Source organism: Prionailurus viverrinus, chromosome C1 (genome assembly GCF_022837055.1).
Source record: "Prionailurus viverrinus isolate Anna chromosome C1, UM_Priviv_1.0, whole genome shotgun sequence".
In the NCBI taxonomy this organism is placed as follows: domain Eukaryota; kingdom Metazoa; phylum Chordata; class Mammalia; order Carnivora; family Felidae; genus Prionailurus; species Prionailurus viverrinus.
In genome coordinates, this window is record NC_062568.1 from 161,596,804 (window position 1) to 161,885,161 (window position 288,358).

Here is a 288,358-nt window from a genome sequence, read left to right on the forward strand (position 1 = left end):
ACTCTTCTTTGAATACCAGAAACTGTCTGGTAATAAGTAATCACTACATACAAGTCTGAGCTTATTAATCATAAGGTATATGGCAAGCTATCATTCATAATACGTTACAAATATTACTATGGCTTCAAACCCGACAGTTACCTTGGGGGGATGCTCCGGGAACAGGGAAGTATTTCAAATGTATCAGGTTCCCATCTTGTGCCACAGGGTTTTGCACTACTTTGCCTTCTCTAGACATTTACCACATTCCTTCCGCCCTTTTCCCCCACCACTTTTCCTTCACTCGTCGTTCAGATTTAACTTCGCCCTCATGGAATCTTTCTTTTGTGATCCTAGAGGACCCTGTGTTTACCTCCTCGTTAGCATTTATCACACTGGATCACAACTGCCTGTCGTCTTCTACAGCAGACTGTGAGCTACTGAAAGGTGCTCGCTTGACAGTGCCGACTACAGAAGTTGACATCATTGTTCAGAGTACCTTCTGGTTAGCTAGTTATTTAGCTAATTTTACACAAACTGGCTATCAGTTAAATTAGTTCATGCATTCCACAAACATTAAGGACTTCTTATGTGCCATGAAAACAATTCAAATGAAGTGACTGCCTTTATGTCTCCTTTATGCTTTATGGCTCCAGGATACAATAAAGTACACAAAAACAAAACAAGTATACAAAACAAAAATCATAATTTCAGATCGCAGTAAGTGCTGGCTAGACAGTAAAAGAGTAATGTGACAGAGAGTGCAGTAGGTAGTTAAGGGTTAGATATGGTGGTCAAGGAAGGCTTCTGTCAGGAGTGGTTTTTGAGATGATACCTGAAAGATAAGATGAAAAGGATCCAGCTTTATGCAACTGAGGGCAGACACTTCCAGGAAGATGAAAACACAGTAGTTATAGTCAGGGAAAAGCTAGGCTTAAAAAAGGAACCAGGGAGGGCTAGAGAGAGTAGAGGGAGATATAATTAGGGTGGGGCCCTCCCTACATGATGGGAGGTTTGGGTTTTATTTGAATAGCCATGGGGATCCATTCAATGGTTTAAGCCAAAGAGAGTCATGCTCTGATTTCCATTTACAAAATTTCTCTGGCTGCTTTGTGGAGAATGGATTGTGGGGAAGACAGTTTAGAAGGCTCCCATGGTCAATTTCATGTTCAGGTATGATAGCTTACAGATTCCCAGCAATGTATTAATTTTACTAACATTGTAGCACAATAAAATGATTTTATTCTGTTACATAAAACTGACTATAAAAGAATTTTTCCTATTAAAATATCAAGTAGGATCTAAGATCGAACTTTTTTGGCTACCTTTTATATCCAATAGATTTTAACTTGAACCTTATAGAACTGTGAATGTAGAGTGAAAATGAAGACAGGATATTTTAGTGAGAAGAGAGTATACCCAATTTGAGGGTTTAGCTAGATTTCTTGATGATATGGTGGTTCTGTGGCTCCTTTGACCCTGTAGGGGAACACTGTGATAGTAATTGCATAATTCTTTGTCTTTTCTTTACAATTTTGTTCTAGGGAAAATTATGTTAAGGTAAAAGGAAAAGGTAAAATTAAAACATTCTTTGTTCTGAATTTTTAGAAATTGGTATTTATATGGTAACTTCAATGCAATGAAAATCAAGTTGGTAGATTCTCATATGACCCCTAAAGTTGATACTACTAGCCTTGATTTCTCCTTGGGACTTCAGCATCGTGTACTCAATTGCCTGGTTCTCAGCCAGCTGTTTCAAAGACATTTCAGATTCAAAATGTCCAAAAATGAACCAAATACCTTTCCTCCTCTTCACTAGCCTCCTATTCCATTTTGTTCATCCAGTTTCTCAAGCTGGAAATCTGAAGTTCCCCTCTGACTTCTCTTCCTCATGACTCACCTTCAAGTACTCAACCAGACCCGCTGCTTTTCTAGCTTCTTCTCGAGCCTTATTACCAGTACCCAAGTTCACAGCCTTGTTATTCTTGCTAGAACACAGAGCATCTTTATACTATACTCTCTGCCTCCAGACTTGTGTGTCATGATACCTCACAGTAATGTATGTAAAACTAACATGTGATCATGTAATTCTCTGTTTAAAATACTGCAAAAGATTCCCTTCACCACCCCAGCTTACCCTGCCTACCTCCATTTTCAGGGTTTTAAATATGGATTGACTTCTAAGGGTATAGATCTGGGGGCTGTAATTGTGGGCCACCTTGTATTTGCCTGTATATCTGTATGTGCACATAGGCTTTTTTTTTTAGAACAGGGTCATGGAATTCATTAATTTTAATGATCACCTGTGATGTAAAAAGCTTAAGAGATCATGCAGTATAGAATTAAATCCAAGCTTCCTAACATGGCACTGCAAAACTTCCATGATATTTTTCCTATTGACCTTTCTTTTATTGATGCCCATTCTGCTTCATATTTGAAACAGCAGCACTGAACTGCTTGTCTTTTCCCTGTATCACCTTGCCTAGGCTCTCTACCTGGACTTTCTTCCTCTTCTTTATCTGGCTAACCAGCTCTTACAGATTGCTGAAAGACATCAATTCCTTCTCAGACTCTTCCTAAACCACCATGATGGGTTATGTTCTCATTTAACCTGGGCACATCTTTGTGGATTGTTACCACATTATTTTGAAATGATCTATTCCTGGCTTTTTCTTCCTCACAGAATGTAAATTCCTAAGGGCATGGAGACCTGTTTATTCATCACTGAATTCCCAGCACCAAGCACCTGGCTCAGGGGGGCAACACTTTCTGCTGATTGAGTTGAACTTAGCAGATAAAAAATTGGGGGGTGGGGTGGGCAGGAGAGTGACCCTTTCATGACAGGACCAGATGTAAGCAGAAGAAGGGGTTTGCAAAGATGGGGGTGGGTGGGTGGTGGGTGATTTAGGGGAGTTTGTCTAGCCCCATGGGAACATAGCAGGTTCAAGTTGGGAGTATAGAGACAAAGTAGACAATGGAGCAGAAGAATCAGTGACAGCAGGAGCCCACGGAGCAGAGGGGCTAGAGAACTGCAGGCAGGACATAGATTGTAAGCGCAATCCCCAGGGCACAAAGAGGAAGGCATAGGTACTTAGAAGGGTCCCCAACCAGTGGGCCTCAAAGGACATAAAGGTTAGAACTCCTGGAACTGTTTTGGGAATGAAAATGCTAAGAAATACAGAGCTTCCTGCCAGTCGGCCTCTGGAGGCTTGGCCCTATTGGATTTGGAGGTACTAAGTAAAAGGGATCACAGTTGTACTTGCTGGCTGTCCATCATCCTGTGTTGTTATAATTCCCTTAGCTCCTGTGTGGATGGGAGACAAACTCTGGTTACAGAGGCTCCTGAGCTGATAAGCAGAACTGGGGCTTTGGTAAGGGGTAGGAGTGTGATGTGTGTGCATACGTGTGCAAGCATTGAGCATGTGGGTAGCGACTGGCTAGGTTTGGTCTCGCATTAATAGCAGCAGGAGCTGGAAACTAGTAACATCAGCTGTACGAATATCTGAGTCTCTTAAAATTGCAAACTTCTAAGTAGAGGTCCATCTGAAAATATTTTTCTCTGTATAGACTCACCTTCCATTTATTATAGCATATGTTTTAATAAAATTTCCCCATACATGATAGCACTGATGTTATGTCCTTGCCACTTCTCCTAAACCATGTTCTTTTCTGCCTTGTTCATCAGATGTATTGTTGTGGGTGTTTGTATTTTATTCATTTAAAAAAAATTTTTTTTAACGTTTATTTGTTTTTGAGACAGAGAGAGACAGAGCATGAACAGGGGAGGGGCAGAGAGAGAGGGGGACACAGAATCCGAAACAGGCTCCAGGCTCTGAGCTGTCAGCACAGAGCCCGATGTGGGGCTTGAACTCACGGACCGTGAGATCATGACCTGAGCTGAAGTCAGACGCTCAACCGACCAAGCCACCCAGGCGCCCCATGGGTGTTTGTATTTTAGATAAACCAACACAATCAGGAAAATAAATCCCATCTGTAGTCCTTCCACTGTCTTTTTGTTTAGGTCTATTGATTTATTTTGAGAGAGACAGAGAGAGAGAGAGAGAGAGTGCACTCAATCAGGGGATGGCCAGAGAGTCATGAACTGTGAGATCGTGACTTGAGCAGAAATCAAGAGTTAGACACCCAACTGAATGAGCCCCTCCAGTGTCTAAGTTTTTTTTTTTTTTTAATTTTTTTTTCAACGTTTATTTATTTTTGGGACAGAGAGAGACAGAGCATGAGCAGGGGAGGGGCAGAGAGAGAGGGAGACACAGAATCGGAAACAGGCTCCAGGCTCTGAGCCATCAGCCCAGAGCCTGAAGCGGGGCTCGAACTCACGGACTGCGAGATCGTGACCTGGCTGAAGTCGGACGCTTAACCGACTGCGCCACCCAGGCGCCCCTCCAGTGTCTAAGTTTATTAGTAAGTCTGGGTAAATAATGTGTGCTCTCGAGACAGACCTGGGTTCTTTCCCAAGATACCTATGTTTTAGTAGTGGCATAGCCTTGAAAAAGTTACTTAGCCTCCCTCCCTGTACCTGGATTTCCTCACCTGTGGTATCCAGCCAGTAATAACAGCTACTTCTCAGAATCATTGTGAGGGTTGAAAGCAGTTAATGCCTGCTGAGCGCTCAGTCACTGGCTGGGGTAGAGTGATAGTCAACACCTATGCTGACCGTGGGCTGGGCACAGGGTTCTACGTGTTTCATGGTAATTCATTTCATCCTCAGAAACGACTCTGTAAGGTAGGGACTATTTTGATTCCAATTTTTACAGATGAGGGAGATACACAGTCACACAGCTGGAATGCAGCAGCCAGTACGCAACCCCAGGGTATCTAGCTCTGGAGTCCATGCTTTTGACCACTAGGCTACCCTGCCTCACAAATGTTTCATGTTCTACCAAGTGAGCTCTCTGGGCTTCTTTCAAAAATTATTGCTACTTTTGGGGCACCTGGGTGGCTCAGTCGGTTAAGCAATTTTCCAGCTGAATTTCTACTTGTTTGCTTTCTGAGTTTTCCTCCACTAAAATGTAAACCCAAGAAAGCTGGACCATTGCTATATAATAAAATAATGTCTGATATGTAATAAAGGCCCAATATAAATCTGTTAGCTAAATGTGTACTCTGTCTTTTCTTTTAGATTATGAATTCATTAAGAACTCAGTCTGACTTCTGTAACTTTTTAAAATGTTTATTTATTTTGAGAAAGAGAGAAAGAAAGAGAGGGTAGAGAGAGAGGGAGAAAGAGAACCCCAAGCAGGCTCTATGCTGTGAGCGTGGAGCCAGACACAGGGCTCTATCCCAAGAACTGTGAGATCATGACCTGAGCCAAAACCAAGAGTTGGTCCCTTAACTGACTGAGCCTTAATTCCTGGAACTTAGAAATATGTAGCACTCTGTATGCAGCTCAAAAAAAATAAATGTACGAAGTACAAAATAATTATTTTTACATTAACTTATTACTTTTGAAAATTTAAGTGGACAATAGATTTTATTAAGTCCTACTATACACTTTTTTTTTTTTTTTTTGGCTTTCTCTTTCAGTCTTTCCCCTTGAAAGTAGGCCTAGAGGATTGGAAGGAGAAAAGTTGCATTACATTTTTTATGGTTGGCAGAATTCTAAGATGACCTTCAAGATCTCCACCCACTGCATACTCCTTAGGACTATGAATATGATGTATTTTACTCTTGCAATTAAGTTAAATGGCGCAGTTGATTTTAAGAATGGGTGAGCCTGACCTAATCAGGTGAGCCCTTAAAAGAGACTGGACTCTTCCTGAAATCAGTAACTGAAAGCGTGAGAAGGAGTCATTGTGAGGGAGATTCCCTTTTGCTACTTTTGAAAATTAAGGGAGCTATGTGGCAAGGAATGTGGGCAGCCTCTAGAAGCTGACAGTGGCCTCTGGCTAACATCCAGTAAGAGAATCAGGGCTTCAGTACTACAACCAGAAGCTACTGAATCCTGCCACAAACACATGACCTTGGAAGAGAACCTGAACTCCAGATCAGAATTCAACTTGGCTAACACTTTGTGAGACCCTGAACAGGGGATGCCATCATGCCATGCCCAGATCGGACTAACAGGACTGTGGGCTAATAAATGGGCATTGTTTTCAAATATTAAGCCTGTGGTATTTTGTTACACAGTAATGGCTAACTAATACAACTTATCCAGAGCGTACAGTTACTGACCAAGACAAGTTATGTGGCAAAAGGTCAGTCACTTACTGAGTTGGGTTTACCCTGATTTAGTGTAAAAAAAACTTGAAACCAGTTGATAGACATTAACATATGGCTTTAGAGGGCTAGGGGATAAAATGGGTGTGGTATCTGAAAAATGAAAACCGAACCAAGGCTCATATACAAACTTTCACATCCTAGGTGAGCAAAGCAATGAGCAATGTAATTATTTAACATTTGCAAAGTTACTGAGGCCACCTTCGGCTTTAACAGCCAAGTGTCCCCTCCCCCTCTTTTTAAAAACAAATCTTTCCCTCAGGACTTGGCCAACAGATGTTTTCATTTTACGAAAACTAAAAAACTGCTTTCCTCATCCACCAGGAATATGTCCCAGTACAAAGTGTTAACCTCGTTTGGATTTGAACCCCCATCCTCAAGAACAAAAAAAGGCTGAGGATTGCCAAATGTCAGCTCAGCTGTGAGAAGTGGTTTAAATCATATTTTGACGTATGTTACGCTGTTAACTAGAAAATGAACTGCAGCGCACATGCTTCTAGTAACTCTGGTTTCAAATCATATGATCCCTTCTTTGTCTTGAAGACCTTTTGATGTGCGTTCCCAATATTGAGTTTCTCTGCTTTTAATAATCTTATATTCCTTCCCCAATATAAATGTCATGAAAAATACTGAATGCTAATCTTCAAAGATCAAACAGGAAGAAAGAGGTGGGCAGCATAGTTCAGCGACTTAAATTCCTAAAATTTCTCATTTAAAAATTTTATTTTAGCTTATAAACGTCTAAGCTCAAAGAAATGCTTCATTCCCCTTTGTAAAGTTGGAAGTTGCAGGCCCTTTCAAATTTCAGAACTGCGTTAATTATAGAATAATTTAGTCTCTCTCCTCATAAGGTACCCAAGATGCAGGGGCCCCTAGATCACTATTCATATCTGAATTTGTGTCTACCTAACAGAGAGGAGCTCAGAACCAATACATGCTGGCTTTGACTTTATAGTCTTTGCTTCAGAAAGGGTGACCAAAAGGCCAGGTTTGCCTGGGCATAGGGGTTCTCTTGGGAAAAAGGACTTTCAGTGCTAAAACAGGGATAATTCCTGGCAAACTGGCACAGCTAGGTCACCCTACCCTGGGCATCGAGGACATTTTCAGGGTGAGAATTACGTTGACAACTTGATAACAGCTGTTTACTTGTTTTGGAACTTGGTGTTTAAAGGAACCCAGCTTGTTTTCCCTGGCAGGCTGGTGCCCAAACCCCATAATCCAAGTTCTAAAACATAGTGCCCAGAATTCCGTTAGGAGGGGATTTGGGTCTATAATGAAGGAATGCAGCACTTTACATATGCTCAAATGTTTTAGGAGGATCGGGTCTCCCTTTATTTCATTCTCCACATGAGAACACCAATTGTTGAGAGATACCACATATAATATTATGTAATACAACTGTGACTGTGTGTGTGTGTGTGTGTGTGTGTGTGTGTGTAGGGGTAGGGAACTGCTTAAAAGATGTAATTATAGTGGGCTTCCTTCACATATATTGGTTTAATATACCTCTTCATGGTGCTCTTAGTTGGTCCCAGGGATGATTCCAGAATTTCAACACGGGAGAAGCTTTGAGGTGGCAATCAGCTTGGGGGTATGAGGGATGACATATGGTATAGGGATGGTCTAGGCATATGTCTCGAAGCTGTTTTTACTTAGTGTATGTTTATTAGGGCCGATTTGAGGGGAAATGATGGAAATTATTGAAGGGCTAAGCCCACCCCCACCTCATTGGCACTAATCCTGGGTGTTCTACATTATAGCATGTGCATGAATAATTAGGTGGAATACTTTGAGCTCTAAATATCTTACCACATTAGAAAATAATGTATCTCTTTATAAACTTGTTTAAAACACATTGAATAATAGCAACGTTACCACTTTCTGGGCATCTACTATGTGCCAGACAATTCTTAAAGTATTTAAATACATTCTCATTAAATGCTTGTAGCAAGTCTGAAAGACAGATACCCTAGAAAAATTATAAAATTATCTAGACTTTATTTTTTGATAACTTTGTGTCAGGTGCACTTCTCTGCAGCTTACATAAATTAGCTCATTTAGGTTAATTAGCTTCAATCCTAGGAAGCAGATACTTTCACAGATGAATAAATATCAGTTCAGAAACTTGTCTCAATTTGCATGGTTACCAAGGGGTGAAAGAGAGATTTAAGCTCAGGCAGTATGACATCAGAACCTTTACTCCTAACCTCTATGCTACATTTACAATATTTTACTGATAAGGAAATTGACGTTCCCTTACTCAAGGTTATCCAGATCATTTGCAGGAACACTTAAAAAGTATGTGCTGTATTCTCCCAGTCTCTTTATTCGGGTCCCATGAAGGAGGGCTAAGGATAGTGTTTTATGCTGTATCTGAGGAATTTACAGGTGATTTTTTCATTGTTTATTATTTTTTTTTTGAGAGAGAGAGAGAGAGAAAGAGAGAGAGAACGAGTGGGGGAGGGGCAGAGAGAGGGAGGGAGACACAGAATCTGAAGCAGGCTCCAGGCTCTGAGCTGTCAGCACAGAGCCTGATGTGGGGCTCAAACCCACAAACTATGGGATCATGACCTGAGCCAAAGTCAGACACTTAACCAACTAAGCCACCCAGGTGCCCCTATAAGAGATTTTAAGGTAGTTTTCTGGTACATTCTTGGATGGTTCTGAGGTTATAATTTTCAGAATCTCCCTAATTTTGATAAGCTGCTTTGACAACTATTGCTCTAATGCAGAGATGGCTAGTAAGTTTCATCTCTGTTGCCATTTCTGATTGATTAGTAGGTTATCCAGGGCAGTATGTTGAAAATTTTAAGGCTAACTCTGAGTCTGTGGGAAAAGCATCTATTAGTGACATCTGGCATGAATGCAAGAGGAGAGAAGGGTGCTGGTGCTGTGGGTTTGCTCTTTCATCCACCCAGGGCTTCAGCTGAGTGGAGATTGTGTTCTTGTTCCCAACTACTTGCCCCCTTCCCTGCAAGGAGATTCTATATCCCTACCTGTGACTGTGAGGGTATGGCTGCACTGCCTCTCAGCAGGGTGAGATACATCCATGTCCTACAGTTGGGTTCATCTGCAGAGTTTGTGTTGACCCGGAGAATATGAGAAAAGGACATGGCATACAGCACGTCTAAGCAGAACGTTTTCAAGTGCCCATGTTTCAGTTCTGCCCCTTGCTCTTTTTTTTTTCCCCCCAGGCCATAAGAACAGCTGATCCTTCCAAGACCTGGGAGCAGGGCCACAGCCCCAGACCTACCTCTGCTGACTGATGGAAATGAGAAGTAAACATAATGCAAGTCCCTGAGATTTTGGAGGTATGACTGCAGCCACGCTGACCAATACAATGAATACACTCTGTTTCCAGAGTGAATTGGGGAAGTACAAATAAGTACTGTCATTTTGCCTGATTATTAGTTTTAGTCTTCCTAGGTTGATTCTTAGTTAACATCTAGATCACGCAATTGGGGTGTTTCAGTCTCCTTCAAGTAAGTGATCTTAATGGGTGTAGACTCAAAAGAAACCTTTCAGGGAATTGTATTAGAATAGGCCCGGATGACAGATGAAATGACTGTTTCTCTGTCCAAGGATTGCATTGGTCAAGGACCACTTGGTGTAGGATGAAGCCTGACCTCTCCCTATTTCTGCTGCAAAATTCACATGCCTCTAAGGTCAGGGAGAGCTTTAGCACTAATTTATGATCGTGGGCAGCAAGTTCTGTTGTTTTGCATGGGATGTGGATTTTGCATGGGATGTCCAACAAAGACTGATATTGAGAACCACTCTCCTTCAAGTGGAACATTCCCTGAATTATCTTTATTCAGCATGTCAGGATACTGGCCTTTTTCAAAGTGTAAGGATGTCCTATCTAATCTTAAAGAGGGGCCTTTCTCCCAACTTTACCATTCCCAGATAAGAATATTTACTAACCTGGTCACTTTGGTGAGACTATGCACCATGTCAGGCCTTGTCAGCAAATGTTATAGTACTCGTTTGTGAATATGCATTTCATAGGCGCATATGATTCAGCTAGTCATAAATATGTCAGCAGACTTTCTCCCTGTATGTCTCCATTTTTTTTAAATCTTCCCCGCCTAATTTCCTAGGGGATTACAATGACCTTGAGAACTCTGATGGTTTGTAAGTCTCTCCTTCCTCCGAGTTAACAGACTCCTTAGTACTCTTGGCATTTATGGTAACAAACTTCAGGTGCAGTCGTATTTTGGCTGCAAACAAGTTCCTCTTAGGCATGTGATCCCTTGTTCCTTCTCTTCTAAACTAGCATTTTCTCCTTAGCTTTTAAACTATTGCCCTAAAAAAATGCTATATAAATTAAGAGTATGAGCTTCACCCCTAGCACCTCCCGTGGCTCCTTATTGTCCTCCTTCAGAGCTTTCAGTCTCTACAGGCTGTGGGGAGCACAGAAACACAGCCAGCCAGCGAGGTCTGATGGGCTGCAACTGGCAAAAGAACACAGTGGAATGCGCCACAGGTGACTGCATCCAGCCAAGTGGGTCAAGTTGTCACAGGAAGTTCAGGGGAGAGGGGAGCCTCTGCAGCTGCTTCTGCCTGATGCTTTCTAGGAGCCAGATCTTTCTTCCTCCCAAGAAAGAGCAGCCTATCCCTGACCCGGACTGTGTGAAGTTGCAACACAGAGGAGAGCGCTTTTAGTTGTGTTAATCATCGCTGCAAGGAGTCAGAGAAAGTACACTAAGAGACCAAGTCTTTTGAGCTTGTCCACATGAAGGAAAAAGCTTTTGATTACTACCCAGGAATAGGGGTCTCGAGGGAGCTAGACAAGGTAGTCTTGTCAAAGGCTGGGGCTATTCTCTATCCAAGACAACAGCTACAAAGCATATAACCAATTGTCAAATGGTTAAAGCAAAAGGATTTTACTGCTTAATTTTTCACTAAAACTTGATTTTCTTTAAGGGGAACCAAAGTGGCAAATGTGTTATTAAATGCTTTCACATACATTTCTAAGGATGTAATGACCACACCCCCCCCACCACCCCGCCACTTGCCACCTCAATGTTTAGATCATAGGAGAGCTTGTTAAAACAAAAACTGCTGGGTTCCATCCCCAGATTTTTGGATTCAGGGCTTCAAAGAGGGGCCTGAGAATTTGCATTTCTGACAAGTTCCAAGGTCTGCTAGTCTGAGGACCACACTCTGTGAACCACTGGGATAGGTAATCATCTTTGAACCACTGGGATAGGTAGATAATAGAGCTCCCTTTAATCAGTAGTTAGTGGTTTGTAATAGGCATTATCTGAGGTGGTGTTGCAAATTTGCAGATGTTGGTGATTAGGGTAAGGCCCAAATCACAGAGCTGAAGGGATTGGGGATGGTGGGAGGGGAAGAGCCTGGAGAGACAGAAGGAAATAGGAGTGAAGGGCAGACTGAAGAATTCACATGAGAGGGAGAAACCCAACCTGACATCCATCTCACTGCCATGAGAGGTGACTGCTTTATTGAGTTTGATCGCTGAGGTGGTGACAAGAACTGTACCTAAAACAGATGGATAAGGCCCTGAAGGTTTTATTGTATTCCCTTCTGTATTAAAGAGCAGAATGGACAAGTTCTTTGAACTTTCATAATGATACTCATTTTCTTTGACAGTGTGTATTAATTGCCAGATGGGGAACTCTTTCTTTTGGGCAAAGAAGGTCATAAAGATAAGCTGTGACAATTAAATGGCCACATTTCTTTTTATTTTATCAGTATGATTGGAATCTAAGTTGAACATGATAAGATGTACACAGCTCTTTCTTCTTCAGAGTTTGAAGACATGATTTTTGATGTCTAAGTTCACACGGAAACAAGGCAGAAAAGGATGCAACTTTGAAAACCAATTTTTACATTCCATTTGGTTGTAAAGTAATTATTCAATATATTATTTTGATTTTAAAAACTAAAAGCTTGCCATATATAGTTGGATAGTATATGGTCATGAAATCATTGGGATCTTTTCCTTTCCACCTGTGGTCAGTGGCAAAAGAATGCCCAAATCTATTTTAAAAGCCTACTTAAAAAAAAAAAATCATTTCAATGAAATAGGAATTATAGTAAATAAGAATTATGATTCCTTTTTCTATGAAATGTCAATAATTAGAGAAATAATATTAAAATCCCCAAATACCTCCAGGATAGCAATATTCAGGAAATAATATTATATGGTAAACATTTTTAATAAACAGCAGCATAAAGTAATCAGTGTTTAATATCATCGCTGGTGTGTGAAATACAAATGCACATATCCTCAATATAAAATAGCCTTTTTGTCATTACATCCATGCTTGTCTACTTGAAATGCCCATAATAACAGATCAAACATTAAGTAATACAGTGATTAAATGCATGCAGTGAAAATAAGAAAAGATATGGGAGGGCAAGATATCTGAATATCGCCATGATATATTTGAAGGAAATCTATATCGAGTTAAAAAGAAACAAACAAAGGAAACAAAGAAACAGACCGGATATAAAAATGCAGAGATATATTTTCACTTCTGTGATACAAACCATAAACATAGTTTTGTGCAAAAAAAAAAAAAAAAAAAAAAAGGAAAAAATAAGGAAAAAAAAGAAAAAGATCTGAAAATAAAGTCATCTTACAAAACATTGTCAACAAAGCGAAGGACATTTTTCAGTTTGTGAAAAAAATACCATTTTAATACAAAAGGGACTGTGTTATGTAGTATCACAGTGCTATCACAAAATACATTATTACAAGTGGTTTTGAAATTTGGTTTGCTCACCTTAATGACTTCAGTAATTATAAAATGTTTAAAATAAATGTTATAGTTCTTTATAAAAAACTAACTTGAATTTACTTTTTACCATAGTAATGTTTTTCCAGAGTACGTATTTTACTGGCTCACGGAATGCTAATTTCCCTTTAAGGGACTCCTAGAAAAACTCAGATTCACTGAAATCATGTTTACTTAAAATAATAAATATCCTTGGAAAACCATTGATTGTCGTATGATATACAAAATTGTGGTTTGAATCTTCATCATTAAACAGTTGCATAGCAACAAAAGGATCCAAATATTCTCCTCGACCTAAAGTTAAGAAATGTAGCTCTTGAACCAGCTTACTTATGCCACAAAAATATTTCTTAATTTATCTTTCAACAAAACTGGATATAGCCAATTCTTTGAGTTCACAGTACCGATAAGTCCATGTTCATTGTTTGAAGATTCAGTGTTTGGGAAAATTGCAACACATTTGGTAAACAGATTTCCTTGATTTCTCATCCTAATTGCATTTTTTTTTCTTTTTACAAAATTGAAACATCAATGTGCTTTACATTCTCCTCATCAGATATCATTTCCAGGAATTATTTTATATCCTGTAAAGTCTCTTTGTAAGTCTCTTTAGTTGTAAAATAGTAATGATTAAAAAAATGAGACCTTGAGACATTGTTCTTAGAATAAAGGAGTTATTTTTTAACAAGAGAAAAATCTAACATAACATTCCTTTCTATATAGAACTTGAAACCCATAAGAATTCTAAACTTGGCAAAAGATGGCTAGTAGGTAAGTGGCATGAAATGCACATTTGATGCCTCCCTCCTAAGGCAAAAATGATTATGTTTCTTCTATTCACCAGCTTCAAAATTTCAATTCATGGTTATCTTTGAAATGAGAATTCAGTACCTGTGTTTAAAAAAAATACTGTAATGTTTTACAAAATAGAATTCATAGTCTTTGGATTCCAACTAATACTATGAATAAATGGTCGTAATTCCTGGTGCTGGAATAAAATCTATGAACATTTCCAGATCAGAAAAAAAATAAAGGTGAGAGAAACTTTAACTAGGTATTGGTGTCATAGAGTTTCCTACTTCCCCAGAGTCCATTGATGGTGGGCCCCCTACACCTAGGAAGATTCATATTCAGGAGGTTGTAAGCACTAATGTGCTGGTCTGCAGCCATACCTCTATTCTTCAATCCTATTGTTCCAGGGAAGCTCCCGTGAGGCTGCCCCATGGGAAACCTTGTTCCTCTCCCAGGGGTGCTGATCTAGGCCGAGGGACCATTTTCCTGACTGTGCTTCCTTTGGTTCCTCATTTCTAATGCAATGGAGTGAACTATCAACCAACAATCAATTCCAGCATCCACGTCTAGCCTTCTTATGGTCTGATGCCCTATATTATTTCAAGGGCTCGTGTAAACACACTGTGGAAAACGATAATGTGGAAAAGGCCTTCGTGATCAGCAGAGGAGATTCACAAAGAGGCACATTCTGTACCTTCCCAAAGAAGCCCCACTGTGTAGATGGCCTCAGGGTATCTTACACTTGTCTTATGGCTCGTTTCCATCTGGGATTTCAAATTTTGCCTACAGTTTCCTCATTGATCCTGAACATCATTTTCATACAAGAATGCATAGAGTCTAAATTGAATCAACACAATTCCTGAACATTTGTCCTGAAGATAAGACAGCAGGTAGACAAATGCTACGGTATATACATTTTGGGGAGAGACCAGTCATGGCGAACGGAGGCAAATACACAAAGCACCATTTGACTTTCCTTTTTGGTTTGATATTTAATCACGAGATTCTTTTCTTCTTCACTGGTTTGCAGTTTTTAGTACGTGAAACCAGATGTACCAATCCCAATGCCATGTCGTGTACCCCTGATGGAGTGTTAATCCCACAATGTTTTCTTTTTCTGGCTGGTTGTCTGCCCTGCTTGGTAAGACACAGTTAAACTTCACAGAAGATACTTGTTGCAATGTCTGCTAAGTGAGAACCTTACTTTAATAAAAACATTTGAATTTAAATCTTTTCTACGGCTTTCTAGTTTTTCCTGTATACCACATTTACAAAAGTCATGCATTTTACAGTTCTGCAGAAATCATAGATTCGGTGTGTCCGTGAATATTGGAGTCTCCTAGCAAAGACGGTTGCTTTGAGTCTATTTTGTAGGGTTTTTGAGACTTGTTGCCAAAAACGGTGATACCCATTCCACTGGGATGATTTGGAATCGACATGTGTGGTAGTAAGGGAATGTTTGCTTCCTGATTAGATCCTGAAGAGGGCAAGCTGGTCACATGACCAGTGCTAGTCGACCCACTGGCACTGCTCGGGGACCGACTCTTGGGAGGCGGGCAATGCTGAATCACTCTGGGAGGGCCTGTCGGTTGGTAGTGGGCAGCTGGAAATGCCGCATAGCCAGGAGGTATTGGGTATCCATTGATGGGGATAAATCGCTGGTTCTGAGGTATTGGTGGGCCAATGAAACCAGCAATCTGGCCCTGTGGTGTAATACCCTGGCTCGGGAACATATAATTGGGATATCTGGGGTTACTGAGATTACTCACTGGGCTGGCGCTAAGGGAGGTTGTCTGCGTGGTAGCATTTCCCCCTGAAGGAGTAGTGGAGCTGGTGTGACTTGAAAGTCCCTCCCAGGACCGAAGCCGGACATGGATATCTTTAAATCTTGGTCTCCTGGAAGGAATCTCATTCCAGCACTCTGTCATGAGGCTGTACATTCTGGGCGGGCAATCTTCGGAGCATGGTAACAGCTGTCGTTTCCTTACCATTTCGATCACTTCCTGGTTACTAAATCCGTAATACGGTTGCAGTCCAAAACTGAAGATCTCCCACAAGACAACCCCGAAGGACCAGATATCTGAATCAGAAGAGAATTTGCCATACATGATGGCTTCAGGGGGCATCCAGCGAATGGGCAGCAAAGACTTACTCTGCACCCTGTAGTAATCGGCAGAGTAGATTTCTCTGGAAAGCCCAAGGTCTGAAATCTTTACATGAAGTTGCTCTCCGATTAAAATATTGCGAGCTGCAAGGTCCTTATGGACAAAGAAGTGACTAGACAGGTACTCCATGCCGGCTGCAATCTGAATTGCTATGTGCAGAAAATCTCCATGATCCAGGCTGGATTTTACGGTCCCGTCTTCGTCACTGCTACAGCCAACATCAGAATGTGGGGAGCGCATGATAAGGAACTCATGGAGATCCCCCTGATTCATATACTCAAAAAGCATACACACAGGCTGTTCCTGAGTGACAGCACCCAGAAGGCAGACGATATTGGGGTGGTGTAGTTCGGCCATCAGGGAGGCTTCCTGTTGAAATTCTGTCCATTGCTGGGGGTTGTTATAGTCTTTCAAGGTCTTTATAGCAACCAATTGAGCATGGTCCATGCCTGGGAGATAGAGATGGCCCTTATAGATCTTTCCAAAGGCACATTCCCCCAATTCTTCCATAAAACGTACAGCAGAGAGTGGCAGCTCTTTAGCCTTGCTCTGTATAGAAAGAAAGGAAAAGTGTAGTTGAAAACACTTAAGGCAAGACATCGTGGCATCTGAGAGGAGGGGTGGGGCATATAGAGAAAAGTTCTAGAAATCAGACCAAATAAAACACCGTAGGTCTATAAGTCTTTAAAATTGCTGGCCACAACTTAGAGGAGGTGCCACAGGTAACTGTCTATCATTCCACTCCGACACCCCCCCCCCCCCATCTACATCCCCTGCTCCAATGGCAATTTCCTGCTGGAGCCTACCGTCTTGCTACTCAAAGTGTGGTTCTGGGACCAGTAACATCAGCATCTCTCAAGCTTATTACAAATGAGGGCTCTTGGGCCCACCTCAGACCTGCTGGATCAGAATGTGCATTTAACAAGAAGATCCCAGGTGATTTCATTGAACATTACAGTGTGAGAGGCGCCGCTGGAGAGAATACAGCCTTAATTCTTAGCCTGGGACATAGAGTGTGTGTGATCTGGTCCTAACCCACCTACCCTTGCTACTTCTCTATATGATAGCATCACATTATTTAAATAGGTCTGCTCAGTGACCACCCTTAAACACCATGGCCATTCTTGCCTAATACCTCTGTTCCTGCAATGCTTTCTTATTCTTAGGATATTTATTGTGGGAAAAGCCATAGAAACCACAATGAAAGGCTGTCCTCCTGAGCGCTCCCAGTAGAGGTAGGGAGCTTTGGAATCCACTCCTCTCTGCTCATCAGAGTTTTCCTTCTGAAACTCTTCGTGACCACTATGATCTTTGCCTCCTCTGGCTTCCTTTTGCTTTAGTGTCTGAAGGCCACCACATGCAAGAGGCAGTGTGGGGGTGGGTTACATGCATGGCCTCCACAGTCAGACAATTAGAGTTTGAATCCTGCCTTTCCCACTTACCAGCTGTGTGACGCTAGGTACAGTATTTAATCATCCTCTACCTCAATTCCTTCATCTGTAAAATGGGATGATAATAATTGATAATAATTGCACTTATCTTATAGGGTTCCTATGAATAGATTAACATTTTTAAAGTACTAATAGATTAACATTTTTAAAGTACTCAATGTGATGCCTGGCACACGATAAGGGCTATTTAACTTTTAGTTATTACCTTGCTGTTGCTGTTCTTTTTATGAATATTTTGTCCTCTCAATCACATTTCATTTCCTTGAAGGGAGGCATTTACCCTTCATACCAATTGATAACCTTACAGCTTCACAACTGGGTTGTTTACTAACTGACCTTAAGACAGACAGGAAAAAGGATCTAGCTCACAATGAAAATACTAAATTGTGACATTTGATCGTGGCTGTAATATTTGAAATTCACCTCAAATCTAGCCTGACTTTGAGATGAATTTATTAAGAAAAAGATCATAAAAGGAATGCATTTGTACATAAACTGATTAAAAAAAATTTTTTTTAACGTTTATTTATTTTTGAGGCAGAGAGACACACAGCAAGAATGGGGGACGGTCAGAGAGAGAGAGGGAGACACAGAATCTGAAACAGGCTCTCTGAGCTGTCAGCACAGAGCCTGACACGGGGCTCAAACTCACAAACCGCGAGATCATGACCTGAGCTGAAGTTGGACGCTTAACCAACTGAGCCACCCAGGCGCCCCAATACATAAACTGATTTTAAAAATAATCTCTGCACTTCAAATATTTTAGAAAAAGATGATTGCTCTGAGTATTCCAATTAAAGGTGGCAATGTGGCAAATACATATGGAATTCAGAGCTCTCTGTGCAGAGTTTAAAACAACAGTTTAGAAAACGAAGTAAAAATATTTCTCTAATCCAAATTGTATTAATTTAAAATTCATGATGATTAGCTCTGTTCAAGGCTGATTTTCCAGGGCAAAATGCCCATTAACCTAATTATATAAGTGTAAATAAACATGTAGGAAAATACTCACTTAAGAGGATGAAATAAAATTGAGAATTTTGAAACATTAATTTGCCCATGCAAATAATATTTCCTATTATAAATATGTCTCATTTATTCATTAAAGCAGATCTCAAGGGGTTTGTATTTGGAAATGTCTTACAGGAAAGTTACTTCTGCTTAAAGTAATGGTACCACATTGCTTTAAACATGCAGTAAATTAAAACTTACTTATTGATCCAGTCCTATTCATTATAGTATTGCAGGAACAAAGGATTAGAAACAGCCTCAATGTCTACCTAGAGGAGACTGGTTATATTAATTATGGCAAAGCCAATAATAGAATATTACATAATTTAAGAACGAGCACATTTTCTACGTGCTGATATGGAAAGATCTCCAAATCTTATTGCTAAGCCAAAAATAAAAAGCGGGGCACCTGGGTGGCTCAGTCGGTTAAGTGTCAGACTTCAGCTCAGGTCATGATCTCATGGTTCATAGGATTGAGCCCCATGTCAGGCTCTGTGCTGACAGCTCAGAGCCTGGAGGCTGCTTGGATTCTGTGTCTCCCTCTCTCTCTGCTCCTCACCAACCCCCCCTCAAAAATAAACATTAAAAAAATTAAAAATACATAAAAAGCAAAAGAATAGTTAATGCTGCATGCTGCTTTTGTGAAAGAGGTGAAAAAGAGTGAATATATTCATGTTTATTTGCATATTTATTGAGAAACTCTGATTTGCTTTTTTATAAAAATTTTCATTTCATTTATTTTATTTTCTTTTATTATTTTTAATATAATTTATTGTCAAATTGGCTTACATACATTTATTTTAGAAAGAGAGAGTGCAAGTGGAGGAGAAGGGTAGACAGAGAGAGAGAGAGACAGAGAGAGAGTGAGAGAGAGGGAGAATCTTAAGCAGGCTCCATGCTCGGTGTGGAGCCTGATGCGGGGCTCTATCCCACAACTCTGGGACTCAGCCAAAATCAAGAGTCAGATGCTTAATGGACTGAGCCACCCAGACTCCCCTGAGATGATTTTGCTTTCGTGGGAAGACCAACCCAAGGTGAATTTCTCCTGCATGATGTTGGGATTTCTATCACAATTTTTCCTAATGCTCTAATTGAGTCCAATTTACGTGAAGGTCCCCTGAATGGCATAGTAGGTGTTACTTTTGGACCTAAACAGGATCTCCAGGCTTTGGTAAGAGAGAAGGGTATGGGACTGAACAATAAAAAATTTTGAGGGAAAATAGGAATTCATAACTAAACTCAAGGAGTATTAGGCATTAGGACTACTCCCTTTTCCTCCCCCTGCTGGAACTAATCCATAGGAAGTACAGTATATTCAAACTGTGTGGCCTTTGGAATCATACCAATCTGAATTTGCATCTTGGACATGTTGCTTTCTATTAATATTAGTTAATACTTGTATAACATTTACTAAATGCTAGATACTGTCCTAAGCACTTAACAAATATTAACTCATTTATGACAATAATCCTGTGGGGGGAGGTCCTATATCTTAGGTGGTTGACGTTGAGCGAGTTTCTGAACTTTTCTGAACCTCTATTTCCATATCCATGAAATGATAAGCAATTTACATAGTTACAGTAGGGATTAAATGCAACAATGTATGAAAGTAATTTCCACCTAGTAAGTAATCTTAAATCAATCTTATTATACTTATTGTGGAAGAAATCCAGTAAGTGAGGTAAATGCAAATGACTTATATCCATTTATAGCCTTAAGTACTTCTAGCCAGTGTTCTATAATTCCCTTTATGTTGTGGTATTTAGTTATTTATTTATTTATTTACATTTATTCACTCTTGAGAGACAGAGAGACATAGCACCAGTGCAGGAGGGGCAGAGAGAGAGAGGGAGACATAGAATCCGAAGCAGGCTCCAGGCTCTGAGTTGTCAGCACAGAGCCCAGTGCGGGGCTCAAACCACGAACTGTGAGATCATGAACTAAGCCAAAGTCAGACGCTTAACCGACTGAGCCACCCAGGCGTCCCTGTTGTTCTTTTCATAATGCATTTGGGGCACCCGGATGGCTCAATCAGGTGAGCATCCAACTCTTGATTTCAGCTCAGGTCATGATCTCAGGTTGTGAGATCAAGCCTTGCGTTGTGCTCCAGACTGAGTGTGGAGCCTGCTTGGGATTCTTTCTCCCTCTCTCTCTGCCCCTCTCCCCTGCTCACATGCTCTCTCTCTCTCTCAAAATTAATAAACACTAAAATAAATAAAAAATGCATTACATTTCCTCCTATTAATCTTTTCCTGTTTGTGTGTAGTTATTAGTAAAAACAAAAAAACACCTTAAAATCTTAAAAATCTTCAATCTCAAAACAGAGAATTTGTTTTGGAGCCCGAAGTTGGGTACAATTTGAGTGACATGTGGCCTGCTCCTCTAGGATTCTGGGAGATGCATATGGGTGGAGGGAGCAAGAACCCACGTGGAAGAGTAGATGGTGGCAGATGGGACAAGGAAACAAGCTGGCCAGGATTCTGGGGTCTGGAGAAGACGGGTGGACAGGACCTTGGCATCGGCCTGACACATAGCCCCTGGGGCTTCACAGCTAAGACGGGCTGCGTTCCCCTGCACTGAGGTAAGCAAATTAGTTCTCTGCTATTTGCCTTTGGAAAAAGAACTCTTACTCTTAGCATTTTGCACATGGAGAAAGAGGCTTGAAAAGCATCAAGAATTTTCAGAAGAGCCAAAAGAACCACACTTGCACTGCAAGCCCTTCTGTTTTGGGCCACACCATTTCTTTCTGAAATCAGAGAAGCCTGTTGGCGGGCAATCCCAGTTTGACACAGAAGGCCTCTGGAGGCTTAGCCTGGGGCCTGACACCTCACAGGGCTGTGAGGTCAGCCTTCAGTGTGTGGTCGCTCTATGGACTTCTAATTGTTCTTTTCCCCTGTTCAGACACATGAGAGCACATTTTGACCCTAAGTGTGTCTTCTCACATCCCACCCATACCCGGTGGGCCATATGGCACAGAGTCCCAGCTCCTCTCTAGCCTATAGAAGGAAGGAACAGTTCACCAGGGCTTGTCATAACCAAATTTGGGGATTCCCTTTGGAAAAGCAACTAAAATGGCAGATTTCACAAAACCTTTCTTGGGAACACCTGTGCGGCAGCCGGCCTAGAAGTTACCAGAAAAACTGCTCAGAGCTTAGTTTCAGGGGAACAATTTACACAGTGATTTGCATTTTTAAAATGCTCAGGTTACTTGGTACAAATGTGTCTTAACTATAGACTCATTTTCAAATTTTACATAAATCCTGAACTAGTTAAAAAATCATAAAAACTCTTAAAGAAGCAGTCAGTAGACCCTACAGTGACGGCAGGAAATTAGCTGTATTGTTGAGGAACAGATGGTTTACATTATACAAACCCTTTAGGCTAAACTTGTTTAGGTCTGGCATATTGTAAATTATATTTTAGTAATGAAAGTGAAATGACCTCTGCTTGACCTCAAGTGGGGTTTGTCTGTTTGAACCCAATGTCGTGGAAAACTATGAAAGAAAATGAAGTCATAAAGTTTTGGCAGCTCAATTTTGGCTCATTTCAAGTTAAGGGGTTATAAATCTGTTTAGTTTTTGTTTGACAAGTATTTGTCATACAGGGATGTACAAAATGTAAAGAAGTGTAAAATACACATAAGGCACAGTGCCAAAGTAAACTAAGTACAAAGGAAAACTGAAATGAATAGGGTCCTGGGCTCCTATCTCTTTATCACTCCTTCCATTAGTTGAATGACAAGATGGGCTCAGTTTATTATATGCTGTAAGGCAATTAAGTACCTTAAAACTGAAACAGGCTTTCAGTTTAAATGTTAACATTTTTGCTTCTCAAAGTAAACACACATCTGCCTCACTGAGGTTTTAAAAATTCTATAATTTGGGGGGGGAGAGGAGGAGGAAAAATCAAAGTTGATGTAGAAGTTGATACGTTATTCTAAAATCCGAATCTGCTTCTTTCCTTAGAAATTTTTGAAAAGCAACTCTATTAGGGTTTGAATGAGCTCTTCGCAGGAGGAAAAAGAAGGGAGAACATTTTAGATGACAGTCATTTAGATGTGAGTCAGATGTGACTCTTGTGGTCCTGTCTAACCAGCTGATGGAGGCCAGGCTGATGTTGGTGGCTTCCTTCACCTGAGTGACAAATACTAAGTGGGGACATGTGATGCTTTTAGATCTATTACCTTTGGATATGAAAGCAATGAACCAGGAGTAGGGTTTTTTTTTTTTTTTACATTGTAATTATATAGGTGGTAGATGGATAAGGAGGACAGACTCAATGACTTTATCTCTTTCTACCTTTGAGAAGTTACACCTTAGGTGATAATACATTTCAAATGATTCCTCTGGGTGACAAAGCTTATGACTAACCTGCCATTTCCTGCCCACTCTACATAAGTGATGGCTGTAGGAAGAGGGGGAGGATTTCGTGATGGCTGACATTTGCGTGCAGCAGGGATCCACAGATTTGCGACTTTGGGCTTCTAACCTGAACAGGGTATGAATGCTCTACTTTTGAGCCCAACTTGAAGTTGGACACAGATAAAAAGCTGAGTGACATGAGGGGGAGGGAAACAGAACCCAGAGTGGTTCTCCAGGACAGGAAGGTGGCTCCAACGGCAGATACTAAAAAGAACTGAAGTTGTATTCATACAATTGACTCAAACCATCCCCTGTAGTCCCTGCCATCCTTGTAGTGGTTCCTTTACCACGCCCTTTTACAAATCTCATTTGCTATACATTTGCTGATTCTAGCCAGACCCAAGTATCTTGAGGAGATGAGCTACAATGGATTGAATACAGTGGCATTTTTCCTCAGCCTCATTAAAATTAGAGGGGGATATGGGGTAATAGGACATTAGCAGGTCCTTTTTTTTTTTTTAAGCAAAGTTCTCCATGAGATCTATATTCCTTGGGGACTTGCTTGCTCTCTAATATCATCTCTGATATAGACTATATCAGCATAGTCTAATTCAGAGCAGGCATTGGAAGCCCCTGGAAGGCTTGTTAAAACACAGATTGCTGGGCCCCACTTCCAGAGTTTCTGATTCTGTAGGTCTGAGGTACTGCATTTCTGACACGTTGAGGTGATGAGGATGCTCCTGAACTGAAGGCTTCACTTCAAGAACCAGCAGAATATGGCTTTCTGGGTCAGACAATCACTAGCAGTCTGGATCTCTACTCCTTGCATGATGAATGACCACAATGTGTCTGAAGAACCTGGTTGAGCAATTTTGACTTATAGAAGCCAGAGAAACTAATACTTTGCTTCAGAAGATGCTTTGGAAATGCCAGCTAAAGAAAAGATAAGGACCACTGACTGGTGTTTACTGTATTTGTATTCTGCTACTATCTTAATGAGATTCAAGGCTTTGAAATTAAATCACTCTATCGCTTGGGCTATGTCACCAGTTTATTCTATTTTCATGTGCAGCCTGTGGTGGGGGATCTTTTTTCATAGCTGGTTGTATCAGTCAGTCAACTGATACTGTATATGCTATATACCAAAGAGTATACATATAGAATAGTATATGAGGACCCATGCAAGAAGTATGAAGAGTAAAGACAGCTCTTGTCATAGATGTCTGTAATCTTGAGTTTAACAATAGCTACCATAGATTGAATACGTGTCCTGTGACAGACACTGAGACCATAATAAGGCCTATGAGCTGATTTTGGAGCGCTTATATGTTAGGCTGTTAAGTACTTTGTACATATTAACCCCTTTGACCCTTACAGCAACCCCATGAAATTGGTCACTCTGCCTATTACCCCCATTTTGCAGGTGGAAAATATGAGAAAGAGAGTGATTGCACAGCTGGTAGGTTGTATGTTGGACAGCAGAGTCTGTCTTCCCAGTGACTTCTCTAGGTGCTTCGTGCATCAGCTTGTTTCATTTTCATCACTATCTCATGAGATTCATACTGTGATGTCCCCATTTTATGGATCAAGAAATTAAGAGGTTGCTTAAGAAGCACACCTATTAAGTGGTGATGCCAAGATGCAAATTCAACTACGTCTGCTCCAAACCTGGAGAATTCTTCCAGCAATAACTGGCAATTTTCATTTTGATCCTTAAAGGGCTTCACCATTTTAAAAGCATAAAGCACACTGGTAGAAGACTGGAATGTCAAGGTATAGTTGCTCTCAGTCTCTGATCTAGATCTTACTCCTGTTGATTCTCTGTTGTCCTCATTAGTTGACTGGGACAAGTGAAGAAACCCTTTCCACAGCAGCCTTTGCCTGAGCTGGGCACGAGAGCCCTGGAGAACATATAAAATAGAAGTTTCTTTGTATCTGGACTTAACTGTTGACAGAACTTGCTTGACTCCAAAGCCTATTTTCCATTCTTGTGCATTTCCCTGGTTCTGAGGTAAGCAGTGTTCGAACTGTAAAGGAATGGACTCTACTCCTAAATGGAAGTGATTATGTTTTAAAAACTTAAAGGCCACAGGCATTCATTTTGGGAGGTTATGGACATTCTCAAAGACTACAGTCGAACTAAGTGCCTTCCAGCTAAGTGCCACCAAATTCTGGAGGGAGTTTCAACCAACAGTTTGCCACGTTGGCCCAGAGTTCAGCTGCACTTCTCTGGAAGTGATTTAACTTCAGAAGCAGTTCTTTTCTGTATGACATAACTTTCTGATGGTTACTTTGAATGTCTGGTGGTGACCAGGGTTGATTCTGTGGTGGCTACTTGACCATGTCAGTGGGAGAGCTTCTATCCTGCCTGGAAACAGGCAGAACAGAGGCCAGTAATTTCAATGTCAGCTTGAGCCACCAAGTGCTCATAACTTGAGCTCGTGTGTTTTGGTCCACCTGAAAGTTACGGCAGTCGAGTGAAATGGGGAAGAATGTGGGCTCTGGACCTGGGCAGACCCGGGTTCAAATTTTGGCTCTGCCACTTAATAGTGGCATGAAGACTCACTTTTCTTATTCCCAAATCAGGCTTAAATTAGCACCTACTTCATAAGGTCATAATGGAGATTCCATTGAGATAATGTTTGTGATGTGCTTTAGCTTATCGGCAATACCACTTATAATATATCCACTTCTAATACTCATCCTCCCCACAAGTAAAGTTTCTACAGATGTAGCTTGAAGCTGAAGCTCTGTACTGGAAGCCTCCCAGCCCTAACCATCAAACCCTCTCCACCCTGACGGATTTTATCCAGGGTGTCAACAGGGTGTGTGGGGCAGGGGATTTATGCTAACTCAATCGGAATGGAATACCAGAACTGTCCAAAGAGATACCTCTAGTATCTTCGCTGTGCTTCCCCTGCCTGTCTCTTCACCCAGCTAATGCTGTGGGCTGCTGCGTCCCATAGCTTCCTCCCAACCCACATTATCCCGTGCACAGCATTTGGTAGTTGACTGAAATATTTGTGGCTGTTTGTATCATCACTGTACCAAAATAATAGTAACTTCTAGCAATCAGGTTCCAGTGAAGTGCCAGACACACTACCTCAAATTGTCAAAAATATCGGATGTGAGAGTGATCTGCCTGCAACATCTGTCACCCCATTGATTGCCAGGGTTGATTTGGCTGATCGGGCTGCCTAGCGGGTGTCCCCTTCCTCCCTCACCACTCCATGAACATCCCTCCTGAAGCTGCCTGCTTGGCCAAAGAAGATGACCTTCCCCGATAGAGAAGGACTGTTCTTTGGTCAAGGGTATATAAGAAGCTGTGCTCCCTGGCTAGAACCTCCAAATAAGAAAAAGAAAAATCTCTAAGTACTCTTTGTATCCTTGTGTTTTTTAAATTTTGTTTTGCTTTGTTTTAAAGTTTATTTATTTATTTTTAGAGAGAGGTGTAGGGGGAGAAGGGCAGAGAGAGAGGGAGAGACAGAATTCCAAGTAGACTCTGCACTGTCAGCACAGAGCCAGACATGGAGCTCGAACTCATGAATTGTGAGACCATGACCTGAGCCAAAATCAAGAGTCAGATCTTTAACCAGACGCTTAACCAACTGAGCCACCCAGGCACCCCTATTTGTATCCTTGTTTTACAAGTGAGAAAACAAAGGTTCAGAAAATTTGCTTAAGATCTCATGGCCAGTAATCAATGGAACACAGATTTGTAATCATCTCTCTCCTCTCAGTCCTTGCCCTTTGGAGTATAACAAACTACCTCCTGGAAATAGACTAAAAAAAATGTGGCTGTAAAGGTATGTTAGGCCTGGAGATTATGGATCCTTAGGTGCTGGGAGCAAGGATTCTATAGCTTGAGATGTGTCCTTCTAGATTAGGGAATGTATATCAAGTGGGAACTAAAGCAATGCCAGAGGATGAAATCAGCATGAGAGAGAGAGAGAGAGAGAGAGAGAGAGAGAGAGAGAGAGAGAGAAGGGGGAAGAGGGAGAGAGGTAAAGAGGAACTGGAGGAACCAGTGAAGGAAACAGAGGGGATAGGAGGAAAGCCAAGAGAAAAAGTATTTCAAGATGGTGGTTCAGAATGTCCAATGCTTCAGGGAAATTAAAGAGGATAAAGACTTGGAAAAGGTCATTGGGTTGAATTACATCACTGGTGATTCCGTAGAGGGCCCTGTCAATAGAATGATGAGATCAGATGTCCGGGGAGACAAAAGCTTTAAGGACTGAGTGAAAAAGTTTCGAGGACATTTTAGCACCAAGTGTGGTGACACTGGGTAAGGTCAGGGGCTCAAAAGGGGTAGCCAGGCCATAGTAGGGCTTTCTAGATGCAAGTATGTTGTTGGCAAAAGGGACAGGCCAAGAGAATATAATCAAGTGTCAGTACATTCAGCAACTACTTTGGCTGGAAAGGAAAAGGAGAGAGGAACTTCCTGGAAGTGAAGAAACAGAGAAGCTGGCAAGAGATGAGGGTAAACTGAGAAAATAGAGCCACCAACTTCAGAAAGCCAGGCAAATCTTGCTTTCCCCAAGTGTTCCTGATACCAGCCAGCCAGGAGCTGCAGGAGTTTGACCCAAGGCCTATTCAGGCCTTGGCTGTGGCCCCCCCCAAGCCCAACCCACTGTTCCTTATCCTCTATTCTCAAACTCCTCCATCTCTCGACCCATCTATGCACCAGAGTCCCACGTAGGTGAGTCACATGTCTCACAGACAGAACCCTGCCCCCCATCCCTGCCACTGTGCTTGAGTGGGAGGCTGGGCCACCTTCCTCACTCCCCAAGGAGACTGATCCACAGCTTTTTCCCCTTACCGACAATGCCCTGTTTTTCAGACACGTGACAATTGGGGAGTTGGAGGGAGAGGCAAAGGAAAAGAATCCAGGAGAAGGGAAGTTAGGGTTTCCCAGGCTTCTTGGAGAAGGTTCATTTTCCACAGTACTTTAAAAAAACACCCACTTGCATTGTAAAATTTGTAATTCAATGTAGAAAAATCCTACTTAGTTCATGCATCACTAGAATACTCATCAGGGAATTTTAAAGATGGAAAAGACAGGTTATCTTATCCAACTGCACGGCTTGAAATCTGCTTACCAAAATAAAAAGAAAACAAACTGACAGTAACTTATATGAACAGGGTCTATTTCATTCTCAGAACTGCTGAGAAAAGTGACTTCTCAGGGCCATGGGGCAACTGCAGGTGGAGCCATAGGGGCGTCCCCATCTTCTGACTGCGCACAACTCAGAGTGGAGGTGCCTCTCTGGTCCACTGGCTTGCTTTCCCCACAGGTCAGAAAGAAACTCAAACCTCCTTGAGCTCTAACTTCCAATTGCCTCACCTGCCTCTCTAGAGACTCAAGCCAGGTCTGTCAACCAGTTTGTCCTTGACTGCTGTTGTCCCCTCTGGAGGGTATGGGTTTCTAATCTCCCTGAGGAGCTTCTTCTTAATCCAAAAGTGTGTGTGTGTGGCGGGGGGAGGGGTTTAGCAGCTCAGCAAGTGGAGAAAGATGGAAAAACCATTTAAACCCCGAAGGCCATATTCATTTGGATCAATAAAAACCCTGGAGTCTCGGACTTTTGATTTGACGGAGGAGAAATAAGAATAAGGCTTGGGCAGACCAGTTTCCATGCTTCATTCTTTTACATCTCAGCCTCTAAATATCCTTTTGATTTTACTCTGGTAGGGTGTTTGTTTTCAGGACTTCTTTCTTTCTTTTCCTTCCTTCCTTCCTTCCTTCCTTCCTTCCTTCCTTTCTTTTTTCTTTTCTTTTATTATGTGTGTTCTTTCCTTCTAGATTTTATAGGTACATGTATTATTTATGTGTCAGTGACCTTTCAAAGCACTTCTAGAGATTGACTGTTTACAGTTAGGAATTTTCTTTAAGGTCTACAAAGTCCTTTGTGCTTTTTCCAGGAAAGGCACTCAGTAAGAACCAAAACAAACAACAGAATAATTCAAATTTGATTGGAGCCAAATCTCTTAAGAGAGTAAGACAAAGAGAGCTAGCATTTGTTTTTGTTGTCTCCTTTCCCCCTCCTCAACCCAGTCAAATATTCTTGAGCCATTCCTACATCCAGTGTGGTTCAGAATTACTTGAGGGACGTTTAAGGCTGAATTTTAAGCCCTGGGTTGGAGAAATCTTGGCACTGGCAGATTTTGCAAGGGACACTTCAGAAATGATGAAAACAATGTTTACTTCACCAACTCTTTGGGAAAATCGGGCTCAGTATATTTCACATTTGTCTCTACAACCACAAAGGGTAGAGGACTATTACTGCTCTGGCCAAATTTCACATGCCTTTGGCAGGATTGGAGCTATATCATTCAGACGTGAGGCTGTTACACAAGCCTCTTAAGGATTTATCACAAGCCAGGGTGATGCCTGTGGTTAGTGTTCAGCCCAAACTGACCAAATGGAATCATATTTAGTTGTTTGCCTGACCCCCTCCCACTCTCTCTTCCCAGCACGATTTGTTCCGTGAAAAAGTTATTATGGGGTCAGGCAAGAGCAAGGACTTTATTTAGTCATGAAAAATCCTATGTTCACATTTCATCTCTTCCAATTTCTAGCTCTTTGATTTTGGACAAGTTACTTAATCTGTATGAGTCTCACTTACTCTGGTTGTACAGTATGAATAATAACTCCTATTTTACAGAATCATTGTGAGGATTAAATAAGATGATGACTATGAAAGTTCCTGGTATAGTTCTTGATTTGTATCAATTTGTATCAGTCGACCCACATTAGCTTTCTCCACTTACGCCAGAAAGCTCTTTGAGACCTTTATCTGAAAGACTGCATAAATCCAAACCATCATGCCTATTGGATGTCATGCTTTGCAAAACAAACCTCGCTAAAAATGGAACTGAGTTGCAGATTGAGGCTGGCCTACAAAACTGACAATTTTCCCAAATGGAAATGACTCTTCCCATGGTTCCTGCCATAGCAATGAGGAGCCTGCCCCTCCAGGATGGTGGCGTTTGCACAGTGACGAACCCCATCCGGGTCTCTCTCTCATCCAGAGTTCTGGCATTTCTAAGGTTTCTCAACATTTAATAACAGAAATGACAGGGAGGGGTGCCTGGGTGGCTCAGTCGGTTGAGTGTCTGACTTCAGCTCAGGTCATGATCTTGCAGTTCTAGAGTTCAAGCCCCACATCGGGTTCTCTGCTGCCAGCTCAGAGCCTGCTTCAGATCCTCTGTCCCCTTCTCTTTCTGCCCCTCCCCAACTTGCGCTCTCTCAAAAATAAATAAACACTAAAAAAGAAAAAAAAAAAGAAATGATGGGCTAAGACTCTCACAGAATAAAGACTACTGCACTGGAACTTTGAAGTATGGGAAATGTAAAATGTCAACTAGGCATTTCTTCACAAATATGCAATCAATCTTACCCCTCTATTTTCTTCTAGTATCATGTAAGGATTAAATATGACATTATATCACATGCTGTAATGTATGTAAGCTGATTAGCTGGCAGCTAGGGTGTCACAAACAGTTGAACCTCCACCTTTACCTGTCCCCCAAGCCACTTAGTAAACCCTGTGGTCTTCATGTTTTCTTCATTTTTTTTTTAATGGTAAAAATTCCCACTTAAGAGAACTGTGGTTTTGCTTGGGACAGAATACTTAAAAATGAATTTTTAAAATTTAAGAAATCCAAAAACTTTAGGAAACAAGGTTTCTATAGGACTACAAATAGGACTACAATAGAAAAAAAAAACATTTTAAGACTTCTTAACTTAAAAAAATCCACTGCACAGCAGACTACAATCAGATGAGGGCTATGTGTCAGTCCCAATATGCAGCTACATCTACTTACAAGTTAAAAGAATTAGTTAATTTGAGCATGAAGACATTTTTTCCCTAAAATTTTATTAAAGTGATGCATCTTCTCTTTATGAAAGCCAAATGAATAATATGGCCACTAACCCACAGAGAAGACAAATATTTGTAGAATGAGTGAATGAATGTCCTATGGAGTTGGGATAAGAAGAAAAGACAGGCTTTTTGGAAGTTTTCTAAGTTATTTAAATGAAATCTTTTTTGGTGAGAGGGCTGGGATTGAGGTTCTGGCTTTCTGGAGAGAAAGCCTCTGTTGTGTTTCAGCTTTAAGATGTGGTGTGTGCACTCCATTTAAGGTAAGGGCTGGTGACCCTGGCTTCCTTGCCAGGACCTACAGCAGCCCACATGCTGAAAGATGAGGAGGAAAAACAAAGGAAGTGGATTGATTTATCACAGAGACGAGAAGGCTAAGGTAGGCTATCATAAAACAGTATTCAAAGATTATAGGAAGGACAACACTTCTCTTTAAATATACTTAAACCAAAGAGGAACAGATTTAGGTCAGGCATTTAACCGAACTTAACTCCTGGGTTAGGATTTAGGTTTTGTTGTTGTGGCAAAAGACACATCACATAAAACTTAACCGTTTTTAAGTGTATAGTCTACATACACTACTGTGCAATACAAGGATTTTTTGATAGTGAAGTTAGTAAACCATGTTTGTTTGCTTTTTTTTTTTCTCTGTTCATCTCTTTCAGGTTCATTGGAAGAGTATGGTATTTCCTTCTTGGAAATTTTGAAAAATAGCTCACATTCTGAATCCTTAGGAGAGAGGATGTCCTAAGGATTCTTTCTAGCCCAGACTTGATGGTAAGGCAGCCACATGGCTGGCCCAACACTGACGTGCACACACTGACGAAAGAATGCTCCGGCTGCCTTGGATACAGTTAGAGATAGATAGTTATGCTGAAAATGAACTCTATAGCTTGTCAACTCTGATTGTAGATCATTTGATTTCTAAGCTGGGGAAGGTGATAAGTTTTGCTTTAACCTGAAGCCTATAGAATATATGCATCTCTGTACTGCTGATTTTACCTTGGGTTTATATGCGTTCAGCATTGACATCTCCACATTTTGACCTCTGACATGTTTCGGTTGCCTCTGGACTGGCGGTGACGATGACTTCTGGTTATTGCGGCAGACGCAGATAAAAAAGAAGAGAAAAGCAATGGCCAGAGGAATAGCAACACTTGGCACCAGTATGTACAAGATCTCCATTTTATTCTTCTCCTTGGAGCCCTTCGAATCTGGGTACAGAAATAGAAAAGAGCAAAAGTCATTCTGGTTCAAATAACATGTATAATATTACATTGTGTAGTTTAAAATGACCTCCTATTCTTCTATACACACAAATTCACTGGAGAAAAAAGGAACCATTGCTTATTACAATTTGTTTCTATCAAACCTTCAACATAATTTATTGAAGTTTAAAAGTTTAAAGTTCAAGTGTTTAAAAATTGCAGAGGGACATTATGAGGCCTTTGCATGTGTGTGGGTCTCCCTCTGATCTTGCCTCTCTTTAGCAGCAGACCTGCATTTCTCTAACACGTTAAGAGTTAAACATCATGTGAAAGGACTAGATACCCCTAAGGGCATTGATGTGGGTCACAGGGCTCTTCTACAATTGGCTGTTAGCCCAGAACCACGACAATGTGATGTTCCAGAAATCATGCCCTTGTCCTGGCTGGTTTGGATTTACAGGGCCACTCCTGCACCTTCCAGAATCAACATCACTTAAGAATCCTGGTCCCAGTGTCCACAAAGCCACTGGCCTGAGAACATGGGAACCTGACTCAGTCTCTGATGAGCTGTGTGGCCTTGAGCAAATCATTGTCCTGTCTGGGCCTCACTGCTATTCATCTGCAAAAGTGAAGTATCTATTTTGGAAAGTGTCTACAATTTCCTCAAGCACAGCATCGCTGCATAACCTGATGCTTTTTTGAAATCCAAGAATTCCTCTTAAATGGTTTCATATGAACCCAATAATTATGAGTACTAACACTGTGAAGTATATTTTTGAAATCTTATATATCTACTCTGCCATTGCTAGGAAAAGTATATAATATGTATAGAAAGACATGAAGCATACTTCTTAAAAATGGACTTGAGTCTGACCTTTAAATTCTTTGGGCATATGTTAATAAATTATTTGACTGACAAAACAAACACAAGAATTATGGGCAGTAATTAGAGGGGTTACATAATGCATGCCCTGATCACCAATAACCTCATTGGCTATCTTGCTTTAAGAAAAATCCAAGGTATGAAAATTCAGATCGACACAAAATTCAGAGATGATTATTTACTTAACATAGAATTAACCATGTATCCATTCACTCATCTTCCCACTTGTTCAGTAAGTCAATAAACAAAAGCTACTACTGCCAAGGACTATTCTAGGTACTGGGGATATAAAATTAAATACGATATGTCCTTTGCTTTTAAGGAGCTCATGGTTGGGTAAGGAAAACAGAGAAAAGGTAATTACAATATGTTGTTAGAAATGCTGCAAGGGAAGTATGACTAGAGTGGTCGAGAAACCCAGAAAGTCTCTTTAAACAGTGGCCTTCCCTAGTACATATAAAAGAGAATAGACTATACATCATTCTTGCTTGCGTGCACCTGCCTTGGGAACCCATTATTCAGTGAGATATAGCAGTAACTAAATCACATTGCCTTCTCCCTACATAAACAGACTCAATACATGAAGTTAGGGAGGGGCACCAAAACCTGGGTGTTGGGACTGTGCTGTGGGTTAACCCTCAGAGGGATTTGGGGAGGAGTAAAATATGCTTATCGAGAATAATAAACATAACAGCTTTAATATTTACTGAGTGTCCTCTAGCACAAAATCATGTTAGCTATGGGCCAGGTACATTGTAGGTACTTTTCATTAACTCATTAATTTTATCCTCACAACCAATCCCATGAGGCAGGTGCCATCCTTATGGCTATTTTTATAGGTGAGGAAGTGGAGGGACAGAGTGGTTAAGTGACTTGCCCCAGGACATGTGGCTAGTAACTCAAAAGCCAGGACTCCTCCCCTGTTGGTCTTGCTGTAATAACCTCCTACTCTAGAAAGTCCACTGCACTGCCAGTAATTTGACAATGACTATTGTTTGGCACCCATTTTCTTATGGTAGGATTTCTCTGGTTTCACAGAGGTAGGAAGGAGGCAGGAGGTCTGAAAGGTGGGGAATGACACAGAAGCTTTGCTAGATGTGCTGCCTTTGCACTCCCCACTTTATATACAGTGGCAGGTAAACGTATAAGCCAGGCATCTCTGGAGACCATTGTAGTCATTCTTGTCTTTGGAACTCAGTCTCAGTCACTTTCGTAACAATTGTGTCTGCATGTCTGCGAGTGGATGGACAGAGAGAAGGAAATCACATGGAGGGGCATCTGGGTGGATCAGTCAGTTGAGCATCTGACTTCTGCTCAGGTCATGATCTCACAGTTTGTGAATTTGAGCCCTGCTTTGGGCTCTCTGCTGTCGGTGCAGAGCCTGCTTCAGATCCTCTGCCGCCCTCTCTCTTCCCCTCCCCTGCTTGCTCTCTCTCTCTCTCTGTCTCTCTCTCAAAAATAAATAAACATAAAAAAAGAAATCACATGGAAAAGTGTTTACCACAGGGCATAGCAGATGGATTTTCTATAACAGGAATATAATAGATCTAGAATAGATTATCTATCTAAGATCTGTCCATCTATAGACACTTTAGAGACAGTGTGGCAGAATAAATGAAGTGTATGTCTTAGATTCAGAAACCTCTGAAGACCGACTTTGTCATCATCTATGTAACTTTCATTAGGCACTTAGCCTCTCTGCGTAAACTCATCTATAAAATGAGACCAGTAATACCTATTTCACAGAATTGTTGTGAACAGTAAATGAAGTAACACGGAAAGTATTACTGTAGTACCTGTTAAAACTAAATCAGTCGATGTTTATCCCTTACCCTTAGAGTAGAAAAGGATTCAGAGATAAAAACTTTGGGCTGGAAATTCAAAATAACCTTAAGCAGGAAAGAAACTTTCTGACCTTCACCTCCTCATTTATTCAAGGGGAATGATAATTTGCTCTACCAATCTTATTTGCTTCATGTGAGAGATGATGTTCATGACAAAACTGCAGAAAACTGAAAACTGCCACACAGTTGTTGGATGCTATGACTATTAACATTATAAAAACACTTTCAAATTTCTCAGTACCCCGGTGTGTGTGTGTGTGGGGGGGGGATCCCTCTTGTTATTCTTGGATTTTCAGTGAAATCATTATAAGGGTAATGATTACAAAAGGAATGAGGTTAATTTAGTACTCATGTAATGCTAGTCATTTTTCTGGCCCAGATTTTTAGCAACAAGAGAAAGTAGGGATCTCACCTGTCTAGCAAACAAAGGAGTTCTATTCTGTACTCATTCTGTATCAGATTATTCACGGAACGCCTTTGATTGTAAATGGGAGGTCTGGGACAAATCCCCCTGTGGGTCTGCAGAACAAACTTCAAGAAGCCGGATCTTTAAACACAGTCAAACTTGGCTCCTTCTGATTACACTGAGGATATGCAAACGAGCCCACAGTGTCTTTTTGCCAAGTGAAATAATCAAGCAGAACAATATGTGGCCATGTTGGAAGTGACAGAAAACAAATTTAGACCGATTGTAAACCTGTGATACAGCACACTCACTGTCCCACACACACCTCTCTCTGCATTAGGCCAGAAGGGAGTCAGTCTGGTTCAAAAAACTTTATATAAAAGCTTTCCACAGAACAACTAACCCTACTCATGGAAAATTAGAAAATGAACATTTGCTCACCTTCTTTGAACAGCCTATCATTTGTATTCGTTACTTTAATCAGGTACTTGATGTTCTCGATTTTACATGTAGGTAAAAGAAGGCTAAGAAAGAACAAATAATTTGACAAAGCTAGAAAGTGGTAGGGTCTGGGTTGGAATGCAAGGCTGTCTCCCTTCGATGCTTTTATGCTTTCAAAATTCTATTACTAATACAAATTAAAATACCATATGGAATTGTTTTTCATTATTCTCCTTAAGATTCCAAGGTTCCCTTTAATGAGGGCTAATATCTGGTGGGGAATCACACTATTAAACAGATCACATTAGAACAATGGACACTATTCTTACTATTCACTTTACAGGGTAATGGACACCTTCAGTGCATTACAAAGGAAACTGGCTGAAAATTAGAACAGTGAAGATTTTTAATACTTTGAAATAACTGTTTAAAAGTTAAATGCACATATTAGTTACATCAAGTTAAATACTTGAGATTTTTGAAACCAACTATTTAGTCTGGATCACATGATTAATTTCCTTTTAAAAATCAACAATTTGGTATCAGAGTTCACATCTGACATTCCTATTTTTATTTTTACAAAGATATTCAATACTTTGGTTAGTAATTAAATATAATGGAGAAAATACTCCTTTCTTATCCTGAGGCTTAAAACAAGGTAAACATGACTTCTTATTCAAGAGGTACTTTTATAAAGTGAAACATCACCTGGGATATTACTTTGAGTTAAAACAAAAAATTTCTTAGATCTTAAATACGGCAAAGGTGGGAAGAAGTCTTACAGAACCTTACGATTCCAAATAAAGTAAAATAAAATAAACAAGTTAAATTATAATCTTGTCTGAAAAGAAATAAAAATCATAGAAAAAAACAGGAATTGCTACCATTTATTAGTTGAAAGCTACAAAATAAGTGGGTCTGTAGCAGATAGGAGCCCACACCAGTGATATTTAAGCACATGCCTGGAAGTCATAGGAGCAAAGGGGGTAACTAGGCCCTTAGTTGGCAGGCTGGGTCCACCATTAGGTGGTCTCTTGATTTAATGATGAAAATACTAAGTAGATCACCTATTGCCTTATGTATTTTCAAATTAATTCTTAAAAAGACTATGATTGGCCATATATAGTGGTTAACATTTTTTTTTTCTCTTCAGCAAATGTTTTAACCACAATAAGATAGGGACAGTAACTCATTGGTGAGCACTTGAGAAAAATCTTAGTAACTAGAATCCACATGAGTTCACCAGGAGTGTCTATAAATTCTTATGATCTCAGTTTTCTCCTCTATAAAAGGACAGAGTTGGGCTAATCTTTTGTCTTTAATTGAAAAAAGCTTAATTATGGCAAAAAATTAATAACATCTACCATCTTAATCATGTGTAAGTTCAGTAGTGCTAAGTGTATGCACATTGTTGTACAAAAGATCTCCAAGACTTTTTCATCTTGCAAAACTGAAACTCTATACTCATTGAACAATAACTGCACTTATCCCTCCCTCTAGCCCCTGACAGCAACCAGTCTACTTTCTGTTTCTATGAATTTGATTATTTTAGATACCTCATATAAGTGGAATCATAAAGTGTTTGTCTTTTTATGACTGGCTTATTTCACTCAGTAAAATGTCCTCAAGGTTCATTCATGTTTTTACATGTGTCAAACTTCCTTCCTTTTTTAGGCTGAAAAATATTCCACTGTACGTAAATACCACATTTTCTTTATGGATTCATCCATCGATGGGCTTGCTTCCACCTCTTTTGTGGAAGCTATTGTGAATAATGCTGTGATGAACATGGGTGTACAAATATTTCTTTGAGATCCTATGTTCCGTTCCTTTGGATGTATATCCAGAAGTAGGATTGCTGGATCATATGGTAATTCTATTTTTAGTTTTTTGAGAAACATCCATACTGTTTTCTATAATGGCTGAGCCATTTTGCTTTCCCACCAATAGTGAACAATGGCTCTAATTTCTCCACATCTTTGCTAACATGTGCTATTTTCTTCTTCTCCTCCTCCTCTTCCTCTTCTTCTTCTTATAAAATAATGGGTCCTAATAATGGGTGTGAGGTGATGTCTCATTGTGGTTTTGATTTGCATTTTTTTAATGACACATGATACTGAGCATCTTTTCATATATTGTTGGCCATTTGTATATCTTCTTTGGAGAAATGTCTGTTTAAATCCTTTGCCCACTTTTTAATTGGGCTACTCTTTAAGTGCCAAAATTCAATCATTTTTATAAAATTAAATCTCTTTCATTTCTGAGAGGATTATTTTAGAGTGAGAGACCAAGCACATTTAAACTTTAGCAAGTCATTTGATCGAGACCCAAGATATCCTTATGGACCTAAGATGGAGGGCTAGATTATAATGTCATCAGATAAATTTGAAATTTACCATGTGCCTGTACCCTAAAAGGGTTAATCATTAAATCAACCTCAAATTGTAGAGAGCTAAGCTTGTGCCAACCTGCCTGTTTGACATTATCATTAACTGCTTGATGATGATACATTTATGAAACTTGAAAATGACCAAAATCTAGGAAAGATACCTGATTATAGAAATAAGATGTATAGAAATAAAATGTACAGGCTAAAATAATGACCCAAAAACAACAATTGAAATTTTACAAATAAATATTATAGCTTGCAGTTACATTAGAGTTCTTGCTTAAAGAATCCCGTGATTAAGCAAATCTACTAAATAATTTTTTATGTAACAAAACCAAAAAAAAAAAAAAAGAAAAGAAAAGAGGAAAAAGGAAGACTAATAAATTTTAATGAAGACTTGAAGTCTCAGTTGGACCCAGAAATAGCACAATGAAATTGCTCCAAAAGTTTTTATATATGGCACTTTTAGCAAAAAAACAAAAACAAAAACAAAAACCAAACCAACCAACCAACCAAACAAAAAAACATTCATTGGCGATACTGAGTAATGATAAAAAATATCATGATCCTTTTCTACCTTCACTGATTTAAAAATACCAAAAAGGTCTAAGAGCCATGTTTTTAAGAATGGCTTTAAAAAAGCAAGAAACATTCAGAGGAAGAGGAAGATGGGTAAGGAAAGGTTGGAAGAGCTACATACTCTTTAGACCAAATTAAAAATTAAATGAAGGATGTAATAGGTACTTTGGAATTTGGATGATAAATGCACCAGAGGTTACAAACTGGATCTAGTACATAGGTTTGTTCCTTATTAGTTTTGTTTTTGTTTTTTCTAATTTGAGTTAGTGGTCAACAGTTTTTAAAAATGAGGGGATTTCACATAGAAGTTTTGATTTCAGACTTACAAATGCAGACTTTGAGCAGTGGGAGCCATCCCACAACCTCTTTGGGGTGGTGAGATGTCCCTGTCTCTGAAGGTCTCTGGCAATGGTCAAATAGAGCCTGGATAGTTTCTATGGTTCCTCCCAAAGTTCTCTAGTTTTATAATCTGATTTGACATACCTTATTTAGACTCCTACTGTACTTTTGGCTTTCTTGCGAAGTAACTGATTTAAAGGTAGTGATGAATATTTTTCCCTGAGTGTCCTCAGATCCAGTATTGGTCTTTTCTCCTCAGCTCTATGCTGAGGCTGACTTCTATGGACAGTATCAGTGGGCACCCTTGTCCTCTGGCTTCCAGTCAGGTTCAGCCAATGGGAGACATTGGCAGGACAAGAAGAACTGCCCAGGGCAAGAAGAGTATGGTTCACATGTTTGTTCCCAGGCTCTCCCCTTGCTGAGTTGCAGAGGATTGACTGCCTCCCTCTATTAAAGGCCAGAGCCTTTGAACAGCCCTCTCTCCAGCCTCAGCTGTGTTCCACAAGGTAAGGTAACCAATCATTCGTTTGACTCCTCAAGCCTTGGATAATGCCTCCCACTTCTGCTAGCCATGGGTCCTTCACCTTATTGGTTTCTCCTAATTCTGCCAACACCTTCATAAACGGTCTCTTTATGAAGTTCTCCATAGTGTGTCTGCTTGTCCCTTTTTCTTTCTGCCAGAATCTTGGCTGATACAAAGCCAATAGCAGAGATCACTGTGGTGTTGTATCAGAATTCTGTCACCAAAGGGTTAAAGTGACCAGGAGCCCTTCCCATTGGCATGGTGGTGGGCCAGAAGAGTTAAAAGCTTCCCAGAGCTTATTGCTGGAGCAGCTGACACACTGGGTACATGACTCAATATATTTTGAGAACAATAAAAATACCTTTGAGAAAAATTAATTTATGGTTAAAAATGTTTATGGAACATGACTTAGTTATAAGTTTTGGGTAACTATTGTTCTTTACTTTGTCGAAAATGTATAGAGACTGGAGAATAAAGTACATCTTGAAAAATCTCTGTAGCATAAAAATAACTCTTCCGGAAAACTTCAAACCATACAAAGCAGTGCTCTATTCCTCCCTCCGTTCCCCCTCCCCACCATCCAATTCACTGTAATGTTCAATTTTGGTTTGAAGAAATGGCTGAAAGACAAATTGCCTTACAACAGGTCTTCTATGAAATATGGGAGAAGGCTGCTGACAGAGTGAGTTAAAAACTGCAGTGTTCGCAATCTGGAAAACATCTGCCTTGCCCCGAACTGTAAACCACCACATTGTAGAAAATGGTTTGTGACAAAGCAGAACCCAGGGTGGGTGTTTGTAAGGTTATGGGACAAGTCAGGGCTATTCAGGCACAGAACTGGGCAATGTGCCTTTTGGCAAACTGTTGCAAGCCAAGGACTTAAAAGGAAATACAAAAGTAATAGGCCAGGTATGAAAACTGCAAATGGAGCCAAATGGCCCACTAATTTTTTTTTTTTTATCATTGGGCACTCTATGGTGAAACTGGTTGAGGACTAAAACAATACCACTGCTTGGAAGTTCTAGTTGTTTGGTAGAGGTCTCTCAGACGTGCTAGCCTGGCTGGCGGAAGAAACGTGGCCTCTAGACTTAATCTACAGTAGAATAAAGGACTGAGGTTTGAAGAGGAAAACACCACTACAATCAAGATTCAGCTTCGCCATACAATTTGAGAGAGGAACCAACAGAAGATCTCAGTTAGCTGGGGGAGAGAGAAAGAACGTAAGTCTTGTGGTAGAATACAGCCAAAGTCAAATGGTCAGATCATGCAAAAGCTGCTCCCAGAGAAACAGGCCTTTTCCATGGATCTGCCCCCAGGGCTGCATAGAAAAGCAATGATAAGGGCTACAGTGAAACTGTGAACCTGGGAGGTGTGCCTAGGTGCCAGTTGGAAAGAACATAGGCAAATGTTTCTTTTTCGACGTAGTTTCCACCCAACCCACAGTATTTGGCTTGGAAGGTGGCCACAGTGACTAGAGGTAAAGGCGTAGTGAATGAAGGTTTGCAGGCAGGATCTCAGGGAAAATGGCCAACTCTGAGGACTGGGGACGTGGGGCTGCCGGGAAGGGAGGAGAGGTGGATTTAACGGGAAATGGGCAAACATTGCGAGCCCTGCGTGGAGCTGCTGGGGGAGCTAGTCTTCATCAGGGCTGAGGCTGAGTGGAGCACCTAGGGTCTCTCAGAGTAGATGACTTCCTGGCTGGGGCCCTACTCCTGCATTTGTGGAGCTGCAAATAAGAAAATCAATGGACAGCATCCCAAAGACCTAGATAGTTCATAGTGATCAAAAGAAGGAGGAAAATGATAAAGCATCGTTTATTCCTCTGAATAACCTAGAATTTGTACTTTAAGGTAACTGTGCCATGGTGAACAGAAGACTGGACCTAGAATCCTGTGGACCTGGTTTGAATCTTGGCTGTAGTAAAAACAACATTGCCTCAGCTTCTCCATCAGTAAAACGGAGAGGATACCTTTATCCTGTGGTTATTATGAGGATTCATTAATTCAACACATTTTATTAAACATCAGCTAAGTCCCAGGCCAGATGCTGGTGTTAAGGAACCCGGCACAGTGTTCAACAGACCACAGTCATCACTAAAATGCCAAGCATGTAACAGCGTACATAAATGTTCAGAGCTATAAGACAGTGTTTAACGTGATTCATACTTTTTCCATCAGATTCTTCCACTAGATTGTAGGCTACATGAGGGCATGCTTTGATCTACCCTGTTCACAAAGTCTGAAGCATAGTAGAAGCCCAACACAAACTGGTTTCAGTGAGTGACTAAATAATTAACTGTTCGAGTTGTTGTTAGATGCCTGGGATAGGGAGGAAAAGACAGGGAGGATGGGAGGTCAGGTCTCGCCCAAACTATCTTTTGTCCTGTCACTTCCTCCAAGCACTGGCTTGGGCACATGCACAGAGTCCTAGCCAATTCCCAGAATTCACAGCAAACATATTTGGTTGTGTTTAATTTTATGTTCTGTCTTAAAGCGAAAGTTTGCAGATAAAACGGTCTGTGGCAGACCGTTCTCAAATGTCTTTATTCTAGAAAGTACAACAAATGCTCACATTCTGCATTTAATTAGGCCTCAACTCCTTTTAGCCTTACTTGGTTGAAACGAAAACAAAAGTTATCAGTAGGAAAATGAGAAACCACATGGAGATTTTGAAATCTCCTCAACTTTTACTTAACTAAAGAATGCAGGAACGTTCCCATAGAGATTCCATCCCATTTTCAGAGGGAGAAGGGAAAGGACTCATTTCAAATCTGCCCCACACGATTTCAACTCATTGTAAGATGAAAAGTTATCCTCAGTCTCTCTCTCTCTCTCTCTCTGTATATACAGATACACACATACATAAATCATAGAGTACACAAGACCAGCCATAGGTTTGAGTCCTGAGTTCATTTCTTATTAACCATGTGGCCTCGGAAGTTATTTCACCTCTCTACGTCTCTGTTTTCTCTTCTAGGGTAGAATAAAATGCAACTTACTGGATTACAGAACTATTATACATGAGATAATGCTAAGAGTTAAAAAACTCTTAGCACGGTCTTTGGCTCATTATAAACAGTCAATAGATGGCAACTGCTGTTTAATGTTATTGTTTTTTTTTTTTTTTAATTTTTTTTTCAACGTTTTTTATTTATTTTTGGGACAGAGAGAGACAGAGCATGAACGGGGGAGGGGCAGAGAGAGAGGGAGACACAGAATCGGAAACAGGCTCCAGGCTCCGAGACATCAGCCCAGAGCCCGACGCGGGGCTCGAACTCACGGACCGCGAGATCGTGACCTGGCTGAAGTCAGACGCTTAATCGACTGCGCCACCCAGGCGCCCCTTTAAGTTTATTTATTTATTTTGAGAGAGAAAACTAGCAGGGAAGTGGCAGAGAGAGAGGGGACAGAGGATCTGAAGAGGGATCTGTGCTGAAAGCAGTGAGCTTGATGTGGGGCTTGAACTCACGAACCGTGAGATCATGACCTGAGATGAAGTCGGACTCTTAACCAACTGAGCCACCCAGGCACTCCTGTTTAATGTTATTATTATTATTATTTTCTTAATGTTTTTTTAAATTTATTTTTGAAACAGAGAGAGACAGACCATGAGCAAGGGAGAGGCAGAGAGAGAGTGAGACACAGAATCCGAAGCAGGCTCCAGGCTCTGAGCTGTCAGCTCAGAGCCCGACATGGGGCTCGAACTCACGGACTGTGAGATCATGACCTGAGCTGAAGTCGGATGCTTAACCAACTGAGCCACCCAGGTGCCCCTAATGTTATTATTATTTTATAGTTTAAATTGTATAATTTTTTAATAATATATACAATATACTATATTCTATAGTCTAAATTGTATAATTCCTATCCAGTCTCAGGGTTCCTCAATCCTGGCACTATTGACATTTTGGGTTGGATAATTCTTTGTGTGGGTCATTCTGTGCATTGAAGGGTGTTTAGCAGCCTCTCTGGCCTCCACCCAGTAGACATCAGTAGCATCTCACAACCCCACCCAGGAGTGATGACCAAAATATCTTGAGACATTGCCAAATGTTCCCCAGAAGGCAAAACTTCTGCCGATTGGGAAGCACTGGTATAGAACAAAGAGCAGTAAGTGTCCTAGACATAGCAGACCTAGTTTGTATTAGTTGATTTGTGGTCTTGGGTAAGTCTTACCACTTCCCTGGGCCTTGGTGAAAGAGGGCAGGAAATTCCTACTTTATCTTTCATAATTGTGTAAGAATGAAAAGAGAAAAAAAATCAACTGCCCTAAAGAAGTGTTATCAAAGTGGGATGCTATTATGATTAGGTTGCTAGAGGTGGTCTATCCAGGGGCAATTCTGAGAAGCCTTGCCTGGGCACAACAGCTGATGCCAGCCTGTTTTCTTTTTTAGTTCCCACACGGGGGAGCCACTGGCCTCTCACCAGCTGCTTCCAGATCACATGTCAAGTGTTCCCAGTGTCTTTAATGGATGTCTTTGTGGCTTGGCTTGAAGAATTCAAAAGGAACTGTTTTCTTTCAAAATGAAATGAAAACGTTCTTTTTAATAAAAATTATTATTGTAAGTGGTGAAAACTGTCTCTTCTCTAGGCTTAACATTCTAAATCTATCTCACATGACTAGACCTAACCAGTCATCAGAATGTTAACTGTGTCCTCTGCTGATTGATATTCAGAGAGAAATACCCTGAGGGTTTCTAACATCACTGTACTGATTAATACTGTAATAATACAGAGCAATACCACGATGGATTTCCTTATTGGCAAGGGAACACTTTTCGATGTCCTATCATATTATGAAAATCTACATACTGGAATTCAGAGGTGAGGCCTATTGTTATTCTTTTATTTATTTCTGAAAAATCTTCAAATGGGAGATAGCAGAGTGTTTGGGAAAAGAGCATGAGCTTTGAGTTTGGTCAGAGCTATACGTAGATAGATGAGAGTCCAAGGTCTAATCTCACCATTTGTGTGATTTAGACAAGTCCTTTAGTCCTTCTGAACCTCAGTGGACTACATTAATAACACCTACCCCACAGGGTGGTTATGAATTTTAAATGCATACAAATATGTAAAGCATGGGGCACTGTGCAGGCACCTGGTAAGTGTTCTGCAGATGTAGGTGATCTTTCTCTCTCTGTCCAGTCTGAAAGACTGTTCAAGGATTTCTTTTATCCCTCAGAGTGTGTATTTGGTCTGATTGCTTCAGGAAGGTCATTGACATGAAAACAGTACTTTTTAGATAGAACTTAGAGTCTTGACTATACTAAACTAATTGTAATAGAGCTCGAATCAGCTAATCAACAAATTTTCCAGTTTATGAACAAATTATCTCCCTTCTTCTGTGGGGCGTTTGTTGGAAATCAAGGGTCAGAAGTCATCTAAAGGACAAGAGCATTTACCCAGAGTGGAGTGAACAATGTGTTTCTTCCTTAAAACAATTCATTTGGTTTCCCTGAGGACACATATCAGTATTCTGAATTATCATGGTAGAGTAGCAAGAAGGTGAGCTTAGAGTCAGACAGACCTGCCATTTACCAGCAACATAGGGTTAATAAAATACCTGTCACAGGGATGTCTGGGTGGCTCAGTTAAGCGACTGACTCTTGGTTTCAACTCAGGTCATGATCTCATGGTTTGTGAGTTTTAGCTCTGTGTCGGGCTCTGCAGCTGGCAGCACAGAGCCTGCCAAGATTTTCTCTCTCTCCCTCTCTCTCTGCCCCTCCCCTGCTTGCACTGTGTCTCTCTCAAAATAAATAGATAAACTTGAAAAAAAAAATACTTGTCACAGTGTAAGGGTGAGTATAAATAAAGCCCATGACAACCCCAAGTACCATGCCTGGCACATGGAAGGTGCTCAGTGAGTGTTGCTTTTATCCTTGACTCTCTTACAGATCTTTGTACCTTAACTAGTTTAAAAGAAGAGGTGGAAACTAAGTAAATGATTATAAATCTACATTTTATTTTTATTCCTCTCCTATTAATGTTGAATATAGCATGTGGGAAAAGTCATGAGTTACTAAGGGCAAACCATTTAAAAAATACAGGATAATTTGCTTTGAAGTTTCCAATGGTGGCTCTGGAAGAGTTTTACATCATAATTTGTTCTTTATGCTGCATATGAAGGCATTTTAAAGTCCAGACCACAAAAGGGGTCTGGTCACCTCCTTCTCAAACTTGGCATGTTTAAGCACCCATAAAACCATTTTGCAAGAGAAGACACTATGGTAACAGGTAACACATAAGAATGAAATTATAAAATAAGTTTCCCAAATTTTCATCACTAAGGTTTCTTTTTAACATTTTTATTACTTCTTCCTATGGACCTCTTTAGTATGTTTTAGCTTCCTCTTCTTTGTTCCATAACATTTGTGCTAACTTCTATTGTATCATACACACTGCATTGTGATTGTAATGTGAATCACATTTTATTTCTCTTTCAAACCCCCTACTCCACAGTGGGCTCTCAAATAATATTTGCTAAACTCAGAGCAAACATTCCTTATGTAGACTGATACTAATTAGAGTAGATTCCTCTTTATATACTGCCCAGACAATAATTATAATAGATAATATTCGTTAAGCATTTACTATCTTCCAGATTTCCTAGAATTTTTCAGTTAACAACTCATTCATCCTCCCAGGTGGATATCATTATTAGGTCCCTGTTATTGTTATGGCTTTTCCTGCAGTGACATCGTACCCTCCCTCTATGCTGGGGAAACCCAGTTGACATCATCTATGAGAAGAAGGACCAGGAAGATGAGTCAGTTCCAAAATAGTCCCAAACTCCAGGTTTCACCCTTGCTTTCATGGTCTTTCTCCTACCCTCCAAACATTTTTTCTAGACAAAAAACAAACAAACAAACAAACAAACAAACAAAAACCAACCCCAAAAAACAGAAAACAAAAAACTGATTCAGGTATTTCATTTTCTTTCCACACTTCTGCAGCATAAAAGGATGACACAGAAGACACAGTTTATCTATACTCTGCCCTGGATGACTGAGTAATGGGTGCACTTGAACATGGACCATTGCAGGTAATATCTTTTACTACATAAATGACTGTGACAAGTGGTTTCACGCCTGCCCCATTTTCCCCACGAACCACAATGGTTGCAGAAATAAGGCAGTTTCCTCCCTGAGAGTGTGCATTGGTACCCTAAAAGGTGTTTTATGCAGAAACAGCAAGGTTTACCTGTCTTAGAGAACAAACAAACACTATCCATCTCCTTTGCCCCTCATAGACTCTCCTAAGGGGGGGGGGGGATGGAGAGGGGATTTTTAAAGGTGACTGAATACATTAAAGGCATTTACCACATGCTGGGATGTCACACAGGTCAGATTTAAAGTTTTCATCCAAGGTGAAGCACCAGGGGGCCTCCTTCTGATTCCCCGGATTGCGGCAGTAGGAATGGCCTCCGTTCAGTTCTGGGAAACGGAGAGCGGTGAAGGTGTGCGTGTGGGGGTACTGAGAATTCCACGGCTGGCACTGGCGCCCTGATTTGGTCACGCTGACGGTCCCCCGGTAATCCACACCTGTGCTGTTATAGCACTTGTGGTCTGAAAAACAGAAGAGAAAGGCCCAAACTGAAAGCAAGAAACAGGAGATGCTGGAACTTCCAGCCAGCAGTTTCTGGAGGGAAGACGTGCAATTAAGCTCATGGCTAAGGCTTCCCTGCTGGTCAGGGGCCATGTGGGCAGTCTCCCTGCTTGCTGGGCTGGGACATAGGTCCGGCCTCACAGTTACATTCCTGGGAGGATTTAAAGCTTATGCTTCAGGAATAAAACCAGTCCTCCACATGCATTTTTAATACTGAACACAGAAAAAAAAAATCAGAACTGGGGGCACAGGAGTAATTTCCTAGTGAATGGCTCAGGAAAGGTTCAAGCTGAACTGCTCTTTCCATTTCTGCTTGATGTCTTTAGACATGAATCGTGTGATAAAGAACCTAGTTCCCAGCAAATGTTCATTAGGAGCAGTGAATTATGAGTTTCTCACAGGAGTTGGGGTCACCGTGTGCTGATGCAATCCTCTCCCCAGGTGACCACCATGGCACTTACTTGAAAGCACTGTAAAAATCCATTAAGTTGAAATTAAAATATGGAGGGGTAATGATAAAATAATAGTAATAATAGTAGTAGTGAAGATATCACTATTATTATGTGCTAAGCGTAGTTCTAAGCATTTTAGATGCATTAACTCATTTAACTAATAGAATAATATTAAATACCAAAAGGAAACTAAAAAATTACCGGTAAAAGTTAACTCTAGGTAAGTGGAAAATTACAGAGGAACAGAGGTGAGAAGAGAGTGGAGAGAGGCAAGCCCCATGTATATATTTTTAAAATTGTGGTACAATACACATATCGTGAAATTTACCGTTAGTGTCTTTAGAAGATTCAAAACATTGTGCAACCTTCACCACTATCTCATTCCAGAACACTTGTATATCATCTCAAAGGAAACCCTATACTCATTTAGCAGTCCCTCCCCACACCCCCTTCCCCTGGTCCCTGGCAACCACTAATCTGCTTTCTATCTCTATGGATTTGTCTTTCCTGGATATTTCATATAAAAGGAATCACACAATGGCGTCTGGCCTTTTTCACTTACGTAATACTTTTCTTAAGTTTCAGCCATGCTGTAGCATGTAACAGGATTTTATTCCTCTTTATGGATGAATAATATTTCATTCTATAGGTACACCACAATTTGTTTAGCCACTCATCCACTGCTGGACATTTGGGTTGTTTCTACCTTTTAGCCATTGTGTATAGAGCCTCTATGAACACTTAACACACAAGTTTTTGTTTGAGCACCTATTTGAAATTCTCTGAGTGTCTACCCACGAGTGGCATTGCGGGGTCATACGGTAATTCTATTTAAGTCATTGAGGAACCAACAACTATATTTAAACATTTATTATCGGGGTGCCTGGGTGGCTCAGTGGGTTGAGTTTCTGACTTTGGCTCAGGTTGTGATCTCCTGGTTCGTGAGTTCGACCTCCACATGGGGCTCGCTGCTGTCAGCGCAGAACCTGCCTTGGATCCCCTGTCTCTCTCTGTTCTGCCCCTGCTTGCATGCTCTCTCTCTCTCTCTCTCAAAAATAAATATTAAAAAATAAAAATAAAAATGTATTCTCTTCATGAAGCTTCTTAAAGATAGTTACTGCATGTAATCTACTGAATGCTCAGCTCCCACACAGTATTTAGCCCATCGGAAGGTAATCTGACTACCAATATGAATCATTACTACAGATAAAGGTCCAGTTTTCACTGTGCCATGGGGTTGCTGGCCCCCAGGCAGCACAGAAGGTCAGGAGTCACCTACTTTTATTTATGGGATCCGCCATGGGAATTCCAATCCGGATGCAGTTTGCGGCTTCGGGGCTCTCCGGCTGGGGGAGATCTTCACAGTTTGGTAGTTTCAGCCTCATCAGGATCATGGGATTTGATCTTGCAAAAATGTACTCTGTTTGACACAGGACGTTCTCCAGGATTTCACATTCATCGCGACACAAGTCCCGGGGCTTAGGGATGGATGAGGTTTCGTCGCAGTACGGGAAGGCATAGTGGCACAGGGAAGGAATGGCAAACTGAGAGCACTTATCAGATAAGTGGCTGGAGGTGCCAATCATGGTGAAGGCAGCTGGAAAACAAACACAGTTATTAACTCCCAGGGGCCAGGGTTTATCTCCTTCGGTTATCTAGTCAACAGATATCAGATATAAACACACACTGGAAGGAATCCGCTGTGCTCAAATAGACAAGGCCAAGAAGAGATTCAGTTCAGATGTCCAGGCAGCTTACTTTCACTGGCTTGAAAAAAAATCATTTTGACTACAAAGTTAAAAAAACAGGATTAAGTTACATATGTACCATTTCCTAATAAAAAGAATTAATTAGGTTAAAGCACAATATATTTTTCATTTTTACTACAAAGCAAAGAACTTTGTGTTTCATCCGGTACGTTTTATTAGTTTTGTGCAGCTTCTAAAACATTTGACAGCTGCAGGGCAGAACTTGCTTTATGCGGCGGCTGAGGCTGATCACAGGATTTAGATCTGTGTCTTGCCTCTGAATTGGATGACTTTGGGGAACTTGTCTAATTTCTTGTGGCTTGAATACTTTCTATTCCATCTTCTGAAAATGAGGCATTTCTCTTGGAGGTTCTCAAAAAAGCACAACTCAGTGGTTGCAGTGTGTGTATTAGTGGTCACTTAGCCTAACCTCTTATCCAGTTTGGCATCCATGTATAAAAACAGTACTAGCGTCCCTTTGCAAACCTCCATTGACAAGAGCTTCTACCTCATCATAGATGGGTGATGAAATATTTACGTTGGAACTCCCATTTATTTTTGTGAATACTTAGTGAAGAGTATGTTAAAATGTTCTTATGTTAAGTTAAAATGTGCCTTCAACAGCCCCTCCCATCAGTCCTGCTTCTGCTTTCTGGAATTTCACAGAGTCCTTCCTCCTGAGAGCCTGAGGTCTTTAGCAAGGCAACTACAACTTTCTATGGTTGCTTCTCCTGGTTGAATAGCTCCCTTGGGCCCCTCTTAGTGCCTTCAAATTCCTCATAGGACATAGTTTCCAGACTTTTTGCTGTTCTGTGTGCCTGCCTCAGGTTTGTTCTTGCCTCATAAATCCTAAGGTTGCCAGATAAATAAACTATAAGGCACTTAGTTACATTTCAATTTCAGATAAATATTTGGAACACACGCATACTAAAAAATTATCCACTGTTTATCTGAAATTAAAATATAACCGGGTGTTCTGTATTTTTATTTGCTAACACTGACAGCTTATCAGATTCTCATAAGGGCAATTTTAATGGCTTGAAAGGGTACGTGGCACTGAGGCATCACCACACTAATGCAGTAGTTCAAGGTCACTATAACCACCAGAACCAGGGGTGCAAAATTGTACAAGGTGGCCTATATTACTTCACTCCTGCATTCTAGGAAGTGCTTCACTATTAGATTCAAAAGATACTTTCAATTCAGAAAAATGAGGGGTAAAATATAGAAGGCTAGAGCAGGAAGAGACATATGATCATCTTGTCTTATCACTCACTCCACAGATGAAGAGACTTTCATGGAGAATACGAGATTTCCCCACAGTCACAGGAATGGCATCCAGAATTCTGGACTCTAAATTGTTTTAGCACTTACGGGACTTTTAGTCTACACAATGTTGTTTCCAAATAGTAAGCTCCTTGAGGGCAGAGATGTAACCTGGCTTATTCACCACACTATCGTGTCCCCAGAGCCCAGCCCAGTACCTGATATACCAGAAACACTAATAATATTTATGGAGTGTCTGAATAAATGAAAGACTTTTCAGAGCATCTTTTCCCTCTAAGAGCAATAACCTTCAATAAAGTATTGTAATGCACATTCCAGAGCACAGAGATCGTATCTCAGGCTTCTTTGTGGTCTTGCTCCTAACGCCTGTGCTTCTAACCTCCAACCCCTAACCATTTATCCTTTGTTAAAAGAAGAGCTCAAGAAAACTTTCAGTGAGAAAAATAGTTATACAAGGTATCAATACAATTGGCGTTACTTACCTGTGATCTGATTTTCTATTTCCCCTTGCATGTGCAAAGACTCCATATAGACAGTGCGGTTGCCAATAAATCTTGCACATGCAATTCCTCTGTATGGCTGACAGAATCCATCTTCTTCATACTCATCTCTAAAACCAGAGCACAGACATTAGCTGGTGCAATATACCCACATTCAGTCGGCTCTGACTGTGCAATGCGCTAAACGGTCGCTAGGGGGAGAAGCTGGGCACATTATCCCAAAGACTGGGCCGAGTCGTCAGGCTCGGCCTCAGTTCCATCCATCACTTCAAACATCTGCTGGTCACGTTGGTCAAGTTTCCTTCACCCCTAGAAAATCATTCTAAGCACAAAAATCATCCTTAAATATGGGAGAAAGCACTTTTATTTTCGCAGCTGGTGGTGGGCTGGAAGATGATGTAGTTATAAAAGTAAAGAGGAAATGAGTTGGAAATCTGGGCACATGTTCTACAGTTTTTTGTTTTTTAAGCACAGATTATTTCTGCGTCATTTGCTACAAAGGCGTGGGTGCATTATCCACAAGACCCACTCCAACTGATGTGTCAATTAGGAGGCTCCGTGGGGTGAGAAGCTGGGTGCAGCTGGAAAGAAACCAGAGGGCAGTCCAGTTATGTGGCTCCTCACTGCTTAAGACCCATTATCTCTACCCTGCAGAGAGAGGTCCAGGCAAACCGTGGATTGCACAATTTCAAGAGTCACTAAATCCCAGGAAATCTAAAGAAAATGGCAATGGAAATCTTGCTTTCATGATTCCCTGAAAACTTTTAAAACAATCTTAAATTTTTAAAAAATTTTTTCAAGTTTATTTATTTATTTTGAGCAAAAAAGAGAGAGAGTGGGGGAATGGCAGAGAGGGGGAGTGAGAGAATCCCAAGCAGGCTCTGCACCCACCGCGCAGAGCCCAGTGTGGGGCTCAAACCCACAAACTGTGAGATCATGACCTGAGCCTAAACCAAGAGTCGGCCGCTTACCCGACTGAGCCAACCAGGTCCCAATCTTAAAAAACGTTGTTACCTCAAAATTATAATAATAAAAAGGTAGGGGGAGTAGATTTTATTCTAGAGACAAAGGGTAATGTGGCTAGTGACAGTCCCAGATAATGTGGTTAGTGACAGTGTGGCAAATGGCTAGAGATCTAAGGCTAGAAAGTAGGACCCACGATGGCAGATTCAGCCTGAAAGGATAGAGGCCATAATATCCTACAAGGGCCTACGATAAACACAAGACAACGGAGCACAGAATAGCCAGCTGCTTCTCAAAAGCAGACCACAGCCAAACAAAAGGCCACCTGCTAGGCTTCTGGGCTGACTTCCACCCTGGATGCTCCTCTTCTGTTAACCTGGCTGGAACCAATACGCTGTCTGAATGAAAATATTTTTCCTCTTTGGTTTCTTCTAAGTTAAAGTACTGTAGACTAAAGTCAGGAGAATGAAATTGTCTTCCGGGGCTTAACATTGCATATCCTTAGAATCTCTCCGAGTCCTCTGAGCTATGGTTTTCTTATCTATAAGAAGATAATAATTGACCTCTCAACCCTAGGAGTGAAAGTCATGAGGATCCTATCAAATGTAAAGGCGTTTAAAAAGTGCTATTCAGAGGTCACACATGCTTATTATTGAAGTATTTATGATTACCAAAGAAGACAGTTATTTAAAGGACAATTATTTACTAAGCTCCTACGTCGTAAAATCTACTGTAGTCAGCCTTGTGGCGCTAGACTTCACTGCTTGGGGGTTCAGTGTGGGAGTCTAGAAAGCCTGCTCTCACAGGAAACCAGGTGAAAAAAATCTGATAAAGCTGGTCATTAAAAGCCCAGTTTCCAGTGGCTCTCTACTCCTTGTTCACTCTAACAGTCATTTTGAAAGTAGAGATGGAGAAAGTATCTTCATTTTAGTTCCCAAAACAGTTTGTATTGCAAAGTTCTTAAAAACTTAACCTTCAAGTACACATACAAATGGATACATCATATACCTGACTTGAAGACATTGAAATTTTAATGTTGCAAAATCCTGCAAGCACTCCACATGTTTACTTTCATAAATCCTAGAGTAATGTTGAAGCCTTTTTGGCTTAAATTTTACTTGGGTTGTAAAATTAACCCCGCTTTTATTGGGTAACTAATACCATAAACCTATGGGGAGAAAGAAGTTTCTCGATGACCTAGCCTTGGATCTTGGAAACCAAAGTACTGAGACCAGAATGCACTTCCACACCACCCCCTGCTATGATGATGATGCTTTTCTATCCTTAGGCATTAGCAGAGCCCTGGACTTTTAAGGTGTCATTATGAGAACACTTCTTCCTTCCCCACGTTAAACTCTCAAGGCCTCAATTTGTATCTCTTGGGAGGACAAAACCCTGGAATTACCCCCAGATATAAATCCCCAACCTACTGGGAGTTCCCATATTTTATGTGTGAGGCTTAGGCTAAACTTCTTACCACCTTTCCAGTTCAAGACTCTAAAAAGACCCTTTGAATACTTTTTTTTTTTTAAATAATAAAATGGAATGCAATTCCTTGGCTGCATATTTCTTATCAAGGGCTTAGAGCTGCAGGTGTAGTGAATTTTTGACTGCACCCAGAATTCCTGATATTCTGACCGGTCTCTTAGAAACAGATATGAAAAGCAAAACAAAACAAACAAACAAACAAAAACCCAGTATGTAATGTCATCTGCTAGGGAGTAGTTCTCAGCCCTGGCTGCTGGGAAGAATCTCCTCAGAAAGCTTTCAAAAATACCAACGCCTAAGCCCCACCTCAGACCTATTAAATCATACTCTCTGGGGATGCAGCGTAGTACGCATGCTTTTAAAAAAGCTCTCAGGTGATTTGAATGTGGTTGAGAACCACAGAACTAGAAAAACAAACCTCTATTAAGTGTCTGCCACTCTGTGCTGGGTACTATGCTAAGTGCTTTCTTCCAAGTAGCTCCTTCTGTGGTATCATTATCCTTATCTTACAGAGGGAGAGATTCAAGTTCACAGGAGTCACTGGCTCAAATTCACAAAGCCAGTTATTGGTGATTGGTGCAGAAAGGATTTAAACTTAAAGAGCAAGCTCAAGCCATGACACCGTGTTGTTCGATCTATAATGATGTTCTGCTTTTCAATACTACTTTTACTTACATCAGCCTAATTATAAATAAGAGACTTTAAAATGAGCCTTTATTCTGTGCCAGAAACTGTGAAGTTTCACTGGCATATAGAATTGATATTAAGTCACTTAATCCTGACAACGATCTTATAAAAAAGGTGAAGGTGTGATCATTCCCACTTCACAGATGAGAAAACTGAGGGTCAGAAAGAGCGAAGACCTGGTGTAAATTTACACAGCAAGCAGAAGAGCTAGATTTGCCCCAAACTAGTGCTTGCAACCATAGTATACAACTTTTCTCTGAACAGTTTGATTATAAAAGTTTTTGCACTGCTTACAAGGGCTTTCTGCTGTGAAGATGTTTTGGTGTCTGCTTAGGTGGCAAAAAGGCTTTCTTTTAAACATAGAGTCACAGTCACCTTTCCTGCTTTCCAAAGAGGGGAACCAATGCTCCTCCAACATTCATGAAAAGCTCTCTGCTTTTCATCAGCTCTCTGCTTTTCTCCAGCTCACACTTCTTTCATCATTAATGTCCTCCATGCTTAGCAAATTAAAAACACGGAGCACAAGGCAGCAAACGTGCAAGGGCACTTGCAATGAGCGTGCCTGAGACTGCGTTCTTTCTGCACAGAAGAAGAGTGCATTGTGACAGGGAAAATGGAATTTTGCACAAGTGCCACCTACCTCACCATGATGTCAAGATGCAGGGGAGCTTTGTGATGGGGACTCAAGTTTCTCTTAAAGGTAATTTAGTTATCACATTGCCAACCCCTGTAGCCTTCTAAGTTCACTGTCATGTGATAGGGAAGAGCAGACACAGTTTGCCTTCCACCTCCAGGGTCTCCCCAAGGGACCTATGAGGGATGGTCATATAGGGCTAAAAGTGACCACGACCAACATGGCAGCAGTAGGGGTATCCATCCAGGACCCACTGGAAACCCAGGAAAGGGAAATGCTACCACTGCAACTGACAACCCAAGGGCGCTTTACAGCTTTAGAAATTCCTGGCCCAATTTCTCAGGTCAGTGACTAAAGCAGAGAACTCTAAAGGTAGAAAAAGCACGTTGTATGATATGGGACATTTGGAGACTATCTGTAGTTTGGGGAGCAGAGAGAAGGAAAGGGGGAGAAAGGATTGGTGGTAGATGGGGTAGGGGGACTGAAAAGATGCAGAATACCCCAAACTGATGCCCAAATGGAGTTGTGCCAATCTTGGACTATGAGAGGCCCATGACTACTCTTCTCAGAGCTTCTAGGGAGGGCAGTGTCCAGGCTCTCAGAAGGCTGCCTCAATTTAAGGGACACAAGAGGACAAACTCAGTGGTTGTCCTACACCTATGATTTAAAAAGAAACCCTGAAATATGACTGCAAAACCTGACAAAATTCAAATGAAGTCTGTAGATTAGTTTGTATCATACCAACAGTAATTTCTTACTTTTGATGATCGCACTATGTTTATGCAAGACGTCAACATTAGGGGGAATGAGATGAAGGACATATGGAAACTCTCTGTACTATTTTAGCAAATTTTCTTAAATAAAAAATATTCCAAAATAAAAAGTAAAAAAAAAAAAAAGAAGTCTTACAGGATGGGAGAGGGGTGGGAACCTTACTGTGTGTAGACAGAACTGGAGATGTGGTGGGGTGAGGAGTTTAGGAAGGCCATCAGATGAGCTCATTGAATCTTTTAAAAAAATTTTTTTTAATGTTTATTCATTTTTGAGAGACAGAGACAGAGCACGAGTTGGGGAGGGGCAGAGAGAGAGGGAGACACAAAACCCAAAGCAGGCTCCAGGTTCTGACCTGTCAGCACAGAGCCTGACGTGGGGCTCAGACTCACGACACGAGATCATGACCAGAGCCGAGGTCGGACACCCAACTGACTGAGCCACCCAGGCGCCCCATTGTTTAATCTTTATACTAGCCTTATATCACGCCTTCTGGGTCTATCCCTGGGTAGCTGAATTCCCATCACTAAAAATTCACTTACTTGCGTGAGGCTTGGCCTACTTCTAAATTCCAACGCTTCCAGGAGAGATTACCTATTTGGTCAGGAAGCCCTTAGTGTAGACTGATATTTGCTAGCTGTTGTGGGCACTTCCTGCAGCCTAGCAAGGAAGGCTGGGGCAACCGATGAGAGGTCCATGTGTGGAAGACGAAGGCAATCTTCCCTGACTTTCCACTTAGATCTGGGCCTAGCTTCATGCCAGCATGATGGAGAAGACAGGCTGGGGATGGAGGGTGTGGGACTCATCAATACAGGGCATCTCTGTCCTCTGGTTCATTATTCACTTTGTCACTCAGTGATCTTTTCAAACATAGACCCAATCAGGTCATTTCCTGCTTAAAATTCTAGTTTCCCACTCACTTCAGTTTCCTGACTGCAGCACACAAGGCCCTTCATAATCTAGTTGCTCCCTAGTTTTTCAGTCTCACTCCTGCTAATCAACCTATGAACCTGATGATATTTGTCACATGAATGACTTTGCTAGTCTCAAAACAGGGAAGGCAATTTGCTATTCCTCTGGCTTGGCTTATTTTCTTCCTGAGGCCTGGAATGCCTTCTACCCTCTTTTCATCTTGTGAATGCCTTCTTGTCTTCAAGATCCAGATGCTAAGTACCCCCATGAAAATGAGTCACTGACCATCCCCCCACCTCCCCAGCCAGTGTCTTTATCACACCCCTCCCACACACCTCTGACTCCACATTATGTCTGTCTGTTTAGTGTCCACGACTCTAAGGCAAAGACCATGTCTGATTCAGCTTCCCTCCTCGAGGCCCCTGGCATAGCACACACCTCAGGAAACACTTGCTGAATGAGGCAGAGGCTGCTGCTAAGAACTGTCCTCTTCCAGATCTTCAGAAGTAGAAAAAATGGCCTGTTGCCTGACCATCAACCACTGAAACAGATGTAATAGATATGGGGCTGTCCCAGGCTGGCCCAGTGACATGCCTGAGGCACCCTCCAAACTGGGAGCCACTTTCTTCTTTATCAGATTTTACACAGCAGCATGGGCAGGCCTAATAGACTTTTTGATGAGTTAGGCCCTAAACAGTTCCCTTTTGGAGTAATAAGACCAGTTAAAATGCATGTCTCTCCTTAGTGGGAAGAGAATGGATGTAAAGGTATCTTGCTAACTATAAAATCTTACTCAGGGCACCTGGGTGACTCAGTGGGTTAAGCATCCAACTCTTGATTTCGGCTCAGGTCATGATCTCATGGTTCGTGAGTTGGAGCCCTGTATCAGACTCTGCACTGACAGTGCAGAGCCTGCTTGGGATTCTCTGTCTTCTTCTCTCTCTGCCCCTTCCCCACTCTCACTCTCTCTCTCTCAAAATAAACAAATAAACTTAAAAAAGATCTTACTCAAATAAAAAAATAGTAAGCAGGTATTCAAACAAATACCAATATACAAATGTTCACAGCAGCACTATTCATAATAGTCAAAAAGTGGAAACAACCCCAAATGCTCATCCCCAGGTGCAGGGATAGACAAAATGTGAGTAGATACATGCAACAGATTATCAATCAGCTATAAAAAAAGGAATGAAGAACTGAGACATGCTACAACGTGGAAGAATCCTAAAAGCATTACGCTAAGTGAGATAAGCCAGACATGAAAGGCCACATATTTTACGATCCCATTTATATGAAATGTCCAGAATACATAAATTCATAGAGACAGAAAGCAGAATGGTGGTTCCTACGTGGGGAGGGAGCAATAGGGAGTAACTACTTAATAGGTACGGAGTTTTATTTTGCTATGAGGAAAATACATATATTTTTTTAATTTGAGAGGGGGGGGAAATGAGTGGGGGAGAGGGACAGAGGGAGAGAGAGAAAATCTCAAGCAGGCTCCACACTCACCTCAGAACCCAATACAGAGCTAAATCCCATGACCCTGAGATCATGACCTGAGTCAAGTTCAAGAGTCCGAGGCTCAATTGACTGAGCCACCCAGGCACCCTGATATGATGAAAATATTATGATACTAGATAAGCAGTAGCAGTTACACAACATTGTGAAGGTGCTGATGAAGGTGCCAATGGCTCATTTTAAAATGGTTAATTTTAGGGGGGCCTGGGTGGCTCAGTTAGTTGAGTGTCTGACTTCAGCTCAGGTCATGGTACCGAGATTCATGGCTTCAAGCCCTGTGTTGGGCTCTGTGCTGACAGCTCAGAGCCTGGAGTCTGCTTCAGATTCTGTGTCTCCCTCTCTCTCTCTCTGCCCCTCCCCCACTCATGCTCTGTCTCTGTCTCTCTCACTCAAAAATAAATGAATAAACATTTAAAAAAAGGTTAATTTTAAGGATATGTGAATTTCACCTCAATTAAAAAAATTGTTTCTATATATCCAAGGGACAAGGTTGAGGCACCTTGGGAGCGGGCCAATGGTTGGAATTTCAAGCTTCAGTTCTGGGGAGAAGTTTTGCAGACCGGCTTTGCGGGTCGCTTCCAAGCAGACTAATCTGCTGTAAGCACTGGCAGTTTACACAGCATCAGCAGGTTTCTTTGTTCTGATTCTCATGGCTCTTCAACTGGAATGCCAAGAGGGTGGCCCACAAGCCTGCAGCCTTATGTATACAGACTGCAGTGAATGAAATAATCCAACACTTTTGAATATACCCCACTCAGTCCCTCTTAAGTGCTCCATTTTGAGCCATGAAGAAGAAATCACATCAAGCTGCCAGTCCTCAAAGCTCTGAATTTTCGTTTGAAGGAAAGCTATCACACAGCTCCAAGTAGTCCTGGGTGTATTATAGTATCCCCAGGTGTGCTCCAGTGAGCAGTTTAGCAAAGTGTGCGTCATTTTCTCTCGTTTGGGTACTAATTTCTTTTTTTTCCCTCCATCTAGCTAGTATCAAAACATTTTCATCATTGCAAAAATAAATCTCCATACTCATTTAGTAGTTACTCCCTATGTCTCCCTCTCCCCAGCTCCTGGTAACCATCAATCTGCTTTCTGTCTCTATGAAATTACCTATTCTGGAGAAGCAAAAATAATCTAGCAGTGCCTGCCCCAAAGACCATCAAGGCCATAGGTAGCTGGAAAGTATCCCTTATAAAATTTGTAAATCAGGGCACATATTAGCTACTTAGTTAAAGCATAGCCATGGCAGATCCACACATCATGCCCCCCAGGCCCAGCTCTAATAACTGGGTACAAAGCTTCCCATCTCAGAAATAGGGTACTCCCTTGGGGGGTACAGTCACATCTCTTAAAGGTGAAAGTCCACTGTCATTTATTTAAAAGGGGAAGGAATACATATACGATGAAGAATCCAAGTAAAGAATACAAAATGATTCTAATATGGATAAATGATCAGAGACACGGAAACTTTAAGAATGAATTAGAATCTGATGTGGTCTAAAAGTTATACCTCTTCAAAAGTACTTCCTTCTGTTTCCTAAGAAGCCTGGGCCATGAAGTGTCCTTGGTTAACTGCAAACCAGGAGGTAGGAAAATAATTTAATTTTTATTAGTTATATCTACCCATCCTCAGAGGAGGGGCATCAGGACAAACACAGGTAGAGACATGGAACGAGTTGGTGGGAATGAAGGAGAGAAAGTGAGAGTCTTGGAAAGGGAGCTGTCTGGAGAGCCAAGAGTAGACTTTACCTCAGGCTGGCTGTGACTGAGATTACAGGTTAAATATGTGATTCCAAACTTAATTTAGATACTATGTTCTCTAAAGACCAACCTGTAAGTGGTCATCAAAGAGGGTAATGCGTTAACAGAGTTGACCTTTAAGGTCAGCTTTGAAAGTAAACCAGCCAATCCAGACCCATCAACCCAGAGGGGCCACGACTCACAGAGAGGACCTCAATCTAGAAGGCTGAGAACTCACCTAACTCTTAACATCCCTTCTTCTCTCCCTGGAACACCTCTGTGAGCACAAGAAATTCTGAGGTGACTGTGTTGGGTATCCTGTGCTGTTTCCCACACCTGGACACCAACAATTGTTAACACTAATTTCCTCACCAAGCGTCCCTCACTCTTTCTCACACCACTTTTCGGCTTTAAAAAATTAAATTTTAAAAGTTCTTTTTTTCTTGGCCATGAACCATTAAAACAAACAGATGAATAATGTTCTGTCATAGTTTCCAGAGCAGCACATAATAGTTCCTTGTGTCCAACTTAGAAATGGGAAGGTATTGGCTTTGCTTCATAGCGATGTTTGAAAATGCAAGGGTTGCATTTCACTTTGGAAAAGGAGCAGAATTACCCAGGCTTATATCTCACAAATGTAATGTGAGGGAAAATTATGCATGTAATATATTATATTCCTATTTAAACACACATTTGAAATGATAGGACTGCCCTGTTACCTATTTGTAAGGATATAAAGATCACTAATAAAAAGAATGAGTGATTTTTGCCCTCTCCTATTTACTGAGGCTTTTGTGGTGGGTTAGACTGGGGTGTTTTTACTTTTCCTCCTGTGAAGGGTCTACTTTGCCCCTAACCTTAGGCTGGAGCTGTGAATGCATCGGTGGGACTTGGAGCCCCCAGTTCAGCCCCCATCCACACCCCCCAAGTTCTCATTAGAAACCCTTTGGATGTTCTTTGGCAGTTCTCCAAATATCAGGCCCTCAAATAACCCCTAAATTTGCCCATTGAGAATAAAAGGAGTTTAGAATAATATGAAATTCACACATACCAATCTGGTCAGATTTTCTACCACAAATGTTATTAAGATTGCTTTGATTTGTTTTTCACTTTCCTTTTATGCCTTTGGCCATGGATTGAAAAAAGAAGAGGTCTGTGGAAAGAGTGGTAAAGGGAATTTAGGGACTGCTTAGAAGGGTTTAATTTCATATTGCTACTCAGAAGTGGGGTGAAACCCAATCCCCAGTTCTTGCTGTTCTGTTTCCGCTCAGCTTTGTTTCCTATCCCTTCTGTGGATGGCAGTTATGGAAGACTACCAGCCTCCATAAAAAGCAATGGTGGGTTTAATGCTGCCCCCAACCCCCAACCCAAAATAAGGCAATCAGAGGTGCCCATGTCAGGTCTAGAATCTTACACATTAAAAATATTGTAGTAGAGGCAGAAATTCATGTTAAAATAAGGATTGATTTGTGATGCACCAAATGGGAATATAGTTATTAGACAAGCGGTATCCATTAGACTATATATAGGTCTCTGGAAAAGAATTGTTAAATCCAATGGGTTATTCAAGGAGGAATGTGGAATAGGGGTGGAATTTGGGGGGGGGGAGGGGAACTCATATTTTTGGCATTCCAGATACCAACAATATAATCCCTGTTCACTAGGATTCTACAATCTAGTAGAAGAGAAATTTAAGTGTGATAAATACAGTCTCTGTTCCCCTTTCCTTCCTTCCTCCTGTTCTCTTTCCATTCCTCCTCCTTTTCAACCAACAAGTTTGTTGAAGTGCTGAGTTAAGAACCAAAGAAGGGGTATTCAATTAAGACTCCACCTTCTGGAGGTGATAGCTTAAAAGACGAATAATTCAACAAATCATGGATTAAATACAATTGGCCCTTGAACAACACAGGGGCTGGGGAGTTGAAAATCTGTGTATAACTTTTGATTCCCCCAAAACTTAACTACTAATAGCCAACTGTTGACCAGAAACCTCACTGATAACATAAACAGTGAATTAACACATATTTTATATAAGTGTTATATATTATATTTTTATAATAAAGTAAGCTGGAGAAAACATTATTCAGAAAATCATAATGAAGAGAAAATACATTTATAGTAGTGTACTATATTTATTGAAAATAACATGCCTAGAAGTGGCCCACAGTACAAACCTGCATTGTTCAAGGGTCAACTGTGGTAGGCTAGCCGAGGTAAGTGTAGACAGAGGCAGAGTACAGCTAAATGGGAATAATAGGACATGAGAGGCAGGATGAGTCCAAGGGTCAGGTCTTAACCTGTGGAGTCTGGGCAAGTAAAGAGGTTCATCATTCCATTACCTTCTCTGTGCACTCAAATCTTGGATTTTATCTTGAAAACAAAGGGACACCACCAAGTGATGTGATTAGTGACAGCGTGGCAATGAAGGGACTGGAGATCTAAGGCTGCAGATTATTGTCTAAGATTGTAGACTCAGCTTGAAAGGACAGGAGCCGTAACCTCCTACAAGGACCTGCAATAAACCCAAGACACAGAGTACAGAACATCCAGCTGTTTCGATGGAAAGAGCTGAGCCTGCATCAGAGGTGGCAGAAAATGATACAAGACTGTTGGAAGAGTTGGTGTGATAGGGGACTACGAACTCGGGCAGGTGCCATGCCTGTAGCTGTCCCCTGGGCTCACCAACTCATGGAGTCATTCAGTTGGAATGGGACTTTGTAGGCCTCTGGTCGACCCTTTCTAAAGTTGAAAGAACCAAGAGTAAGTGGCTGTGTGAGTTGACCAAGTTCACCAAGTAGTTAGACAGAGTGCAGTGTAGTAGAAAGGGCAGGGCTTTGGGGACCCACAAAATACTGGGTTCAATCCTAACAGCTTCTTTCTAGCTGTGTGTGGCCTTGGGCTAGGTATGAAATCTCTCTGAGCTTCTGTCTCCATATCTATTAAGCTGACATATTAAATAAGGTAACATATACAAAGTATCTGCTTATAGATAGTTGCTTATAAAGTATAATAAGGTCCCTTTCTATTTTACTTATTCTAGAAATATGTACTGATTTGCTTACTATATACCAGGCACTGTTCTAAACACTGGAGAGGAGAAAGCAGACAAAACTTCCCACCCATGTCATGCTTACATTGACTTAGATTTCTAGCTGGAAGTTCTTTATCCGATTCCTTTTTAATAATTTGTATCTTTCATTTCCTTCTCATTGTACCAAAGATTAATCATGTGTAAGATTATGCATGTGTCTGAATTCTCTGGACATGTTGGGGGCAGAAGTAAGTATGGCTTATGAAGTCAAAGAGGCCTTAGGGAAGAGAAGTTTGATTAAACTGCCACTCCTGCCTGCACTTCGCCTGACCCCTAAACTGCCTCCCATCCTGTTACAGTGGATGGGCCCTCTGAGCTCCATTCTAAGTCCCAACCATTGGCTTGCATGGGTGGATCTCACCCCTTCTCACCTACTCATGGGCATGGTTCTGGCAATTGTTCCTTTTCTCTGTTTGTCACCATTTCTCCCCATCTCTATTGGACCATTCCCATGAATACACCAATGTGCTATAATATCTCCCATTTTTAAAGCAAATTCTTTTTAGACTGTGTTCTGCTCAGCTGCCTCCACATTTTTCTGCTCCCTTTTATAATAATATTTCTCTCAACGGAGATATCTGCACCTGTTTCCCCCAGTTCTTCCATTTGCTCTGGGATCTACCCTTTGCCTTGCCATTCCACTGAAAGAGGTCTTGTCAAGGTCAACAACCTTCATGTTACTAAAATCCAATAGTAAACTTCCAGTCTTTATTGACCTAGCAGCAGCATTTCACACAGCTCATCACTTTCCTTCACTTGACTTCCAGGACAAGGTTCTCTCTTGGTTTTCCTCTTCTCTGCCTGTGCCTTCTTAGTCGCCTTCACTAGCTCAAGATTCCATTCAACTGAGAGCCCTAGGCTCAGTTCTCAGACCTCTTCCTTCTACTGTCACTCCCTACCCGATCTTCCCATCTCCTACCTTTAAATGACCATTTCTGTGCTGATGAATTCCAAATTCATATCTCTAGCTAAGAATACTCTCTGAACTTCAGCCTCCATATCTCCACTTGGGTATCTAAAAAGGATTCAAACCCTGCATGTCTAAAATTAGACTCTTTATTTTCCTCAAAGACCATTCTGGAGTTCTTTCTACATCCCAGTAAATAATAATTCCTTCTTCCCGACTGGTCACAGCAAAAACTTTTGACTTCTCCTTGACTCTACACTTTCCTTCATAATCCTTATCCAGACCATCAGCTCATGTTTGGTTCCTTCAAATTTTATGCCAAACTCATCTTTACTGTTACTCTCTGGTTCAGGCCACCATTACCTCCACATGATCTTTTCTAACAGCCTCACAACTAGTCTTTCTATTCATATTCTTGGCCTATTCTCCACATGGCAGGTGGAGGGAATCCTTGTAGGACATAAACCAATTCATCTCCTTCCTCTTCTTAAACTCCTCCAATGGCTTCCCGTCTCATGCTAAGTAAAACTGGAGTCATTACAATATCCCGACATAGTCTTCTGCTACCCCCACCATTTCTCTGACCTCATGCCTATCACATTCCCTCTTGTCCTTACCTAAATGATTATTACCCGTTGGACTTAGTATCATCGGATATATACTATACTAAACATTTTTGTTTATTGTTTATATACAAACTTTGTGAGGATAGGAAATTTGCTTGGTCACTGCTATGTCCCTATTGTGCCTAGAAAAGTGTCAAGTTGTTGACAAATTTTTTTAAAAAAATTTAATGAGTGAATTACATCTCCCTCACTTTTAATTTTAACTTCTGGGTGGTGGCTGCAAAGAGGGAACCTGAGTTCATCTAACAACATGAAATTTACAGCCAGTTTTTCTACTTTCCCTGTCAGGCCACTCAGCCTCTCCATGAATTTAGTTCTGCTGAATGGAAGGAACAAAAAAGACAAGTAGATGAAAAGGGACAGCCTTTAAGAGTAGCAACATTCTAACTTGAAAACTAAATTGGCTTCCAAAGCGCTTCTTGAATTTGAGCCCCCTCCACCCTCCTGGCTCAGGTGCCCACCACCCCTCAGCTGACTCACCACCACAGTCCCCTGACTGGGATGTCAGCCTCCAGTCTTCTACTCTTCCCGTCCACCCTCTATGAGGCTGCCAAAGGGTCATGTAAAATGGAAATCTGTGTCATCTCTGCGGCTGACACTCTCCATAAACCACATTGCCATCCTCAGGTACACAATAGATATTGGTCACTTCAATGAATATAGGATGAGAAAGCCACAAACAAACTTCTTAGCTAGTCCAGTTTTCAAGTAACAATGTTTTTTTCCCCCCTTTCTTTATTTCTCCCACCTGCTTTCACAAGTTATTAAGATTCTTCTCTGAGTTCAATGATATTCTCAGCTTTGAGGTAGATTTAAAAAAATAACCTCTTGCCCAAAGCCTTAGGAGTCACTCCAAATTTCCTGTTGTTTCCACTATGAGGAATACTATAAAGCTGATAAAAATATATATGGGAATATACACACATACAATTTAGTGGAAAAGACAAAACACATCTGCACAATGCTGCTGTATAAAATGGCTATATGTACAGAGACAAGGAAGGAATTTAGATGGAAATAGATCTTGATTTTATTGGACCACATGTCCTCCAAACTGTCCCAATGCTTAATAACAATACAGTAGTTAGATTAACATAATGAGAAAAAAACCTTTAGGAAGGGTGCTCACTTGTGTCACGTGCTGCTTAGAGTCAGCAGAAAGGAGAGAATTTTTTAAGCAGTAGTTGGAGAAGGTTTTCTGGAGAAGAAGAGGGTGGAAGAGGTAAGGGAGATATTTAAAGCCAGACAGAAAGGAGATGAACAAAAAAGGTCCATCCTGGCAGTCTGGCTTCATACAAGCCCTCTCTATCCAGCAAGGACTGTTCCCACCTCCTAGATATTGACAGGAAAAATGTGGGCCAAGTAACGTTTCAAGTTTCTCTAGGGCATTACCTAACAGGCAGGATGCTGGGACTGATCTTGGCATTGCTGAGTGGAAAAGTCACTGGGCTGGAAATCAGAAGGCCAGGGTCCTTGGTTCTGATTTGTCTGCCAACAAACTTTATTTCCATATAACCTTGGATAGGTCACTTACCCTCTTTTGTCCTCAGTTACTCCATTTGTGTAATATACAAGTTGAACCATATGATATACTCTTTCCAATTCTAACCTTTTATGGTTACTCTAGTTTAAGCTTTCATAGTGTCCCACTAAGATGGTTGAAGTCTCCTATCTAGTGTTGCTACCTCCATTCTTGACCCTGTAGATTGAACTTTCATGCTGTCACAGAATGAGCAACCTAATAGATAGATCAGATCATCTCTTGCTAACAACTGCAGTGACTCTCCACTGCATAACGTCCACTCACTGGTGGCAGTCCTAGCATGTTAACAGGGATCATGAGGCCCTGACAGGCTGGCCCCATCAGCCTCTTCAGCTCCATCTCCTGTCACTGCCTTCTTTGGAACTCTAGGCCCAGTGGTAAAGAACAGCTCATAGTTTCTGAATATACTACACAGTTACAGACATTTGTGCCTTGGCTATTTCCTTCCAAGAAACCCATTCTCACCTTTATTCACCTGGCTCATGTTCCAGGTCAGTCTTACCATCTTTAATATTCTTTCCCCAAACCACCCCCGCTCCACTGGTTAGCCCATGAGCAGATATGCTTTCTCTAGCAACCTATACTTACTTTATTCTACTGTTATTAATATTGATATGCTTGTTCCTCTACCAGGCAGAATGTTCCTGAAGCACAGCAGCCATTCCTATTTTTCTTTGTAGTCTCAACACATCCTCAATCTCACTCCCAGCAGAGCCCAGTACATGTAACACCATTTGTAGAAGGCATCCAGTAAGTGTCTATGAAACTGCACTCTATACTTCTCAGCTATAGCTACATAGACTTCCTCCAGACTCAAACACCATCGGCCTTTGGCAAGCCCATGTTTGAATACAATCCCAAAGATGGACCAAGGCAGGTTGCATCCCTATTGCTTTAGAACACTTAGCTAACTCCCCAAGAACTCCACAGTCCCAGATCTGTTAATTTCAGAGTTGGCATGTCAAAGAAAGGCTCACCACCTCCCACCCGCTCCCCCCAGTTCCTCTAACCAGAAACAAAAAGGTCTTGAAGCCCTGGGGTCCAGGTTGCTGTTCCATGGGGCTCGCAGTACAGAATTGTACTGGACTCCACAAGGGTATTATTTTAAGCATTACTAAACACCCCTAACCTATCAACTCCTGGCTTTGTAGTCATTTCCAGTTGGAATGTCTTGAGGCTGAAAAAAGACAGGTTTGTGAAAAGACATAAACATCTTTGGTGAGAGGTGACATATGTTTTCTCCTAGTGAAAGCAAGTCACTTCTGTAGATTCTGCCGTTTTTGGACACTGCATAAAATACATCTCTTAGGCAATTAATCTCCTGGAAGGCTTTGAGTGAAGCAATTACTCCATGTTTTTCTTTGTCATTGTTCAAAAGTTTAGCAGTGCATCTATCTCCTTTATTTGGGTCTGGAAAGCCAAAGACCGCCTCGAAACCTCTGCAGCAAACATATGTAAGAACACTTAGTGTTCACACGTTTGATTTAAATATTGACAAATTTTTTCATTAGAACATTAAACCCTTAGCTTTATTCATCTTAAATGCTTTCCAGGAGAGTGACTTCCCCCATTAGAAGGACTCCCAGTAACTCAATACAAACTTTGCAAGCACAAGAGCCACGGAACCTGGTAGTCTATTGTGCTCACATTCTGTGGTGAGGCAGCTGTAACTGGTTATGAACCAGTGCTGGAAATAGTATTTGGAGCTTTCTTGGCAGATTTCTTACATCGTTATTCAATATAAACTGCAAATCATATGCTCGTAGTTATGAAAATGTCAGGAAACTCCTAGTGTTCATGCTTTGTTTGACAAAGCTATTTTAGAGCAGTGTTGGAAGGCAGAAGCATCCAACATTTGGGATGTTGAAGAAAAGAACATGCTCCCATGCCCAGCAGTTCTCGAGAAGTTGATAATTCAGTCCTGTATGACAAGAGCTCAGCTCTGAACTGATGGACGTGCATTTCACACAGTCCTGATTAGTCCAGGATGCGTGTCAGGCCTACTAGAGGTCTGGAAGGAAATGCAAGAAACTTGTTCACTTCTTGCTCTGTTTGGATCAACCGAGCTTCAGATCAGGGTCAACAAACTGACTCTTCTTACTCCTAGTGGCTGAGCAATGCCCCCAGGGACAGGAGCAGGACTAAGGCAGAGCCTAGAGAGAAGGGTGAGAGTGGAAAGTGAAGAAAAGTAAAGGGCTTGGTGGAGAGTGGGAAGGGTGAGGAAAGGGAAGGAGAGGGAGCAAGAAGGAAGTATTAAAGAAAAGCAAAATATGAGATTACTATCACATCTAACAATAATGAAGTAGATTTGTATGTTTCCACATAGTTATTACAATTTAAATTTAGATATTTATCATACTCTTGTAAGATATGTAAGGGTATTCTTGATCTATCCTTTAAAAACAATGATTATTGTAGAAATTTTGAAAAACAGAAGTGCAAAGAAGACAATTAAAATCACCTTATATCCGGAACCCCCACATAATTGCTGTTAACCTATAGCACATATTTTTATGCATATATATAAACATACAAATATATACATATATTTACAAATTAGAATTATACTAGACATAATTTCTTCTTTTTTTTTTTTAATTTTTTTTTTCAACGTTTATTTATTTTTGGGACAGAGAGAGACAGAGCATGAACGGGGGAGGGGCAGAGAGAGAGGGAGACACAGAATCGGAAACAGGCTCCAGGCTCTGAGCCATCAGCCCAGAGCCCGACGCGGGGCTCGAACTCACGGACCGCGAGATCGTGACCTGGCTGAAGTCGGACACTTAACCGACTGCGCCACCCAGGCGCCCCAATAATTTCTTCTTTTTGATGTCATATATATGTTCTCCATTGTTCAATATTCTCCTAAGAAATCCTAAATGATTTTTAATGGCTGCGATTAAACATTTAGGTTGTGTCCAACTTTTCACTATTTATAAAAATGTTGAGATGAATATCCCTGTGTATGAATCTTTATATACATCCATTATTATTTCCCTAGGTTAGAAGCAATGAGTGGAATTATTTTCTAGGCCAAAAGTATGCACATCTCCAAGGCATTTTACATATATTTTTAAGTAGTCTTCTAAGAAAATTGTTATAATTTATATTTCTACCATCAGTATAGGACAGTGTCTATTTTCCTGCATTCCCTGCTAACAAGTACCTGCTAACTACTAGGTATTATCATGTTTTAAGACAATATCTCATTTTTTAAATGTTTATTTTTATTTTTGAGAGAGACAGAGAGCGTGAGCAGGGAAGGGGAAGGGGCAAGGGGACAGAGGATCTGGAGTGGGCTCACTAACAGTAGAGAGCCCAATGGAGGGCTTGAACTCATGAACTGTGAGATCATGATCTGAGCAGAAGTTGGACACTCAACTGACTGAGCCACCCAGGTGCCCCACAATATCTCATTTTTATATTTAGTGAAGTTAAACATCGTTTTCATATGTTCGCATGTTTGTAAAACATTTGTATTAGTTATCATGTAAAGCCCTTGCACATTTTGTGTATACTTTCTGTTCATTCTACTGTTGGTATTATTATTCATACTAGATGAAAAAACAGATTTTCAGAGATTGGCCAATTTGTCCAAAATCACATAGTTGTGACAAATTTGGGTTTTCTAAGTCGGCTACACGTCATGCCAAGCACAGTGTTGTTTTATAAATGACAAGGATAATCATAATCTCCTAAGTCTAACACGGCAAAACAAAATCCACTGGACACCAAAATAAATAAAATCAAGAAAATTCACAATAGTACAACAAGGTGAAATGCCCTGTAATGAGGAATATCAGATAACTTGATGGTCCTTGATTACAGTCAACAAGCTCTGGGCTTAGAATATTTGCAAAGAATAGCAGGAGGCTAATAAGCACGTTATAATGTGTTTTATTTGAATGTTTCCTTTCCAAATTGGCAGACTTAAAGTAAATCTGCAGAGGGATAATGGGAGGAGAGATGTTGAGGAAGGTAAAGCTTTGTATGGTATATGGGGGATGGCATATTTGTTGATGGTATATTCTACCGGTCAGAGAGGGTAGGTAGCTTCCAAAAAGGTTGATTGAGGCTAAGGGCATTCACAAGTAGGAATGCACTCTGAAATGAGGGAGAAGCCATCCTGTCTTTCTCTATACTGGTCAAAATTCAGCTGGAGCATTGGGTTCCACTCTAGGCAGCACAGCTATACATACACCATCGTTCATGGAGAGCAAAGAGACTAGGTTGATGAAAAGAACTAAAATCATGTCACAAGAGGAATGGTTGAAGGAGCTAGAGAGGTGACTATGGCGAAGACTTGAGGGAAGAGGAGAACATTCTTCAAATTCTTGAAGGACAATCTATGTCCTTTACTAGACAGGTGTGCTCTTCAAGTTCCCTCTTCATCTCCTATCTCCAGTTTCCTGGCATATGGCGGTCAGTCGGAAAACATATTTACTGATAGTCTACTAGTGCCAGGCACTATTCCCACCCCTGGGGATAAAGCAGAGCCCCTGTCTTAAGGAGTGCACATTCTCAAGGTATCTAATACTTGACCATTAAAAATGGCTAGACCCCTAAGTGACTGAGTGAAAAATAATACTTATCAAAATGGCGAACAGTGGGGCAACACTTGGATTCAGATGACAAATGGATAGTGTCCTCAGAAATGGCTGAAGAAAACTAGGAAATGTCAGTGCATAGAAAAGCTTAAGTCAGGTCTGAGGAGAAAATGCCCATAAGTTCCTTCTCCTCCATTCTCACATCACTAAATCACGCCTCCAACTACAGTTCCACCTGGTTAAACTGCATTGACTGTCCCCTATTGCTGTTGTGACACAGTGCAAGTTCCTTAACTTGCTGTATAAGGCAGCTTACAGATTGGAGGCTATCTTTCCAGCCTTAGCCTCTGCTATTCGGACAAGAAGAAGAGAATTAAATAGGAAAAGCCCTGTCTGGAGTCCAAATTCAGGTGGTGGGGGGCAAGGGAGGCACCTTCCATGAAGTTTATTGGTTTCTTGATTCAACTGGTATCAATTGAGTGTCTGATATATACCAGTTGTAACAGCTGGTACAGGTGTTGGTGACCAAGAAGCTCACAGTTTAAAGAGCAAGTATGGACTAGTTATGGAGAAATGTTCTAAGGGCTACTAATTGGAGAGAAGAAAACGGCAGGAAGGGATACAGTGATAGTTCTATCCATTTACTCTGTAGTATTAAGTGTTTATTATGTGACAGTCACTATTCTAAGTGTTGAGGCTCAATGATATACCTAGGGTTGGGCAGGGGAGCAGTCTGCTCCAATGTAGCCAACACGGGGTACAAGATCTGTGGAGAATTTCAAAATAATAATAAAAACAACTATTAAGTTAGTCTGTTTTTATTACCATTATGTGCTTGCAATTCAAACAATGTCATTTGAGATATTCCTTCTTACCAGGGGGAATGATCCCACTGCCCTGCCCTTGGTATGCCACTGTGGGTACTCATCCCCAAACCCCTGCCTCCATGGAGCTTACATTTTGGGGAGGTATGGCGGTGGCTCTATTCTTCCAACTTTAATAGCAGAACTGCCCATATTGACTGGCCAGAGACCACAGCTACATGTGGCCTTGTGGCTACGTCCTAGCCAAAGAGATGTGAGCATAAGTGAAGTGTACCACCTCTGAGTTCCTTGCAGAAAGAAAGTGAGAGACGAAGGAAAAAAGGAAGAAGGAAAGGGCAGGGTGGGAAGGAAAAAGAGAGAGGAGAGATGTGGATGGGGGAGAGAGAGGAAGAGAGGGGAGGAAGGGAGGAAGGGAGGAAGGGAGGGAGGGAGGAAGGGAGGAAGGGAGGAAGGGAGGGAGGGAGGGAGGGAGGAAGGAAGGAAGGAAGGAAGGAAGGAAGGAAGGAAGGGGCTATAATGTCACTGTTGCTGTTAGACCTGCATGGCCCAATGCAGTAGTTGCTAGCCACATGTGCCTGTTTTTGAGCACCTGAATGTGGCTAGCCCAAACTGAGAAGCGTGGTAAGTGTAAAACAGACTTTGGATTTCAAAGCTTTAGTACCCAAAGCATGCATGTACAATATCTTAATATTTTTATATTGATTACATGTTAAAATGCTAATGTTTTGGATCTATTGGGTTAAATAAAATATATGGTTAAGATTAGTTTCACCTGTTTTTACTTTTTTTAAATGAGCCTCAGAAATTTTAAAATGACATATGTTTGCATTGTGGCTCACATCATGTTTCTACTGGATGGTGCTGCTTTAACCTCCCTTTAGCAATTCCATGTTCTTCCGAAGCTGCTGCTTGCATTGGTGTTAGTGACTCCCTAGACCCTCTTCCCCCCAGTTCTAGTCTTTCCACAGTCCTTTCCATGAGTGGGGGAGTCCTATTCTCTGGGTATTAGGGTTTATCAAGAATAATCATGATCATCCATTAGACTCCTTCAAAGACCCAGGAGAGGGAGGCCCCTACTCGTGGCCAGATGCACAGGGACTCTGTGGAGAGCAGAGCACCTCTTTGGAGAGCAGCTGAGAATCACCAAAAGGCTTTGCCTCTCAAAAGAATACAACTCCCTTCCCCAACTGGGCCACCACAATATGTGAACTTACCCCCATGAAGGGTTTGCCTTTAAATTTAATGTTTTTGTTTCTAGAAGGCCCTTGTTAAAGAAAGTGGCATTGCCACAGTGTGCAAGAGCAAGGGCTTCAGAGTCACATGAAGTGGGGTTCACGTTCTAGCCCTGCCCCTCCCTACCTGTATGGCCTTGAATAATTACTTAGCCATTTTAGGCATCCGTTTCTCCAAAGCCAGGAAACTATGACCCACACCTCACACCATGGTTCCACCTTTAACACACGTGCCATGGATACAGTCCAACTTTCAGACTAGAGACCCCACAGGCCCCCAGCCATCCCTCTTAAGAAGCTATTCAGGATCAGGAATAAGGGTAAAAAAAAATTTGACTACAGGGGTATGAATCACCTTTGCTTCCACTGCCTCACGGAAAAATTCTGCCAATGGGGACTGGGGTGGGAAAGGCAGTAAAAGGGGAACCACATTCCCATCAAGTACACACAATAAATGTCAAAATTCCTGTCATGCACGTACAGCATTCTACCTGGAGGCTAAGGGGTCAGGACTATGAATGAAAAAAATTAATTGAAATGGTTCCTTAAGAAGGGAAAACAGGCCAACATAGTAGATCCTCAGTGAAACGTCCTTTTCACAATGGCCCTCGGGTTACACCAGCCAAAGAAGGCCTGTCAAGGTGATGCTGGCTGATGCAGGATGAAGTGTTTCATTAACACTGTCAAATCATGACAACATTTACAGGTCCAAATGCTGCACCTTCATGTGTTACTCAGACATAAATCTTACCTTACTTCACGTAGCTGGGAACAGTTGACATACCAACAGCTTTCATCTATGAATCACATAGGGGAGTAAGGGCTTTATATGCATTATTCTACTTCACTCTTACTGCAACGCTGGCAGCTTGCTATAGTTAACCCTAATTCACCAAGCCTCAAAGAGACTTCTCAATTTTCCCCTGATCTGGAGAGTACCAGAGTGAGGGTTAAAATCGGCTCCCTCTAACAGTTTGCTATGCTGCTAAAAATCTAGAAAAGTCAGGTACACCATGTTTACATTTATTATGAAATACTAAACTTCTAAGGATGAACTTTTTTGCCTTGAATATTTTCATGATTTTTATGGAGACAAAATGCTAGGGAACTGATCTCCCTCACAAGGAAGCAGACTGTGCACAGTGTTTGGGATTGAGAATGCCTTTGGGAAGGGCCTGTGTACTGCAGGGCCAACGTGGTGTTGTGGACACCTGCCAGAGTGATGATGGGACACATTTAAGCCTCTGGATCTCTTTGCTTATCAATGAGAGACTTGCCTCTGCACTGCCTGTATCACTGGGTTTTTGTATGGCTGTGCACGTGAAGATGCTTTAGTTAGCTATAAAACCCTACCTGAAGCATATACCACACTAATCAGTGGCTGCAATGGGTGGCTTGGTGTGAGAGAAGGGCAAACATGCGGGGGGAGCTCTGACTTCATCTACAAGCCTAAGTGATTTTGGAAAATGTGATTTTTTTTATAACTTCTTCCCTCTCTCATTGGTTTGAGGAAAGAAAATTACCCTTGTTTTAAAAACCCAAACCAAATTGGAGTTGAATTAGAAAAATAGCGTTGTACAGCGGGTTCCCGCTTACAAAGCATTTTCCATACATTATCTCATTTGATCCCCGAAACCACCCTAAGAGGCAGATATTTTAAAGATGAGGAAAAGGAAGTTGAAGAGACTGAGTAGTTTCCATTTGATTGTTGGCTATCAATTGGCAAGATGGGGGACTCAATACCAGGTCTGTTGATGTCAAGTCTAATGTCCTTCTTCTTTTAAATGTTTATTTATTTTGAGAGAGAGAGAGAGGCAGAAAGAGAGAGGGAAAGAAGGAATCTCAAGATGTGGCACTTGATCTCATGATCACAAGATCATGACCTGAGCTGAAATCAGGAGTCAGACTCTTTACTGACTGAGCCACCCAGGCACCCCTCTTCTTCTTTTAGTTTCCTCTGAACTGGGCCTCCATTCTCCCATTTCCCCATGTATTCCCTGACCAAAAAAACCCAAAAAACAAAAAAAAAAAACCTTAGCAGTGTAAAATTTAACATCATTGGTCATCAACTGGTCTTTTTAGTTAATCAAGTGTTGGTTGAGGAGCATACTTGTTTTCCAGCATTCTCCTTTGTCTCAGAGGGTTTAAAAGATAGATTAGACTTGTCCTCTACCCTCGGGGAGCATGTAGTCTTTCTAGACAGGGAAGATAGAAAATGTCAAAACAGCTAGAGAGGCAGTGTGTTAAATCATATTGCATGGAATCTAAGTGCAATAGATTCAGTACAGGAAAACAGAGGAGGCTGGGTGGTCAGGGAAAACTTCCTGAAGGAAGCGGAACTTAAGCTTTGTCTCAAAGTCATGGCAAAATAGAGACCAGAGGCCAGTTTCTGGGTCCCAGCCAAGTATTCAGATTGGTGCCCAGGGGAAGAGTAGACTATACATTTAAAATGGCACACACACACACACACACACACACACCCCACTCATGTGTTACTTGGTTGCTCAACATAAGCCCTTCCAAGCATATAGTTATCTGTGAATGTTATCTAAGAGTAGTTCACATGTTAGTCAAAATCACCATCACAGCATCAGTAAAATTGTGGACGGTGCTCGGGATGACAATACTGCTTTTGTAAAAGAGCTATATTTTCCAAGGTAATGCTCATTAAAAAAGAGAAGGCATTCTTTTATGTGGCTTTCCCAAAAATGCAGCCTGGAAATCTAAAAGCCCAAGTAGTAAAGTCGCCCCTTTTGAAACCTCCTTTATATCTACCATGTGCAGATTCACCAGGCATAACATTGAAAACAACTGTGACACAAAATCACTACACCGTCTTTTCAAGTCTGATACAGCCAGTTTAATGTTCTACATCACTGTTCATAGAAGTACTTTTTGATCTGAGGAGATAGGAAACACAGCCATTCCCTGGCTGGAACATTGTGGATTAACTTGAAAGTGCAGGAGAAGGGGATGACCCTGTTTCCTTAGTGACTGAGAGTTCACAAGAAATTCCCTATTTGTTTCTGCACATTGCAAATCTGTGTCCCCAATGCCAAACTCTGTTGTCTGGCATAGAGTAAGCACGCAAGAAATAAATCTGAATAAATGAAGAGCTGCTTTCTTTGATGATTTTGTACTTTCTAGTGTTTGAGAGTCCTTATTATAAACACAGTAACATTGACCGTTTATTGGCATGTGTATGCTGAGTACTTTAGAAATATGATCTTATGGGGCGCCTGGGTGGCGCAGTCGGTTGAGTGTCTGACTTCAGCCAGGTCACGATCTCGCGGTCCGTGAGTTCGAGCCCCGCGTCGGGCTCTGGGCTGACGGCTCAGAGCCTGGAGCCTGTTTCCGATTCTGTGTCTCCCTCTCTCTGACCCTCCCCCGTTCAAGCTCTGTCTCTCTCTGTCCCAAAAAATAAATAAACGTTGGAAAAAAAAAAGAAATATGATCTTATTTGCATCATGCAACCATCACAAATGGCAGATATTACCACTCCCATTCATTGGCAGAAATGGGAGAAATGATTTGCCCAAGTTCACTCTCAGGTCCGCATGATGCCTAAACCCATGATTCCAACCTCTGTTTACAAAGATGCTCAATTAAAAAAAATTTTTTAATGTTTGTTTATTTTTGAGGGGGGGGGGGAGGCGGAGGGAGAGGGGCAGAGAGAGAAGGAGACAAAGAATCTGAAGTAGGCTCCGAACTGTCAGCACAGAGCCCAACATGGGGCTTGAACCCATAAATCGTGAGATCATGACCTGAGCTGAAGTCAAACACTTCACCAACTGAGTCACCCAGGTGCCCCAAAGCTGCTCAATCTTGGTGTGTATCAGGCAGAAACAGAGACAGTGAGAGCACAAAGGCAGATAATAAAAGCAATATTAATAAAAATAGCTAATATTTATCAAGTATATATACTTTTTAAGTGATAAACATACTCTATCACATTTAGCTACCATTACACCCCTAAGAGGTAAGTTCTAATCATCCCTTTATACAGATGAGTAAAATGAAACATATATACAAGAATTTAAGAAACTTGTCTCAGGTCATCTAGTTAGCAAGTAGTGGAACAAGATACCAGATATGAAACTGTACATATTAAAGTTCCTTTTCTTAAAAAAAAAATCCCAACCATCTTATTTTTGTCTCATTTACCCCTACTTTTATGCAAGTTGCACTATAACAATATAATAGTCAAAGGATTCTGGTTAATTGAATATTCCAGTTAATGGGAAATTTATCGCCCATCTGGTGATGTCCTGAGCCCTGGCTTTCTCACCTGTGAAAAGAGGAGGTGGGATGGGATGGCTCATGGCCCCTGCCAGGAACTGACTCAGTCGGCTCTATGAGCCCCTCATCACTCACCGCTTCTCATTGGTGCTGACAGGCAGGTGACGCCTGTTTGAATTGTGTCAATCTGAAAAGGCCATGTGCCAGTTTTGTTAATGCCGTCTTAAACCACTTCTCAGTGGATCTGTCAGCACTTCCAATACCTGGGCCCCGGCTGTATAGCAGAAAAGATTAAGCATCTCTCTTTCTTTAAAGGTGCGGCAGGGCTGTGGGCCGGGGGCTCTTTCAGTAGTAGCCTTCTGAGGAAGCCAGCTTTGTCATTCATACCTGCCATGGTCCCTCTGGACTCTCAACCATGGAACCCCTCCCCAGCAGTCACTCCTCCAGAAACTACTCCTCTTTCCCTTCTCAACATTTCATATGATGCTATCAAATGGGTGCACTGTCTGGCAAGTGGCGAATTCGGCTGAGGAATTCTGCAGGTCAGGCTTGAACGACCCAGCCATAGGTCAGTCATGTTGCAAGCTGCAGATGGCCTCAAGTTGCTAAGATGGGTGCAAATGTGCAAGAAGAAGCTGATGTCTGCCAGCACCATCTCATGATTGAGTCATTAGCTGGGGACTTTGCTTCTCGCTCCTTCCCGCAGGTGAGTCTCTTCTTGGGCCCACGTTCACTGATCATGGCCCCACACATAGCAAGTCAAAGACACAGAGGCACAATTCAGGGTAGGGGGAAGAAGAGAATGGGTCAGGCTCCCCATGCCAGGAGTCGTGCCAAGCACTTTAAACTTTCCCCCTTGTAATCTGCACATGTCCCCATGAGTCAGTGTTAGTTTCTTCATTTTATACTTGGAGGCGGGAAGGGGACAGTTAAATGTTTCAGCTATACCTCGAACCCAGATCTGTATGATTCCTAAAGAAAAATCCTTGGAAACTTTTAACTTTGTGCTTTTACTATCTGAGACTAAAGCCTGGAACTTCCCAGATGAACTTGTATCTGGGTTTCCTCCAAAGTGAGCTAATCTTAGGAGTTTCCAATAGGGGTTCTTGACAGGCTTATGGAACTTGAGGGAGAAGTTGTGACATCTGATGTGTTAAATCGGACACATCTGTAATAGTTTCTGTGCAAGTTTTCTCCCCAAATTTCTCTTCCTCTTTGTCCCTTGTTTTTCTTTTTTTTTTAATTTTTTTTTTTTCAACGTTTATTTATTTTTGGGACAGAGAGAGACAGAGCACGAACGGGGGAGGGGCAGAGAGAGAGGGAGACACAGAATCGGAAACAGGCTCCAGGCTCTGAGCCATCAGCCCAGAGCCCGACGCGGGGCTCGAACTCACGGACCGCGAGATCGTGACCTGGCTGAAGTCGGACGCTTAACCGACTGCGCCACCCAGGCGCCCCAGTCCCTTGTTTTTCTTGACAGCACAGGGGAGGAAGTCATCATGGGGTCAATCTGTCTTCCAATTTAGAATCATAATACTGGCTTGCTGACTTCTGAGCAGTGAGATCCTGGACCATTAACTACCACATTAACTTTTAGCTTCTTCATCTGTAAAATGTGGCTAATGACTCAATCACCTACCTGCTTAGCACACTGTGGAATAAAAAAAAGAAAAGGTTTCTTTTTTATAAATGTTTGTTTGTTTGTTTGTTTGTTTAGAGATAGAGTATTGGTGGGGGAGAGGGGGAAATAGAAAGGGAGAGAGAATCTTAAGCAGGCTCCATGCTCAGCGTGAAGCCCGATATGGGGCTCAATCACACAAACGTGTGATCATGACCTGAGCCGAAATCAAGAGTCAGACACTTAACCAAGTGAGCCACCCCGATGCCCCGAAAAGCCCTTCATAACCTGCAGAATGCTAGGTCCCCTTTTATTAATGAATACATTCTTTCAATAGACATTAACAGTGTCTCTTTGTGAAAAGCACAGTGTTAGATTATCTGGTAGATATTGATGAATAAAACCCAATCTCTTCTCTTAAAGTATGTACATTTTTTAAGAGAAAAGATACTTACATGAATAACTACAACAAAATGTAGGGGAAAAAATAGGCATCAGGACAAAAAGAAACATAAGATGTTATGGAACCCATGAACAGGGTAAGTGATGGGGATTCAGAAACATGGAAGAAGCCAGCATAGTTAAGGGCAATCTAGAAGATAAAATCTATGAATCTTGTCACTGTCTCAATAAATTTTGCATTCATTCATCTATTAAACATTTATCACATGATAATATGCTGGATACTATGTAAATTACTGGGCCAATGTGGACAGGTTGAATGGGAAATGCTGGTAGGCTGTCAATGAGGCAATGTCCAATGGGACATTGGAAATGCAGGTCTCAAGTTCATGAAGAGTCAGGGTTGGTTGGCAGGTTATAGCCATCCTTATAGAGCTGACAGTTGAAGCTATAGGAACTGATGTGCTCACCCAGGTATACAGGTGAGATGAAATGGTGGAATAGTGGGAACAGCAAGGACCAAAGTTGTGGGGTGCCCATAAATATGGGATTGAAAGAAAATGGGATTGGCACAGCAAGTGAAAAAGTCTCAGAGAGTTATAGAAAGGGTGAAAAACGAATAACAAAGTGCAGCCAGGCACCATCCCATCCTACAAAGATGTAGTACGTTGTCCACTGAGAAGAAACCATCAGACTTCTAAGGAGGTTTTCAGTGCTCCCTGCATGAGCACAGAGCCATAATTATCTGATTCTTGGCCACTAGTAATCATGATAGCACATCTGGATTTGAATCCCAGTTCTGTCACTCATTAGCTGAGTTGGACAACTTAACCTTTCTTTCTGTGCTTCAGCTGAGGAAAATACTTTCATTTGTTCCCAATGGATTATTAAGAGGACTTAATAAACACAATAGTCTTTACTTACAATAGCCCTTAGGACAATTCTTGACACATGATAAGCTCTCAGGAACTGTTAGCTATTATATACAGGGCAATCCACCTAGAAAGGCCTGTTTTTCCAAAGCTCTTGGCCTCTGAATTGAAGGGCCAAAGATCAGACCAACCCCTTCATCCTCTGCCAGGCTCCCACTCATGCGGGACATCCCTTGTTTCATAATGGAACCCAAGGCTCTGGGCTGGCATTCTTGGGAGGTATGTCTTGTGAACCATACCATTTTCTAGGGCTGTTGCTGCAAAGCTGACAAGGTTTTGGAAACATAAGGACTTCTTATTGATGAGCTTTGGGTAAACCACTGTAAATAAGTCTTAAAAACCATCACATTAGACTCGTCTGTAAGTTATGGAACGTAACCCAGATCTAACACATGGTAACAAGGAAAAAAATAACATAGGGGTATTTTGTTACTTTTAATCATAGGTTTTTAATTCACAGGTTTTCTGCGAATGTGTTCAAAGAATTTAATCAACTTCTTCCCCTCAGTGTGGCACCTCATTTGTCACCATTATTTTATAGATGGAGGCACAGAAATGTGAAATAACTAGCTCAAATCTATCTTCTCAGAACCAACTCCCTGGCCTGCCCAGTTGTATGGAATTGTGGGACTGTAGACATGTACCACGGCAGGGAGCGTCACCAATGTGAGGGACAACTCCCTAAGCCTTCACAATGGCCTAGGAGCCTGTGGCCAGCTTGCCGGGGACCTGTGCTCCTGAGTGTTTTTAGGAAGTGTAGCAAAACTATTAAAGTGCCTTTGAAGTCAATGTAGATGGTGGGAGTAGGAACCTGGGGAAGCTAAATTTACTTACAAGTCAACTGGATTAGCACTGAAGTAATTTTCCTTGTGTAAACTCAATTTTAGGGTAATGCATGAGCTAAATTTGGAGCAGGGGGCTGAGACGCAGATTTCCTGTGTTGAGCTCCTGCAGATCTCAGCAGATAACAAAGCTATTATCCCGGCAGAAATGGAAGCATCCTCAAATCCTGTCAGAGGGCAGCACTGACAAAAATTACAACCAAATGTAGTTTTACACCAATTTGCTTTCTTAAATCTGGCTCCTAAAAGTAAAACATTCTCTTATAGGAGGAGTTGAGGAAAAAGACAAGAATGCTCTTGCTTAGGAAATCTCCAGGGAATACCAGGGACAGACAGCAGAGTATTTCTGATAGAAGAAAGAGGATTTGGAACAAGTTTCTGAGTGGCATAATCCTTCCTTCTTCCCTCCCTTTCTTCCTCCCTTTTTCCCTCCCTTCTTCCCTCCCCCCCTCCTTTCCTTTGCTTTACTTTGCTTTGCTTTGCTTTGCTTTCCTTTTCCCTGAAATTACCTGGACTCACAAAAATATGGTCCAAAAGTATTTTTTTAATTGTTTTAAGTTAAAAGTCTATATTCCACTGCTCTAAACATATCCCCTTAATCCTTATCTACTCTTGGCCCCTCCAGAACTATCCTGTATTCTGCTTCCAAGATACATGGGCCTTCTGAGAAGCTTATGAGAGTGTTCAAACATCCTTGACTTCATTTCCTATTTGGTAAAATGAAGGAGACCAAAGCTGAACCCTCACAAGGAGAATGAAAGAATATGTAGCCAATGAACACTACATGATTTTCTGTTAAGAGATGCTTGAATTACGTTAGCACTAACCTTGAGATTGAAAACAAAAAGAACCCTCATCCTGGTTTTCAGGTAGGAAGCAAAGGGAAGAAACATGGACATAAGAGTTAGAAGACCTGAGTTCTAATCCCAGATGTGATACTCACTAGCTGTCTATCCTTGGGGTTCAAAGTCAGAGAGACCTGGATTCTAATATCAGCTCCATATCTGATAGGCTATGCGACCTTGGGAAAGTTATTTGCCATCTCTGGCCTTCAGGTTCCTCAGTGTCAAATGGAGGAAGTAGTATTTATCCCTAGTATTCTCTCTTCCCACATTACCGTATATCTACATAATAAAATCTGGTTAAAATAGACAATATGGATAAGCAGAGAATAGTTGGATTTTAGAATTGGCCACCTTTCTTGCTTTGGATATTAGAAATATTTACACATTGATTCTAACTGCAGTTGCTCATTCATTCATTCCATAAAGACTTAACTAAGCATGTGTATGTGCCTGTTATACAGATGAAGAGTACTTGGCCTCAGGGAACAGTCAGGCAATCCCATGCAGAGGGCACAAAGAAGGGAGCCTGGGGAGTGCAGAGGAGGGCATGTGACCTTGAACTGGCAGGTGATATGAATGCTTCCCAGAGGAAGTGATTTCTAAAGTGAGCACTGGAAGGGAACAGCAGCAATGAGAATGTTCCAGATGGAAAGAACAGCCTGGGTAAAGTCTGGTGAGCAAGGAACAACTGAGAGTTGTTCAGGATTCTGGACTGTAGACAGGTGGGGAATGGAGAGGAGGGCAAAAGAGGCCGCAGGGTCAAAGCAGGACAGGGCAGACTAGGAATGTCTTTCTGCGTCAAGGAAAAGTGTCTGTCTGTACTTATCCTGAGGGCAAAAGAGAAACACAGGAAGATTTTACACAACACAATCATTTTGTAGTTTATAGAATCACATGACCTAGAGCTCACAGCAAGTGGCTTGATTATCTTTATCAAAGGGCAACCTATAGAATGGAGGTCTGTAGTGATTATGATCCAATATTTTGGTTCAATAACATGAGGGAGATGAGTTCCTAAATACAGACCTACAAGTGATTACTTTCAGTGCTTAGAATCTAACAAATCCCTTTCAGTCTTTGGGCCTGCCCAGATCAAAAGCACTAGTGATTTGCTAATTACAGCCCATATAGTAAATGCCATTCAGAAATATTTAATGGTAGCAGATGGAAACTGGTTTCAAGTATGTACATGAGTGATATATAGGGTCACAGTTATATATGCCTGCAGGGCTAAAGTAAGACCCCTGCAGGTTAAAAGCCCAGAAAAGACCACATATGCCCTGTCCATCCCACCCCACCAAAGTGTAGGAGGCAGAATGGCTGCCTCTGCTCTGATAAAGCTCAGAATAATCCTTGGCACAGTGCTGCTCAAACTGGGGTGTTCCTAAGATACACCTAAGAGGGTAAGCTAGCAATGCAGATTGTCAGGAACCACTCCCAGAGATCTGATTCAGAAGTCCAGGGTGGGATCCAGGAATGTACGTTTTTAATAAACTACATGTGGAGTGCCCACCAGACTTTGAGAAACATGGGGCTAAGGCTAGAGGAGAGTACCATCTTCCCAAACAGACTAAGGGATGAGAGTGATCCTGAGATACCTCTAAAGCAGGGGGTTATATTGTAATTACCTGTGGAGTTTCTTCCATATTTCTATATCCTGGCCTCAACCCTAAAGATTCTGATTTATCAGGTCTAGGGTGAATCCCAGATCCCTGAGGCCCTTTTAAAAATTCACTTCCCCCAGTTCTTCTAGACATTTGGATTTGGTAGGACTAGGGCGGGGTCAGTTCCCCACCAAGGGGTGCTTGTGATCCCATATAACAGAAGCTTATTAAAACTAATTGCTAAACAATTTCTCCTGTCACCTTGTCCACATAAACCCCAGAATACAGGATGTCCCTTGGATCTCTTCTTGATTTTTCTCCTTCATTATTTCTTTTAAATTTTATTTATTTACTTTAAGAGAAAGAGGGGAGACAGAGAAAGAGTACGAGCAGGGCAGGGGCCACGAGAGAGGGGTCAGAGAATCCCAAGTAGGCTCTGTGCTGGCAGGGTGAAGCCCGACACAGAGCTCAAACCCACCAAATGTGAGATCATGACCTGAGCTGAAATCAAGAAACAGACACTTAACTGACTAAGCCATCCAGGTGCTCCACTTCTCTATCATTATTAATCACTGTCATTAGTGATCAATATCCATTCACTTCTTTCTTTTAAAATGTTATATTGGTGGGGTGCCTGGGTGGCCACTCAGTTAAGCATCTGACTCTTGATCTCAGCTCAGGTCTTGATCTCAGAGTTGTAAGTTCAAGCCCCATGTTGAGCTCCACACTGGGCATAAAGCCTACTTAGAAAAATAAAATTAAAAATAAAATTAAAAAAATATATAAAACGTATTGGAGTGTGTGTGTGTATAGGGTAGAGTGAAGGCTCACTCAACATAACTTGTTCAGGACTCAGGAGGCCCATAGTCATTCCCATTGCCAGTCTCCACTCATATCACTTGCCTCTATCCTAGAAGTAGTGTGCTAAACACATCCAGCTATTTGAAAGTTCTGACTATTTGAGATGTTGCTTGACCACAGTGACCACATGTTTTGTGACTTAGCATTAACAGCTAATAAGTAAGTAAAAACAAAAACAAAAACAGCAGATGGCAAAAGTATGATGCCCAAATCAGAACAAAAATTTATATAACTCTATAATATAATTAAACATGCCATTTCCCTGCCATTAAAATGATTATGATTTAGCACAGGGCCAAACTTCGAGCACTGCTGTTGAATATTTATGGCCGGCTCTCTCAGAACACAGAGGTGGCTACAGAAATATGCTCTCTCTCTACCCTACCTCTGCCTGATGAATAATTATTTTACTTAGTGATACAGTGAGTGAGACCAAATTTGAAAATACCTCAGAGGTGAGGCCCAGTGCAATTATATTTATAAATATGGGTTATTATAATCAGCTTTAAGTGGAGGGCTTAAAATAGGAATTTAAAAACAAATCAATGAAAAAAAATCTGTACAAATCATAAAAAGGACTTAATTTGCTGGCACTTTAAAGTGTGTTCTGAAAATTTATTAACAAAAGCAGACTTAAAAAAAAAAAAAAGAACCCTCAGTTCCTATTTAAAGTAGAGAGAACACAAAAGTGAAATATAATAGGCACCTTACAAAGATGATCTCGATAAAACTGAAAAACAATTGGTTATGACTGCCCATTGAAAACTCTCTGGGTCACACAAAGGCTTTCTAATCATCTAAACTAGCTATTGTTTCTTGTAATAATTCTCACATTTGTGTAGCACTTGACAGGGAGCTTTGTGGTTAAGAGAGCCTGTACCTTACAGACAGACATCCTAGGTTCACATGCTGGCTCTGTACTTACTGACCCCATGTGCTCAAGCAAATGATGTAACTTCTCTGTGCCTCACTCTCCTCATGTGTAAAATGGGGACAACGCCTACATGTAAAGCTTATTCTAAAAGTTAGATGAGATAACACACATGAAGTACTCAACATAACATGCATGTAATAAATGGCAACTCTACTATTCTTCTCATAAGAGCTTTTCAACAACCATGTGGGAAAAAGTGTCATTGTCTCCATTTCTGACAAGGAAACTGAAGTTCATTAGGCAGCAATGACTTGTCAACTCCTTCATGGTGGGGGGCGGGGGGAGATGGGCTGACAGAGCATGAAGCGTTCCAGACCTTTCGTACATACACAAAGATGTGAGGCAGGAAAAAAAAAATGGCACATTTAGAAAATAGAAGAAAACAAGGTGTAACAAATGACTGTACCTGTGTGCCAAGCATTTATCTCCTATGAGAGGCTAAGACATGTAGAAATTAATGCTGTATGGCTTAGCAGAGGACTGAGCACACAAAATTGATGATTTTCCTATTTTATCCATCAGCAGAGTCCTTGCAAAGTCCTACCACACATGGCTTTAGGTAAAAATAATTACAATAATAAATAGAAAACTGCCCACAGGAAGACAGCTGGCTGTGGTCAAGATGACCAACGACAAGGTCCAAGATGTGGAAAGGAACACGGGCCCTTGCATGTACTAGTTGTAGGGCCTTGAGCAAGTTACATCATCCCTCTGAGCCTCAGTTTCTTTGTCTGCAATATGAGATTAATAAGATTGAGGATTTAGTAAGGAATGGCATAAGGATTCTATGAGGTAACATAGATAAATAGCCTAGTTCAGAGTCTCTGGGCCTCAGCACAGATGTTTTGTGCTGGTTAATTTTTGTTAGCGGGGGCTGGACTGTGCATTGCAGGATGTTAACCAGCATCCCTGGCCTCTACCTGCTAGATGCCCACAGTAGCCCTGCAGTTGTCAGAACCAAAAATGTCTCTAGACATTGTTAGATGTCCTCTGTGGGGCAAATTCCCCCCCTGGTTGAGAACCACTCTCCTAATCCAGTGCTGGTCATGTAATGGGTGCTCAGTAAATGTAAATTCTTTTTCTTGTTTTAAATGAAACTTCATTTTTTGGTGAAGTAAGACCTAACTTTGGTGACCTAACTTTGGTGAAGTAAGACCTAACTTTGGAATCTGTGTTAATTCAAAAATTGGCAGAATTGAGCCCATATTTTCAGTACTACAGGAAAAATGAGCAGTGTACATAATAATCCAGAAGACAAAGATTCACTTAGGAAAACATACTATTTATAAGCACTCATGTGAAAGTCATTTACATTTAATTAGTACAGTAAGTAAAAATAATTCTTAAGCATTTATCAAAGCCTCAAAAAATACACTGACTGCCAAATATTTTTAAGCAAATTTAAATCAATAACTATACTTAAAGTTATTGAAATGGCAATTCCATTAAAAAAAGAACAGCTATTTCTGACTTTGTCGTCTAATGCAGATTAACTTTCCCTTTAAAAAAAGAGATTACTAAAAAAAAAAGAGATTACTTCTTTTAAAATTGAAGTATAATTAACATACATGGTATATTACTGTAAAGTATACAAGATAATGATTCAACAATTCTGTACATTACTCAATGATCACTATGATAAGTGTTGTCACCATCTGTCACCAAACAACATTATTACCATCTTATTGATGATGTTTCCAATGCTGTACTTCACATCTCCACAAATTATTTATTTTGTAACTGAAAGTCCATACCTCTTAATCTTCTTTATCGATCTCACCCATCCCACCACCCACTTCCTCCCTGGCAACCATCAGTTTGTTTTCTATATGTAAGAGTCTGTTTGTCTCTTTTCCTTTGTCCATTTGCTTTGTTTATCAAATTCCACATATGATTGAAGACATATGGTATTTGTCTTTCTTTGTCTGACTCATTTCACCTAGCATTATACCCACTAGGTCTATTCATGTCATTGCAAATGGCATTTTATTCTTTTTTATGGCTGAGTAATATTCCATTGTACAAACATACCACATCCTCTTTATCTTTTTATCTATTGGTGGACATGGGCTATTTCCCTATCTTGGTGACTATAAATAATGCTTCCATAAACATAGGGGTGCGTGTATCTTTTTGATTTAGTGTTTGAATGAAACTGGACTACTTTCTTACACCATACACAAAAATAAAATAAAAATAGATTAAAGACCTAAATGTGAGACCTGAAACCATAAAACTCCTAGGAGAAAACATAAGCAAAATTTCTCTGACATTGGCTATAGAAGCATCTTTTGAGATATGTCTGCTAAGGCAAGGGAAACCAAAGCAAAAATAAACTATGGGAAGTACACCAAAATAAAAAACTTTTACACATCATCAACAAAGTGACAAGGCAACGTACTGAAATGGGAGAATATATTTACAAATGACATATCTGGTAAGGGATTAATATCTAAATATATAAAGAACTTACACAACTCAACACCAACCCCCCCCCCCCCCAATAATCCAACTTAAAAATGGGCAGATTTGTATTTCCCTGATGAGGAGCGACGTTGAGCATCTTTTCATGTGCCTGTTGGCCATCCGGATGTCTTCTGTAGAGAAGTGTCTATTCATGTTTTCTAGGTGTTGTATGGAAACAAATTTGACAATAAATTTCATATATTGAAAAAAAAATGGGCAGAAGACATGAACAGACATTTCTCCAAAGAACACATACAGATGGCCAACAGACACATGAAAAGATGTTCAACATCATTAATCATGCAAATCATGAAATGCAAATCAAAGCCACATTGAGGTATCACCTCACACTTGTTAAAATGGGTAAAATCAAGAAGACAAGAAAAACAAGTTTTGGTGAGGATGTGGAGAAAAAGAAATCCTCATACACTGCCGGTTGGAATGTAAGTTGGTGCAGCCACTGTAGAAAACAGTAAGGAAGTCCTTCAAAAACTTAAAAATAGAAATACCACACGATCCACTTATACCACTACTGAGTATTTACCAAAGAAAACAAAAACACTAATTTTCGCTTTTAATAAGTGGGGGTGAGAAAGCACTGGCTGGCTCAGTTGGTAGAGTATGAGACTCTTGAACTTGGAGTTGTGAGTTCAAGCCCCATGTTGGGTGTAAAGATTAGTTAAAAATAGAATCTTTGGGGCATCTGGGTGACTCAGTGGGTTAGATGCCTGACTCCTGGTTTCAGCTTGGGTCATTATCTCATGATTTGTGGGTTTGAGTCCCACGTTGGGCTCCATGCTGATGGTACAGAGCCTGCTTGGGATTCCCTCTCCTTTTCTCTGCCTCTCCACTGCTCTCTCTCTCTCTCAAAATATACTTAAAAAATTTTATGAAATAATAAAATAAAATCTTAAAAATTTAAGCACATTAATGAGGCTTGGTTTCACTCACATATCCAAAGTGGAGGATATTTTATAATTGCTGCACTGAGGTTTTCTACATTCTTAACTAAATTTTGAAGCAGGAAATTCTCTTATATGGCTAACTTATATGCCTTTTTAGCCTGTTATCCATTGTTCAAGCTTTAGTGGAAAAATGAGACCAGCTGTTCATCAGAAGAGCTTCATTCTTGTTTACTTGGAGAATGTAAGTAGCATCAGGCCTGGCCTGGGACTTCCTCTTCTGGACCAGTGATTCTCAATAGGAAGCAACTTTGTACCATGGGGGACGTCTGGCAATATCTGGAGACATTTTTGGGTTTTGTTGCAGCTGAGGGCTACGGAGCTACTGGCATCTAGTGAAGAGAGGCCAGAGATGTTGTTAAACATCCTACAATGCACAAGACAGCCTTCTACAACAAAGAATTATCCGGCTCCAAATGTCAGCAGTGTCAAGGTTGAAAAATCCTGTTCTAGACCTTGGCTCTGAGTGATTTTAGCAAATGAACAATGAGTAAACTGTCCTTAAAAAAAAAAAAAGTCAATTAAATCCTGCTTGTGTGGCTTTGAGATACATGTTGCCTTCTTCAGGAAGCCATTCTAATCTGACATTTGGAAGCTCCTCTCTGGACACCACAGGCCTTTGTGCATGCCCCCATCATAGCATTTTATGATACAACACAATGCTGGCTCACAGTGGATGTGTAATAAAAGACAACTGAATAAATGCACAGCTATGGGACCCAACAATGGGCCCTTGAGCATTTAGGGCTCCTGGAGTTCCCTTGACCTCCATCTCTGGTCACGTCCCTTGTAAGTGCTGAGGGCCTCAGAGAGACTGCTCTTTGTGACAAGAAGGGAGAGGGGGTGTGAAGGAGCAGGGTTTGCTTGTCTCGCTCTTCCCTGTCTACACCAGGAAGCTGGAGTTTATTTTCCTTCTCTGCCTCACACTGACAGGAATATAGATTTGGTTCCATTTAACATTTCACTTAATCATCTGGAATGTAAAAACTGAACAAACAGATCTGATTCCACACTTTTCATACTCCTTCTTGTGGTGCTGCTAATAGAGCTGTTAAAACAAACAGGAGAAATGTGGAGGTCAGGATTCAGCTACTTGTAGTAGGTGAGCTGTTTATGCCTCAGTCTCCCATTCTCCCCAAACCTCTCCCCAGTTCTACTCAGTGCTTCTTGAGAACAGGGCCTTCTTTTCCTCATTGCCCAAACATGGAGGTGCTACGGTTATTAATGGGCACCAGCCTTTAATGGGTGGGCCATAACTATCAAGCACACGAAGGATTCCAACAAGTTGATAAAGAGATCACAGGTGATCTTAAAGCCATACTCAGTCAATTTCTAAGATTCTTTGCTATTTGTTGATTATGCCAAGCATGCTTCCATCAAGAACCTTTCACACCGACTGACTCCTTTGTCTGAACTACACTTCCCTCGGATAGACTCCCTCACTTCATTCAAGCCTTTGCCCAAATGTCACCTTATTAGAAAGCCCTTTCCTAACCAACCTGGATAAGGTAGCAGTCCTCCCCCACATCACTTCATTACCTCTTACTTTACTTTCTATTTCTGCTTAAGCAATCGTTCCCTCCCTGGCATCATTGGGTTTTCCCTCAAGAATGTAAGCTCCAGGGCATCTGGGTGGCTCAGTCAGTTAAGTGTCTGACTCCTGATTGCAGCTCACGGTTCTGAGATCAAGCCCCACATCAGGCTCTGTGCTGAGTGTAGAGCCTGCTTGGGATTCTATCTCTCCCTCTCTCTCTGGGTCCCTCCCCCTGCTCGTGTGCACATGCACTCTCTCTCTCTCAAAAGAAATGAACATTAAAAACAAACAAAGAAACAAACAAAACAACTGCAAGCTCCAGAAAAGACAGAGAAGAGTTTTTGCCTATTTCTTTCACTGTACATCCTTAGTTCCTAAAACAGTAGCTGGCTCGTAGTAAGTGTTCAGTAAAGATTTGTGGATCACATGAGTCTCATGACCAATCATGGTCAGCAACTTATACCATAACCACCTCTACCTTTTCCCCATGCCACTAGCATGTGATGGGTTATTGACCATATTAGTTAATCCCTCCTCTCTTAATCCATTCCACGTGTTACTTCTGGTTATTACTTAGTGTTTATCAAAATGGCCTAAGGGCTCCTGAAGAATCCCTAGGAATGAGACAGAATCATGGTGAGCAGAGAGTCTCTGTTCTCTACCTCATAGCACTATCACCCTCTCCATACCCTCAGGTACAGAGTCCCTTGAAATCTCAGCTTTAAGGTCTTTACTGAACACTCTGGGCATACGTTAAAACTCTTTCTCTGTTTACTTTCTGCATTCAGAGTGGTAAACTCTTCTTCAGAACCATCATAGAAGGTAAAAATCAAGGACACTTTTTATCCATAAAACTGTAAGATATTCTCAAGGTTTCATCTGTGATCCTGAACCTTTCTTTTTTTTCCAAGTCCTTTTTGTTTTTGTAAAAGAATTCACAATGTGTAGGCATCTGGCTTGTAAAAATAAATACAGGGACTAGTTTTCCCAAATAACTTGGCCAGATCATCAAGTGCTCCTGAAAAGACTTGTCTCTTGAGATGTGGCAATCTTCTGGAACAATCTATTCCCCAGTCCAGGCACAAAGAAGGCACCTACCTAGGGTGAATTACAGGCTCCTGAATGTCTGGATTTTGAATCAGGACTAACTCTGGACTCCATAGAGTTAGAGTTAGAGGTTTTCTCATGGTGGGTGGATCACTAGTGTTCACTGTATCCTTAACACAGATTTGTTATGACTCAGATATGTACAGGTTTGACCAGTTAAGGGCATGTACTAGCAAGGGTTTTGATATGTTTCCAGCTTATTTGTATGACTTTACTTAAACACAGAATGAATGCTGGGAGCATTTGTTTATTGAAATTAAGTGAGCTGATATGAAATCATTAGAGATCAACACCTGCAAATCAAGGTATCAATATAAATATTTGGGAATATTAATGCTAGACATTTTAAAAAATCACCAAATCAAAAGATTCAATTTAATCCAACTTACTCAACATACAATTCTTAAGTACTTACTGTGGTAACCTTTTTAAAACTTAAAAAAAAATGTTTTTTCCAATTTTTAAATTTGTTTGCAACAAAACCCCCACAGACATATTTTAGTAAAATGAGCACATGACTTTTGAAATGCTACAAGTAAGTATTCACTGAATTTATTTCAGGGAAAAAGAATCTGTCAGCATGCAAACTTCAAAATAGTAGGTCAGACAACTAATCTGTTGTCATCAATATTTCTCTTCTTACAACCAACTAGAAAATATAAACACTTTGTTTTTGCTGTGTACAATTTCCAGTTACAATGCAAATGTTCCAGAGCAGAATGTTCCTTCGGCGGCCTCTGATTAGTTCAGACGCTCACATGAGTTTTGCCATCCTCCTCACGCTCCACTAACAATTATAACAGCAAGCGGCATCGACTGAGCACTTAGAAGCTATTCATGTTTGTAGAGGGGGCTTCTTATGGGCCAAGCACTGTGCCTGACAACAAACCAAGGATCACTGGGATGTAAGGCAGATCTAGCATGTCCGTTTGTGGGGCTTTGGCAAGACTCTGCCCTACTCTGGTGGGCCTTCAGTTTTCTCAGCTTTGATATGGCGGTAGAATACCCTGCCTGCCTCAAAGTGTTGCTGGTACACGCACTGTGAATGGACCAGAGTTTGGAGGTTGAGATACACTCTGATCCGCGATATTACAGGTTCCCTCCTCAGCAACCTCACCACATAATTCCAGACGTGTGTAAGCCTCATTTCCAGACGTATCGATAGCATTGGAGCCCACCAGTAAACATTTCTTGATTAAGTGGATAATATATGTGAAAGAGCTTGACAAATGGTGAAATATGTAAGATTCCATTATTTTTATTTATAACATTAATTCTCTTCTGCAGTTTATTTCACCCATAGCCCTAATATTTATTTCTCAGGGTTGTGGGGGAAATGATTTATTTATTACTAAGAGAAAATTATTTCAGGCTGACAAAACCCTGATGGAGGAAAGGGTCTGCTTTAGCTCTGTAACAATATTTCAAAGCTTATTGTGCCCCTCACACAGCTGGGATGAAAGAACAAGGCATGTAGCGCATTCATGAACAGCAATCCCCTCTAGCCAGACTATGCAGGACTATGGTGCTGAATAATCCTGAAGTCTTAGATCTGTTATCCTCATAAGCATGTGGGGGAGGGGGGGTTGGTGGTGGTGAGCACTGTGAAGAAACCTGAACAGGAGAGTGTTGCATAAAGAGTGACAGAGAAATCCAGGTCTGCACCAAGCTAAGTGTTCCCAGTTCTGGGCTGTGCTGTTGTGTGTGTTTAGCCAGGAGCTACAATTTGCTCTGAGGCTCAACTCAGCTGAGAATTCTGGCCTGTGGAGGAACACTACAAGTGGGGCATCTGGGTCTCTGCCAGGGAGACTGAGAAACCTCCATGAGCAGATCTCAGACTAAGAGAAATCAGGAACGCCCCTTTGCTGTTTCTCTCTGAGAGAGCACAAAACTTGTGCTGCTTGCCTTGTACCAACTGATCCCCTTCTTCCACCATCTGAGAATTTGGGAGGACGCCATGACTGAAGGCAATGAACTGGCAGGGGGGACCTGGCTCTGGACAAGGCACATCACATCTAAAAGCCCAAATGTGGGGCGCCTGGGTGGCTCAGTCAGTTAAAGGTCCAACTTCAGCTTAGGTCATGATCTCACAGTCTGTGAGTTCAAGCCCCATGTTGGGTTCTGTGCTGACAGCTCTGAGCCTGGAGCCTGCTTTGGATTCTGTGTCTCCTCTCTCTGCTCCACCCCTGCTCAGGTTATGTCTGTCTGTCTCTCTCTCTCTCAAAAATAAAGAAACATTAAAAAAAAATTTAAAAATTTAAAAAATCCCAAATGCTTATGATGAGGGTCTTCCTCCCTGACCACGTGGTTCTCACCCACAGTGCATGTCTTTACATCCTGTCAATAGTGGCTTTCATGTAATTTCATCACTGCCCTACGCCCCCGGCCCCCACTACCTGGAACAAATTTGAAAGGGCTAAAGTTCTCCTAGAACTAGAGAAATAGTGCTTTGTGACAAGCATGAGACCCAGGCTGAGGGTTCAGTAGAGGAGGGAATGAGGCAGATGCTATAGATGTGTAGTAACTATGTATGGACTAAGAATGCTGCTCTTTGCAAAAATTTGTCCATCAAGTAGCATTAGTAATGCAGCAACTCCAGTCCTCCACATCTCACATGCTTCAAACTGTTCACCACAGCTCAGCCTCAAGAGGTTATGGAGCTTGAAGAAGCCAAGAGTAGGTTTGGAAATCTGGCTTCTAGCACTGTACTTTGCCTCAACCAGCTGCAGAAATGTAGACAATTTATTTCACTTCTCTGTTTATTTTCTTTTCCCTTGGCAAAATAAGAATAATCATATCCAGAACAGAATGACTTTGTTCTAGGTAAAGCACTGCTTTCAGACATGGAAAAAAAAAAAAATATATATATATATATATATATGGAACATTATTTTGAAAAAATGCATAAATACAATCTACCTGTGGTAGACAGAATAATGGTCCCCAAAGATGGTCATGCCCCAATCCCCAGAGCATGTTAGGATACATGGCAAAGGGGGAATTAAGGTTGTAGATGGAATTAAAGTCAATAATCAATTGACTTTAAAATAAAGAGATTATCCTAGATTCATTGGGCCCAGTGTAATCACAAACATTCTTAAAATATGGAAGGAGGGAGAAAAGTCAGTGTTAGTGTGATGCAGTGTTAAGAAAGATTCTATTGGCCATTGCTGGCTTTGAAGATGCAAGGGGCCATGAGCCAAGGAAGGTAGACAGCCTCTAAAAGCTGGAAATGGCAAAGAAATGGATTCTCCCTTAGAGTTGCTAGAAGGAACGAACCTTGATTTTGGCCCAGTGAGACCCATTTTGGACTTCTGACCTCTCAAACTGTTAAGATAATAAATTTGTGCTGGTTAAAGCCATTGAGTTTGTAGTAATTTGTTATAGCAACAATTAGGAAACTAATTTCACTAATCAGAAAACTAATGACTCACACAAGTATAAGACTGTATTATCGTCATCATTGTTGACCTTGTCATCATTGATACCGTCATCATCCCTGACATCATCATCACCATCATCATCATCATCCTCATCCTCATCAAGGCTTTCTTTCAAATATTAGCCTGGGAATGAGATTGCTGGTGATATATAATTTTTCCAAAATTCTCAGGAACCAAACCAGATGGCTGTTTCATGGAGTGGATCACAGAAGGATTTTATCTTTACAAACACTATCATATTGTTTCTATGCCAACATGGATCATATTGGTCACTTTATTTATTTATTTTATAAGTCTTTTGTCCCTAATACAAAAGTATACTTCAGAGTGAATTGATTTTAACATATTATTCTTTTAGAGGTTTATTTGGAATATCTTTGCTAACATAGCTAAGAGATCTAAGTACTAATCTTGGCTCTACCAATTATAAGCTGTAAAATTTACAGCAATATCACTTCACTTCTTTGACCTTGTCTCTCTTTCTGTAAAACACTTGACAACTGAACTAAATACTTTCTTAGATCCCCTCTAGTTTTAAGAATGTTGATTTTAAATACTTACTTTATGTAATGTGAGACCAAGACCTAAAGGAATTAGGTTTTCTGCCTAATTTCTAGTAATTCAGACATTTTTGAGAGAAGCTTTTAAAATCGAAGTATAATATACATACAGAAAGGAGTACAAATTATAAATACAGAGCTCAGTGAATTTTCACAAAGTAAATACACCCATGTAACTACCATAAATAGAGATCTAGAACATTATAGCACCTAGAAACTTCCCCGATGGTCCTCTTGGTTATTCCTCCCAAAGGTAACCATTATTCTGACTTCTATCATCTTATATTAGTTTTTAATCTTTTGGAATTTTATAGCAACTTACTGAATTATATTAATTTGTACTCTTTTTCACTTGGCTTCTTTCTTCCAATATGTTTGTGGGATTCATCCATGTTGTTGCCTGTAGCAGTTATTCATTACTTTATGTTATTCATAACTTAGATTTTGCTTCTCAAATTAATCTGTTTGTGAAATATCAAGCATTTCATTCTACTTAATAGAGCTTTATATTCCTACCTTATTTATTTTGAACAAACATATTTTATATTTTCTGTCCAGCGAGGAGAAGTCTAAGAGACAGACTCAATACGGCCAAAGGAGATCGACTTTCTCTGGATATTGTACCTTCTCTGTGTGAAAAAGGGCCTTTACAGAGTTACCTGTTTCTGTGTAAACATAGAGGAATGAAATAGCTGATTGCTGAGGCCTCTAATAATGGTAGCATTGTACGGTTTGTACAAACAATCAGCATGACTGCAATAGGTAGGTAGTCTGAACTCACCTGAAGAATACTCAGATCCCTAGATTTGATGATATATTCAGTAGGACTGTTTTGTTTGCAAGTAACAGAAACTAAAGCTTAAGAAGGGAAAGGCAGACTGCATTATCTAGTTACAAGGGTGTCTCACTGAACTGAAGGGGAGAAATAGAACCAAGATGGATGCCATCACAGGATGGCCTTCCATTTCTATCTGGTTCTCTTTTCACTGTTCAACGCATATGGTGAGTAAGCCTCTTGATTTTACATGTCGTTTCTTTCTTTGTCCTCGTTCCTACCTTGGCCCACTCAAGACCTGATGAATCAGACATTAAAACCATGGCTCTGGAAGCCCCAGTTTCTGGGTGGCATGAAGTGCAGAAGTGACAGGCAATGGTTCCTAAAGAAGGGGTGTTATTGGTTGAGGTTTGGGAACACACCCTCCAAAATGTTCATAATAGACACAGAAACTTTGGAGACGGTTACTCTATAGTAATTATTTAACAAGAGCTACAAAGTATCTCATGAAATACGAGTCAGGATTTATACCTGAGCTTGTCATATTAAGACAGGGCTTTATTCATGAGCAACATTAGTTTGCATTCTTTATCCTGTGGTATAGTAGAACAGGTTTTGAAATCAGATAAGACTAGCTTCCTTTCTTTTTTTAAATTTTTTAATGTTTATTTATTTTTGAGAGAGAGAGAGACAGAGAATGAGTGGGGGAGGGGCAGAGCAAGAGGGAGACACAGAATCCAAAGCAGGCTCCAGGCTCTGAGCTGTCAGCACAGAGCCCGATGCAGGGCTCAAACTCACAAACTGTGAGATCATGACCTGAACCGAAATCATAGGCTTAACCGACTGAGACCCAGGCACCACACATAAAACTAACTTTCAATCAAGATCAGACAGTTCTGGGTGAGTTTCATTGGACAAGTTACTTAACCTTTCTTTGTCTATGTTCTCCATCTATAAAGTGATATTAATATTGCTCTCCTCGTGAAGTTGCTCTGAGAATTAAAGACAGATATAAAGTATCAATCACACTGCCTGGTATATAATTTTTCCTTCTGCTCTTTCCCAGGGCTAAAAGGTGAGGTGGCACAGTAAATTAGAGGCAGGGATGGGTATGGAGCGTAGGTAGGAGGGGGGATATTACTAGAAACAGAAACCTTGCAATCTGGTACTGACACATCGCTAGCTCTGGGGTCTTCGGCAAGTCACTAAAACTCATGGGGTCTCACTTTCCTGACTAAAAAAAAAGAGGGGTTCATGACAGGACTATGCAGTGTAGTTATAATCACTTCTAGGACTTAAAGGTGTTTAGATGTTGCTGACTGTGTGTGAGGGCGAACAGCAAGGGAAGTGCAGTTTGGTAAAATTCTCCTACTTCCCCTTCTTCTTTGGTCTATTTTATACTGAGGTTTTGCATCAGATTTGTTTTAGGGGGAAAAAGTATGCTGTTTAAAAAATTAAAAAACATCTTGAAAAAACACCAGGTGACATGCCCTCTCAAGTCTTTCCTGCTCTAAAACATGAGAGTCTGCTAAATGCCCTCCATTGTTGGAGCCAAGCTACCTCCAGAGCCAGAAGCAGCCTGGACATTTTCAGCAACCCATTAAGTCATATGTTTGGGACAGAAGGAAAAACAAACCCTATGAAGGTCTGTGGCCAAAACAGAGAGAGACACTCATCCAACTTGTCCAGAAAACAAGCCAAACAACATCTTCTCAAAACATATTATTAATATAATATAGGAAATGTTAGCAGAACTATAGAAATGTCTCTTTCACAGTGGATGAACAACCTGGCCTTTGCTTTGATTATGGCTTATGACTTCTCATCTAACAGAGGACTGCTCAAGAGCACAAAGCTGTCCTACGTGGTCATCCTTACCAAAACAGTTGGCCCTGTGTGGCAACTGTGAAAACATATTATGCCTTTCTTAAGCCCATCATTGATAGACGTGTTTAAATGGAAGATACTCACAAGGGGATAACGGATCTAGCTTGTGCATTTTGTCCTATATTGAGCCAGGTAGGAATCAGGACGAAGAGGAGATTATTCTTTTGATGAGAAATTTATTCTTAGAGCAACAAGCACATGAGAAAAGGAAAGTCTCCATTCTTTCTGTAAATGAAGGTCATAGACAGATAATTTATATATTAAAATCAGATATGCCAAAAGCACCTTGAAGATAACCTAGTCCAGTAGTTTTGCACCTCTTTTGGAACAGATTTTCTAGCAGGAGCTCAAAAGTGTGATAGAGTTAAAAATCGTTGAACAAGAACACTTACCCGGGTTGAAGTAGGGATGGGGAGATTAGCTTTGCCTGTTCTATACGACCTCTTCTTCTCTACCACAACATCTCTTTTGGGACAGACCCTGAGGCACCTCCATGAGTATTTGAGGGCTCCTATCAACACTTTGAAAGTCACTCACTAATCCATATTTCCCTATTTACAGATGACAAAACTAGGTACAAAGAGGCCAAGTGATTTGCTCAGAGTTCTGAAATATGAAAGGGAAGCCTCGGGCTAAAGCCAGGGCTCCTGATGTCCAGCCCCATGCTCTTGTCATTAGGTAACATGGGGTCCTTCTGAGAAGACATTTGACACCACCTTCAGTTCACCTGTGGTGAGTCACCCAATCGGATATGAACTGTTTAAAGTCTCAATGAAGTTTGTTTGTTTATTTTTCTTTGCTTGTCTAAAGGATATCTGCAATTGAGGAAGAGAGGGAGGGATGGAGTGAGGAAAGATGAAAGGGAGGGAAGCGAGAGTTAAATTTCAACATTAAAAGCATGGCCAAATACCCCATCCTCCATAGAAATGCACTCAAAACTGTATGAATCAGTAATGTGAATGGGGAGAAAAACAGATCAAAATGATTATTTGTTTATAAAATTCAACGACTTTGATGAGTCTTGAAGGAACTAAATGGCTCAAGGCTGCATCTATCCACTGACTCTTCCCTCCAACTAGTAGATTCTGTTCAGAGATACCACTTGCTGCTAGGATATGGGTGTGAATGACTCCAGGATAAAGGGCCTCCTTGATGCTAAATATTACTCTGGGAATAGAATGAGGAAAAGAGAGAGAGAGGGAGACAAGGGCAGGGAAAGGGAGAGGAGGAGAGGAGAGAATATTATGGTGGTCAGTGGTTGGGGGTCAGAAGGAAGAAAACCACGTAGGCATTTTGTGTGGAAAGGAGGTACCTGAGAATATTTCCATGATCCTACTGGCCCAGAGTAGAAAATGTGTCCTGGAATACAAAAACACAGACTGACAACCAGTAGGCTGAGAGAATGATCTTTGGGATCCAGGATATAAGAGGACCAAAGTGTGCCATTTCCTTCTTCTCCACAGCAGTGACCTCAACCAATAAAATGTGATTACTAATATGATGGGTTTTAATAAATAAAAAAGAGTTTATAGTTATAACTGTAGTATAGTATAATCCTACTCTGTAGTCTACAATCTTAGTATTATGGTCTCTGGTCAGCTGATTAGGTGTGTTAACATAAATGTAAAAGAAAAATGTCATTGGTTTTGTTCTGTGGCTGAGCCCTATCTGTGTTACACTAGAGTATACAGACCTTTCACACACTTACACCACTAGGCTATAGCATAACCGCCTGGGGTATGGAGGAAGCTTATCCTCAATAGCTTAAAAAAAAAAAAAGCATTCATGGGTCAGAAGTAGCAGATTTGCATATGTGGCAGTGAAATGCATGCTGCAATGGATTTAATGGTTAAGATGTTGGCTTTAGACCCAGACAGACTGGTATTCAAATCCTAGCTGCCTCTAACCATCTACAGGATCTATGGCAACGTATTTAATTTTTCTGAGTCTCAAACGGGGATGGTGACAAATGTATGAAACTATTAGGACTACTTTGAAGATTACTTCAATTAATACAAACAGCCATTATTACAATAGGTCCATATAAGTGTGAAAAGTAATGTTAGAGCCCTCGGATAGAGCTGAGCTCTCTAAGCTGTAAAACCAGAAGAAGGACATCCACCAGAGAAAAGAGGGAATTTTAATGATATTGATGCTAAATAGCATCCCTTCCCCTACTTCCTCACTCTTTTTTTAGGCCTGGGAGGAAGACTTCACATTGATTTTTTCACTGAGGAAAACTACTCAGCATTTGCTTCTCACCAGAACAACACATTTTTTCTTCTTCCTCTGTGTAATCAAGTGCAAACAAAATCCAGATTCCAGTCTGTAACAATGGCCACATGGGGTAGAAACTGATTTCCTCTTGGAAAACACTTAATTCTAGAACATTGAGCTTTTGGGTCATTTCCTTGCACTCTGCTGATATCATATCCCGACTTGTTTATTTGTTCATTGTTAATTGTTGTTGCTCTATGTACATTCAACAACAATCAGAGGTACTTATGTACTGACTAAACAGAGCATCAGAGAGTTTTTACTAAAGCAGCTTAGGGTTCATGGGATATCTGACATAATTGATGTTTCAATGAATCAACTAAAGTTCATCCAAATGTGACTTCTGAGATCCTCTGCTTTTTAATAGACACTTATGAACATGATTACGTTTTTCCCCAAGGCCTGTCATGACCCACTGTGGGTGTTCCTTGAATGAGTTATGAGACGTCCCTCAACTTAGAATAAATGCAATTGATCTGGACACTGAGAACAAAACAGGCATTTTTTTAATGTGTAGAAGACTTGTTATGTTTCCTTTGTTCCACTGGGAATATCAAATATTTTCCTGCCTTCAAAAATTATAAGTTGTGGCCAGATTTTCACATATTCTTTCCTCATTTATGGAAAGTATAGATAGAGACATAGAAATGTCTCCCAGATATTGTTGACACTTTCAAAGAAGATGAAAAATGGGTTTGATGTGTACATTCCAGCCTGTTTATTCTCTAGTTAATGACACTCAATAGAGCCTGTCCATACTGACACTTCCTAACCTACTGGTTTATTTATTTGGCTAGTATTATCAAGGCTAGCTAAGATGGTAACTACTAACTGGGGAAATAAAATAAGTGTACCAAAGATTAAATGTACCATAATCTTTAGTAACATCATTTTAATCACTTTTGGAGTAATCTTCCTGAAAATACCAATGATAATCTTTAGTCACAATGAAAATATATTCCAAAACATAGTGAAACATGTTCTTGAAAACCTGTGCTCAGAACAAAGTAGATTTATCACTTTTAAGCCCTGTTCTTTCACTTCTGCAGAAAACATTGTAGAGATTGGTTTTCCCACAAGATTTGTATTCTGTAGTCTGTACTTCTTTTCAGATTTCAAACTAGCCCTTAATGTCTTGAAATATACTGTCTTCTGCATACACATTCTCCTTATTTTCTTTAAATTAAAAATTTTTAATGTTTATTTTTGAGAGGGGGGGAGGGGGAGAGACACAGGGAGACACAGAATCTGAAGCAGGCTCCAGGCTCTGAGCTGTCAGCACAGAGCCCGACGCAGGGCTTAAACCCACAAGCAGCGAGATCATGACCTAAGCTGAAGTCGGAAGCTCAACTGACTGAGCCACCTAGGTGCCCCTCTCCTTATCTTCTTTAATGTAAACCTTGCTTGAATGCTTTTCCTAATTATCAGATAACTAAGGATCACATTTTTGGGGGCCTGGTCTTCTGATCATTTGTATCACTCAGGACGCTTGGTTGCAAATGACAGAATCCCAACTTGACCTAGCTTAGGCAATAAAGGAATATTTATTGGCTCACTAGCCAATGCCTGGGAAAAGCGGGGGTGGAGTTAGCTTAGGGAAGACTGGATCCAAAGAATCAGATCATCTTATCTTTCTCTCATCTCAGCTTTTTGGTTTTATGGCCATAGGCAGTTCTGGATTTATACTGCAATTACATATCTAGAAACACAAGAGAGCTCTTTTGTCAGCTCTGTATTAGAAAATTTTTGTGGAAGGCTTAGAGCTGGCTTGACTTGTGTCACTACTCATCCTTAGACTGGTCTCTGTGGTCTGAGTGTGAAGGACTCTACCTGGCACTCCCATAAGAATCATTATAGTTGGCAAAAAGAGAAATATCTCCTCCAAAGGAAGAAAAGGTGCTCTGGACATACAAAACAATATGTGCCCGTGATCCTTTTATGAGAAAGTATAATACTAATATATCACTCCTTTCTGGATTATTCCTTACATTGCCTCATGCTCAATAATATTGGGAAGCAATAATTGCTGGCACGTTCTTTTGATTAAGAAGACAGAATTGACTTGTGCTTATATGAAAAAAAATTGTGGATTTAAGTTTGGCATACAAATTTTAAATCATGTTATCTCAAAACCACAACTGGCAAAAATGCAGATTGGCAAGGTATCCCTCTTCCAAGCAAGTCCCAATGAAAGCAGTAGCCTTCCCTTCAATAATCACAAGCGTTCACAGGAGACCCAGTCTACTAGTAGCCTGCCACTCTTTAACTTGACTCACCAGTTGAGTCATTATCCACTTGCAGAAACCAAACAAAATCTCATTACAAACATAACTCATTTGTTATCCAATTCTTCACAATCAGAAACTATCAGTTGCTTGTTGACACATTGATTGATAAAGGTTCCAAAAGGATTAGGCTCCCTTCCTCCCTTCCTTCCTTCCTTCCTTCCTTCCTTCCTTCCTTCCTTTCCTCCATCCTTCCTTCCTTTCCTCCATCCTTCCTTCCTTTCTCTTTCTTTCCTTCCTTCTTTTCTTCCCCCCCCCCTCTCTTTTTCTCCCTCTCCCTCCCTTTTCTTTCCTGCTCTTCCCTTCCCTTTTTTCATTCTAATAAACTCTGTCATGCTGCAGGACTCTCCTCACTACATTTTTGTGTCTTTACGTCCAGACTCTGAAACTGAGTGCTGCTTTACATCACCATTACAACTTATCACAGGACAATAATAAATACATTTCTGTGTAGATTGAAGAATGTAAATGAAGATTAGACTACATTACTTAAAGTGGAAACTATGCCATCAAAACTGGAAAGAAGGGCTCAGTCTCTACCTAGTTTTCAGGACCCCTGTGGCTCCAGCTGGGTTCTGTTTTTCAACAGTTGACCCATTCTCTGGCCCTGGCCCACCATCTTTTCTCAGAATGGATGCCAACTGCTAATGTACTGTGTATGGTGGTTAGACCAATCCACTGCACTAATACTAATGTTTTTAATAAGCCAGTTATCACAAGCAGGTGTGAACCTACCATCTGCCTCCTGACTTCAGCCAATCTCCAATTTATCATTTTTCTAAGAACATAGGGATTCCTTTGTAACTTGCTTTATTGAAAAAAACCCAAACCACCACACTGTTATGCACTGCATGTTTGGATCCACCCCAAATTCCTATGTTGCAACCCTAATCCCCAGTGGGATGGTATTAAAAGATGGTGTTTTGGGTAGGCAATTAAGGTTAGATTAGGTCATGAGGTAGGGTCCTCATGACCCGATTAGAGCCCTTATACAAAGAGGAGACAAGAGATATCCCTCTTTGTACGCACATACCGAAAAGGCCACGTGAAGGCATAGCCAGGAAGAGGGCCCTCACCAAGAGCCTGACCCTGATCTTGGACTTTCAGCCTCCAGACTGTAAGAAATAAATTTCTGTGGTCTAAGTCACCCACTCTGTAAACTATGTTATAGCACCTGAACTAAGACAGATGCCATTATAAAAGGATCACAAGGGGCACCTGGTTGGCTCAGTTGGTTAAGCATCCGACTTTGGCTCAGGTCATGATCTCACAGTTCATGAGTTTGAGCCCGTGTTGGGCTCTATGCTGACAGCTCAGAGCCTGAAACCTGATTCAGATTCTGTGTTTCCCTCTCACTCTGCCCCTCCCTGACTCGTGCTCTGTCTCTCTCTCTCTCAAAAAAAAAAAAAAAAAAAAAAAAAAAAAAGCATAAAAAAAAAACCTAAAAGGATCACAAAATGGAGGGTGGGGCAGGGAGCCAAGATACACAATGATGTTTGCAATGAAGTTCTAAATGATTGGATGAATCATTGGTAGAATGTCTAGTAGACTTAAAGAGACCCAAGTTGTTAAATTCACCCTATTTATCCTGCATATAATATAACAGGGATTTTTGATATTCTCTATGTGTTTCACTGGAGCAAAGATTCCCTCACTTCTCAGTCCCAAGTACCTGGTGGAAAGAAATGGGATTTTTGAGTCAGACCATGTCTGACCCAGCTCTGTTTCTTATTGACTGTGAGAACCTGAGCAAGTTTCTTAACTGCCATAAGCCACATCTTCCTCAACCGTAAAATGGGACTTCTGTTTGGGTTGTTTCAGCATTATTGAGACAATGTAAGTATAACATTTAGCATAGAGCTTAATAATTAAATTTGCAAGAGTCAAGCTCTAAATAAAGCCCTAAATGATGTTAAGATTAGAATAATAAGGAGTTTCTGCAGCAGAGAAAAAGCCTGGTGCATTTTACCTAATAGGTTGTGCTGGATGGAGTGTAAAAAAGAGAAGCATTAGAAAGTAGCCCTGCCTTCATGTGGCTCATTGTCTAGTCCGGGGAGCCAAAGGGAAAACATATGCGTGAAATAACAACAGGACAATACCCAAGAGGAAAATAAAATACCAAATTGCAGATGCAGTCCATGCATGTGAAAATAGTTTAGAAGAGAGAGTAGGTAAAAGCTAGGGTAATGCCCTCTAAGACACAGACCCTGCAATGGCAGAGATGTTGTCACTTTCATCCATTGCTCTATCTCCAGCACATAGACCAGTGCCTGGCTCTCAGTGGGTGGTCAATAAATTCCTATTGAATTAATAGATGAACAAACTGTGTGAATAACTAGTGGAAAAGCACTAGACTTGGAATAGAAGACCTAGGTTTGGATCCTTGCTTAATAGCCCTGTAACACCAGATAACTTTCTTCACCTCTCAGAACTTCAGTTGTCTTATCTGTAAAATGGCTATATAATTCCTACCCACTGTGTGGGGTTGTCATACAAATAAATAATATATTTTGTGTGAAAGGTAAGTATAATGTAGTAAAATGTAGCTGTAATAAGGAAATAGAACCTCAAGGATGGCTACAAATTTGGACAAGTGGAAAGAAGCCATTTTAATGCTGCATTTGCCCATATGTTCCTTAACCTGGGCTCCAAGACCAGTAAGGGTGTCCATGGAATAACAGGATAGAAAGCTGTTTTTCTTTCCCGCCATGGTAACCAACGGCACATGCTCCATTGCTGTTAACAAGATCAATAAACTTGCCACATTCAGAAATCGACAATTAACCCCTTTTACAACACTTAAAGTCACAGGCCTCTCTATTTTATATGGCCAAGCAGGCTGCTGAGCACATGGTTTTTATTACTGCCTACCCCACCCCCGCCTTAAAAAAAAAAAAAAAACAAGCTATTACTAATAATTTAACACCTTCTAGAACCTGTCCCTCTCTTAATGATTTTGCAGGGAAGCTCTGTGTGCTGCAGCCATCTTTGCAAGGGCCACCTCCAGGTCCATGCTGCTTGGGGGAACCATATTATCTTTAGTCCTGCTTACCTTTCTAAATGTTTTATGGTTTACAGCTGTGGCGAAAAGCATTTTGGGGTCGGCAGAGATTTATTCCCCTTTTTAATGTTTTTACTAGGCTGAATAAACACATTCTCGAGGAATGAAACCTCTGGCCATGTTGGGAATATGGAAACCCAGGCTCCACTCTGTAAGGGCAGCGCTTTCGTGACTGACACTTGCTTATAACAACGAGTGCCATTGTTGGCTCTGAATGGGTTTGTGGTCAGGAGTCCTCTGAGGGTTCCACAGCACCCACCCCACAAGCCACTCTGTCACAACCCTACCTGAAATCGCCTTCCTCTTTGCAGGATCCCATTAACACCTGTAGAAAAACGTTGCATTTTAAGGGCTCTGGAGAGTCTGGAAGGTTGAGAATGTATAATTGATACTATTTTTTTGGCACTTTTACATCGAGCATGTGCTCATTTAAATATTTTTGGCAAATGAGTTTTGATAAAATGAGTCTTTCTCCCAAATTCAAACGAACCCTTAATTTTTATGAGGTTTGTAAAACGTCAGCAAAATGATTTCTTAAAAAGGAAAAAAATTATTTCCTCGAGCTTGCTCATTCCGTTGATTTTGGCTAAGACTGCTCATAGAATTACTAGTATGCTATGAGAAAGATTATTCATATAGTGATTTGGAGCTGGGTGGAATCAGAAAGTATCATAAATCTCTTCACATGACACTCCTGCAAACTTTGCCAGCCTTGGAATAAAACAGGCTTGGAAGCCAACAGGCAGCACCTGCATAGCCCAGTATGAGGCAAGAGCTGGCCTATCACTAGACCTTATCAAGGTGTCTCCAAGTTGTGCTTCAAAGTCAGAAGAATAAAGCACTTTCTCCAGTTGCAGAATTTTGGGGGTGATTAGCAAGCATAAGTCACACTTACACACATATCAACTGTCCACACTGGAGAAACTGACATGCCCGGCTCATTTCTTTGCTTCCTGATGGTTTTCTCTTCAGAAGACCTGTGGAAGGGCCCTTCTGTGAACTGATTCCTAGAGCCACGTGTGGCCAATACCAATGATAGTTGCCATGGATTCTGCCTTTCAGTGATTTCAGTCTACTACACTGTACTCTGGTCTAAATGTACAGTCATGTTCCTAAGATACCACCAGTTTGCAGACATTATTATTGAACAATTATTCTCAGTTATTGAAATAATAGTTCTCCGTTATTGAAATAATTATTCTAACAGGAAAAATACTTGGGAGCTAGGTGCTTTCATACTTAGTAACAGGAATTTTTTTTTTCCTGTAGGAATGTCAATAATAAAGTTTTCCTTTATGGCTATAAGAACTGCAGGTGCGGGGACAAGATAGAGCTATAAAGCCTAAACACTGTGCAAATCCAAATTTTGGTAATGCAGAGCTTTTGCTCAAGAGCACCAACTTTTTTTCTCTGATGATACCACCTCTACCATACAGCATGGTGACGCTCAGTCATTCTTATCATCTGTATCATCCATTGTTATGATAAAGTACAGTGCCACCCTAACAAAGAAAATGGGGAACTAGCTATGTACTAGCTCTATTTCTGAGTATTGATGATTATAATAGTAGACTGTATGCCAGTCCATATCTCTGAACACTCAGGTTATGTCTCAGCTGGGAAAACTCCGACTGTAAGAGAAATGTCAGTATTCATCTGTCCTTTCTTGCCAATTAGAGTCACAGTCCTTTAGACCAGTGCTTTTATCGAGAACCAACTTCATGCGTTTAAGGAAAGAATTTCCTTCACCCCATTACATTTCTTAAGGGACAACATCGTGTGAACACCAGTGATTCCTGACCTTCTCCCTTCTCTTTAAACATTTTTCCCAACTCGTTCCTTTCATCTCAGAGCTTGTCCTTGTCATTGTCATAAATGTAAGGCATATCAAGTATGCAATTCTTCACCCCCACCCATTATTTTCATCCACCTCTGTCATTCCAGCCATGTTCTCTTTCTTCCCTCCAAGTTCCAGAGAAGAGATTCCTCCCTTCCTATAGAAACCTAACCCCTCTACCTGGGCTTATTAGCTTTTTCTTCCCACTGTCTCCAGGATTTTAATCCCCACAGTGGTTGTTTTTTCTCTTTAGCATCTTCAAAGACCTCTTCCAGAAGTGGTCAGTTGTTCCTAAAGACACACACACACACACACACACACACACACACACACACACTCTTACTTCTCATTTTCCCAATTTCCCTCCTTCCTGGTTCCCTTCATGGTTTCTTTGATTTTGTACTTTCCTGGTTTTGCTTCTATTTTTCAATAATATCTCCCCTCCTATACTGAGTTCTCTTTCATCTGTATCTCTCTCAATTATGAGTGTCACAGAAGGCTCAAACCTTGGTCCTCCATTCTTCCTTTGGATTATGCTGTTGGGGAGGCCCTTGTTATTCAGTTATCCCTCAATCCTGATTATCTTCAAGACCCATATAATTTTCCCTCCCACATAATTCCATGTGGATATGCCACCACCACCACCTATATCAGTTCTAGTCCTCAGGGAGCAAATGCTATGATAGGAATTAAAAGTACAAGAGATTTATTGTTGGGTAATGCTGCTGGATGAAAAGGGGGAAAGGCTGAAGCAGGTAGGGAGAGGTTTCAGACTGTGATGCCAGCCTGGCATCTTAGGTAAGAGAAGGGGCGGGAAGGAGGTTTGGGAAGGAGAAGCATCAGACCCCAGTGCTGCTTTGAGTGTTTGGGCTAGCCGAGAGGGGAGCCTCAGGTAACATAGGACAGAAAAGCTTGGCTCTATTACTTCTTCTGAGCTTAATCACTGGTTGATTTTGAGCTGCCTGGGAAGTGTGATGCCAGCTTGTGTGCTGTGGCAGATTCCCAAGGTGCTGCAGCTACAAGCTCTCTTAAAGGGAAATCACAAACACAATCCATACAAGACTCCTCCGTGCCTACCATCTTTGCTTTCCTTTCAAATTATCCCATCTTTGCCTTTGATATCAGCATTCTTCCATCTTCCAAGCTTGATATCTTCAAGTCATCTTTGGCTTTTCTAATACCCTTATCTCTTACATCCAATGTATGATTATTAAATTCTGAATTTTCAGTTTTATTAATCCCTCAATGTCACGGTTTTAATCCATCGAAATTATTATCTCATACTGGTTGCTGTCATAAGCTTAGTCTCTTATCTGGCTCAGTTTCCTTGCTCATTCTGTACATGTAGTGGTTTCTCAGGATTTAGTCCTTGACTCTTGTTTCTTCTCATGCTACAGGCTCATCCTAGATGATCTTATCCATTAAGTGACCTCTACTGAAATACCTATGACTCCACAATTCTCATCTCCAGCCCCATTCTGTTCAGAGCTCTAAATCAATGTTTCTCAAACCTTAGTGTTGTATGCTTGTTTAAAGGGGAAAAATGTATTGTATATTCTAGTGTTAAATTATTTTATTTAAAATGTTACACATGGGGGCACCTGGGTGGCTCAGCTGGTTAAGTGTCCAACTTCTGATTTTGGCTTGGGTAGTGAACTCATGGTTTGTGAGATTGAGCCTCATGTCGATTTTGGGATTCTTTCTCCCTGCCTCTCTGTCTCTCTCTCTCTGTGTCACTCCCCAGCTCATGTGTGCACACATGTTCTCTTCTCTCAAATAGACATCTTAAAAAAATAAATAAAATATTATGTATGTACTAACACAAAACTAAGTACAAACTTTTGTTAATACTTTGGTTTCCTCCCAGACTTTTTTCTACACGTATTTTATACAGTTGAGATACTATTATATGGATATAGGTGTGTGTATTTGTGTGCATGTGTGTGCGTGCATGTGCGTGTGTTGTATCTTGCTTCTTATTCTTGATATTAGAGAACATTTTCTTAGTCAATAAAACTCTATGAAAATTATTTTTTCATGGGACACATGTTATTTTGTGGATATGTCATAATTAATGTTTTATAATGATATCTAATGTTAAATAATGAAGCAATAAATAACTTGGTATATAAAATTTTGTCTGAATTTTTTTAGGAGTATTTTCTCAGAATGGATTTCCAGAAATGGGAAGGTAGATGTCCTCATTTTAGAGATGAGAAAACCTAGGTTCTAGGAATTTGAATGATTTTCCTGAGGCTACTAAGTCTGTAAAATATAAGGGATGAAAAGAAAAATCTCAGCTCTGGGTTATTTTTATTGTGGCAGGCTACCCATAGTGGGTCATGAAGGGATGCTGTCATAGGATTCTTCAGGGGGTAGAAGATCTGGAAACTACGAAGGGGTAATTTCTAATCTAATTTCCTGGAAACCTCAGCCTGATTTGGGATTCAGAGATGCAAGGATATATAGCATGAGTTGCATGGGTTCTCTCAGAGCATCAGAAGATTAGGTATAACCTAGTCAGGTACTATTTTCTCAGTGTGCATTTGTGCTGAAGTCACATTAGCATTAGTACCACTGTCTTGATTTTGCACTGGCTTGAAAAGACTGCAGGGGGCCTTCATGGTTGATCTCTAATACCCAGTCTTTCAAAGATGCCATGAGCTCTTACTCAAAATCAAACAAATGGCACCACATAGTTGTATTTGCAACTTCTCCTCCATCTGTACCCTTGGCCTAGAGCTGCTGCAGTGGGGAGATATCTGATGCTGTGACTCTGAAAGTCATGACATCCCTGCCTTTATCTTGGGAGAGATCTGGTTCTGTTTGGACCCCAACCAAGAAGTGACTTTTCCTTCCAAAAAGAGTCAAAAATGCCCTTCTTATTGCTATGGCATGAAGGAAAGGATGGGTGAGGCATGTAGTTAATACTGGCAGGCACTCACCCTTGCTACAACTCTCAAGTTGGAAAACTGAAGTAGACATCAAGGTTTTTACAGAATGTATTGATAGCAGCTGATTTAGGAGAAAGACTTGTAGACCAGGATTTCTCAACCCCTGCACCATTGACATTTTGAGCTGGATAATTCTTTGTTGTGGGGGCTGTCCTGAGCATTGTAGTGGGTAAGCAGCAGCCCTGCCCTCTACCCACCAGATGCTAACAGCCCCCCTCTAGTCATGACAATCAAAAATGTCTCTGGACACTGTCAAATGCCCCCTGAAGGCCAGAATCACTCCTGGTGGAGAACACTGAGACAGACGAATAGATTCCAAAGAAGAAAGCAGCTATTCCCAACGCAGGCAGCAAATGAAAGGAAGGTGATTTGACATGGAAGATGAACTAAATGTCTTGTGAGAGAAGGACTCCAAAGTAGATAAGAACCAAAGGTCTTCCCTAGTCACCCCAGCTAAAGGCCTTCTTCAGATCGGTAATGAAATGGAATGGGCATAAAAAGAGAAAGAAGCCTTTTCTATAGTGAACATAGGCTTTAAGACACATTATGCATGCTAACTAGATAATATTATATATAAAGTCCCCAAACTAAAGGATGGCGTCTACCAATCTTCACAAAACTCCTCCTGCAATTAACAAAAATTCAAAGATTGTTTCTATAGTTCTCTAACTGCACAAACCCTACTGAACATTATAATCAAGATTCTCATGCTCAGAAAGCAAGACAACCAGCAAGAATGCTGAAACCAGCTTCCCCCCACTTTGATACTCACCGCATTATGCAACCATAAAATCTCAGTGTTAAAAGGATCTAAGAAGCCATCTGATTCAGCTTACTAAACTGCCTGCATGACATCCTTGGCAGATGATTGAAACCCTTCACAAGGCAGATTATCCCTTTGTTGGGTAGCACCACTTGTATGTTTTATGTTGGGGGCTAGAATCTGCCTCCCAGTAATGACGACTTATTGGACAGAATAAGTCCACTCCCTGATTGAGAATTCCAATGGTAGACCCTGAAGTCACCTGGCAAGTCTTCTCTTCATCATATCTTCTCCACTCCTATCAACCATTCCCACATGCCCTGTTTCTCACACGCCCTCACTTTTACTCTCTTGTCCCTCTTTTGAACACTCTCTCCTCAGGATCCAAAGGGACATGATCAGCACCTCACAATTGCCCTCAACAGTGATTCCAGACCTTCACCCCTTTTGTCAAGGCCCTAAAATATTCCTTCACCTCTCAGTCTCCTCAGAAGACTTGTCTTTCTTTTTGTCTTTTAATTTTTTTTTAACATTTATTTATTTTTGAGAACAAGCAGGGGAGGGACAAAGAGAGAGGGGGACACGGAATCTGAAGCAGGCTCTAGGCTCCGGGCTGTCAGCATAGAGCCCGATGCAGGGCTTGAACCCACAAACCATGAGATCATGACCTGAGCTGAAGTCAGACGTTTAACTGACTGAGCCACCCAGGTGCCCCCAGAAGACTTGTCTTTGATCTCACAGACAGAATGGGCATCAGGCGGGTACAACTCTCAAGATCTCATCTTTTCTTTCTGCCTCTTCCTATGTGGGTCCCCTATCCTTGCAACATCTATTCTTATGAACGTATGTCTTTAGATCCCTTTTTATCTTTCTTCCAGTCTGGGGAGGGGGAAGACCTGTCTCCATCAATTATTCTTTCTGTTCTCTGTTTTTAGTTTTTCCTCTCATTGCCCTTTCTCAAGCCTACCTGTATGTGCCAGCTTTCCATTTCAAAAAGGCAGCCAACCTTCATGGTCATCCCTCTTTCTACCCACAGCACTACAGTACTGAGTCTCCTTCCTCCACATCTTAGCTCTGCTAAGAGTCATCCATATGTGAAGGCTTATCTCATTTATTTCTCACTCCAATGCAATCAGTATCCTCACTTGGCATACCCTCTCTCTACTCCCTTTGCACAACACATACCAGGTAATCTGCAGGCCTCCCAACAGACCATTTTGTTTTCTCTGCCTGGAATTATCTATTCACCTTGTGCAGTTGGCAAGCCCCTATTCTTTTTTTAAGACCCTCAGATGCCATGTCCTTTGTCTGGCCTTCCCTAGAGAGGCAGGAAGATAATCAGACCATCAGAATACCATGTTTATAGTTTTATTTTAAGAATTAAATGAGGTGATCTATGCCAAGTGCTTAGCACAGTGAATGGCAGAGAATAAATGCTTGATAAATTATAACTGTTACGATTATTAGCCCCTTATTCAGGCTCTATTTCCTTTTATCTAGGTGCCTATTAATTCTTTTAAATGTTTATTTATTTTTGAGAGAGAGAAAGAAAGCATGAGTAGGGCAGGGGCAGAGAGAGAGAGAGAGAGAGAGAGAGAGAGAGAGAGAGACAAAGAATATTCAAAGCAGGCTTTGCGTTGTCAGTGCAGATTATGCTGTATGTATCTAAGCAGGTGATAATTTTTCCACCAGTCTACCAGATTCTAAGGACAGGGATGCCATTTTTTCATCTATATGTCCCTAACATGAAGCATAATACTTAGTAGGAACTCAATTAACACCTGATGAATGAGTGAAGGACAATTCACTTGCATGAGTACAAGGCAATTATGATGTCTTATAATTAGCAAGGGTATACTGGTTCTATGCTGATGGTTCTGCCCTTTTCAACAGTGATATCACATTTCAAGCCTCCAACATACCTCCATGAAATTTGGAATGAATTAGAATGCCAAAGGGGGACTCAATGTTCCCTGAGACAGGTTTCCCAGTGGGGAGAACTCCCGTGCCAGATCTTGGGAGCTGAGTGAACTCTTGGCTCTGGTTGGTGCTGCCTGTCTTTAGGGGGCCAAGGTTGCCCTGAACAGCCAGCCCCTCTGAGTTCAACTGTGGGCCAGCCACTGAAGGTGGAACAAAAGCAGCATTGAGTCCACCACTCACAAAGCAGGCCCTTGGGCAAGGATCAGAGGACTTGTCTGTCAGTTTTTCCCCCCTCAGACACAGTGCTTGGCTCCACCTCTGCCTTCAGGAACTGGAGTAATGTCAGCTATGGAGGTACGGGAGGAAAAGGTATGTTATGCCAGGTGTGGAAGAGCTCAAAAGAATGTTGCCTGGTAGCTACAAAATGGAGATGAGTTTAGTGAATGTTTCCTTCTGATGATAGTGTTAGTAACCAATACTAGTCAGAGCCAAGGAGCTGGTGCTCCAACATTTTCACCACCAGAGAATCCTTTTTAAATTTTACATCGCTCTGCCCTCAGAGACCCATGCTTTATGGAAAAATATTTATACACTGGACCTTAACTGGGTGCCAGGTACTTTGCCTCTGTACTGTGTGCTTTGCATGTTGTCTTTTATTCCTTATAACAAACCTATATGAAGAGTATATCATTTCTTTTTAATAAACAAGGAAACTGAATGGGGCTCAGGTAGTTGATGCAACTAGTTCAGGACCACACACCTTATCAATGACCATATTAGTGGTTAACCAGCTCCTCCAAGGCCACACAGCTTTTCAAATGACCTCAATTAAGTAACAGCTAATTAGGTGAAAGAGTAATTTTCTCCCTTGTTGTTATTAAAACAATAAATATAAAAATAGTTAACCAAACTTTACATACGACTTTGTCAAAATACTGTCAGTCAGAGCCTTCAATTAGCATGAGAATGCAAATGTTCACTTAAGCTAATTCAAGACAAATAAGTTTGTGGCTCTAGTTGTCCTGTGCTGTTTTTAAAAAATAATAGTAACATACAGTTATCACTAGGGCTTTTGAAATTTCATAAATAGTTCATGGATTTCTATTACTCACTCCAAGTATCCATGCGATCTGAGACTTCCAGAATGGGTCACTGCTCTACGGTACTAGGCTTTGCTGTTTATCCTTTGAAAACTATTTCTCAGTGTACTGAATAAATGCTGAATGCCATTTTTGTCCTTGGTGGCTTTTTCTAAACTTAGGCAAGATTCTGTTCATCGGGAAGGCATGCAAAGGTCTTTCCTTTGACCTGAATGCTTATCTGGAGAAAACACAATTTAAGGATTTCCTCAAGCTGTTTGCATGATCCCTGAAGGTACAGATCATAAAGATTTCAAAGGAACTTTAGGACCAGGGGAAGAAATGAAAAGCTCACCTTTGCCCTTAGTTTTGTGTGGGAGATTTGGGGGCTGGGCTTACTGGTGACTCCAGGTGTATGCAGGGCAGGTCCAATTTCAAAGTACTCTGGGACCCAAACAAGGGCTTGAGGCTTTGATTTGCAACAGAAAGACAGCCCTAAATTGTTCTGTGGAGTCCGTCCTACTCCAAGAAACAAGATTCAGAAAGAAGAGGGAATAACTTCCAGCTAAAAGGATTCCTCTTGCTCTGTCAGCAAGAAGGGCAGGGAGACTGAGCTGACAGACCCACAATAAAACCACCTGAAAGGTGAGTCACAGAGTATCACACCGGAAGGAATTCACTGGTTGGAAAAATCACAGCAATCCTATCTTCTGATAGCAGTCTATCAAACCAGCATGATCCACAATTTGTCAAAGGTCTTCACTAACTTGGTGTCACTTTCTGAAAAGCTGTGTGCAGAATCACAACCTGAGCTCAAGGAGACAGTATCTGGAGACTCAAACTCTTACAAAGAACCATATGTATAAAGGTGTGAACTGCAGCATTATTTATAAATGTTTAGAAAAGGGGGGAACAAGTTGATAAATGATAGTGATTTCAGTCAGGAGAACATAGACATTAGTAATGAGAGATAGATTATGTTGCTATATGGAAAATATCTAAAGTACATTATTAAGTGGAAACAGAAGATGGATGCAATCGTATTTATATAGTTACTGCAATCATATGGAAAATAGGGAATTATAGGGAAGATGATGGGTGGTCATTGATAATATTTGAGTGTGTATGATGTGCCAGGTACTCTATAAAGCATGGATTATCTCATTTAATCTCATTTATCTCAAACAAAACAAAACAACCAAAAACAACAACAACAAAAAACTCTGTGAGGAGGCTTCTACCCCACGAGGATGGATGAGACAACTGAGGTTGAGAGAAGTTAAAGTAACTTACCTAACTAAGATCACACTGTGGCTAACTGGCAGGACTCGAAGCGGATGTTAACCTCTGTATTAGGAAATCACAGTTATGCTGTAGGCAGCAGAGTTATGTTTGCATTCTGTTCTTTTAATCTATTCTCCAAATGTTCTGTAGTGGGATTATATTAAATTTAACACATTTTAAGGTGTGTATTAAGGAATTAGAATTTGTAAACTTTAAAAATGCTCAGATAATATATTCAGATCTCATTGGACAGTGAATTTGAGCTCTGTCTGATAAGGCTTACTGTTTCATGAAGCACAGGAATGAAGATGTTACCCAAATCAGATTCAGCAGATTTTGGGGGCCCTGGCTATTTGGACGATTAGGTGAGATAAGGTACGTCAGGTGCTTAGCACAGTGCCTGGGGAACACTAGTAAGCACTCCACAGATATTATCTACTATTAGTGACTTGTGCCAGGTGCTGCCTGAGTGCTCCTCACAAACCCCCTGAATCTGTAGTGCTTACCTCCATTTTGCAGATTCAAATTTTGCAGATGGAGATTCAGAGAGATTACATAGCTCATCCGTGGTCACTCAGTTAAAAACTGGTACAGCCAAGTTCAGTGGCCTTTCCCTTTCCCTGTACCGGTCTCTCTCCAACACAGGGAAAACATATATGGCGGCACAATCTGGTGTGGATTTCCCTTGCCTGTATGTAAACTCACACTAGTGAACTCTCCAGGTAAGTTCAAATTTTTCCCTTTGGGATTCCAAGTCCTTTGGTATCTGCCCTGATTATATAGATGTCAAAATCCACTTTCCTCTTCTTATCCACACAGGATCTTCCTTTTCCCTGGGCTCCCCGAGTGCCTCCCGAAGAGCGAAGAGCGAGAGCGCTGCATTCCCTCAGTTTCACCTAATCCTCTCTACCCTGTAGGACCCAGTTTAAGCCCAGCCTCTACCAGGAAGCCCACCCACCCACATCAATTTCTCCCTCTCTTGACTTCCCACAGAACATATTCTCTATGTCACTTAATGCACACTATGTCGTTTAATCTTTTTTTTTTATTTTTTTTTAACGTTTATTTATTTTTGAGACAGAGAGAGACAGAGCATGAACGGGGGAGGGTCAGAGAGAGGGAGACACAGAATCCGAAACAGGCTCCAGGCTCTGAGCTGTCAGCACAGAGCCCGACACGGGGCTCGAACTCACGGACCGTGAGATCATGACCTGAGCCGAAGTCGGCCGCTCAACCAACTGAGCCACCCAGGCGCCCCTCATTTAATCTTTTAAATAGTTCATGACTCTAAGACTTGATACTCTGGCATTGTTGCTTCCTCAGAGCAAGACAATTTTATATAGGTTTCTTTTCTAACCTCTTCAGAGTGCCTAGTATAGCACAAGTTCCTCCAATATTTGAATTAATAAGGATTCTAGTTGCAAATGACAGAACACCTAACTCTACCTGGCAGAAACGAAAAACAACAAAAAAAGCAGGGGTTGGGGGTAGGTGGAATAGGAGTTTATAGGCTCATGTAATTGACAAGTCCAGTGGCTTGGGTCATGGCTGGATTCTCAAATACACCAGTGGAGCTGGGTTGGTCACATGGTCACCCTAAAGTGGTGATTGGGCCAGCCCCACCCACACTGAGTGTGGACATGAGGTAGTTTTCCCCAAATCAAGCTGCTCTTATCAAAAGAAGGATGAATGGACACTGGACAGGCAAGAAGGACAGATGTCCCTTAACTTGTTCAATCAGATTCCTCAGCATTTATTTACTACTCCTACCAATAACTGTACTTCACTGGTCAGGCATCAAACTGTAACTGCCAGGCGGCAACAGAGCTCTTATTAACCTGATCTCAACTGAAGTGAGCCAGGCCTGGGGGCAGAGCTACAAAGGAGAGCTTACAAATCTCTGACACAGCATTTTAATACCACAGGGGATTTTTTTCCTTTCCCACAAATTGTGTTAACCCTTCGGGAACAGAGGGGCAACCCAGTGTAGAGCTCATTAGTGGCTTTCCTTCAGAGCTCTTCAAAGAGGCCCTGTCAATTGCCAACGTGATTTTTCTTAATATTGTGCAGACGGCAGGCTAATCCATCTTCAAATGATCTAATTGCATCTAACTTTCTCTTAAGAAACACTGAGTGGAATTGCAAAGTCTTAATTGTGGGGTGTATGCTGAATGTCTCCAAGATTACAGAGCCAAGCACTCAGACCAAAGCTGGGGAATTTCCAGTGGAAACTTTCCGGGGAAGGAAATGGAAGGTGGCAGACTGGGAAGCCTCCCTCAGGTCCAGTTCTTGGGTCCCAGTGCTCTTAAAATTCAAGAAATGCTTCAACCCACTGACTAGGAATTTCCACTGGGTGCTTGTGGAAGCTCCCTCTGTACCATCAAAGACTCATGCTTCCATCTCTGATGGAGGTAATGGGTAAAATAAAGGGGCATGTGGAATGGAAGGGGCAGGCAGAGGAGTAGCTTGGAGCTTCTGATGGGTTGGGCAAGAATAAGAAGCCCAAGCAGACAATATATTCTTAAAGGTTTCCCTGGCTTTTCCACTCTCTTAGCCAAGCAACACCTTGCAAAGGGCCTAATGAAATAAAACAGATTTACATAGAGAAGGTACGGGAACCAAAGTGGTGGTGTGGGTGGGGTGGGAGGGCTGTGGGAGGGGGGAGGTGGAGCCATGAATTGCAATCCTTGTGGGGTTGGTGGAAGAGGTCGAGCACAAGCAGGTAAGGATACTGCAAATCCCAAAGGGTCTCTTTAATTGAGCATTTCTTTAAAACCTTGTGTATCCTATTTATCTTGTTTATTCATCACAACTACTCTAGGGGGGGTTAGTTGTTTTCTGAGGGTGCATTAGGGAGAGCTGAGGCTCCCAGCTAAGGCCTCTGCTGCAGCTGATGCCAGGAAGAGCTGGGATCCCGATTTCTGACTCCAAGGTGGACACCATTTGCTAAGCCCCTCCCTCAGACACACCAGGAGGGTACTGGGGTGGGGGCTGGGTCAGGGTCACATGCAGGCTGCCCCCTCCCCAGGTTGCTGGCATGTGTAGGTACAGATAACACATCTCTCCCATTCCCTGGCAGGCCCGGGGGAACTATCGTTTTTACTAGGATGAAGTCATATATTAAACAATAACATGGTTTCTGTCAACATCAAGCCTTTAGGCCTTTGTTCTGTCCTCCCCCACAAACATATTTATATTGGCCCCAGCTAACGATATCCCACTTTCCATTTGCATTTGCAATCCCTTATGTCTCATCTAGTACCCAATATGCAGGAAATCAGGCTGTAAAGGAACTGGCAGTAAACTTAAGGCACTTTATTAATTCCACTTTCAAGTCCCCAGTGACAGTGAGAACTGGGAGAGCTTATTCAGTTTCCTGCACCAGCACCCTTCTTTCTTGAACATTGGCCCACATACCCCTCTTAATCCAGGGCTCCAAAAGGAGTCTCTGCAGGCCACTTATGTACAACAACTCTGAAAGAAGAAGCCACAGAAAGCAGACCCCTCATAAGAGGAATGATAGCAAACTTCCATCGAGGCTTGTTATGTGTCAGGCACTGTGCTAAGTGAATTACACACATTATCACACTTAATCTTCACAATCCTCTGAGTGGATGCTATTATTGCCCACATTTTTACAGAAGAGAAAACCTCACTGATTCTTCTGCAACCCCAGAAGCTCTCGGCTCTAAACCAGGCAGCAATAGTGTGCTCCGTTACCTACTCATTGAATATTTGGATATTAATTAAGTGCCCACTTTGTGCCAGGGGTAGAGGACACAAAGATGAGTGGTTCTGCTCAGAATGTCAAATCACAGACCACAACAGAGTGTGAAATGGGGAAGCACAAATGTGTCAAAAGAGCAGAGGAAGAAAATTCCCTTCAGGTAGCCTCTGGCAGCTAGAAGGGGAGAGAACACCTTCCTTATTGGCTGTTCCCTCTTCTCTTAGAACATGGCCAATGGCTTCATCCCACAGAACTCCACTTCTCCATCACCTGCTGAAGGCCAAGGCTGCTCTAAGAGGCCAACCATTCCAGGTGACTAGAGAGTGGTAGATTTATTCTCTCTTTATCCCATGAAAATCAGAGACATACCCATGTCCCTCTTTCTGTAGTTCCCACTCATCCCTGATGCTGGAGAAGTTCCAATGAAGAGGGAACCCATAATATGCTTCCTCAAAGAGCCTCAAAGGTTTGTGAGTGTGTGCATGGGAGTGTGTAGGTGGGGTGGGGAATGGGATGTGAGTTAAATATTAGCTCTGTCTTGGGGTGCCTGGGTGGCACAGTCGGTTGAGCGTCCGACTTCAGCCAGGTCACGATCTCGCGGTCCGTGAGTTCGAGCCCCGCGTCAGGCTCTGGGCTGATGGCTCGGAGCCTGGAGCCTGTTTCTGATTCTGTGTCTCCCTCTCTCTCTGCCCCTCCCCCATTCATGCTCTGTCTCTCTCTGCCCCAAAAATAAATAAAAAACGTTGAAAAAAAAATTAAAAAAAATATTAGCTCTGTCTTAAGCTCTGTTAGGCATTTTGCATGCATTTTCTCATTTGATTTCATTTATCCTGTTTACTTTTATTTATTTAACATAATCTTCACACTTGCCTCCTCTCCAGGCCATCCCAAAACTTCTCACTTCTTTATAACTCTCCTAGCCCACCCTAGCCACCTTTTTCTATGTATGAACTAGTACAAGAGCCTCCTTCCACTAGTCCTCCAGCCTCTATACCTGCTTCATTCTCCACACAGCTGCCAGAGTGCTCTTCTGATTATAAATTACAACATGTCACTCTTTTAGCTAAAACCCTCCATGGCTTCTATCACTCTTGGAATGCAGTCTGCACAGCACTGCACGGTTTGACTCCTGCTTACCTTTCCTAACTCGTGTCACACCTCCCACCCATCATCACCCATTTTCATCCACATTGGCCTCCTTTCCATTCCACAATTGTGCCAAAGCCTTTCCTACCCCAGGGTTTTTGCTCTTGCTGTTCTTTTGCCTGTAACAGTTTTCCCTTAGCTCTTAACAAGGCTGGCTCAGTCCGTTCCCCAGATATTGGCTCAAATATCAGCTCCTTGGGTGGAAAACCTTTACTCACCAAGCTGTGAAAGCAGTCCCTTATACCCAATTACACCACACCCAGTCTTCTTCTTATTTATCTGTTTGTGTGTTTATTGTGTATTTCTCCCACTAGAACCAAGTTCCATGAGGACCAAGAACTTGCCCAGTGGTGTTCACCAATGTAGCCCTGAAGCCTTGGCTTGGTACACAGTGATTGCTCAACTCATATTTATTGAATTAGCAAATAAATAATAGTTCAATGTTAGCAAATGAACCTTCTCAAGGACTCCTGAGATATCCATCTCAGGACATTCTCATTGTGTAGCTCAAGAAACTGAAGCTCGAAGGCAGGGCCAGGATTCCCACCCAGGTCTGCAAGGCTCCTATGCCAGACCTCTTGTTACTATGCCAGAAAGTAAATCAAGTTCATCAAAACACAAGAAAGATGCATACTACCACACCTTGAAAACATTGTGCGAAATGAAAAAAGCCAGACACAAAAGGCCACATACTGCATGGTTCCATTGATATAAAATGTCCAGAAGTGGTAAATCCATAGAGACAGAAAGCAGATTAGTGGTTGCCAAGGGGAGGGGGGCAGCAGGGAGAAATGAGGAGTGACTGCTTACTGGGCACAGGGTTTCCTCTTGGAATGATGAAAATGTTCTCCAACTGCATTGTGGTGATGGTTGCACAACACTGTGAATGTACTAAGTGCCACTGAACCGTGTACTTTAAAATGGTTTGAGTGGTAAATTTTATGTCTATTTTTACCACAGTACTAGCAGCAACAACAACAAAGCAAGGAAGATTTCCCAGGTGAGGCAGGTACCCACAGCCATTTGGAGGCTGAGGCAGGCAACCTCTCAAAGCGGTGGACCCGTGGCCCCTCTGCTGTGCCGGTGGCAGACATGGGGGCCATGCTGCCTCCTCCCCTTGTCCTGACCCTCTGTAGGGTGTGCCTACTGGCATGGTGGTCTGTTTCAAAATTAACCCTAATCTAAAAGAGTAACATTTCACTTTGCAACTTGGTGGTGTATCTCTTTGCAATTTACCCTTCCTTTTTCATCAGGATGACTCCCCCAAACAATCACACACACATACATATTTTTAATCCAAGAGGAAATGTAGCCTGCTGAATGCAGCTTTGAAATCCTGTCCAACTAACCACTCTTTCTTTTTGAATTTCTATTTTTAGCCCCAAGCAGAAAAATGATTCAAACAAATACTATTCTGAAGTCTGAGTTCTGTAGTGTTCTTGTCAAGGAGAGTCTCTCTTAACAGAAGGGAGGGAGGCCGTGGCGGGGATCAGTGTGGAGCTCTTTGCTAGAAGATGCGCTCACACTTCCTCCCAATCCCAAAGCCAGAACCCCATCCATTTTAAGAGAATCCTTCTCCTTTTGCCCCCAGACATCAAATCTCCTTGTGCTCACACCATCAGAGTGTTTTTCTAGGGTTAGGAATCCGGACTTCTTGGGGTTTTTTTGCCCTGAATTCAGTGACATAGCCTGAAAAACCCTAGGGGGATAGAGCCTTCAGGACTGTTTAGAATGACGCCACAGTGCCATGCATGCACTGCCTTTCACCAGAGAAAGTGGTCGCGAGGGGGAGTGGGCTCACCAAGGGGCCATGGCTGCCTGAAGACTGAGTCACTGATGAATGAACGACCACATGGCACATCCTTCATTCCATCAGGACTTCAATAAATGCCTACTAAATGCCAGTCACTGTGCTAAACCTGTGATTTCATTTTAACGGAACAAATTGTTCTTCAGCTCCTACTGTGCTCTGCTATGCACTGGGAACAAAGAGTGGACACGATACACAGATGGTTGCTGCTTTATGATCTGTCTAGATTCTGGGGCTCTGCTGTCCTGTTCGGCAGCCACTAAACAGGTGTGATGGTTGAACAGCTGAAATGCGGCTACCGTAACTGAGAAAATGACATTTTAAATTTTATTTAATTCTAATTAGTTTAAATGGAATTGAAAACTGAAGCTGTATGACTTCATTTTACTTGAATTGCTGCATCACATAAGATTTTATTCTTTTACGATACTGCATATATTGACTGTACTGTTTCCAAAATTACATATTAATATATCACAAATCCTGAAGATATAAATAGACTGAATCAGTTCAAATGATTTTTTTTCTATACACCCTGTAACGTTGTAATGTGCTAATTTGAATGTTTTGTGCAGACAGCATAAATTATGGTAAAAACCTATGTAAATCATAGTCGCTAATTAAATTGAAATACTATTGTTTTCATTATAATATAGTTAATTCATTTTCTTAGTTTAAGAAAAGTATGGAAAACTTTAAGATTAAAATGAACACATCATTACTTCAGGTAATATTATTGATGCAGAACTGAGTGGAGATTGGACTGGACTATGACCAGAACAGTAATGGGAAAAAGAGGCTGGAATAAGATATGCTGCAAAGTTCACAATGAATGTCAATTGAGTACAGCCAAATAAAGTTGTTTGCTGTATTAAAAAAAATTAAAGATAATAAAATAGACAACATTAAGGTGGCATTTTCAGCAAATAATATATAGTTATTTTGATTTTTAAAAGGGTCCCTTTCAACAGTCAAAAGGAATCAATGAAATTAGTCATCTAAAATCAGAATGAAATGTCCTAACAAAATTTGTTTTACACAATTAAAAATTTTTTTTAAATGTTTATTTATTTGAGAGAGAGAGAGAGAGAGAGAGAGAGAGAGAGTGCAAGGGAGGGGCAGAAGAGAGGGAGACACAGAATCTGAAGTAGGCTCCAGGCTCTGAGTCAGCACAGAGCCTGATGTGGGGCTCAAATTCACAAACCTCAAGATCATGACCTAAGCCAAAGTCAGATGCTTAACTGACTGAGCCAATCCAAGCACCCCTTACATGATTTTAACAGAATCTGAACTTATAACTTTGGCCAGGTATAAAACCACTTTTAGATGGAAAGATGAGGAAAAAATTATTATTTTAGTTATGGATAGCCTAGAGAATGTAAAACCTTTCTAATAAAATCAAAGATCAATTGATTCATAATTTGAAAACTTCTTTCTTTTAATTTAGATGAGTCAAGAGATAAAAGAGAAATTGGCCAATTAATATTTCAGGTACCTTTTACCTTAAATGACTTCTAAATTCACAAAGAAATGTCAATTTGCAGCCTATGAAATTGAACTCCTAAAGTGGGTGGGTCTTTTTGTTTTGTTTTGTTTTAATCCTAAGAGATAAAAGAGAAATTGGTCAATTAATATTTCAGGTACCTTTTACCTTAAATGACTTCTAAATTCACAAAGAAATGTCAATTTGCAGCCTATGAAATTGAACTCCTAAAGTGGGTGGGTCTTTTTGTTTTGTTTTGTTTCATAGCTGTCAAAGAATTTCAGTTAGACATAAAAAAATTAGTTTCTATCATGATGGTACTTCAGCTGTTACGTCAAAAATCTAGACAGTGGTAATCTTAAAATGAAACTGATGGTTTCTTTATTGCTTTTTTCTACTGTATGATACATACTGAAAATATCTGTGCTCAGTTTTCTGAAGCTGACTCTATGAAAAGCATCATGGATACAGTTGTTGAAATTGTTTCATATATGCATGCAAATGGAATCATTGCCAGTTTATAGAAATGTTGAAAGGAATCAAAGGCAATGAATTTAATGATCTTGTGTTCTTTCCCAGTACTTGTTGATTAAATTGTGGAAGAGTCTTACAAAGATTTACTTTGCTGTTAACTCCAATTCAAGATTTTCTTTGAAACTGAAGGGATGCTTGCCAACTACTCAATAATCAAAGACAAAAAATGGCAACATGATTTACATTTTCCCACTGATGCCACACTGGATATAAACAACTAAACTTGCAGCTCCAAGGAAAGGAAAAGCTTATTGTAACCTAACTAGACAGGTATGAGAATGTATGTTGTAACTGAGACGTTTCATAATACAAACCAACAATCAAAGCTTTTACACACTTAGCATGAAATGATAGGCAGGAGATTTTAACTATAACTAGAAGAGTTTTGTAAATTGCAAAGACTACAGGAAAAATTTGAAGAATGCTTTGTTGGTATTGGTAAATTTAGTGTTTCTTTTCAATTCATGCAATACACCTTTGAATTCAATATAATACTGAGTTAATATAAGATTTAGTAAATTTACCTAACATGAGTAAACACAGTTTAAAAACTGATATTCTCGTGCAAAGTCAAATCAATTCTTCTGAAAAAAAAAAAATGAACCAGTTTTGGAATATGGATGTGAATATTAAAGAAAAAAAAATTTTTTTTTTTTGGTATTTGATTTGGTTATTGGAAGACTTTGAGTATATTTGGAACAATTTGGGAATGTGAATCTATGGTCTTAATTGTTCATTTTATAAAACCTAAGTACAGATCAAGTATTTCCAATGAAAATTTATTATCTAAATTATGATTGCTATAAATACAACATACATACTAGATTTTGAAGATTTTTTAAAAAATATAGCTCATTAATATCTTTTATACTTTTATACTGATTTCATGTTGAAATTACAGTATTTTGAATGTAGTTGAGTCAAAAATATGATTAAAATGAATTTCACTTTTTTTTTACTTTTTTTGTATGGTTTCAAGTTTTTATTTAAATTCCAGTTAGTTAACATATAGTAACTTTTTTTTCATGTGGCTAGTAACTTTAAAATTACTTACATGATTTGCATTGTTTCTAATTTGCAACATTGTTCTAGAGACACAGGTGAATATTACAGCACTCACCATATTCTCTTTGTTTTTAAAGTTTATTTATTTATTTTGAGAGAGAGAGAGAGAGAGAGAGAGAGAGAGAGAGAGAGCGAGCATGAGCAGGGGAGGGGCAGAGGGAGGGAGAGAATCCTAAGCAGGCTCTGTGCTGTCAGCACAGAGCCCAGCACAGGGCTTGATTCCATGAACTGTGAGATCATGATCTCATGACCAGTCACAAAAATATTAGGCCATCTGCTTAAGTAACAGATGTTTGTAATGACAGATCCATGATAGCTTTTCCATTATGTATAGAACACTCCACATCCCAATGGCAATCATTTGTATTTGGGTTACTTCATTATCCAAGTTCTAGGAGTAGGTTCCTGACTTACACACTAAGCAAGGGCAAGAGGGTTGAAAAGCATGGGTTTATCTCAGCTGACTTAAATTGACCCTAGACTAATCTGAAGAGTCACCAACCATTGGCAATCACTATGGAATGTATTTACAAAAGATAAATGATGTTCCATGAGTTCATGACTTAGTTAGGTCAGAATGTATCAGCTTGTTAGCATTATTTAGTAATAATAGTGGGATTTCTGATTTGTACCTAGGGTCAGTGGAGTCTTGGGGTTTTGATGGTTGAGGCTTGTCACTTTGTAGAATGTCCCTATGTGGCCAGCTCACTGTGAGACCTCCACTACAACCTGACTGGTTGACCTGCAGACAAAGGATGTCCTGTGCAACCCAGTTGTAGGAGGACAAAGCTTGCACCTGAGATCTCCAGGTCCCCTGCATTGCAGATCTCCCTCTTACCATTGCTGTGCTATGTTCCTTGCCTGTAATAGAACTGCTCCATGAGGATAAACTGTTTGAGTTCTGTGAGTCCTTTTAGCAATCAGACACATAATGTAGCTCATGTGTAATTCATGTAAGAGTTCATCAATTGATTGCCTTCCCAGGTGAGGCTAAAGCCTGACTCCTGGAGTCTACCTGCCTGGGCCCAGATTGAAGTTTCATCCTCTGCTAGATGAGTCTCCTTTTTTTTTTTAAATTTTTTTTTTCAACGTTTATTTATTTTTGGGACAGAGAGAGACAGAGCATGAACGGGGGAGGGGCAGAGAGAGAGGGAGACACAGAATCGGAAACAGGCTCCAGGCTCTGAGCCATCAGCCCAGAGCCCGACGCGGGGCTCGAACTCACGGACCGCGAGATCGTGACCTGGCTGAAGTCGGACGCTTAACCGACTGCGCCACCCAGGCGCCCCTAGATGAGTCTCCTTAAGTGAGTACATTGATTGAATGTTTATGTTGAAAACTAACCCCCAAAGTGATAGTATTAGGAGGTGGGGTCTTTGAGAGTTAATTAGGCCATGAGGGTAAAGCCCTCAGAAATGAGATTAACACCCTTATATAAGGAACCCAGACAGCTCCCTTATTTGGCCATGTAAGCATACAGCAAGATGGTCTACAATCTTGCAATGCTGGCACCCAGATCACAAACTTCCAGCCTCCAGAACAGTGAAAAATAGATTTCTGTTGTTGATAAGCCACACAGTCTCATCGCAGCCCAAACTAAGATAGTGACTTACTCAATCTGTACAATGGGAAATTAATAGTGCCCACCTCAAAGGATTCAGTGAGTTCATCCTGTGCAAGGTTTTATGAAGATGTCTGGCACAGAATAGCACTTAGTGTTTAGCACTTAAAAAAATTCTTTTTTATTTATTTTTATTTTTGTAATTTAATTTTTTTTTACATTTTATTTATTTTTGATAGAGAGAGACAGAGCACAAGTGGGGGAGGGGCAGAGAGAGACGGAGACACAGAATCTGAAGCAGGCTCCAGGCTCTGAGCTGTCAGCACAGAGCCCGACGCGGGGCTCGAACCCACAAACTGCGAGATCATGACCTGAGCTGATGTCGGATGCTTAACCAACTGAGCCACCCAGGCAACCCCCAAAAATTCTTTTTTTAAAAAAATGTTTATTTACTTATTTATTTTGAGACGGAGAGAGAGAACCCAAGCAGGCTCTGCGCTGTCAGCTCAGAACCCAACGTGGGGCTCCATCTCATAAACCATGACCTGAGCCAAAATCAAGAGTTGGATGCTTAACTGAGCCACCCAGGCACTCCTACCACTTAACAAATTCTGTCTTTAGAGTTCCAAGAAGCAAATTTCTACAAGTTTTCTGTCTTTGTTTTTAGCCCCCAGGAGTTCATAAATATTGAGGTCTAGACTCAGAGCACCCCTCTACACAATTAAAAAGAACTTGTAATGATAAGAAAGAGCACAGGGATAATCATTTATCAATTTTTCCATATTTCTGGACAGGAAAGTAAAACACCAGGCTACCTTGTCAAAACTATTGGATGCTGTAAGATCAAAAAACATTAAAAAAAAGGTCTGAAAATTATAAATAGTCGTACGAATGTAAGGGATCTTATTCTTGTCCCTTTTTTAAAAAAAATTTTTTTTTTAACATTTATTTATTTTTGAGACAGAGAGAGACAGAGCATGAACGGGGAAGGGTCAGAGAGAGGGAGACACAGAATCTGAAATAGGCTCCAGGCTCTGAGCTGTCAGCACAGAGCCCGACGCGGGGCTTGAACTCACGGACCGTGAGATCATGACCTGAGCTGAAGTCGGCCGCTTAACCGACTGAGCCACCCAGGCGCCCCATTCTTGTCCCTTTTTATAACCTCTCTTGGTTTTCACCCTCTTCAAATTCACTTAGGCAAAATGGCCATCATGTCCACCCCTTTAGTCCTGACCTCTGTCCTAGATCTCAGTTCCGCAACCCAATTGTCCACTGGATGGTCCTACCGGAAGACTAAGCAAGAACAGCAGCGTTGAATATGCTATTTTCAACTCACAGTATCCGTGTAGCTGGAGTCCACCCCAGCTGTCCAGTGGCATAGAAATCAATCTGGGGTATTGACACTAGTGCTGGACCTATTTGCCCTAAGATTCATTCCTAGCCCTTTCTCTGTTCTGCTCAGGATCCACAAGAAAGGTGACTTCTGCAGGCTCAGTTCTCAGGCTTCCCATGTCAGGTGGCGTCGTGTAGAGTTCCCCTCATGGAAGGCACTGGCTGGTATTTTGGAAGTGGAGACAAAGAGGGAAAGGAAGTTGTTTCCCCTCACCTGCTTTCTGCCTAGGGTGATCAGTAGGAAGAGCTTCTCGTGGCTCCTGTGCCCACAAAATGGGCTTGCCATCATGCCAACCTCCACAGATGACCCTACTCTTGGCCTCTGGTAAAACCACTTCTTCTCTTTGTCCCTTGAGTCTAGGCAGAGCTGTGGCTTCTATCTGTTGCTGATCTTTTGAGTAGCATCATCAACTTTTAGCCTAGTCAAGATTATTCATAACATGTCATTTATTGTGTTTGTTATACAATCTGGTCGTTTCTTTTAGAAAGTCCTATGAGTGTACAAATGAACCTGTATTCAGAAGTCACATATGCACACATGTCCTTATTTTCCCATCAGGCTTTGGAGTCTGCCAGTCAGGCATCAATGTCATCAGATCAGTGCTTTCAAAACACCCATGTGAAGACATCAGAAGGCTGTCTCCATCACCACATCACAACGCCTCCTGCTGTGATCCCATTGCTTAACTTCAAACAGAGGCACTCAGCTCACAGACAGCTACTTCCCCTTTACCCAGGAGGGCAGATACCACACCAGTTCATAATTTTGTGCTGGTGAGAGGGACGGGGATGCGGCGGGGGGGGGGGGGGGGGGGGTTCCACATGAGAATTCTTTCTCACGGACTGATGTAAAATCTTTCTCACGGACTGATCCCACTATATAATGTCATGCTTAGAATGGGCAACATGCAAGCACAACAATAGATTAAAGAGGACTATTAACACTTCAGAGCAGAGAAAAAGAACCCAAGGGTAAATTGCATGAAATTTAGAACTTTAAGAGGTCTTAACTATAATAAAGGAATGAGCAAATTGAGTGACAATCCGTCATAAAGTTTAGAGTTAGAAGGACTCTTAGATGACATTGAACTCAAGCTCTTCAGTTTGCAAAGAAAAAAAAACTGAGGCCCCCCCAAAAGGTAAGCAGTATGTCCAGGGTCACTGGCTAGTGAATGACACAGAAAGGACTAGAACCCAGATAGGTACTTTTTCTCTAGACCCTAGTTTCTCAACATATGTGGACCAGCAGAACCAGCACCTACCGGGAAAGTGTTAGAAATGCAGAATGTCAGGCCTCACCCCAGACCTATACCTTTAGAATCTGCATTTTAACAACATCCCCATGTGATTTATATACACATTGTAATTTGATTCTGACTGGCAGGCTCTGGAGGCTGATGGGAAAATAGGGACCACTTGTTTACATGTGTGATTTGTGAATACAGGTTCACTACTGACTTGTACACTCAGAGCTTTCTAAGAGAAATGAATCACACTCTGATTCCTCTGGGGCTTTCTGTTCACCCACAGCCAGAGTTGAGGCAGAGATTTTTCTCCATTTCTTGAAAAGTACTTGCTCTGTAACTTACAGCAGGAACTAATATTAAAACTCATAAACACAGGAAGGGGATGGGTAAATGATATAGAATGAGGACTTTTAGATTGGTTTTGCTCCCTGGTACTCACTTACATGATTTGAAAAAAAGCTTCTAAAATCCAGAGGCCTAGAATACAGAAGGCACTTGATAAAAATATGTTGAATCAGGGGCACCTGGGTGGCTCAGTTTGTTAAGCGTCCGTCTCAGTTGGTTTTGGCTCAGGTCATGATCTCACAGTTTGTGGGTTTGTGGGTTCGAATCCCGTGTCAAGTCCCAAGCCCTGTTTGGGATTCTCTCTCTCTCTCTCTCTCTCTCTCTCTCTCTCTCTCTCTCTCAAAATAAATAAACAAACATTTAAAAAAATGAGTTGAGTAAATGAATAAAACCTTGTCATATGTAGAGAAAAGATTTCAGGACACAGACTCTCAGTGTCCAATTTAACACAATTTGCAGAGCATCTGCTATGTGCTAGGTGCTGGGCGAGGTATGGAGATGCATTCATGACTAACACGTAGACTGAGAAGGCTCATGGCCTGGTAGACACACTTTCAGAATGTGTGTTCCTAGAAAGCGAGGACTTATCTTTCCTCTTCTCTCTTTAAATGTGCCCTTGCACACAAAGATACACTTTGCCAATATTCACAAGTATCGTTTTAACTGGAAGCTTTCCACACCCCATTCATACAGTGGAAATTGTTGAGTGATGGGGGTGGTTTGGGATATGAGAGTTTGGCTTCTCAACCTTCTGTACTTTTGGATCTATCCCCCACTGGGATTGGGAAATCCTTCTTATCTAATCTCTCCACATTCCCTCCATCTGCCCCTTCTCTGCAGAGCGCTGAGTCTCAGGCAGTTTGAGGAAGAGACAGAGATCAGTTACTTCACTGAAGTGATGGCCCTCCGTGTCCTGGGCCAGCTGCTGAGTGACTTCCTGGTTTCCCCTCCACAAGGCACCTCTGTCCTTGGACTGCCCGAGTAGCTGCGTTGAAAGTTATCCTTGAGTTTATCTTGAGTTGAAAATTACATTATCACTTCCTGGTCTGGGCCAGTGCCCTATAACACTTCTTCACTATGGCTGAGACTTGGAAGCAGATAAGAGAAGGAAAGAATTCATCAAAAGCTGGTCACTTTGTCTTTCTGCAAAAAGGGACTTTAGCCAAAGGTCAATAAAAGAAAAAAGGAAATAAAGGCTTTGAGGTCTCTTGTTGGGGTTCACAGCAGGGAATGTTGTCTAGAAGGGCTCTGCCTAGAAAGAAGGCATAGCTTCTTAGCTCAAACAGCAATGATGGGTCAATTATACTTCAATTAAAAAAACAGCAACAATAAGGATGATGATGTCAGTCATTACATATTATTAAGCTCCTAGTATGTGCCAGGCACAGTGCTAGCTACTACTTTACATGCATTATCTTATTATTTCATTTATTCTTTGCAACAGCGCTATGAGATAGATACCTTTTTTTTTTTTATCATGCCTCCCTCTTTAAAAAATGTTTATTTGGGGCACCTGGGTGGCGCAGTTGGTTAAGCGTCCGACTTCAGCCAGGTCACAATCTCGCGGTCTGTGAGTTCGAGCCCCGCGTCAGGCTCTGGGCTGATGGCTCAGAGCCTGGAGCCTGTTTCCGATTCTGTGTCTCCCTCTCTCTGACCCTCCCCCGTTCATGCTCTGTCTCTCTCTGTCCCAAAAAAAATAAACGTTGAAAAAAAATTAAAAAAAAAAAGTTTATTTATTTATTATGAGAGAGAGAGAGAGAGAGAGAGAGAGAGAGAGAGAGAGCAAGCACAGGAACAGGGGAATGGGAGAGGGGAGAGAATCCCAAGCAGGCTCCACAAGGTTAGCACAGAGCCTGACACTGGGATCAGTCTCATGGATCTGTGAGATCATGACCTGAGCCGAAATCGAGAGTCAGACGCTTAACTGACTGAGTCGCCCAGGAGTTCCTATACCATGCCCCTTTTATAGGCTGATTCTGCAGGATGTCTCAAAGGATGAAAGGAAAGAAAGAAATACAGCTTAAATTCATTGAACTTTATATACTAGGACCCATATGTGAAACAGTAGAATCAGTCAGTCAATAAATGTCTCATTCACTTGAGGAATACTAACTGAATTCTACTAGGTTCCATGTGCTCCATATTCATTGCTCATTACTGCTAATGACTATATTATGAGATGGAAACTGTGATCACCATCTCATAGATGCACTGTTTTCCAGAGGAGCTGTACCACTGCACTTGCTGGTGCTGGGGAAGGCTCATTTTTTTGGCCCCAGCATACTGGGTAAGTAGCTTGAGGGCAAAGTGCAGTCTTCGTAGTTTCTACAGAGGATGGCTGAGAGCCTGGCACTTTATAGGTAATTAATAAATAATTGTTAAACTGAATCAATGCTTAGTGTTTGTTGGATTGGATCCGTTTGCCTGTCAAAAAGCTCAAGTTATATACCAGGAGAAGACCTAAAGCAACCATGAAAAATATAAAAAAATATGATATTGGTGTTCCCCAGGCCTCACTCAATTTAAGGAGCTTGTAATATTAAAATTGAAGAAATTAGATACGAACTAGGTCCAATTAAAGCTATTTAGTGTTTGTGGAACATTTTTGATAATATGGGGATCAAAACATCTTCCCTGGAGAGCTGTTCTGGAACAAAGAGGTAATGTTTGTAAAGAATCCCAGGACATTGTCTTGTTTTGAGGAAAAGGATCAACAAAGGGAGGCTGTCATGTGGAGCAGTGTCCTTGGGCCTCAGAGGCCTCCCAAGACAGCACCCACCCAGTACTGTCCTTAGACATGGATGAGAGACAAGCAGGCAATATGGAATGGTTTCTAAAAGCAATGAGAACACCGGCAAAAAGTTGTGAAAATCAACATTTTAAGAACTTTGAAAATTAGCCAAAGGCTTGCAACAAGGGGGAAAAGGCTAAGATTTGGTAAGAACAGAGTTTTGTGGATTTTTAACTTGCTCTCTTCTCATCTCCCTCTCCTGAGTTCTGTGGTAACCTTGAAAACCAGCAGCTCCCACCACCACAGCAGCTGTGAAAACCAACAGCCTAACAGTCAGTGGAGGAGGCAGAGGGGGTTGGAATGCCTCAAAAGCCCATCTCCAGAGAACTGGCACTATTTGAGCAGTCTAGCAGCATGCTGAAAAAGTTCTATTTACAGGGCTTGTCTTTATTTGACTAGATTTAGAACCTCTCAGTAGGAAAAGCCCTAGCTTCAGGACATTTGTTGAAAAAGACTCATAGTTGCCTGCGGTAGCAACACAAGTTGGGAAAAACAAGAGCCTGGCCAAAAAACTCAAAAGCTCAAAGGGGAGATTTAAGGAATAAGATGTTCCTAGGGGGCTCTGAAAATCTCTGACATATTTCAGGGGAGATAGAAGGATGTGTTCATGTGAGGGGCTTGTGCGTGCCCAGGAAAGCCTTACTGTCTCACCTCTGGCAGGAAATGGAAGCAAAGGCAGTGTTAAAAACTACTGGAGTGCTGAAGGCATGGCCTCAAACACACCCAGAGCCCCTCGGCAAAGGGTGGGAGAATTACTGCTTTAAGAAAATCTCTGTCCTCCTTTGACAGTAAGCCAATTGAGCAAAGACTTCAGTAGCCACAGATGATAGGGAAGATAGACTAAATAGAATTATTCCAGGGAAGTCACTAAACAAACAATAGCAACAACAGCACACGCCAACATCAGAGGAAAGGTGATCTAATTTGAGTTGCCGTCTTACTTTAAATGTCCAGTTTTCACATAAAAGACCCCAAAAGCCAAAGTAATCTTGATAAAGAAAAACAAAACTGGAGGTGCCACAATTCTAGATTTCAAAATATACTACAAACAGTATGGTACTGGCACAAAAATAGACATACAGATCAATAGAACAGAACAGAGAGCCTAAAACTAAACCTACATTTACATGATCAATTCATCTATGACAAAGGAGGCAAGAATATATGATAGGGAAAAGACAGTCTCTTCAATGGTGCTGGAATGGTGCTGGAAAAATTGGACAGCTACATGTAAAAGAATGAAACTGGACCCTATCTTACACCATACATAAAAATAAACTCAAACCAGATTAAAGACCTAAATATGAGACCTGAAACCATAAAAATTCTAGAAGAGAACACAGGCAGGAATTTCTTTGACATTGGCTATAGCAACATTTTTCTAGACATGCCTCCTCAGGCAAGAGAAACAAAAGCAAAGATAAACTATTGGGACTACATCGAAATAAAACTTTTGCATAGCGAAGTCAACAAAATAAAAGACAACCTATGGAATGGGAGAAGATATATGCAAATGACATATCCTATTAGGGGTTAATATCCAAAATATATAAGGATCTTAGACAACACAAAAAGATCCCCACAAATAGTCTAGTTTTTAAAAATGGTGGGAGGTGACCTGGGTGGCTTAGTCAGCTAAGTGTCCATTTCTTGATTTTGGCTCAGGTCATGATCTCACGGTCATGAGATGGAGCCTGGATTGGGCTCCACAATGACAGCACAGAGCCTGCTTGGGATTCTCTCTCTGTCCCTCCCCCACTCACACTATCTCAAAATAAATAAATAAACATTTTTAAAAAATGGGAAGGAGGCCATTTTTCTAAAGAAGACAAACATGACCAAGGGACACATGGAAAGATGCTTAACATCACTTATCATCAGGGAAATGCAAATCAAAACCACAAGGAGATATCACCTCACACCCGTTAAAATGGCTAAAATCAAAGAGACAAGAAATAACAAGTGTTGGTGAGGATGTGGAGAAAAAGGAACCCTTGTACACTGCTGATGAGAATATTAAGTTGGTGTAGCCACTGTAGAAAATGGTATAGAGGTTCTTCAAAAACTTAAAAATATAAGTACAATATGATCCAGTAATTCCACTACTGGATATTTACCCAAAGAAAACAAAAAAACTAATTCTAAAAGATATATGCATCACTATGCTTCCTGTAGCATTATTTTTTTTTAATTTTTTTTAACGTTTATTTATTTTTGAGACAGAGAGAGACAGAGCATGAACAGGGGAGGGGCAGAGAGAGAGGGAGACACAGAATCTGAAACAGGCTCCAGGGTCTGAGCGGTCAGCACAGAGCCCGACGCAGGGCTCGAACTCACAGACCGTGAGATCATGACCTGAGCCGAAGTCAGACGCTTAACTGACCGAGCCACCCAGGTGCCCCCCTGTAGCATTATTTACAATAGTCAAGATACAGAAGCAATCTAAGTGCTCACTGATAGACAAATGGATAAGGAAAAAGTGGTATATATGTGTGTGTGTGTGTGTGTGTGTGTGTGTGTGTATGTGTGTATATACAAAGATATATATGTATATATATATATACAAAGATATATATGTACGTATATATATATTTTTTCTGTGTGTGTGTGTATGTGTGTCTCTCCCTCTGCCCCTCCTCCACTCATGCTGTCTCTCTCTCTCAAAAATAAACAAACATTAAAAAATAAAACAAAAAAATCAATGTAACAGATCACATTGATATAATAAAGTTTTAAAAAAAGACATGATCATCTCAATAGACATAGAAAAAGCATCTGGCAAAATCAAACACACTCTCATAATAAAAAAAATCACACAACTTGAGGCACCCGGGTGACTCAGTCAGTTAAGCGTCTGACTTTGGCTCAGGTCATGATCTCATAGTTGTGGGTTCAAGACCCACATCAGGCTCCGTGCTGACAGCTAGGAGCCTGGAGCCTGCTTCGGATTCTGTGCCTTTCTCTCTGTATCTCCCCTGCTCGCATTTTGTCTGTCTGTATGTCTCTCTCTCTTTTAAAAATAAATAAACATTTTAAAAATAATTTTTTTAAATAACACCACAAAATAAGAATAAAAGAATAAAGGAAATGTGGTTTATATATACAATGGAATACTACTTGGCAATGAGAAAGAATGAAATCTGGCCATTTGTAGCAACGTGGATGGAACTGGAGGGTATTATGCTAAGTGAAATAAGTCAGGCAGAGAAAGACAGATACCATATGTTTTCACTCATATGTAGATCTTGAGAAACTTAACAGAAGACCATGGGGGAGGGAAAGGGGGGAAAAAAGTTACAGAGAGGGAGGGAGGCAAACCATAAGAGACTCTTAAATACTGAGAACAAACTGAGGGTTGATGGAGGTCGGGGAGAGGGGAAAGTGGGTGATGGGCATTGAGTAGGGCACCTGTTGGGATGAGCACTGGGTGTTGTATGGAAACCAATTTGACAATAAATTATGTTTAATATAAAAAAAGAATAAAAGAAAATGTCCTCAATCTGATAAACACATTTACAAAAAACCCACAGTTAGCATCATAAAAGCTTTCCTCTTAGAATAAAGAAAAAGACCAGAATGTCCATTCTTGCCACTTCTATTTAACATTATACTGAAGTTTCTAGCTACAGTAACTAGGCAGGAAAAATAAAAATGAAAATCATATAGATTGAAAAGGAAAAATTGAAACACTATCTATTTGCAGATGATATGATCTTGTACATAGAAAATCATAAGGAATCCACAAAAAAAACTATTAGGGCAAATAAATGAGCTCGGAATGGGTGCAAAATACAAGATCAATTTACAAAAATCAGTTTTATCTCTATAGAGTTGCAACGAAGAATCTGAAAGTGAAATTAAAAAAAACAAATTCCATTTCTAATAGCATGAGAAATAATAAAATATTTAGAAATAAATTCAACAGAAGAGGAGCAAGTCTTGAATATTGATATGTACAAAACATCAGTGAAAGAAATTTAACATATGGAAAGAGCCTGAACTCATGGATTGGAAGATTTAATGTTTTTAGATGGCAATACTACCCAAATTAATCTACAGATTCATTGCAATCCTTATCAAAACTCTAGCTGGCTTTTAGGCAGAAATTGACAGGCTAACTCTAAAATTCACATGAAAATGCAATAGGCCCCAGAATAGCTCCCCCAAAAAATCTTGAAAAAGGAGGTCAAGGATAATGTTGCGGAATGTGATGGTCAGATTTATGTGTCAAGTTGGCATAGAAAGGATGAAGTACTGATGTATGCTGTAACATGAATAAATCCTGAAAACATGCTAAGTGAGGGAAGCCAGACACAAAAGGACAAACAGTATATGACTCTACTTACATGAAATATCTAGAATAGGCAAACTCATAGAGACATAAAGTAGATTGGAGATTATCAGGGGATGAGAGGAGTTTCTTTAGGAGATAATGAGAATGTTCTGAAATAAGATAGTGGTGAAGGTTATATAAACTCTGTGAATATACTAAAAACACTAAGTTTTATACTTTAAAATGGCCAATTTGATGGTATGTGAACTATATTTCAGTAAAACTGTTTTGTTTTTGTTTTAAAGAAGGGCCCCTTCCCTGGACCTACTGAAAAATAAGTTTAATATACACATGGGGTCCTCTGCCCCTTGGGATCTGGGATTCGGGGCTGCCATAATGTAACCAAACCTTAAACATCCACCCCTGTGACTAACACTGTTCTGCCCCAGGGATCATTTCTCTACATCCCTTGCCCTAGGTTCTTAGAACAGGGCAGTGTTCTAAGTGATCAGTGATTGTATACTGTGAAAGTCTGTGTGTTGAGTCACTACCAATGGAGGAGATGGGCACTGCTTGGAGCACAGGAAGGACTGCAGTGGCAAAAATACTTCAGGAAGAGAAAAGATTAATCAACATGTCAAATTCTTCCTCAGTGGATTCTTGCACAAGAAACTATCATTCTCAATATTATCAAGCATCCATTTTCTTATTTTTCTTTATATTCTGAAAGTTCTTACAAATTAGGATAATATTTGCAAGATTATAGTTTCATGGCTGGGAATAATTTCACAATATTAAGTGTTACGAGTTGAACTGTGTTCCCTCAAAATTCATATGTTGAAGTCCTAATCCCCAGGACCTTAAAATGTGACCTTATTTGGAAATAGGGTCTTTACAGGGGTAATTAAGTTAAAATGAGGTCATTGGAGTGGGTCATAAATGGTGTCATTATAAAAAGGGGAAACTTGGGGACACCTGGCTGGGTCAGTCAGTAGGGCATGTAACTCTTGACCTTAGGATTGTGAGTTCGAGCTCCACGTTGGGTATAGAGATTACTTAAAAATAAAATCTTTAAAAAAAAGGTGGGGGGGATTTGGAGACATGTGCACAGAGGGAGAATGCCATGTAAATATCATGGCAGAAATTGAGATGATGCATTGACAAGCCAAAGAATTATGGTAGGTCACCAGAAGAAGACAGAAATCTTTCTTCACAGCCTTCAGAACAAATTAACCTTGCCAACATCTTGATTTAGAACTTCTAAGCTCTAGAACTGTAAGACAATAAATTTCTGTCGTTTAAGCCAATTCAGTATTCTTTGTTACAGCAGCTGTAGAAAACTAACACATTAAACAATTTATATTGTTCTTAGATTTGTGCATATATAGGATAACATGAAGCATGATGCTGACTTACAGATGAAATTACATATTGTATAATAATATGATATAATATTTTGTAATATCATGTGATTACTTATCATATGACACCATATGTAATATATATGATAATATATACTATAACAACCTATACAATATATATAATAGGTTAATGATTACATTATATTATTATAATGTTTCATTATATATTGTGCAATATTATGTGATTCTTTATCATATGGTCCCATTACTATGTTTGAATATGCTATATAAAGTTCTTAGTTCATTTGCTATAATTCTTAGCAAATTGAACTATTGCTTTAGGAATTTAATTAATAATTACAGCTGCTACTGGCTCAGGGAGTACAATTTCTTCAAATTAAAATTAGTTTTAAAAAACTAAATATTACAATAACCGAAGAAAGTTTTTGTCTAACTTGGCATTGTTGTCAAAAGAATGCATGCTAAAATCTCGTGTAAAAGTCTGTGTAAAATGACAAAAGCAGTCATTTTGCTGAAATGAAGGCAATAAAAAAATAATGGAACTAATATATAACAATCTATGAATCATATATAATATCTCTGGCCATGAACAAAACACCCAGACAAGCATAATAATGATTAAAGTAGTCATTTTTGATAGTTCTTGGCTTGTAGTCATACACAAACCATAACTTTATAAGTATTTTTTGATTTTGTCATTATGAAGGTATATTTGTCAATGTGGGAGGACAGAACATATTTCATTTAACAGTTTGCTAGCTTGATTTATAACTTCTAAATATTTAGACGTGTGGTATGTGGGCCTCTACTTGTACTCATGCCCTGGGCCCTATAATTGTTAGGGGTGGGCCAGGACCCAGCAATGACAGAAGAAATAAAGCCTGAAGCTAAGAACAGAAGCCAAACTAACGTCTCAGGCTTGCTCCTACTACATAGTAAAATGCCATTCATGTGGAAACCTGATGTAGTCTCTCGAAGGAGTGACAAGTGTCTCACCACCTTTGCCTTCCTAGACCATTATCTCAAGGACCCTCCAAGTCCTCCATTGGAGATTGTGTAGCTTTGTGGTCTCAAATGGCACTTGGCTCTCACCAGGATTCATTCACCCAAAACATTTCGCTATGTCGTGGACTTGTATTGTACTTTGCAGTCACTCTGCTGCACCACCTTCAAGTAAACAGAGCAATGTTTCAGCTACATTTCACTCCTACCTTGGAAAAAGTATTGTGCAGTTTGACAAAAGACTTTCAGAGCAACCCTCAAAGCTGTGATAGTCACCATGGCTATCATTTTGTTACATTCTACCTGACCTCTTGTAGTGAGATCTGCCTGCTTGTTGGGGGCTATGAGGATAGGGAAGGAAGCTAGCATTCTATCTCGGTTACAGAAGAACTCTTAGAAATAGGGTTCAGTGGTGGCAGTAGTGAAAAGAGAAAAAAAGTAGGATATGTCACCAGTTTCTAACAGAAAGAGAAAAAAGTCCATCAAAATGCCAACTGGCAATGCCAAAACAAGTATGTAGACTGTCCTGCAAAAGGCCCCATGGGATTTCCAACTTCGATTGTATTTTACTGTAGCTCCCTCCAAGCTAACATGGCAACTGTACATTTCATGCTCCTGCTACTAATCTGATGGATAATCAGACAGCTAACATGAAACAGGGGGGCCTGACATCAAAGGATACTTTTAGCTGTGGCTGAGCATCGTTAAGGACATCAATATCTTCTCCATAGATATCAGCTCATGAAAGCGGTACACTATCTTTGTATAAAATTGAAAACCATGAGAGACTCAGACTGGGCTCATCAGAAAGATGGTAACAAAGGAAGAATGAAAAATTCAAGAAGTAAGGACATATACATGTTTAAAAATAATTTTGATAATAAAAAAGTAATTCTCTGATGCAAATACAACAGGTAGGACGTCAGTTGCTCAGTGCTTCATAGTAAAGGCAGATTAGTAAACTGCATTCATCAAACTTGGATGCAGATTATCTGCCACATTTGAAGCACAGATTAATAGGAACAAATAAGGCACCAGGGTGGGAAGCATTTTTACAGCAAGTAACAAAAGTTTTAATCTCAGTTTAAATAAGACTTCAAAAGGATTCCACATATCAACCAATAGTGAGATTTAAAAAAAAAAAAAAAAAAAGATAAGCTTCAAGAATGCAAAGCAGAGCAACCAAAACTGCAGACCTGTTTTAAGATCAATCAATATTCTCTACCTAGACGAGTAGAATGCAATTAGCACTTGGGTGATTTTAAAGGCTCTTTTACAGTTGCCTTTAATTGGCTGATGAAATAACAGAACAGTGTGGCTGAGGGCCAATGTTTATTTTTACCCATTACCTGTTTTATTAATGGGATTGTGGGCCACTGGGCCTCCAGGCACACACAAATATATTAAAATATCCCACACTGTAATTAAGTGGCACAGAGGGGATTAGAGCAAATTAAGTGGCTGTTATATTTGCTGTGGGTGTAGTCTAGGTCAGACATTCTGATGCTCTCGTGGTAGAGCCCCAATAAATTTTACTTCGGAAGCGTATCTTCGGAAGAAGATATTTTCTTGCAGAGCAAGGGTTTTTAATAAATGGCTCTCTCCACCTAAATAAAAATATAAAGAAAAATGCCCCAAGTGGATGCTCCTACAGTGAAAGAATAGAACACCATAGCCAGGGGAAAGATCGAGCGCATCAAGAATAGCATCAGTTTAAGAAATGAGATCTTTAGATTCCAGTAACAAAGGACTCAAAATGAATCGAACTTGTGTGTAATTCTCAAACCGGCACAGGGCTTTCTTCCCCTATGTGAGTCAGAACTTCTGTCTCTGGGTTCTTTTAAGGCAATAAAAATAAGGTGATCACCCAACTGTTGGCCTGTTGGATAACTAGAGCATCAGGAATGCAACACTATCAGATACACAGAAGAGAGCCTTTCAGGCTAAAACCCTAAACCAGCACGGTATTGTTTTTTGTTTGATTTGACCAAATCCACTGTGGCAACTAAATGTTAGATTAATTTTAAAATAGAAAATGTAAGCAGATATTTGCTTTCATCAACATGTTCACAACCAACATGACCACACTTGAGGTTACTGCTGGTGCTGGTCTCTTGTGAATCTTCATATCAGAGAAAAAGCAAAATGGAATGAGTGTAGGGCAAAATGGAATGAAATCTGGAACAGTGTTTTGGCCCAAGAAGAGGACAACTTTGCCTTTGCCCTAAAAACCTTTGGAGAAACACTTCGAAGTGACAAGAAGGGAGATAAATGTACTTACGAGGATCCTGGACTTGCAGTGGGAGGGGGGCCTGGAGAAAGGAAAGGAAAGCAAAAAAAAAAAAAAAAAACAACAGTCAGTCTAGGTTATTGGAGGGTAAGTATGGGTACAGTCAAACCATTCCAGATTGAAGTTCTCAACCACCCTGAGGTGATATTTATTTTTCTGGGATTTATTATTTTGCTTCAGTTCCCCACAACCACCTCGAAGAAAAAAAAACATACCAGTGAGAACCTGTCTATACCCCACACAGTTCAGGGCCTGGAAAATGCTAAGACAAGTGCTAACAAATGAGTCACTAGAGTAGGCATCCTCACGCTGCATGGGGAGTCTGCAGGGGGAGGCTGAGTGGTTATAGGATCACACGGATAGGGACAGCAGGAGTCTTTGATGGCATCTTGACAGAGAAAGGGCATACATGTGTCGAACTTCCCATCTTCTCTCCCACTGGCATGGTGGTTTAGAGCAGGGCTCTGGGATCAGACAGATCGAGACTCCACTCCTGCTCTACTATTTACCAGCTCGGCAACCACGCACATGCTACTTAACTACTGGGTCTTGGCCTACTTACTTGTAAAATGGATGCATCTGTACCAGCTTTCAGGTTGCCAGGCACATAGGACATTCTCAGTGTGTTCCCGTTCCCTCCCTCCTCACCCTCAGGGAGAATGATGGCCAAAGGCCATCCCCAGCAGGAGGTGGCTTACCAAACTTGACGAACAAGACTCCCGTGGTAGAAACCACCTTCTTGCCATTTGTTGCCACGCACTGGAAGTAGCCTGTATCTGTGGTGTCAAGATTTCTAATCCGCAGTCTAGAGCCATAGTTGGTTGCCCGAAATGAGATCCTCCGGGGCTCCTGGACCACAGGTGCATCATTTTTGAACCAGCGGATGGTAGGAGGTGGATTACCAGAGACTTTGCAGTGCAGTTCAGCTGTCTGCCCCAGGGACGTGGTGATGTTATTCATCGGTTCATCAAGGGTCAGGTAAGAATCTGTGAGCACAGGGTGAAGGAGGCAGATGAGAGGGGCAGACAGCTAACGAGCATCTCCAGGCAACCCCAATCCACTCCAATGTGCCCCAGCACCAGAGAGAAACTGAACAGGAGAGGCATGGTGGAGACAGACAAGGCATGAAATTTTACATTTACTGAGACCCCACGACTGCTAAACAATCATCCACGGAGTCTGCTGCTTACAAGGAAATGTGATACTAACCATCGCTTAAAACCCAAAGTTTTCAAATGATTATATAGTAACTCGTGGATAAGTAAATGTACTTTCTAAGCCAAGACAGAATGAGATTTTGTTTCAAAGTATAGAAATATACATGTGCCTTGTTACAGACTCAAACAGTACAGTGAAGAAGAAAAAGCAGCAAAATTCACCTCTAATTTCTCTGCTCCCAAATAACATCATTCTTAACATTCTGGCAAAGATTCTTTCAGTTTATCTACTTTTGATAAGAAAGCATGAAAAACTGGAAAAGCAGGAGCACATATTTACATCCACAGGGCACAAGATCAAGAAGGATGCTGAATCTTCTTGCCAGTGATGATATAAGCGTTACAAAGGCCAGCCAGGTCACTGGCAGACGAAGTAATGAGGCAATGAATATTTCCATAATGTTACTCATATCAACCATTAACATGTTACAATATACAATTCTATAGATTCAACTTCTAATTGAGACATAATTTACATTTTAGGAAATGTACCAATCTAAAGGTATACATTTCCATAAGTATTGACAAATGCATATATCCATGTAACCAACACCCTTACCAAGAGAGAGAGCATCATGAACATCCCAGAAAGTACCCCAAGGATCCTTTGTAGTCAATCCTTGCTTCCACCTGTACCGTTGCCTCCATTGTAGGCAACTGCAGTTCTGATTTCTATCATCATAATTTTGTCTGTTCTACAATTTCATACAAATAGAATCATACTGTACGTACACTTTGTGTTTGGCTTCTTAGAGATTTATTACATGAAACATTTTAAAAATGAAATAAATTTTATTTAAGCATATTCCTCAATACTACATTTTAAACCTCACATTGATATTACTTGCAGAATCCAGTTGCAGAGAAAATAATTTGTTACTTAAAAATTAAGTTCAATATATATATTTTTTAATTGGTCTCTTATTCATATATAAGGACTTTTCTTTGGCTTCGTTTTCCCAGACCAGCCATTCTTGGGTAGGTCTCCCCTGCCATACCCTCCCATTGTCCCCTGTAATTCCCTGAACCCCAACCTGGGATGGCTTATTAAGCAGCTGTCCTCTCTGCAGGACTATAAACCCATAAGGGCAAGCATCTAGAATTTTTTTTTAATGTTTTTTAATTTATTTTTAGAGGAGAGAGAGACAGAGCATGGGTGGGGGAGGAGCAGAGAGAGAGGGAGACACAGAATTCAAAGCAGGCTCCAGGCTCTATGATGTCAGCTCAGAGCCCGATGCGGGGCTCAAACTCACAAACAGCGAGATCATGACCTGAGCCGAAGTCTGCCACTCAACCGACTGAGCCACCCAGGCACCCCTAGAATGTTTGGGTCATCACTGCATCTTCAGTGTATCCTACTGTCTAGCAGCATTGTCCAATAGAACTCTTTGTAATGATGGAAATGTTCTATAATCTTCATTGTCTAAATGGTAGCTGCTAGCTACAGGTGAGCTACTGAGTACATGATATGTAACTAAAGCTACTGAGGAACTGCATTTTTCAATTAAATTTGAACGGCCACACGTGACTAGTAGCTACTGTATGGTACAGCACAGGCAGAGCATAGTAGATTTGTTGAATTTAATGGAACTCTGTTGAAAAATAACCTTTTTTTGGAGATATCTAAGGTGTTAATTTAAGTACCCAAATTGCTATAAAAATGCTTTCATAAATGTCCAAAATAAATGACTCGTTGTTTACCTTAATTTTCCACAAAAAGATTGGGGAGAAATGTCAAAGTCTAGGCAGCCCCACAGAAGTACATCATACATGTGAATGACATTTATCATATGTGAGTGGTAGAAAACAGATTAAGTATGACTATCACTCACTGTGTTACTGTAATGACACTTTTCATCCCACTTAAACCACTGAATAATTATTCTTCATAACAGAATCACAAGGCCATAAATTAGTTTGCTAATGCCTTGCTTCTTTATATTCTGATCTTTATCTCTGATATTGTTCCTATAATCTATATACATATATACTCAATCTGTGAATGTGTTTGCTGATAGATATACGCACATGTGTTCCTAAGGTGTTTGAGCTACGACCAGACTAGACAGACTAATTAACAGGTGACTTTATGGTGCTGTCATCATGGCTTCACAGACCCATCTCCTACCTAGAGAATAGCTAACTTTGTAGCCTCTGTAGAAAAGAAACATAGAGATAGCAATGCCAATATAAACATAGTGAATAATCCTCCATTGGGCAGGTTCTGAAATTCTATTGATTGGGTTTGAATTCTGGGTCTGCCCCCAGTTATCTGAGTGAACTTAGGCAAGCTACTTAACCTCTGAGTACCTCAGAGGCAACTGAAAAAATAGGAATAATAAATCAGGCAAAATTGTTAGAGCATTAAAATTAAATTGGGTAACACATGGGATGCACTTAAACTAGTGCGGGGCAAAAAAGTAAGCACTCAAAATGTTAATCACTGTTATTGTGATTCTTCTTACAATAACAATTTTTGTATAATACTTTTCAGGTTACTCAATCTCATGTTCTCCTCTAACAATCTGGTAAAGTAGGAAAGAAGCATTAATTATCATGATGAGGAAATCACATCTCAGAGATGCACTGACTGGCCCCATGGTTTTACAGAGAGCTGCACATTGTCCCCAGAGCCTCCAGCACTAATGGCCTTCAATTCTTAGGCTCAGCCAAGCACTTAAAGTTCAACTGAGCCAGCTGGCCAATATGGTAGTGAGAACAGATAGACTATTTAGAATCCTATAGTATGCCAGGGGATTTACCTCAGTATTCACCCGCTCAATAGCCCCACACAGGAGGAATTGTTATTGCTTTACAATGAGGAGACCTAAGACCAGAGAGGTTAAGTGACTTGCTCAAGGTCACATGGCTGAACTGAGGTCTAATCCAGACCTCTCTGACTTCCATTCCACCAGACAGCTTTGGCAGCTCGAGCCCCACTGGGGGGTGGGGACAGAATTCAAACTTCGGCCCTAAAATAGAGCAAGCTGGGGACACACATACACACCCACGTGCCCTTAAGCCCTGCCAGGATTGTCTAGTTAATGGGTCTAAGCTTCAGCCATTGTTCTGGTTTCCCTCCAGAGGCCAGGTAACTCACCTGACCTGGTATCAGGTTCCCCTGCCTATTCCCTGACAAACCCTTCTCCCTGAGGGCCTGTTTTCTGTCCTTTAATAGGGTGGGTCCAGCCTTTAGCTGGAGGGGTCTCCAGAGTGACGAGAGGTGTCATCACCTAGGTACCTCCACAGCCTGGTTCTCCCCTCCCAGATTTCTTTCTTTTTTTTAAATTTTTTTTTTCAACGTTTATTTATTTTTGGGACAGAGAGAGGCAGAGCATGAACGGGGGAGGGGCAGAGAGAGAGGGAAACACAGAATTGGAAACAGGCTCCAGGCTCTGAGCCATCAGCCCAGAGCCTGACGCGGGGCCCGAACTCCCGGACCGCGAGATCGTGACCTGGCTGAAGTCGGACGCTTAACCGACTGCGCCACCCAGGCGCCCCTCTACCTTCTTTCAATATTGAAGCTACCCAACACCAAGCCACACTCCCCAGAGGCCAGGGTAATAGCTGCTGGGTGCATGCCTCAAGGGTTAACATTACCTGCTGAGTTTTAGTCAAAAACCAAAGTCACTTCTCTTTCATTTTCCCAGACAAGTGGTTGCAGCCAAAGCCCAGCAAGCTTTATGGCCAAGCCCACATATCATATAAAAAGGTGAGCTGCAACTTTAAACTATGTCTTTGGCTCTAAACTGCAATTACTTTACATGATACCAGAAGCACAGGCACACAGAGTTTTAAGTTTTTTCTTCTAAAAACATAAATTAGGCAAGAACCAGAGAGTTCCATAAAGGAAGATAGTCTTTCAAGTACCCTGTGATGGTGTACTTAAATTTATTGAAAACAAATTAGTGAGGGCTGATCTAAGGCACAAAATCAACCTTCATAGACTCTGGAGCCAGAATGCCTGAATTCATGTCGTGGTTCTGCCACTTATCGGCTGTGTGACCTTGGGCAAATTACTTAACCTCTCTGTGTCTCAGTTTTGTCATCTGTGAAATTAGTATACTAGTATCTTCCTAATAGGGCTATTTCAAGGATTACATGAATTAATATATAGCAAGTGCTTTGACAAGGGTCTGGCCGCAAGCAGCATGTGAGTTTCTGGTATTAGCTATATTTTTCTTTTCTTTTTCTTACAAATATCTTATTCATAAAAATAGGGGGGGTGATCATTCATCCAACTGATTGGTGCCTGGCCAAGTCTGGCAGATTTACAGCAAAGGACACCTGAGGGGTGAAGTCACCTGCCTGAGATCACATAACTAATAACTAATAGGGAAGAGTGGTTAATTTGTCCATGAAGTTCTATAAAAAAATCTACCTAAAAATGCAAAGGAGGATTACAGGGCATCTTGAAATCAGTGTAGTAGCTGGCCCAAGCCGTATATGTCCAGAGAGAACAAAGGAAGCGTAAACAAATCTTTGTGTTTACGGAACAAAAGAGACTTGCCACAAATGCAGGGAATTTGGTTTTAACTTTTCACTGATAAAGAATAATGTTCAAATTTGTTTGCCATCTGTAGCTGCTCACTTAGAACAAGCAAATGGTCTGGTCCTCAGTTTGGCAAAGACTAGAAGCATCAGAACAACATTTGGCCTAAACAACATGAAAGCATTCTGTGACTGGAATAAGATAAAATAAAATAAAAACGCATGTCTGTATCATTACTATCAGTCTTGTTGTTAACAAGCCCCTGGCTACGATCCATTCTCTTTCCAGAACCAGCTGGATCCTTCTGTAGCAGCCTCAGGGACCACACTCGGGGATCCAATTCTCTTCTCTACTCCCAAAGCTTGGTGTGGCCACTGCAGGCTGTGACCTCTGACAATGTGTGCTTGAGCCACGTCATTCTTCTTTCCCTTCTTCCCCAGGCCACAAATGTTGGCAGACTGGCCAGTAGCAGGTGGGGTATAATCTGGCTTGAGAGAGAAAAATATTCCAATTCTGCTGACTCTACCCTCTAGTTTTGTGTTACTGTGTCTCCCAGTGGTGGTACTGGTAGTAATGATGATAATGATAAAAACATCAACAATGATGGTACAATAGTGATAGTGATACTAGTTAAGACCTAAAGGTATTTACTATTATGGCATGTGTTGTTACAAACTATTGTTGTTATTCTCATCTCACACATCAGAAATCTAAGGCACAGAGAGGGGTAAGAAAGTTGTTCAAGACCCCACGGACAATAAGTACAAGTAAATCAAATTATTGATTCAATGCAATTATGATCAAAATCCCAGCAAGACATTTTATGGATATGGACAAACTGGTTCTAAAGTTTATATGGAAAGGCAAAAGATCCAGAATAGCCAAAACAGTATTTAGGGAGAAGATCAAAGTTGGAGGACTGACATACCCAAGTTCAAGTCTTGATATAAAACTACAGTAATCAAGATAGTGTGACAGAATGGACAAATAGATCAATGAAATAGAGCAGAGAGCCCAGAAATAGACACACATAAATACAGTCAACTGATCTTTGACGAAAAGCAAAGGCAATAGAAAGGAACAAAGAGAATCTTTTCAACAAACAGTGCTAGGACAACTGTACATCCACAGGCAAAAAAAAAAAAAAGGAATCTAGACACAGATCTTACACCTTTCACAAAAATTAACTCAAAATGGATCACAAACCCAAATGTGAAATGCAAAATTATAAAACTCCTGGCAGATAACTTAGGAGAAAATCTAGATGATCTTGAATACCAAAATGACTTTTTAGATACTACCCAGAAGATATGATCCATGAAAGGAGTAATTGATAAGCTGGACTTCATTAAAGGTAAAAAACTTGTGCTCTGCAGAAGACAATGTCAAAAGAATGAGAAGAAAAGCCACAATATAGGAGGAAATATTTGCAAAAGAAACATCTGATAAAGGAATGTTGCCCAAAATACACAAAGAACTTAAAAAAATTTTTTAATGTTTATTTCTGAGAGAGAGAGAGGACAGGAGGAGGGGAGAGGCCAAGAGAAAGGGAGACACCAAATCCAAAGCAGGCTCTAGGCTCTGAGCTGCCAATACAGAGCCCGACGCACGGCTCAGACTCACGAACTGTGAGATCATGACCTGAGCTGAAGTCAGACGCTTAACTGACTGAGCCATCCAGGAGCCCCAAGAATTCTTAAAACTCAATGAGAAAGCAAAAACCTGATTAAAAAACAGACTAAGACTTTAACAGATACCTCATCAAAGATACAAAAATGGCAAATAAGCATGTGAAAAAATACTCCATATCGGATGTCATTAGGTAAATGCAAATTAAAACAAGATACCACTATATACCTATTAGAATGGCCAAAATACAGAACACTGACAATGCCAAATGTTGGTGAAGATGTGAAGTAACAGGAACTCTCATTCATTGCTAGTGGGAATGCAAAATGTTATAGCTACTCTGGAGGACAGTTTGGCAGTTTCTTACAAAACTAAACATATTATTACCATATGATCTATCAATCTTGCTCCTTGGCATTTACCCCAAGGTGATGAAGGCTTAATATTCACACAAAACCCTTCATACAGATGTTTGTAGATTTATTCACAACTGCCAAAACCTTGAAGAAAACCTTCAGTGGGTGAATGGATAAACTGTAGTACATCTAGACAATGGAATATTATTCAGCACTAAAAGAAAATGAACTATCAAGCCATGAAAAGACATGAAGGAAACTTAAGTGCATATTATTATTATTATTTTAATATAATTTATTATCAAATTGGTTTCCATACAACACCCAGTGCTCATCCCAACAAGTGTCCTCGTTAATGCCCATCATCCACTTGCCCCTCTCTCCTACCCCCCATCAACCTTCAGTTTGTTCTCTGTATCTAAGAGTCTCTTATGATTTGCCTCTCTCCCTCTCTGTAACCTTTTTTTCCCCTCCCCCTCCCCCAAGGTCTTCTGTTAAGTTTCTCAAGATCCACATATGAGTGAAAACATATGGTATCTTTCTGTGACTGACTTATTTCACTTAAGTGCATATTATTAAGTGAAAAAAGTCAATCTGAAAAAGCTACATGTTGTACAATTTCAACTATATGACACTCTGGAAAAGGTAAAACCATAGAGATAGAAAAAGATGAGCGGTTGCCAGGGGATTGATGGGGGGGGGGGGTGGGCAGGCAGGGGATGAATGAATAAGCGGGACTTAGAGGATTCTTAGGGTGCTCTATAATGGGGGGGGAGTACATGTCATTACAACCAATAGAATGTACAACACCAAGAGTGAACTGTAATATAAACTATAGGTTTTAGATGGTTATGATGTGTTCACCAATTGTATGATGTTGTGGGAGGATGTTGATAATGGGGAAGGCTATGCATGAGTGGCAGCGGGGGGTATATACAAAATCTCTGTATCTTACTCTTAATTTTGCTGTGAACCTAAAAACTGCTCTAAAAAGAATAGTCTTTAAAAAAATTAGATGTTCTAATTTTTTGTTCTAGGAAACAAGTTCTCAAACCTTTGGTTTCAAGACCATTAAATACTCTAAAATATTGACGACCTCAAAGAGAAAATTTGAAAACATTTGTTTACTAATTTATTGAAATATTAAAAAATAAGCTCATTACTTATTAACATGAAAAATATATTTCAGTGAAAAATAACTATATTTTTTATACACACATAAATAGTGAGAAGGATGGCATTGTTTTCTATCGTTGTGAATCTATTTGGCTTAAGAGCAGACAACTGGATTATCCTCTTTTTGCATTCAATCTGTTGAGATAGGTTGTTTTGGTCAAAGTATATGAAGAAAATGTGGCTTTACACAGCTGGTAAGGGGAGGGGTATTTTAATAGCCTTTTCAGATAATTTAGAATATTCTTCTGTGATACTACACTGAAATTTAACAAGTGGTAGTTTCTTAAAGGTTAGTTGTGATGTGAAATCTGATAGGGATCAGTGAACTTTTCATAACCTGTTACATTAAAATGGATTGGTTTATCTTGCACTTTAAAGATCTTTTATCCACATACAATTTTGTAACACATGAATTGCCCATTTAGAAAACATCGGTTCAATGAATTGCCAAGATGGGTAAACTGAATTAGGTAGATTTTCCAAATGTGAACACATTTAATTACATAGTAGAGAAAAATCATTTTTGTTAATATCACCACCAATCTCATCAATAAAGACTGGAAAGTTGTCGAGCTCATGGTGGTGGCTAGGAGTTTTCCAAAATTTTAATTTTTGCTTAGAAGCTCAAATTTTATTATTGGTAATACCATCTCCTATTTACTTGAAGCGGCAGGCTTATTTTGTTCATTTTCAAGAATACTCAAAAATAACTAACCATAGTTTGACTGTCAATCTTTTAGGTTTTTTTGGTACAGTTGACAAGCAATGTTTTATTAGTTTCAGGTGTACAACATAGTGATTCAACTTCTCTATATGTTATACTATGCTCACAAGTGCAGCTACCATCTATTACCATACAACACTATTACAATACCACTGACTATATTCCCTATGCTGTACCTTTTATTCCTGTGACTTATTCATTTCACAAGTGGAAGGCTGTATCTCCCTCTCCCCTTCACCCCACCCCCTGCAACCATCAGTCCGTTCTCTGTATTTATAAGTCTGATTCTGCTTTCTGTTTCTTTTGTTTATTCATTTGTTTTATCAGATCCCACATATGAATGAAATCATATGGTATTTGTCCTTCTCAGCCTGTCATTTTTTTTAAGTAAAAAAGTGGGCAGTTCAGTTCACAACTCAACTGCTTTTCTTTGCGACAACCATAGTATTTCAGCAGTCAGCACATCTGGGTACCCATTTTGCCATATGGAATATTAAAGATAGGTACTCGTGGGTCAAGATTTAATTAATTTAATCATTAGTACTGCTTCACCAAAGACATTCTTTTTAAAAATTTTTAATGTTTATTAATTTTTTTAAATTTTTTTAACGTTTATTTATTTTTGGGACAGAGAGAGACAGAGCATGAACGGGGGAGGGTCAGAGAGAGGGAGACACAGAATCCAAAACAGGCTCCAGGCTCCGAGCTGTCAGCACAGAGCCCAACGCGGGGCTCGAACTCGCAGACCTCGAGATCATGACCTGAGCCGAAGTTGGCCGCCCAACCGACTGAGCCACCCAGGCACCCCGGATGTTTATTAATTTTTGAGAGAGAGTGAGAGAGAGGATGAGTTGGGGGACGGGCAGAGAGAGAAGGAGACACAGGATCTGAAGCAGGGTCCAGGCTCTGAGCTGTCAGCACAGAGCCTGATGTGCTGCTCAAACTCACGAACCATGAGATCATGACGTGAGCTGAAGTCAGACGCTCAACCAACTGAGTCACCTAGGCACCTGACCCACTGCACCTCAGCCACTCAGACACCCCTTCATCAAAGACATTCTTTTTTTTTTTTTTAATTTTAACTCACGAACCATGAGATCATGACCGGAGCTGAAGTCAGATGCTCAACCAACTGAGTCACCTAGGCACCTCAGCCACTGCACCTCAGCCACTCAGACACCCCTTCATCAAAGACATTCTTTTTTTTTAATTTTAATGTTTATTTATTTTTGAGAGAGAGACAGATTGAGGAGGGGAGGGGCAGAGAGAGAGGGAGACACAGAATCCGAAGCAGGTTCCAGGCTCTGGACTGTCAGCACAGAGCCCGAAGCAGGGCTTGAACTCACGAACCATGAGATCATGACCTGAGCCGAAGTCTGACACTTAACCAACTGAGCCACCCTGGAACCCCTGCCTAACCATTGCTTTTGTGTAATCAAGATGGGTAAACTGCAGTTCAGAGGACTTAAAGACTTATCCCAGACCTATCCTGGCCAACAAATGGCAAAGCCAGGAGCTGGACTCCAAGCGCAGTGCTCCTTCTGTCACGCTTGACAGCTGTTCTTCACCGCCCATCTGGGCCCTGGGTTGCTATGAAGTTCTCAGAACAAACTAGTTTAGCTTAGACCCTGTGCACCATAAGCCAGAGACCTCTCTCTGTATGGCCTGCTTCCCCTTTCTGAATAAGCAGCTTGGGATTTGGGGGCAACTCTAAGTGATTATGGCACTGGCCACAAAGATCTGGGCAAAGACCTGAGCAAATTTTGGGACTCTAAATAAAAAAAAAGATTTGATATTTTTGTAACATAGGAAAATGAAATACTAGTATTCTTTTAGTGCCACCATGTCCTCCATTACCTGTAGAAAGTGATGATTATAGCTAACACTTTTGGAGCATTTACAAGGTGCCAGACAACCATTCTAAGTACACTGTACACATTAACTTCTTACTCTTGAAAACAATCTCATGAGTTAGACCCTATTATTACCCTCATTTTAGAGATAAGGAAATGAGACACAGAGAGGTTAAGTACTTGCCTGAAGTCACACAGCTAGAAAGTGACAGAGCCAGGACCCAGACCCAGACCTTTGGACACAAGAGACCATATATTAGCCAATGCACCATTCTCAATAAACCCAGACTGTGGTCTTTCATGGTCCCCCACTTCCCTTAACCAGGACTACAGAATATTCTTGCCCTTTTTATGAGTCCATCCAGCACGTGACAATACCCACCGGCACTGAGAACAACTAAATCACTACCAGTTACATAGGACGTAACTAGAAGTCACCATTGAGAATGAGCTTTTTAAAATACAGTACAGGCATCGTTCACACTGATGCTTAATCAACCTAAAAAGTGAACTGTGAGAAAAAAGAAGTTAGTTTATGAGCTTTCTGGGAATTGAGACCCTATTTCCTCCTTTTTTCCTTTTTGTATTCCCCTTAGCACTCCATGTGTTATTGTGAACTTCGTAGGCATTTAATAAAGGCTGGTTGATTAAGTAAATGGAAGGCTCAAGTGTATTTCAGGCAAATGAGCTTTGGAGACACCCCATTTATTACTTACCCATTTGACAAGACGTCACATCCACAAATCCCTCCCAACATTTATTACTTAATTTTCAAAGTGCCCTCCCACCCTCCTCAGGGAGGGAGGTGGGGCCAAGAGTTATAGTCTCATTTTGACAGGTGAGGGAAACTGAGATATAAAGAGTTTAATGGTCTTTTGCCATGGCAACCCAGCCAGTCAGCCGGGGAGCCAGTCACAATTAGGCTTAGGGCCTAGGTCTTGGTATCAAAGAGGCACATGCCAAAATCCTGGTCTCCTGCAGGACCGATCCTTCTCAGAAGAGGGAGGAGGCTCCCCAACATGAAATAAAATGCTTAGCTAAACATAAAGGAAGGCTGCCAAACACAGTTAGGTCATCGCATTTGACTTTGAGAGAACATTCTGTTCACGCTATCAACCTGCATTCACTTTCAGCACACTTCACCATAAATACTTCTGACTCACTATCTCGGGAAATATTTTTTATCTTAATAAACTCAATGCACAACATAATCTAAATCGGCTTGCACATTCTTGAGTTGGAGCCACAAGCTGCATTTAATAAAAATCAGTGGAAATAGCAGGGGACTTCTGAATAACCGCAGTTTGTTATCTGACGTGGGGCTGCTGGGAAGTCTCGAACACACGGGGAGCAGGAGGTCGGTAAGTTGAAGGTACGGAGAGAGCTCGAGACCACTGGATGACCCCACTTGCTGGAACTTAGTTCCCACTGGAGGCACTATTTATAATAATGGCCTGTGGCATGGTAATTAAGAACATGGCTCTGGAGTTGGATGCTTGGCTTCATAGCTGAGTCCCACCTCTCACCTGCTGGTACTTAACACCTCCCCTCAGTTTCTCTGACTGTAAAATGGGGCCAATAATTGTACTTCCTCACTAATGTTCTTGTGGGGGTCAAATGAGATAATCAATTTCTGGCGCCTCCAAAGTATTCACTACAAGGAGCTACAATTAGCTACAGCCAGAGATTCTCAACCCTCCAGAACATCACTGTCGCCTGGGGAATAACAAACAAACAAAACCAACACCCATGCCTAGGTCCCATCCTTAGAGGTTCTAATTTAATTGATCCTGGGTGGAGTCCATGTATAAGCATTTTTTTTTTAGATGCCTCCCAAACATTCTTCCAAACAGTCAACGGGAGAACACTTGGCTGCAGTAATTCCAACCCCCATTGTCTGACCACTGATTTTCACCTGGCTTCCTGCTAAGCCCAGTTTTTACTGTTCAACAATCTCCAGGAGGATTCTCCACTACAATCCCTGTCATTCCGAAGAAACCAACACAGAGACGTTACTGCACAGAAGATATCTCAGTGAAGATAAATATTTTCTGGCTGAACAAAGCTGCTACAGAGCAGAGGATGAGAGGCTTAGAAGTCAAAAAGAAAAAAAGAGCTGGTCTGGGCCTACCACTCACCTTTTCTTGAGAGCTCAAGTACTAAGGCAGCAAGCTGAGCTTGGGCTGAATGACCTCTGAGTAACAAGAGAGGTTGAAAGGGTGTCTGAGGTACCAAAGACAACAAACAGCCAAATACACAGCTCCTTTCTGGGGAGCAAATGCATATACATCAGAAATGGTTCTACAAATGTGCACTTAGAGCAAAAACTCCTATAAATCTGGACTAATGGGGGAAAAGCAGCTGCCTTTATAGGTCTTTCTTTAGAAAGCACAGTAAATACACAGCAACTCAAAGGAGTTTATGAAAACTTTGCTACCTAGAGGCTTGATTTAATGAATAGGTCATTTTTACAAGTGGGCCAATTGTATGTAAATGGCCTCTTAAAAGCTCAGAGAAACTACTTTTCCCTCTTAAGTAGTTAAGATCTACACAGAATGAGAATGGCTGGCCTCCAGCATTTAGACTGCTTTCTGTCCCAACTATAATTAATAAAGGTGGAGGGAGAAAGGAACAAAGGTGTTGAGCACTGATTCTATCAGGCACTTTATATATATATGTATATATATTATTACATTTTTTCCTTTACAGAACCCTGTGATGTATATAGGTTTTTGTTACCCGATTTTAAGGAAGATACCAAAGCTAATAGAGGTTTTAGTGTTGCCATGTCTGGCATGGCCGGGATGAAATCCAGTTCTGACACCTTCTCCTGCCCCCACTTCCAACTTGTCTCCTTTCAATCTGCTATGTGATAACCTACTGTCATTAAGAACCTCTTCCATTATCAACTCACCTGAATCCATCCAGATGACATCTCATTTAAACACCAAAGATGCCATGATCTCTACTTACCCTTATTTTTTCTCCAGGAGCAGGGTATCTAAAGGGATCACTGGCAACTGCCAACAAGGTTACTCTAGTGACTTTTAAACTTTTTTGGACTTCTGTGACTTATTTAAGTATCCAATTTATTGTACTGCAATTTTCAATCATTTTCATTATGTGGGGGTTATTGTGATTATTATTTATTTATTATTATTATTATTTATATGTTTAGGGTTATCATTTTATTCATATTTGTCACATGTATGTTTCATTTAAAATTAGAAATAATAAGAATACTTTAAAATGATGAACAGAAACACAGTTAACCATCAGAATGGTGACTTGACTTTGGTATAATCAATCCCATCCAGCTGAAATTCACAAGGACACAAGATTCTGGCTTGAGAACTGGTCTCTGCATCTTAGAGAAATATTCCCAGCCTCATTTCTGACTGTCCTGGTCTTCATCGATCCTAACTATAAAGTAGTAATTATTTTAATTAAATCCCCATCCTCAGCTGAATGCTAGGATGATAAGTAAATTCATGGGTTTAAGAGTTCTTCTGATGTAAGGTACATCTACATTTCAAGCCATGCCTAGCAGCTTTTCACACCCCTTTTCAAAACCAAACTAAATAATACCAGCAAAACCATCAGCTATTACCTTGCCTCCCTAGAACTTAGAAAAGTACTAACTTGAAAACAACAAAAACAAAGGAAAGTTTTTGACTCTCAGGCTCAGGCCCTGCATGCCACCCTGCAATCTAAAAACTGCATTCTTCCCCCTTTATGGGTGTGGGTTATAAGCCTTTGTAAAATGCTGACAGACCCTAACTGTAGCAGGACAGGATGAGTGGGCCTGCATAATGAACTTTTAAATTACCAGAGATAGCATCTAGAAGGCCAAGCCTGAGAGATATGTTTCTAGTTTGGGCTGTGGGCCAACGCAAACAGAACACATCATAAGTCATCTCTGCGATTTCAATACCATGGATAGGAGATGCCTCAGCGTCAGCATGATGCGTGATCCTCGCGACGGAAGCCTGTGGATGCTTCTGCACCATGCAAAGGCAACAGTTTGCTTTCAGCCCTGCTAGGAAGCCCTCTTGGAGGAAGAACCAAGCCACATTCAGGGCCTTCAAAGACAAAATCATTGTGTATTTTCACTACCCTGGCCTGACTCTGCGAGGCAGCGGCTTGTCCAGTCACAATAAATTCTCAAGCATTTGATGGCTCTAAGGGATGCCCAGGTGGCTTTCAAAATAAAAGTTTGCCATTCTGGCCAAGGAATTTCTATTCCTATAGGGACCATCTCAGTTTTCTAGTCACATCTTGATTGAACAGATCCCGAATCTTTTGTGTGCCGGTCAGCATTCCAGCAAGATTCCGTTGCGGCCAACATTCCAGTTTCAGGTTTTCCCAGAATATAAACGTCAGGGGACATGAAAGGGCACACAAACCATTCTTTCCCCTCTTCTCCATTCACTGTGCAAGGTTTGTATTTCAAAATTTAAAAGAATCTGCTGACTGGTCCACATCTCAGATCTCCTGTTAGCAGTATACTGGAGAGGACCCTGTCATCTGAAAGTTCTCTGTTAGGAATGGGGTGGTTTTGCTCTCAAATTTTGAACCAATTCCCCCCAAATTAGGCACTATCTGCTCTACTTCTTCAACAAAACAGAAAAGTACTAAGCAATCTGGAGATGAAAACTGGAAGGGGCACTATTTTCTCAGTAGTAAGAGGCAAGAGTTAACAAAGCAGACAAAGCAGGGAACACTGGGGATCTGTGCATGCCCTTTTCACTGGTACAGCACCTTCACCTTTGCACAGGTTTGCTGGGAGTAGATGCAGAAAATGTATGATAAAAGAACAAATGGGTTGAAATGTTCAAAGATCTCTCATCCTGGCTATAGTATCAGACAAGTAAAGAAACAATCATACTAGAGTGTGATCTGAGTATGTTCAGGGTGATAGAGGACCCTAGAAAAGGGAAACTTGACCTGATTTCTGGGCCAAAGGTGACACGTAGCAATCGGTAGGAGGTATGGCCTCTGTCCTTCAGGTTCTGTGTAAGATCTTGAAGGGAAGAGGAGGAGACATCCCAGGGATCTAACTTGAAAGTATGGGTCAGAGTGAAAGTAAAGTGTATGGTCAAGATGTTGATCATTGAAGGAGATTGAGAGGGCGGTGAGACCAAAATGGGCAGGCCATGCCACAGTGGCAGAGGGGCCAGGCTGTCCCCTGTATTTCATTAGGCATAGTAGGCAAGACCTAGAGCAGAGTGGAGGGGGAGAGAAACTTCAGACTTCCTGTCCTCTTGCTGGGATCCACAGGCACTTGGGGGAGAGGAGAAAATGAAGGGGAAACAGAAGAAAAATAAGTAAATATTTATCAAATACCTATGTAGGCACTGGGGAGGTACCTGTCCCATCTCTCTTCACAAAATATTGATGGGAAAGAAACCAATAAAAATAATCAGAAAAAGGGAAGACACAAGGGGAAAAAAATGCTGTCTTCTACTTAGGAAAGGCTGAGCATGCCCAGCTGCAGAAATCATGGAATGTATGACAGTTACAGGGGCCATTCTTGAGCTGGGCCTTGGTGGAGAGCAGAGGTTCTAAGACCAGAGAGAGCAAGCCTGGGAGAGACAGGGGCAGTGAGGGCAGAGAGCAAGAGCTATGCAGTTGCTGAGGAGAGTGGGAACATGCAAGGCGCAAGGTGCCACACTTGATGACCCTCCTGACATGACCCATGTGCATCTGCTGACACAGTGTCATCCCTACAACTTCCTCACTTTACTGTGTTCCCCAAGTGGGGCATGAATGATGTTTGAAGCAGGAAGGTTCTTCCTGTAGGATTGCCCTGCACATGGCAAGGTGTTTAATATCTTAGGCCTCTGCCCAATAAATGTCAACTGCATCCCCTAATCATTGTGGCAATGGAATACAGCACCACACATCCAGCCACCTTGAGGAACCCTGAGGCATCTTTTCATCATGATCTTAATAACCATCATGTTAACATAATACCATTAAAATTTGTTTAAAAGACATCATCTGGACGAGAATGTGTTCTTGAGAGGCTCCCAGCCCCTCCCCTTGTACCTCCCCTGCCTTAAGCTAAGCTGGGTGGGGGTCTGCTTTCAGGAGGTGGAAGTGGAGGAGATGGCATTCTGTGGGGAAAGGAATGGCTTGAGTAAAAGCTCAATCAAAGGAATGAATGTCTAGAGTGCATGAGAGCAACACAGAAGAAATCATCCCCATTTGCTTTCTGGAAAGGTTGTGGATGAACAAGTAGTAGGCAAGAAGGCCCGAAAGAGAGGCTGGGCCAAGAATGAGAAAAGATCTCAAACAGTAATGAAGCATTTTGTACCTCATCTGGCTGGCCATGGGCAGCTTTTACACAGTAGTAAGCCACACAACATGTGCCCGGAGCTGGGCTTCAGGAAATATGAGCTGATCCCGCAGGGCAGGGAGGATAGAGCTGGTGAAGAGTGTGATGGAGAGAAGGGGCTGGAAGGGTTCTGGTTTTGTACCTATCTCTATTTCTTCCTCTCCAAGTAGGTATGACCTCAGAAATCCAAGGAAAAGCAGCCACAAATCTCTGACCGTGGATTTCCATCAGAGATCACAATGCAAGGATTTCCCCAATTGGGGAAAATTTAGTTCTCCCTCCTATTTACTTACTCTTAAATATAATGCTTCAGCATATATCTTTATGTGTAAATCTTTTTTCCCTTTTATATTATTTCCTTAAGTTCCACTTCTAGACATGTCTCTCACTCCTTCCTGGCAAGGCACAAATACGAGTCTTCTGTCTGTTCCTCCAGAGGGCCTGCCACAAAATCCAGCACACAAGAATTTTATGACAGAATGAGACCCTAACCCTACCTACTCACCCACACTAACTCCTAGGCCACAACACTGTGATTATGGCTACCAGTGGCAAAGTAGTCAGAAATGATGTAGCTGTCAGTGGGGCCAGAAACTTGCAGTTGCTCCCAAAACCATGGCTCCCAACTCCAATGTAAGCTCCTTGGGGCCAGAGATAAAGCATTCATCCTTTCACATCCCCCTTATGTGAAGAAGTATAAAGCAGAGATGCAGAAACAGGTCTTAAAGTTCTTGGACACTTCTCTTATCAAAAGGTTGAGTCTGTGCCTTCTTTCCTTACACTTGGGAGGTCCTCTGTGATCCTTTTAAGGGAGAGAATGTTGTAGAAGTGACATATGTGAGGTGACTTCTGAGGCCAGGTTAGGCAACACTATGTAGCTTCTAATAGTTTCTCTTGGGGCAGTCTCTGGGAGAGCCTTCAACCACCATGTAATGAGTACAGTTACACTGAGGCCACCATGTGGAAAGGCCTCCACCATGTGGAAAGAGTCCACAGAGAGAGGTAGAGAGAGAGAGAGTGAGCACGCTAGATTCCCATAGAGCTCCAGCTGTTGCATCCCTGTTTGAGTACTCTCATAGCCCAGATGTCTACCAGACATGTGAATGAGAAAGCCTTCAAGATAACCTAGCCTCAGGCACCATCTGACTACAACCATATGGTAGACTCTGAACAAGAACCATCTGGCTGAGCCCAGTCAATTCCCAGAAACATGAGAGATAAGAATAGATGATTGCTTTTGGAATCCATTAAGTTTGGAGTGGTTTGTTACCTAGCAATAGATAACTGATACACTGTCCCCATGTGAGACTCTAAGGAGTGAAATAAATTCTCCAGAATAGCAGACATTTATTTAAGATGTACCTTGTGGCAGACTCTGTCTGAGGAAGTGAAGGTATGGATTCACACACAGTCCCTGCCTTCAAAGGGCTTCCAAAGGAAATGAGATATGAACACAAGATAGGAATAAGGCTTCCAAAGGAAGTAAGATAAGATTATTATAGATATTAGAAAAGAGTGCCACAAGAAAGGCACAGAGTATATGTGATGGGAATACATTCTGGGAGATTTCTAGATGAATTTGCTCTGATGATGGGTTAGCAAAGGTGGGAAAATGCCCTTTCATCTAGGGTACCAAAGAGTAAGTATGAACATTCATCTATTTGTTTACTTGGTCATCTATGTAATCAAACAAGTACATACTGGAGAAAGAGTCAACCTGTCTTTGTTCTTTGTTAAGACTCTGATTGACTGCATGTAACAGAAGCAAACACAAGCTGGAGTACAAGGGTGAGAAGGAGCAGATGACATGGATGAGGAATTTACCAGAGAATGCAAGCGTTTCTGTGGAACTCTGGCAAGGAGTCCAGCCAGGCCCCACGAGGAACAGGAACCAAGACTGGAAAGCTTCTGGGAACCAGGTCAGGATTCCCCCTCCACCTTCTATCTTTGGTTCTCTTTATGAAATCTGTTTAAATCTCCTCTCTTTGTAAACCATTTCTCTTGGCTTTTCTGCACACACAGCAAAAGATAATCATTTCATGTTATCTACCCCAAGTTAATCTCATGGCACCACCAGCAACTCAAACATTGGCTGCCTCTGAGTCCCAATTCCACATTTGAGGAAAGGACTCTGATTGTCCCAACCAGGGTCAAATGCCCCTCCTCTGGTCCAATCAACTCTCTAGAGGGGGCAGAGTTACATAACATAAACATGGTTGCTAAAGGCTCATCACCATGGGTCTTGGGAGCAGTTATCAGACAACAGGGAGTTCTTGTAAAGTAAGCAGCCTTGCTCAACAGGGATTATTATAAAGTCTAAGACATTGTATGGATTTTTGATAAGAATGACAATTTTCTAACTTAAGTTCCCTTTTTAGGCACACTAAAATCCTTTCCAAAGCCACTCTGGAAACTCTGAAAAAGTTTAGTAAGAAGAGTTAATTTTCACAACTCAACCAGGTCTTGCACAATTATCATTGTTTTCTAGCACCTTTAGAATGCTCCTGTGAACATTATGACAATGTGGCTCATGGGGAAACCTCAAACTCTAAGTAACCAGGCTGTACCAGAGAGCCTCCTTTCTTGCTACTTTATCAAAAGATGGGATTTTAAAAACATAAACAAAAGTCTCCACTGAAAGCTACTGAGGATTTGGGTACCACTTTAGAAGCCACTCTATTCGTGGATGGCCTCACAAGAGAATCAAGTCAAGCCATTAGGGAGATTTTACTGAAAGGTAGGTGCCTCAAGATTAATGCTATTGAATAAAGAAAAAGTAGTAATTTTTGACATTTTGATAATCACTTTAGGGTCTGGTTCTTATTAGCCCCATTTTTGCCTTTTAAAAGGTATTTTTTTCCTTTTTCTTTCTTCTTCTTGTTCTTTTCTTTTCATTTTTTTTTTTTTTACTAAAAATGTCAGGAAATTTGGAACAGAAACTTACAATAAAACACGTCCCCCGACCGTATGATCTATCAATCTTTCAAATAAACAAAATACTTATAGAAGCCTGGAAGAAGGCAGTTACCTAATAATAGTTGTTGTATTGGTAATTATCATATGCAGTTGATCTTTGGGAAGTGGAATAGAGGAGAGTGAAGAGAACAGGAAAATGTAGAGAGTGACAGAGTGAGTGTGTGTAAGACAGAGAAAGAAATAATTCAATAACTCATTTTAGCTATAAATGCTTTAAAATCTTACATATGCCAACAGGACACTCTTGCATACTTTTTTCCCAATCATTCCATTTTGCAAGCTACATTATTCACAAATGAGACATTCAAGAAACACCAATTCTGAACTAAAAGTGTGCACACTACCAGTGGAAAAGCAAACAAAAGCAGCTAATGTACTGTGGCTAAAAAAATTTTCAAACAAAGTGGCAGTAATTTACTGCCCTTGCTCTTAGCTGGACCCCATGAACATAATCAGAACCCCCAGGACTGATGGGAAAGTGTGATTTACAGTAAGTCTCAGGATAATAAAAGAAAATGAAAAAGCAAATTGCGCATGAACATGAAAGCTGTATTTCTTCCGCTTTCAGCAACTGAATCAAATTTCCAGCCAGAATTTCTGAGTGAAACTTAGAAGTCCCTCAAGAAGCAAACTATAAGCCAGCCAGCATCCATACTTGGACACCGCCCCAGCTGCCTGAATGACATAATTAATATTTAGAGATGGCAGTGATTAAAAAGACCCACACTACCCCATCTGTTTGGGTGGTAAGGAGGTAAGTGGACCTGGGTTTGAGTCCTGGCTGTGTTACTGGCTGCCAAGTGCTCTCTGGCAAATTATTTAACATCTCCAAGCTCCAGTGACACCTGCTACCTCAGATTGGTATGTGGATTAAATGAGATAAAGTATACCAAGTACTTCAGAGGGTATTTAGCACATGCTAGTCTTGATAAATTTAATTATAAATTATAAATAATACACTTTGCTAAATGAATTAATATAGTTAAGGCATTTAGAATAGCATTTGGTACATAGCAAGGTCCTATAAAGTGTTTGTCAGTATTATTACTGTATAGTAAAACCTCAGTTAATCACAATGTTTAGACATTGAGGTGACTAAGTTACTTTATTTTCATTTTAAAAACCTCCTCCAAACCACTTCACTGTTCAAAGTCTTTGAAAATCTTTCTAAAATATTTGAGTCCACTTTTCAGGGTTAGTAAGTATAATACGTTAATATCCATTTCAAACGTTTTACAGTGGGGTGCCTGAGTGGCTCAGTCGGTTAAGCGTCCGACTTTGGCTCAGGTCATGATCTCATGGTTCATGGGTTCAAGCCCTGCATCAGGCTCTGTGCTGGCAGCTCAGAGCCTGGAGCCAGCTTCAGATTCTATGTGTGCCTGTCTCTCTCTGTCCCTCTCCTACTCGTGCTCTGTCTCTCTCTGTCTCTCAAAAATAAATAAGCATTTTAAAAAAATTAAAACTTTTTACACTGGATCTTGCATAGTTCTAAAAACACAAATCATAAGCCCTGGGTTCCAGTACCAACTCTTTTATCTATCAGCTCTGTAACTCTGGGCCTCAGTTTACTCATCTGTAAAATAAGGACAAGGATACCTGTCATGCCTTTCTCATGATAATATTGATGACTACCAAATGCAATCATGGGTGTGACATTACTTTGAAAACAAAAAAGTGCAAGGCAAATAAAATACGGCATACATTTGTTATTAGTGTTCCTTGGGATATAATAATAGTCTGTTTCTGAGGATGTATACACACGAGGGTATGGAGGTTCAGAAATGCATCAAGAACACTGTGTGTGTGTGTGTGTGTGTGTGTGTGTGTGTGTGTGTGTGTGTTAAAATATACACAACACAAAATTTACCATTTTAATTATTTTTAAGCGCACAGTCCAGTGGCATTAAGTACACACACATTATGTGCAATCCTCACCACTATCCATTCAAAAAGCTTTGTTTTATATTCCCAAACTAAGACTCAGTACCCATTAAACAACAACTCTCCATCCTTTCTCCCCGCCCCCCACCAGTCCCTGATGACTACCATTCTCCTTCCTGTCTCTACCAATTTGACTATTCAAGGTACCTCATATAAGTGGAATCGTACAGGATATTGTGTTTTCAATAAATTCCCTGTTTATTGTCTTACCTTTTCCATCTTTGCCTTTGAAAGGTAAGTGTAGAAAACACAGGCAGTTAATTGAGGATTTCGTTTTGTGAGTTCCAGATCCCTGAGGTTTGTGATAGGATTGTGATCTGCCCTGGTAGCATCCTCAATAAGCCCTGATGGGGCTGATCATTCAGTCCAGTCTCCACTGTAATTTTGGAAGACATCTTAGAAGCTGTGATATTTTAAGGCTATGCAATGAGAACAGGGGAACAGGGTCTGGTCTCACCTCTACCACAAAAGTATTGTTTGATATTAAGTGACTCATTCTCTTCTCTGAGTCCTGTCTGTTAAACTGAAGGCTGATTGGATTAAATGATCTCAAGGTAGTATCAACTTCATATTCAAATGTTTCAATGGCATTTCTACCTTGTAAGATACTCAAAAGTATTCTCTCCCTGTTTCCACCTCCATCCAGGAGCAATGTACGTTGTATAGTAAAAATGGAAGAAGAGGAGGATATCTGTGATATTTTTCCTGGGAAAACAAAGCAGATGCAAAGAAAAACTCAAAACAACAACAATAAAATTGAGCTGGTTTTAGATGTTCATGGAAGCTCATTCTGTGTTGTTATCTCTACTCTGACCAGGGGTTAGGGGTGGTGGTAGTGGGAACAGAGAAGAGAAGAGTTCCATAGCACATGCCAAAATGTTATTTAAAACACACATGCACACAGGAGCAAAAGGCTTTGCTCAAATTCAAGGCTATGACTTCACAACGGGAGAGAGAAATACTGAGCTAAATAAACCACCTGAATTAAGAAGATAGAGATAATGATCATTTTTAAAGGGTCTCTAAAGTTACACCAAAATGTACACCAGCTCCAAGATTCTAAGGCCCAATTCTGTTGAGTACAAAAAGTATAGCCAAATATGAGATGTCATAGACCAAAAGAGTTATGTATTTGGAGTGAACAACTATCCTTATCATTCATAAACTTTCTAACTTGGATGCATTTGTATGAGGAGATGCTTCTGGTCTGATAAGAGCCTGGCTCTGGGAAGAAGAACAAGATGACCCAGATTCTTATGGAGGAGACACTTTCACACATGAATCACCCAAGAAAAATGGCAGCTGCTTCAGAACATTGGCTGCCTGCCGCAGAAGCTGATCCTGGGAGGGCTCGGTCTACAGGGACCCACCTTCAGTATGGAATGCAATCAGGATAGCAAAGCTAAGTACCTCATCCATCTGACTTCTAGAGTCAGGTGACAACTTGTGCATATTATTTTTCCCTCAGACAGAGTAGCCCTTGTTTGAAAACATGTAGCCCCTATTGACTAGGATCAAGTCAATTTTATTAATATAAGTATTTCCAAAGCTGTATTCTCCAAACATCTTTGTAAATAGAAACTAATGGGACCATTTAAAACATTTAATACTGTAATGATAATTTGTAATAATCTTAGTAAGAGTTTTATAATATATCTTTTCCAAAAACAAAAAAAAAAAGACAGAAGATAGGTTTTATAGGTCTATTTCCATTAAACCAATGTCAGAGACTGAGAATTTCTGAGTCATGGGATTTGGGAGATGGAAGAAAACTGAAATAGTAAATTATACCAACACCCCTAGAGCATTCCTGATCTAGAATTTCTGGAAAATGGTCATGCATCCTGCTTCAATACCTTTAGGGAGAGGAAAATTGCTTCTTTATGAAGGAATGGGCAAAGGAAATGGACTAACTACATGAAATTACACTAGGTCTTTAGCCTTTTGTAACTTTGATTTTCTCATCTGTAACAGAAGGAACTATTGTATAAGACTATGTGGGAGTAGAAATAAAGTGTGTAGAGCAACAGTGTAGCTCTTGGTTATCAATGAATGTTATCCCCCAACTTTTTAATTTAAAAGATCTTCCCTTTATTGGACTGAAATCTGCTTCTTTGAAACTTAATTGGTAGTCTCAATCCAAAGCTCCCAGGGAACATGGAACTATTTTTTCTCTCTTCTATAAGGCAACACATCCAACACTTGGAGACAGTCACAGAGCTTCCTGTAGTCTTCTCTTCTGCAGCCTAAACCCACCTGATTGCCTCTACCATTCCTTAGAACTAATGAATCACTCAAGTCATTCAAATCACCAATGAATTCTATTGGTACCTTTAGGGAGTACCAATAGAATTAGGGCTAGATCAGTTGGGAGCATATTAAAGCAGGGTCCTTGCTTTCAATGCAGTCTGGGTAAAATAGGGACTAAATCAAAATACAGAGTTGTATTATTATGGAGAAGAAAGGGCAACTAAATATGACTGGAAACCAAAAGAAACTTCAAAGGAAGTGGCATTTGAGTTGCATATTCAAGAATTGGAAGGATTTTGAGGGGCAGCTGGGTGGCTCAGTCAGCAGAGCGCCCAACCTCTGATTTTGGCTTAGGTCATGACCTCACAGTTCATGGGATCAAGTCCTGTGTTGGGCTCTGTGCTGACAGCAGAGACTGCTTGGGGGGTCTCTCTCTCTTTCTCTCTCTGCCCCTTCCCAATTCATGCTCACTCTCTCTCAAAATAAATAAGTAAATAAATAAATATTTTAAAAAAATTTTTTTAATGAAATGGACAATGATTAAGAAAATGAAAATACCTAGGGTTGGTGGAGGGAAGCAGAATGGTACCTTCTCCTGCACTGCTAGGGACTGTAAATATGCAGAAAGATTTATGATAACATCATGAGGCCAGATACTGTCCATCCCAGGCCCTGTAATGCAATTTGCATCACAGTATTATTTATAACAACAAAAAACTGGAATAGTTCTAACTTTTCAACCATTGGAGATAGGTTAAATAAATTAAGAAGTGCCCCTACAATGGAACATGTTTAATAAGGCCAATAAAAATGATGTCATTAAAAATATTTAATGACACAGAAAGAGGTTTGTGATGTTGTTAAAAAAACAAATGCTGTTTACAATAGAGAATGCTCCAATATGGTTCCATTTTAGTAAATACATATATAAAAACATGTGCATAAGAAAAGACTAAAAGAACACGTGTTAGCAGTGGCTATATAACTTTGGCATAATTTCATTTCCTAGGTTTTCTACAACAAATACAATGAGCTTCTATAAGTACTTTCAAATCTAGACTTTTTTAAAAAAAGGAAATGATTTAAGGAAAACAGCAATAAAAAGCTCAGAAGAGGGGTGCCTGGGTGGCTCAGTCAGGTGAGTGTCCGACTCTTCATTTTGGCTCAGGTCATGTCCCAGGGTTATGGGATCGAGCCCTGCATCAGGCTTTGCCCTGACAGTGTGGAGACTGCTTGGAATTCTCTCTCTCCCTCTCTCTGCCCCTCCCCCACTCACATGTGCACTCTCTCAAAATAAATAAATAAACCATAAAAAAAAAAAAAGTACAGAAGGCCCTCCAGGCCCAGGCCCACCTCACCTCAAACGATCTGAGCTGCTGAACCCAATTTCCTAACAGTAGCCTCCTGGAGACCTTAGTTTTCCTGAAATAAGACTTAATAAGGCTGCTTCCACTGACCCTGGGGAAAAGGACCCAGGTTGTTTAGGTGAATTCTTTTTTTTTTTTTTTTAATTTTTTTTTTCAACGTTTATTTATTTTTGGGACAGAGAGAGACAGAGCATGAACGGGGGAGGGGCAGAGAGAGAGGGAGACACAGAATCGGAAACAGGCTCCAGGCTCTGAGCCATCAGCCCAGAGCCTGACGCGGGGCTCGAACTCACGGACCGCGAGATCGTGACCTGGCTGAAGTCGGACGCTTAACCGACTGCGCCACCCAGGCGCCCCTAGGTGAATTCTTAAGTGGACTTTCAAGATATCCCCAAGCCTTTCCCAAGTCTCTCTCTCAGCAGGATGAGTGCAGCAGAGAGCTGAAAGGACACGCCTAGCAGGTTTGTGCAGCACAAGAGGAATAGGCTACAGCAGGCAATCCTGACTTGACCAGGACCCCTCTGTCATCAACACCTAAGAGGCACTCATTTCAAGGCCAGCAGCTCAAGGTCTGCCCAGGATTTACCTGTGATCCAGGCCCAAGGTTTGATAAGATTGTCATGATCGGCCTGATTCCCACAGGGAACTGTTAGCAGGGAGATGCCCAACGCCAGCAGACAGACTTTCTCTGAGCTCATGTCTTCAATGAGGTTGTACTATCCCCCCCCCCCCCCCCCCGCCAGCTCCCCGGCCCAAACATCCCTATTCATCTGAACAAACTTTATTATAAAGCAAAGAAACAAGAACAAAACATGCACAAACAAAAGACAACTGTATCAACAGCAACAAAAAGTACAGTCTGTAAAAACAGACACTACTAAGATTCTACTATTGTCATAGTTCTTGTAACACACATGCCTGGTAAGCAGCTGGGGGTGATTTCTGATCACCTGGTGGTTCTTGATGTAAAAATAAAGACTAGAAAAACATATGCAGATCAACTGTACAGCTTATAGAGCACAACATTATCATCTTAGGATGTAAAATTGATCTCAGAGGACATTATTACTCCTGCGTGACAAGTGAGAGCCCCGAAGTTCTGAGAGGTTGAGGGACTGGCCCAAGGTTACTCTATCAGTTAGTGGCCATGGCAGGGCTCTGACTTGGGTTAGGGGCAGTAGCACTAAGTGAAAACAATTTCAGCATGGACATGTCAAACTCACCTGTGTGGCCCTCACGGCACTAGCAGTACGTAAGAATAGCATGCTAAAAGCTTATCAACATGTCTATTTTATTGATTTGGTGTTTTTGTTTTTGTTTTGTTTTTTGCTTTATTGAGGCAAAATTCATATAACATGAACCATTTTAAAGTGAATAAATAATTTAGTGGCATTTAGGACACTCACAATATTACATAGCCACCATTTCTATCTAGCCCCAAAACATGTCTGTCACCCCCAAAGGAAACCCTATACCCATTAGGCAGTTGCTCCCTGTTACCCCTTATCCCAGTCCCTGGCAACCTCTACTTTTTGTCTCTGTACATTTAACTATTATGAATATTTTTTTACATGAATGGGACATGGGACTTTTTGTATCTGGCCTCCTTCATTCAGTGTAACATTTTTGAGGTTCATCCATGTTATATCATGTATCAGTATGCCATTCCTTTTTATGGCTGAGTAATATTCCATTGTATGTCTATCTCAGACTGTGTCTGTCTATTCATCCACTAATGGGCTTTGGGGCTCTTTCTACCTCCTGGCTCTTATACATAGTACTTCTATGAACATGCATGTCCATGAATCTGTTTGAGTACTGGTTTTCAATTATTTGGGGGTATATATGAGTTTTCTTATTTTCTTATGTATTTCACTTATATTTTATCTGACTACAGGAGTATAGGATATTTACTGAAGAAAGTGTGGAAAGTAGAACGAAAACACAAATAAAAAAAATCACCTAAGGGTAATGAAGAATATCCTCTTCCAGAAAGGATATTTTATAAGCTAAAAAGCTTATAACCTTATTCTATTTTTCCCCCCTATAAACATAGATTATTATTTTAGAACTTGGTAGTCACTGAGAATACAGACATTGTAGTCAGAAAAACCTGGATTTGAATCCTGGCTCTGTCATTTATTAGCTGAGTCACGTCACTTCTGTAAGCTTGATTTCCCAGTCATAAAATGGACACAATAGTACCTAGCACCAGGGTTTTTATGGCAGATTAAATGCGATGATGTTGAGGCGCCCTGGCGGCTCAGTCAGTTAAGCATCTGACTTTGGCTCAGGTCATGATCTCACAGTTTGTGAGTTGGAGCCCCACGTTGAACCTGGAGCCTGCTTCAGATTCTGTGTCTCCCTCTCTCTCTGCCCCTCCCCCACTTGCACTCTGTCTCTGTCTCTCAAAAATAAATAAACATTAAAAGTTTTTTGTAATGGGATGATGTTGTGATTCAAGTGTCTAGTATGGCACGAAGGACAGAACAGGCATTCAGGAAGTGTTAGCTGTGATAGTATTTCCCACACAGAGATTTGCTAACTCTACCATAATGTGAAGTTCAAAGAAGAGGAATTTTGTGTTTCTACCACTGTAGCTTTAGAGCAGTGCCCAGCACACGGCTGGCACTCAATAAGTATCTGTGGAGTGAATGAGTGAATATAAATGTTGGGGAAAATTTGGACATTAGAGATCTGGGCAGGATCTCTGGGAAAACTCAGCTGAGTTCAGAAGACAACGGCCATGGATGGAAAATTCTTGCAAGTCATTCTGCATTCTGCATAAGCATATTCCAGTGGCTGGAGTTGGTCAGGTCTGACTTCGGGCCCACATAAAATGGAATCACATGCAGAAAACAGAAAATAAGTTCGTCTTAGTTGCAACAATTGGGGGCAGAGCGAGGAGCCCTCCAAGGCATGTGGTGAGTTGTACTCCCTAAGCTGCTGGACCAGCTAAGTCTCGGAGCTTTTTTCAAAGCAAATGAAGCATTTGATGGAATAAACCCAGGCAAAGAGATATTTAAGCATAGGGCCTTGACAGGAACTGCCCTGAAGTAATATCGCTTGGAACTAAAGAGATGATTAGTGAGCTTCTCATAGCCCTACAGGAAATCTTGCTTGGCACAGGAATGCAAAATTTTCCAACCTTGTCTAAAAACAGTTTCCCCACACTCCACTGCCTCATAATGATGTCTGTAATGGATTGCAGAGCTCACTGCCTGCTAAAGGCCTCACTGCCTTCCTCCTGTTGTGGGTCCTTATCCCAACGAGGGACTTGCCCTGTTTGGGGACTAACTTCTCCTGCAAGCTCAGGAGGGCTAAAACGGAGATAGAGGCATGGTAGTTCCCAGGAGACAAGCCAGAGAAGACGAAGGACTGACTCCTACCTCAGGTGGCTATTAGTAGGGCCTAGGCAGGGAGGATGTGAAAATCCTTTGTTCCAGGGTAACAGGCTGTTTTTATGTAGGTGTGTTTTCATACTTCTCCTTTAAAGCATCTCTCACTGCTAAAATGAAATTATTTTTAGTATATGTGAAATTCACTGTTAAAGTCTCTCTTCCACTAAATTACAGACTGTTTCTGTCTTGTTCACTAGTACATCTTCAGCTCCCAGTACAGGCTTTGAACCAATAACCAATAACCAATAACCAATAACCAATAACCATTTGCTGAGTAAATGAATCTAAGGAATTTTATTACAAATTTCAATTTAGTTAGAGGCCATATAGTATACTGGTCAAGGACATGGGTTTGAATTCTGGCTTCCTGGCTTTGTGACTTTGGGCAAATTGCTGAAATTGCTTTTTACCAGTTTCCTGATGTTGCTGTAACAAATTACTACAAACTTCGTGGCTTAAAAAAGCAGAAATGTATTCACTCTCAGTTCTGAGGCTAGAAGTCCAAAATCAGACAGGACCATGATCCCCCTAGGGGCTCTGGGAAGGAATCCATTCCTTGCCTCTTCCAGTTTCCGGGCCCCCCCAGCATTCCTGGGCTTGTGGCTGCCTCTCTCCAGTCTTCACATCACCCTCTGCTCTGTGGGTCTGTATGAAATCTCCTTCTGCCTTTATCTTATGAAAACACTTGCAGGTATCTAGGGCCAACCCAGATAATGCAAGATAATTTCTTCTCAAAATCCTTAATTTACATCTACAAACACCCTTTTTCCAGATAAGATAAAACTCATAGGTTCTGGTAATTAGGACACGGACATATCTTGTGGGGGTAGGGGGCACCATTCAGCCCATGACAGTTCTCAAAAGCTTTTTTTTCTCCCCCATCTGCAAAATGGACACACTATCTCTTAGAATTATTATGAGGATTAAGTGTGACAATGCATATAAGTCTCTTAACATGACTTATGGCAGATGAAAAGCCCTCAATAGATGGGGGCAGGGAGGTATTACTCTTGAAGGCCATAGAGAAGAAGTGATGGAGTTATGCCAACCCATTCAGACATTTAAAAATGTTTTCAGTATTAGTATCTATCTATTTATCTCTCTATTTATTTAACAGGGCAGGGACTTGAGCTCAGCCCTTTGACATGTCATTACATTTGGTATTCAAAATAGTGGAAGACGGGTATTCTCTCCATTTACACCCCATTTAACCAAAGCTCAATTTTCAAGAACCTGAGTTAGCCACAGAGTTTAAATTATACACCAAGGACTTCTTCCTCCAAACCCAGTTCTTCTCTATACCACCTCAGAAAATTAAGGACAGAAGTGGAGAAAGTTCCAAGCTTCTGCACATGGATAAATCACTTGTTAGAGAACGTTATGGAAGAAGCCAACTACGGTGCAGATTAGCCTGGAAGAACTTGAAAACACTGGTCCTCAAACTTCGTTGCAAGCTAGAATCACCTGGGAAACTTTTCAAGTACAGACTGTATAGAACAACGAAATCAGAATTGGGGTGAGGGACAGACCCTCACATTAATAACTCTTAAAACTCCCCAGATAATTACAATTACAGCTGAGGTTAAGAGCTACTGCTCTCTCAGCAGTTCTCAGGCTTTGGTGGGCATCAGAATCACCCAGGAAGTTGGTGAAGATACAGAGGATTAGGGTTTCCTCTGCTTCAGTGAACCTGGGTCTTCCCAGGTGATTCTGATGCCCACCGAAGTTTGCAAACAATGACTCTAAAGTATCTTTCAACTTTGGTGTTCTGTTTTCCACTACTCACTTGTTTATTTCTCTATGTATTCAAACACCTGTACTAGAGTCGGAGCTACAGGGACACATAAATAAGACATAATTGCTGTCTCAAGACTCCTGGCAAGCTGTTCTGCTGCCCCCACTCTCCACAATGCTCCTCCTAGCTGGCCCTCCTGCTAAGAATGGAAGATCCATGAGGACATTCCAAAGAAGATCCTCTTGTTAAAATGAAGAAGATGCTTAGTGAGTATTTCTTGCATGAGGAAGAAGGGAAGGAGAGGAAAAACATGAAAATAAGCATCACCCAGCAGTCTGGGGGGCTTCCCCACGTCCCCCACGGAGTAAGGCATGGTCACCTATGATGTCAGGAAAGGCTTCTTTGAAGAGGTGAGGTCTGAACGGGGTTTACAGGGATGACAAAAGCTTGAGAAGGGTACTCTCATCATAGCAAGCACCAAAATTTTCACAGAGTCCTGAAATAAGGTGGGAAACAATTACTGGTTTGGTTCTACAACACAGCAAGCAGGAGCAGAGGGTCAGGATCTGTGGGAGCTGAGGCAGGAGCCAGATGGCAAAGCACTTTCTACGATCATCCTTCTCCTGCCCTTAGCCAAAAGGCCTCTAAGTCTAAAAGTCCCTATGAGTTTTTGAGCAAAGCTTGACCAAAGCCATAGGCCCGGGATTAGAAAGGCCTATGATCTCTTCGAACAGGACCTCAGTTGTCCACAAAGTTCTAGAAGAACCCTGAGATCAAACTCCAATACCATCTCTGAAGTGGGTGAAGAGTAGGTTCCCTTAGCAGGCAGGTTTGAATCTAAACTAAAAGACATGCTGGCAAGGAAAAGGATGGCCTGAGCAAATCAAGAAACTCTTTCTCTTTTGCCTCCTGATTATTATGCGTCCAAGAGTGTGCCTGGTCTTAGCCAGCAACTACCGCAAGTGGTACCAAGGGAGTAAGGAATCTGAGACCCGTGATAGGAGGTAGATTCATCTCTATCCCAATTCTAAATGGTAAAAACAGGAGCATAAACATTTCCAAGCTTGTTTGATTGTTCCTCTTCCTCAACTAGGCCGTAGTTGTAGGGAGCGGGGAGCTCTGTTCTCCTCTCACAGCCAAGCTGGTCTTTTGTGGGACATCCTAAGCTCTGGCACCAAGAGCTGGAGCTGGAAAGACCCCTAAGTGGTAAGGCTACTCTTCTGCTCCTGTGGTGGTGCCCACCGGCAGCCCCTCCCCTTTGAGCAGGATTTGCAGAAACAAAATTGACCATAAAGGGGCATTTTCCCTGTATTTTATGACAGAATCCATAGGCTTCGTTTTGGAGGTTCCTTCACTGAAAAAAATAGACTTATAAAGTAAAACAGATTAACAAGAGTCCTGGAGAGCACAGCTTGTTTGGAGGGGAACTGATTTCACGTCACATGCTCCCATCCTGGGTTCTAGGTGAAGGGACCTAACTAACAAGGGATAGTTAGTTAGCAAGGAACAAAGCAGACCCAGCAGAGCTGGCAAGCAGCCCCCTACTTTTCTATCAAGAAGATCTTCTTCTCACTGCTTCCAGGCCTAGAACAGATTTTTTTTTTTAATTAACCGCTATTACAAAAAAGGAAACTCATGGTTGAGACTAGCTTCGTATGGTCAGGAAGAGCTTATCTGAGTGGATGACAATTGTGCCCAAGATCTGAAAAAAGGAAGAGGATTCTGGGTAGAAGGAACAGCATGTCAAATGCTCCTGGTCAAGAAAAGAGCTTGGCTTGCTGGAGAAGCCTAAAGGAAGCGAGTGCATCTGGTGCATAGTGGGCATGGGAGAGCAGTGCAAGGTGGAGTTTGAAAGAGAGAGAGGCAATGATGGATCGATCCTCAGGGCCCTGTTTGAATCTGCCCAACTACTGCCCCAAAGCTGCAATTTCCTGAGCTGCTCTGGGATTCTGCCCCTGTCCTTTATGTAATTATAGAAGTATAATCCCTTTGTGCTTCGGACTTCTTTTTTTAATTTTTTTTAATGTTTATTTATTTTTGAGAGAGAGAGAGAGAGAGACAGAGTGCGAGTCGGGAGGGACAGAGAGAGTGGGAGACACAGGATCTGAAGCAGGCTCCAGGCTCTGAGCTGTCAGCACAGAGCCCGCTTGGGGCTTGAACCCACAAACTGTGAGATCATGATCTGAGCTGAAGTCGGATGCTCAACCGACTGAGTACCCAGTCCTGTGCTTCGGACTTCTAATTTGAAAATTTTTCTCCACAAAAGGGACCTTACTCAAAATATTGCCTTTTTTTTTTAAAGTTAATGATCAGATTATAATTGGTAACAATAATCCCTTACACTTAGATATTTTAAAGTAGTATATACACATCCAGAATCACTTTTAGAAAAATTTCTTTTCGTGAAAAGTAGTTCCAAGAATTAAAAAAAATTTTTTTTTCAACGTTTATTTATTTTTGGGACAGAGAGAGACAGAGCATGAACGGGGGGGGGGGGGGGGCGGGGGGCAGAGAGAGAGGGAGACACAGAATCGGAAACAGGCTCCAGGCTCTGAGCCATCAGCCCAGAGCCTGACGTGGGGCTCAAACTCACGGACCGCGAGATCGTGACCTGGCTGAAGTCGGACGCTTAACCGACTGCGCCACCCAGGCGCCCCTTTTTTTTTAAAAATTTTTTTTCAACGTTTATTTATTTTTGGGACAGAGAGAGACAGAGCATGAATGGGGGAGGGGCAGAGAGAGAGGGAGACACAGAATCGGAAACAGGCTCCAGGCTCTGAGCCAAGTTCCAAGAATTTTAAAGCTGGACTGGACAATAGAACATCTCTTCATGCTATAAGGAGGAAACATGGGCTCGGATATTTACCTAAGATTTCAGCTGTTTTTACGTTAGAGCAGCACCTTTGAATGGAAATATAACACAAGCTACCCAAGGAAGATCATGTGTAATTTTAAATTGTCTAGTAGCCACAATAAAAAGGATTAGGTAAAATTAATTTTACAATATATTTCACTTAGTTCAATACACAAATATTTATCATTTTAACGTGTAGTCAGTATGAAAATTATTAATAAGATATCTTAAGGTCTTTTATCATGCCAAGTCTTTGAAATCCACTGAGTGTTTTCCACTTATACTACGTCTATCTCATTTTGGATTGGTCACATTTCAACTATTCAAATAGCCACAGGTGTCTACTGACTACTGTTCTAGACCATGCAACACTGGGGCCTCATAATGGGCAAGGCAGCCAGAATGAGGGTGGATACCTCCCTTTTTACAGATGAGAACACTGAGGTCCAGAGCTTACTTGACAGATCACTGACCTGTTGGCAGACTTGAACTGGGACCAGATTCTAGGTTCCTTGTCACGTGTTCTTTCCCATATTATACTTCCCTCCCCTTGGGCATAAGGAGGAGGAATGGAAAGCACAAGAACTACCAGAAACAAGCGCCCATCTGTACTGGAGAGGGCGATGGGGCTTCATACTTCTATAAACTCTTAGAACCTTTGGGGTTGATGCCTCCTCTCCCATTTTCCATATGAGGATCCAGAGGCTCCAAGTGTTTCTGTTACTGATTTTGGCAAGATGATATCTGTTCTTTAAAGAAAATGCTACTATCAGTATTAGGAAGATGTTGCTTGAGGCTGTAGGAGCCAAGAATAGGCTGCCCCAAGATGGGCCACTGTGGCATGGACATTATTTTGAGTTAAAGGTAATCAAAACCCAGCAGATGTGGGAAAAGCTCTCTTCCTGATCCTCAACTGCTTAAATTTACACTGGAGAAGACAGCCTGCAACAGGAAGAGAGCTATTAACAGAGACTCCCCTTTACCTAAGAAACTTATCTGCATAATAGGGCAATCTTGTTTTTCTAAACATCTCCTTTCACCTTCCTGCACAATGGCCTTCCTCCTTTTTGTATCCTTAGGCCCTACCCCTCTCCTTAGCTTCTATAAGCTTCATGTTGCCTCATTGTCTTTAGAATCTCATGTCTGTGTGGATTATACCTATTAAATTTGATTTTCTCCTGTTAATCTGTCTCATGTTAATTTGATTCTAAGTCCAGCTAGAAAGACCTCAATGGGCAGAGGACGGTCTTCCTGCCCAACAAGGCTGACACCTGCTGAATTGAGGCCTCTTAAACATTGCAGGGCCACCCTAGGGATTCCACAAGGAATTTTTCCAACCAACTATCAGTTCTGAAGATGGGACATAAGCTCTCAGAGACCCCAGTCCTAGGGGGACTGTTCTTGAGCCTGCCAAGTACTAACACTCCTGATCCAGTTCATCCTTACATTGTTCTTCACCCGCTGCCACTGCTCCAAATCCATACAATCAGGAGCATAAGAAAAGCATGCAGCTACCTCATTTGAGCTAGCTGTGAACTAAGGTCCAAACTACAGGCCAGTCACTATCATTTAAATAGACTCTCTAAGTGCCACGGATAAATCCAGTAACAGAAAAAGGGGACAAGAGGAAGCAATCACTCCTGAACCAGAGAACCTGGTCACATTTCTTTACAGTCAAGCTCTCAGGGAAGAGGTGGGCTAAGGGACTGAGGCCAGCAGGTATACATCTGTCTATTATGACCATGCAAACAGATGCCCTTGGCACAACACACAAGTGTGGCCCATAGATGTGTCTGTTTGCCAGGAAAAGTCTTAGGTGATGGATACAAATGCCCCCACTCCAGAGGTGAGCAAAACGAAGCTCAGAATCCTAGTAACTCCAGATCTCATGCTCATAAGAACCACACTGTATACTTCCCTACTATGTGTAAAGCTCTAAGGTAGTAGAGAAAGCCAGGTCTCCATTTAAAAAAGCAAACCAGGACAAAAATACCCCCAAATCTAGTCTGTCAGCACAGAGAACTATTTACAGTTGGAAGCAGGCCTCAGTATTTTTTTAAGTAGGAGGCTCCCTCCCTTTCTGCTACCTACGGGTGCAATTTCCAGTCCTTTCTCCAAAAGAAACATTTGGCTTTCTACAGAGAACCTCTGAGACCTCATGTGACTGAAAATGGAAGAAGGGGAAAGAGGCCCTCATCACACCCCATCCCAAACCCCCCCTAGGGAAGCTGAGGTTGGGCCCCTGTAGATCCATTTATTTTAGAAGGTACTTGGTTCTAAAGCATTTGTTTCAGAAATTACCCCCCTGCCCCATCAATAGTAGCTTTCAACGGCTCTTCCCGGGTGGCCTTGTCTCTTTTAAATTTCATTTCCTGTTGGAAAGGATAAACAGGTAACTGTTTAATGCCACTGACTGGACTCATTTAACAGAAAAACAGGACCCGAGTGAGGCCGGGGAACCAGGGTGGAGTCGATAGGTGGAACAGAGCAGCTGGGTGAAGAGAAAGACATTAAAGAATATCAAACGATGGGGTTTATTTTACTGCTTCTGCATGTGATGGAACTTACCCCACAGGAGGAGGGGATATGAATGCATAGGAGACAGTGTAACCAGCTGCCATGTTGAACATGGATCCCTGGACTTGGCCTAGAGGCTTTGGTGGAAATCCTGGCACTCCCACTCACCACGGGTGCCCTTCAGCCAACTCCTTTAAGCCTGATAAGCCTCAGTTGCCTTTCTCTTCTACCATACAAGGTAGTATGAATTCAAATGATGCATGCAACATGCTTATTAGCAAGTGCCTCACACACAGTAGGTATTCACCTGCAGCAGCTATGAATTGACATAGCTGAGATACGAACCCAAACAATTTAGCATCATGTTTCCTACTGCATACCATACATTGTGTTGGGCAATAAGAACATGCCAATAGATAAAAGAGCCCCTGACTTTAAAAAAGGCAGGCACAAAATAGATAATTTCAATACAGCATGGTAAGGACTGTGATCAAGATAGACACGGGGTGATATGGTAGCCCACATATGAAGCATTCAGGGGCACTGTTGATGGCATGGTCGATGAGACTGACGAAAGCATTCATTCATCATCTCTCTCTCTAGAATACAAGGTCCAGCAAAGTAGGGATACAGCCTATCTTATTCAGCACTATGCCCATTAGAAGCCCTGTGGGAAAAAGGGGGTGAGGGAATACTTAAGGCACTGCTTAAGTAAGGAAGAATTTAGCCAGGAGGAGAATGAGGTTAGAGGCAATCCAGTCAGAAGAAACTGCATGAACAAAGGTGCAGAGACTGAAGTAGAGCCAGATATTTAGGGAATTAGAAGCAGGTTGTTGAAATAAGTGGAGTATAAAGTAGGGCCCTGGGTAGCTCAGTTGGTTGAGTGTCCGACTCTTCAACTCTTGATTTTGGCTCAGGTCATGATCTCGCAGTTCAGGGTTTGAGCCCTGCATTGAGCTCCATGCTGACAGTGCGGAACCCACTTGCGATTCTCTCCTCTCTCTGCCCCTCCACTTGGCTCTCTCCCAAAATAAATAATAAAAAACTTAAAAAAAAAGATAAGTATTTAAAGTATGGGGGTAGGGATAGGTGAGAGGAATCAGCAGAGGTAAGCCCATGGAGAATCTTGATCATCAAGCTAAGAAGTGTGGTGCTGGTGTGGGTGAACATTCACATATGGAAGGCCAGAACAGGTGTGGGCTGGTTGAACAAGATCTAAAATCTCTAAAATATGCTTTCCCTACAAGCCTGCCAAAGTACCTATGATTTTTTTTTACTATAAAGCCCAAAGTAATAATCATATTAACCAAAACCAGCTGTTACTTCTTACTCTCCAATTAGTTTATCAGATTTGCTAGCCAGGTCAACTTTCACAACAACCATATGAAGTCATTACCCTTTATTATCTCATCTTACAAATGAGAAGACCAAAGCACAGATCGGTTGAGTGGCTTGCTCGGAGTCACATAGAATGTAGGTAGCAGATACAGGATTCAAACTTAGTTACCTCCGTCCCAGAGTTTGTTCTCTTAACTGCCATATTATCTCAAATCTGTCTTCCAGTTCACTATTTCCCTCTTCAGCTGAATGCATCCACTGTTTAACCCACTTGATGAACTTGTAATTTCTATAACTCTATTTTTCAATTCCAGAATTTCTACATAGTTATTTTAAAATCTACTTTTAAAAATCATACTATCTTGTACTTGACCTATGGCTTCTATTTCTTCATCTCCACAAAAAATTTTATGTATGTACATATGTATAAAGTTTCCCATGAAACTTTAAAAAAAATTTTTTTACATTTATTTATTTTTGAGAAACAGAGTGAGACAAAGCATGAGCAGGGGAGGGGCAGAGAGAGATGGAGACACAGAATCTGAAGCAGGCTCCAGGCTCTGAGCAAGTGGTCAGCACAGAACCTGACGTGGGGCTCCAACTCACAAACTGTGGGATCATGACCTGAGCTGAAGTCAGACGCTCAACCGACTAAGCCACCCAGGTGCCCCCCCGATGAAACATTTTTTAAATGTTTATTTATTTTGAGAGAGAGAGAGAGAGAGAGAGAGAGAGAAAGATCGATCATGAGTGGAGAAGGGGCACAGAGAAAGGGAGAGAGAGAGGGGAAGAGAATCCCAAGCAGGTTCTGAGCTGTCAGTGCAGAGCCTGATGCAGGGCTCAAACTCAAGAACTGTGAGATCTTGAGCTGAAATCAAAAGTCACAACTTTAACCGACTGAGCACCACTCAAGCTCCCCTCCATGAAACTTTTTTTAATGTTTATTTATTTTGAGAGAGAGAGAGAGAACAAGCAGGGGAGGGGCAGAGAGAGAGAGAAAGAGAGAATTTGAAGCAGGCTCCACACTTTGTGCTGAGCCTGGAGTGGGGTTCGATCTCACAACTGAGATCATGACCTGAGCCAAAATCAAGAGTAGGACGCTTAACCAACTGAGCCACCCAGGCACCCCTCCCATGAAATATTTTAAACATACATTCTCTCTCAAATTGGTCTATTGTCTTTAGTTTCCAAGTATGAGCTTTTCTTTTTTTAAAAAATTTTTTTTTCAACGTTTATTTTTATTTTTGGGACAGAGAGAGACAGAGCATGAACGGGGGAGGGGCAGAGAGAGAGGGAGACACAGAATCGGAAACAGGCTCCAGGCTCTGAGCCATCAGCCCAGAGCCCGACGCGGGGCTCGAACTCACAGACCGCGAGATCGTGACCTGGCTGAAGTCAGACGCTTAACCAACTGCGCCACCCAGGCGCCCCAGTATGAGCTTTTCCATGTGTTTTGTCTACTGGCTCTTGCTAATGGTGGCTTTCTTTTATTCTTCTCCTGCATGTACTATAATTTTTAAAAGTAAACTTAACATCAGTAGGAGTTTGCCGGTCTTATTTAGTGGTTTTGATTTTAGAACTTTTGTTTTTGGTGGGAACGGAACACGTACTGTGATGGTGAGACAGTTTGTGAGCTGGTTTTAGGTTGTCCCCTGTCAGGGTCTCAGAGTTTAATCAATTCCAGACCAAGTTTTTACATTATCTTCTTGGTTTGTGGCTTGTATACTACATGAGAAGAACTTCAACCCCCAACCCCCATACAGCACAGGTTGGGGCTTGTATTTCCGGTGAGTGATCCCAATGTCCCAGGGTGGTTTGTGGACTGCCACACATATCCTCAGCAGAATTCTCCTTCTTGCATGCTTGGTCCTCACTAACAGCTTAAGCAGTGAGGTGGTTTCCTATGGCCTCAGTTCTGATCCCCAAAGGGTATTGAAACTCTAGCCCCTAAGAACCATACTCATTGCCCATATTTTTATAAAATCTTTTAATTCCTTCTTGCTCATCATTGCTCTACCATTGAGTTTGCTCTTCTGGCACCTGGAGATTTATCTTTTTTGTGTGCCAGCCTGGCAATGATCTTTTTTTTACATTGTATATTTTCATCAGCATCTCTCTGTAATCAGGGGGGAATGTGCCTTGACAGCTCAATCTATCAAATTGACCAGAAGGCTTTGATTATACATTTAGATACCAGTCCTTTCCACTTGACTCTGTGTTCACAGAGGACAGAGACCTTTGTCTCATTCATCTTTCACTACTAATTTTTCAGACAGTGCCCAGACCAGAGTAGGAAGCAAAAAAGATTTGGCTGATGAATAAAAGAATTAATCAGTTCTCTCTCACTCTAAATGGGAATGAAAGACCATATACTAATTATCTTCTAGAGAAATATGATACCAAGAAGCTCTGGAAAGCCATCCATGTCCTCTGGAAGGCTCATGTTGAACACACAAAAAGTTTGCCTTAGTCCAGCTTTGTAGCAAGTAGGTTCACTACTATTGACACTACTTTCTTGAAGGGCAACCACTGCTAATTACAGTCCTGGTCTGGTAGAAATTCAAAGTTTGGCAAGCTAGATTCTTGACTGGTGGCTCTGCTGCCTTTTTAGCAGATACTGATGTTCTTTTATAGCCATAATTAGAACCTGATCAACAACATGTAGTGTACAATGATATCATTTTTACTGTTGGTGCCATAAAGAGCTTGCCGATTAAGTTCACATTGTTTTTAAGTAGGCTCCACACCCAATGTGGGGTTTCAACTCATGACCCTGATATCAAGAGTTGGATGCTCTACCGACTGAGCCAGCCAGGCACCCCAAGTTCACATTCTTGAAAGCACCTTGCACAGTACTTGTCACATAGTGAGTACTGAGTTAAGATTTAGTGTGTTTTACATCTTCTTTCACATTAAAAAAAATGTAAAAATATTTGTTGACAATCTATTGCCTCCTAGGCATCGTGCCTAGTGCAGGACATGGAAGGGAATAATATACAGTCCCTGCTCCAATCCTAAAGTAGAAAAAGAATGTCCAAAGTAAATTTAACAATAGAAAATTATTCTAAATGTCCTCCTACTTAAAGTGAAAAGATATTTCACCTTATCCCGCCACCCTAAAATGCCTAATAAAGTATAACCATCAGAATATGGGTTACTTGGTTGACTCAGTTGGTTAAGCATCTGACTCTTGATCTCAGCTCAGAATAACCTTGCCTATTACTATTTTATAAGGTTCTCTCTCCTCAGAGAGGAAATACAACTCGCAGTGAACACATGAGCAGACAAAAGAGAGCTGATTATAAAAGGCATCTGACATAAAGGACAATGATTTTTGAGCTTTTATCACTATAATCCCAGAACCTAGAATCATGCCTGAAGTAAAGCAGAATAAGTTTGCTGCATGTTTTGCACATATATATACAGAGGTGTTCATCCACATATATGGCCTAAGTTGTCACTCATTATTCCACACATTTATTGAGGATTCCTATGAACAAGAGTCTGTGTTAGATTTTGCAATGGAGACAAAGTAAAAAGAACAAGAATGAGAATAAGATAGAAATCCTATTTACAAGGAGCTTTCAGGCATAAGAATGAGACAGACAGGTGTATAAATCACCATGATATAACACAGAAAATGTTAAGAACAGAGAAAAGGTCTATGGGAGTTCCAAAGAAGGAAAGGCCACTTCCTGCTGAGGGATTAGATAAGACTGTGGCTAATATAGAATGTGTTGTTTTCAGTCTTGAAGGATAAGTAATTTGTGGCATGCAGAAGGGAGAAAATGGGCACTGGCAAAGAAAAAAAGGGGTGATTCAGATGGAAAGAATAGCTTAGGCAAAAGGAGAGAGGCAGAAAAGCACAGGGTTTATAAGAAGAAACATAAATTTTGCTGGAGATGCATAAAAGGATATAAAGGGGGCTAAAGAGAAATAAGGCTAGAAAGGTAAGATGAGCCACATTGCAGGGGCTTTGAAGGTGTCCTGATTTACCATTCCAGAACACAGGGTCTCTATCGAGTAACCAGAGCTTAGCATATGGTAGAGCTTAATTAATACTACAACAACTTCATAGCAGGAACCTGTTCCCCACGTGCACACAGGAAGCTGCCATCTGTACGCACAGGCAATTACAAACATTCCAAATACTCTGCCCTGAACCCTGCAAGCACATCAAATACTCACTGTAAAAGGTCACCCAGCAAACAGCTCTGATCAATCCTGGCTCAGGCAGAATCAAATCCCCTAAATAAGATCCACTAGATGCAATGTCAGGAAGGTCAGAAACAACCCTATTTCACATCTTGAAGCATTTTTACCATATGGAACATTTTAGAGGAAGAAGGGAAAGGAAAGAGGGGAAAAAAAACCCTCTCCAAAAATCATAGAATTCCAAGTAATCAAATATTAAATAATCACAAAGTAAGCAAGGGGTTTATTTTGGCCCCCACCTCCTTCTAATGATCTAAAAAGCAGCTGATTTCAAAGAAGGCCATGCCAGGATTAAAAATGGAGTTTCACGCCTCCCCCCTCCTCCTCCCCAGTGCATCCCCATTGTGTACCTTTGTCGAGTTCACTTGAAATGTTCCATGATGAGGTAGGCACTAACTCAGCAGTGACTGATAACTCTGTTTCTGGAAAGAAAAAGAAGGGAGGGGAGAAAGACAAGGGTGATATTAAATATATAAGTAACTTATGGGCTGTTAGAAGCATTACAGGAGATTTCCAAAGGCACTGCCTTCTGAGAGAGACCACTGCAATCCCATAGCTTATTAAACTGAACAGCCGCTCTGCTTGCCAGGCAGAGGCGCCTGCATTACAGAGTCTATCCAGATGAGCAATCTGTAGGCCAGATTCAAAGAGGTGTTGTTGTTGTTTTTTTCTTTAAAACATGGGCTTGAAAATTAAAATACAAAGATTTCATTAACAAAACAAACTAAACCTGCAGAAATGACTGAACGTTATCAAACATCAACTCTTCCTTTTCTTGTTAGAAGATCACTCTTAGACAATATATTCAATAGTCTTTCCATGAAAAATGAGAACTAAGTTTGCTCTTTCTGCTGATTTCACTTGCTGTGTTTGTGAATTGATAGCGTTTCTATTAATGGAGAAATCTATTTCTCTACATTGAAACTTAGAGTCAAGACAAATGAAAGCCAAGTTTTTGAATATGAGAGTCACGTGAGGTAACTAAACTCAGACAATTTTCAAAACCACCATAAATTAAAGCAAACATGCAAATCAACAACAGAAAGGGCATAAGACACTATGAAGATTTAAAAACTCTACAGCAGTAATAGACTGTAATATACAAATGATGTTTTTATTGTTGTTTTTGAAATTTTAAGCCATGATGATGTCATGCACATTTTAATAGGGTTGCATTAACCTCCCCTTAGACCATACACACACACACACACACACACACACACACACACACACACACACGTACTTTAGTACATACAGAACTTTAGTACGGAGCAGAATCTTGGAGAACTCAGTGCCTACAACATTAGATAATGACACCCACATGAATCCATTTTCCTTCCTTCAATCTGGTACAGACATCATTAATCAATTATGGCTCTTTTTGCCTGTTAAACCTGAGATCTGCCTTAGAGTCTTTCCAGTACAGTGCTCTAGGTAGACACTAAAAATGGATCTGAAATGCAAGGTGAACTTTTTAGTAAGTGGAAGAACTGGGATTCAAATCCAGGTCTGTTTCTATTGCCTACATATCTCCTAGTAGCTCATGCTACCTGGTACTCAGGTCTGTGAAACCTGATTTGTTTTTCATCTTACCTCTGTCTGGCTTCACCTTTTACCTAGATAAGCACACTTTCTACTGTTTCCTTATTTACTGATAGGGCTTGGCTGCCACTTGGCCATAGAAATCACACACCATAGTCAGTGAGCTTTGTCAAGAACAGGATGTTTATCCACTGAGACCTTGCAAAGACCCACTTCTAGTTTGTCTACTGGGTCTCTGATCAACCTGCCACCTACAGCAGAGACAAAAGGGTTGTTTGGTTTGTGCAGACCTCCTTGACTTGCCCTGTCCCAGCAGCAGGTGGGAAAGAAAGTAGACAAACCACGCATACCCTCCTCAGTGCAAGTGGCCCCAGTCCCCTCCTATGTCCTGAGCTAAAAATGGCACAGATTCTTTAAAGGGGACCTGAAGTCAGGTGCACAGTATGGCAGGAACCTCAAATCATATAAGATTGCAAAATATGAAAAGAAAAAGAAAACAGCATCCCAGGTGGGAAAAATGCTTAACACAAAACCACAGTAGAAGGCAGGACTTCTGGTATTAACCACTTGTCCTAGGAATGGGTATTTCATGCAGGTGACTTCATGAGGAAAAGCTAATTGTCTGTATCTGAGGGCCCTCCATGAAGGACTCCAACCACAGCTCCGCTTAACCCTGTTCCTGTTGCCACCTACTTTGGCTCTTTGAATAATGGCCCCTTGTTTGCAGTATTATGGACTACTGTGGCTCACCTTCCAAAAGGGCTCATCAAGCACTCCAATACCCAGACTTCAGGGAGCTTGGGAAGAGAAGCATGGCAGCCAAGGCAGCATTTCAGGCAAAGAAGCAAAAGGTGGGGAAGTGGTGGGATTAAGGCAGATCTTGATGGCATTTACATTCAATATTTTCATAGCTTCATCTTACTGCTGCTCACAGTTAAACTGCCAGAAATATAGGTTTCATTTTACAGTATTAATTTTTATAGAAAGTTAGCTCTATGTCCCTTGGTTTTTCTAACCTGACTTTGAATTGCTGATTGAGTATAATTTGGGACCGATGACAAATGAATAGTTTCTTGGCACTGCTAACAGTAAAATTATTCCCCATGTGTCCCTGGACACTAATTACTACTCGGCTCTTAGACTATGGCAAAGATAATTTCAATTCGCAAGCTCATTTAGTGATTGTGATGATTCTGAGGAATTCTGTACTCGGCCTCAAGATCTATTCCTTCAGATAACCACATGTTCAGCTTCTCAATAGAGTGATAATAAAAACAGATAAAATATTTTAAAATATGAATAACCTTCCTAAAAAATATTATCTTCCAAGGCCATATATTTTAAAAGAAAGGGTGATTGGGGCGCCTGGGTGGCGCAGTCGGTTAAGCGTCCGACTTCAGCCAGGTCACGATCTCGCGGTCCGTGAGTTCGAGCCCCGCGTCAGGCTCTGGGCTGATGGCTCAGAGCCTGGAGCCTGTTTCTGATTCTGTGTCTCCCTCTCTCTCTGCCCCTCCCCCGTTCATACTCTGTCTCTCTCTGTCCCAAAAATAAATAAAAGTTGAAGAAAAAAAAATTAAAAAAAAAAAAAAAAGAAGCTTCCCCTCCCCCAAAAGGAAGATTGACTTATATGTGAGAAAAATTCAGTACGTCTCAGCTTTGACTCCATGGAGTCAAAGTTTAGTAGTAGCTTTAGAGGGAGACACAACCATCAGCCTTGACCATGTAGGATCTCCACTAATGGATTCAGCTTCTTTCCTACCTCCTCATCATGGCAAAAGGAGGAGATATTTCCAAGGACATTTCATACCAGACTGGCAACATCTCTTTGTGTAAGAGTATTGTGGTAAGAGCAAATTAATATGTACCAATTAGTAGATAGTTGAATAGCTAAGTTACTAATTTTGTGATCATAAGCAAGTTATTTAACATCTTTTGACCTCTATTTTCTCATCTGTAAAATGGGGACAATGAAAGCCACCTCACAGGACTGTGGTAAGAATTACATTAGACTGTGGTCCAAAAGGGTCCTGCACAGTGTCCAGTATAGAGTGAGCACTGAAGATCTTTTGTGACTTGCTCTCTGTCTAGTAAGGCAGATAATAGACATCCTCTACGTGGACATACTCCTGTTAGCTGCTACTTCACTGTCGAGGTTTGAAATAACACATTCTCCATGCTTTTAGAAAAGACTCTATATTTCTCATGCCTTACTAATCTAAGCCAATCTTTTCATTTTTGTGAGGTTTTCCCGAATTGGTCACCAGTTCTCTTAAGAACATAAGTGTTTTTATGTACTTTTATCCAATTTAGGCAAATCAAGCATGTTTTAGAAAACTCCAGCCCTTATCTTCCCTGACCCCTGCAGGAGGGCAAACCATTCTTCTCCCGATTTAATCAATAGGAGCTATTATCTTTGCAGTTTCACTGATGATTGACTTCTTGGCACAGATTCTGCAAACCATAAGGTTTTGGTATTTAAGCCTGAACAGTGGGAGTGTTATTTGGAGGAAAGGAAAAAAAAAAAATAAGCCTTGAATCCTCCTCATTGATAAAAGCCTGTGCTCTCTGAAAGGATTACTGGTTCATCTCAGCAGTTGGCAGGTGGAGACCCAACGTTCACAGGATGTGGAAGCTCTTATAAGAAGCACCCAGCCATGCCACATCCTGTATCCTGATCCAGGGATATGTGACGTTACACAGACATAAACCAGCATACTCCAGAGACTAGAGGCCAGCCCAATGGTCACAAAGGCCAAGTGTGAGGGAACAAATGTCTATCCCATGGCCCTCCTTGACCAGAGACCCTGAGTCCCAGAATGTTGTATCTGGGTGTGCCTTAGCTATAATTCTGTTTTTTGCACCCACAAGATTTTGTGGGACATTACAGGATGTAGGGGGAGAGAGGACAAGAGGACAGGGCTCTAGGCCCTCCTTTGTCAGGAACAATTTTCTGTTTCTCTCTTTAACGTATCAGATATTGTGGAAAAGTCTTCGATGCTCTAAACCAAAACCCAAACCAACAAACATTAAGCCTCTAATATGGTATGGTCTTCTCATTTTACAGATGAAGAAAGTGAGGCCCACAGTAGTCGGGTGATTTGGCGAAAATCACAGAAGTTCTAAGTAAAGCCAGGCCTTAGAAATGGCTTAGAAATAAACGCATGCTGCCTTCTCTCTGTGATCCATTTTCTACTGTCTGTGCCTCTAAGCTGTGATACATACCCCTAGAAGCTAAGTTCAGAGAGACACACAGGGCATTTTCAAACAGCCAGGGTCAGTCCCACTCAACAGGCACACCCTTCTTCTCTGCTTATGATCACTGGGGGCCAGAGGAGGGTGGGAAGGAGGTGGGCAAGCTGATGGCTTTGAGTTGTCTGCTGAAGGCTCTTAGCCATGGTTGCTTCCTGACTCCAGTGCCTCAGTGGAGGAGAAGCCCGTAGCCAGGTATCACCAAAAGTACCTATTTGGAAAAGTAACAGGCAGTTTACACTCTCTAACAGCACAAGGGGGTTAGTCAGCCAGGGCGTTGCTGCAGCTCTGGGATCACAATCACCCCACATCTGGGATCCTGAATGAGGGGTCCTTCAACTCTGGGGACTGAACTTACTGAGAGAGGGAAGCAAGAGCCTTTCTCACCCCAGGTGGGATAGTCAGGACTGGAGAATTACTATGCTCAGTGTCTACAAGGACCTTATAATCCTCAGTGGCCTCAAATTTGGATTTCTGATGTAATCTTTAAATGAAATTAACAGTACAGTCACAGAGAGAGAAGAGGGCACAATTTTGCCACCTTAAACCCCCTGCTCAGGAACCCAACCACACCACCTACACTGCACTATGAAAACATATTTTTTTAATAAAACCTGTAATGACTCTGTAAATAGCACAATTACCATAGAGGTGGCAAAGCCATAAACTTGTTGAAGAAAACTTTAAAGTATACTGAACTTTGTAGTATTATTCATATTTTTATATAGAGGGAATTATAAAAAGCAAAATAAAAAAATAAGAAAGATAAAAAAGGTGTCCAGGTTTTCTTAATGTGTAAGGGGCTCAGAGATCTTGTCAAAAATCCATAGTTAGATACCATTACTATCTTCATTTTAAGATTGAAGAACCTGAGATTATTAAGACACTTACTTGCCTACACAGCTTGTTAGGATAGAGGTAGGAATTCTGATCAATCTGAGCAGGGCGTCTGACAGCAGAACCAGAGGGTCTCCAAATGTGCCAAAATCAGGGGAGAGTTGGGGGGATCCTAAAAGGTGTATCCACTTTCTCTCTGGCTTAAGCCCCCTTCAGCCAAAGGAAACCCCTGTGAACTCTAAGCGCTGCAGAATACAGTTTGAGACCCTGTACCTGAGACCACACACCTCCTCTCTATCAATGCCTGGTTTCCTAATTCTAAAACCCAAAAGGATAGTAAGGACCACAAGGGGAGGGGAGGAAATACTCCTTGACTCACTCTTATATGCCTCTTTTTTATTTGTACAGACTATTTCCTTCTTTAAATCTGTTAAATTAATATTACGGATCACATGCACTTCTTATATTTAAAGGGATTATGCTATACAAAGCGCCACAATGACATACATGTTCTTCAAGGCCAATAAAAGTAAACTTGAGGGGCGCCTGGCTGACTCAGTGAATAGAGCATCTGCCTCTTGATCTCGGGGCTGTGAGTTCAAGCCTCATGTTGGGCATGGAGCCTACTTAAAAAAAAATCTTGAAAACTATCTTACTTAAAAACTTTTATATTTGGGGCACCTGGGTGGCTCAGTCAGTTGAGGAACTGACTCTTGATTTCAGCTTAGGTCATGATCTCACAGTCTGTGGGACTGAGCCCCATGTCTACCTGTCTGTCTGTCTGTCTCTCTCTCTCTTAAAATAAATGAATAAATAACCTTTAAAAAACTGTTATATTTGGGCTCTCTTCCATTGAACTCTAGAGAGTCATTCATTCATTCAATACACATGTATATTAGCACTTTCTGTGTATAAGAACTGGGATGAAAAAGCTTGTCCTGGTCCCCAGCATTTTCAAGAACTCAGTCTCAGGAAGGAAAGTACAGAAACACAATTATAAACAGCATGCTAGGGTAACAATAGAAACTGGCAGAAATGGCCTTCTATCCCCATAAGCCATTCTCCCCAACCTGCCCCAACCAGGCTAAAAACATCAAGACTACTGAATAAAATATCACACACAAAAATATAATGCATAGCTGAGGTTGAAAGGAAAGAAATTCTCAGGTGCCAAAAAGGAAGAGAATGGTAAGTGGAAGCTAATGTGGGAGGTGCCTTATAAATACAGACCATCTGAGCTGGGGTCTCAGTTTCAAGGTTCATTTGAAAATGAAAGATGTGTGGATAAAGAAAATGTGGTATATATATATATATATATATATATATATATACAATGGAGTATTACTCGGCAATCAAAAAGAATGAAATCTTGCCATTTGCAACTATGTGGATGGAACTGGAGGGTATTATGCTAAGTGAAATTAGTCAGTAAGAGAAAGACAAAAATCATATGACTTTACTCATATGAGGACTTTAAGAGACAAAACAGATGAACATAAGGGAAGGGAAACAAAAATAATATAAAAACAGGGAGGGGGACAAAACAGAAGAGACTCATAAATATGGAGAACAAACTGAGGGTTGCTGGAGGGGTTGTGGGGGGGATGGGCTAAATGGGTAAGGGGCATTAAGGAATTTACTCCTGAAATCATTGCTTCACTATATACTAACTAATTTGGATGTAAATCTTAAAAAATAAAAAAAATAAAGTTAAATTATAAAAAAAAAAGAAAAGAAAAGAAAATGAAAGATGTGGCCAGAGAGAGATCTGGGTTCTTGCGTAAAGCCTTTACTAGAGCCTGGGAGAACATCCCCATCTGTGGGAAGGGCTGAAAACACTTCCTCTAATGGCCTAGAGAAACTGCTATACCCTTGCAGTCTAGGAATTAGAAGGGGGAGGAGGCCACATCTCCAAAAGAAATCAAACGGTATGTAAAGACCAGAGAAGTCCAATGTACCCTTCACCCAGTTTCTCTCCAGGATTACAGCTTGTAGAATCATGGTACAGCATCACAATGAGGAATTTGACATTGTTACCATGTGTATGTAAGTTCTATGTCATTTTATTACATGTAGATCCATATAACCACCTCTTTAATCAAGACAAAGAACTATCATTACCACCAAGATCTCCCTCATGCTGCCCCTTTATAGTCACACCCATCCCCCAAACATTCCTAACACTTGACACTTGCCAATCTGTTCCCCATCTCTATAATTTTGTTGTTTCATGAACAATATATAAACAGACTCCTACAATGCCCTTGAGATTCACTCAATTTGTTGCATGTATCAGTGGTTTGTTCTTTCTCATTGCTGAGTAGTATTCCATAGTATGGATGTACCACACTTTGTTTAACCACTGACCTAGGACATTTGGTTGTTTTCATTTTCTGGCTACTAAAAATAAAACTGTTATGTATCCATTCACAACCATTTGTGTTAAATTCTTTATTTCAGTAAGAAGGAAGGTGAATCTAGAAAGAAAGAGTTATATGCAAGAAGCAATAATAGGCAAATAAACTGGAAAATATGTTGAAAATATTAAATAAGCCTTGATTCTAAAAATAAATATGTGATTAGAAGTACAACAGGGGCGCCTGGGTGGCTCAGTCCGTTAAGTGTCCGACTTTAGCTTAGGTCATGATCTTGTGGTTTGTGGGTTCGAGCCCCACATCAGGCTCTTTGCTGACACCTCAGAGCCTGGAACCTGCTTTGGATTCTGTATCTCCCTCTCTCTCTGCCCCTCCCCTGCTCTCACTCTGTCTCTGTCTCTCAAAAACTAAAATGAAACGTTAAAAAAATTTTTTTAAATACCACAGAGGTAAAAGAGGATTCCAAGTCAGCATCGAGAAGGAGTACATCCCCCAGTTTAGGGAGGGGGAACCCAAGGATGACTGGTGGCAAAGTCTGTTCCACTCTGACAGAAGGTCTGGGTGTTGGAAATTCTATGGCACATTCGTGGAAGTGCATGTAACTCAATAATGGTCATACTTAATTGCATAGTATCAACTTTTTCCAACAAGTAAACAAGTAGTAATTTCAAAATCCAGGGGCTTCTAGTTTTGTTTTTTTCTTACAGATAAAAAAGCAACATCCCAGCTAATTACTGGGGAGGCAGGATCTTCTTAGGGTCAATGCAAGTCCTAGGAGAAATTTCAAAATGGCTCAAACCTTGATTTTCCCTAAGAAGTTCAAATGACTGGATCCAAAGTTAGCACTTCTTCACTCACCCATGGTGCTGCTCAACGGATGCTTAGTGGAACAAAAGAATTGGTTTATTTCTAGCTTCAGAACAAGTTGGCAAAGACATAATAAAGAAAAGGAGGAAGCATGCTGAAAAATCTTTAACTCAGAAAATGGTCTTATCAATCTATGTAGGTTTCATTTCATTTTCTTTCAGGTGCTGCATAGACAACTCAGATTCCCAAAGACATCAACAAACTTCACTTATTTGTTCTGGTTTCCACTTCACTGCTCTTACTTATAGGCTTTTCCCCTCAAAAGTGCCTCCTGGCAATTTTTTCTTCCTCCCTGCTGTGTCACCTGTACTTGTCTTTGGTGTTTGGCATTTAATCTTCCCCCTTTGTATGGCCTACGCACACTTTCGTATTCTATTATCAATTTTGTAAGAAAAGTCTACTACCCTGTAATTGTCTTTGGTCAGTTCATGGTCTTCTGTCGTTCAGAAGAAACAAGAAACCCAAGAAAGAGGCTTTCCTAGCTGCAATTCCATGACTCTCGACTCTTGCAAAACAAATGAAGTCTAGGTTAAGTTCCACACACAATAGGAGCAAAGTTAAGTTGTGCCAGGTGACCCCCTAAACAGCGTATTAGCATACAGTTTGGAAAAAGAGATGGCCACAAAGGATGTCTTTAAAAACTCCTTACTTTCACCTGGAGTTTAATGTTATTAAATTTGTTTGTTCAATGATCCCCCCATTTATTCATTCAATAAACATTTCTTGAGCACTTACTCTGTTTAAGACCAGCTAAGTGCTGGCTGGGTGCTAAAGATATAATGAACAAAATTAAGACCGTTTCTTACTTCACAGAACTGTGTGGTAGGAACACATATAAGTAAACTAAGCGGGGCACCTGGGTGGCTCGGTCAGTTGAGCCTCTGACTTCAGCTCAGGTCATGATCTCATGGTTCATGAGTTCGAGCCCCATGTCAGGCTCTGTGCTGACAGCTCAGAGCTTGGAGCCTGCTTAAGATTTGGTGTTTCTCCCTCTCTCTCTCAGCCCCTCCCCGGCTCTCGCTCTGTGTCTCTCTCTCTCTCTCAAAATAAATAAACATTAAAAAAATTTTTTTTAAAGAAGTAAACTAACTGTTAAAATATAGTATGATAAATACTGTGTATGTGTGGTGGAAATGGGGATGGGGGTAAATGGAACTAGCAGTCTTGAGGGATCCTGTTCTGACCAAAACCTTTGGTAATAAACCTTACATGGTTTATGGAGAGCCAGATGTTTAGATGCATACAAGGATCCTGGATAATCTAATTTCCTCCTCTGAATAAAACAGGTATGCCCAACCTACCAGAGTCCCATAACTTCCCTTCCCTGCAGAACTTGGCTACTAAAAGAAGCAGGGAATGGCTGTCCCAAGATCAGTGGTTTGGCTTTAGCCCTGTATACTTCTTAAATTGATTCTTAATAGGGACTGGGTCCTTCATGCTTTTATCTTCTTAGCAATGTAAATATCTGCCAGGAATGGAGGGTTAGTCTAACCTGTCTACGAGGTTCCAAATTTTCAGTTCCTTATAGTTTTCTAATTTACACTTGGCTCTGAAAAGAGAACTAACAGTCTATTTAACATGGTACTTTGCACAGGTTAAATGACTTCTGCTCCAGCCAGACCAATGAGGAAATAGAATACATACAACAGAAGGTTTGATGCACAAACTTCATCTCCTTGAAACAGTATAATGCTGACATTAATAAAATCTTTCTTATGTTTGAACCTCAAATAGGATACTTCTCTGTTTAAGTCACAGCAAAACAACCATGCAGTGCAACAGGAAAACAAAATCTATCTACTAATTCAGTGACATTCGGTTTTCTGTTGAAGAGACAAAAAAAAATCTGGAATTACTCTAATTTTCTACTTCATAATTTGCACTTAATTCTATGGTCCATGTATCCTTTGGCCATCAGTGAGTAAGTGCTCATTCTTTCATTCTGATTAGATAGCAAACTTCTTGAGGGCAAGGATTATGTCTTATGCTTCCTTTGTGCACTACCTGGTTTCTACACAATTCTGAACAGGCTAGATGGGAAACAGCATAGCAGAGGAATTAAAGGTATCATGTTGATTGAGGGTCAGACGTGTTCAAATCCAGGCTCTGTCACATACTAGCTTATGACCTTGGGCAAATTACTTCACACCTCTAAACATCAGGTCCTCAGGATACAATAGTAATGGCATTGCATTGTGATGAGGATTAACTAGGAAAATATTTGGAGATGAGTTTCGTGTCCAGCAAAAGGTAAACCTTTAGCAAAGTAGCAGCTATCACTATTAGTTTTTTTGTTGTTTTTTGTTTGTTTGTTTGTTTGTTTTGTTTTGTTTTACTTGCCATAGGTATAGCTTGAAGGCTATTTAATGCACTAATTCCCAAACCCAGCTGGGGAGCACATTAAACAAATCCAGATTCTGGGACCCTATCCCTAAATTACTAAAGCTCCCAAGGTGGGTCTTAGATAACTACCCCAGCACTAGTCTTCTGTAAATCACCGGTTTAAGGAAACTCAAATAATGACATGCCTGCAAAAAAGTGAAAAACACGAAAAGGTTTAACTGAACAGATAAATTTAATGTAATTTAAGAATCAAGGGAAGACAAACGTATCTCATATTTGTTGTAAAATTCCAAAGTGGTTAGCAACCTCAATATTGAGACAGCTCAGTGAATATTAACCAAGAACAAAATTGGTACCTCTTGAATGACACTCAAATCCAAGTATTTATATTTAACTTGAAGGTTCTCCTAACTGGTTGACCAATGATTCAGCCAATTAGACTTTTAGGAGAAAAATTATCATCCTACAAAGAATGAGGCAGTATTGTCCCAGCCAGTAACTGTGTTACATAGGATCTCAATGGCTGGGCATTCTGTTTGTAGGTGCCACAACGGGCACACTCTAAATGTATGCAGTCACCCTATCCTAGACATAAAAGGAGAAAAAAACAAAACGCTTTTCAGCTTTGATTCTCAGCCACTTAAAGCATTTACTAAGAGAAGCCCACTTTGGATGCAGTTGAAAAGGCTATGAAGATTCCAAGCACCTTACAGTAATACAAGTACCTTGTATTTAGGTAGCTCTCTTCCTTTCAAGAAAGTCTGTACACAGAACAGACATGAGCTCATGACTCCACATGTGAAGGATCAAGGCTCAAGATAATCATACCCTGGTTGGAGTTGAAGAAACCCAGACTCGGCCAGAGAACTCGCCTAAGGTCCCCTGGCATGTCATCAACCGCCAGGAGAAGGTAACCACGGTCTCCCCTCCCCCAAACCTGGCTCCACGCAGGCTCTCTATTATACTGCCGGTGAAGACTCTTCCCCAGTTTTAAGGTTTTTGTTTTTGTTTTCCCTAATACCTTCCAGCACACTGTTAATTCAATCATTTCAAAGTTCCAAGGAGTGAGGAGTAAAGTTTTTAACAAGAACTATTTTCAGAAAAAAATCTATTGAAAGTATAATTTGTACCTTCTGGATGGCCCTGGAAACCAAGTGTTTAAGTTAATGGGATTGAGGGACTCTTGGGTTGGTGGAAATTATTTTAATCAGAGAGGTAAATTTAGGAGGATTACTATTATCCTACAAGATAGTAAGACGGTTTTGCTCCAGCCATATTAGCCTGGGCGTGTAGGATCTAGATGGCTGGCAATTTTCAAATACTCTATTTGCCTCAAATTACTCCAGTTTAAAATGCTTTCACCCGTCTGGACTCGGTTTCCTGTACCATGTCATTGTTGATAGCCTAAGGGGATCAATAATTAAAATTAAATAGAGGGAAACATGATGCAGAGCCTAAGTTGGGACCAGAATCCCTTCCCAGAGCCTCTTAGTTCAATCTCTCCCTCTTCTGAGGTCCCATAGTGTTCTGTTTGCTCCCCCCTTAAGACACTTCACAGTTTGTAAGGTAACCCACAATTGTTTCAGCATGCTTCTTTACAAAAATTGCATGTTGCCTGGGGCATCTGGGTGGCTCAGCTGGTTAAGTGTCTGACTCTGGATTTGGGTTTAGGTCATGATTTCATGGTTTGTGAGTTCGAGCCCCACGCCAGGCTCTGGGCTAACAGCACAGAGCCTGCTTGGGATTCTCTGTCTCCCTCTCTCTCTGCCCCTCCTCCACCAGTGCTGTCTCTCTCAAAATAAATAAATAAAACTATAAAAATAAAAATAAACAAATATTTAAAAATAAAAATTAAAAAAAATTGCATGTTTCCTGTAGCTAGGAACAAAATCTTACTTACCTCTACACATAGTATCAACTATTGCATTGCACACATAGTAGGCACTCAACAAATGTTTTCTGAATGCATAGGTGATATAATAGCTGCACTCTCCATATATTATTACATTTATTGGTATAAGGTAGTGTGGTAGGATGCAAAATGGCCAAGGTTCATTCCTCTGTGTCTCCACACCTTTTTGTAGCTCTTCCCACGAAGAGATGGAGTCTACTTCCCTAACCTGAATCTGGGCTGGCCTTTGGCTAACAGAATGTGCCAAGACCTTGGCCCTGTCCACATGAAAGAACTACCAGCCAACACACTGACTCATGAGATAAACAAATGCTCGTTGTGTGTGGTCACAAAGTTTTGGGATGCTTATGTAGGATCATGTGTGGGTAATAGGTACCCAATTAAAGATAAGAACACGAAGGCCCAGTGAAGTTAGGAACCAGCCTAAAGCCACGGAGTGAAAAAGCTGGGATTTGAATCCTCTTCCTGATTCTAAACCCCACATTATTTCCACTGAACAAGCTGACTAAATTTCAAATATTCCCGTGCCTTCAGAAGTAAGAGACAAATGGGAGAGGAGCCTCCTTCCACAGTGAAGCATGGTGAAGAACTGAGTGTGGAAGCCAGCCACCCTCGTCGGACAAGGCTGTGTGTCGGCGGCTCACCTGCTCAGACCTAAGAGATGCAGAAGTACAGGATCTCTTTCACACAATGGTCTGGAAGGAATGATATTCCCACATCCACAAATCCAGAGCTCAACTTATAGCAACTGCTATTCAGAGTTGGAGATCTGGTCATTCTCACGTGCAACATACTGTTTTATTCATGTCTCTCACTGGAAAGAAAAATAACTTTGCACATAGTTAATTTTGTGACTGTTCGCTTCCACCATCAAGCAACCAAGACTGCTATGGTTTTCAGACCTGATGAAAACAGCTGGAGTTGGTTCCCAGGGGTTGAAATGCAGTTCCTCCAGCAGCCTTCAAGCTGCGTTGGCATTTGTGGTTGCAGGCACGGGAACTTTTCACAGCAATGCGGGACCATGCTTTGGATTTGCCGAAGAGCCCCTCTTATGTGAAAAGGGAGGCTTTTTCTCCTCCAAGAGCTGTCAAACAGCAGCATCTCAGGAGCCCTTTCTAGTCAACCGCAGTGAACAAGAACAACCAATGCTACTGTGCACATGATGGATGGGGCGGCCTGTTCGCTCATGTGTGTCACCTCCCAAGATGGGCTACTTGATCTCCGGCTGATAAGAGGATGTTCTTAATAGCTGCTTTGCTTGGAGAAGGTGTATACCTTCCCCACCAGGAATGCAGTCATCCGTTTCCAGTCAGGGATGATCAAGGTATTTGGGGCAATTTGTTGTGTCTGGTGGAACCGTTTGGGAAAGAGAAGCAATCTGATGGGTTCTGTCATGCTGCCTCTCCCTTGAGTTCACGGTCGGTTGAGGGCCCATGCTGTGACATCATCTACTAGAAGGCCTTCCTCACAAGCCTGCTCTGCTGCCCTCATTTATCCTGACCTGCTCCCTCAAGGTTCCCATTAAGCAAGTTTATCCTCAGCACATGGGAAAAATTTATGTGGCAATCTTGGGAGTGAAAAGGGCTTTTCAATATTTAACACCAGATTTAAAATCCATAAAAAGAAAGATGATAAATTTGATGGCATTAAAAATGTTCTACAAGGAAAAAAGCAAAAATAATATCAAATAACAAATGAGAAAGTGGAAAGAAAAAAATTATTGCAGCTCAAAAGGCAAAGGGCTAGCTGCTATAATATAGTAAGCAAAAGTTCTACAAAGAAGCAAAAAAAAAAAAAGAGAGAGAAGAAGAACCCCAAGAAAGCAATAGATAAGTGGAAATGAATAGACAATTTACAGATAAGGGAATATATGTGGTTTTGAAATGCACCAGGCATGCATGGCATCATTCCAGATGCATATATGGAAAAATGCTAAATTCACTGACAAAATAAGAAATGTAAATTAAAACGTCAATGAGATGTCATTTCCTCCCGATCAGATTAGAAATTTTAAAAGAGATTGATAACTCACCATATTGAGAGGGACATGGGGAAACAGGAACCCTTATACTGGTAGGAGTATAAGTTTGTACAACTTGGCAATTGGTGAAGTTTTAAATGCAAATGCCCTATGAACAGCTATAAAAGGGATATACAAAAGTAGGGAAATGTCAACATATGAGGAGGAAACTGGGGCTGCAAGTCAGAAATGAGGAGACTAACTTTTTACTGTCTATCCTTTTGTGCTTTAAAATTTTTATAGCACATGCAAAATGAGAGAGCTAAAAAAAAAAAAAAAGAAGACTCAATGATTACAACTTTGTATGATGAATGTTTCTCTCAAGGTGTGCCCAGCATGTTATGGTACTCCAGAGGAAGAGCACCTCATCAGAGTGGATGGGAGAGTAATAGAAGTAATCATCAAAGGTTGTCAAGGGATGTTGACTCTTGAGCTGAGTCTTCAAGGACAAGTAGACATTAGCTAGGCAGACAAAAGGCTCTTTTGTCCCAGAGAGCTGAGCAAATTTGGGGAACTACAAACAGTTCATTATATATTGCTGCACGTTCATTTTTGCTTCTTTTGAGTACTCATCTTTATATCCTCCAGGGCCAACACTCATTAGGGACCTGATATTTGTTGAATCTCATTGACTGGCAGGCAGAAGACACCAGGTCAAGAGGTGCAGGACCTGCCTTAGTGGTTCACACAGGAATAAAAGGGAGCAGTGACAGCAATGAGTGGGAGGAAGAGGCAACGTGAGAGGAGGACTTCAGCAAACACAACAGTGACAGGACAACCATGTTAGTCATATTTCCTATATCAATGATAGTGTGCAAAATATATTTACGCATGTTCTCACAAACATTTATTGAAAGGTTATTATCCCCATTTTCATTGTGACTAAGAATTAGCGATATGCCAAAAGTCGTTGCTAATAATGGAGCCAATTAAGACGTGAGCCCATGGTTCTGTCCCCTACTCTAGAGTGGCCTCTATTCAAACCATCACTAGTTTACTAGGACATGTGTATATATGCCATAGCTTTAAACACAAAATACTCTGAGCAGAAATCCACATGACATAACTAACCAATGCAGGGATTTTTTTTTCTCTCCATTCTCTGGGCATTATAGGTATCACTTAGTACTTATATTTTAAATTCCAACATCTACAAGGGTTGTGGGTGTTTTTTTTTTAAGTTCACAAAACGAAACAAAAAAATACATCAAAAGAAATTCTCCCCCAAAATTGCAATGTTAAAATATAAGGTCAGGGAATTTTGGTCACACTGGACAGATTATCACATTCTCTGTTCACATTATCATATCATGTTCTCCATACTGAAATGTGAAGTGTGGCAAGAAAGGTGAAACAGAGGAGAGAAGGGTCATCAGATTTTTTGGCAATGATGTTGGTGATGGTAGTCTGGCTTCCCTAACACGCTTCGAGGCTAACAGCTATTGATAATCCCCTATTAGGGTATTCTTTTTTTGTGTAGACATCCCTCGGTCTTCCTTTCTTTACCTTAAAGAAACTCAAAAGCATTAATTCCTGATGTCTTCAAACTTCCCCAGATGGCAGACCTCAATGGGTATAGCAACTCAATCACAATGTAACAAAAGTGAAATCACAGATAAACCAACCAGAGCCTAAATGACACATGGGAGACAATGGTGACCACAGGCTGCCTCTCTCTGCCATTCATTCAATGGTGATTGGCTGGTTTTCTACACCACCAGCTGCAGAATGCTTGTGCTGGGTGTCATCACCAGGCATGCACGGCATCATTCCAAAGGCATATATGGCAAACAGGCAAACTAAGAAGGGCCCACATTGCATTGACTTTGCAAAATAAAACCTTATTTAGCTGTATGTCAGCAATTTGGCAACCCCAAATGTCTGAAAAATGGTTGTGAACTATAGATCAATATTTTTCAGTGTTCTGAGTGGGTAAAATAGAAGTCCCAAAACCATGCCATAAAGCTCACGTATGTCAATTGTGAGTGAATCTACCAGTCTTTTCCTACAAAGATGGGGTTTTTAGCTTACACATAGTTTTAACGTGCCTTTCAACTATAATAGTATCTTATGTTAGGAGGATTCTGGGTACTCTATTAAAATGCCAAAAAAGTGAGTTATTCCCCCTTCCCTGTCACTTTCTTTGTTGTTGTTTTTAAAGACAGGAAGAAAATCTGGCTTTTACCTTTTTTTTTTTTTTTTTAATGTAAACACATGACATGATACATGAGGAACTAGGTTTTCAAACATTCAGTTGAGTTGCTGGAAAAGAGTACCATTCGAGTATTTTATCCTTGACAAAAATACAACTTCCCTTCTCTGGAAAAGACGTTTGGGATTTTGTTTTTCAGGGTAAAACCGTTCATGATGAAACAGAGAAGTCTTGTAGGATGCTAAAGAGCTCATAAAAAAAAAGACATTGAGATGAGTTAGGCATGTAAATCAGAAATATGCGGGATACTCTCAACTGCTCAGGTCCTTTCAAAAACACACCACTACTTCACTCTGTTCATCCTCCTAAGGGCAAATTTGGAAACTGGCAATTTAGCTTGGCATTGGAGAGTCAAGGAATTACAGGACAGGGTGGGGTGGGGTGGGGTGAAGCAAGCCCTCCCTAGACTTTTACGTCTGATGACCCAAGTTCAAAGTGCTCCTTGGAGTTTCAGCCAAAATACCCTCCCACCCCAGCCTTCTCTTCCTGGGCAAGTCTTCAGATATTCACTTCAACAATGGAAAAGACCTATATTCCAGCCAGTGCTCTCAAAGGATCCTGTGACTACATCAGAATACATGACTCCATATTTAAGAGTATACCACACTTTTATTTCAAAACACACAGCCCTTGTGCCCTCTGTTTGCTGGTGGGACCATGGAGAAGGTATATGGGAGTAGGGACTACCTGTTTCCTGTTAAGGAGCTGACAGTTAGGAAAGATAAAACAAATGGAGACAATTTGAAATGATGGAAGGCTGATTGCAAACTGAAAAAAAGCAAGTGCTATAGACATGAGGCATTCTGAGCAATGAGGAAGAAACACTGGAAAGAAATGAGGGGCAGCTTATTTTGTTGATTCACCAATATCCACACATCCATTCTTCCATATGGATATTGCTGTTAGGGAACAAAGCCAAAAAAATGGGAGAGATGATGAAATTTCCAGTCACTCTATTCTAGGAGACAAACTGCGGTCCAGCATCAGTCGAGAAACATGATGAGAGACCTAGAAACCACATCACTTAAGAAACAATGAAGGAGGGGTGCCTGAGTGGCTCAGTCAGTTAAGCGTCTGACTTCAGCTCAGGTCATGATCTTGTGATTGGTGAGTTCAAGCACCCTGTTGGGCTCTGTGCTGACAGTTCAGAGCTTGGAGCCTGCTTCGGATTCTGTGTCTCCCCCTCTCTCTTTGCCCCTTCCTTGCTTGTGCTCTCTCTCTGTCTCTCAAAAAATAAATAAACATTAAGAATTAAAAAAAAAAAAAAAGAAACAATGAAGGAACTCGGCATGTTTGGCCAAAGCAAGGGAAGACTAGTGAATAATTGATGGCTGTTTTCAAATATCAGAGAGGTGATATGTGGAAGAAAGATATGATTTATTCTGTGAGGCTGTGAAGAATGGAATCAGGACCAATGAATGCAGGCAACCGTTACACAAGTTACAGAAGTTACATCAAAACAGGTTTTAACTGAAAATAAAGAAGGCAATCTAACAATCAGAGGAGTCCCCAGATAGAATGGACTGATCAATGATTACCCAAAAAAATAAAAACAAATATTCACTGACAGCCTGCTATTTTCAGACACTGAGCTAAGTATTTTTTACAGGAATTATCTCATTTTATCCTCATTAATTTTATAAGGTTATCATAATCAGCAGCAGCAGCTCTTTATTTACATTTTACAAAAAAATAAACTGAGGCTTAGAGAAATCAGTATGAGGCTGTGCCAGGTTTCAAAGCTAAAGTCCATGCTCTTACAATTATATTACAGTGTGTAAAAACGAGTTAAAAAACACAAAAGATAGCAAGTGTTGGTGAGAATGTAGAGAAGCTGGAACCCTCGTGCACTGCTGGCAGAATTGTAAAATGGTGCCACCATTGTGGAAGATGGGACGGCAATTCCTCAAAAACTTAAATGCAGAATTACCATATGATCCAGAAATTCTATTTCTGGGTCTACACCCAAAGGAACTGAGAGCAGGGACTTAAAGATATATTTGTATACCCATGTTCATAGCAGCATTATTCACAATAGCCAAAAGGTGGAAGCAATCCAAGTGCCCATTTTCGGATAAACTGATAAACAGAATGTCATATATACGTACAACGAAATATTACTAAACCTTAAAAAGAAGGGAAATTCTGATACCTGCTACAAGGATGAACATTGAAGACTTTACGTGAAGTAAAATAAACCAGCCACAAAAGGACAAATATGATATGATTCCAATTATATGAGGTACCTAGATTAGTCAAATTCATGGAGACAGAGGTTGGATTGTAGTTGCCAGAAGTTGTGGGGGAGGAGGGAATGGGGCATCATTGTCTAATGGATACAGAGTTTCAATCTGGAAAGATGAAGAAGTTCTAGAGATGGACAGTGGTGATGACTACAAAACAGTATGACTGAACTTAATGCCACTGAACTGTACACATAAAGATGGTTAAAATGGTTACTTATAGGGACTCCGGGGTGGCTCAGTCACTTAAGCATCTAACTTCAGCTCACGTCATGATTCCACAGTTCACGGGTCAGAGCCCCTCATCAGCTCTGCTCTGACAGCTCAGAGCCTGGAGCCTGCTTCAGATTCTGTGTCTCCCTCTCACTTTGTCCCTCCCCTGCTTGTGCGCTCTCTCTCTCTCTCAAAAATCAATAAACATTTAAAAAAATAAAAAAATAAAGTGGTTATTTATATATTACGCGTTACTTAGCCACAATGTATTTTTTTTTTAAAGGAGTGAGCTGTCCATGGCTAGAAGTGTTCAAGCAGAGACTAGATGTCCATATGTCAGAGATACTGAGGAAAGGATTATTATTCCAGGAAGGGGCTGGTTTAAATAAACTCTGAGACCTCTTCCAACTCTAAAATTCTAGGGCAAGATAAGCACTTCATCAATTACAGAAGTAAAAAATTGTTTTATTTTTCCAGAAAAATACAGACTACCTTTTATCTTGGAGCTTCCCAGCCTAGACCCTGAGACGGCTGGGTCCTGGAGTTGATTTACAATCAGATTCTCTCATTGTTTGTAAAGCATATTACCAGAAAACCATTCCCAGCTCCATTTTAATGAGGACCAATTTGTTATTATTATTTTTTTTTGGAAACCTCTGACTACCATTGTTAGAGAAAAGATACGAGAAAAGAAAACCCAGGTCTTGCAGTTCAAGAATTAATGAAGGCCCTGAAACAATTATGCCTTAAATATACAGAGGTCTTCTTAATGTAAATAGACTGTATTTCACAGCAAATCTTCTTAGAACAAGGGATCCATTTCAGCATGACAGAGCGGGCAATGTAGCAGGGCTATAGTCTGTACTCAATTTGCAATTTTACTTCCGTTGACGTTGACTAATGTACAAATAGCCTGGCTTAAAAGGCCTGGGAAACACTAGGTCACAGTGTGAAATATATGCTAATATAGCACAATTTATATAAAAATAGGGGAATGTAAATAGCTAACTGAAGCCAGAGGTAGTTGCTCTAGCCAAGTGAGGACTGAGGAACATTGATAATGCAAAGAGAATGTTGTTCTCATTAAAACCTCCAGGAACACTAACCTCAAATTTTCCTCTGGTTGAAATGCAATGATAAATTTAAACTGAATTTTTGTTGCTCTCTGCAAGCATGTGTGTCTCTGCATTACTGATCAGGATATGACACATTAAATAATCTAAATGAAAAGTCATGATACAAAGATTAATTAACATGCCCAGTCCCCAAATTGAGGAGCTAACAGAACAGTGGGGATAAGCTGAGAGCCCACATACCTTAAAACAAGAACAACAAAAAAAGCAAAGCGTGTTAAATTGGCAGGCAGCATGACAAAGTGGAATAAGCATGGCTAAAAACAACTGCTGTTTACTTAGTGTTTATGGGTCAGGCAAAAGAATTTCACACTCATTATCTCATTTAATCTTCATGATGTGGGTTAAGAACCAGGACAACATGGGGTGTAATTCAGTCATTAATAAATTCCACTGGAATCATTCCACAGCAAAACCCTGGCTGACTCATGTATTAGCCCATTCTCAGAGTCAGGCAGCCTCTCATTCCCCCTACGGTTCTGATTGCTTAGATCTGCATAACAGCGGTCAAGGTGGGGGGGCGGGGTGGAGCAAAGGCAGAAGTAACAAAAAAGCTGTTGATGAATTCTGGGTAACTGAGGCTGAAAACCCAGAATTTAAACCTAAAGGTAAAGTTGAAAATTATGCATAATTTTTCAGACGGCATGGGTTTGGTTCCGTGCTTCCACCCATCTTCCATGTCATCGTTCACCGCCATACGGCCAACACTTTTATGAACCCCGTGGTTAGAACCTTCGCTGGGCATCTATTGCACACGAGAGAAGTTCAAAGCCCTCAGCAGGGCTTGCAAAGTCATTTATAATCTTGTCTCCCATTACTCCATGCTAAATTACAGCTCCCCAGCCCAAACACACTCTGCCATTTCAATCTTTGACTCTCTTTACTGGGCTGCCCATTTCTTCCCTCTGCCCCTCCTCCCCATTCATTCTCTGATAATCAAATTAGAAAAGGGATCATGTTTGTCTTATCCACTACTGCAATCTCAGTGCAAGGAATATAGCTGGTGCTGAATAAGCATTTATGGAATGTCAGAATGAGAGAAAGACATAAATGAAATAAAGGAGGGAGGTAGAGAGGGAGCAAATTTTCTCCTCTTGTCTTTCATCCTTCCTAAGCAGACACCATCCCCTTCTCTGAGCTGTATGGAACCCAGTCATATACCCCTTTATTCAGTTTTCAAGTTCATCTATTTCTATATTTTGTTTTCACCTAGACTCTCAGAATCCCAGGGGTAGGGACTGTGCCTGTCTAGACAGTCAAAGCTTAGCTCAGTGTCTGGCAATAAACAAGAAATGATTGAATGAATCTTTTGAAGGTCATATAAATCCCACTTAAAGGAACCACCTTAGGTAGCAGTAACTTGGAGGTCCCAGTCAACACTTGGACTGGGTTCCTGTGACTCAAATTTGGCAGACTAGGTAAATAAATATCTGACAAAAATATTGTCCAAGTAAAGACTCTTTGTTTTGGTGAACCAACCTAGATTTATGCACTAAGGTTTACTCCTTAGAAACGCTCAAAAGATCTTCACCTAGAAGCTATTTATATGCACTTTTCATAAGCTTAGTTATCAGTTTTCCCAGTCCAGAGTTGACTAGACATAACAAATTGAGAGTAGGAAAGGAGATGTAGGCAGATAAACTAGAACATACTCTAAGGAGAAAGAAAGGAGACTCGAGTACTCAAAAAGCTCAACAGCTTGGGGCAATTAGTCCAACTTTCAACAGACCCTGGCTATGTACTCTATTGCGGTGCCATCCAATAATTCATAATGATGACCATGCATTATTTTGAAAAGGTAATTCTTTTTTTTTAGAAGACAGAGGTGTGTGGGCAATCCATTAAGGAAGATTTCCATTAAATAGCAAACCATTTGGCATTTAATGGGCAATGCTTCGATCAGTTGGAAAATTCGCTTAGGTGGAACAGTTAATGAGCTGACAATGCTAGATATAAAATGTGTTCCTACAGAAACGAAGGAGACTTCATCTTGTGTATCTGTCTATTTCCAGCTATCCAATACATGGAAAAGGACCAAAAGAAACATCAGTATTAAAATACACATTAAGTCAGGATCCTAAATGCAGGATTCCCATGCATCCCCAAACCAACTTTGGAAGGCTGACTGAGCCCTTAAATGGCTCTCTGCAGAGGAACTCTTTTGGGAACATATGTTTGATAAAAAGAAAGTCACCATGAAGTCAGCAGGAGCAGCTAGATCTGAGACCCTAATGACATTTACAAGACTGTACCCAATGTGGAATTAGCCAGAGATAATTATCTGAATTACAAAGTAATCTCTATGCACTTAATTTCATCCTCTTCTGTATGGTACTCTTTCAAGGATGACAAATAAGTTTATTTATTTTGAGAGAGAGAGAGAGAGAGAGAGAGAGAGAGAGAGAGAGAGAATGTGATAGTGCCAGCTGGGGAGGAGCAGAGACAGAGGGAGAGAAACCCAAGCAGGCTCCGTGCTGTCAGCATAAAGCTAGATGTGGGGCTCGATCTCGCGAACCATAAGATCATGACCTGAGTTGAGATAGAGAGTCTGACACTTAACCAACTGAGCCACCCAGGTGCCCCGACAAATGACAAACTTTAAATGTGATTGGTTGTGGTCTAGTTTGGGGATGGCTGAGGGAGGTAAATACTTAGGGGGGAAGGGGCAACAATATACAGGCCCCCAAAATGATTTCTCATTAATCAGATTCCTTCCTTCCACCCTGCCCCCTTTGGCTTCCCTGAGTTTGAGGTTCCCAGGGCAGTATGCAGACCCCTTGGGAAACAACAATGTCTCAATATCCTATCTCCTACCTTTTGGCCACCCTCATTCATTCTACCTTGCTTATAGCCTATTTTTTTCCAGGCATTAAGCTAGGCAATTCCATATAAATGATCTCATTTCTGTAGTAAATTTGGGAATGGCACATCTCAACTTGGTCTTCATAAACTATAGGGCACATAGAGAGAGAGTTTATTAACAAAAAGACTGAGGGCCTTGCTAAGAGAATGTAATCACTAAACCATAGTTTAGTGAGCCACGTGGGACAGGGTACTTTGCAACCCTTTGTATCTTATTTGATTTTTACAATAACCTGGCAAGGAAGCATTATATAGTAGATGAGCAAACTGTGGCTCATCACATGAAAATTAATCTCAGCTCAAAATTCATGCATCTATGTGATGACAGAGCCAAGATTCACTCTTGGACCTTGAAGGTCATACTTACTCCACTCTACCACAATAGTAAAGAATCAGGACAGGGGCGCCGGGGTGGCTCAGTTGGTTAAGCACCCAACTTTGGCTCAGGTCATGATCTCATGGTTTGTGAGTTCAAGCCCCACGTCAGGCTCTGTACTGACAGCTCGGGGTCTGGAGCCTGCTTCGGATTCTGTGTCAACCCCTCTCTCTGCCCCTCCCCCGCTCATATTCTCTTTCCCTCTCAAAAATAAATAAACATTAAAAAAAAAAAAAAAAGAACCAGGACATTTTCCTTTTAGACAATGAGGAACTACAGGAAGTTTTAAAGCTGTGGTCTGATGCGATATCATCCTGCATCAACCCAGCTGGACATCCTGAGTTATTGCAACACTCCTGTCTTACTGAATATTTTTAAAACTTAAAGCCTGGTTCAAAGCAGCTTCAAGAATAGCCCAAAGTGGAAAGCATAATCATGGGTTAGCCTAGAACTCTGAAAAGGTGTGGAAAGGCCAACCTCAACTTTTTGGGCCATTGTTTCTAGACAGGCCTTCCTTGCCCTGGATGTCCATGTGTCAACAGTGTTGTCAGCGCTTAGGACACTGGACAGCACTTCTCTCCCATCCTCAGTGTCAGTCAGATCCAAGGCCAGAGGACTTTCTACCAGCTGCCAGGCTTTGGTAGTTTGGGGAAGTAGTAAAGAATAAATAAGTCTTAGAGAGCAATTCACACTATTATACTCTGGACCTCAGTTTCCACATCTGTAAAATGTGAGGTGATAAAATCTCTTCGCGGCGGTGGTTACAATGAGTAAAGAGATAATATTTATAAAGTGTGAAGTATAATACCTGGCACATTGGAAGCTCTTAATCATTACAGTTAAATCCAGTATCTTTAATATTTTCATCTTGTGTAGTTCATGTTTTATGTGCTTAATAAGTCACAATAACAGCATGAGGTAACTTCTACTGAGAGTTATCACGTACCAGTCACTGTTTCAATTACTTATTTCATTATCACAACTGCCTTACCAGATAGGTAGTATTATTATTCCCATTTTTACCAGGGAGAACACTAAGGCACAGATTAAATAATTTGTTATGTATCTAGTTAACCAGGAAGTCTGGTTAGATAGTTACTGCACTTCCCTCTGCCCCACCGGTCATAATGACCATTATTATTTTGTATTGCTATTACAGCGCCCTTTAATCCCAAAGGGATTCCCATTCAACTCCTTGAAAGCAACTCTCAGGAACATTCTAATTTATCAAAAGCATATATTTTAAACTCCCAGAGTCCGTGAAAGGATATTCAATTCTCTGAGGCTTAATGCAGTCTCTTCAGTTTAACTTCCTGGCTATTTAAAGACTTCTTGAGCTGGCTCCAAGTTTACTGAGCCTACCCAGAAAACAAAACCTTCCTAATGGTTCTGGTTTTGTAGACTTCATAAACATTCTTTGAATGATAAAAGGATCACATGTGGTGTTATCTTATTGAATAATGGTCTGGTGGGTCTTCTCCTAAATGAAATGTTGAAGCAGTGTTTTTGTAGGCCAGTGATACATTAGAATAATACCATATATTTATATAGTGCTTTGCAATTTTCAAAGTGCTTTCCTAATTACTGCCTCATTTGATTCTCACCACAGGCTTGCAAAGCAAGCAGGGCAACTATTATTACCATCCCCACTTTATAGGCAACATGGCCCAGCAGAAAGTATCCTGGGCTTTGAAGGAAAACAGCACAGGGTTCTGTTCCCTGCTTCTCAATAGTCTAGCTGTACGATCTTGAACTAGTTTCTTAAACTGCTCAGGCTTCAGTTTCTTCATCTGTCAATCGGGGATAATAACATACAAGGTTACACAGAGGATCGAATGAGATCCTAAAGTGATGAGAACAGTGCCTGTCGTTGATTATGACTATTTTATTTTTTATTTTTAGTATCTTTTGCTACTAGAACAAAACATTGTTAAAAGAGAGAAAAAAAGGCAAGGCAGCAAGAGCAAAGTACTGAAAACAAACGGCCAGAAGTGGGGCATATTCACATTCAGGCACCAGTTGCCAAGGGAATCCTCCATCGGCCAGTCAGCCCAGTCTGGCAGATCCGTGTCTGACTGTGTGTTTGCGTGAACTCCCTTCTCATCTGAGGTCCTTTCAGAAGGTAGCACAAGAGCACCCTCCAGGCAAGGAGAGGAGAGAACAACCGCAACATAAATCCCTGCCTTTAAGATAAGCATCAATCCCAACTTCGGGAAGGTTCCACTTAGCTCCACCCCGGAAGCTTCAAGCTTCTCTGGGCTTCCAGCCCCAAGTCACCCGGTCCCAGCACAGACTGAGAACACAGATGTCAACCTTGAGCACCGTGCCTCCTATAGAACAGATAAACAAATGATGGTAGTGGGTTTTAGAGTCACTCTCGCTACTGTTGTCGGTATTAATTGCTCTAAACCGGTTCAGGTTTCTCTGATGTGGCAGCATGAGTGATTCACACAAGCGTCTATTTTTTCTTCTTATTTTTCCCAGAATCAAAAAAGTATCGTCTGCCTTCCTCTCACAATCTGCTAATGTGATCACTACAGTGTTTGTGGGGCCATTCCCGTAATTGCCCAGTCCTGGAAACCTAGCCCAGGGACCTCTTCAGGGAAAAGGATTACATTTGTGGGCAGACAACACTCTGGCCCCAGAGACAAGCATCCTTTGAGGGCAAGTGCTCCTCGGCCCCCTTACACAGAGCCCCAGAGTGGCTAAGACCATCCCCACAGCCTTCCTTTCCAGAGCCAAGCAGCTCAGGCTATCCACCCCCTGGATAAAACCAAACCTCATTTTCTAAGCTTAACATAAACCAAGTGAGACGCCTGTTGACAGATGGAAAAGGGCAAAAGATTGAAAACGACCTTGCAGATAACAGCTGAGTTGTGTGTCTGCTCAGGCCCAACCTGACAATTACCTCCCCCAAATGACACCATTTACAGAAGCTTTGGCTAATGATAGGTATAATGTTGACACTGGTACTTTTCTAAAGTAAGTCCTCAAACTCAAAAAGGTCCTCACTGGTCGCCAGGCAGGAACACAAAAATGAACAGCAGTGATGTGGGTGCACACAGGTCTTACATCATTGCATTGTGTGGAGCCAACGTCCCACAGAGATAGGGCCATGGCAATGTGACTGAAGGGTCTGCACCAAGGATGTCTCTGGCCTCTCATTTCCTCAAGGGATCTCCTACTACATTCATAACCTCAGGCTGGCTCCTCAAACTCCTCAAGGCCTTAGCTGCCTCGTCCTTATCACAGAGAAGTTAATATCAATGGCATTTTTAGTTTTTGTGAAAAAGTTGGACCGTGATGCAGGGGGTTGAGTTAATCCTTCTCTTCACTCATAGCACACTATCAACACTGGTCCCTTTCTTATTTACGTTTCTGGTTAATCCCTTTAAATCCACATTCCTCTCCTCTACCATGTGCAGCCATTCCGCAGTGTTTGATGTATATATGCTTTTGTTCCTAAATACTCTGGCAAATGTGCATTGTTGTTTTATGTATATGTATTTTAATTTTTGTAAGTGGAATTGTGTTTTAGACCTCTTTCTGTTTCTCACCTTTTTTGCCTCATGTTACACTTTCAGATTCATCCATGTCATTCTAAGCATATCTATACCATGACTTCTAACTGCTACCTACTGTTTATACTGGCCTTTTGTCTTTGGCCCTTTCTAGGCCATTGGGTCACTCCTTGCCTAGCTCTGTGCCCCCACGGCTGATCCTTACAGACACATTAGCCAGAGCCTAGGCCTACTGGCCTCTTTCTGGTTGTGTTTGACCAATGGGAGGCACCAAGAGAAGACCGAGGGTAGGAAGAAAGAGAGGTCAGGTCGATTGGCTGCCACACTGCAAGCTCTCAACATGCTCCCCGCCTCTCTCCCTGCCTTACTGAGAATTGGGCAGTAGGTCTGCTCCTTTGAGGTCACAGCCAGCTTCTGCTGGCTTACCTCCCCTCTATGGCTCTGGTCTCACTAGGCTCCAATTACATCATCCTCTCCCCTTATCTTTTGGACATAGGGGTGATGAGGGTTTACCCTACTTGATAGTCCCTGGGTGACTTACTGTCCCTGTTGTTCCCTTAACTTTGTCTACCATCATAAACAGTATCTTTGCTAAATGCTTTTCATTTGAACTCTCTTGAACTGGCCATCTCTTTCCTATTGGGACACTTACTGATACAGTATCCTGGGGTCTGTATCCATTAAATTTTACCTATCTAATCCTACAGGAATGGTGCGATAGTTAATTTTATGTGTTGACTTGGGTGGCCCACAGTGCCCAGATGTTTCTGTGTTTTTAAATGAAATTAACATTGGTGGACTTTGAGTAAAGATTGCCTTTCATAATGTGGGTGGGCCTCACCCAACCAGCTGAAGGCCTTAATGGAACAAAAGGCTGATTTTCTCCAAGAGAGAGGGAATTCTGCCAGCAGAGAGCCTTCTAAATTGAACTGTAGCATCGGCTCTTCCCTGGTCTCTAGCCTGCCAACCCACTCTGCACATTTTGGACCGGCCAGCCTCCATAATCACATGAGCCAATTCCTTAAAACAAATCTATCTCTATCTATCTACCTACCTGTTTATCTATCCATCCATCCATCCATCCATCATCCTTACATCCATCCATCATCCATCCATCCATACACACACACACACACATACATGTACAGAGGAAGAGAGAGGTATACACATATTCTATTGGTTCCGTTTCTCTGGAGAACCCTCACACAGATAGGCATCCAGATTATTGCCAATTCCCAGCTACCACCAACAATGCTATGATAAACATTCTCATATATGTTCCCTTAAGGAACTTATTAGAATTTCTTTGGTTTATATACCCATAGTGCATAGTGTTATTATGTATAATGTTATAACAAAATTAAAACATTTTACAATTTTTTAGATTGTTTACCATGTGCTGATATTTAGGAACTATAGACAGAACAATCTACAAAATAAATGTGATCCCTGCCTATATTGAACTTTCAACAAAACAAGTGTGTAAATAATCTGACACATAGTTGGTGCCTAAGAAATGTGTAATAATTGTTGAGACCAGAATTATCTACACCACACAGCTTACTGTCCACATTCCTATGGCTTTACTATTTCATTCTCTTCATCAACATGACTTCACGATGCCAGAAAAGTCTCAGCCAGGAAGATAAAGGTTGCAGATAAATTCCTGAAAAATCCATTGAAAAAACATCTGATCAACTTTTTCTTAGAGAGCATGACATGACTATTTCCTCTCTGTCATTCTCATACATGGTTGTGTTCACTAATTCTGAACAATTAGAGCTTGATTGTTATGCACCTCAATTAAGTTCTTGCATTCAAAGATCCATCTTTTTTTTAGTTTTTTTTTAATGTTTATTTATTTCTGAGAAGACAGAGACAGAGCATGAGTGGGGGAGGGGCATAGAGAGACAGAGACAGAATCCGAAGCAGGTTCCAGGCTCCGAGCTGTCAGCACAGAGCCAGACGCAGGGCTCAAAATCAAAGGCTTCACTGACTAAGTCACCCAGGCACCCCAAAGGTCCATCTTTGTATTAATACAAATCCCCAGACTTCATAAATATCACAACACAGCCCCTTTTCTCCTCTTTCAAAGTACCGGTCTCCCTTATCACAATAAAAACACATAGCTTTGCCCTCTTGACATATCATCACAGTGGTACTTCTATGAAGCCAGCATTGACTATCTCTATGCAGCATGTCTTCCATTTCTTCTTCCTCTCCCTCAATATAGACATTAATGGAATTAACAGTTTGGGATTAAAGTCAAGATTCCCAAGTTCTAACCATAATCTCTGATGTACATCCATCACAGATGGGTAAACAACCTCTCTAAGGCTCAGTATTCTCACCTTTAAATGAGAGGGCTATTGTTATGGTCCCTAAGGCACTCCCAATGCTAAAAGATATGAAAATCTGTTCAGGTCAGTCATCAACAACAAAATTGGTAGTTTCTCAGAAGGCCGAACTTAAGCACTCTTATTAAGATCTAAGATATGGAAAAGGAGATATAAATATTTGTCTTCTATAAAGGAGATGAAAATCTGGGGACAGTGTGTGTACCACAGCTGTACAGCCTGAGAAGAGTGTGTATCAGAGGCAGGGACAAGCAAGACAGAACCACACAGTGATAATGGTGGAGATGATGAAGACAGTAAAAAATGGCATAGCGTTTGCCATGTGCTTTGCACTGTTCTAAGCCATGCAAATTCATTTCATTCTTAGAACAATTCTACAAGGTCAGTACTAATTACCATCTTCACTTTACTCATGAGGAAATTCAGTGAAGACAGGCAATTTTCCAGAGTTGCGGAATGGCAGTCAATGTACTGGCTTCATTTTCTTGCACCCCTCTGAAGGTACTGATGAACAATAAAACCAAATGGCTGACAAAAGGAAGAGGGAAAAAGAAAACACCGAGAAACCAGGGATGTAGATTCTCCTCATGCTAGAACTTTCTCCCTCATGACGAAAAGTTGATGATGGTTTTACAGTACCAGAGTTTGACAATAATGTATATCTAGTTAATGGCATCATGTTGACACTGGACTGGATAGTTGTGTATATTGTATTTATCAAGTCAAGTTGTATCTCCTGGAGAGAACAAACTGATGGTTCCCAGAGGGGATGTGGGTGAGGAGATGAGGAGAGGAGTGAAACAGGTGAAAGGGATTAAGAATGCACTGATCATGATGAGCACTAGGTGATGTATAGAATTGTTGAATCACTATATTGTACACTGAAACTAATATAACACTGTACGTTAATTATACTGGGGTTAAAAAAGTTAGAAATTGTTTTTAATTGTGTCTCTCTGAGAGAGAGAGTTTCCTGAAGTAATGCTGGAATTGAGATGTTAGAGTGGGCCACTTTTTCCCCTCTGAACATCTATAGCTTTTCCAAAATCATTAATCTCATGCTTAAACAGTCTCAAAACAACAAAAAACAGAGCCAAAGGGCATTAGGATGTCTGCATTCAAGCCCCAATTCCATCCTTTCCTGGCTGTTTCCTCAGACCCACCTTTTTAAATTCTCTGTGCTTTGGTTTCTTTACTGGGAACATGAGAGAATAAGACAAGGGCACCCAAGCAGCACTCGCACCCCGTGACATTGCCTTGCACCCACCGCTAGAGCATAGCGGGGGTACCTCATTCTTGTATTCATTGCTATTTAACTTGTGAAGGCATGCCTTGGCTCTCCAAAGGACTGTTAATCCCTTGAGGGCAAAAGCTCTACCATATACTTGTTTTTGAAACCATATAAAATACATTTTTTAAAAATTCCACAGCACTATTAGCCCAGTGGATGAGCAAAATACTTTCCAAATGAATGAATGTACCCTTGCAAGTCACCATTTATACCTCAGCCAAGTAAGTGCTATCTGTTTTAGCAATCCTCAGCATGAACTTGGGAACACAGCAAGACGCTGGATGTGGGCTGAAATGATGGAAACTCTGGGCTTCCCATTCACAGGTCCCCAACACTGACAAGATATCTACCCACCAAGGAAATGCCTGATGGAATACTGCCCCAGCAGATTATATAGCATCAGCCTCAGACAGGATCGTGGGATCTCAACGCCAGGGAGAAATTACATAATGCTCAGAAATTTGCTTTGGCACAGGGTGAGGACACTGTGGCACCGCTTCGTGTGTGTTCAGCAATTTCAGCATCCCATGATTTTTCTGTTTGATACTTCCGGGCATGAAATAGAAAGAACTCTGCATAACTGCTTAACTGGTAGACAAAAAAAAAAAAAAAAAAAGTTGACCCAAAAAAAGTTCATTTCAGAGAACTCACTCAGGCAGCTAATTATGCCATCATAGTTATTAATTCACTTTTTAAAGACTAAAGGTCTTCCACTTTAAGAATTGCTATTTCTAAGGCAGAAGAAACACAGAGACACAATTTAATTTATGAATCACTCTCTAGTCCAGTGCTCCACGATTCCATTAACAGGATATGCAGCTTTGTCAAAGTGCAGGACTGCAAACACATAATCAACTTTTATTCATTTGGGAGCTATTTCTAGCTTGTGGGGAATCCAGATTCCTTATTCCAGTGTCTTCCTTCTGCCAGCCATTTGGTTTTACTATTCTTTAGCACCTCCAAAGAAACACAAGACAATGAAACCAGGAAGTCAAGCAGTCTGGCAAATCACCTACTGGGCTACAATGATGTGGAATCTATGCTAACTGTTCTCCATTTATTTCGGGCAATAAAGAAATAGCTCTGATGCAAATAGAATGTTGGGGCTGGGAAAAGCCTTGGAAGCCTTCCAGTGCAAACCCACTCTACAGATTATAAAACTGAGGTACAATGAGTCAAAATGTGATGTTAGAGGTGACAGAGAGAGCCTGAGACAAAGCTGGAAGTAAAACCCAAGTCTTCAGATTCCCAGTTCAGGGCTCTCTCCTCTTAAACTGTTCAGGAAGTGTGGTAAATTCATAGCTAAAAAAAGACATGAGAAAATAAGAGTTTCTATTTCTAATACATTCTTAAGAAGATTCCAGTAATGTCTACATTAAAGACTCGTATTCAATTAATATTTTAGGACAACTCAAGTAATAGTAAATTTCTTGACCACCTGTTATGTGTTCTTTACTTATGGAACATTGGTTTTAATATTTTCATTTTGCTGAGAATAAAGCTAAGTTTCAGAGAAGGAAAGAGATTTGTTCAAGGGCACACAGCTAGTAAGGATTTAATTTTAGATTTAAATCCAAGTCCTCCGGCTCACTACAGAGCTTTTTTATTCATCCTAGTGCTTTATACATTTCAATTATTCACATTCTACCTTCACAGTTTTTATTATTGGAACTATTATTTACTTAACATTTCCCTTTAAATTGATTCACTCTCTATACTCAAATAAATTTAGCCTTCACTTAAAATTTAATATCCATAAAATTATGAGTTTAGCAGGTTAATTAAATACATGTGTTTTATATATAAGGTAAACATAAAACTTTAAAAATTAAGAAAAAATTTTCACGCGTCATCCAAAATTTCAATTGCGAACAGTGATATCTATTTCACACTTTGAGAAACAGGTACCTCATGGGCATGTTGTAAGGAATAAATATACACCACTTAAAACACTTAAGGCTCTGTTTTCATCATTATCATTGCTATCATTAGTCAAAGCTTCTTAATCTTTGCATACATGAGAATCTCGAGATACTTGTTAAATGCAAATTCCCAGACCTCATTCCTAGATCTGGGATGAAGTCCAGGAATTAAAACTTTTAACAAACCTCCAGCATGCCTGTTGCTAATGCTCCCCAAATCATGTTTTAAGAAACCTGTGCCACAACATTGAGGACTATACGATTTACTGAAGCAGGAGTCCTTAGCATAACTACCTCCATTAATACTTGAACAAGTATTGATATTACTTTTTAGTTATCAAATCACAAAGCTGAAGTGACTCCATGGGTCCCTTAGTTTGGACCCTATTTTACCAAGTGCATCAGCCACAGAAAATTCCAAACAGGTTGTACTTGATTCTGTTTTCAGAGGTCCTCCTTCGGTAGCCCGGGTACAAATCTCTCTTTTCCCACTGGGACTGAGTAGAAGTATGGGGGGGGTGGGGGGTGGGGGTGGGGAGAAGTTAACTCTCCACAGGCACCACATTCTCATGGGTGGAACTTCCCAAAGAGGCAAAGTCATAAATATGCTCCAGGCAGCCCAGGGGGAGCTTTTGATCTTCTGCCCAGTGATCCCTGCTTGTCATCTGCTCAGCCTCATTCATCACAATGAAGACAAGGAGCTAAATTAGAGAGCAAGATCCAGTGATCTCTTCGGAAGAGACAGGGCAGTCATCACCCCTTGACAGGCCAAGAGGGCAAGGGGCAAGGAGACGGGGTAACTGCTGCAAAGCCAGGCAGGCCTGTAGGTGAGCAAGACCTGCAACCAGGCTACTGAGGACAAGGAGGAAGAGGAGGGACCCAGTCCTCCTTCAGCACTGGCTCCTGTCTCGGGAGCGCAGGCGCTGGGAGCTACATGGTCAGCTCAATATGTAGCATTTCAAGGTGCTGAGCAGTAACTATCAGCCATGTGTTGTTTAGCTCTTTAGTCCTTTTAAAAAATTAAATGATCTGCTAATGTTCAATATAAGGATATTTTACAAGTAAGTCCAGACTTTCAGTTTTTCTGAAACAACTGAAAAATCTCCTAACGCAAGGCCCACATTCCAGTGTGGCAACAATTGGCTGGAGTTCAGTAGTGGTCACTTCCATTAGAGAGAGTACTGATGTCCAGTTAGCATGAGTCCACATCACTTTACAATGAATTATATCCAATCTAATTAACTCAACCACTTGCCTGTCCTGTTGGCATCTGAGTTTGTGAACCCTATGAAATCCATTTTAGTATGTAAAATGCAAATACCATTAACCACATTAATGGCATTTCTTCTTTATTCCCACAAACATCTAAATTTTTGTTTAAAAAATCTTTTAATGTTTATTTACTTTTGAGAAAGAGAGAGACACAGCGTGAGCGGGGCATGGGCAGAGAGAGAGGGAGATGCAGAATCTGAAGCAGGTTCCAGGCTCTGAGCTGTCAGCACAGAACCTGACACGGGGCTCGAACTCACGAACTGTGAGATCATGACCTGAGCCAAAGTCGGACGTTTAACCGACTAAGCCACCCAGGTGCCCCTAAGCATCTAAATTTTTAATGCCAGGGCCCAAGACTTAAGTAACACCTCATGGGTTCAATAAACATGAGTTGAATGAATAAAGAAATTTACTGAGCCTGAAGCTCTGCTACACATTTCAGGGGGATATAAAATTAAGCAAGACAGGCGCGTGACTTCAGAGAAAGAGTCTGGGGTAGAAAAAAGAATACCAGAGTTGGAGTCTGACTTAGCTTTGTGTGTCTTTAGGTAAATCACTTAACTTTTCTGAGCCTTGGCTTCCTCATCAGCAAAGTAAGGGTTATAATACCTCACAAGGTTGTTTTAACGTTAAACAAAAGAAATGTATTTGAGAACCCAGGCTGGTGGGAAATTGCCTGGAAGCACACCAAAATTAGAAAGTGAAAATATGCATAAGAGAGGTAGGCATAGTGCAAAGAAGGAAGAGTATACAGCAGGTCAGGAGGCTCAAAAAAAGATTCAAAAATAAAATGGGTTTTAATCTGGGCCTTAAGATGCACACAGGCTCAGGTTTTACTGGAATATGAGTGAGAAATTTCTAGGTAGAAGATAGGGTAAGAGTGGAAGGGTGTACAATAGCGAGGTGGGTTTGATCAAGACAGGGAGTATGGCCTGTGAATGCCAGGCTAAGGACCCAGAACCTGATGTCATATGGTATACTGCCCTGCAACTATTGCTGTGAGCAAGACAAAGGCTTTATCATCTTTAGGTTCTCCTTAAGCCTAAGCTAACTCCTCTAACTCACATCCATCAGGTAGATAAAAGACCATGGTTCCCGTGACACCCCCACACGCACACTGCTAGCCAAACCATGTCAGATCCTCCCTCTAGAAGGACCCCCATTAGAATGCTCACAATTTAAAGGGCTTTAAATCAATCTGAGTTGGCCCAACTTTCACAAGATTTATGAAAACCTTTCATGTGGGGTTTCGCAGGTGATTTATTTTTATCTTTCTGGGTAAAATATATATATATATATATATATATATATATATATATATATATATATACATACACATACACATTTAAAGCCCATAATGAAATGAAAGAACTAGTAGATTTCTACATCTCAAACGGTAGTAGAGTTACCCTGATGCTTAATAATCAAAGCATCCTAATACAAGTTTAAGTAAATGTTAATAAGATTATTTTAAGTTACGAAAACACTAAGGCACACACTTAGTGCTTCTTAGGTGCCAAGCCTCATTCTACACGTGTAACATACATTAATTCCCATAATCCTTACAACAGCCTATGGGCTCTATAATATTAGTATCTTCATTGTATAGATAAGGAAAGTGAGGCATAGGGAGGGTAAATAATTTGCCCAAGTCATATGTCTAATAAGTGACAGAGCTGTGGTTGGTCTGAGCCCAGGTAGTCTCAATTCAAAGCCCACTTTTTAACTACGATGCTACTCTGCCTCTCATGAAGAATATGCACTTCTATGCACCAAGTAAGGATGGGACCACAGAGGGCTTTGAGAGAAGGACCGACTCCATCTTGATTAGCTGGGTCCTAGAGCGACCAGGTGTAGTGTTTGAGGAAGAGGAAGACACATAACAGTGAATGCCTTACTGCCCACAGGCCCAGCTTTTGCTCATGAGAACCAGAGAAATATAGGTCAGAGCTTTAAAGCTCATCTAGGGACACAGTAAGTGTGCTGGTTAATACTGTGGGCCCTGGAATCAGACTGCCAGACTTGGTTCTACCACTTTCTGCTCTGTACCCTAAGGTGGGTTACTGGACCTCAGTTTTTTCATCTGCACAATGGGAATAATCCTATTTACTTCCTAGAATTGTTGGCAGGATCAAAAAAAACTATATAAAGCAGTTAAAATGGTGTTTGGCATATAAGAATCTCTCAGCAAACGCCATCTATTATTCTTATTTCAGTATTCCCCTGTTTCTGATCAAAATCTTACACAGCAGTTCCATGTATGGTTGGTTTTATTTCAGTTTTAAGTGTGGCTGATCTTAGGGCTCAGTCACATCCAGGCATGGTCTCTGAGATCGGTAGAGTCTACCACCTGAAGTCGGCTTGCCAGAGAGGCTGGAGGATCTTCTAAGGGAAGAAAGAGGCACATCAAGGGTCTGGGCCAAGGAAGGACAAAGAGGATAATACAATTGTTTTGTTATTATTTTGACCTTGTCTTTATGCTCAGATTGATATGGTCAGAAGAAATAAAGAATTATTCATTTTTAATCAGTATTTATTTTTATCACCTACTAATAAGTAATTAATCACCTATCATTGGACTGGATTCTAGAAACACAAAATGTAATGTCCCTGCCCCCACAGAGTTCATGGTCTTCTGGTAAGAGAGATGGACCAAGCAGTGCCCTAAGAGTAATAAAAGAAGTGATGGATGGGAGATTATGGGAACAAAAAGTAGAGGTACCCAACCTAGACTTGGAAATTTGAGCAGGATTTCCTGGAGTAAATAACATCTGACCCAAGATCTACAGAATGAAACAGAGTGGTCCAGATGTGAGGTAAGCAGAGGCTGAAGCTTCAAGAGTTAAGGAAAAGAGGGTTGGGGGGTAGGCAATGAGACTGCAAAACTCAGCAGGACCATGCCAAAGAGACTAGATATTACTCTGAGGGCACTGGGGAGCCAGTAAGGGGTGCTATGCATAGGAATGATGTAAACAGAGTTACTTCAAGAGAGACTAATTGTTTGGACTGTAAAGAAATGAGCCTGAAGAAAAGAAGCAAAAGTCAGTAGGCTAAAGAGAAGGGGACTGAAATGAACAATATCTCCACAGGAGAGGGAATCTGCTACATGGGTCATTAGATGTGGATGGCAGAAAAGAAAATGGAAGACCAGAGATTGATTTCTAGTTCGTACACTGGATGGACAACAGGGGGCTATTCATGGAGACAGGAAACACAGGAGAGAAGTCAGTTGGGGCGGGGAGGTGGGGAGATGACACAAAACTCAGTTTTTGTATAAGCTGAGTTTGAGATGGTCTTTAGACTCCCAAGGGCAACTAACAATTGGCTCCAGGAGTCTGTATTTCAGAAGATCCCCCAGATTGGACATACAGATGGGACGTCATCACTCAATAAATAATCCCTAGAGTGATGGGAAGGGAATGAAACTCCCAAGTAAGACTATGAAATAGAGGCAAAACCTGGGACCAAACCACGAGAAAGAGCGCAATTTAGTGGAAGGGTAAAAACAGGGGTGTTGCCAAATAAGTGAAATAACATGTCTGTATCTCCCGCTCCCCATGAGGACATTAAACTTTGTGAGGGTAGGTCCTTAACTTGTTAATTATTTTATTCCCAGCACCTGGCACTGAGCCTGGTGCAAAGCTCTGTGACTATTTCTTGAGTGAATGAGTAAATTGTCTAAGGTCACACAACCAGAAAGTGGCACAGCCACAGTAGTCTGGATGACTCCAAACAGACTCTCTTCCCCCTGTGAACTGAGAGAAGAATCCAGGATTTGGAGTCAAGTGGTATGGAAGGTTTTCTAATCACTCTATAATTCCAGGATTCCAAGAAAGGACCTGTTTAATACTCTCATCACAAAACACTCAATGGGAAATTATTCAATCATTTTATTATTTCCTGGGTCTGCACTGCCTTCTGTAAACACTGATCTCTGGGTTGAGTGAATTCCTGCAGACTCAGATATACACTGGCTTTGCTGCTGTGGTCATCAGCAGAAGCACGTACAGGGTGACCTTCTCTTTCCACCGGCAACCACAGTACGATGGACAAGGATCCCAGCCAGGCAGTCCATAGGATGCCACAGTTAGGGCCTTTCAGAGAAGGTTGTGTTGCTAAGTATGAAACCGGTGGGTGTTTACAATAAAGTTGGGGGTGGGATCAATCAGTTCATCTCACTCTCTTCTGGTATGGAATTTCCCATGCAGCAAAGAAATCAGCAGTGCTGTTTCTACTGTTCATTATAGGAATATCCATGTTTTAGGTAAGGTTCCTCTATATTTAGGTAAGATTTATCTAAATATATAAACAACCAAATACATAAATATCTAAATACTTAGATATTTGCACAAAGTTCTGTATTTAGGTAGAGTTTCTATGTTTCAGATTTCTCATAAGAAAAATTATACATACTGCTTGCTAAAAAAAACTTAGGAGAAGTGTTAATAAAAGGATAAACCATATTTCATAATCCCACCATTCAGAAATCATCACTGCTATCATTTGAGGTTATTTCCTTTCCTTTTCTATACACCAAACAAAATATATAAATACGTGTGTCAAATTTATATAATCATTCCCCTTCTGCTGAGCATTTATTTTGTATCTAGTTTTTCAGTACTGTAACATTGTTATTAAAAACTCTGCCCATAAATTATCTACATTCTAGGCCATTTCTCTAAAACAGATTCCTAAAAGTGAATTACTAGGTCAAATACAAGTTAATTATTATTTAACCTTCTTTGATCAGACAGAAAAAATTCTTACCATCTACCTGTAAATTATAAACAGATGCAAGAGTATACACAGATATATTACACACAGTCATACGTATTTACATATACTCCTACCAATTTCTAAAGGTCTAAAGGTACAATATGCAATGAGGAATTTATGCATCAGTTATAAGAGGAACTTCCTAAACAGATTTCTGCCTAAGTCACTTTTCAGGATTAAAAAAAAAAAAACACCCCGACAAAAAAAAAGAAAAATTGTGTAAAAAACTTGTGTTAAACTATACCTCACCTTCACGTGAATGTTTATTTATTCATAACATGTTATAGCCCACCACCGGCCATGGGAACCCAAATGCCACAAGGGATCAAGAGGTGCCAGAGCCAGGACAGACTCTGGACATCCTCTAATGCAAACCTCCCTCCCATTGCATGAATGAGGAAGCCAAGGCCCTGAGACAAAGACTGATTTTCATCTCCCACTTTAGTGATCAAGTCATGCAAATAGTAAATGGCAGAATTAGGATGATGGCAGGTCACTTCAGGTCAGTTCAATGCTTACTAAATATCTTGCACGTGCCAGGTACTCTATTAAGTTCTGGAAATACAGACATGACTACAATAGGGTAGATGTCAGTGGCAGGGGATGGGAAGCAAAAACAATAGGAGGAACTGTTAAAGAAAGCTGTATTTACTTTCCTCGACAGTATCTTTACTCTGTCATCTTCCATATATAAAGGAATTGTTTTTCCTCAACTTGGGTTCTAATGATGTTATTTCTTTTTAAAAAGAACTTTTTTAATGTTTATTTATTTTTGAGGAAGAGAGACAGACAGAGTGCAAGCGGGGAAGGATCAGAGAGAGAGGGAGACACAGAATCTGCAGCAGGCTCCAGGCTCTGAGCTGTCAGTACAGAGTCCGACCCGGGGCTCAAACTCAAGAACTGTGTGTGAGATCATGACCTGAGCTGAAGTTGGACACTTAACCGACTGAGCAACCCAGACGCCCCAGTGATGTTATTTCTTTAGAAGGAATGAATGGGTGGTGCCTGTTCAATAGGTTGGGTGTCCGACTTCAGCACAGCTCATGATCTCACAACTCCTGAGTTCGAGCCCCGCATTGGGCCCTGTGCTGACAGCTCAGAGACTGGAGCCTGCTTCGGATTCTGTGTCTCCCTCTCTCTCTGCCTCTTCCCTGTTTGCGCTCTTTCTCTCTCTCTCAAAAAAAAATAAATAAATATTTAAAAAAATTAGAACGAATGAATGGGAACTTCTTATACTTTTTCCCCAAACTGGATACAGGGCATATATAATTATACCCACCAGGTCTCATAAAATAATAAACTTATGAAAACAACCATAATTGCTAACATTTATTGAGTGGTTGCTTTGTGTTAAGTACCATTCTACGCTTTCACTTACACTAATTCATTTGGGTTTGAGCTTCTACTAAATCAAAGCAAGTCCCTTGAGGAACTAATTTGAGAAAATCCCAAATGTGATGGGGCCAAATAACTAAAACTCAAGGAGTTTAGAGAATACCGTCTGATTAGGCTGCACCTAATCAAGGTAGAAGGCAGCCATATAAGTGGGAAAAATAAAGGTCATTGGAAAACAAGACACAAAGGCTTGCTGGAAAGGTGGTATCACCTGGCACAGGAAATTGATCTGAAGTTGAGAACCTTGCAGACTCACTGGTTCAATCAATGCTTGGTCATTCTCCAGTTAAGGAGATTAGCTTCACAATACTCGATGCCAGTTCCCTCAGTTGAAATGGAAACTAAAATTTGACCTGAAACAATACTATTTGCTTTCTCAGTTGGGAGGTTTTCAGAGGCAGTCAAACAAATAGAAAAAGTCACTAATTACAAAATAGGGGGGGTTGGGGTGGAAAGAGGCACGAAATTAGGACTGCTTGGTTGAGACGGGTCAGACGGTCACTTACAGGCCAGATGTGAGTAGAAGGTATAGGATGAGGGCATGATACCATCACAGACTCTTTCAGCCTTTCCTTAGTTTCATCTGATTTAACAACTCATCTCAGACTGGGTAAGTTTTATCAGGCTTTTGGTAGATCATACCTCCCTACCAAATTACCCAGCAAGACATTTTATAAAACTAGGCATCTGTTTATCCCTCTGCAAAACTCAAAGACTTGAGGGTAGAACAGAGTGTTCTCATGAAAAGCCACAGTAGTGACTCTGTCAACAGGCTGAGCTCGGGTGTGTCCTGTGGTCCATGAGGGTGCTACAGGCAACAGACCCAGGAGGCATATCTTGACATGCACAGCTGACGCTCAATGAAGGAGATTCCGGCTGTGGCTTTGACAGTTCTGGGTAACTGAACCAACAAAGCGGCGTCTCCAGTTGCTCTGCATTTTATGCCTACTTGTTTGGCAGTGTCCAAAAGAGCTAAGTGGTTTTTACCACATCCAAGACTATTACATGATAGAGCATGAAGATCATAATGATCACTAATTGTGGGTGACAGGCATTCAATGTTAACCCTGTGCAAGGCGCTGCACTCAATCTCTACCTACAATGTAGGACTTAGTAGCCATAACAATCCTATGAGGGCTACCAGCAGTAATAGTCATATCCCCACTTTAAAGAGGAATAAACTGAGGCTGAGAGGTTTAGTGACTTGCCCAAGGCCACACAGTTTGCTAGTAGGGAAAATGGAATTAGAATCCAGGTCTGTCAGACTCCAAAGCCCTGTGATATTCGTTTTTATAACCACTGCCTTCCATATTTACTTTAGGAGTGCCTCAAGCTTAATTTGTTATTTTGTTAACTAATTTGAAAAATGTAAGTCTCCAAAAAGGAACTATCATCTTTAGCATGCAAATGATCTAATAAAAACTGAGTCCCTAGACACAAGAAGTAGAACTCTGGGTTCAATGAATATGAGTGTTCCCCCAAAAGCCGTATGTTAAAATGTAATGCCCAGTGTGATGACATTAGCAGGTAGGGCCTTTGGGAAGGATTAGGTCATGAGGGTAAGAGTCCTAATAATTGGGGTTAGTGCCCCTATAAAGAAGAACCCACAGGGCTCCCTAGCCCCTTCTGCCATGTGAAATTACAGCAAAAAGATAGTCATCTATGAACCAGGAAGCAGGCCCTCCCCAGACACTGAACCTCTCAGCACCTTGATCTTGGACTTCCAGCTTCCAAAACTGTGAGGAATAAAATGCTGTTGTTTATAGGCCACTCGGTTTACGGTGCTTTTTCACAGCAGCCCAAACAGACTAAGACACTGGGATTATCCTGAATGAGGCAATCACAGCACAACAGTATAAAATACTCTCTCTTATGTTTTGGCTCCCTCCTGCTCTAACCTTTTTTTTTCCCTTCCCCTCCCCCATGGTCTTCTGTTAAGTTTCTCAGGATCCACATTAAGAGTGAAAACATATGGTATCTGTCTTTCTCTGTATGACTTATTTCACTCAGCATAACACTCTGCAGTTCCATCCACGTTGCTACAAATGGCCAGATTTCATTCTTTCTCATTGCCAAGTAGTATTCCATTGTGTATATAAACCACAACTTCTTTATCCATTCATCAGTTGATGGACATTTAGGCTCTTTCCATAATTTGGCTATTGTTGAAAGTGCTGCTATAAACATTGGGGTACAAGTGCCCCTATGCATCAGCACTCCTGTAGCCCTTGGGTAAATTCCTAGCAGTGTTATTGCTGGGTCATAGGGTAGATCTATTTTTAACTTTTTGAAGAACCTCCATACTATTTTCCAAAGCGGCCGTACCAGTTTGCATTCCCACCAACAGTGCAAGAAGGTTCCCGTTTTTCCACATCCTCTCCAGCATCTATAGTCTCCTGATTTGTTCATTTTAGCCACTCTGACTGGTGTGAGGTGGTATCTCAGTGTGGTTTTGATTTGTATTTCCCTGAGGAGGAGCGACGTTGAGCATCTTTTCCTGTTGGGATGAGCACTGGGTGTTGTCTGGAAACCAATTTGACAATAAATTTCATATTAAAAATTAAATAAATAAAAATTAAAAAAATAAAATACTCTGTCTAAACACTTCTCACTCTCAAAGCCTGTGATGTGCAACTATGCAAGTCCCTGGGAGAATAGTCCTCACATTGCCCTTATGGACTTTGAGCAACTCAGGGTTCAGTTTTCCTTCTTTTAAAGAAAATTCTACAGGGGTACCTGGGTGGTTCAGTTGGTTTAGCGACCAACTTAGGCTTAGGTCATGATCTTGCAGTTCATGGGTTTGAGCCCCGCATCAGATCTGTCAGCACAGAACCTGCTTCAGATCCTCTGTCCCCCTCTCTCTCTGCCCCTCCCCTACACTCTCTCAAAAATAAATAAATATTTAAAAAAAGAAAATACTACAAATTATGATCGATTTGCTCAAAGAGGTTTAACAAGCTGGGTGTTTTTCTAAATACATGTAATGTCTAGGGAAATGTTAAACATGAGAACACTGTTATTGAAGTTTCCAGTGACAACACTGTTTGTGATAACAACCAGCCACAACTAGCCATTCTTACCATGAATAAGTACAGAGAAACCAAGTGGCCTAACCTTTCCTGTCTCACTTCCTGTCTCACCTCACCAGACACAGATTATAAGTATATATATCTAAAGTCACTTAAGGAGGCAGGAGAGTTCAGTGGGAAGCTTTGGAGTCATGAAGACCTGGGATTTCTTCTCCAGACATCAATTTCTTTATCCGTAAAATACAGATAATGATACTTCCTCACGGAGTTGTTAGAATAAAAAAACTGATGGTGTGTAAAGTGCATAAAGTATTTAAAAGTGCTCACAAAACAATAGCAATTAATGCTAGATAACTTTCTATTTCCTTGTACCTGACGGGGCATAAGGCCATGGGGAAATTTGAACACAAAGTCAACACCTAAGTGAACCCTCAATGAACTCCTTACCCAGGTTTTCAACTGTGAATCTCTTCATGCCTAGTTGAGAAACTCAACATCAGTTTTTTGTTTTTTTTTTAAGTTACCAAAGCTTCCGGTCATGCCTTTAGCCCATACAGCCAAGTGTTCAAACTCAAACCAAGTAGTTGAGATGTGCCAGCACACATTCAGAAACCAAGATTCACAACAAAACTCAGACCACCATGTGTTAGAACACCACATGGGTGAGCAATCAAAAGTGCCCCACAACACCTTAGAAGTAGGAAGGGAAGGAATTCTTCCTTCTGAACCCTGGAAGATCAACTGTAGGCTCCTTACGGGACAAGGAATGTGATTTATTTATTTTTGATTCCCCTGTTCCTTGTACAGCACTAGAAATACGATAGGACTTTCATAAATATTTAATGAAGAATGGGTAGAATGAATAAAATGAATTCAGACTGCCATGCCAGTTTGTACAGAAGGGACCCAGATTCTATCTATCCTCCTGCCCCACCATCCTCAGAAAGATGGACCCTGGCACTCTACACACTGAATCTGCATTCTAGACAACAGCAAGGAAGAAAGAGGGAGTGGAAGGGGAGAAGCCAAGGGTGAGATTCCTCTTCTTCCAAAAGACTTTCTTGGAGTTCCAAATAGCACTTGTATTTGGACATCATTAGCTAGGACTTAGTCACATGACCACACCTGGCTGTAAAGGTGACTGGAAAATGTAGATTTTCTTAGTTGGGAGGCAATGTATACAGCTACAAATCACAGTTCTTCTAAAAGAGAAATACATATTGTCAGGAGACATACAGTATGTAGGTTACTATAATTACATAAGTAATTAATTAAAGCACTCATTAAGCAAACATCATTAAAATTAAACTTTACTAGGTACCAGATACTGATCTAGGCATTAAGGGTATAAAGGTAACACATGGCATCTATTATTGAGAAACTCACTACTATACAAGACACCATACTTTACCTAGTCAACCAAGGTGATCAGGCAATAAGTCCTAATACTTTTCAAATCTGTCTCCTGTCTTCATCCTCTACCATTTCCAAGTTTTAGTCTTTACCTGGTTTTACTGAACTATCCTATCTAGTTTAATGAACAGCTTCTAAATTTTCTTTTTCCATTCAAAGTCACTCTTAAAGCTTCTTGCTTAAAATTCATCATGTGCCCCATTATGTTTAGACAAGACCTGCATTCTTTCACTTGCCACATATTATGAGGCTCCACTGACCTCTCCTAGCATCACCTGCCACCACCGTTGCCCTGGACTTCCCCACAGGTAGCACAAAGACAGCATGGGATCACAGCCTATGTGATGATGCTCTCAGACCAGGCCTTTGGTCATGCGTGGTCTCACCCAAGGCACTCTTTCCACTCACTTATCTGATGGACACCTGATCGCTATTTAAGGCACAGTTAAATCATCACCAACTCTAGGGAGGCCCTCTGCCCCTGTCTCCTTCCTCCTATAGCTAGGAGTGGATGCTGCCCTCTCCTGCTCCCTTAGCAGCCCCCATGCATGCATCTCCATCTACTATGTCTCCACACTGAAGTGAACTATCACTTTCCCCTTTTATGTTATGTCTTTCATCTTGGTATTCCCAGTGCGTGGCACACTGCAAACATCCATCCCTTCTTCCATTCATTCAAGAGGACCTCTATCAACCAGCTAGATCCACCTCCTGCCCTGACAGGCCTTACAATCTTAAAGGCATCTAAAAAGGAGTTGAAAAGGGAGACAGAATAAAGAAAAGAAGGGAAGAAAGGAGGGAGGAGGAAAGAAAGGGAAAGGGAAGAAGGAAAAGGTAAGAAAGGAAGAAGAAGGAAAGGAAAGACAGAAAAGAAGGAGGTAATTAAATGCCAGTTCAGTCCTCTGGTGCATCAAATTGCTTAGCCTTCTCACAGTTTCTAAGAGATTTGAAAGCTGCTATCCGATTCACATTAATTCTTCTTTTCCCAACTAAAAAACAATCTTTAGACTTTTCCCGCCAACATATCCTCTAATATCATGTCTACACTTACGTCTTCATTTTGAAATTGCCCCACTTTCCAAGCTTGATTCTCCTAAGAATAAACATTTCTGCTACAAGAGCTAACCCCTTTTGCATTTTTTTTTAAAGAAAAACGAAACTTAAGCATATCAGTAATTGGCAATAAACGGAAAGGCTGAGAGTTCAAAGGTTTCAACCAGTCTTTTGAGGGGCTCTACAACACAGGACCCTTTTAAAGAGCCTTGACAGGAATGTTAATTACTTAAGCAAAGTCATGCATGACACACACTTACACCAAGTGTCTGGTCAAACTTTAACAACAAATGTAACTTGAGGTCTCTGGCTCATCTTTCTGCTAAACAGAGCTCCAGAATTCAAATGGGATTACTGCCACAGACCTGTTCCTATTCAAAAATAAACCATTACAGAAAGCCTAGCATTTTCTTCATAGGGCCTCATGAATCCCTTCAGCTGCACAAACTCAGACCTTCTCCCTTGACAATCTTGACCACAGAGCTGCTATTCAAAGCTTTAGTATAGCAGCAATTCCAGCCACGCAGCATGCTTTGATTAGGTAGCAAGACATCTTCATCATGATATGTCTTTGCTGTGTGAAGGTCTTCCATCACCAAAAAGAATTTCCATCAGGGAAATTCTTACGTATTATTCCTCTGGATCAGAGTACTGAACACTGTCATTCATTCATTCATTCATTCATTCATTCCACAACCAGTAATAAGGATTCTTCTACACATAAGAGACTTAGTGGTAAACCCACTGTCCTGCCCTCAAGGTGCTCACTGTCTGGTGCTCTCAGGGAAGACAGACACATACATTAACAGTGATGACACAGTGTGATAAACAGTACCAGCAGTGTACTCGAGGAATGGTGAGGTCAGAGGGGAGGATATTAATATTAAGGAATTCGAAAAGGCTTCTTGAAAGAATGATGTTTGAATGGGGTCATTTAAAGTGAGCAAAGTATGCTGGGAATGGGGTTGGAGAACAGGTGAAGAAATGAAGAGGACACTTCAGACAGAAAGGCCACCTTGGGCTAGTGTTCAAACTTACTAAAGGATACAATGAACAAGGAAGGAAATTCAGCACAGTTGCAGGGTAAGAATTTGGAAGAATGAGGAGAGCAATGGAAGTGGGAGTTGGAATGGTAAACTATTAATTCCTAGCACCTTAGTTCAATATTGATGCAGTTAGAAAAGCCCCTGCCCAATTGTGCCCAGCAAAGAGGACACACAGAACTTAGAAGTTCTGATGAGGGGGTTGGGAAGAAGAAACTTTGAACACATCATATACTTCTACATTATGGCCAAGTGCTACATGGAGTTCCCTGATCATTCAGGAAGCAACAGTTTATGACCTTCCTTAGAAGGAAGGAGGCAGAAACCTAGATGATGGGATAGGTCAAAGAGATATAAACTCAAGCTATGTCACATCTCTACTCTGAGCAGCAACTACTATTCCATATATGTCAGCACCTGGTGAAATGAGAAATTCAAACAATGGATCAAACCACACAAGACGGAGACTGGAGCTGCCTGCCCAGTATCAACTCTTCCCTTATTCCTTACTAACAGAACCTCAGTGCAGTTAGGTGTGGCCATGTGACCAAGTTCTGACCAATGAGATATAAAGATAAGTGTTATGTGGGATGTCGTGCATACTTCTAAAAAGATAGACCATGGACACATGCCTCATTTGTCTTTTACCCTTCTACTTTTCCCTGCCTGGAATGCACTGTGATAGACAAAGCCCCAGCGGCCATCTTGTGATCCTGAGGGTGGAAACTACATGCTATGGATGTAGCATATATGTAGATGAGTGGAAAGATAGGAGTAGACATGACTTCATGGAGCCACCATGTAAGCCTTAGACTTGTCACCTACCTCTGGACTTCTTTTGTGTAAAAGAATAAAACTTCAAATCGTGAAAGCTACTATATTCAGGTTTATCCTAACTGTTCAGCCATATACTTCTACTTTCCTTTCTTTCCTTTGGGCAAAGAAGAAGAAATTCCAATCCTGTCTGAAAATGTGCTTCTCTTATTCAGGACTCATAATATGCACTTAAAGAAAAAATATGCACCTGGGGATTTGAACACTCATATACCAATGCTGCTGCTCCTTCCCCTGAAACCAGAATCCTGTATTTCTGTTGTCAAAATTGTCAAGCAAAGGATTATATGTGTAAAGGAAGAATGGGAAGCAGCTGGAGGACTCAGCAGGAAAAAGAAACTCTTTTTTTTTTTTTTTTTTTTTTTTTTTTTTTTTTAATTTTTTTTTTTCAACATTTATTTATTTTTGGGACAGAGAGAGACAGAGCATGAATGGGGGAGGGGCAGAGAGAGAGGGAGACACAGAATGGGAAACAGGCTCCAGGCTCTGAGCCATCAGCCCAGAGCCGGACGTGGGGCTCGAACTCACAGACCGCGAGATCGTGACCTGGCTGAAGTCGGACGCTGAACCGACTGCGCCACCCAGGCACCCCAGGAAAAAGAAACTCTTAATTGACATACTGTTGCTTGTACACAAGGTGACAAATAAAGGAATTTGCAAAGGAAAAAGAAAGAAAATATGAGCAGAGGGCATGAAGTGGTTTTCAGACATACTTGCCTAACCATGAATAATCTATGTCAATCAACAAGCAAATAAGTAAATAAATAAACATAGCAAACTCTAAACAGCTATTCGAAGGGATGAGGTGCTCTGATAACTGCTGCCATGGAAAGATCATCAAAGGATATTGATCAGTGCAAAAGCAAGTTGCAAAACACTTTATACAGAAAAGTTGCGTCAATGAATGAATGGCTAGATCAACGAGCAGACAGACATACTGAGTGATGCAGTGGATGTAATGCTTTAAAGACATGCAACCAATGTGCCTTCCTGTCCTTCCAAGCAGCCATTCCATTAGTACGACCTCAGGAGATGGGAGGAGCAGAGCAGGAGGAGAGCCAGATTTAAGGGGAGTCCCACTCTCCTGCCTTTGGGGAAAGTATGAGAAGAAGAAACAGGATGCTTCTTGGCATCATGGAACCTCATCCCCCACAGTGGGCTGAAATTACAGAAAGGCAAAGGGGGACAGAGTTATTCTTGTTAAGGGGAGAGCAAAAGCCATTCGGAGTATGTACTGCACCACCAGGAATTCTTGGAAGGCAGGGGGATCTCCATACACAGAGGCCCTGTACTGACACAGAATTGCAACAGCACAGTAACACTGGCATTTTCGAGCTGGAGGAGGGCACTTCAAGGCTGTCGTTGACTCTCAGGAAGATGTAGCAGGAGCCAGTTGGTGATAGGAGACAGTTTGCCACGTGTGTCATAATATACAATCGGGGTGAGTTTTCCACTGGGACCACTGTCTACAAGTTCATCATCCATACACCTATTCACACTTATCATCCAGACACCAACCAAGACTGGCCTAGCCAAACCCAAAGCAGAGGACCCCAAGAGGCCAGAGGCACAGGCTTGAAACCGAACTCATTTTCCACCTCCACTGCCCCACTGTAACTAGAAGGAAGGCAGCACTGAGGAAGACCAGCTAATTTATAATTATTTTAAAAAAGACATTACCTTTCATCAGGGAAATACAAACCAATACCTCACACCTGTCAAAATGGCTAAAATGAACAACACAGGAAACAACAGATATTGGCGAGGATGTAGAGAAACAGGAACCCTCTTACACTGTTGGTGGGAATGCAAACTGGTGCAGCCACTCTGGAAAACAATATGGTGGTTCCTCAAAAAGGTAAAAATACAACTACCCTATGACCAGCAATCACACTACTAGGTATTTATCCAAAGGATACAAAAATACTGATTTGAAAGGGTTCATGCACCCTGATGTCTATAGCAGCATTATCAACAATATCCACCTATGGAGACAGCCCAAATGTCCATCAACTGATGAATGGATAAAGAAGATGTGATATGTATACATACATATACAATGGAATATTACTCTGCCATCAAAAAGAATGGAATTGTACCATTTGCAAGGATGTGGATGGAGCTAGAGATTATTATGTTAAGTGAATCAGAGAAAGACAGATACCATATGATTTCACTCATATGTGGAATTTAAGAAACAAAAGAGATGAACATAGGGGAAAGGGAAAAAAAAGAGAGGGAGGCAAACCATAAGAGACTCTTAATTATAGAGAACAAACAGGATTAACGGAGGGAAGTGGGTGTGGGGATCAGCTAGATGGGTGATGGGTATTAAGGAGGGCACTTGTGATGAGCACTGGGTGTTATATGTAAGTGATGAATCACCAAACTCTACTCCTGAAATCAATATTGCACTGTATGTTGACTAGAATTTAAATAAAAATTTGAAAAAAAAGAAAAAAAAGACATTACCTTATCTTAGCACATCTCAAAGGTAGTGTTTTCAACTCCATTATATTTGCATACGCATTTTTATTTATTTTTTTTTTAATTTTTTTTTTCAACGTTTATTTATTTTTGGGACAGAGAGAGACAGAGCATGAACGGGGGAGGGGCAGAGAGAGAGGGACACACAGAATCGGAAGCAGGCTCCAGGCTCTGAGCCATCAGCCCAGAGCCCGACGTGGGGCTCGAACTCCCGGACCGTGAGATCGTGACCTGGCTGAAGTCGGACGCTTAACCGACTGCGCCACCCAGGCGCCCCTGCATACGCATTTTTAAAGGTTTATTTATTGATTTTTGAGAGAGAGAGAATGAGCGGGGAAGGGGCAGAGAGAGGGGGAGATAGTGGATCCGAAGCGGGCTCTGTGCCGACAGCAGATAGCGCGATGTGGTGCGTGAACTCATGAACTGTGAGATCATGATCTGAGCAAAAGTTGGATACTTAACTGACTAAGCCACCCAGGCATCCCATATGCAATTTTTTAAAGTTCTGGAATGGTATCAAAGAAAATGGTAAATGGGATTGGGAATCAAGACAGGAGTGGGAGGAAGAGTGACTTCTTACCTTATACTCTTCAGTCAGATTAGAATTCTTTCACCACAGCTTGCTATTACCTTTAAAATGTTTGAAAATTAGTTTTAAAAATATATTCCTCAGTGCACCTGAGGGGCTCAGTTGGTTAAGCATCCAACTTTTCATCTTGGCTCAGGCCATGATCTCACTGTCTGTGGAATTGAGCCCCATGTCGGGCTCTGTGCTGACAGCTCAGAGCCTGCTTGGGATTCTCTCTCTCCCTCTCGTTGTCTGCCCTTCCCCCACTCACGTGTGCAAGCATGTATGCTCTCACTGTCTCTCTCTCTCTCAAGATAAATAAATAAAAAATATATATATAAACATGTATATATAATTTATCATATATATAATTTATCATGTATATATTCCTCAATGGAGTTGATTCCACAAGCTCTTTCTGCAACGTATCAGGATGTTTAGGAGCAATTCACAAAGTCAATACATGACGGTGATAAGGGACCACTCAGATACACTGAGTTAGTGGAAGAGAAGGGATGTGGGTAGAATTTGGGCTACTGCCTTGGGCCCATCTGACAATAAAGAGCTAATGCTTATTGAATGCTTACTAATATCTGAAGTACCATGTTAAGCACTTCACCCTTAGTAAGTCATGTATTCCTCAACAATACTATTCGTTAGATTCTGGAACTCTGTGTAAAATCTGGAAATATGTGACTTGGAGGCCTCTGGTTACATCTACTTTCGTCTTCAGCTTCCTGAGGGCTATGCTGTGTTGCTCAGTAACTCTCCGTCCTCTTTAGGAATGACCTTCCTGATGCTGGCAGCGATCAAGCTGAGCAGGACCAGCCATCCTGCCACAGTGATGCAGAAGGAATTTTTCCAGTGAGAGGTACTCAGTCCAGGCCTCAGTCTAGATGCCTTCTCCATGCCTTAGGAACACTGGTGACAGTGCCTTTTCCTGAGGTCCAGTGCGTGCTAAAGCTTGAAGAGGCTTCAGACATCATCTCATCCAAGCTCCAGATCACACAAGCCCTAGCATGGCTGCTTCACCAGCACCACCGCCACCAACAGGAGCCATGATGCCCATGGGGCCAGGTCACCAGAGCAAATCTCCAGGGCACTGGCATGCCAGAGCTGCCCTTCTGCCTTCCCTTCCCAAACAAGTACTCAATGACCAACTCTTGGTAGAGATAATTACGGGTAAAGAACACAGGCCGAGGACCCAGATGGCTTTCAAACCCAGACTCGGTTGCCTCTCTAGCAGAGAGGCCCCTGAGCCACAGTTTCTTTATCGTTAAATTTGGGATGACAGCCAGAAATGAAGCGGCAGTAAGGAAGTGTGTGAGCCCACAACACAATGTAGTACACATAGCAGGCACTCAGGCAGTGGTAACTGCAATCACTATAGCTATTGAAAGCATGTATGTCCAGCTTATCTCAGAGCCTTGAATGCCAAGCCATTCATCTAAATCAGATATGGCAGAGGGAAGGGGAAATAGAGAGTGGAGGAAGGAACATGAGAAGAACACACCATTCCCCATTTACCCAGGTTTGTTAAGGATGTAAGCTTGCTGAGTTCCTTTCTGGTCCTGAGGGAAAGATGGAATTCTGGCACTTTTAGTTTCCCTCCAGAAGAAGAAATAGCAACACAAAAAAACAGGAAGCCAGCTGAATTTATATTTCCTACTTTGATTTACACCCCCTTTCAGCTCACAATCATTATTTTTAAATTAATACTTTAACTGTCTCTCCCAAGAAAAAGGAGGGATAACTTATCTGTTTTTAAAAAGAAAATAAACCTGAAGGGGAAAGAATCTGCCCCCATTGAAATAATTCTCTTTAGAAAAGCTATAAATAAGATTTCTGATTTAAAATTGAGATAAGATTATCTGAAAGAGATGGGAGAAAAAAAAACTGCCAAAGAAAAAAAATTTATGTCTACGTTAGCAAACTCCCTAAAAGGATTAGTTCCTTTCAGTTAAGAGGATTTTTTTTTCTTTAAAAGCTTCTTCCCAATTAAAAAAAAAAAGTAAAATTAATATCTGTAAACCCCTTCAGACATGTGAACTTAATTTCACTTAACCTGGCTGGCCCCAGGGGTTCCAGCTCCTTCCAAGGTCCTTCTGACTGCCAAATCTCTCCACTTGTCCAAGCTTTACCTCTGCCATTCAGTCCCCATCTCCAACCACTAAGAACGTTCCCCAGGGAGCTATTAATCACCAATCCAATTCCCTTGGATTCTGTGGGACCTGACCAAAGCTGTCCACTGTTGCATCCCTCAAACTACACCGGCCTGCTTTGCCCGTTGGTCTATGTCTGCTGTTAGCCTCCATGTCTGCTGTTAGCCTCTTAAGTCCCTCCATTGCCATAACAGAGATTCTTATTAAAAAGCCCAACACGGGGTGCCTGGGTGGCACAGTCAATTGAATGACCAACTCTTCTTTTAGGCTCAGGTCATGATCTCACGGTTCATGGGTCTTTATTTATTAGTACCTGTGTCAGAGACTGCTACCTGCCCAGAGCACATCTACCAAAATAGTAGAACTGTAAGCTAGGTATCTGGTTTCCCATAGAAGAAAGACTCGATTTTTCAGCCTCCCTTGCAGCTAGATGTGACCAAGTCTGGCCAATGGAATGTGGGAAGTGGATATGTCCTCCCTTCATCCCTGTTACCCCTTCCTTTTGGAGGAGTGTAGGCATGCTTGGTGAGCCATCTTGGCCCATCTGAATGAGGTCTACAAATTAGTAAAGGTGAAACAACAAGAGACTGAGAAGCTCTGAATGGCTCATGCTGACTTGTCTCTTGTAGAATCCACTGTTATTTCCAGTGAGTGTTTTAGCAACAAAATTTATATCCTGACTAGTACACTACACAGTGATGATTATGCTAAACTCATTTGCTTAGCTCAGGTCTCACTCCTGAGGTTCATTCTATCTCCCCAAACCTGGAGACATATCTCCTCTTGTCTCTATCTCAGATTCAACCTGCACTGTGACTTCTTCCCCAGTCTACTTTCCTCCCAGTTACCTCTCTCTCTCTTTCTCTCTCTCTCCCTTTTTGAGGGGAGGAGGGGTGCACAAATAGTACTGCATTTTTTGTGCTGAAAACCTTCATGTTATCTTTGAATACAGCCTCTCCTTTAGGTTCCCAGTTCTATTTAAGGTGGTCTTCAAAGCCTCTCAAAACCATCTCAAACCATCCTCTGCTTACAGGCCCCACCCTCACCTTACTGAAGGCCCTCATTGTAGCAAATCTATGCAGAATCTAAGCAGAAAATTCTGCTTCTAGTGTCCCCTGTCTACTGCAACCCTGTAGGAGCCACCATTTATTTAGCACCTAATAGTGTCAAGCCCCAGGTTGGACAGTGTATGCACATTATCTCTAGTCACAACAGCCATTAAGGTAGATATCATTATTGTTAGTTCACAGATTAAAAAAAATCTGAGGTTCTAGGAAATTAAATAAAACCTGTCACATGGCTGGTAAGTGGTAGAAATAGGGTTTGAACTCAGGAGTATCCAAGTTCTATTCTGCCACTTGGCACACTGGAGAATGAATGAATGAATGCCTCCCCACGCTCACTCTTGTCAACCTTCCTAAATCACAGCTCTCATTATGTAATTTTCATTTTCCCAAGATGGAGCCAAGGGTTAAGCCCCCATAATTTTCATGGCCCCCTACCCCTTAGTAACCCCAAATAGGAATGTCATCCAAGTAAAAACAGTGTGGTTGCTCTGCAATGTAGCTTTAGGGCAAGACCTCAAATCTTTACCACCACCTCTCCCCAAAAGCCACCCTCAAGTAAACATACAATCTAGGTAAGAACTTTTGCTTGCTGGCTCTAAGACAAATCCTCTGCCCCTCTCCATCACCCCTATCACCAACCAGAAAGTTATCCCCAAAATGTTCCTAGACAGAAATTTTGGACTCACCACTTTTCTACTTGTGGCATCCAGGAATCCACATTATAAATATCAAATTCCCTGGCCTGGCTTCAAGGCTCTCCATGATTCAGGCAAATCTTGCCTGTGCAACCTCATCCTCAATAGTCCCCTACACAGAACTCCAGCTCCAGCCAGGGCTCACCTGTCATCTGGCCCAAAAATAGGTCTCCTTTCACCGCTCCTCACCTGGGCCCCTACTAGGGCTCCTACTTGGCCTTCTCTTTATGCTTCTCTTTATCAGCCTATCCTCCTGGATCCTTCTAGGCCCAACTTGAAGTCAGGTCTAAAGCCTCAGATTCCCAGTGTTCTCTCTTTCCTTAGACTTCTAGAGCACTAGTCCTCCAAAGGCTACCCACTGCTCTTTGAATGAAATCCAAATTCCTTACCTAGGGCCTCCATAACTTAGCCCTACTTTCTTCTATGTCTAGGACCTTCCTCATAAAGACCTGGCATGTGCCTGCTTTGGAGCCTTTGTATTTGTTGTTCCACTGCCTGGAGTATTCTTCCCCCATATGGCCCATTCTCTTTCCTCCTTTAGATCTCATTCTAGACGGGAACTATGAGAGAGGCCTTCCTTGCCCACCCCTTAAAAAAACAGTAAACCCTGCTGCCTCCCTCCCTGCCACACACTCTGTATCCCTCCTGGCCTGCTACTTTTCACCATTGCCACCTGGCATATTATATATATATATATATATATATATATATATTTCTTTATTTTCACTAGAATGGAAGCTCCATTAGGACAGGGATTCAATTTGCTTTTGGGTTGTTGGTGCCTGTTACTCAATGAATTAATGTTGGATGGATGAATGAATGAGTGAACCGATGGATGAATGAACGAATCTAGCACCACACTCCACCTTGAGCATAGATTTCTCCACACCCATTTTCTTTTTTCCTTTAGGTTCTCCCAGGTTTACCCCTTCTTCAGCACCTTTGTACTTCACATTCCCAGGAGTGGGTCTAGGTTTTGTGGGTTCTGATGCTTATATAACCAGGGTGGGTGGGTAGGTGAGTTGGGTGGGTGTGTCTTTAAGAAAAATTACAGGGGCGCCTGGGTGGCGCAGTCGGTTAAGCATCCGATTTCAGCCAGGTCACGATCTCGCGGTCCGTGAGTTCGAGCCCTGCGTCAGGCTCTGGGCTGATGGCTCAGAGCCTGGAGCCTGTTTCCGATTCTGTGTCTCCCTCTCTCTCTGCCCCTCCCCCGTTCATGCTCTGTCTCTCTCTGTCCCAAAAATAAATAAACGTTGAAAAAAAAATTTAAAAAAAAAAAAAAAAGAAAGAAAAATTACAAATGTGGGGCATCTGGGTCACTCAGTCAGTTAAGTATCCAACTCTTCATTTTGGCTCAGGTCATGATCTCATGGTTCATGAGTTCAAGTCCCACACTGGGCTCTGTGCTGACACCTTAGAGCCTGAGGCCTGCTTCAGATTCTATGTCTCTCTCTCTCCATCTCTCTCTGCCCCTCCCCTGCTTATGCTCTCTCTCTCTCTCTCTCTCTCTCTCTCTCTCTCTCTCAATCTGTGTGTGTGTATGTTTAAATAAAAACATTAAAAAAAAAAGAGGGGCACCTGGGTGGCTCAGTTGGTTAAGCATCCGACTTTGGTTCAGGTCATGATCTCACAGTTCGTGGGTTCGAGCCCCATGTCAGGCTCTGTGCTGACAGCTCAGAGCCTGGAGCCTGCTTTGGATTCTGTGTCTCCCTCTCTCTCTGCCCCTCCTTCACTTGCACTCTGTCTCTGTCTCTCAAAAATAAATAAACATTAAAAAAATTTTTTTTTAATTCTCCTCAGTCCTCTTCCATCACCCTGTTTTCTTCATGTCCCTTATCATTCACTGACCTATATTAATATTTCATCTACTTGCTTACTGTCCATCTTTAACACAACACATGAGAGACTGTCTAGTTCAAAAGTACATGGAGCCTGGAACAATGTTTGCCACATAGCCATGCCCTAAAAAGAGTTGCTGCATAATAAAATGAGCCCAACAGGCATCTCTCCCCTTTTCTGAAAACCCAAATGATAAATAAGATCAGGGCAAAGAAATCCCGTAGTTAACTCTCCTCTTTTCCAGGGCTTCTTGTGACATCTGAGAAGGTGGGCCATGACCATTACACTGCTAATGAACAAAGACAACAAGTTACTTCTGGCTTTCACCGAGTTCCTTCTATTTCTAACTCAAAAAGCTCAGCAGAATCTCCAGAAAGAACTTTTTACTCAGGAAGGATCAAAGGCTTTACTTCACATGCTATATTTGTGGATGCTGGGATTTTCTAGTCAATTTACTGAGGTTTATTGTTTGTTTGATGAAAATTTTTGGTTGTATTTTCATCATCTTTCCCCAAGATGAGTGGTGATCTCCCCCAGCTAAGTTCATAGCTTTGATGACATTTTGGTGCCATTTTTCTGTTTCCTTTAGTCTGGTTTTAGAATAGTTTAACCTCTACGAGACATCCATCATTATTTCCTTTTTTTAAGTGTAGGGTAGCCCACTGTTCTCAAACATGGCCGCCTTCAAATCCACTTGTGATGCCTACAACCACCATACATTTGGGGCACTTGCCTGAGATTAATTTAATCAGAATCTCCAGAGGCTGGCAGGGCATTCTGTATATTTAACAAGCACCTGAGGTGACTGTGATGTGCAGCCAAATTTGGAAACTGCTATGAGGAATCCAAGAGACTCAGATAATAAAGGAATCTTTAAGACATTTGCAAAACAAAGGTCGAAGCAACTGGACAAACTCGGAAAAAATGAGTAGGTTTACGAATGTTGTGTAATGAAAAATAAAAGCATCCACTCCCATCCCTCAAGCACATATTCACACACATACATGCCCAATTTTCCTTGATCTATACAAGTCACAGCACTGGCTGGACTAGGGCATTCAAGAAGGAGAAGATTGGTTCAGTTGGTTAAGCATCTTACTCTTGATTTAGGCTCAGGTCATGATCTCACAGTTTGTGAGATCGAGTCTCACATCAGGCACTGACAGTGCAGAACGTGCTTAGGATTCCCTCTCTGTCTCTGTCTCTGTCTCTGTCTCTGTCTCTGTCTCTCTCTCTCAAAATAAATAAATAAGCTTTAAAAAAAGATTACTAAAGTTCTCAAGTTCCCAGATTATTCCTTTTCAGAAATTTAAACACTTCTGGAAATGATATACAACCTTTCCAGTTTTGCAAGGACCAAACAGGGCACTGAATCCAGGAGAGAATCACTAAGCTGTTAGTATCTAGAAGAAATCTAGTATTAACTAAGATTCCAGGCACATCCTAAGAATGCTGTATAGCCACAGTAGCGTGTGGCAGAAAGAGAATAGCACCATAACCAGAAAACTGGCTGTATGAACTTGGGTAAGCAGCTTCACCACTCGAAGCCCCCATTTCTTCATTTATAAGATGATCATAAAACTGGGCACCCCACAGAATAAAACATGTTCAGATTTGTACACTGGACACTATTCAAATGTGGCTCTTCTCTCCACCTATCCAAAGCCAGGCTCAAATCTTACCTCCTCACTGGGACCTTCCCCTATTACCTCACTTTGGGCAAAACCCTCTTTTCTCGGAGGCCACAGTGGGCAACAGGAAGGTAAGCTCATCAGTGAGCAGGTCGAGAGTGATAGGTGATCAGTGAAATCACTTCATGGAACCGAATTTGGATCTGATTCCTTTATTTTGGCTCTCCTCTCTCCCTTCTCCATGCTCCTGACTTTTCATAATCCCTTTCTCTGTTGAAAGTCCTCACCCTTGCCTTCATTATCTGGAACAGTTTGGTGCTTGGGCAGGGCTTGATGAAATCACACCATATTCCCTGAAGTTTTGCACAGAGTGTTGAGTTCTGCATTTGTAGTGAAGGATAATTCATTAAACACACTGTGCAATGTCGTTGAGGCTATTGTGCACTATAATGCGATGGCAATAACTTATTCATTATGAATGTTCACTTATGTTTCCAAACTTCATTATTACCTTTTATATCAAGTGCCTACCACACATTAGGTCTAGTCCTGGGAATAATATGGTGGTAAGCAAATCAGATAAAAATGTCTGCCTTCAAGGAGTTTACACTCCCTGGAAATAACAAATTTCCCATGATATTACCAATATCAGCTACTTTTCAGGAAAAGAAACTCTTCTTTCAAGTGCACTTAGTGCCAACATGCAATAGTCTTCAAATATGTTCAGCCCATAAGTAAAAAATATTTGACCACAATCCTTCATTATATGCAGATCTCTTTATTCAGAACTTATATTTATGTGGTTCTGTACTATTATAGTGTATTTTATAAAATATAGTCATCAAATATAAATGTGCAAAGGATGCGGTAAGGGATAAGTATAAATATAAGTTCTAATACTTTCAGTTCTTGTTTTTTCTTTCTTGTTATCCCAGTGGGATCGTCCTGCATGGCTCTGGAGCATGACCTTCAAACTCCAGGCCAGCCATTTATTACCTGTGTGATCTCAGGCATGCTACGCAACCATTCTGTGCTTCAGTTTTCTCTATAAAATGGATACAAAACAATACTTAAGTTGCGGTGTTATTTAGAGGGCTAGATGAAATAATTTAGGTAAAGTATTTATTCCTGGTATATTATAAACATTCATAATGACAGCAAGTATTACCAAGATGTTATTATTATTCTAAGTGGTGTCTGTTCACAAGCACAGTTTTGGAAGACAGATAGTGTGTCTCCTGATACAAAACTCTAAAGAGTATAGGACATGCTTCTTAGCCATTAGTATCAGGTATCAGGAAGGCCAAGGGTTCAAGACCCAACTGGAGATCATATTCTCCATTGTAACAGATGCAGGTAGGACATTATGGTATTTAGTATCTGTTCCCATTGTAAATCTTGTTTTGACCCCTGGGAAGGTTTTCTGGATGATACCAGTTCACACAGGTCTCAGCTGTCATGTCCTGCCTCCCGCCCCATCTCCTTCGCAGGCAGCCGCCTCAGACCATGGGGAGCATGCAGTGGAGCTAGCTGGTACATGCATTACAGCTTATTAAAGGGCACAGAAAAGTGCTCAGGCCCCAGTGCAGATCCACGAGCAGTTTTCAAATTTCCCTGTTTGGATGGGAATGCTTTAAAACTGAAGTATGTTTTCCTTGGCAGAGGTACCCCCCATTAGATGCAATTTCTTCCTGACATTTCAGGGATTGTTTTATGTCTGCATTCTCTATAAGGACTGTCCATGGAGGTCAGAACGGAAATTACGGTTCTAATAATGCTCACATTAGCATACAGGGTAAGGCACAAGTCCCAAGCTAAATATCTCCATCCTGGCCAGCCTGCCAGTGGGATGATTAACAAGTCGGGCTGCCACACAGGGGACTGTACTGGGAGCGCTCCCGGGGCTGCTGCTCCCCGAGCCAACACGGGCAACGTGTGTTTAGTCTATCAGAGTATTTACTCAGGACGCCTATCACCGTGGAACCGAGACAGCCGAGACAGCCGTCTGAGAGAGGACTGCCTGCGTCCCCTGCAGAGCACGGGGTGGGTGAGGCGGATGTATTTTTTCACAAGATTCCTTTCCCAGCCTAATCCAGTCCCCACTGCCAGGAAAGATTCGGTATGATGGTCAATCATGGTTGCCTTAGGCAAGCCTGACCCCCAAAAGTAAGGTTTCAGAAGGGTAACAGGTCTGCTAAAGCCTAGCTGCATCCTCTGGAACTCGGACATATGGGAGTACCCACCACTTCCCCCCTGACTGGGCTCATGCATGGCACTAGGACACCCTTTCTATCAGCCTTTCTGTCTTGGGTCAAAAATGCCTTGAGGAGGGGCACCTGGGTGGCTCAGTCAGTTAAGCATCTGACTTCGGCTCAGGTCATGATCTCACAGTTTGTGAGTTGGAGCCCCACGTTGAGCCTGGAGCCTGCTTCAGATTCTGTGTCTCCCTCTCTCTCTCTGCCCCTCCCCCACTTGCGCACGCGCTCTCTCTCTCTTAAAAATAAATAAATATTTTTTTAAAATGTTTTTAAATGCCTTGAGGAAGCAAGGACTGCCTGTCACAGACATCCAGAGCCCCTGATGTGGAACACAGGAGCCATGACTTGGACCCTAAAGACCAGGGTTCGAATCAGTCACCTCACTGCTCTGAGTCTGTTATATACAATTTCCATACAGTGAGAATTATAAAATCTGTCTTCAAGCATTGCTTTAGAGGGGGATGACAAAAAGAAATTGAGGATAACAAAAGCCAATATGTTCAATTATTATTGAAATTTGAATACGTTTGTTTTTGTGCCACTAGAAGTTAGAAGTAATATAGCACAAATTAAGCAGACCAAAAAGGAAAAAAAAAAAGCAAATAGACACTAAGGGAAAGAACTGGCAGAAAACTTTAGAAATACTATAAGGGTACCTGAGTGGCTCCATTGGTTGAACGTCTGACTTCAACAACTCAGGTCATGATCTCACGTTTCGTGAGTTTGAGCCCTGCACTTGGGCTCTCTGCTGTCAGCACAGAACCTGTTTCAGATCCTCTGTCTCCCTCTCTCTCTACCCAACCCCCCCCCAAAATAAATAAACATTTAGAAATAGTATAAAAACTCAGAAATAGTATGGCCTCCATAGAAATAAAGCAGAGAGAAGGAACCAGTGGGCATCCGATTAGGTTACATACTGGAGAGTATATCCTGGGAGAGAACTATGAGCTTTGAGTGCCTGCCCACAGCCACGTACCAACCAACAGAAGCCAGGGCTAAAGATGTAACAGAGGATGACAGGGCTGTGCTGGCCAAACTGTTAATGAATGAAAAGAGAGAAGCTGAGCATTCTCTGAAGCTGAAGCAAACCTACATAAAAAAGCACAATACAGAGAAGGAGCAGAAAACATGGGAAGAGGATCTGGGCAGAATAAGAGGGACACGGTTTTGTCTGCCACATTTGACCAAGGGGCCTTCCCAGTCCTCTAAAATAAAGAGCGTGGAGTTAGCATCAGCACCACCATGCTGCAGTTAGAGCTATCTATTCACTGTAATCTCTTGTGTTTATGTGAAGGAAGCTCTTTAGTAAACTGTATATATTTCAATTGACAATGTAGGTTGAGTTTGTTTCACAAATGCTGTGTGAGGTACAAAGTATAACGTCTAAGGTGTAAGACCTACCACTTCAGGGATTATACTATGGAAGAGAAAGCAGAGCTCCAAATCACCCAATTAAGGACCAAATACATTTAAATAGAATTTTTTTAAATTATTTGAGAGAGAGAAAGAGAGAGAGAGAGGGAGAATCCCAAGCAGGCTCCATGCCCAGAGCAGAGCCCGACACTGGGCTCAATCCCACGACCATGGGATCATGACCTGAGCCAAAATCAAGAGTCAGATGCCCCGTGGACTGAGCCATCCAGGCACCCCAAGGACCAAATACTTTTCGAAGCAGGACAGCCCTGATGGGTATGTTTGAGGTAAAGGTGTAGGTGGAAGGGAGAGAGAGGAGGTGGACCTGTGCACCAGCAGTCTCAGACTCGAAGGAATAAACATCAAAGAGGGGGTAAGCCTGCTCCCCAGAAATATGCCATTCTTCATCAGAGTTTTTCAAACTACAAGTCAGTACTCATTAGCAGATCATTAAACCAGCTCCGTGGCTCTCCGCTAGCATAGAAAGAGAAAAGGAAATAGAGTAGTCCAAACTGCCATGGAATAGAAAAGAAAAAACATGTTAGAGTGAACTGCACACAGAAAGGGAAAGCATTGATGTGAAAGCTGTATTTACATGGGTCTGAGTGTATTTACGTGTAACTGAGTGTGTATACTGAGATGTGAGGGATTTTTGTTTGTTTGTTTAGGTTACAGTCAAAAAAGGTTGAAACCCACTGCCTTATAGGCCCTTGATAGGTTTCCACACGACACCATCTGAAAGGTGCAGAGCATCATCTTAATGCGGGTGGTTTTCACCTTTTCTCATGACTTGCATTCTCAGGCCTTTCAATGTACTATCTCCTTGATTTCCAGTGCTTTTCAAACCTGATGCCAAAACAGAATCTCCTGGGATATAAAAAAATTACCAATGTCCAGGCCCCACACCCATGGATTCTGACCTAATCAGTTTGGGTGGAGCCTAGCAAAGGGTATTTTCTACAGCCTCCCCAGATAATTCCAATGTGCAGCTGAGGCTGAGAGCCTCTGGATTAGGTCATTCTACCCTCAGAACACCCTGGAGGGAAAAGTAGAGAAGAGACGATTATCCCTACTTTTCAGAAGAGGAATAAGATCCAAGGCAGTTAAGGGGTGGAGCCACGGCTAAATCCATGTGTCCGTGTGTCAGAGTGGGGTGAGAAGCCAGGTCTCCCACCTCTGGGTCCAGAGAGTCCGCTTCCCGGCGTCCCACACTCACCACTTAATCCAATGTTTTTCAGTTTAAAACAAGGCCACCAATGAGGGGACAGACAAAGACGGTTCGAATCTCAGAATTTCTTTGCACAATCATTCTCAGAAGTGCGTCAACAAATACAAGTCCCTCCTTACTGGAATAGCGAAATAGACCACTTAAGTAAATCAAGCCATTTGATAGAGGCCAAGAGAGCTATTGATACTAGTTTTCCTGTCTCCAAGGAACAAAATACTGAAAGGGAAGGGCTTAAAATGAATGAAAATGTATCCAATGCACAATCAAATGAAAACGTTGTGGGCCCGCAGCCAGGAATTATCTGCCAATTGGATCTCTTTCAGCGCCCTAAATTTAACCAGCTGGGATTCTTTTCTTCTCCCTCCCTTTTCTGTGAGTATCATCTTTTTCAACCTTCTGAAAGGAAGAGATTTTCTTTTTAATGGGAAATCTGTGTTTCATCATAAAGATGGAACACAGTGTGCATGGTTTAGCCAGTCTCCTGGGAAGTAGGTTCTTTGTGTTAGTATATGTCTGGCATAAAAGAAAGACATTCCAGCAAGTTTATTTCAGGAATGATAGACTGGAAGCATATTTATCTATGGAATTTAAGGTATAATCTCACCTTCATTCCTAACATATTAATAATACATTTGTAGACTACTTAATCGCTTTCACCAATCAATATAATCTCAAAGTTTCCAAGCTGTTCCAAAGTGCAATGAATAAGTGGAGGTAAGGGTATGGAGCGTGTGTGTATGTTTATGAGATGGGGGGAGAGAGAGAGTGGAAGAGGTGGAAGACTAAACTCAGCTATTTACAGTGGTCATGATTCAGTGGGAGCACAGGTATTCTTTTTGCTTACCTGTATTATTACAGCCTCTCTGTAACAAATGCTTCATCACTTTGCAGTCTTAGAAAAATTATTTTAACTAAAAAACAATAATCATCAATACAAGTGAAAAGTAAAAACTACAGACTCTACCTATAATCAAAAGACAAAATCAAGGTTCTCTGTGCAAGCGTCCCTGGCCAGCCTGGAGCCAATGAACCACGATGCTCTGACTCTAGCTAACAAGCAGTGTGCTCACCTAGCATCTGCTCTCCCAGTGTCGGCAATGACCCAGATGAACTCGTTTCCTTTCCTGCAGCTAGGCAGAGTGGCTTCTCAGGAAGGACCTGGAGACCACACTGGGGGGAATTGGGGGGAGACCAGTTCCTTCGTGCACTTCTTAAAGACCAAGGCAGCGGAGCCCAGGGGCCTGCCTGGAGCCACATCCATGCAGAGACCATGTGCTCTGACCTGGGAGGGGCAATGTGGATCCGATGCTGGAGCCCTGGCCCAGGTTTGGGCCTCGACTGGCCTCCGCTCAAGGTCTGCTACAGAGGAGCAACCATCCTCACAGTGGGACTCAGAATTTCAGGAAGGGATAAATCCTGTCACAGCATCATTAAGTGTGAGAAATCTGACCAAGAAGATAATGGTAGGTCTCTGGGGTTATGGATAAAGCAAAAATGGGATTGATTTTCTGGCTGAGTCACAGCTGAGCATAGGAAGAAATCCAAAAGAGATGGGTCACCTGTTCACCTATCCATTCACTCATTCATTCCACGGACACTTCCTGAGTAGCTGATAGGCATGGCTATTTCAACCAATCACTTACTTTGTGGACTATATACCGTGTCCGGCTATGGGGAAGAGCGGGAGGTAAGATACAGCTTCATTTGCCACCAAGCTGTGCCTCCTAGCAAAGCACTGTGGCCCTCTCTTCTTCAAACAGAGACAGTGTTGGCTGACCGAGCTTTGTGCCTGCACAGCTGCACCTGGCCAGAGTAAGGGCCTTTTTCTAAATCTCACCAAAGTGGGATATGGGCCCTGTTCCTAGGGCCATGCATCATGCTGGGCAATAATGATATGAAGATAAAAACGGCATGGCTCTTGCCCTCAAGAAAATTAATCTAGGTGGAGACAGAAAGCAAATAACTGCAATAAGGTATCACAATTGCTGTAAAATGGTATTAAAATCATGATAGAAGCAATAGAGAAAGAATATCTGGTGAAAAGCAATATTAACACTGTCCACAGTGGAATGTCTGAAAAGGACAAAGGAGAAGGAAGAGGAAGAAGAAAAGGAAAAGAACTCTGACCATTTATTGTCCTTATCAAACATGGGAAATGAGGCTCAGAGAAGCTGAGTGTAGCTAGTAAAGACAGAGGGAAGATCCTAAGTCAGGTCCATCTATTTCCAGAACCCTTGCACTTTCTAAAACACCCAGTTCCCCACTATTTAGTCTACAGACATTTATCAGGGGTGTGCCAGGCTGTGCCAGGAAGGGGGCGGGGCACAGGAGATGCAGATCTCAGAAGCCAGAGAAGGGTCCAGCTGAGAACATAAACTGAGAGTAGAGTGTCCAGGTTTGAATCCTACCTCTGCCTCTTCTTGCCTCAGTTACCTTCTCTGCAAAACGGAGAAAACAGTACCTGCCTATTGGGGTTTTGGTAAGGAGTATTAAGGTAATACATGTAAACCATTAGAATGATGCCAGGTGCACAGAAAGCACTATACAAACTGTAGAGTACTATGCAAGTGTTGTTGTTGCTGTTAATGGTAGTAGCAGTAGTATCATCCTTATGTCATAGTTTAATGAGGGAGAGAGTATTTTATAAACACAAGTGACTGGGAAATCAATACAAAGCCCAGGAAGTGAGGAAGTGTTTAGATTAAAATGTCACTAAATATGTCTACAGCTCTTTGCAGTTAGGAAGACTGTCACACGCACAACCCTATAAAGCAAAAAGGACAGGTATTATGTTATCCCCATTTAAAAGGCAAGGAAACCGAGAAGCTGAAGGACTTGTACAAACTAACATAGCGAAGCTGTGCCAGATTGCTGGACTCCACTTATTTACTTGATCACGGTACTTTTTAAAAACTTCCTATTTGAAATTATTTCAAATATACAGAACAGTTTTAAAGAATAATCTGGATGACTCCTCTATACCCTTTTTCACCAGATTTGTCCATTTTCAGCATTTCTCCGTAGCTGCTATATCATTCTGTATTATTTTTTTTCTGAACTATTGAAGAGTATTGGTATAGATCATGTCCCTTCACTCCTTCATGCTTTCAATATATATTTTTTAAGAATAAGAATATTCCCGCAACCAGAAAATGAGTAAGTTCTGAAGATCTAAAGCACAGCATAGTGATTATAGTCAACAATACTGTATTAGATGCTTCAAAGTCGCTAAGAAACTAGATCTTAAATGTGCTCACCACATAAAAGAAACCATAATTACACGACGTGATAGAGGTGTTAGCTAACGCTACAGTGTAATCATATGGCAATATATAAATGTATCGAATCAACACCTTATATACCTTAAACATACATAATGTTATACATCAATTATTCGTCAATTTAAAAAAAGGATAAGAATATTCCAAAGTAAATGATCAAAATCAGGAAATTTAATATTGATACATATTTTTATCTAATCCAGAGGCCATACTCCGATTTGTCAATTGTCTCAATAATGTCCGTCAGAGCTTTTTTTTTTTCTTCCCTCCAGTACAAAATCCAGCCCAGGATCACTTACTGCATTTAATGGTTACATCTCTTTAGGCACACTTAATTTGGATAATTCTTTAGCCTCTGTCTTTCATGACACTGGCCTGTGAAGAAAACAAGCCAGTTATTTGACAGGATGTTTCTTGCTTGGGTTTGTCTGCTATTTTCTCATGATTAGATTCAGGTTATGCACTCCTGGCCAGAATACCACATAAGTGATGCTGTGCCCTTCTCAGTGTATCACATTCCTGGATCTGGACATCTGGATGCCTCATGATGTCTGTCTGTTTCTCATTGGTTATATTAGCCTGATCATCTGGCCAAGATTGTGTCCATTTTCTCTGCAATAAAGCTACCTTTTACCCACTAATAAATAACCTTTTACCCACTAATAACCAATAAGCAATATGTGGGGATACATTTTAAAACCATACTGATATCCTCTTCTTTATCAATTCTCCCACCCCAGATTTAACATCCACTGATGATTTTTGCCCAAACAATTCTAGGGTTGCGAAATGGTGACCTTCCAATTCCACCATTTCCTCTGCATTTATCAGTTGGCATTACACTGTAAGGAAGAACTCTTCCCTTTCCCCACATATCTATCTACCCATCTATCTATTACAGAATGGACTCATGGATTCCTATTTTATTCAGTGGGTTGTTATCCATCACTATCCTTATTTATTTCATCACTCACATTGTTGGCTAGCAGGAGCTCCTTCAAGCTGGTTCTTGTATCTTCTTGACATCAATCATGATTGCTTACTTTCTGGCACAACAAAACGTTCCAGGCTTAATTTGTAAGTTTCCTGCCCCAGCAATGGAATCAACCTTTTTTTTTTTTTTCTGAAGGGCCTCTGGTTCTTTATAGTGGGGAATGGTATAACTGACACTTCTATTCTTAGCCTGCAGACAGTCATTGAATGAAAATCTGCCTTCCCTATGCAGCTCATGAATCAATGCAGAGACAGAAAATTGTTATCTGACTCTTCCTAAAGATGGGTGTATCAGAGCCTCTAACACACTCCTGCTTGTAGAACACCCACGTGCAGCTCCTAACTTCTTTCCTTCCCACTCATGCGTCCACCCTTCACAATAAAATGAGTGCAGGCACTCACTGAACCGTCCTTGGTAATTCAGAAAGCACTGGGAAAGTGAATCTCTCTTAACCTCAGAGGACCTTGCAGTGGACCTACTGTTGGTGAAAGGCTTAGGAGAAGAGAGCTGAATTCACTAACTCAAAATATACAGGGAAGGGTAGGAGAAATGGAGGCAACATTTAATACTAGATCCTCCAAGGACATTATTTGTTTTTTAAGTTTATTTATTTATTTTGAGTGAGAGAAAGAGAACGAGTGGGGGGAAAGGCAGAGACAGAAGGAGGGAGAGAGAATCTCAAGCAGGCTCCACACTTGAGACTGACACGGGGCTCAAACTCATGAACCAGAAGTCATGACCAGAGTCAAAATTAAAAGTCAGATGTTCAACTAACTGAGCCACCCAGACAGGTGCCCCTCAAGGACATTATTTCTAATCTTTACAACACTCATCTACATTGGGTTTTTTCATCCCTACTTTCGCATTTGCAGCTCAGAGAGGTATAATGATCCCCGTTTAAGATCACAGAGCTGGTGAGCTACAGAATTCAAACACAAGACCACATGACTCTAAAGCAAAGGTCCTGAAATACACCAGAGAACCCCATTCGGTACAGATTTTTCTCTCATTTGTATCTTTTACTTTTAACCTATATTGTTTTTCTGAATAATAACTTTTCTGATATTCTGAAAAATGACTTTATTTCTGGATATCTTCTCTTTAATTAAAATAGAATGCAGAATGGGTTCCCCCAAGTTGTCTCTTGAAACTTCATTTCTCTGCATTTCAGGAAAATAAGTAAGCAAGTAAATAAATAAATAAAGTTTTCACTCCTTAGTTGTTATATACCTGATATATCACTTCCATAAATAACAACAACAAAAATCCATACACCAGTATTTCCTACCTTTACTGCACATTATGATATTTAAACACCCAGGATGTTTAAAAATTGCTGTTTCTGCTTCTAGATATCTCATTTAATTGGTTTGAAGCTGAGCCAGGCACTGGGATTTTTAAAAGATCCTCAGAGGGGCGCCTGGGTGGCTCAGTCGGTTAAACGTCTGACTTCAGCTCAGGTCATGATCTCGCAGTCCGTGAGTTCGAGCCCCGCGTCGGGCTCTGGGCTGATGGCTCAGAGCCTGGAGCCTGCTTCTGATTCTGTGTCTCCCTCTCTCTCTGCCCCTCCCCCGGTCATGCTGTCTCTCTCTGTCTCAAAAATGAATAAATGTTAAAAAAAAATTAAAAAAAAAAAAGATCCTCAGACAATTCTAATGTGCAGCAAGGTTAGGGAAACGACGCCATATACCATGAAAATAAAATGGAAAGGAAATCGATTCTCGATTCTTTAAAGAATGATCAGGCATCTTGAAAATTAACCTGACCCTTTTTTATTCAGACAATGACTCAGGGTATTCTAGGAAATGAAATTAAAGCTGAAATTTGTTGCCTAATACAATTCTGAAATTTAAAAATAAAATAAAAATAAACAACAAACAAAACTGTAAAACCTAGCTTAGCAAAAGACTAGCAAGATTAAAATCATGGACTAAATTGAGATTTCATGGAACAACAATCCAATCAGCACTTATGGAGCCACTCAGTGCTAGGCATCTCACTAGGCACTGGGCATACAGTGGGGAGCATGTCAGCATGCTCCAGGCCTCAAAGAACTTTGAGTAAAAAGGCAACACCCATAAACAGTGGTCGGTGTGAGGGAAAGTCACTAAGTTCAGGTGCAGGGGGTTCTGGGAACACCAAGCCAGGTGTATGCCCTGGAGTGTATCATGGAAGACTTCTCTGAGGAGGCAAAATCCCAGCTGAGACTGGGAGGATAAGAGGGAGTTAAGATTTTGGAGAAGAGATGAGCAGCTGCTGGTGGTTAGTATTTAGGCAGAAGAGCATTACAGTAGACCACCTGTGAGCCTTCTGAACGTCTGATCAACGCTAAGCCTGTCTAAATGGGCTCTAAGGTAACAGGAACTGCCAAAACACCAGAAGAAGCAACTAGTCACAACTCAACAGACTAAGCAGGTGCCTCCTTTGTAATCTCATATGAACATTAAAAACATGCCAACAGAATACTCACTTCCTCCTCTGTCATATTTCTTGCCTCTAGGCTCAGGTAACCCTCACTTTCCAGGAGCACCTGGACATTCTAACTTGCAACTGTTCTGCCAATGTGGCTTCTCCCTTTCCCTGCTCAGGATTAAGATTATTCACTTCTCTGAGCCAGCCATGTCCAAAATGGCTATCTGAGGCAGCTTGCATTAGAAGATGAGAAGTGGTCACCACATGTGAATAAAGGATTCAGCCATATATACATATATATATATATATGTGTATATATATATAATTTATTTATGTTTTATATTTTTATATTTATATGTTATTTATATATATATTAATCTTGGATGACATCTGCAGAAGTTAGAATAGTGGATTCTCAAGTGAACCATCAGAGATTATGTAATAAACACACTGTGGAATGTGGAAGGGTCTACTTAGAAGAGTGCTGGCAGCAAGTAGCATAGCCCTAGAGTGGAAGAAGGACAAGCCCACAAGCCAAAGCCCTGCCAAAGTTCTGCGCTAGCTTCAAACCCCACTCCAGAACAGGAAGTGGAATTACGTCCGAGATGACAGCAAAGAGATGGCCCAGGGCCTTGGAAAATTCCATCTAGTACATATTTCTTTGTTCAATGGCAAATGTGAAACATCATACTGTCAGTTGCTAAGAGATAGAAAGATGAATGAGACGTGACCCCCACCCTCAAGGAACATATAGTCAACCAAAGGAAGCAGCAATTGGCCCATTTCGTGGGCCAATTATCCGGCATTGGGAAACCACATCATCATTGGCTTGTGGCTCTAAAAATGATCAACCAAAAGGTTCACACAAGAAATAGCCTGAGTGTGTGATAAAAATTGGGCCACTGATGATACAAAGTTGTCTAAGGGCTGATTGCTTTGTTTATTGAACAAATGACCCTGTGCTTGGTAATGATGATAGAGAGCGGCCTAAGTCAGATACAGTCCCTGCCTTCAGAGATTTCACTTTCATCACTGTACATGTGTTGGGTACCTTACAGATATTCAGAGAATTCTTATGTACAGTACTTCATGTGATCCTGGTAACAACTAGTGAGAAGCTAAAGTAGGGGTTTATCAATCCCTGAGGCTCAGAGGGGTTGAAGTACTTGCCCCAGATCTCCAGCTGGCAGTGACATTGACAGGATGTGTTATTCCGATTCTCAGGTCACTATACCCGCTTGCATGTGGTTTGAATGCACACTAGCTGACAAGGGAGGCAAGAAAAAAAAAAGAATCTAAATAGTGCCAAGTACAATTTCTTGCTTCCTAATCAATTTCTGCTTTTCCAGCAGTTATATATATATACCAAAAAAACAGTTCTTGACTTAGTCATGTATCCCAGGGAACGCTAACCTTCTAGCATTTGAGGTAAGGGTGTTTAAAAAAACAATTATTCCCCCAAAGCATGTACTTTATTGTTAGATACAACAATGATTGCTCTGTAGAAAAAAAAAAAAAACGAATTCAAAAAGCAGTTGAATTCAAAGTGTCTACTTTTTACCTTTAGAGCACCGTCTTTCTTTCTTAGCTTTGATAAACCAAGGCAGGAAACTAATAGATTATAAATGCTTTGTGATAATGTCTTTGGAACCAATTGATTTTTTTCACTTATTTCTAGACAATACTAGATCAGCTGGAAAACACCAGTAGAGTTTTCCATAGCAACTCATGACACAAAAGACCTCCAATAGGAAGGCTGAAGGCACTAATCCTTTCTCCACGATGGTCACTTACATTTCTTTGGACTGTCACTTTCAATCAGCAGGTAATGCCACTGGAATTCCAGTTAGGACTTAAATGGACTTTCCCATTTTATTCCTGGCTAATCTCCCTTTCACCCTCTCAGAAACGCCAGCAACATCCAACTGGGGTTTGTTACCAAAGCCTTCATAATTTACAGGACATTTTTTTCTTTTACATTTGAAACATCATCTACCTCATAAATAACTCCTTTTATCACAAGTGTGGATGTTCCTGTAATGCTACCTGCAACCTGTCAAACGTTTCAAAAGTTATCTAATGTGCTAGACAGAAACTGCTTTTGACCTCTGGGTTAACCAAAGTTAACCAGCAAATCTGACTGCTTCAAAGGCTCCCTCCTGAGCCAGCTGCTGCTGCAAGCTATAAATTACTGCTCCTCAGGGCAGCGACAAGACAGGGGACCAGGATCTTTGCCGACACTGTACAGTTTGTGATTAAATATGGTCTTGGCTTCCTTTCCCCAGTAATCAAGTATGTGGACATTATATATAACAATGAGAAGAGGCCTTCCTGGCAACTGATGCACAGAATGATTAGAGTATCTTAACCACTTCTGGAGTTTCAATTAGAGAAACTTGATTTTCTCTAGTTCATTACACCTAGGCCTGATCTGTGCCATCCACTACAATAAACCTGACCACCTCCCTGTGTCCCCAGTGTGCCACGACCTCCCATTACCTGTGCCTTCTATTGGCAAAGCCTTCTCACACACACACACACACACTTCCTCACCAGTAGAAACTCCTGCTCACTCACCTCCCAGACCCAGCTCAGGTGGAACCTTGTCTAGGAGACCATGCCCAACATGGCAAGCCTCTCTTACCCATGTTCCTGAGGCACCTTGGACACCTCTGCTTTAACACATACCACACTATGTTCTAGTGATTTCCTTACACATCTGCTTTAATCACAGCACAGTGTGGCATCCTGGGTTCCACCACTGTCTGAAAAGGCAGATCCAGGTCTAAACCCAAGCTGGTCTTGTTCCCTTGGGAGATGTGGGCAAGTTGCTTAATATCAGGCAAGTTTCCCTAGCATATCTATTTAGGAAGGCTAAAAATACCTGCTTCAAACAGGCATTTGCTGTATGAAATTATTACATGAAAACAGATGCAGAAAGTGGCACAGATGCTGCATGAATGGCAGCTGTTTCTGCTTCCCTTCCCCACTGCCCTCCTCCCCCGGTTCCCCCTCCTCCTCTCCTTCTTCCCTTTCCTCCTCCCTCCCAGCATCATCATCAGTATTAAGTTCTAAGGCCCCATCAGCAACCACGTCATCTATTCATTGCTGTATTTTTATCCCTAGAATGTAAGAGTACAGGTACTCAACTATTTGTGCTGAACTTTGAAGACAAATAGGGTTTTACTAGTAGTCAACAGGGCCTGAACTTCAGACAGTACAGACCTACATCTCAGCCCATCTGATGCTACTAAATGACCCCCTGGACTGGTACAGCTAGTTATAAACATGAAGCACCCCCCGCCTCTGTTTCCTTAACCAAAGGCTAAAAGTTAATTCTTGCTGTCAAGGAACATGGACAATAGTTTTTGTTCCTTTGGTGGTGCTGGGGTGGACTACTGAATCATATTTTACATTTATACAAAAAATAAAATAAAATAAAATAAAATAAAATAAAATAAAATAAAATAAAATAAACAGGTTATTCTTAAACATTTGGCTTATAAAAAATTCCCCCAAATCACACAGAGCTGGAGACGGATGGCAGATTGCTAAATTCTTGCTGAGTCAAATGTAAGAGAATCATGACAAATTGTTTCTTGGCTCCCTTGTTTTTCCTTTGAAAAAATAATTTACAATGTGGGATGGGTTAACTCCCCTTACATCGTCTAAATCCTCAGAAAATCTATGGCAGACTCTGTCTGAAAGGCCAATTTGACCCCATGGGCCTGACTCTAGCTAGATTTTCTCAGCCCCGGACATTAGACACGCTGTCTGTCACTCAAGACCCTGACACAGCAAAAGCAAAAATTTTTAAATAAACTTTTTTTAAAAAGGTGACCCTGCCAGAGCCAACCCAAATGTTTCCTTTAAATATGTGTTAAATTTGATTCTGCCTAGCCAGTCTTCTGAATCTAAGTCGGGGGTAAGAATTCAGTAAACAACTTTATCTGTCAAAATCACACCACAAGATCCATTCAGGAAATAAGTAAAGTTTAGGGTAGAATGTGGTCTTTTGGTCAATGATAACACCTAACATTTGTTTACTAGATGCTTACTAGAGCCAGATACTGTGTCGAGATTGTACAGGCCTGATGCCATTTTGACTCCACACAATGAGGCCATGAGGTCGGTATCATCCACATCTTGATCCATTATACAGATGAGCAAACTGAGCCTTGTCCAAGGCCCTACAGTGAGTGGCAGGGCCGAGTTCACACAGAGGAAGGGCCCAGAGCCCCTTGCTCCACAGGAACTGCCTGGTTCCATACCACTGTAGGTCACCCATAGGCCGTTGAACTTGTCCTTATTGTTAAACCTCTTATGTTTGCCATCACTGCCTCGTGCTCTCCCTGACATTGCTGCCCACAGATGTCCTGAGCCCACACGCAATCCTGCTCCTGCAAAACAGCTGAATGGAGGCTGAAGCTGAGACAAAGCCCAACTTTCAAGCACTGAGGCTCCAATCATCCCTCACCGTGCTTCCCTCCATTTCTTCTTCATGGCACCTGATCAGCAGAAGCCATACATATCCCACTTCCGGATATTAAGATGTAGAACATGCTCTGGGTCTTAGATGCTGAATTCAGCAGATGGCATGTCTCACGTGAGATGTGTAGGCCCAATGTTCTCTTCTGCATGCTGGCTGCGAATACAGGATTTGAGATCCACTTTGGATACAGAGTCTGACCGCACCACTTAGGTCAGTGACCTTGGCTTTCTCACGGAAACTCTCAGAGCCCTAGCCCTAAATTCTTCATTTAAAAATAGGTATAATCAAGTTTTTCAACATTGCTGTAATTAAATAACATGTAAAGCACTTGGTGGCACAGTTGTTCAATAACTGTTAGCATCTTTGCCCATGAAAAGGCAGGCTCTTTTAATGCACTCTTGACTCTTCAGTGATCTCTGAAAGAGGGAGCAACCATATCCATTCATTGAACAAATACTTACTGAGCACCTATTGCATGCCAGACATTTGAATGAGGGTTTGAGACGGACAGTAGTAGTAGGCTATCAAGGCTCATTTCTGGGAATGTAAAGAAACATTGCTTAAACTCCTACCTACTGCCAGGCAATAGACATGGAGTTTACATGGAGAATCTCATCGACCCTCACAACCATTTGAGGCCAATGTCATTAGCCCTTGCTTTACATATAAGGAAATGAAGCTCACTCAGTCTGAAAGACCCAGAAAGGTCAAGGTCCCACAGCTGTGAGAGGCAGCAGGAGTCACCACTACAATGACCCTTTCAGTCAGATCTCATCATTCCACTATATTTAATTTAGGAAATATTAAAGGGAGGATCAGTTCTTGTAATTTTCAACACAAGTCAATTATGTCTAGCATGATCCTGGCCTTGACAGCTCATTGTGCCAATGGACAGGGAAAAGGCATCGTCTGGGACTGCTGGCAATTACAGTGGAGAGGCTGAGACAAAGAGCTTCAGGGCAGGCGGGCAAAGAAGATGCAGAAGTACTACTGCCCACACCCCCAGCTCTTTCTGACCCCATACCTGCCCTTCCAAAACCCAGGGCCAGTCTTCAAACTTCAGGAATAAATCCATGGAATGGATACCCAGCAGATGGCCAGGTTTCCCCAGCACAGCTAGGAAACACCCGTGCACAGCCCCTCCCCAACAGCAAGAGCCACAGAGTCAGCTGGACACAGGTTCAAATCCTGCCCCTTCCCACTATTTACACAATCCCTGAGCAGAGTTGTCATATTATCTATGATTTACTCTAAAGCCCTGCAGTAATGACAGTGAGATATACATACATTTCTAAATTAAATTTAATCTACCTCTGAGGGATGGGTGATTAACATTTACATAGCCTAAACAAAGATCTAGTGGTTATTAACATCTCAAGTACCCTAGTTAGGAATTCACACTGAGGAGTGGTTGGTTAGAATATAAAGGATGCCACTGTAAGTACTTCAAGTATTGTCGTCTAAATAGTAAGGGGCATTAGAAAACATTTTCCATTGCTAAAATGAGCAACACTCAAGAAATTTGATTGGTTTGTAGCACTGTATGCGTGTCTCTACTCTAGTATGAAGAGGGTGGGACTAACACCTAGGTCCAGAAGTCTGTAAGATTCTGTGTCCCCAACACTAGGAATCGATCACCTGATGCAGCCAGAAGACTGGTCAACTCTGACACCAGAATATTATTATGCGTGTCTCAGCCTAAACTTTTTATGCAAGTATGATCCGTGGGCCTCCAGAACAGAGAGAGAATGAATTTCGTAGATCCTAAAGGAAAAAGATTTATGATGGCTTTTATGCTTGCTGGCTAACAAATGCTTATACTTGTGAAAAATGAGGCCTATGACTTGCTTTCATTGTCATACAGGTTGCTGGAGAGGAAACATAGTTCCCAAACCAACCGGAAAGAACCTGACCCTCCCCGAATGGATAAATGAACTTAGGTCAGTGTGTAGCAGAGTCCCAAAGCCAGAATCCCTGGCTTCAAAGTGAGAGAGAGGAGGAGGAGCCTTTCAAAATTCTAAAATTCTCTCTGAAGTCTCACAGTGAGAGGCAGTTTATGTAGCTGTTAAAAGGTCAGGTTCTGGATCAGATTGCTGGGTGAAAATTCCAGCATGAATTCTCAAACTTCGATGTGCCTCCTGTCTCCTCACCTGGAAAATGGCAACACTATAGACTCCTCCATAAGGCAGTTAGGACAGTCAAATGAGCTACTGAAGGAAAAGCCTGCAGATGTAAGGGAAGCCCTCAACAAATGTTAGCTGCTGTTACAGCAGAGGAGGATCAAGAACTACTTTTCAGAAAGCACTTAGTAGGGGTTAGCTATCTTTTTATTTTTTACCATATACATTTACTTTTTCATTCAACAAACACATTGCATGCCCAAGTACTAGGGAGATCTGGAGATAGTAAGAACTATACAATATCTCCTAGACTGCTTGCCAGGGTCTCTTCCCTCGAGACTCTTAGTCTGATATGCAAGTCAGACAAGCAGACAATAGCAATCTCAATGAAGTTAAAGTCAGTTTTACGGAAGCAACCCCACCCCACCCTACCGCCCCAAAAGAATAGAAAACTTCTAACTGCAAGGAGTATTCTGGGAAGGCTTCCTAGGGGAAGTGATTCTTGGGATGGGAGTAGGGGGACTGGAAAGTGTCAACACTCTACATCCCCAAAGGCAGGAAGTGTCAATCTGCCTATTTGGGTGTTTGGTGGTATAAACTGTAATGGGTCTTTAAAAATGTATCCTTTCCATCTGGGACTCTCCAGCTGTGTTACATTTCCAAGCCCTTTTCCCTCTGACTTTTATGAGTTTTGGTCTCTAACAGGGGCCTATCTGAGGGCACACTGTTTCCTCTCACTGTTAGAGCAGTGGGCCATACAGCTCAGATTCTCCAGGAGAATCCCTCTTGAGGAGGGAATGAGAGATGCAATATGGAGATTCCGCTACAGTTTCATGTCAACGAGAGCCAGTTGGCCATTGAGCACTTGCTATGTGCCAGACACTGTTCTAAGTACCTTACCTGTGCTTTGCCTATTCCCAAAAGCAATTCTATGAGGTGGATGCCATTAACATCCTTGTTACAAATGAGAACGCAGGGATTTGTCATGTGATCACAAAGTCACATAGCTAGTGGCAGAACTAGAATTCAAATACCACAACATGTGACCCAGGAGAGACTGATAGTAAGTCTTTCTAGAAGCAAGAATATAAATCAGGTCTTGCCACCACATTAGTGAAAGGTGTGCTATGTCTGCAATTGGGACTTCCATGGGATGCTGGGTGTATCTGCTCCTCTTAGCCTACAAGCCGCATTAGCATGGTGAGTCCGCATGGTAGGCACTTCTGCCTTGCCTGCCGTAAAATGACTAAGTTGCTAATAAAAGCAATGACTCTCACTGTGACTGGTGCCAACCCCAGTCTCTAAGTGCCAATGGCCTGTTGGCTTTTCCCACCGACTGTTCTGCATGGCTCTAAGCAGACAAACCACCCAGACTGCTACAAATGTTACTCAGAGAAGAACACGTGCCAGGAGCAACAGGAAAGAGGGGCCCACCCTCATTGCAGATGGAGCTCTCCTAAGTAAATTCATCCTCCAAAATAAGTTAATTATTCCTACCAGGGATTCTCATGAAACGTGTAATTGCCAAGTACTTCAAGATCAATTTCATGAGCATTTCCCCGACCGGCTCTATAAGATTGTATTGGCCATTTTACAGAGAGTTTTGGTGACTTGTGCAGGGGTGCAGACACAGGAACTCAGAGGCAGCCTCAAGGTTCAAAACCACTCAGGTCCAGTGTGCCAAATCACTAGGCTGGCTGGCAAAAGAAAGGACCTACTTGCAGTTTGGTTGCTTACTTCCCAGGAGATCTCAAAGGACTATGGATATTGAGACATTTTGTTAGGACTAAAAGGAGCATCAGCCAACTTTTAACTCCTAAAAATCCAGAACGGGCCAAGCAGTTGAGGAAACAAAATCAACAAGATGAAATGTTCTGAACTTAAATACTTCATGATCACAAAGGAGCAGGTATACCTAAAGTTGTCTAAAGGAGCATGGGGCTCAGACTCATGAAGACTTTGGGCCTAATCCACCACTTACAAGTAGCATGAACTGGACACATTGCCCTACTTCCCTGAGTCTCAGTGTCCTCATATGCAATGAAGATGTCATCACTCCTCCACAGCCAATGCTGGTACATATGGGCTATTTTATAAACAGAAAAGAGAAAAAGGTGTCTTCTGGGCAGAAGAATCCCCCCCCCCAAAAGCACACCCTCTTTGCTGGGCCAACCTGCACAACTTTGCACCCTCCACAAGGACTGATTATAAAAAACTTATGAGAAAACGAGGGCAGAGTTAGACATCCTTCAGGTTTGGTTCAAATCTCACTCCCTTGCAGAGGCCTCCCTGATCCTCCAGAACAGGCCCTCCTACAAAATGCTCCTTCGGCTTCTGCACAGTGCTCCTTGTCAAATACTTGCTTCATCTGAAAATATTGGTGCTCCATACCAGTTGTCTTGGACAAACTACAAGCTCAGTCGAGGTCAAGCCTAGATCTCTCATGGTCAGCTGCTGAATTCAGCACCCAGTGCAGCACACAGCAAGTTCTTACTGAATAACTCAATGTATAAATGAGAGTGGTTGGAGGCAGGGGACTGAAGGAGATGACCTCCTACCGTACCACACTCCTTCTGTTCTGAAGATGGGCTGATTCCTCTGCTCACCTATTCCCACTAGACCTATCTGTAACCACCAGATCCCAAGCCTTGGGTTGAGTAAAAATACTGAAGGACTTCCTCTTATTTTTCAGCTTATGTTTATGTTTAATGTATCATAAACATAACATTTTCGTTCAGTCAGTAGATGTTTGCTGAGTAGCTTATACATATCAGGCACTTTTCTAAGAACTAGAAATAGAATCATGAGCAGAGTCATGGAATCTACCTGCTTGTCAGGAGAGATAAACTACAAATGATTAAATGATGGACAAGAAAGTTTCAGGTCGTGGTGAGTATATGAAGAAAATTAAAACAAAGCAGCATGTTAGAGAATAATTGTAGAAGGGACATGGTGACTTTCTCTTGGGAAATTGGGAGACTATTCTAAATGACAAAAGATTTCCAGCCATACAAAGATCTTGGAAACAGCAGAGGGGACAATAGCAAGTGCAAAGGCCCTCAGGCCACTGAGTTTGGCACATCCATGGAACAGAAAGGTCACCATGACTGGAACACAGAAGGAGAGGGGTATGTGGTGAATGTAGGGCAGTGGGCAGGGTTCACATCACGCAATGATTTGTAGGGGAAGGGGTACGGATTGATTCTAAATGCAACGGGACACCATTAGAGGGGGGCGGTTTAAGGAAAGGAATGGATAATCAATCCTGTCTATATTTTAATAAAATCACTCCGGATATGCTATCAAACAGGAGTACAAGTGGGAAACCAGGCAGGAGGCTAGTAATGTAGGCTGGAGATAAGGCTGGTTTAGACTAAGGTGATAGCTAGGTACAAAAAAAAAAAATAGATGTAAGGCATCATTTAGAGATAAAATGACAGAATGTCTTGCTGGATTGTAAGTGAAGAGAAAGAAAAATCAGGCTTGATATAACCCCGAAGAAAGTAAGCTACAATGATTCTTTCTGACAGTGTACCTACCGTGAATCTGGCACCACGGGCTCAATGAATCCTCACAACTCTGAGAGGGAGGTACTATCTTTATCTCCCACTTAACAGATGAATAAACTGATGCTGAGAGAGATTAAGTAACTAGCCCAAACTAGACTAGGACTTGGGCTTCCAGAGATGTGTGCCTTCCAAGATTCCCCAGAGTCTGGGATCCTGTTCCAGTGGAAGTTGCAAACTTTTACTCTCTGCAGGAGACTCTTGCAGCGATCCAAGCACTCTGATGGTAAATTAAGCATTCTGTGAGCTCAGCGGGACTGAAGTACCATGCCGCGAAATCCAAGGACAGGTGTCACGCGCAATCTGTTTTACATCATTCGCCCAGGGTTATTTCAGCCCTGGGATCTCACATGCCCTGTGATATGATAGGATGTGACAGAGCCAACCAAGGGGCCCCTACCAGCAGAAGAGCAAGCTGGCAGTTGTTCTAGTAATAGTCGTGGAAGTGGTAGTAGTTTCAAGCAGCTCTTTCCCACTGAGAGCCATTGCCAATTTCTAAACCTGGATGGTCCATCACAATGGTTAACCCATTGGGTGGATGGCAGGTGGAAAGACCAGGACTACAGCCCAAGCTGACCCACTTGGGAGGTGCTGGGTTTTGCAAGACTTTCTTAATGCTCTGAGTCTCCAGCTTTTTCTTCTCTAAAACATGGGTAACAAAACCACCAAGCTCAGAGGACCGTATGAACGTTACGTGAATGACCTGTGGAAAACGCTTAGTACTGCAGGGCACGTGAGAATTATTGAAAAAAAAAGTGCACCGTTAGTTATCATCCTCCTCCTCAAATACTAAAAAGAACGAGCCACTATCTTCATTTGCAGCCCTCCTGTATTCCTAGGAGAGGTGAGCTGCAGAATTCCTAATAAAAGTCTTTGGATTTTAAGTTCAGAGCATTCTGCAATAGTTCTCTAACTCTATAGCAAAGAGATGGGGGTTTAGCACAAAATTCTTGACTTCACCCTAAACTCATGGTATCTACCTCTAGAAGAGCATGCACAGGACAGACTGTTAACCAGATACCAGAGCTTGCTAACTTTACAGCCTCGTGAAAGTGAAGTAATCACATCTTTAGAGCTACAAAGCTGAAAAGGCTTCTCTTTTACTGAGAGAAACAAAATCAAACCCCAGGTAGATGAGCTTGTCTGAGCTTTGGGTGTCTCATCTGTGAAACCACAATAATACCTTCTTCCTAGGAGTGCTGTGAAGATTAAGTAAAATAACTCCTAAATGTTACCTTCCCTCTGCTTCACCCCCCCTCCCCAACTCAGTGTAAGGAAGGACAAACAGTAAGAGTCTGAAGGTTTCCATTGGTCACGTATAGGCTGAGACGACCAGTTCCTGAATAGCACAAAGTTAACTTCCATAGAGGGTCTATACGTCTCATGAATCAGAATAGGCTGAGACTCATACAAATCCCCCAGAGAGATCTAAACCAAAGCAGGAGCTCATGAGACACCTTCTCTTTCCTGTCTATTGCTAAAAACCCTATAATTTTTAATTATAAAAATGCATATTTGAGGCACTCCTTTGGTTTTTCCATGAGCATTGATTTTTTGCACACCCTACCTCATCAACTAATGTCCACAGCCCAACAGGGGCAGGGCAGCCGTTACGATTCTGCTTTACTGACCTGGAAACCAAGACACAGAAAAGCTAAGTGACTTAACTGGGGTCACAAAGCAAGTCTGCAGATGAGCTCTGATGAGAACGCAGGTTTCCTGGCTTCTCACCCACCACCTTCTCTGCCACACCCTATCAACCGTGTCCCTAAAGAGTAGCTTGCTTTGCTCCTTTAACTTTAATGTGTGCTAGGAGTTATAACCGAGCCACTGTGCCTTGAGGGTCCAATCTCTTACATTTCTGTTGGTGCACATGGTAGTGACAGTAATAATCATGCCAAGTGCTCTGCTGAGCCAAGTGCTGGCCAAATCCAGACCTGCTGCTGCTTCTGGTGGCAAAGTGACAATAGGTCCCTGCTTTTATTTTTCTTGTGCCTCCTCTGCCATTTGCTCAGCTCTCTAAAATCTTGCTACTTAACGAAGCAGTGGGCAGCATCGCCTGCCCCTGGGAGCATGAGAAATACAGACTCTCAGTTTTTGCCACAGAGCTTCTAAATCAGAATCTGCATTTTAACATAATTCCCAGGTGATTTGTATGCACATTAAATTTTAAATAAGCATTGCTCTCAAGAACTCAATATGTATTTAAGAAACCATCAACACAGAATGTGGGATGTTGATAAAATACTGTTAGGATGAGATTTCTGAATTGCTTCAATCTTGAAGTACCTATTCATTAATTTTGCCAGCATTTAATTATGGTGCCTGGCACATAATAGGCACAAAATAAATATCTGTAGAACAAATTGGTGATTAATTTTGTAACCAGTTAATCCATCTTTCCCTTTCTCCTCACGCTCTTCTCTTCTGGAGAATTAAATGAATTACTACACGTGAAGGTCTCAGAACAGTGCCTGGCACAGAGTAGGTGCTCAACAAGTATCAAACATCATTATTAACAGGCCATGAAGGTAGCTGCCTTCGAAACTGGCCACTTTGGCTTTGAGAAGGAATACGTAATACAGACCACCTCGGATCTTTGTGGGAATGCCAGTAGTTTGAAGGAATACAAACTTGTCTTTAAAAACAGACACTCTGAAGCATACTTGGTAATGCATAGAAAAATTATTCCAGTGGGTTCCAGGAAAATGATTAAGTGTCTTGGAGAGGTGGGCTGACGGATTATCAGTGTTGGTATGCAAACTATGTTTGGCATAGCAGTGAAAAGCAAAGTACTTCCTCCTATCTGTAACTGCCTCTCATCTTACTTTTGATATAAAGATAAGAGACTCTGAGGTAATGAATCATAGTGGTGGAGAACGGCCGGATGGACAGGCCTATTCAATCTAGTCAGACAGACACTCTTGGTTCAAAGGTAGCTTTAAATGTTAATGAGCCTTCACTGGATGAGTGGAAGAGCGTCTCCTTCTTCATGCCTTGCTCTTTCCTGCTATGCTGACTTTGCTCTTGCCATTAGCCCAAGCCTATAAGAGACTTTCCCACTTCTCTCCTACTTCCTATCTTTTAAACATTAGCTCAAACCCACTTCACTTCCCATCACCAATGCTTAGGCCTGGGGTCTTTCCTCCCCCACCCCCCCCATCCCCACACTTGGCAGCTAGGTGTTGTTATGTTAATCATTTTTTCTTTTTAACGCCTCAAGTTTCACTGAAAAACTTCCACTAGCACAGGGATTGTACCTCACATTTCTTTCAGCTCTTCCAAATGCCAAATACTGTCCCTTGCACTGAACAGGTGCTCAGGGTTTATGGATTGCCCCCACTCTTTTTACAGATCATAGAAAGGCAAGAGATTTCATAAGGCATTACTTTTAACCTACATTTATTTTGTGCTAAACTTATATTGGGTAGTTTTTCTAGACAGTCGAACCATCTTATTTTCTGCTCATTCCTTCTATCATCAAATCATAAGAAGGCCTTCTCTGAGGCGAAGTTTTAGATTGTAATAATAGTGTGCATCACCAACAGTGAACACTCAATAGGTGCTAAGCGCTGTGCTAAATGCTTCAAGTGCATTAATCATCACAACAATGTGATGATGTTGGCACTATTATGGTCCCCAATTGAAAGAAGAAACAGGCTCTGGGAGGGTAATTTATCAAGGTCACGGACTTAGGCAGTAGTGATGCCAATGGTACCCATCTCTTGTTTCCTTAAGAACCTAGGCACTTACCCATAATGCTCTGCTGTCTCTGCTTAAGTTTCTTTTATCTTTCAGAAACACTGAAAAGGTTATCTAGAAAATTGATATTGGTTTGCTATCTAATGCAAAAAAGCCAATTCAATGAACACTACTCACAGGAAAACTACCTGTAGGGCAATTCAGCTCAGGCTATAAAACACACTCTCTAGGCTGATTTTTGGCATAAAATGTCAAGGACAAAATAAATTTTTTGCTGATTAAAAGAAAAAACTCTCTGTGGCAGCTATTAAATTTTGCAGCTTAAGAAAGGAGGCATTCATCGGAGTTGGCTCTTTTTGGTTCTTAATCATAATGCCTAAGCTCCTATTAGTTTTAGAAAAACAAAAAGTAATTTTTTTCTCCATGTGTCAATAGAATGCAGTCCTTCCCAAAACAAAGTAAAATAAAAATGAGGCAATTTAAGAAATGCTTGAAGAGAACCAGTTCTACCCTTTAACCCTGTGCACTGAACCATCATCTCAAAGATGTTTCAAAGCATTTTTGTCCTGTTATTTACTCTAGATATTTCTGTCTTTTGTAAGAAGTGTCAGTTGAAAAAAAAATCATCAAGATGTACATTAACATTAGTTAAGATTGATCTTTCGAGACTGACTGGTTTCATTTCCTTGGCAAATTTATCCTTTAACATGAATGGTCAAAGATAGTTCGTGCCAGTCTTCATCTCCTGGCTAGATGGAGTCGAAGGCACGTACAGAACAAAGCCGACTTGGCCTCTGCTAGCATTGCCTGTCCACGGATCTGCAGCCCGGGATGAGGCCTCAGGACACTCCATGGAGCCCTGGGCCAACTGTGAAATTGTTCCACACACTCAGCCTCCAGCCTCACCACTTGTGTGGGCAGCATTTGGCCTGCTCTCTATTTACACAAACTCCCTAACGGTCTCTGGCACCACTGACGTCTCAGAGGGAGGCACAGTACATAGAGTGTTTCACATGAAAATCTTTAAACAAAAGGAATTAAAGAAAATCCCTGTTTAATAGTAAGTTTTTACCAAGCTCCTAAATTCTCAAGAGCATGTGAAATATTAACTTTCCCCAAAAGGGAGCACAGAGCTTGCCTTGTTTCAATGCATAGTGTTGGGTCACAAACGCTCTAGAAAGTAGCATGACTCATTCTTAAGAACCTGCTGAGATTCTTCAAAAATAATGGTTAAAAAAGCCTGGGGTCTGGAGTCGAATAGACCTGTGTTCAAATTCTGGTTGTGACACTCTCCAACCGTCAGGTACTTCATCTGCAAATTGCGGATCATAGTGGAAACGACCTCATCATATTGTTGTGAGACTTACGTTGTCTAATGTATCTATTCATACTAAGCGTTCTGTGTGTGGCGGTGGATTTTGAAATACAGTCAGCCTTCCACCATCTTGACTTGTGGAGGGTCCCTTCAGCAGGAAGTATGAACTGGTGAATCTCTAACAAAAATTCCGAAGACCTCGTCCTGTTCCAGTCACCCAAATGCAACCTGAGAGTCTAGCTTGGTTTACCACAGGTACAAAGGCACCCAAGTCAGAGTTAACAACAAGGGCAGCCACAAGGGGGCACTAAGTAAGAATCAGAGAGATGGGGTGATGGTGGTGATTCCTGGCTCTGGGCCAGCTTTCTCATCTTCTCGGCCCAGCACTAGCCTAGGAAAACAGTACTAAGGGATTCTCTTCCCACCCTCAGTCACCACCCTATCAGCCCTAGAAGCTCCCAGATGATGCCAAGGCAGCCATTTTGCCTGCCCACAACACCGAGCCAGCAAAGATCCTGCCATAATGCACTGTGGCTTTCCCTATAACAACGTTACTCCCACCAGGAGCAGGTGGCAACTCCTTAACAGCCCCACCACTTTCCCCTCCAGCAACCACAGCCATTTCCCGTGGCCAGGGCTCTCTCCATGTGGTCTAGAGTTCCATCTGCCACATGTCTCTGTGTTTCTGGACAGCCAGTCCCAATTTCATATTTTATACTCCTTTCGGATAAGGTAAAATGTTGACTGGGTAAATAAACATGACACAATTCTTCATCATTTTCCATCAGTTTCCCATGAAACATAGATCACATAATCAAATTTGGGCCTGACAATAAGGGGTTAAATAAAATGATGATAACCTAAATAAATGTACTGGTTATTTAAACTTGTTTATAATATTAAGTGAAAAACAATAATACTATTTCATAGAATGAAAAAAATCAGGAAAAGTATAAAAAAGAAAACCCTGAAAGTATTTTTTCTTTGATTGTAGGATTGCAACTGCTTTTTATATTATTTCTTCCTTCTTGCTTATCTGTATTTTCTAATCTATCTGTAATATATTCAATAACTCACTCATTAAATGAAGACTGATTGAATACCTACCACATGTCAGGCTGGCGCTGAGTGCCAGAATTACTATGGGGCACAAAGCAGATTTACCATCGTGGAAACCACAGTCCAGTGGCAGAGGGAGACATTAAATCAAGTAATCACACAAATATATAATTATAAACTGGGAAAAGAGCCATGAAGGAAAAGTATAGGGCACTGTGACCAAATGAAGGAGGGGACCCAATCTCTTCTGGCCTGGAGTGGGCCCAGGGAAAGAAATGATGCACAGTTAACAGCCCAGGAATGGAAAGCAAGCAGGTCTGGTAGCTGGGGCTAACGGACCAAAGAGAGGACTTGAGGCCAAAGGCAGGCAGGAGCTTTGCAGAAGAGATGGACGGTTCCAGTCTTTCTACCGAATGCAGAGGGAAACACTGAAGCAGGAAAGTAAAATGATCTACTTTGGCCATGACCACATATTACTCCTGGCCAACGGCCTCCTGTCTCTCCACACTGTCAACAGCCCCAGAGTTTTAGACGAAGGCCAGGTAGAAGCAGAGCTGGCTAAGGGAAATGGCAGGAGGTGTGACCTCCAAGCTGGCTAGAGCAGTATTTTGTCACTAGGGACTGTTTGAGAACAAAGTGTACAGTCAGCGCATGGGCAAAGGCAAATTACACTGGCACAGTGTTCAAAATGCTATTTTATCTTAAACCCTGGAACCAATGCTTTAGAGAACAAATGGCAGGTGTATTTACATTAAACATGAAACTCATTCAATCCTGTATTTGTGAGGCACTGGACTCTTTTATTCCCGGCTTCACTGGGGTTTTGTAGCCTGTTATCTCTCATTACCATGTTATTAAGCTTTTCCTCAATCCTTACCACTCCCCCACCCCTGCTCCTTTTATACTTTCTCCACAGGTATGTGCCACTTGGTTTTCTACCTTGACGAGCCCTTGTTGAGAAGTGCCTGGTCCCCTGAATGCTCTTTTTATCCCCTTCCCTACCACAATGGCAGCCAGATCAGAAGGATCATTTTCCAGTTATTATTCACACCAAGAGGAAGGTTATGAAAACCTATGGCCTCAGCTGTAGAGGACACTGCTGGGGAAGGAAAATAGGGAAGGCATTTTTATTTTCAGTTATAAGCTTTGGAAGTAGAATAGAAGTTTCTGGAGGTTAAGTGTGGATTGGGGATAAAACACCTAGATCATTGTCATATGTCTGACAGGGGAGGGATATCAGGAACAGAACCGGGCTTCCCAGAGGGACACTGCAGTGGCCCAGGGGTAAGACTACATATGTACTCTTAGAGGGTGATCCCACACTATTTCTTAGCAGAAGACACTTTGGAATGGGAGAGCTCTTCCTGCGGCAGGACTGACCTGTATATTGCAAGATATTTAGCGTATTTTGCTTGGGGCATCATGCGCCAAGCACATCTTTACGCACAACCAACACACCCCACCCCTGCCAATCACTATGACAATCCAAAATGTTTCCAAGCCCGAGGAAGCAGCACCACCTCAGGTGAGAGCCACTGTAAGAACAGCTATTCCTACATGCTCGCTGTAGGATACCATCGTGTATCTTGACGAAAGGGGGTGAGAAGTGGGTGGTAAATGTTAGGAGTTCTAAGTCCTTGATAATAACAAGAAGTGACCAAAAGATCTGCATTCTCATGCCTCCCGCCACACATATCTTACATTCCAATCCACCCCCAGCCTTTATTCACGTACTTTTGCCCATTGTCTGTTCTCTAACTTGGCTATAAATACCCTCCCCATTCCTCAAGGTATAGGTGAGGTAAGCACTCTCCACAAAGCCTGTTTTTCTCCCCCAAAATTAACTCAGATGCCCAGACAAATTTTACATGCACCTTTCTCGAACCCTTATGCCACTCCATACTATACATTAGCTAGTAGTCCCTGTCTTACTTCTCCACCCCAGCTTTGATGGCTTTGAGGGGATACCCCTTTCCTGTCTGAGGGTGCTGTGGGTCACGACTGCGGAGTCAGAACTGGGTTTAAATTCTAACTTTGCCACTTTATGTGGCCTTGGGAAGGCTGCTTCTTAATCACTCTGAGACTCAGTTCCCTCGTCTTGAAAAGGAAGATGATCCTAATACCTACCTTCAAGTGGTTGTTGTCAGGTCTTAATGAGAAAATGCCAAGCACGTATTTAATAAAGGGTTGCGATGACCACACTATTACAGTGCTTCACAATGAACAACCTTCACATGTGTTATCTCATGTGATCCTGTGCCAGTTTCCTCGAGAGGCTCCCCCAGACCCCATCTGCTCCTCCATGCTGTGACTGTCAATTCTAACAGTGCTCATGAGCCAAGACACATGGAAGCCACAGGAAAGAGTGATTGACTCTGCTCCGGGGAAGGATGGAGAAGGGATGAAGGAAAAGAAGGGGGGCAGATTTAAACCACTTTTCTAAAGTGACTGAGACTTCACTGATCACTTCTGAGCTTATTGCTCATGTAGAGTTTGCCGGGGACAGAAGAGGAACAACATTTAGCACTGGGACGGGTTAATAGGACAATCTAGAAAGGATCAGTCTGTAAAACGCCTTGAGAGCCATTGAAGGAATTTGGACTTTCTACCTCAACTTACAAGTTCTCAGTTTTGCCTAACAGCTACAGCGTGTACACTCTCCCTCTGTCTCTCAGTCTCTGTCTCTCTCTGGTGTGAGCTGGGGATGGCCACAGCCTGACCTCAAGAGTAACCTGGAGCATGTTCCTTTCTCTCTCTTCCTGCCTATCCTCTCCCCCAGGAAGCAAAACCACACAATAAACCAGCCAGGTTTCTCCTTCCGGCCACACTTGAACATGCTTGAAGCCATCATAGCCTTGTGGGTCTGTACCTGAAACTTCACATATAATTTGTCACAACCAAAAAGCCTGTTTCTAATAAACCACTTCCCTCTATGCTTCACCTTCCTGAATACTCTGGTTCACTTCAGGGTCCTGGTTATTCAGCTGGTGCTGAAAAACACAGAGTGAAAGCTACCGATGGCCAATCATTATTTTTTTTTCGTAAAGCTTTTTTCAAAATACTACCTATTCTTAAAACACCTAACATAGTTTCTAAAATGTAGCCATTGCCATGCACATCTAACCTACAGCCCCTTATGCAGGCAGAGAGGCCTCTGATACTTACGTTTGTTCTCAGAAGAAACAACCAGAGCCTGCCCTTGAACTTGAGGCTGCTCAGTTACAGAAGCCTCCCAGGAGAGCCTGGCATTTACAGGGTGAGGGTGGTCGTGTGAGAATAGCATTTTGAAGTGCAGACAATAAAGTGCTCCTCGTGTGTGAAAAGCCATTAAAAAGCCTCAGCGTGAACCACCTTGGCCATGCCATCCTCCTGAGTTTATTATTGTCTTTTCCCTGCTCTTATCCAAACAGCCTGGACAGCTTGTTTATGAAGGGCTCCGGAGTGGCCCCTCACAGCAAGAGAGGCGATGACAGAATCACAGGGTGTTGTGGCCGCTCTGAGCCCAGCTAAGAAAACCTCAGGGGGAGGCAGTGGGGCCAGCCAGGAATTGGTTTTCAGTCTAAAATAAACCTGCCCAGAAAGGTGTGGCTGGTTGCTGAGTAGTTGCTCAATAAATCCATGTGGATGAATAATGAAACAACCATCAAAATGTTTAGCAACAGCTCAGTAAAAGTTAATCAACTGGAGGGGAGACAAATGCTTTCCAAAACATACAGTCTACCCCTAATTCTATCCTTCCTCCTCCCAAGAAATTTGTTTTGTTTCTCAGATTGGGTACAGGATGACACTGAGAATTTTTGTTAAAAACACTTAAGATTCATTTGCTCCCTAAAAAAAAAAAAGAAATCTGGAAAATACAGAAATAATCCTATAACCCAAAGGGCGATTTATATTACATATGCATATATAGTTTTTCTTAATTTGAGATCATATTGGAGATACAGTTTTGTAACCTACATTTACACGCTATGCCCTCTATCATACATAGAAAAATCCAGAAGCTCTATCTTCTTCACTTCTTACCAGAAGTAAAACCGCACTGCATTCCATAAAGTGGAGTCTTTCTTTTTTTAACTAGAAAAACTGTGTTTTAGAAACACAACAGGTTTTTAAAAGAAGGAAAAAAATAAAAATAAAAACAAATGGCCCAGCCAAGTAAAGATAGGAAAGATTGGCATCACTACTAGCAACCTCTTTGGGGTTCGCCCATTTTTCATCTGGAGGGCTTCTCCTCACACCCTAAGTTAATTTGTTTTGTTAATCTCAACCAAGATAAAGGATATCTGTGTCTCCCATGACTGCCAGAAGAGTTCTCCTCCTCTGCCCTAAGTGGCAGCATTCCAAGTGAAAAGAACAAGATGAGAAGCAAAAGCATCAGATGAGAACTGCTCACATCATTACCTTCCTTTCAAAGGTCCTTGGCCTCCCTGAGACGAAAAAGAGGTACTCCAGCTCTGTAGGCAGCAACGCCATGGATACATTTGCAGGCCCACATCCCCTAATCTTCCTCTCCCACCTCCTGAAATGGAATTAATCAGCTGCAACCATCATCACGTTACTGCTCCCTTATGTCTCGGTGTCTTTGTCTACGTGATCGTCCCTTCCTAAACCGTATGGACCTTTCTGGTGAACTCCTGCTCATCCTTCAAGACCCAACCTGAATGAGAACACATCTCACTTTCTTCAACTCCTTTAGACAGACCCCTGTGCTCCCACGGCACTCTGTGAATGCTGCATTTACAGCAGTTTTCTCCTTGCCTTATAATAATCTTTGTCTTCCCCATTAGACAAAGAGCTCCTGAGGACAGAGGTCAAGACTACATCTTAATTTATCTCTGTGTGCCCTACACGTATGGCTTATGGGAGGAGTCCAAGAATTGTTTGCTGAAGGAGTAGAAAACTCCAGTCTCATCCATGGCTAAAACCTGATACCCACAGCTTGAACAGGACTTCCTTCCCCAGCCCCTCAAGTATATCCCTTGTATAAGTCAAAGTGTTCCTTTTAATGTTTTACGGCTTAAACTTTTTATTCATTCAGGTTTTTTTTGTTTCCTCCTTTCCTGGAACAGCAGTCTTGGTAATTTCACCAGTCCAAACAAAATACAAATATAATATTACAATGGAATCTACTAATATACATGATATCATTCTAATGCCCAGAATAACAATCTCAATAGGAAGCTATTATTATCTCCATTTTACAGATGAGAAAACTGAGGCTCAGAGAGCTTATGCCCTTCCACAGGAGGGAAATGTAAAGTTAAGGTTCAAACTAGGGTCTGTTTAACTCAAGAGTTTATGCCACAGGCTTCCTCAGTTAAAATTGAAGGCCACAGGAACACCTGGGTGGCTTGGTCAGTTAAGCATTCGATTCTTGATTTCTGCTCAGGTCCTGATTTCATGGTTCGTGAGATCAAGCCCCAAGTCAGGATCAGTGCTGACAGCACAGACCCTGCTTGGGATTCTCTCCCTCTCTCTGCCCTCCCCTGCTCACTCATTTGCACTCTCCCTCCCTCCCTCACCCTCTCTCTCAAAAATAAATAAATAAACTTTAAAAATGGAGGCCACAGATTTTGAAACAGCACAGTGAAGGAGAAGCTCAGAGTACCTCTCATTTGATTTCTGTCTCCTCAGAGCAAATGATGCCCCTGCAGTCCCAAAGCTACAGGTGATGATATCACACACGCACACACGCACACACACACACACACACACACACACAATCAATCAATCAATCAATAACAATGGCTTGCACAAGAGATTTATTTCCCTCCAACACAAAAATCCAGAAGCATGCAGCCCAGCCCTGGTACAATGGCTCTGCTGCACATAGGGATGTAGGCCCTGCCCAAATCATTGCTCCCCATCCCTAGGTGGGACTCTTGTTCTCATGGTCCAAAATGGCAGCACCTGCATTCCAGGCAGATGGAAGGAAGAACAATGAAGAAGGGGCAAAGGGCATCTACCATCTGTCTTTTAAGGAAGGCTCCCAGAAGCTACCTCACAACACTTCCACTTAAAACCTACTGACCAGAACATGAAGGCATCAGATGTAGGCATCAGATGTCCAGACAGACATTGTCCCTGCCTTAAGAAATGTATAGCTAGTTAAGGACAGAATAGAAATTTCAATGCAGCCTGCATGTATTCATTTCCTAGATCTGCCATAACCAATAATCATGCGCTTGGTGGCTTAAAACAAGAGGAATTTATTCTCTCAAAGATCTGGGTGCCTGAATATGAAATCAGACTGTTAATGGGGCCATACATCCTTCCAAAACTCCAGAGGAGAATCCTTCCTTGCCTCTTCCAGCATTGGGTGGCTACAGTCTTTGACTTGTGGTTGCAACACCACAATTTTTGCCTCTGTCTTCCCATGGACCTCTGTCTTCTCCTCTTATGTGTCTTCTAAGGACACTTGTCCTTGGTTTTGGGGCCCACCCAGGTGATTCAGAATGATCTCATCTTAAAACCTTTAATTATATCTACAAAGACACTTTTTCCAAATAATATCACATTCACAGTTTCTGGGGATTAGGACATGGGAAGCCACCCTTCTACCCACCATAGCTAGTAAGCTAATAGAGACCAACATCATTGTCTCTTGTGGTATCAAGGTATCATTCAGCATCATCAGTCATAATTTCTACTGATACTAAGTATAATTAATTATTTCATTGTGAGCTATTCAAAACAAGGATCATTAAACCTATGATTATGTTTGGTGAAGGATAACTACCTTAGGGAAAGGTCCAAAGGCACAAATCCTCAACTCACATTTGTAAGATCCTTTTTTTAAATAAGGTCACATTCACAGATTCCAGGATGTAGATATATCATTTTAGGGGCCACGATTCAAGCCACTACACTACGAAAGCCCTGCATGGGAGGAATGATCTTACTATTCTGAAACTCTGGGTTGGTAAGTATGCTTATACAAGCATATGTGCAGTGGACTATGTATAAGGCACCATGCTAGACACTCTAGGGGCCAAATGCATGAGTCAGGAAGAGTCCAGACCTTATTCATATTCTAGTGGAAGGTAACAGACAAGAACACAAATGGCCATCCAGCAGTAGAGCCAGGAGAAAGGTCTGAACACAGAGCTATCAGGTCCTAGGATGTTAATTATCTAGTTCAGAGATCAGGAAAAGCTTCATGAAGGAGACTGACCTCAAAGGCTGGACCAGATTTCAAGAGACAAGACTAGAACTCAGAATTCTGAGTCCATAGCCACTGCCTTATCCCCCACCACCCCCCGTGAGAACCTGGGACACAAGTCTTCCTTCACCATTTCTATCTTGACTAATCTCTCTTCTCTGTTTCTGCCTAAACCAGCCAATGGGCCCTTACTGTGAATACCACCAATGAGCTCTGTCTGAAAACAGTACATTGTACAAATATACTGCCTTACTCCCTAACTGTTTATACTTAAATTGTGTTTCTAGCATCTGTTTTTTGAAATACGGACATCTTATGCAACTCACCATTATTTACATTGAAAAATTCACCATCCACCTCCTCATTCAAAGAGTTTAGGCAGTACCTATTAGATATGTCAGCACTGTTGGAGAACACAAAGATATACAAGATAGAATCCTTGCCCTAGCAAAACAAAAAGGAACCCCGTGAATACTGCTTAATAGATGAAGTGCACTGAATGATGAGGTCATAGACTAAGTGTCTTATTAAGAGAACTTGAATCAGCACATGAGAGGCCCTGTCCCCTGAGACTGGTTTTCCCCTCTCTCTCCCATACACTTTCAAACCAGGAAACACAGCATGGAAGTTCTTTCATATTGGAAAACAGACCATATTTTTTTTTTGCAGCATGCCAAACACTCTCCAAGATTGCTGAAACTCTTTGAATGCTTAAAAATAAGCCCAGGAAGTGAGACTGAGGAGAATAAACAACTGCAGATCACTTTCTAGCATTTCCAACATATTTATTCCATTTTCTTCACGGTTTCATGTAGCAGTTACTCACACTGACTGACTAAAAAAGAAAAAAAAAAGAAAGAAAGGAAAGAAAACTGGAATAAAGTTGACCCAGATGTGTAGAGCGCCTCGCTCTGGGAAAATTTGCACAGACCTCAGTACTTCGCACACTTGAAAGGCAGCAGGCAGATGAAGCTGGATGCACTACATTTATGTCTGAGAATATTCCACGGCAGCAGGAAGGTCAAGTCAAGGGTAAAATAGCTGTGATGACCTATATCTCACCTAAACAATCCAACCAAGGATTTCAGACCTTCCTGGGGATGCGAGGGTAGGGAGGGGCATGGAGTGGCTTCAAGGGGTCCTTTAATCCACCTATCACCAAATGGTATCTGAAGACAACTTAGATACACTACTTTTCTTCAAGTGCATACAGATGCTCTTGTCATTAATAAAATCCACATTTGCTGAAAGTGATTGCCTTCGGGGTATTTTTTTCATACATACTTAGTGAACAGAGAGATAATATAAATGTCGTGGCCATCAACTTCGCTCAGTTTTCTAGGTTAAAACAAAAGAACCTGGGGGAAAGTATCTGTGCAAAAGCTTTATGGGGGGAGAGTGCAATTCCCAGTAGAAAGCTGGAGAAGAAGGTAAGGTAGGAAAGGAGATAAAGCAGAAACAAGGTGACATGTTAATTACCAAGCTGTCACAACCTCACAAGAAACTGCTGGCTACTTGTTCACCAGGACAAGGGTGTATAGAATTCACCATGGCTCAGAAAAGCCTCCCCCCCTCTGTGTCCCCTTGGCTGAGGTTCACCCATGGACCTTCTATCCCCTGCGTGTCTGGGTGCATCAGCCAGCCTCCAAAGAAAGCTCCTGGAGAAGCTGGGGCTCAGCCCCCAGCACCCTGCTTCATTTGAGTCCTGGAACAGTGCAACAAGCCAGGGCTTCTATGTTACAAGACAAGTCAGGCATGGGTGCTGACACTGCTGGGCTCCACTGCAGCAGGAACTACAGAAGCTGAGCTGCCCCAGGAAATGAGATGGTAGGAATGACAGCCAGCTCTTCATGGAGCAAGAAGCTTAGGGACCAAGGGGCAGGTGGTGAGCCATTCTGGAGAGATGCATAATCTGGGTCCCCTACACCTGTCTGTGGGCAACCTATATCATTTTTTGTTACTAAAGATGGTTCTTTTTTAAAAAATTCTTTTATCATTCATTCATTCATTTAAGAGAGAGAGAGAGAGAGGACATGAATGAGTAAGGGGCAGAGAGAGGGAGAGAAAGAGAGGGTGAGAGAATCTCACACAGGCTCCATACTGTCAGCACAGAGCCCAAAGCGAGGCTCACGTTCACAGACCGTGAGATCCTGACCTGAGCTGAAGCTGGATGCTTAACCAATTGAGTCACCCAGGCGTCCTCTAAAGATGCACATTCGTATACACATCAATATATAAATATGAAAAAAAAACCTCCAGAAAGTTATCACATCAAAATGTAAAAAAGTGGTTATCATCAGAGTATGAGTACTTTTTATTATCTTTGTTTTTGTTCATCCATACTTTACACATATAATGAAATAATAGTCTTCTGTTTGCAAAAAAAAAAAAAAAAGAAAGAAAGAAAGAAAAGTCCTCACATGAAAAGATGTTGGGAATCACAGGCCTGAGCTTGTGACTCATGAAGAATCAGCATTTCTATATCCTATTTCCAACTGTGACTTCACCCTTTTCTTTGCCTCTCCTCCTCATTTATAAACAAAAGACTCCACTACTTTACAAGGGAGCCTTATTCAGTGGCAGAAAGATAAGTTTTTGCAGTAAAAGACAGGAGTATGAACTGCCTATCTGCCAACTCTTGACTATGTGATCTCAGCAAATCCAGTCCTCAGTTTCTTCATCTGTAAATTGGGGGTGATAACGAACCTCCCCTATGGAATTGTTCTGAAGAGTCAGGATCATAATATATACTAAGATAGTCCGGAAGCAACAATGTACTACCTACACATTAGATATTATCTTAAAGTAGTAAGGGATATCAGAAGTTTGAGATGCAGGAGAATACGGATTTGGGATATGGAAGGATTATTATATCCATAAGAAGACTTTCTCCTGCATTTCTACTAGGGCAAAGAGAACTGCCTAAGACCCAAGACAAGTTCTCATCATCCCTTGGCAAGAACTTAACCTGAAGTCTGGCAACTCTGTCCACTGCTGGGCATAGGAAATATTCTTAAGAGTTTAAGAGGGGCTCCAATGACTCACTGAATTTTAGAACTAGAAGAGGCTACAGCTTAAAACTTCACATTTTGTAGATAAGAAGACCAAAGGTCAGCCACCTACAGAGCATGAACTATCCAACATCACAAATCTGGTTATGGAGGCACTGGATTTGTAAGCATAAAATAACAGCTATCTATTACTTGAGTGTTTGCAATGTGCCTGGCACACACTACACACCTGGCACAGTTGGTTTCATTTCATTTTTTTTAAGTAAACTCTAACCCCAAAATGGGGCTCGAACTCACAACTTCAAGATCAAGAGCCACATGCTCTACCGACTGAGCCAGCCAGGTGCCCCTCATTTCATTTTTGTAACACCTTTATGACATGAGCATCAATAGCCCCTTTTCAGAGAGGGAAACTGAGACTCAGAAAGCTTCTGCAACTTGCCTAAGGTTGCACAACAGGGCACCAAAGCTCATGTTCTTCGCGTGTCAGGCTCCACCTCCAGGGCATCCCCAAGTCCCTGGCTGACATACCGCTAGGCCCCCATGGCCTGGGCAAGGTAATAAGCACCTTCCACCTAGAATAAGACCTGACCTCGTTTCCAGCATAAATCAGACATGGCGCATCTAGAGGTGAGTATCGTGGAGAGTTGCTCATAATCTGAGCAGTTCAATGGTTTGGTTTTTTTTAAATAACACTTACTTTCTCGTCACCCGAAACCCAGCCAAGGAACAAGAGCTGAATACTCATTTCTGGACAAGTCAGTTTGGTTTCCTTCTGGTCTTCCCTGAATTGAATTTTCACAACTTTTCCCTCCTGCCTTTGGCTCTGGATAAAGTGACATTGCAGTATTCTCTTAATCTTGATTTGGGAAATTAGTGGCTTTTCTCTTGACAAAATAATAATAATGATAAAGTTTCATGTATAATCAAAGGAGGGGTTTTTTTTGTGCGTGGGCCACAGTGGTGAGCAAGATGGAGAATGTTCTTTCAGAAACTTAAAGTAAAACTAAAGCACATATGTTCTGTAAAAACCATTGTTTGACAAGATCAAGTTACCTCAGGAGAGAGAAGTAATTTCACTAACTGTTCCTCTCTTGAACATCTGAATCTCCCCCATGACTCTGGCAGAGAAGGTGGGGGTGCAAGGGGTTAAACCCCACCCAGGTGCATCTGGGTAATTACCCTCTGGACACTTACTAAAGAGCTGACTGCCACGCTTAACCTTGAGCAGGCACAGGAGGGGTTAAGGGAACCAACACAGCTGGATTTGCATTTAAGGGAAATCCGGGGAACAGGCCTGAATGTCCATAAGCTGTGTGAGATTCTTGGAAAGGTCACTCAAGGCACACATAAAATGTCTTTTACAAACACACACACACACACACACACACACACACACACACACACACACACAATCTTGATAGCACATGTGCTCCTGAGGTGAAACCATCTGTTTCCAAAATGATCCTGGCTCTCTATAAAAGAGGACACAGGAGGAGTGCTCACTCCTGCAATCAATACCAAAGAGTAGGTCTCAGGTTATCAGTACCTGTATCTATGAGGCTGAGCACGTGTAGGAACAGGCAATTTACTCTGAAATGTGCATAGAGGTGGAGGGATTTTCATCACCAGTTTGTTTTGGTTAGTGATCTAGAAAAAGGCCTGGAAGCAATCCCATTTGTCAAGATCTGTTCTCCATATGACAAGGGTGTTGTATCTTACCTGTGTTTAGAAAAGATCTACGGGAAAAGACAATAAGAATCCAGATTATCAAAGGGCATTCTAAATGGGAAGGTTTGATTACATTCGGCTAATTGATAACAATTATAATATTCTCTTACCTACACAGTCCCAATATTTTCAATGGCATTATTTTAATTATTAGCAACTTAAATAACAGTAGTTTGAGGAATTATACTTGAAGTTATGGTGAAATGTTCTCATTTTTCTCGTGAGACCATTTGTCTGTATCTATTGTTTCTGAATCCAGTGCCTTTTTTCTAATTCTATTTTTTTTGGTGGGGGGTGGGGGCTGCTAAAAATATATTTTAATTCAATAATGCTTTTTTCCTCTTTTTTCTAATTTTAAATTAAACTGTCATCTTCACCCTCTTCCTCCCAAGTACACTCAAGACCAAGCCAGGATGCCAACAGAAGTTTTTCCATGATGGTGTGAGTCTATTAGCACGTACGCTTTGCCATAACCCAAATGACAAATCACAGACATCTTTTCTATTCTCAACTTGGCTAGTATTTTCATATTTTATTACTCTCAGATCTACATCCACTTTTATATACTATATGTCAATTAACATAAAATTATCCACATTGTTTCATTACCATTAGCATTAGAAAGATTATTAGTTTTTTCCACATATAGAGGAAATACTCAAGAGCATACATTCCATGTCCTACAACTATTCTAATTATCCATTCTTTTAAAAATGAGCTTTCTCCCTTTGGAATTCCTTGAAATTAAGAAGATTAATTTACTGTTGTCTGGCTCTAACACAGGATTGGAATTCTTTTCACCTTTATGATCCATATTTCCCCAACCTTGGCCATAAAAATCATGTACATTTATTAAGGAACACTTTGAAAATCTAGAAAGCTATAAAGAAGAATATTAAAATAAATCAGAATCTCACCACTTAATTTAAAAGTCTTAATATCTTGTTGCAGTAAAGTCTATAGTGAAGCAGTGCATATGAAAAAAAGTTTTCAATTGAAAAAATAATTTTTAAAGTAACTTTAAATCCCTGGATATGCATTTAAAACCAACAAAGAGCTTCTTTCCATATTACTTGTAGAATCTAGCAGTTGGAAATGGTTTTAAAGACACCTAGATCAACTGCACCATTGAAACCCATAAGGTTAAGGATCTGTTGACTGTGAATGGCCGCATCAGGCTCCTGACCTGCCCTCTGCTCTTGTCTGCACTACAACAGACTCCCTTCCACCATTCTTTTGTCTCTGGGCCAGGTGGCTAATGGGTGACATAAGATAGGGTCCAACAAAGGGGGGCTGAGGAGCTACTATAATTGGGGGCTACGACATCAGGATGGGAAGAGATCCCACCATCCCACCAGCAGCCCTGAAGAGCCAGTTACAGCTGTGTCATAGTTTGCTCCAGCTGCCACAGGCTGGGGGGTTTAAACAACAGAGGTTTATTTTCTCATGTTTCTGGACAAAAAAGCCTAGATCAAGGTATCCAGATCAAGGTTGGTTCCCTCCAAGGCCTCTCTCCTGGGTTTGCAGATGGCCATCTTCTCTCTGTATCTTCAGTTGGTCCTTTCTCTGTGCATATCTGTGTCTTAATCTCCTGTTCTTATAAAGATGCCAGTCATATTGGATTGAGACTCTCCCTAATGATCTCATTTTAATTTCCTCTTTACAGGCCCTATTTTCAAATATGGTCATATTAGGAGGTACTTGGGGTCAGAACTTCAATATATGAATTTTGAGAGGGGACAAGAATGCAGCCTATAACAGGCTCATTTAAAGTTGTTGTTAGTCTGGTTGAAACTTAGGATTTGGGATTAAGTGAACTATATAGGTCCACACACAAGCTGACCCGTGAAACAACTGCCAAGTCTAAAAAGCACAAGGCTGCCTCGTGTTCTTTCAAAAATCTTAGATCCCGAGGAGAAGAGCAGGGGGACTGTGAGTCAAGAGCATGACTATTTCCAACTCTAACCGCTACCTGGCTGCAAAACTTTGCTAAGTCCCCTTACATGTTTAGGCCTAAGTTTCCTCCCCTACAACATGTAGGCACAGTGTGAGTTTAAAACAAATTGCTAGCTGATCTCTAAGTTCTCTCTGAACCCCATAAACCAAGAAAAGTACACAACACTCAGGCTTTACTTCCTGCATCATCACCATCCCATCACACTCCTCCCCCAAAGATTCACATTCTTCAGCCAGACGTTCATGCCCTCCACTGGGAGCTCTCCTGATTGTATGCCCCTGACCTCAGTCCCCTTCTCTGCCATCCAACTAGTCTACCAGATATTCCCCTCCTCCCCTCTCTCAATATCTAGAGAAAACCCTCCCATCTCTGTCATATCACCCATTCTGAAGACACTGCTCAAATACAGCCTCCTCCATGAGACCTTTCTAAGCAGATGTGGTCTCTCCCTGCTTTGTATGGATTTGCCTCTCTTACTGTACATGTGTCATTGCCCAGCCTCACCACTATTTCACTGCTTAATACTATCCACATAGACCTTCGAGTATAAAAGGGAAGTGTAGTGTATGACCTTTTGTAAGTAGGGAAAATGAGAAAATACACATGTATCTGTACATTGGTACCAAATGCAGCACAGAAAATCAAAATAATGTACCTGTGGGGGTGGGGTGAGTAGGCATGAAGTGGATATGTTGGGAGGATGGGAATGGGGTAGAAAAATGGTGAGGAGGGACATTTCTTTGAGTATCTCTTTCTATATAGTTCTGGCTTTTTAATTTTTTATTTATTTCATTTTTCAATATTTTTAAAAAATGTTTATTTGTTTGTTTCATGAGAGAGCAGGGGAGGGATAAAGTGGGAGACTCCCAAGCAGGCTCCATGCCATCAGCACAGAGCCTAGTGTGGGGCTCAGTCCATGAACCGTGAGGTCATTACCTGAAATCAAGAGTCAGAGGCTTAACCGACTAAGCCACCCAGGTGCCCCCTGACTTTTAAAACCATATTAATGTTACACACAAACATGTAAGTAAATACATAAGTAAAATCAATCAAGATGGCTGGGTGGAAAAAACAAAACAAACAAACAAAAAAACCCTTAACATGGAATACAGCCTAAACAAATGAACCCAGGGGGAGATAGGAAAGGAAAAATAATCGTGGCATTCCAACTCTAACTTCAGTCAAAGAAGACACACTGATCCCTATCTGGTAATGGACCTGTGCAGATTTAATGAAGAAAGGGAGAGGGTGGTGCATTAAAAAAAAGTTAGCTAACCACTAATTTAGCTTATTTATTTCATAGTTGATATGACAGAGATTGTTAGATTTCTACCCAATATCCAGTCTCCCTTTTCTCTTTTCACAACAGAACCCCTATTTTATTGAGGGCAGCAATGGGCTACAGTGAACATCATTTTCCAGCCTCCCTTGCAGCTGAGGGTGGTCACGGGACACAGTTTGGTCAGTGAGATGACCTTAGAAGTACAGAGATAAGGGGTTTTTCTGAGCAAGCTCTTTCAAGGGGTTTGACCCAGGTAGCACCTACACTTTCACCTGCCCCCATCTCCCCATCAAGAATGTGGACAGAAAGCTGAGGGTGAATCAGCCACCCTACAGCCACAAGATGACAAGTGTGCACTGTGGATGAGTGAGGGGACAGAAATACAGTATCTGGGTCCCAAAGACATTGCAAAATGGAAATGTTTATTTTCTACTGTGTGTCTTGCCTCTTTCCATTACATGAGAAAATTAAATAATATATTTCTCCATAACTTTTTAAAAGCCAGTATCTTTCAGGTCTGTTACACACAGCTGAATACAGAGTCTGACATTGCTGAGGCTGGTGACGGCAAGATTTAGAATCCATGCCTTTTAACTCCCAGTTCAGGGTACTTTCAACCACACATGCCACTTACAAGCCATCCCTAAACTCCTGTCATGCATCTAGCACTGCATAGACATGGCCTTCCTATGTATCCAAAAGAAAAAAAAAGTCTATAACTGCATACTCATGTCTGATTAAACTGGGACTGGAAAGTTCCCCTGCCTACTGTAGATTCTATTAATTCATATGAAACTCTTTGCATGACATTTAAAACTTGGCATATAACAAGGTTTCCTTCTTTTCTTTTTTACTGGGTAATAGATAAAGAATGTTTTCAAGCTGAGGATAAGCTCTCTTCTTACATCTACACTCAGACTGAATATATTTAGAAAAGCCTTGAAGGTTAATCCTTGAAAGTATAACCTGAATATATGATGGTCTGGAACACCACACCATAAAGAGATCTTACATATTGCCACCTTCACACGCTTCTTCCTTCTCTGTACTTTACCTCAGCATTTAGAACAATATTGCAATTCTTTGTTATTCATCTGTCTTCCTGACTAGATTGCCAGCTTCTTGAGGGCAGAGTGTTAAGTCTTGTATGTCTGCTATATAGCACAATCTTTATCTCAAGAAAATTGTCCTCGGGGCGCCTGGGTGGCGCAGTCGGTTGAGCGTCCGACTTCAGCCAGGTCACGATCTCGCGGTCTGTAAGTTCGAGCCCCGCGTCGGGCTCTGGGCTGATGGCTCAGAGCCTGGAGCCTGTTTCCGGTTCTGTGTCTCCCTCTCTCTCTGCCCCTCCCCCGTTCATGCTCTGTCTCTCTCTGTCCCCAAAATGAATAAACGTTGAAAAAAAAATTAAAAAAAAAAGAAAGAAAATTGTCCTCATTAATAAATGGATGGAAGGAAGTGTGTGTGATACTTAGAAATGGAATTATTCTGAAGCAAACTACATAACAAAAAAGGTTAATCTTGTGCCCTTCAAAAGACAAAATTAATAGAGATTTGACTCTAAAATTAAGAAAGTGTATTTTGGAGATTTTTGGAATTAAAATTTTCATTTTGGAATGAGATGCTGTTCACTCATCCAAGACAAAATCTCACTAAAATATTTTAAAGACTATTAGAATCTGAAAGGTGGGATTAATTTTTACTGGGTCCATTCGGCTAGCTAGCAATCTCACATTCAAGGAGTGCTGCATGCCCATGAGCACACCAGTATTACATGCTCTAGTATAGTTACCAACACAGGATACTGATTTTAGAAAGGAGTAGATTGGGGATCAATGGGAGCCAGCCAACAAGATCCAAGGTCAATTGCAAAGCTGCTGTGTTATAACTTCTGCAAATCTGTAGGCAATCAGCTGGTGGTTCAGAAGCCTTGCTGGAATCAAGGCATAGAAGGGCAGGTGAGCAATTCACACATCAGGCATGAATCACCACCATTCCCCAAACCAGGAGGAGCCTTTGCTCATTCATCAAGTCAGTCTTCTAAACACCAACACTCATTCTGCACTCAGGGTAGCTAGCTCATTGCAGCCCAGAAGCTGGGCCAGGTCTGTGGGTGTGGGGGGACACAGGAGCCATACCCCATGGCCACCTAGTCTGACTCTTCCTCTTCCAGTTCATGTAACTCCTCTGGGCCCCCGTGTCCTCGTCTGTAAAATGGGGGGAACACCACTACTCCTACCACATCGGGTTGTTGGGAAGATGAAATGAATTCCTGTTGAGCAGTTGTATAGAAGAGTGCTGGCCCATGGGACACCCGTGTCAAGTTTTAGCTGCTATCGTTATTTGTCGAGTGGAGGAATTCATGATATACTTAAAATCCTTAAAACTACATTTCAAGATGGACATACACAGAAAGATGTCAAATTAATATAGAGTAGTCCCCGCCCTCCTCTCCATGGCTTTGCTTTCTGTGGCCCCAATTACCCATGGTCAACCGCCACCCAGGAGCAGATGATCCTCCTGACGCAGCACCAAAAGATCAAAAGCAGCAGAATGCTACGTCACAACACCTACATCATTCGCCTCACTTCATCTCATCAGGCAGGAGTTTTATCCTCTTACATAGTCACAAGAAGGGTGAGTACGGTACAAGATACTTAGAGACCACATTCACGTAACTTTTATTACAGTATATTGTTACCAGTGTTCTATTTCATTATATGTTAGTGGTGTTAATCTCTTACTGTGCCTGATTTAGAAATTAAGCTTTATCATAAGTATGTAGACATATATGTATGTATGTACAGGAAAAACACAGTATGTATAGGGTTCAGTAGGGTTCTTGGTTTCAGGCATCCACTAGGGGTCTTGGGACATATCCCCCATGGATAAGAGGGGACTCCTGTATAATGTGTATGAATAGAAAATAAACTAGTGCAAGATAAAAATACTCACAGCAGTTCCCTTTTAGATTTGGGATTATCGACTGTTTGGTTTTTATCATTTTCTCTATAGTTTTCTATACAACTTGAACTATAAAAAACAATTTTATTAGTATTAATAACATAGGCCTCGGTTTCCTAATTCATGGGTTGAGGGACTGCACTGCCTGCTCTACCCTGTGGCTCTCACCATCCACAGCCTTGCCCCCTGATACATGGTATCAGATGCACAGCCAAAGAAAATTAAATCACACAGCTACTTTTCATTTCCATAATGGTAAGAACTCCCTCTTAGAATATCTTTCTTCAAACCAAATCAGAGTCAGCGGTATGCACGGAAATTAGTATAAAGAGTAAACAGACTTGTTTTACAAAGTTAATTTCAGCAATGCCAATCTCATTAAATCCTAAATCCCTGGATACTTCTCCCAGCCCTGGATTATGTGGTGACAGACGGTTACTGGAACAGAGAGAAAAGAAATAACACTCTCTTTAAAGGAAAAACAAACAACAAAAAACTGCCATATGCTGTCCATTCTGCTGTCTAAGTGATTTCCCTTCCCTAACACTGGGAAGTTCTCCACCCCTTCACCTGGTTTGATATTTAAAACCAAGAGTAACAGTTTATGGCCTTAGCAATTTCATAGCAATATCAACACTGCTTTCTTCACTCC

At 41.3% G+C, this 288,358-nt stretch overlaps 1 protein-coding gene across 1 annotated transcript; it reads right to left on the reverse strand.

Annotated features, from left to right (window-relative positions):
- Positions 1–11,915: 11,915 nt before the first annotated feature.
- Positions 11,916–190,858, reverse strand: ROR1 (receptor tyrosine kinase like orphan receptor 1). The gene is made up of 9 exons (XM_047873562.1): positions 190,810–190,858; positions 183,574–183,645; positions 141,541–141,828; positions 140,834–140,864; positions 50,829–50,956; positions 48,591–48,908; positions 46,574–46,819; positions 31,646–31,857; positions 11,916–16,489 (listed from the first exon to the last, which is right to left on the reverse strand). Exons 1-9 carry the CDS (start codon positions 190,850–190,852, stop codon positions 15,062–15,064), a joined length of 2,766 nt encoding a protein of 921 aa, XP_047729518.1. The 5' UTR covers positions 190,853–190,858; the 3' UTR covers positions 11,916–15,061.
- Positions 190,859–288,358: the final 97,500 nt, after the last annotated feature.

Excerpts from the sequence above, each read along its gene's own strand:
- ROR1 (XM_047873562.1), bottom strand. The coding sequence starts at position 190,852 with ATGATTCTACAAGCTGTAATCCTGGAGAGAAACTGGGTGAAGG. Across the intron at positions 183,646-190,809 it reads GGAGAGAAACTGGGTGAAGG|AAACAGAGTTATCAGTCACT; the intron begins GTACATTGGACT and ends TTTTCTTTCCAG. Across the intron at positions 48,909-50,828 it reads AATAGAAAATCAGATCACAG|CTGCCTTCACCATGATTGGC; the intron begins GTAAGTAACGCC and ends TTTGTTTTCCAG.